At 42.5% G+C, this 285,183-nt stretch overlaps 17 protein-coding genes and 2 long non-coding RNA genes across 35 annotated transcripts; 8 read left to right on the top strand and 11 right to left on the bottom strand.

Annotated features, from left to right (window-relative positions):
- Positions 1-9,884: 9,884 nt before the first annotated feature.
- On the bottom strand, positions 9,885-21,445 carry LOC109873433 (brain mitochondrial carrier protein 1-like). 2 transcript variants are annotated; one of them, XM_020465084.2, is made up of 9 exons: positions 21,129-21,445; positions 20,449-20,547; positions 19,791-19,929; positions 18,358-18,452; positions 15,715-15,800; positions 15,436-15,531; positions 15,108-15,232; positions 14,728-14,941; positions 9,885-14,158 (listed from the first exon to the last, which is right to left on the bottom strand). In XM_020465084.2, the coding sequence occupies exons 2-9, from the start codon at positions 20,510-20,512 to the stop codon at positions 14,117-14,119; spliced, it is 861 nt and encodes a 286-aa protein (XP_020320673.1). In that variant the 5' UTR covers positions 20,513-20,547; positions 21,129-21,445; the 3' UTR covers positions 9,885-14,116. The 2 variants fall into 2 exon arrangements, with proteins under 2 accessions (XP_020320673.1, XP_031663870.1); XM_031808010.1 differs by lacking the exon at positions 21,129-21,445 and having other exon boundaries at positions 20,449-20,750.
- Positions 21,446-26,686: 5,241 nt separating this feature from the next.
- LOC116358121 (uncharacterized) lies at positions 26,687-28,739 on the bottom strand. Its single transcript, XR_004205982.1, has 2 exons — positions 28,126-28,739; positions 26,687-27,407 (listed from the first exon to the last, which is right to left on the bottom strand). It is a non-coding gene; the product is annotated as an uncharacterized LOC116358121 (long non-coding RNA).
- Positions 28,740-29,889: 1,150 nt separating this feature from the next.
- On the top strand, positions 29,890-33,433 carry gpr119 (G protein-coupled receptor 119). The gene is made up of 2 exons (XM_031808576.1): positions 29,890-31,646; positions 31,817-33,433. Exons 1-2 carry the CDS (start codon positions 30,914-30,916, stop codon positions 32,464-32,466), a joined length of 1,383 nt encoding a protein of 460 aa, XP_031664436.1. The 5' UTR covers positions 29,890-30,913; the 3' UTR covers positions 32,467-33,433.
- A 50-nt stretch (positions 33,434-33,483) lies between these two features.
- Positions 33,484-38,805, top strand: LOC109872667 (RNA-binding motif protein, X-linked 2). 4 transcript variants are annotated; one of them, XM_031808013.1, is made up of 7 exons: positions 33,541-33,612; positions 34,202-34,317; positions 34,533-34,584; positions 34,786-34,915; positions 35,063-35,249; positions 35,666-35,838; positions 36,577-38,805. In XM_031808013.1, the coding sequence occupies exons 1-6, from the start codon at positions 33,608-33,610 to the stop codon at positions 35,827-35,829; spliced, it is 654 nt and encodes a 217-aa protein (XP_031663873.1). In that variant the 5' UTR covers positions 33,541-33,607; the 3' UTR covers positions 35,830-35,838; positions 36,577-38,805. The 4 variants fall into 4 exon arrangements, with proteins under 4 accessions (XP_031663872.1, XP_031663873.1, XP_031663874.1 ...); XM_031808014.1 differs by having other exon boundaries at positions 36,677-36,787; XM_031808012.1 differs by lacking the exon at positions 35,666-35,838 and having other exon boundaries at positions 33,484-33,612.
- On the bottom strand, positions 37,216-86,381 carry LOC109873152 (E3 ubiquitin-protein ligase Siah2-like). 2 transcript variants are annotated; one of them, XM_020464719.2, is made up of 2 exons: positions 55,122-56,863; positions 37,216-41,976 (listed from the first exon to the last, which is right to left on the bottom strand). In XM_020464719.2, the coding sequence occupies exons 1-2, from the start codon at positions 55,305-55,307 to the stop codon at positions 41,425-41,427; spliced, it is 738 nt and encodes a 245-aa protein (XP_020320308.1). In that variant the 5' UTR covers positions 55,308-56,863; the 3' UTR covers positions 37,216-41,424. The 2 variants fall into 2 exon arrangements, with proteins under 2 accessions (XP_020320308.1, XP_020320307.1); XM_020464718.2 differs by lacking the exon at positions 55,122-56,863 and adding an exon at positions 83,800-86,381 and having other exon boundaries at positions 37,219-41,976.
- An 8,523-nt stretch (positions 86,382-94,904) lies between these two features.
- taf9 (TAF9 RNA polymerase II, TATA box binding protein (TBP)-associated factor) lies at positions 94,905-102,951 on the bottom strand. 2 transcript variants are annotated; one of them, XM_020464886.2, is made up of 7 exons: positions 102,844-102,951; positions 102,213-102,294; positions 101,949-102,085; positions 101,718-101,852; positions 101,522-101,603; positions 101,204-101,314; positions 94,905-95,258 (listed from the first exon to the last, which is right to left on the bottom strand). In XM_020464886.2, the coding sequence occupies exons 1-7, from the start codon at positions 102,877-102,879 to the stop codon at positions 95,101-95,103; spliced, it is 741 nt and encodes a 246-aa protein (XP_020320475.1). In that variant the 5' UTR covers positions 102,880-102,951; the 3' UTR covers positions 94,905-95,100. The 2 variants fall into 2 exon arrangements, with proteins under 2 accessions (XP_020320475.1, XP_020320476.1); XM_020464887.2 differs by having other exon boundaries at positions 102,824-102,887.
- A 217-nt stretch (positions 102,952-103,168) lies between these two features.
- Positions 103,169-110,298, top strand: ap4m1 (adaptor related protein complex 4 subunit mu 1). Of its 3 annotated transcripts, none has more exons than XM_020464880.2 (16): positions 103,169-103,406; positions 103,570-103,631; positions 103,757-103,842; positions 103,955-104,061; positions 104,258-104,354; positions 104,516-104,626; positions 104,797-104,877; positions 105,014-105,076; positions 105,806-105,872; positions 106,029-106,082; positions 106,499-106,605; positions 106,720-106,811; positions 107,011-107,055; positions 107,295-107,345; positions 107,459-107,576; positions 109,845-110,298. In XM_020464880.2, exons 2-16 carry the CDS (start codon positions 103,574-103,576, stop codon positions 110,034-110,036), a joined length of 1,329 nt encoding a protein of 442 aa, XP_020320469.1. In that variant the 5' UTR covers positions 103,169-103,406; positions 103,570-103,573; the 3' UTR covers positions 110,037-110,298. The 3 variants fall into 3 exon arrangements, with proteins under 3 accessions (XP_020320469.1, XP_020320471.1, XP_020320470.1); XM_020464881.2 differs by having other exon boundaries at positions 103,180-103,314; XM_020464882.2 differs by lacking the exon at positions 107,295-107,345 and having other exon boundaries at positions 103,174-103,406.
- A 10,236-nt stretch (positions 110,299-120,534) lies between these two features.
- On the top strand, positions 120,535-134,893 carry LOC109872453 (arrestin red cell). Its single transcript, XM_020463668.2, has 14 exons — positions 120,535-120,745; positions 123,121-123,151; positions 123,265-123,325; positions 123,461-123,505; positions 123,613-123,809; positions 123,893-123,952; positions 124,131-124,198; positions 124,346-124,566; positions 124,688-124,760; positions 128,075-128,212; positions 128,492-128,575; positions 132,596-132,672; positions 133,155-133,209; positions 133,425-134,893. Exons 1-14 carry the CDS (start codon positions 120,723-120,725, stop codon positions 133,507-133,509), a joined length of 1,218 nt encoding a protein of 405 aa, XP_020319257.1. The 5' UTR covers positions 120,535-120,722; the 3' UTR covers positions 133,510-134,893.
- A 1,454-nt stretch (positions 134,894-136,347) lies between these two features.
- Positions 136,348-154,093, top strand: LOC116358152 (uncharacterized). 2 transcript variants are annotated; one of them, XR_004206042.1, is made up of 11 exons: positions 136,348-137,235; positions 141,299-141,527; positions 141,659-141,749; positions 144,915-144,973; positions 145,247-145,297; positions 147,061-147,095; positions 147,613-148,013; positions 148,099-148,332; positions 148,477-148,745; positions 153,437-153,529; positions 153,689-154,093. It is a non-coding gene; the product is annotated as an uncharacterized LOC116358152 (long non-coding RNA). The 2 variants fall into 2 exon arrangements; XR_004206041.1 differs by lacking the exon at positions 136,348-137,235 and having other exon boundaries at positions 141,107-141,527.
- Positions 149,324-157,149, bottom strand: rnasekb (ribonuclease, RNase K b). Its single transcript, XM_020463667.2, has 3 exons — positions 156,911-157,149; positions 150,294-150,376; positions 149,324-150,125 (listed from the first exon to the last, which is right to left on the bottom strand). The coding sequence occupies exons 1-3, from the start codon at positions 156,986-156,988 to the stop codon at positions 149,981-149,983; spliced, it is 306 nt and encodes a 101-aa protein (XP_020319256.1). The 5' UTR covers positions 156,989-157,149; the 3' UTR covers positions 149,324-149,980.
- bacc1 (BPTF associated chromatin complex component 1) lies at positions 157,066-173,038 on the top strand. Its single transcript, XM_020463665.2, has 6 exons — positions 157,066-157,500; positions 157,631-157,725; positions 170,304-170,405; positions 170,696-170,922; positions 171,153-171,257; positions 171,401-173,038. Exons 1-6 carry the CDS (start codon positions 157,480-157,482, stop codon positions 171,463-171,465), a joined length of 615 nt encoding a protein of 204 aa, XP_020319254.1. The 5' UTR covers positions 157,066-157,479; the 3' UTR covers positions 171,466-173,038.
- LOC109872449 (protein FAM122A) lies at positions 158,167-178,240 on the bottom strand. Its single transcript, XM_031808486.1, has 10 exons — positions 177,371-178,240; positions 177,172-177,256; positions 176,897-176,953; positions 176,623-176,669; positions 176,497-176,551; positions 176,280-176,347; positions 176,105-176,160; positions 175,923-176,007; positions 175,584-175,818; positions 158,167-158,925 (listed from the first exon to the last, which is right to left on the bottom strand). The coding sequence occupies exons 1-9, from the start codon at positions 177,469-177,471 to the stop codon at positions 175,704-175,706; spliced, it is 669 nt and encodes a 222-aa protein (XP_031664346.1). The 5' UTR covers positions 177,472-178,240; the 3' UTR covers positions 158,167-158,925; positions 175,584-175,703.
- Positions 178,241-178,855: 615 nt separating this feature from the next.
- Positions 178,856-194,185, bottom strand: LOC109873312 (very-long-chain 3-oxoacyl-CoA reductase). Of its 2 annotated transcripts, none has more exons than XM_031808484.1 (11): positions 193,875-194,185; positions 192,118-192,164; positions 191,916-191,991; positions 191,687-191,797; positions 187,927-187,994; positions 186,199-186,243; positions 183,594-183,628; positions 183,414-183,495; positions 179,840-179,905; positions 179,580-179,729; positions 178,856-179,430 (listed from the first exon to the last, which is right to left on the bottom strand). In XM_031808484.1, exons 1-11 carry the CDS (start codon positions 194,041-194,043, stop codon positions 179,293-179,295), a joined length of 987 nt encoding a protein of 328 aa, XP_031664344.1. In that variant the 5' UTR covers positions 194,044-194,185; the 3' UTR covers positions 178,856-179,292. The 2 variants fall into 2 exon arrangements, with proteins under 2 accessions (XP_031664344.1, XP_031664345.1); XM_031808485.1 differs by having other exon boundaries at positions 178,856-179,367; positions 193,875-194,176.
- A 37,169-nt stretch (positions 194,186-231,354) lies between these two features.
- On the bottom strand, positions 231,355-239,764 carry LOC109873211 (schwannomin-interacting protein 1). 3 transcript variants are annotated; one of them, XM_020464817.2, is made up of 8 exons: positions 239,124-239,764; positions 238,940-238,977; positions 236,463-236,671; positions 235,898-236,028; positions 234,972-235,059; positions 234,526-234,639; positions 234,317-234,428; positions 231,355-234,107 (listed from the first exon to the last, which is right to left on the bottom strand). In XM_020464817.2, the coding sequence occupies exons 3-8, from the start codon at positions 236,661-236,663 to the stop codon at positions 234,013-234,015; spliced, it is 741 nt and encodes a 246-aa protein (XP_020320406.1). In that variant the 5' UTR covers positions 236,664-236,671; positions 238,940-238,977; positions 239,124-239,764; the 3' UTR covers positions 231,355-234,012. The 3 variants fall into 3 exon arrangements, with proteins under 3 accessions (XP_020320406.1, XP_020320405.1, XP_020320404.1); XM_020464816.2 differs by having other exon boundaries at positions 238,940-239,021; XM_020464815.2 differs by lacking the exon at positions 238,940-238,977.
- Positions 239,765-239,863: 99 nt separating this feature from the next.
- Positions 239,864-243,413, bottom strand: LOC109873460 (flavin-containing monooxygenase FMO GS-OX4). Of its 2 annotated transcripts, none has more exons than XM_031808488.1 (7): positions 243,231-243,413; positions 242,053-242,293; positions 241,796-241,934; positions 241,505-241,641; positions 241,365-241,417; positions 240,719-241,161; positions 239,864-240,564 (listed from the first exon to the last, which is right to left on the bottom strand). In XM_031808488.1, exons 2-7 carry the CDS (start codon positions 242,280-242,282, stop codon positions 240,238-240,240), a joined length of 1,329 nt encoding a protein of 442 aa, XP_031664348.1. In that variant the 5' UTR covers positions 242,283-242,293; positions 243,231-243,413; the 3' UTR covers positions 239,864-240,237. The 2 variants fall into 2 exon arrangements, with proteins under 2 accessions (XP_031664348.1, XP_020320704.1); XM_020465115.2 differs by lacking the exon at positions 243,231-243,413 and adding an exon at positions 242,795-242,971.
- Positions 243,414-244,399: 986 nt separating this feature from the next.
- On the bottom strand, positions 244,400-251,490 carry med31 (mediator complex subunit 31). The gene is made up of 4 exons (XM_020464268.2): positions 251,307-251,490; positions 250,542-250,616; positions 250,039-250,135; positions 244,400-244,794 (listed from the first exon to the last, which is right to left on the bottom strand). Exons 1-4 carry the CDS (start codon positions 251,326-251,328, stop codon positions 244,587-244,589), a joined length of 402 nt encoding a protein of 133 aa, XP_020319857.1. The 5' UTR covers positions 251,329-251,490; the 3' UTR covers positions 244,400-244,586.
- A 2,232-nt stretch (positions 251,491-253,722) lies between these two features.
- On the bottom strand, positions 253,723-265,680 carry LOC109872654 (solute carrier family 13 member 5-like). Of its 2 annotated transcripts, XM_020463967.2 has the most exons (12): positions 265,553-265,680; positions 262,689-262,817; positions 262,480-262,616; positions 261,994-262,319; positions 261,562-261,751; positions 261,245-261,367; positions 260,778-260,990; positions 257,891-258,000; positions 256,323-256,444; positions 256,021-256,182; positions 255,415-255,552; positions 253,723-254,849 (listed from the first exon to the last, which is right to left on the bottom strand). In XM_020463967.2, exons 1-12 carry the CDS (start codon positions 265,652-265,654, stop codon positions 254,697-254,699), a joined length of 1,905 nt encoding a protein of 634 aa, XP_020319556.1. In that variant the 5' UTR covers positions 265,655-265,680; the 3' UTR covers positions 253,723-254,696. The 2 variants fall into 2 exon arrangements, with proteins under 2 accessions (XP_020319556.1, XP_020319555.1); XM_020463966.2 differs by having other exon boundaries at positions 262,480-262,817.
- On the top strand, positions 265,574-275,388 carry LOC109872652 (alpha-2-antiplasmin). 3 transcript variants are annotated; one of them, XM_031808490.1, is made up of 8 exons: positions 265,574-265,740; positions 270,937-271,008; positions 271,215-271,413; positions 271,583-271,726; positions 271,923-272,111; positions 272,215-272,357; positions 272,612-272,816; positions 274,254-275,388. In XM_031808490.1, the coding sequence occupies exons 1-8, from the start codon at positions 265,726-265,728 to the stop codon at positions 274,820-274,822; spliced, it is 1,536 nt and encodes a 511-aa protein (XP_031664350.1). In that variant the 5' UTR covers positions 265,574-265,725; the 3' UTR covers positions 274,823-275,388. The 3 variants fall into 3 exon arrangements, with proteins under 3 accessions (XP_031664350.1, XP_020319552.1, XP_020319553.1); XM_020463963.2 differs by lacking the exon at positions 265,574-265,740 and adding an exon at positions 268,637-268,801; XM_020463964.2 differs by lacking the exon at positions 265,574-265,740 and adding an exon at positions 268,655-268,801 and having other exon boundaries at positions 270,915-271,008.
- A 309-nt stretch (positions 275,389-275,697) lies between these two features.
- On the top strand, positions 275,698-282,905 carry serpinf1 (serpin peptidase inhibitor, clade F (alpha-2 antiplasmin, pigment epithelium derived factor), member 1). The gene is made up of 8 exons (XM_020463965.2): positions 275,698-275,833; positions 280,270-280,333; positions 280,569-280,758; positions 280,833-280,991; positions 281,130-281,333; positions 281,431-281,570; positions 281,700-281,910; positions 281,998-282,905. Exons 2-8 carry the CDS (start codon positions 280,271-280,273, stop codon positions 282,246-282,248), a joined length of 1,218 nt encoding a protein of 405 aa, XP_020319554.1. The 5' UTR covers positions 275,698-275,833; position 280,270; the 3' UTR covers positions 282,249-282,905.
- Positions 282,906-285,183: the final 2,278 nt, after the last annotated feature.

Below are 285,183 nucleotides of genomic sequence, written 5' to 3' on the forward strand. Positions count from 1 at the left end.
ACTTCTACTTTTAAAAATCCACCTCTCTAAAAACAAGTCTCTCACTGTTGCCACCTGCTATATACCACCCTCTGCCCCCAGCTGTGCTCTGGCCACCATATGTGAACTGATTGCCCCCCATCTATCTTCAGAGCTCGTGCTGCTAGGCGACCTAAACTGGAACATGCTTAACACCCCAGCCATCCTACAATCTAAGCTTGATGCCCTCAATCTCACACAAATTATCAATGAACCTACCAGGTACCACCCCAAAGCCGTAAACACGGGCACCCTCATAGATATCATCCTAACCAACTTGCCCTCTAAATACACCTCTGCTGTTTTCAACCAAGATCTCAGCGATCACTGCCTCATTGCCTGCATCCGTATGGGTCAGCGGTTAAACAACCTCCACTCATCACTGTCAAACGCTCCCTGAAACACTTCGGCAGGCAGTCCTTTCTAATCGACCTTGGCCAGGGTATCCTGGAAGGACATTGACCTCAACCCGTCAGTAGAGGATGCCTGGTTATTTTATTTAAATGCCTCCCTCACCATCTTAAATAAGCATGCCCCATTCAAGAATGTAGAACCAGGAACAGGTATAGCCCCTGGTTCTCTCCAGACCTGACTGCCCTTAACCAACACAAAAACATCCTATGGCGTTCTGCATTAGCATCAAACAGCCCCCGTGATAGGCAACTTTTCAGGGAAGCAAGAAACCAATACACACAGGCAGTTAGAAAAGCCAAGGCTAGCTTTTTCAAGCAGAAATTTGCTTCCTGCAACACAAACTCAAAAAAGTTCTGTGACACTGTAAAGTCCTTGGAGAATAAGAACACCTCCTCCCAGCTGCCCACTGCACTGAGGATAGGAAACACTATCACTACCAATAAATCCACTATAATTGAGAATTTCAATAAGCATTTTTCTACGGCTGGCCATGCTTTCCACCTGGCTACCCCTACCCCGGTCAACAGCACTGCACCTCCCACAGCAACTCGCCCAAGCCTTCCCCATTTATCCTTTTCCCAAATCCAGTCAGCTGATGTTCTGAAAGAGCTGCAAAATCTGGACCCCTACAAATCAGCCCGGGCTAGACAATCTGGACCCTTTCTTTCTAAAATTATCTGCCGAAATTGTTGCAACCCCTATTACTACCTTGTTCAACCTCTCTTTCTGAGATTCCCAAAGATTGGAAAGCAGCTGCGGTCATCCCCCTCTTCAAAGGGGGGGGGACACTCTTGACCCAAACTGCTACAGACCTACAGTATATCTATCCTACCCTGCCTTTCTAAGGTCTTCTAAAGCCAATTCAACAAACAGATTACCGACCATTTTGAATCCCACCATACCTCTCCGCTATGCAATCTGGTTTCAGACGAGCTTCAATGCCTTACAACACTCCTTCCGTGGCCTACAATTGCTCTTAAATACAAGTAAAACTAAATGCATGCTCTTCAACCGATCGCTGCCTGCACCTGCCCGCCCGTCCAACATCACTACTCTGGACGGTTCTGTCTTAGAATATGTGGACAACTACAAATACCTAGGTGTCTGGTTAGACTGTAAACTCTTCTTCCAGACTCACATCAAACATCTCCAATCCAAAGTTAAATCTAGAATTGGCTTCCTATTTAGCAACAAAGCCTCCTTCACTCATGCTGCCAAACATACCCTTGTAAAACTGACCATCCTACCGATCCTCGACTTTGGCGACGTCATTTAAAATAGCCTCAAATACCCTACTCAATAAATTGGATGCAGTCTATCACAGTGCCATCCGTTTTTGTCACCAAAGCCCCATACTACCCACCACTGCGACCTGTAAGCTCTCGTTGGCTGGCCTTCGCTTCATACTCGTCGCCAAACCCACTGGCTCCAGGTTATCTACAAGACCCTGCTAGGTAAAGTCCCCCCTTATCTCACTTCGCTGGTCACCATAGCAGCACCCACCTGTAGCACGTGCTCCAGCAGGTATATCTCTCTAGTCACCCCCGAAAACCAATTCTTACTTTGGCCGCCTCGCCTTCCAGTTCTCTGCTGCCAATGACTGGAACGAACTGCAAAAATCTCTGAAACTGGAAACACTTATCCCCTCACTAGCTTTAAGCACCAGCTGTCAGAGCAGCTCACAGATTACTGCACCTGTACATAGCCCATCTATAATTTAGCCCAAACAACTACCTCTCCCCCTACTGTATTTATTAATTTTGCTCCTTTGCACCCCCATTATTTCTATCTCTACTTTGCACATTCTTCCACTGCAAATATACCATTCCAGTGTTTATTTTATTTATTATTATTTTATTTTTTTACTTGCTATATTGTATTTACTTTGCCACCATGGCCTTTTTTTACCTTTACCTCCCTTATCTCACCTCATTTGCTCACATCGACGAGACGGCCTACAGGGAGGAGGTGAGGGCCCTCGGAGTGTGGTGTCAGGAAAATAACCTCACACTCAACGTCAACAAACTAAGGAGATGATTGTGGACTTCAGGAAACAGCAGAGGGAACACCCCCCTATCCACATCGATGGAAAAGTAGTGGAGAGGGTAGCAAGTTTTAAGTTCCTCGGCATACACATCACAGACAAACTGAATTAGTCCACTCACACAGACAGCATCGTGAAGAAGGCGCAGCAGCGCCTCTTCAACCTCAGGAGGCTGAAGAAATTCGGCTTGTCACCAAAAGCACTCACAAACTTCTACAGATGCACAATCGAGAGCATCCTGGCGGGCTGTATCACCGCCTGGTATGGCAACTGCACCGCCTCAACTGTAAGGCTCTCCAGAGGGTAGTGAGGTCTGCACAACGCATCACCGGGGGCAAACTACCTGCCCTCCAGGACACCTACACCACCCGATGCTACAGGAAGGCCATAAAGATCATCAAGGACATCAACCACCCGAGCCACTGCCTGTTCACCCCGCTGTCATCCAGAAGGCGAGGTCAGTACAGGTGCATCAAAGCTGGGACCGAGAGACTGAAAAACAGCTTCTATCTCAAGGCCATCAGACTGTTAAACAGCCACCACTAACATTGAGTGGCTGCTGCCAACACACTGTCAATGACACTGACTCAACTCCAGCCACTTTAATAATGGGAATTGATGGGAAATTATGTAAATATCTCACTAGCCACTTTAAACAATGCTACCTTATATAATGTTACTTACCCTACATTATTCATCTCATATGCATACGTATATACTGTACTCTATATCATCGACTGCATCCTTATGTAATACATGTATCACTAGCCATTTTAACTATGCCACTTTGTTTACATACTCATCTCATATGTTATAACTGTACTCGATATCATCTACTGTATTTATTTTATTTATTTTACCTTTATTTAACCAGGTAGGCAAGTTGAGAACAAGTTCTCATTTACAATTGCGACCTTATCTTGCCTATGCTGCTCTGTACCATCACTCATTCATATATCCTTAAGTACATATTCTTTATCCCCTTACACTGTGTATAAGACAGTAGTTTTTTGGAATTGTTAGTTAGATTACTTGTTCGTTATTACTGCATTGTCGGAACTAGAAGCACAAGCATTTCGCTACACTCGCATTAACATCTGCTAACCATGTGTATGTGACAAATAAATTTGATTTGTATATAGACTCATTTTTCTACTGTATTATTGTATTATGTTTGTTTTACTCCATGTGTAACTCTGTGTTGTTGACTATACGTTTATGTGTAACTCTGTGTTGTTGTTCGTGTTGCACTGCTATGCTTTATCTTGGCCAGGTCGCAATTGTAAATGAGAACTTGTTCTCAACTTGCCTACCTGGTTAAATAAAGGTGAAATGAATAAATAAATGAAACTTTTTATGAATTAAAAACAACTATTGAAAACCTTTTGCTCCTGAATGTCATGTTTAAGACTGCCGGGATTTAAAATCTTGCAATATTCAAATAATATTTAGTGCAATTGTACATAATGGAGTATATGGAAAATTAACATCAAAGAAAGAATAAAGAAAATGAATATGCAGGTGAGTTAAAAAGAGGGACTTTACATCAAATCTCCTTATAGTGTGGATATTCATTTATTAATTGCGACATGTACAACACCATTTCCCCCCCCATGTTTTATTTAAATCATTTTAAAAATAAACTAGACTTTTAAGTATCACTTTTTTATGTCAGCAATTAGACATTGTTCTTAGCTAGTAACCCCCTACCACCCTATTCTTTCACAATAGCTGACCTTATTTTATCCGCAGTTTTGAGTTGCTCTGTCCAACTCCGTGGTGGATAACACCCACTCTTCGTTCATGTAATGGGCTGTAAGGCACAAGTATCCTGTCAAGTGTAATTGGGCCATTGTATTTACCCAAGTTCGGAACCACCCGCCTGCTGATTTTTTTGCCCAATGCAGGACTAGTGCGAGAGAGAGCTCGGACAGAAATATTCACAACCCCATTCATTTACAAAAGGATAGTTTAATAGCTTGGTTAGGTGTGAAAAATCCCAAAATGTGTGCCGGTTTAGACTACCCACAGACGCTGCGGTCAGTCAGAGTTGATTCCTATCAGCACTATGCTTCTGTACCTGCTTCTGTTGCCTATCTATGTGTTTGTTTAATATCATACTGCAACCGCAAAATGTGGGATAAAGCAATTTCACAAATCCGTGTGTTTTTAAATGTTGCTATGCTGTAATAAAGCATTAGAACAGACTCTGGTATTACTTTATTTAGTGTTGTTTACACTGTTCCAAACGGGCAGAAAAAGTATATAGTAATATACCAGGTTCCTGTTTGTCATGTAACAGTATCTCTTGTGCTTTTGACAATGACGAAATACCCTTTTCTGCAACTCTACGCCCTCACAAAATGGCATGGCCCCCCTAAACTGGGTGTGCCCCACCTTGGCCACACCATTCAAAAACATTTTGGACATGCTACTGTTGTTATTAGTTACATGTTACACATTCAATCTCAAGAAGAAAAAACACTTGAATTTCTGTAAAACTTCAGAAGATGAATCAGAAGATGTTCAAAGAGAAACACAGCTGCAGATAGAGTGATGACAGGGCTGTTGATTCAGAGGGGCGTAAGAAGTTGCCTGTAATGTGTGTTTGTGTTACAGACTGTATGTGTCACGCCCTGGCCTTAGTTATCTTTGTTTCTTTATTATTTTGGTTAGGCCAGGGTATGACATGGGTGATGTATGGCTTTTGTCTCATCTAGGGTGTTTGTACTGTCTAGGTTTTTTTTGTAGATTTATGTAGTTGTGTTCATTCAGGTGTTTATATAAGTCTATGGTTGCCTAGATTGGTTCCCAATCAGAGGCAGGTGTTTATCGTTGTCTCTGATTGGGAACCATATTTAGGCAGCCATGTTCTTTGGGTATTTTGTGGGTGATTGTTTCCTGTGTCAGTGTTTGTGCCACACGGGACTGTTTCGTTGCCAGTTCACTTTATTATTTTGTATATGTGTTCATGTTCAGTTTTTCTTATTAAAAACCATGGACACCTACCACGCTGCATTTTGGTCCGATCCTTTTTCACCTCTTCAGAGGAAGAGGAGGAAATCTGCCGTGACAGAATCACCCACCAAAACAGTACCAAGCAGCGTGGTGACAGGCAGCGGCAGGTGGAGCAGCGCAATCAGGACTATTGGACTTGGGAGGAGATACAGGATGGAGATGGACACTGGACGCAGCCGGGGGAATATCGCCGCCCCAAGGCAGAGCTGGAGGCAGCCAAAGCGGAGAGGCGGTGGTTTGAAGAGGAAGCACGGAAGCAGGGCTGGAAGCCCGAGTGTCAGCCCCATGTTATGTTGTGGAGCGCACGGTGTCCCCAGTGCGGGTGCATAGCCCGGTGCGGTACATACCAGCTCCTCGTATTGGCCGGGCTAGAGTGGGCATCGAGCCAGGTGCCATGAAGCTGGCTCTACGCATCTGGTCTCAAGTGCGTCTCCTTGGGCCGGCGTACATGGCATCAGCCTTACGCATGGTGTCCCCGGTTCGCCTACACAGCCCAGTGCGGGCAATTCCACCTCACCGCACTGGCAGGGCGACCGGGAGCATTAAACCAGGTAAGGTTGGGCAGGCTCGGTGCTCAAGAGCTCCAGTGCGCCTGCACGGTCCGGTCTATCCAGTGCCACCTCCACGCACCAGCCTTCCGGTGGCAGCCCCCCGCACCAGGCTTCCTGTGCGTGTCCAGAGCCCAGTACTCCCTGTTCCTCCCTCCCGCACTCGCCCTGAGGTGCTTGTCCTCCGCCCAGTACTACCTGCGCCGGCACCACGCACCAGGCCTACAGTGCGCCTCGCCTGTCCAGCGCCGCTAGAGCCTCCCTCCTCTCCAGCGCCGCTAGAGTCTCCTGCCTGTCCAGAGCCACTAGAGTCTCCCGCCTGTCCAGAGCCGCTAGAGTCTCCCGCCTGTCCAGAGCCGCTAGAGTCTCCCGCCTCTCCAGAGCCGCCAGTCTGCAAGGAGCCGCCAGAGCCTCCAGTCTGCCAGGATCAGCCAGAGCCGCCAGTCTGCCAGGATCAGCTAGAGCCGCCAGTCTGCCAGGATCAGCCAGGATCCGCCAGTCTGCCAGGATTCGCCAGTATGCCAGGATCCGCCAGTCTGCCAGGATCCACCAGAGCCGCCAGTCTGCCAGGATCCGCCAGAGCCGCAGTCTGCCAGGATCCGCCAGAGCCGCCAGTCTGCCAGGATCCGCCAGAGCCGCCAGTCTGCCAGGATCCGCCAGAGCCGCCAGAGCCGCCAGGATCCGCCAGAGCCACCAGTCTGCCAGGATCCGCCAGAGCCACCAGTCTGCCAGGATCCGCCAGAGCCGCCAGTCTGCCAGGATCCGCCAGAGCCACCAGTCTGCCAGGATCCGCCAGAGCCGGCTGTCTGCCAGAATCCGCCAGTCTGCCAGGATCCGCCAGAGCCGCCAGTCTGCCAGGATCCACCAGAACCGCCAGTCAGCCTGGATCCGCCAGTCAGCCAGGATCTGCCAGTCAGCCAGAGCCGCCAGGATCCGCCAGAGCCGCCAGTCTGCCAGGATCCGCCAGTCTGCCAGGATCCGCCAGAGCCGCCAGTCAGCCTGGATCCGCCAGTCAGCCAGGATCCGCCAGAGCCGCCAGTCTGCCAGGATCCGCCAGAGCCGCCAGAGCCGCCAGGATCCGCCAGAGCCACCAGTCTGCCAGGATCCGCCAGAGCCGCCAGTCTGCCAGGATCCGCCAGAGCCGCCAGTCTGCCAGGATCCACCAGAACCGCCAGTCAGCCTGGATCCGCCAGTCAGCCAGGATCTGCCAGTCAGCCAGAGCCGCCAGGATCCGCCAGAGCCGCCAGTCTGCCAGGATCCGCCAGTCTGCCAGGATCCGCCAGAGCCGCCAGTCAGCCTGGATCCGCCAGTCAGCCAGGATCCGCCAGAGCCGCCAGTCAGCCAGGATCCGCCCCTCAGTCCGGAGCTGCCCCTCAGTCCAGTGGGGCCATTTAGTAGGGTTGACAATCCTAGGTTGGCGGCGAGGGTCGCGTTCCTAGGATGCCACAAAAGCGGACTAAGACTATGGTGGAGTGGGGTCCACGTCCCGCGCCAGAGCCGCCACCGTGGACAGACGCCCACCCAGACCCTCCCTTATGGGTTTAGGTGTGCGGCCGGGAGTCCGCACCTTTGGGGGGGGGGGGGGGGTCACGCCCTGTCACGCCCTGGCCTTAGTTATCTTTGTTTTCTTTATTATTTTGGTTAGGCCAGGGTGTGACATGGGTGATGTATGGTTTGGTTATGGTTGCCTAGATTGGTTCTCAATCAGAGGCAGGTGTTTATCGTTGTCTCTGATTGGGAACCATATTTAGGCAGCCATGTTCTTTGGGTATTTTGTGGGTGATTGTTTCCTGTGTCAGTGTTTGTGCCACACGGGACTGTTTCGTTGCCAGTTCACTTTATTATTTTGTATGTGTTCATGTTCAGTTTTTTCTTATTACAAACCATGGACACTTACCACGCTGCATATTGGTCCGATCCTTGTTTCACCTCTTCAGAGGAAGAGGAGGAAATCTGCCTTAACAGTATGTTTGTTTGTGTAACTCTGTTTTGTTGTCGCACTGCTTTGCTTTATCTTGACCAGGTCCCAGTTGTAAATGAGAACTTGTTCTCAACTGGCCTACCTGGTTAAATAAAAAATGTAAACATTTTTATAAAAAGTTGCTTTATTATATAAGGTGTGGCAGCTGGTTTGAACTTGACTAGGATTGGCTCGCTCCATAACATAAGTACCCTGTGGGACCCAAGACAAGACAAGCATTCAGTAAATTATGCTTCATTCATATTTTTCATTTTCTCTGGTGTAGGGTTATACTGGAGCAAATGGTTGTGGCTTTTCCTGTACATGATTATCAAATGAATAATGAATGGTTAGGGACAATTACACAGTGGGCAGATTATGATAGACCTGTCATGTGGACCTGCACTGACATGCTGTTCTCTTTACTTGCTCATAGATGGTGGATTCTCCGATGGTCCCTAATGTGATCATACGTAGCCTAATAGATGATGCCTAATAGATGAACAGTTCTCTACATACTTAAGATACATGTTATATTATTGAATGTTAAATTGTGATACTTTTACAGGCACTAAGCCTATTTCTTCACAAAATAAATATCCATCATAGTGTATTGTAATAAACTCACCTCTACAATTTGTTCTCGGTAGATGTCTGATTCTTCCAAACTATTTACACGGACCCTCTGGATATTCTGCAAATATACAGGTGACACCATCTGCTGCATAACCTGAGGGGCCTGGTTGACCAGCACATACTGCATCTGCTGCTGCTGACTCGCCTGCTGAACTGGCATTAGGTAGCGCACGGTATCGTAGCCATTACCGATGCCATACTGTACCGGAGCAGACGAAACACTCATAGTTCTGTAACCGTCGATGTATTGGCCCGGCGATAGAACTGTGGTGGCTGGGTCCGACGAGACGCTGACGGTCCTGTATGACGTGGAGGTATTCTGAATAGACATCTTGCTGCGAGTGCGAAGAATAAATTCCACCCAGGTTGAAACTTTGGCTAGATAATGAGTGCGCGCGTGCGAACGTCTATCACTAAAATATTGTAGCAGAGTAAACTAACTAGGTCCAGTCTCTGAAATACTGAACTTTGAGAACTGTGAAGGTGTTTTGTGTTGTACTACTACGCAACGAAAGCATTGGGGGCGGAGATCTATGCAAATGTCCTCCTGTCATACCTCGTTGTTCTCAAATCACAGGGAATGTAGCCTACCTGAAATCTAGGCAAATGAACGTTCAGTTCGCCTCAACGTTTACTACGTTTCATGACGGTTTGTAGGCCTACCTAACGACGTTTTCCCAAACCGGTGTACACCATTCTTCAACATCCTTGAATACATTCTCCCCCGTTTGGTAGGTGTGCTGAGGAGTCACCAGCTAAAATTACAAACTCGTGCAGCACACCATATGGTAAGCTAAATAAGTGCCTTCTGGGCCACCATAATCACGTTTTTCCAACTGGTCGTTCAGTAGTTTTCGTTGAATTAACGATGCACACCGTTGTTGTTTCTGAAAGCAACCCAAGCCACTTAGATACACTATAAAATGAATTGGTCAACTGTATAATAGTACTCTAACATTAATTCATACACATACTAGTTTTGACCAACACAATAAATAGGTCACTGTATGGGTATTAATATGATTTATTCCAGCTGGTTCCAGGTATTAACCTGTATGCTACTACCGCCAATTTTTGGAAATCTGTCTCTCTATAGAATATAATGCATATGTCAATCAATACTTTGAGCTGCGATAGGGTTAGACCATTGTTTTTGTGCACATTCTAATAAAGATGTAATTTCCTTCTCACTTGATTACTCAACTGTCCACCCTGGTGTTGGGTGCTTAAAAATAAATACAATTCATTTTATTTGGGAATGTACATTTAATCAAGTTATTTATACAAAGTCAAATCAAATCTTTCACTGAAAATAGTTTACACAATTAACCAACTAAACACTCAATTGACTAAACAAGCAAAATATTTGATTGCAAATACAGTTTTAAATAAACAGACATTTGACCAAAGTGCAAATGACCAGGTAATGACAGGCTGAAATATTTGATAGAGACCAAACAGTGTTTCAGCCAGCTGAGTCACACAGCAGTAGAGAATACAACCATGAAAAACAGAAATAAATAAGATAGTCGTCAAAATAGAACCATACAGCAAGGCAAGTCTAAGCAGTCAAAAAGGTAACAACATTGTACTGTCATTGTCAATTCTCAAATTCCAATATAATGATAGAAAACAATCCTTATTTGAAAATGGATTCTAAATCTTGAATTAGATATTCAAATCACTCCCTGAATTGACTCAACTGAAAATTATCACCCAAGCATGTATTAATATATATCAAACTATTAATCAATTTGTGGTTGACAGCAAAATGCAGCTGGAGCCAATGAAAACAATAATTGTCCAATAAATCATAAAAAACAGCAGCAATGTTGTTCCTAAGCTAGACATGCTCACATACTGTAAGTAAAAGCATGCATTAAGCCCTGCCAAGTGTTTAAACAGGAATGAGAGAAAAAGTACATAATATACTCTGCATTGCTGAGTAAAGGGGCAACAGGTTCAAGACTTCAACAACGTGTTTTGTTAAGTTCATATGGGAAAACATGATCATGCAATAAATAAATAAAAATCTAAAATAGATAATGCTTTGGAAAGAAATTCAATAAAAAAGTTACTCGTAAAGTACTTTCGGATTCTCTGTGGGGAAAAAAGTGTGTTACATCATTTTAAAGACACAGATAAAAGCTAAAAAGCTTGACTGCTCAGTAATGCATGACTGCTGAAACAACACATTAAGCAACAAAACTAGTAATTCTAATAAAAATCAACATGGCCATGGGACATGGGCAGAGGTGCAGAATCAGGCATCATATAAATTAGAAACATGATCATGAAAGTAAAGTATAAGGCCTGAGTAAGAATGTAACAGTACAGTTATCCTGATACTTTGGCAACTGACCTACTCAGACGGTGCTTTGCAACAGTGGTTCAATAAAGTACAGAACATGCACACTTTGGCACAACAGCCCCCATATCCTAGTCCATTCAGGGCTTTACTCAAAGCTCAAAATAAAAATTCAAAACAGATTCTCTAAAGTAACTATGTACAAGTTAGACATGCCTGTCAAAATACAGTATCCAACTGTACATGTGTGTATCTCTCTGTACATACATTTACATAATGTACACTGAACAAAAATATAAACGCAACATGTAACGTGTTGGTCCCATGTTTCATGAGCTGAAATAAAAGATCCCAGAAATGTTCCATACGCACAAAAAGCTTATTTCTCTCATATTTTGTACACAAATTTGTTTACATCCCTGTTAGTGAGCATGTTATCCTATGTCAAGATAATCCATCCACCTGACAGGTGTGGCATATCAAGATGCTGATTAAACAGCATTATCATTACACAGATGCACCTTGTGCTGGGGCCAATAAAATGTGCACTTGTGTCACACACCACAATGCTACAGATGTCTCAAGTTGAGGGAGCGTGCAATTGGCATGCTGACATCAGGAATATCCATGAGAGCTGTTGCCAGATAATTTAATATTAATTTCTCTACCATAAGCCTCCTCCATCACTTTAGAGACTCATTCTGATTGGCTGGGCCTGGCTCCCCAGTAAGTCACCCTGGCTCCCAAGTGGGTGGGCCTATGCCCTCTCAGGCCCACCCATGGCTGCGCCACTGCCCTGTCATGTGAAATCCATATATTAGGGCAATTATTTATTTATTTTAATTGACTGATTTCCATACAGTTGAAGTCAGAAGTTTACATACACCTTAGCCAAATACATTTAAACTCAGTTTTCACAATTCCTGACATTTAATCCTAGTAAATATTCCCTGTTTTAGGTCAGTTAGGATCACCACTTTATTTAGAAGAATGTGAAATGTCAGAATAATAGTAGAGAGAATGATTTATTTCAGCTTTTATTTATTTCATCACATTCCCATTGGGTCAGAAGTTTACATGCACTCAATTAGTATTTGGTAGCATCGCCTTTAAATTGTTTAACTTAGGTCAAACATTTCGGGTAGCCTTCCACAAGCTCCCCACAATAAGTTGAGTGAATTTTGGCCCATTCCTCCTGACAGAGCTGGTGTAACTGAGTCAGGTTTGTAGGCCTCCTAACTCACAAACGCTTTATCAGTTCTGCCCACACATTTTCTAAAGGATTGAGGTCAGGGCTTTGTCATGGCCACTCCAATACCTTGACTTTGTTGTCCTCAAGTCATTTATCCACAACTTTGGAAGTATGCTTGGGGTCATTGTCTGTTTGGAAGACACATTTGCGACCAAGCTTTAACTTTAGAAATTGCTTGCAAGGATGAACCAGACTTGTGGAGGTCTACAATTATTTTTCTGAGGTTTTGGCTGATTTATTTGGATTTTCCTATGATGTCAAGCAAAGAGGCAGAGTTTGAAGGTAGGCCTTGAAAGGCCTTGAAAGACATCCACAGGTACACCTCCAATTGACTCAAATGATGTCAATTAGCCTATCAGAAGCTTCTAAAGCCATGACATCATTTTCTGGAATTTTCCAAGCTGTTTAAAGGCACAGTCAACTTAGTGTATGTAAACTTCTGACCCACTGGAATTGTGATAGTGAAATAATCTGTCTGTAAACAATTGTTGGAAAGATGACTTGTGTCATGCACAAAGTAGATGTCCTAACCGACTTGCCAAAACTACAGTTTGTTAACAAGAAATTTGTGGAGTGGTTGAAAAACGAGTTTTCATGACTCCAACCTGAGTGTGTGTACTTCCAACTTCAACTGTATATGAACTGTACCTCAGCAAACTCTTTGAAATTGTTGCATGTTGTGTTCATATTTTTGTTCAGTATACTTTCATGGGAATCACCATGACAACCAGGCAGGTCCCAGAAAGTGTTTTCATTCCTGTGCATGTTTAGTGTTCCAGACAACAGCAGACACCTCTACTTCACACAAAAGGGTTGTGGTGAAATGTACAGAAAGCAAAGTCACTCTCCGGGTACCCAATAGTGGCTTTGGTTCAACATTGGACTAAATTCCCATCGCATCTTACTAAACATACATATAGTCTCCCCACATTAAAAAAATACTAGTTTACTATAGAATACTGCAGTACTTACTATAGAATTCTGTAGTAAACTATAGTATACGATACTACACTGCAGTGTACCTTAATCATTTGTAATACTTAATATAGAATATTTTAGTATAATGTAAAATACTATAGTAAATACTACAGTATACTATAGACCACAAAAACACTGCACTAAATATTACAGTAATGTCAGCAAAACTACAGTAAAGGCAGCAAAAACACTACAATGTATTTTAACCATAGTATAGTATTTTTTCATGTGGGTCACCGTTGTCCTGAGTTCCTCTAACAGACTAAACAGCACCTACTGTGACCATTACTTACCCAGGTAAGTCATTGAGAATAAATTGTCTGACAATAACAACCCGGTTAACATGCCATGCATCACATCCTCCTCTAGCTAGCCCTGCCCAAAACATTGAAGACATTATTTAAACGTCAGATCAAACAGGCAAAACCCCAATCCTATACATTTAACAGCCATGGTCTTTTCTTGCACATCCCATGCAGTATAGAGATGTGTTTAAAAAACTAGTCAGACACAATCAGAGGCCTATTCCACATCCCTAAAAAAGCTCAAGTAGATCTCCAGTTACTGTTCCGCCTAGGATAGTCCTCCTCCTTTTCCCACAAGCTCACTTTAAAATGGTAACAAGCTGGCAGTCAGAGTACCTAGCTAATACCTTATGGTCCAAACAGGCTTCCGTCCTCAGCTACAATCCTAAGCTTTAGCTGCCAGGAGTGGCATCAAGGATGGTTGATGAGTATGAGGAAGTGTTTAAAAAATAAATAAAAAAACATTAAAAGTTGTATAAAAAAATAATAAATATTATTATATTTAACTTAGATGAGCATGCACATACAGATTGTGTGACGAGGGAGGGATTGTGAATTAAATGAAGACAAAGGGCTGGGGTGTTTCCCGCGCTCTGATACACTCTGGTCCGACGGAGTGTCCACTCCCTGTTCAACTATAAGGGGAGTTTCTTCAGCTGTTCAAACGTGATGAAGAACTAAAGAGCTCTAGTTAAGGACAATACATGGTGGCAGCCCTGAAGCACAATCATGACATTGTCTGTGCCCATACAAAAATCAAATACTTATAAGACTTAACTAAATAAAATGTTTGTATGGTATTATACAATATCACTGTAAATATAACAAGGTTCCTCCTTGCATATTTTGCTTCAGTGTAAGAATTTGGCACCCTCTACTGGTAGCCAAGGAGAAAGGGGACAGGAGTGCCATAACACAAGCTGTACACCTGACAACAGTTCTCCGTTCCACTGCTGTTCTCTCTGAACCTCTGAGAAACAATAGGGTGATAGAATTAGAACATGCTCCAGTTCCCAAAGGGAGATTAGCTCAAAAACAAACTGACAACTTGTCCTGCAATGCTGAAGTCCACCTACTTTTACCAGGCATGGTTCTTGGATGTCTAAAATACTCAATATGAACTGATGCAAAACTGAACTGACCTAATAGAATGCAGAGAGACAGAGTTCAGATGACTCCGTTATTTGGATAATAGTGCTGGCAACACAGTGTGTTTGAACTTTGATTCCAGTGATGGAAAGGATACAATGATGTTCCATGGCCCCAGACGCAGCCAGTTGGGCCAGAAGCCCTTGTAGAGGGCAAAGAATCCTTCGTTCTTCCAGGTCTGCATCAATCCGTCCAGCGTGCCTTTATACATGGGGTTCCCAGACAGCACTCGCTGGTTCATCATACGCGTCCGCACCACATCCACTGGGTTGGAGGCTAGAGCCCCCGCCAGGCCACACGTAAAACTGGAACTGCAGGCAGAGAGACCGATGTGGGAGAAGCCAGAGGTTCAGGTGTATAATATACACACTCACTGTTAGGTTTTCAATTATCTTTCTCAGAGAATATGACGGTACATTAGGAATAACAAAAATGATATATTTATATGCATTTTACAATATTAATGTCTAAACTCACATAAAGTGTGTGAGTATGGTGTCTCCCATAGTGCCAGACTTGATGAGGTGCTTCTTAGTGATGTCATAGACAGGAAGCTCCACTCCCACTACGATGGCTGCCCGCTGAGCTGTAGGGATGACGCCCTGAGGATGACAACAGTATAAATACAACAACCCGACAGTACCAGTCACTCAACGGTCTTCAGACGGCCAAAAATAAATAAACTCACTGGTCACAATCTTACAAAACAACAAAACTCTTCCATGAAAATAAAAAACACAAAAAAATCTTGATGACAGATCAGAGCCACTGCTTGATAGTTTGTGACCGAGGGGGCACCACTCACCCTCCACAGGCCACGGGTTCCCTCTGTCTGGTAGATGTTTATGAAGTTGGACATCATGCTGCCTTGTAAAAGACTGCCCTGGGCCTGCATGCGGATCTGAACACAATATAGAAAATCAGGGCCTGCGTTCAGCAGGGCAAAACGCTGTGAGACGTTCAGATTATGAGATGCCTCAAACATGCCTCTCTGACACAAAAAGGAGTCACGTCAGTTCTATTCATGACATTACTATCTGCAATGTCCAGTATCTAGATCTTTCTGCAATCTACACGTTTTCACCTTGACAACATCAGTGGGGTTGGCCAGAGAGGAGGACAGGACTCCAGACACCACTCCACAGAACACATTGATCACCATAGTCTCATCTGTCAGGGAAAAGAACGGACAGCCGGTTACTCCTCCACATCAAACACACACAAAGACAGAGAGAAATTCTAGAGGTAGGTACAGTGTAAAACAAGTGGCTATAATTCTGAACAAGAGACTTTCAAATGATCATTTAGAGGGGAACATGAAATCTAAAAGGTCGACAAACATGCAGTAATCAACTCCAGACAGAAAGTCATGAGAATTAGAAAGCATACAGAGAGCCATTAACCTATTCATTACAGCATAATAAGTCAAAGAATGACTACTAACTAGAACCCTCTGCAATTTGGATTTGTCACCATTCAAAACATACTACTGTAATATTGTTCTTGTATTGAAATTGCACCCTGCCCCTCTTACAGCACACAGTTTGAAATGGAATGGGGACTATGATTTATTTATTAGTGATTATGACAGTTTGGGTTAAGACAAGAAACAATTATCATTATAAGTCACCAGGTAAACAAAACAAATCTACAGTGGAAGTAAGAGAGACAGAGGAGAAGGAAAGAAATGATGGATTTAGTTTAGATCAATAGTTAGAGTGAAACCTTGATCAATGTGACCAAGAGTTAGTGTGGTCCTGGTGCCGTTCATTATGGCAGGAGAACGGGCACTGGATCCCCCCGCCCAACCACCACACCAGGCAAACCACAGCCTGTACCAAAAATAAGCATTCAAAACACATTCGCACAACCTGGCAGAGTGAGGCATACAGAGTGAAGAAGCACAACAGCAGCAGAGGAGAGGTCTTCTCTTCACAACACAATCACAGATAACGCAGTCCCCATTCCAGTGATTAATTTGAGCCGGATCCTGCCGGAACAGGATCCGGCACCTCTCCGTTTTAGACTATTTCTTTCCAGAACTTATTTGGCCGGATCCAGTACCTCTCGTGGCATGAAAAATAATTGTAACTTTTTGCAATATAAAAATGTTCAAAGAATAACTGCTGTCTGTTCAGAAAGAAATTAAATAATTCAGAATAGCCTACTATACAGTGAGAAGCCCTATAACTTTGCCACATAGGACCAATAGCAACTTAAAAAAATATTGCCTAGCTGTCTGTCGATTGTGTGTAGCCTAATAACAAGGCATAGCCTGATCAGGAACGCACGGCAAATCTGACAGTGAATAGCATGCATACAAATAAGGGCTTTCCAAAAACATTTCATATACAATTGCGGAATAACACAGGTTGGAAAGTAAATGGCTCCTGCTGAACAGAGAAGACTAATCTGTCTGCTGTAGACTACCAAAACATCTGATCAACTTCCAAATAGTGTTTTACAAAGTAGTATAACAGACACAGGGTTTAGGCTTTTGGCACGAACACATTGGCCATCACCGGCAAGTGAGCTGCACATCATTGGGTGAGCATGGAAAATCCTTAAGTCTCAGATAAATCAGTGTGTCAACCCCTCTACTAACTAGGTAATCTCTTCTCAAACTCCATTTGGTTCCATTTCTCTGTCTACTGCAGGTTCAAATAATCCTGTAATTGTTTGTGCAGTAAATACTCAGTCTCTCAGTAGAGATTGCTTCCTGTGATATGGGAATACATGTTGGCGCCGGTTAATGTAATGCAAACCTATTAATAGACAACTGATGAGATTTGTTCCCTGTTGCAATGGAGGCTCCCAGTCTCCTGTTTATATTGGGCATTAGTGACGGCAGTTAGGCACTCTCGGTCTGTGTTTTCAGACATCTGCGTCAATGCAGGCTGTCCAGACAGGTATTTAACATGTTTTCCCAAACTGTTATTTTTGCTGATGACAGTATGAGAAAACGCCCTATAAGCTCTACTGGAAAGCCTAGAGACATAACAAAAAACACTGATCTTCAGAAGAAGCAACGCAATGGCCCATTTCAAAATTACAGGCTTTATTTAAACCCCTGTTGATTGTTTGTGTGTGCAAATTAACAGTATGGTGAAGTCACAAGTACTGACTGCTGTCCCCTCTACCCTTTCAGGTTGGCCAGCTAACCTCTTCCCTCCAAACTCATGGCTGTAAAAGGGTGACTTTATTGTCCTGCCCTGGTATGACTGTTGTTAAGGTCAGTCCGTTACATGAATTTGACTGGGACACGCAGTTCAGTACTCATACAAAAGGGTCGCCAGATTTCATGTGTATGTCGGAGATCCTTGACATTATAAACAACTGAAGTTAAATCATTCTGAGGGCAAAAGTAGATGCCACAAGATACGGCCAAACCTCACGTGTGACCCACAACCACCACCCCACACAGTCACTCTCTCATTACAACTGACTTCTTGTCATTGATGATGCTTCCATATTTATGCCCGGTTTTTATACAACATGCTAAAAGTCTATACAGTTGTAGAAGGCACCAGGCAAACAGAAGAGAGTACCTTATTACAAAATCATGCCATTGCCTATGACAGCACTAATGTATGCAATGCATTGTTGCTTACATCAGCTGTCAGGTGTCATAGATGGATGTTTAGGGCAAAAATAATAATTTAAAAAAATGAAAGAGCAAACAGAGAAAATGATGCGAGATAGAAAGCAGTGGGGAGTCATAACCCACCTTCCGGATGGGTCACAAATAACCTCTTGAGTGTGTTGTAGGTCCCGATCTTGATGGTCCCATAGGAGGCTTGCCTCAGGAGAGCTGGGGAGATCCTGCACAGAGAAAGACAGGAGTCATTTCGGGGAGTGTCAATTTTATGAACAGGTGAAGAGCTTTTTGCCTAACGTTCACACCCCATTACTTTTCCATCAGGACTGTCAAGACATTGGCAGACATTTGTATTTTGCCTCGGAAGCTTGGTTCCCTGCAACTCTCTTGTAAAAAGAGTTAACGACTATTGCTGTTATCACATTGGTCACTCCGATCTCAGATTGTTTCTAGACTAATAGGTATTTCAAAGGCTGTCCCCTGATCAAAACCACAGCCAAGAAGAGCATTTCCCCCCCAGGGACAGCACCTGCCCACTTTCCCTGTAAAAAGTCACGCTCTCACATACAAGACCAGACTCCATTTCAGTAGCTCAGAGGTCAATAGTTGAGAATGAGAGAAGGTTCTATTAGAGTGGCTTGAGGTTAATGGATAGTGGAGCAGGTTTATAAGAATAGTGGAGCCGGTTTATATGGTAATGATCTATAACTAAGAAGAAAAATATTCTGTTCAATTGCATGTTCTACAATGGTAGAAACGAGTCTCTTGGACACAGTGTATGCTTGCAAATTAAACATTTGTTGAAAAGTGCACCTGTTAGATTTAGATTTTCATATCGTCATACCGTCCTTCTCTCATACCGGGATATATGCGGTATATGCGGCTTAGTACACAAGGGGGCATTATGAAATGTAGCTGGCTATATTCTTTCTATTGTAAACATTAGAAATATGATTGCCATGCATTGTTTACTGCAAAAAAATACATTGCTTTTTCATTGTAAGCTAATTTAGGCCTATGTACGAGGCTGCCAGCCAAATAGCCCTTCTATTGTCATCTGATGAAAACTAAGCTATTGTCTGCCGAATGTGTTACACTAATACGTTTTCTGTGAAGAAAAACTACATTTGCACATCCCTGATCATGCAACTGTTTTTTTTTTCAATAAAAAACACGCCCCGTCAATACACAGCTGGACTCACCAGCTCCCTCTTTCTCACGTTATGCTATTTACATACAAACACGTGACTGTCAACTGTTCTGGGGAACCACGTCAAGCTCCATAATGTAAAATAATGTGACAGGTAAAATGAAGATTGCGATTTGATTTATGTCCTAAAGTACTGCACAAGTTGATTGCAGGTATGTACTTAAAACGAAGCTACAACTATTAAATCTCTTGACAAAATTTGCCCCGGGCAAAAGGGAAACCCTTAATGTCAATCCCTGCCCAAACGGGAATATGTTCTACTATAGCACACCATATCAAATAGTGTAATATGTTGTCTTTTCCCCCCCATGTGTATAGGCTAACATGTGTAAACCATATTATTTTTGGTCACCCAGAGTACAGTGCCTTGATGCCCTCCTCCTTGCCGATCTTAAACAGGGCGTGGAACATGCCCCGGTAGCGCACCTCCATGTACTGGGACTGGCCCTGCACCTGCAGCCGCGTCTTAGTCAGGTCTATGGGGAACGTACCTGAGGGGAGAACAACCAACAACATCATGACAACATTGTTTAGTTCAGAGATCACTGGTAGTATTTAAATGAAATGACAAAGTGACCCCTCAGTAACTAAGATCAGGTAATAGTATCTCACTGCAATGAGGTGGACTAACAATGCAGTGAATGCAATGCAAATCAATGTGATTGCTTTCAGCAAGTAGGTGTTGCATTGTTTAGCTTTTTTCTAAGGAGGTGTAATATAATTTATGTTAGTTTATCTAAGAGGTTACACAAGAAAATATAGAATTGCTTGGGGTTGTACACAATTGCGTCTCTGTAGATCTACTCCAATGGAGCACCATCATTAATAATTGTATGTAGCATCCATAATACAGGGCCATCGCCATCAGTCAAGAAGAAAGACTGCTGCAAATCTCTGAGTGCTTCTCAATGCAGCTAAACATGAGTCTTAAATATGTGTGGGAATAGAATAATGAAAAAAATGCATGATTAAAATAAATTAGTCTGAACAGGTTTTGGTGCATCACGTACCGAATTCTGCGACAATCGAAGCCATCCCTCCGTAGATGAACGGTTTCCAGTTCAGGTTGGCCATTTCGGTGGTGGCCGCTTCTACCTGATCGAGCCCCGCTAAAAACAACAGGCCACCGAGATACAAATAAATAAACTGTTGTAATCGTACATCATCTAACATTGTGCTACCTGATCTAATTACTCTACAATATCTCATAAAATCAGCGTCACAGAATATTGCACCGGAAAGGATACCCTCTTGTCAAATATTCATGAAAGAGCCATCGCAAATGTTGGGAATTTCTATTGGCTGCAATTTAAGTCGATCGAATTTTATAGCATTTCAATTGGCTTTAGTTGCTACATTCCCCGCCCGCACCACTGTGTAATGTTAACGTGAGTGACAGCAATGTCGTTCAGTATTTTCACCCCGAGATGACCCAATGTCATGTTATTATCTGATTATTACGCTAGCACCAGTTAACACTTAAAAAATATAGAGGTGAGTCCCCGTCATCTGAAATGTCAGTCAACTCAACGGAATTTTGTGAAACTGTTGGCCTGAGCCTGCCGGCAGCGCCGCATGTTAGCATTATTCAAACAAACAAACAACCAGCTAGCTAGCTAGCTACCGTTAACAGTTCTATAAATAATTAGAAAACCCTCAACAAAGCGCAGAACCATATAATGACACCTACCTGTAATGTGAATAAAAGTCGTGCTCTGTTATTTTATTTTGGATCTCATATCTTCGACGTCAAGTGGGTTAACTCAATAAAATTAAAAACATCACAAAAGTTATCTGGCTACGTAGCTTTCCATTTCTTGTGCACTTGCGCCGAAACAGGAACTGAGGCACCGGAAGTTTCTTCTTTTCGGTGGGGGTTATCGGCAGTTGGCATCTAACGTTACGGTGCATTCCCGCCGCTTACTGTATTGGAGTGTGAGCCAGAGACAGGGAGAAACTAAATCCTACCTGCCAGCCCCGTTTCTCTTAAAAAAAGATCACAACTACAGGAGGTTGGTGGCACCTTAATTGGGGAGAACAGGCTCGTGGTAATGACTGGAGTAGAATTAGTGGAATTCCATTTGCTCCTTTCCCGCCATTATTATGAGTTGTCTTCCTCTGCAGCCTCCACTGAATCTACTCAATATACTCTTTAAACTAATTTACTGTATCCCCTTCTCTCTCATACTAGATCTCAGCCAATATCTTTCCCTCTCATATTGCCCACACTGTATACATGCTCCACTGCCTTTGTTTCCTGGCCATAATCACACTTTCCTGTTGGATGCTTTCCTATCACATTCAAAGTCTTATTCAACCGGCTGTGTCCCACACTTAATCTTGTAACAATAGCCTCCTCTCTTCTGCCCCTTCCTGACTTTCCTCTGTACTTGAAATAAATGCCTGCCCTTAGTATCTGCACCATCACTGTCCATATCAAGCTTGTTGCCTCTGCCTTGCTCATTGAAACTACAACATCAACATCCCCACTACTAAGTGCTTGTTTAGTCAGTACATCAACTTGCCACACCACATTCCTGCATTACAAATGCTGACCCAGTACGTCCTGCCCATGGATCTTTTGACCTGTGTAAATTATCTGTGTAAATGGCCACAAAATCCTGATACACAGTATCCAGACGTCTATTAAACAAACCAGACGGATCAACACCATCCCTATCTTTCCGTAGGCTCTCCAACACTTCTAGATCAACTACTGGAGGCGGGAGTAGCCATGGTGGATTTACCAGAATAGCTACCGTTGGACTAAACTCCCTTCCTTACAGTCTCATCTCCCTCGCCTGGGTACTACCCACCCACCCAAAGCTTGTGTTGTGTCCTCTCTCATGTTCCCAACATGCCTATAAAGGATGAGACACCCCATGTCACTGTATGTAGGTTGACCCAATAATTAATGGCCAGTTACTGTATCATAATCTGCAAAGGCAAATCCCCCATCTCAACATGTAGTGCAGACACTGGGGAGATCCAAAACACCCCACTACATATTCTGGGTCCTTTCCCCTGTATGACATCTAGCCTTTTCAATGAGGTCCGGGCTGTTGAACAATACACTATACTGCCATAGTCTATTACAGACAGTGATGGGAAAAGTACCCGATTATCATACTTGAGTAAAAGTAAAGATACCTTAATAGAACCTCTTAGCGATTCCTTCACCCCCATTCCCCCTCGGTTCCCGTTAACGGGATTGATTTGACAACATCCAGTGAAATTGCAGCACACCAAATTCAAAAACACAAATACTCATAATGGGAATTCATTAAACATACAAGTGTTATACATCAAAATACAGCTTAACTTCTTGTTAATCCAGCCACAGTGTAAGATTTCAAAAAGGCTTTACGGCAAAAGCAGACCATGCGATTATCTGAGGACAGCACCCCGCATACAAACACATGAAAATCAGATTTCAACCAGGCAGGTGCTACACAAAAATCAGAAATAACGATATAATTCATGCCTTACCTTTGAAGATCTTCTTCTGTTGGCACTCCAAAATGTCCCAGAAACATCACAAGTGGTCCTTTTGTTCGATAAATTCCTTCATTATATCCGCAAAATGTCAATTCATTTGGTGCGTTTGATTCAGAAATACACCGGTTCCAACTCGCCTACAAAGTATCTAATAAGTTACCTGTAAACTTGGTCCAAACATTTCAAACAACGATCCTAATCCTAAAAATGTATGGAGTAAAAAGTACATTATTTTCTTTAAGAATGTAGTGAGGTACAAGTAAAAGTTGTCAAAAATATAAATAGTAAAGTAAAGTACAGATACCCGCCAAAACTACTTAAGTAGTACTTTAAATATTTTTTTCTTAAGTACTTTACACCACTGATTACAGATTGGATCAATACAACATACATGGTCCTGAATGAGGAACGCCCAGCCCCCCACTTCTTCCCCGTCAGACAGTGCATCACATTTTGCACCTTCTTACACTTTCTCACCACTCTCTCAATGTGTTCTGCCAGGTCAGCCTAGTGTCAAAGTACACTCCAAGGAACCTGAAGGCCTCCACCCTTTCCAAGTTTCTCCCATATAACCTCAAGTGTACCTCATCTCTCACTTTTCTCTTGGTAAAGAACACTATCTGAGTTTTCTCTACAGAGAACCTGAATCCCCACATTAATGCCCACCGCCCACCGCTCAATTGCTTCCTGTACCTTCCTGAATATGTATGGCACATTTCTTTCACTCTTCCATTAGGCCCCATCATCTGCACATAACGACTTCCCAATATCCGGCCATACCTGAGAGTAAACATCATTGATCATGATTGAGAACAACAGAGGACTAATCAAGCGCCTCTGCGGTGTATCGTTATCCACCAGGTAGCTGCCTGATAGAGACTTCCCCACCCTCACCTGGATAGACCTTCCAAACAGGAAATCCTTTATCCAGTTGTACATTCTTCCTCCTACCCCCATAATATCAAGCTTGATTAACAATCCCTCCTTCCACATCATACACCTTCTCCACATCAAAAAATACAGCTACAACAGTCTCCTTGTTCACCTGAGCCTTCCTGACCTCTGCTTCTAAGTAGATCACTGGGTCCATAGTTCCCCTTCCCTTCCTGAACCCACTCTGATGTGGCGATACTAGCCCCCTGCTCTCCAGGAAGTAAGTTAGCCTCTCTGTAATCATCCATTCCATAATCTTACATACATGTGATGTTAAAGCTATTGGCCGATAGCTTTGGTAACACTACTGCCTCCTTCCAGCTGCCTGGTAGTTTCCCCTCCTCCCACACTCTGTGTACAACACCAATGCCTTATCCAGGGCCTCAGCACTTAGATGGGTCACATGGGCCTCCCGAGTGGTGAAGTGGTCTAAAGCATTGCATCGCAGTGCTAGCTGCGCTTGGGTTGTGTTTCGGGGGATGCACGGCTCTCGGCCTTCACCTCTCCCGAGTCTGTACGGGAGTTACAGCAATGAGACATAACTACCAATTGGATACCAAGAAATTGGGGAAGAAAGGGGTAAAACAAAATGAAAAAAAGATGGGCATTCATTTACACCCTCACTCCTATCCAGCACTCCAGGTTGCTCCTCTCTCTTTCTCCCCCTCTGCCCCTCCTCTGATAAATTTGCTGAGCAAGGCACTTGGAAAAACGTTTTGGCATTCATCTCTGCCTTCTCTTCATCTGTTACAGCCACACTGGATAATCCCACTCCCTTCTCACCCCACTCATCCTATTAATCATCCCCCACACTTCTCCCACAGGTGTCGTCCTTCCAATGGTGTCACAGAACCGACGCCAACATGACCTCTTTGCCTGAAGGATAGTTCTCCACACCAGGGCATGGGCCTGAAAATACTGAATCAGAATTCAGTACTCTAAATGCCCTGTTCCTACTCCTCACCATTTCCCCACACTCCTCCGTCCACCATGGGACTGCTTTCCTCCTCCTCCCAGAACTCTTAGGTATAGTATCAGTACCTGCCCCCACTAAAGCGTTTCTCACCCAGTTATTCATAATATCCACCTCCCCACTCCTATCCACCCGAACCATCACCTGCTCACTCAGCTCCTGAAACGGATCCCACTTTGCCCTTCCAAACACCCACCTTCCTACTCCAAATTCCCATCCCCCCTCCCCACCTTTCATGTAGCACTAGGTAAATATAAATCATATTGTGAGGGAAACCCACTAAGCATGTGACGTCAGGCCACTTCTTTGTTTTGGTCCTCTGTCTTTTGTTTGTTTGTCTTTTCCAGACTGGCCTTGGTTTCAATGTCCCCAGACCGCTCTATATTTGGCCCAAACATAGACGTTCAGATTTGGTCCAGACCGGCCTTGATTTAGCCCAAACATAGACTATATAATTGGTCAAAAAATCTAAACCAATCATAGATATAAATGTTTCACAAGTTTGGATAGCACAGTACAGTATTTTGTTGTTTCAATGAAAAAAGTACCCAAATAAAACTGCCTATTTCTCAGGCCCAGAAACTAGAATATGCATATAATTGTCAGATTAGGATAGAAAACACTCTAAAGTTTCCAAAACGGTCAAAATATTGTCTGTGAGTATAACAGAATTGATATTGCAGGCGAAAACCTGAGGAAAATCCAAAGAGGAAGTACCTCCTATTTTGAAAGCTCCCTGTTCCATTGCATTCCTTCCCTGCATTTAAAGGGATATCAACCAGATTCCTTTTCCTATGGCTTCCCACATGGTGTGAACAGTCTTTAGACACAGTTTCAGCCTTTTATTCTGAAAAATGAGTGCGAAAGATCACATCGCGTCAGTGGATTGCTGGGTGCCAGCAGAGTTTTGCATGCGCGAGCAGCTTGGAGCAGACATTTTCTCTCTCTCTCCTATTGAAAAAGCTACGGTCCGGTTGAAATATTATCGATTATTTATTGTAAAAACAACCTGTGGATTGGTTATAAAAAACTTTGACATATTTCTATGAACTTTACAGATACTATTTGGAATTTTCGTCTGCCCCGTCGTGACCGCTCGAGCCTGTGGATTTCTGAACATAACGCGCCAAACAAATGGAGGTTTTTGGAGAAAAAAAAAATCTTTATGGAACAAAAGGAACATTTATTGTGTAACTGGGAGTCTCGTGAGTGCAAACATCCGAAGATCATCAAAGGTAAGCGATTCATTTTATTGCTTTTCTGACTTTCGTGACTAATCTACTTTGCTGCTAGCTGTTTGTAATGTTTTGTCTGCTGAGAGAGATGTCCTTACATAAACGCTTGGTTTGCTTTCACCTAAAAGCTTTTTTTAAATATGACATGCCAGGTGGATTAAAAACAAGCTAAGCTGTGTTTTGCTATATTGCACTTGTGATTTCATGAAAATAAATGATTTTTAGTAATTTACTTTGAATTTGGCGCTCTGCAATTCAGGGGATGTTGACGAAAATGATCACACTAACGGGATGGGTGCACCAAGAAGTTTTAAGAGGCATGAAAAATTATTATTGGGATATAATGCTTACTTCATTGAGAATGTATAGCAGTTTAAATACGGAAAGGTATAAAGAAAATACCTATTTTATACCTAAATACCTACGTCCGTATAAGACATATTTTCGACATCAGTACAAGACATATTTTCGACATCAGTACAAGACATATTTTCGACGTCAGGAAAAGACGTCTTCTAACATTTCATTCAGTATCTGAAATGCGCGTGATGTCAACATCTAGAAAATACATATTTTCAACATATAGGCGTATAAAAAATAAACTGTCAATTGAAAAACAAATGTAAAGTTTATTATATCAGTTTTGATACAGCATTAATTACAAGAGACTCAACTGTTATAACATTTAGCTAATCAAGTGGTACAAATTTATTAAACAGCCTTCCCATAATTTGCACAAGGAACATTTTTTCGTATTATTCTATGAAGACATACTGCACTATATGCATTCATGTAGTAGATTTAACTAAACTCAATCACATCAATTCCAGCAGGGAATATTTTCCATGTCCAGGGATAGCATTGAAGCTCACTGAAAGCATACAATTTTTTATCATGCAGAAATAACTGATCAGTTTTCCACAAGAGGGCATGAAATGAATGACATCTTTGAATTATCCTGCAAACGGCTTTTCCAGCACTTACATTATAATGCAGGGAAATCGGGGCACTAACACAACGCTTATGCAGTGAAGGCCCACTAGGATCTCAACAAAATCTATTTGCATCAATAAAACATTGACATTTTTTTAAACTATCTCCTGCTTTATTACGGTGAACTGCAATGAGAGCTTTTCGTCCTCTTGCTCTGTCGATGGCAGGTGCTCTGCAGGTCATCTCCATTGTATGGACAGGGTAAGGCAGGAGAGTGTCTCAGTCCTGGTGATGATTAGTGTTGAGGGACTCAACTCCGGCTCCATAGGATCAGAGAGTGGTGCGCATTAGCCTCATGACTCGTTGGTACAGCTGCTGGGCAACTGTCATGAGATTCCTAAAATGGTTTGTCAAAAGAACACAAAAGACATGGGCAGTGAGTGGTGCCAAACACAGCAAATTGTTCAAGCCAAGATTCTGTTTAACATGCAGTAGTAAATATTGAGCAAAGACTACTTCATTATAAATCTATTAATTATTTTATAAATAAGTACCCTAATAACCCAAATTTAAAAATACAATACAAAATAGATGTTGTATTGTCACATACACCAGATCAGTGAAATGTGTTGTTTTACAGGGTCAGCCATAGCAGTATGGCACCCCTGGAGCAAATTGGGTAAAGTACCTTGCTCAAAGTCACATCAACCATTTTTTAAACTTAGGTATTCAAACCAGGAACCTTCCAGTTACTGGCCTAACGCTCTAACCACTAGGCCACCTGCCGCCTAATATGACCCTAACCGTGAGTCTTTTAAGACATGGAAAACAGTAACTCAGTAGCCACATATTCCATCTTCTTTTTACATCCCATAATGTTATACTGTATGTATTTCATTCTCTATCAAGCAAGTAAAGGTACGGCAACACATACAGAACAGAAGACATGCCACTACCTCAGATTTTTGCAAATTACCCTCAGATAAACAGATAAGACATTAACACAATTACACACCATCATGACTAAGACATTTCTGCCCCTCACACAAATACAAACATATAGGCAAACACACATATACACTGAAATACACACACACATATTGACACAGACTCACCGAGCGCTGATGGAGCCACAGTTGTTGCGGTTGGGGTTCAAGCAGAAGAGCGAAGCGACACAGTAGACACAACACAACAAAATGGACAGCAGTCGTCTCTTTAAAGTCATCTTCAGTACAGAGGAATCTCAGGTCAGCTTCAGAGGTCAAGCCCAAGACAGGAGATAGTCTATTCAAAGAATAATAACACCTTCAAGATGCTTCTGGCCAAGGCAACCCGTAGGTGAGGAGTGGGCAGTGCTAAGCGTAAATAGGGTGAGAATGACTACTGGTACAGGGGCAGTGGGCACAATTACTGCTGACCAACAGAAGTTTTGAATGGCACTGAAAGGTCTAGTAGGGATGAATAACATTCCCACATTGTATGTCTGTGGGAGCCAGAGATTATTGTGTTTTTTCCCCCTTTGTGATCAAAAGGGGATCTTTACTCTACATGAAAAGATCACTGTGTATTTGTATTTTTGTATTTATTATGAATCCCCCTTAGCTGCTGCCGAGGAAGCAGCTACTCTTCCTGGGGTCCAGTGAGATTAAGGCAGTTTGTACAATTTTAAAAACATTACAATACATTCATAGATTTCACAACACACTGTGAGCCCTCAGGTCCATACTCCACCACTACCACATATCGACAGTACTAAATCCATGTGTATGTGTGTGCATAGTGCGTATATTATCGTGTGTGTGCATAGTGCGTATATTATCGTGTGTGTGTATAGTGCGTATATTATCGTGTGTGGGTGTATGTGTCTGTGCCTATGTTTGTGTTGCTTCACAGTCCCCTCTGTTCCATAAGGTGTTTTTTTTAATCTGCTTTTTAAATCATATTGTACTGCTGCATCAGTTACTTGATGTGGAATAGAGTTCCATGTAGTCATGGCTCTATGTAGTACTGTGTGCCTCTCGTAGTCTGTTCTGGACTTGGGCACTGTGAAGAGACCTCTTGTGGCATGTCTTGTGGGGTATGTATGGATGTCCCAGCTGTGTGCCAGTAGTTTAGACAGACAGCTCGGTGCATTCAACATGTCAATACCTCTCATAAATACAAGTAGTGATGAAGTCAATCTCTCCTCCACTTTGAGCCAGGACAGATTGACATCCATATGAAGTAATATTAGCTCTCTGTGTACATCCAAGGGCCAGCCATGCTGCCCTGTTCTGAGCCAATTGCAATTTTCTTTAGTCTTTTTTTGGAGTAACCCTAGATTGGGGCGGCAGCGTAGCCTAGTGGTTAGAGCGGTGAACTAGTAACCGTAAAGGTTGCAAGTTCAAATCCCCGAGCTGACAAAGTACAAATCTGTCATTCTGCTCCTGAACAAGGCAGTTAACCCACTGTTCCTAGGCTGTCATTGAAAGTAAGAATTTGTTCTTAACTGACTTGCCTAGTTAAATAAAGGTAAAACTGTCATGGTCAAAACATATTGATGCAGTAGTAGCTAAAATGGGGAGAAGTTTGTCCATAATACAGTGATACACTGCCTTCTTAACAAGTGCGAGCGACAAATCATATGTTTTTCCAGCAGCAGACTATGATCGATAATGTCAAAATCTGTATTTGATGAGACCCTGGTGATATTGTTTGGACTGACCTGGTTGGGTTGCTGAGGGTTAAAACAGGCAGCAGGAAGTTCAGAAATAGTTACAGAGAGAGAGAGAGAAGAGAGTGTAAATGCATACACTTATGAGGAAGTTGGGTAGTAATTTATGCAGGGTAGATTTGTCTCACAAAGCAATGCTTCCCATACGTAAAACAGAAGTAGTTGACTGATAACATATAGTATACTGTACATGTAGGGAGATTCACGTCATCCTGTCAGGCAAATATACACTTTCTCTCTCTTTCTTTCTCCCTATTGTGTATTTTGCCTCTCAGTTTGTTTAGAGCTGTATAAATACATAAAACACTGATGAGACACAGATACAGTGGTTAGTCACAGCATATTCTGTACAGCACTGTGAATGTTAAGGGTTGTGTGTCAAGATGAAGAGGCTTCTCAAGATGAAAATTCCTTCTACACCTCCTTTTTGCTGAAACTCATTTTAGACACTAGAGGAGCCAAGACAGCAGATAGTCTTTATTGATTATAGTACTGTAAGTGGGAGTGGATGGTTATTTTTTCTTTTGTGCCTTGATTTAGATTTTCTTTTTAATTCTGTGTGTTTTCTAAAGGACCCACATATTAGTCTACAGACAACTGCCAGATGGGTCTTCCCAAAGCAGATGGGTCTTCCCAAGAGACATGCCACAGAAAACTCTTCCTCTCTTTCCTTACTGCCCTACTTATTGACATCAATGGATGGGCAAAAATAAAATCACTAATGACTTTATGATAAAGATACAAATGGTATCAAAAGCAGATCTATCTTAGTGTAGTGTTGATGTTTGTACTGCAGACTACTGTCATTAACCCAGATTCAGTGGTCGTGGTGAACCCTTGTGGAAAATGGCCCAGTCATCCCGGATGTCTGCACCAGGGACTCTCTGAGGGGACTGGGATGATAACCAGAGAGCAAGCTGGACAAGGGTCGGATGCAGAGGAACCACAGCTACAGACGAGAGAGGAGGGGAGATACTTTGCCCTCTGAGGAGCAAAGGCACATCGGGAGTGGATGAGTACCCATTGAACATTCTTCATTTTTTCCTAAAGAGCTTTTTACTTAATAGCTCAGGTTATCGTTGTGGAATTTCTTTCTGTTATACAAGGAGTTTGACAGAGAAAGACATTAAGTACAGTTCAAAGAGGAAAAAAATTGGTATTTGGATACCAATATACCACAGAAGGAGTGGATGTTGGTTGATATAATTTATTTGTTTTGGGGGGGGAATCTCTCAGATATAAACGACTTAGATCTTGTAAAGGACTCAATGGCAGCTTACAATAAGACAGGCTGGATGGGAGAGTCGGGTGCCAACCTCACTGCCATGATGCCAGGTGTGAGACTCATACTAACCCCTGTTGTATACACTTTCATGACACCAGAAATGATGGGATGGGTCCTGAGTGTGGCCTCTCTCCTCATCATCTCCACCAACCTACTGGTGGTGGCTGCTCTCTTTCAGCTGATGCGCAGGAAGGGCAGTCAGAGCTGGTTCTTCGTGCTCAACCTGGCCCTGGCAGATATCCTGGTGGGCCTGGCTATCACTGGCATTGTCACAGACGTGTTTCAAAATTACAATACTGTGAACAATGGAACTATTCCAATTACTCAACCGCTACTCCTGATGCACTCCACACAGAAGACCAAGTGTTTACTCCGCATGGCCTTCATCATCTCCCCCTCAACTGCGTCCATCTTGTCCATGTTCCTGATCTCTCTGGACCGCTACGTGGCCATCAAGCTGCCACTGCGCTACTCCCAGCTCACTGGGAGGTGGACCGTGACTGGGGCCCTGGTAGCGCTCTGGATGGTATCCCTCACCGTTGGCTTCCTACCAGGTGGAACAACTAACCTCAATTATCTTATTTCAGAGGGGACACATGTCCCTAACAACAGGGTTACATTTCAATTCAGGGGGTTAAGCTGAGACTCAATTTGTGAATTTCAATGTGCTTCCTGAATTGACTAAATTGGAATTGAATTGACCCCAACACTGATTGTTGATCAACTTGATAACGAACATCATTATTTTAATTTGAATATTCAAAATACTATAAATATAGAAGGTTTATTATTCCCCTCTGCTCCACAGGCATGGCATGGCAGCTCCAGCAAGGAGACTTTGAAAGCAGCAGCCTTTGCACCTTCTTCTCTGTCATCCGTCCCAAGGGCATCATTGTGGTGTTCTGTGCCGTCTTCTTCCCCGTCCTCTCTGTCTTCACCTACTTCTACCTGGACATTCTGAAGATAGCTTGCGGCCATCAGAGGCAGATCCGCCAGGCCCGTCAGGCCGGCTCCAGGCTGCCCCAGCGCAGCCGCTACTGGGGCCACGTCAAGGCCCTGAGGACCGTGGCTTTGCTGGTGGGCTGTTTCACCCTCTGCTGGTGCCCATTTTTTGTGGTGTGTGCAGTGCAGGTGCTGTGTGAGGCCTGTGAGTTGTACAAGGTGCTGGAGAATGACCTGTGGCTGCTGGGGCTGTCTAACTCCCTCATCAACCCTCTGGTGTACGCCTGCTGGCAGAGGGAGGTGCGGCTGCAGATCGGGGCCCTCTTCTGCTGTGTTAAGGACAGGGTCAGGAACACAGCCGTGTTAGAGGCTAGTGAGAGATGTCAGACAGAGCTGCGTATACCCACTCATACTGTTATATCTGTGGACGATGCCATGAGCCTGGACCCCACCTTTCCCACGGTCACCAGTGAAGAGGGCCACACTGTACCGTTTTCTGCCTCAACCCCCTTGTGAATGACTTAGACATTTTGAGAACATCTCATTGAGGTTGATCGAACCAATTTGGAAAATGCTTAATGTGGCAGCATAGAGCTTTGTCCATTTCTGGCAGAAACAGTTCACGTCACGTCTAGCGACAGCAACTAACTGACAAAATCAATCAAATGGGGAAAAAATAACAGAGTGAGATAATGGATGTGGAGACATCATGGAACCTGAACCATGGAACAGATGGGCTTATTTGCTTTTTTTGCTCTGTTTCCTCCACTAACCTAATTGATATTATCTCTGCCAAGTATGCACTTTGTCCCTCTCTGCATTCTCATCAACCTCACTGTCTGTGTGTGTCTGAGAGGTGTGTAGGTGTTTTGAAGGGGAACAGCTTTTGTGTGTACAAATGGTTGTTCCCTGATCAGTCAGGGATTATATATAAAAAAAAATTGACTAAGTATTTAATTTCTTGGGAAAGTAGTGTGTATTACTACCTCCACTAGGGAGGTACATGGGAAATGTGTTTTATTGCCAATACTTCCTACAAAGGATTAACTCATAATGTCAATGTAGACTTGCTTTATAATTTTCTCATAAATTACCATAGTGGAAATATATGATAAAACCTTGATATGAGGTAGGTAGAATATTATTGTTTGAGTGGTTGCTATTCAAAATAAATGATAGAATGCTTGGATGATTGATTATTCATTCATGAGCACTTCCTTGTCATATAAACACTTATTTTTAGGATAAATAAGTCCACATTTTACAACTAGCCAATAAAATTACACTTTGTGATATGAGGAATGATGGTGCTATAAAAGTAGATTTCATATAGAAAAGAGATAATAAAAGTCAGGGTTTAGGCCAATGCAGTGGCATTGAAGAGAGCATTTGCTTAATCACAAAATACCATTGGAATTGAATATTGAAATGCAGTTGTTCTGTGGGACTTGTTTGTACGATTTTTATAATAAAAGTTGTTCAATACTGAGAACAAGGGAGCATGCCTTTGAACTACACCTCCCACAAACCCCTGTACGTAGTATGACGCGCCGGAAACTGATCTTGGTCAGGGGGGGGGGGGGGGGGGGGGGGGGGGGGGGGGGGGGGGGGTCCATTTTAAAGTTAGCATCGTGTTTGCGTTCATGATAACTTCATAATGAAGTGAGTATAAGTGACCGATTATGTGTTTTACATTTTGTATCGGCTGTAATGATCATCTAGTTACCCACTGAGGTGTAATGGGGTGGTCATGTGAAGAGGTCTAGCTAGCCAGCTAACGTGTACTGCAATATCAGTCAACATGGCTAACGTTAGCTTGCTAGCTAGGTTATAATGTTACTAATGTTGACGTTAAATGAATACACACTACTATATATAACTGGGTGGTTCGAGCCCTGGATGCTGATTGGCTGACAGCCGTGGTGTATCAGACCTTATACCACGGGTATGGCAAAACATTTATTTGTACTGCTCTAAATACGTTGGTAACCCGTTTATAATCGCAGTAAGGCTCCTCTTGGGGTTGTGGTATACTCCGCAAGAACAGCTCATAGCTGTGGTATATTGGCCATATACCACACCCCCTCGTGCCTTATTACTTAAATATATTATGGTCTGTAGTTCCTCATGAGACGACCCCATGGGGGGTTAAGAAAAAAGCTAAGACAGGATCAGCAGAGAGAATATTCTGCATTATATTGCAAGTTAAACTCTATCATTTCGTCCTTCTCCATCTCTCTGTGTCCTGCAGTCCCCTGACCAAGGTGAAACTGATCAATGAGCTGAATGAGAGAGAGGCCTCATTGGGGGTGAAGGAAAATGTGTCATGGCACTCTGAGTATAAGGATAGCGCCTGGATTTTCATCGGTAAGAGGCTGTGTCAAAGACACCCCTGCGATTGAATAGGATTGATCCGAACCCTGCTATTACAGCGATGTTTAAGGTGTACTGTCAGCTGACCAGTTGGTGGCATCAAAGTAGTGTTTTTTAAATTTTATTCAGTCAGTGGCTTGCTCTCTAGTCCATCTCACCAGCAGTTATAAGCCTGTTTCTAACTTCAGTGCTTCTGTTTTAACCTGCAGGTGGGTTTCCATATGAGCTGACGGAAGGTGACATCGTCTGTGTCTTCTCTCAGTGAGTCCCATACATACACCCCTTCCTCCAATCACTCTCCTTTCTCTCCCCGTTCTTCATTGTCTGTCTGTTTTTGTCCATACAATTACCTGTCTTTCCATGCTTATCTTCCCCTATTCCCTCTTAACCTTCCCCATTCTGAATAAATGAAGTGTTCTTTGCATTAGATTAGGTGTGTTCCTGCTTCATGTCTGTCTGCAGGTATGGAGAGATGGCCAACATCAACCTAGTGCGTGATAAGAAGATGGGTAAATCCAAAGGCTTCTGCTTCATCTGCTACGAGGACCAGAGGAGCACCATCCTGGCTGTGGATAACTTAAATGGGATCAAGGTAAAGAATGGCAATCACTCACAGCTGAGAAGGAGAGAACAAGACTAAACCAGTAGACGTGCATAAATGAAGGTTAGACGATGCAAAAGACGTAAACGACTCATTGTGTTGTGGTCTGTGTCTCTCTCGCTCTCTGTCGGTATCTAGATAAAGGGGCGGACCATCCGAGTGGACCATGTGCTGAACTACCGCCCTCCCAAAGACAATGAGGACATGGATGATATCACCAAGCGCCTGAGGGAGGAGGGCTGTGCCCCCAAACTACCTGACCCTTCATCCTCCGAGTCCGAAGAAGAGGAGCAGTACGCCGTACCCGCGAAGAAGCCCAAGAAAGGTGAGACGAGACTAATGGAGGTCCAGATGGTCCAGGTCTGCTGCTTGTGTCAGCCTCATTAGACTGGGGATTTGAAATGCAAGAACTTTTGTCAAAGTAGAATGAACACTGAACAAAAATATGAACGCAACATGCAACAATTTCAAAGATTTTACTGAGTTATAGTTCATATAAGGAAATCAGTCGATTGAAATAAATTCAGTAGGCCCTAATCTACAGATTTCACATAACTGGGAATACAGCTATGCATCTATTGGTATCACAGATACCTTTTTAAGAAAGGTAGGGGCAGGATCAGAAAACCAGTCAGTATCTAGTGGCGGATGAATGACACGACAGTGAGCCTCAGGATCTCGTCATGGTATCTCTGCATAAGTTTGCCATCGATAAAATCCAATTGTGTTCATTGTCCTCAGCTTATGCCTGCCCATACCATAACCCCATCTCCACCATGGGGCACAATGTTGACATCAGCAAACCGCTTACCCACACAACGCCATACAGGTGGTCTGCCATCTGCCCAGCACAGTTGAAACCGGAATTCATCCGTGAAGAGCACACTCCTCCAGCGTGCCAGTGACCATCGAAGGTGAGCATTTGCCCACTGAAGTGGGTTACGACACAGAACTGCAGTCAGATCAAGACCCTGGTGAGGATGACAAGCACGCAGATGATCTTCCTTGAGACTGTTTGACCGTTTGTGGAGTAACCCACAGTTTCACCAGCTGTCTGGGTAGCTCGTCTCAGGCTGGATGTGGAGGTCCTGGGCTGGCGTGGTTACACGTGGTCTGTGGTTGTGAGGCTGGTTGGAAGCACTGCCAAATTCTCTAAAATGACATTGGAGGTGGCTTATGGTAGGGAAGTGAACATTTAGTTCTCTGGCAACAGCTCAGCTGGACATTCCTGCAGTCAGCATGCCAATTGCATGCTGACTCAACTTGAAACATCTGTAGCATTGTGTTGAGACAAAACTGCACATTTTAGTGGCCTTTTATTGTCCCCAGCACAAGATGCACCTTTTTAATGATCATGCTGTTTAATCAGCTTCTTGATATGCAACACCTGTCAGGTGGATGGATTATCTTGGCAAAGGAGAAATGCTCACTAACAGGAGAGAGAGATGCTTTGTGTATATGGAAAATGTCTGGTATCTTATTTCATCTCATGAAACCAACACTTACATGTTGCGTTTATAGTTTTGTTCAGTATAATTTCAAGGCAAGGACACGAGGACACCCGAGTAGTGGAGGCTAACTTGGCTGTCAGTGTGTGTCATGTTCATATCCTCTTACCTGACCCTCCATCTTTTCTTTAATCTCCAACCCAGACAAGAAAGAGAAGAAGAAGAAGAAAAAGGAGAAGGCTCTGAAGGAGGATAGGAAGCAGAGGGAGAGGCTAGCCCAGACTCACTCTGTGTCTCCCCCTAGGCCTGCCCTGGCAGTGAGGGTGAAGCAAGAGGAGGAGGACCTGGGCTATGACAAGTACAGCCAGCGGGGGGCGCCAGAGGAGTGGCTGGGGGCCAGGGAAGAGAGACCAGGGCCTGGGGCAGAGCCACAGAACACACACAGGCAGTTGGACAGAGGGTTCCGAAATCACCATGGGGAGAGGGAGAGAGAGGCCCAGGGAGGATGAGAAGAGGAGAGATGGAGGACTGCAGTTGGAGAGCAAGAGGACAGGCAGGAAGGAGAGAGAGAACCAAGACGGGGATAGAGAGAGAGACAGAACTAGGGAGGGAGAAAGAGAGAGGGACAATGAGAGGAACAGAGCGAGGGACTGGGACAGGGAGAAAGACAGGAACAGAGAGAGAGAAAGAGACAGGTCAAGTAAGCACAAAGAACACAGTCGGGAGAGAGACCAAAGGAGAAAGTAACATTAGTGCCTTGATTGTAGTCAAGACAACTGGACTGAGTGAAATCTTATTCTTTCCTTCACTATAGAAAGTCAGCAGGAACTGGGACCATGGAACTAATATGATTGGTTGTTTTATTGTTAGTATTTGTCATAAGCCATATCAAGCCTGTTGATTCCATATTCTCTGTTATGTGGAGACTGAGCCAAACAGTGGATGACGACTTGAGTCATGAGAACATGGCCTGTTTCCACAACAGCAGCAAAGTTCAATCGGAACTGGATTTCAAATGAAATTTTACCCTCAAACGGCTGTACAATGCTTAATCAGACAATGATTTACTCTTGTAAACAAAATGAAGTTTTTTTTTTTTTTTTTAAACAAAGATTTTGTTTCTAACAAGCCTTATAAATAACATTTTATTTTTTAAATTGGATTTCAAGTGATACAGAGACACATAGTAATATGGGTAACGCAAGATAGGAGCTTCCTCTTGGCTCCAAAAATAGGTGATTTTGGGTGAAGAGAGACTGTCCAAAACATTACACAATTTGTAATTCAGTGAAGAACCAAAGGCAAACAAGATACTTTGGGGGAAAAAAGGAATAATTCAGACCAAAGAAAGATCGTATTTACATGATCATTAGCTCATACCTGCTCAACAGGATTTTAACTGCAATTCATCTGTATCGCTGAATGATGTTTAAAACACAATAGTTAATCATCTAAGACAGAACAAAGCATAGATATAGATATATATATATCAAGAATAAATTAACATTTTGTCAAAACATAAAAGGGAAAAAGAGGTAAAGCACATCCTGCCATTAAGGAAATGTTTTAATTCCACCAAGAGGTTAAGTGTGTGAAGGAACCTGTCGATAGTTGGCATGTGAAACACCGTAAATGTCATCAGTTCTATTAATCTCATCACACCGGGGCTCCAATGAAAAAACCCAACTGGGGTATAGAGATATTAGAGGACGAGCCACCATTTTGTCCTTAGAAGGTAACCCTTCTCCTCTTCCAGTGGGGGGCCAGGCAGACAAGCCACACTCTAATAACTGGGAGTTTGGTCGCCCCGTTGTCTGGCTGCATGGATAGATCGTCAATGCTATACTATGTTAGTTACCTAGGTGATGTGATTTATTCAACGTTTTTTCAATGACTTCTGGGTCTGAGCTTCACTTGTCAGACTGGTCAGAGGTCAACCGCTGCCTTCACCCGGGCCCCAGATTAACAGAGGCCAGGCTGGGATGGACAGGAGAGGAAAACGTGTGTTTGTGTGTCCCAAAGAAAATACTTGTTAGGGACCCAATTGAAATTAAGTGAAGAAATTGCACCCATACAGCTGTTATAGAAACATCCCAGGATAGGATTCGGCTAAACTTGGGAGAAAATAAGTATTGGGTCTGGCTGTACAAAAGATGTCTATGATGTCATGTGTACTATGGATGTACAAGACATGGGTTGTATTTCCCGAGGTACATAAAGAACGTGTGTACTTTTCTGGTTTGTAGAATGATTCTAGGTGATTTACAGCTGGATGGGAATGTGTTTCTGTTCAATGTTCTGACACATCATACGGAACAAAACATTGTGCAAGTGGACAACACTTAAGCAGATGAAGAGTTATAGTTAGACATGTTTTTTATAGCCTACATAATGACAGCCAAGGTCAGGAATCATCAACTACATTCAGCCACGGGACCATTTTTATTTTCGTGGATGGACAGGGGCCCAGAATTTTTATTTAATTTAACTAGGCAAGTCAGTTAAGAACAAATTCTTATTTACAATGACGGCCTACCGGGGAACAGTGTGTTAACTGTCTTTGTCATGGGCAGAACGACAGATTTTTTTTTTTTTACGTCGTCAGCTCGGGGATTCGAGCGCCCAACGCTCTAACCACTAGGCTACCTGCTGCCCCAAAACATAACTGCAGAAATCTGGACCTAAAGATGTTTTCAATGGAAACAAATGCACCATGAAATCAAATTTTGTGGACACTGACTCTTAGTTTTCATTGATTTGACCTCACATTGCCCCATAAACAATGAATGAAATCCACACAGTTCTCTCTGGCTCATGATAACTGATGCAGCATTAAAGGCTTCAAGCCCATGTTACAAAAAGGTGAGCGTCACAGCATTTTTTGTCGATATTACAAATCAGCCATAGCAATTGCAGAGCTGTGCTGCCCAAAGGAGAGTGTGTTGGCAGAAATGTCTGTCCACTCAGTGGGTAAGGCAGGGACACTGACCACTAGAATAAAATAGGATAGCAGGTAGTTACAACAGCTCTGAAAATAACCTCAAAACCTATGTACAACAGTTTGAGTAACCGTGGACACAAACACATCTCAGATCAACACAACTGAACACAGAATCTCCTCCTATCAGCTTTTAGAAAATATATGGGCATCCAACATTTACACATTACAAATACTTATAAGACGGGGCAGAGGTGATCAGCAGAGGGTGATTTGGGGTATTATGCAGTGTCTCTGGGAGCAGGAGGGGACTCTGTTGGGTTACAGACATGTCTGTGATCAATGTCATCAGAGGTACTTTATGAAAAGGTGGGTTTTTGGTTGCTTGGTTACTATGACGCCGGGTGAAGGCGAGGTACATGGCTGGAGTACTATGAAATTCCCATTTCTACCCACAATGCCATGGGACTTTGCCCCAAAGTCAACAAAAACTGAGAGTCCGTTGAAGACACTGAGGGTGGGTCTGAGTGAGTCTAACTTCGTCATCCTCACAGACGCCTTCCCAACTTGGGAGTGCTAGTTAGGTTACGTACAAAAGTAAGGCTGTGGTGGGTTGACTGACCAGAGGGGAAGAGTCAAAACGACCCCCATATTACAGTATGTCAATCAGAGAGTAGAAGAAACGAAGATAAACCAGGTTCTGCAGAACAAACGGTTTCACGAGACATACAGAGGAACAAATAAGAAAACGAAGCTTCCACCATGCTGCTCATCTCTGTTGGTGAGGAGTGGCTGCAGAGAAACAAAAACACACAATCATAACAGTAGTGGTACCGTCTCCTGTAGTGGTAGTGGTACTGGCTCGCACACTACAAATATGATTTCTGTGTCAAAACAAACATAATGCCATCTTAAATATGACATGACACCTGTTTTTCATTCATGAAATTGTATGACAACTGACCTTACCAAAGAAAGGGACTAACCTTCAAATCTATCAGAGTTTTATGCAACAGAGCGTGTGACTTTGGAGAAGTAATGTGCCTTTGTTGTTTGTATTGTAACACAGAATCCATGTGAATAACTAGGCCCTGGGGTTTCACCAAAAAGTGCTTATGACCGGTTTGATACCATGCTTACATTATGCAACCTTTATGATGCATTATGACGAGAGCCTAAAACCAAAACACCCGATCAGTGTCTTTATTCTACATGGCGGACATACATGCAGTCTTTTACTTCCAATCAGATCAGGACCTATCACCAATATGTATTATACACACCAGGGTTGGGGTTATAATTGACAGCCTAATTATGAAAACGGTTGAGTTTTGCGGTTCTGAAAAGTAAGGAGTTGGTTAGTAGTCAGTGCAGTCCTTTAGGAGGGCAGGAACAACCCCGGCTTAGCTCACACTAACCCAGACCGAGGCAGCACATTGGTCACTCTCAGGTCCCGACTCTGCCCATATGCGTCTGAGGCCTGATTGGTCCACTGACCAACTTACTGAAACTTAATTCGCTGTGAGGATTAGGAAGCGGCATCTGCAGGGGCTATTCACGGATGAAGTGGAGGTTCTCTGAATACCGCTGTGTGGCAGCCAATTGACTGACCGCCCTTTCTTACACTGGCAGTGTCCTTCTTGCCTGGCACTGGTTGGCTGAAGAGGAGGTAGGGTGAGTGGTAGGGGTGAGTGGGGTGGGAGCGGTTGAGGAGGGGTCCTGGGGGCGGGTAGAGCATCAGTCATCAAAAGCCCACCGCATGTAGGTTACTGTACACTGTCTCCAGCACACACAATGAGAGGACAGGCAAACACCCTGAAACTACTCTACAGCCCAGTCTCCATTCAAGCACTATGAGAGGACAGGCAAACACCCTGAAACTACTCTACAGCCCAGTCTCCATTAAAGCATTATGGGGAGCCAACGAGCCTCAAGCAGCAAAACACACACATCCTCTCCATATCCCACCTATCCTCTCACACACAGTCTACTGCATCACACAGGAGGCAGGTACAGCACAGCAGTCAGTCACTGTGCACCGGTTTCTGCCCACCGCATGTGTAAGTCTGAGAACGAGAGACGCCTGTGGGTCTGTGTTTCCACATCAGAGCCGCTCAGCACATGGAGATGGTAACGTTGATCCCCAGGTTGCCGTTGTCGGCGAACAGGTGAGCGATGGACGTGTCAAACACCAGACAGTCGCTGTTCATGATGGCGGCTGCCACGCCGTCGTGGATGGAGCGGGGCGTGGCCTCCCAGGTGAGGCGCCGCCGGTTCCCGTTGAGCTCCAGGCGGTAGGCGAAGTTCTCGGCCTGCTTCCTCGTTCCGATGAGCAGCACCACAGCAAAGAACTGCTGGTGGCCCTCGTACTTCTCTTGCTTCTCCAGGACCAGCATGAAGTGGTGGCCGAAGCAGGACTGCATCATGACCCAGTCCACAGCCCCCGGCAGGTTGATGTCTGTGGCCAGGAAGACGATGTCCTCTCCCTGCAGGGTGGTGATGGACTTGTGGGCGTGCATCAGGTGGGGCATGACGGCCTCCAGGGAGCCCTGCCACTTGCAGGAGGCCCCGGGGCACGGGCAGGTGTAGGGACGGAACTCACACACCTCCTCGTGATCAGGCTTCTCACTGTGGTGGAGGGACAGCAGGCATCCGGCTGACGCATACTGGAGATAGAGGGAGGGCGAGATAAAGAGAAAGAGAGAATTGCTTACAATTTAGTTTTCCTATGTACATTGAGAACCTACTCGAAGTGGAGTGGTGTTGAATGACCCAAGAGATGGGAGGCAGAATGGGAGAGGAGGAACAATGCGGGGGAAGAGACAGAATGGGTAAGGAGAGAGAGGAGGTGGTTATAAAAGGAGAGATGGGAAAGAGAGAGGGAATGAAGGAAAGAAAGATATTGCAGACACAGGTGGTAGGAAAAACAGAGAAGGCAAAGGAGGAAGTAAAGAAAGAGGGACCAATTGAGAGATTGAAGAATGTGTGGGAGGATAGAGAGAGTGAGGCAGGGAAAGAGTGCAAGAGAGAGGGAACAAAGAAATAGAGGAGGGAGGGGGTGAGAGTGGCAGGGCACATGAAGGGTATGAAGAGAAGTAGATAAGAGTACTAGATAAGCACCTTACTAGATATAAACCCTCTGGCATTACAACAGCTTCCCAACACATCCATGGAGATGTTAGGGATGAATAATCTTAGAAGATTGGATGGTTATTTTGTATGAAAACAAAGCAATACCAGGCCATTAAACTGCTTGTCGAAGGGGAGATTGAGATACATGACGTTGTTAGCAAGGCCTTTTTGAAAAAGATGTACATATTGAACCATCAACAGACAATCTTGCCTGTAAGACGGAGACATACCAGTAAAGATCGAGTGTAGCAGGAGACGACAGACTACAATATGGGAGGATATGTAAGTAGCTGGTCCGTGCTGGGAGTGCTGGGGCGGTATTGAAGGGTTGGAGCAATAAGTGGATTATCTAATGAAAAGTGCATGAAGGGGGGGGATTTCAAGTTGTATTTGTTGTATGTACAGGATACATGTGGTATAGCATACTCTGTCCAATGAAATGCTTACCTGTAGGCTCCTACTGGACAATGCAACAACAATAAGAAATAAGAAAAGAGAAGAATACGAACATAAAGTAAATGGCTCAATAGAATAGATTAAACATTTCAGCATCAGTAGAATACAGGATGACAGAATTTATAGACCAATATTTACACATTTCAGGGAAGGGGGAATAAAATGTCTGGTAGCAGCAGTTGTGGTGTGTGAGAGAGAGAGAAAGTGTGGCGCAGCAGTCTAAGGCACTGCATCTCAGTTCTAGAGGTGTCACTACAGACCCTGGTTTGATCCCAGGCTGGAGCACAACCGGCCGTGATCCGTGATCGGGAGTCCCATAGGGCGGCGCACAATTGGCCCAATGTGGTTAGGGATAGGTCGTCATTGCAAAATAAGAATTTGTTAACGGACTTGCCTGTTTAAATTAAGGGTACATTTTTAACAAATACATTTTAAAAAACAGCTTGTGGCTGGAGTGTGTGGGGGTCCTTCATGATGCTGCAGGACTTCATCAGGCACCGTTTCAAGTAGATGCCCTGGATGGGTGGGAACACAGCTCCAGTGATGTACTGCAACTCGCCAGGATGCTCTTGATGGTGCAGTGGTAGTATTTGGAGAGAACCCGGTGTGGCATGCCGAATTTCTTCAGGCGCCTTATGAAGTAGAGGCGCTGTTGTGCCCCCTTGACAAGAGTGGTGGTATTGTTGGTCCATCTCAAGTCATCTGTGATGTGGATGCCGAGGAACTTAAAAATGCTGACTCGCTCTACTGCAGTCCCGTTGATGTGGATCGGAGTATTCCCTCCTCTGCTTCCTGAAGTCAACATTAAACTCCTTTGTTTTGCTGATGTTGAGGGAGAGGTTGTTGTCCTGACACCACAATGCCAGTTCACTTACCTCCTCCCTATAGGCTGACTTGTCATTATTGGTTTTAAGGCCTACAACCGTGGTGTCATCAGCAAGGATTTGGCTGATTGGCCTGGATAAGGCTGCAGGGAGAGGGGTTCTGAGGAACTAGAGCTGAAGTCACAACCTGAAGTCACACCCAGACCCCTTCCGGAACAGGAGACAACCTGGGATAACAACACAACCTTCTATGGTCAATATGGGACCTAGCCAGAAACAGATAGGACCATACGGTCTATGATGGACAATTTGAATTGTCCATCAAATAAGACATCTATTTGAACACACCTTCCTTCCTTCACGTTCTACTTTCCAGAGATCCTCATGTTGATCACTGATCTGACCTCATTGAAGCAGCATGGAAGAAATTTAAGCAAATGTGGCAATCGATCCATCACCCACTCAGTTCCGTTAGATCAGTCATTACTCAAAGCAAGGTAAGAACAAAGGACACATTTTTCTAAGCATTCCAACAGGGCTTATGTGCTGTGTCCTCTAGCTCACTTTCATCTGAAGCCCTGGGGTTGAAAGGATGGGAGGGTGGAAAGATGGGAAGCGAGGAGGAGGTGGGGTGACATGGTGAGAGGTGCTTGTGTTTCTGCTCCAGTAAAACTGCCCCAGGGGGTAAGTTTCAATATTTATAATATGAAATATTAATCTGTGTGGCAGGTTGTAGGCTTCCCACAAATCAATGGCTATGTTAGGACCCACTGGCCCGATTGGCTGAATAACGGCATGACCGACTTTAACCATGCACTATGAAAAGAGCAGCTGGGTCAGAGAACCCTCAGGGGAGAGAGACACACAACTGCTAAAAAATGTGGGTTAGAATCAAATACTGATTCCCCTGTGTAATCAGAGTCCCAATTAATAACAACAACAAAAAATGTAAGTTTAATGTCACTTCAATTGGGTTTTCAAATGCATCCAGTCACGCAAATTCCTCTGTATCCCTTGTCTCTCCATCTATCAGCCCAAATATTTGTCTGTGAGGTCAGATGTGTAGAGGTCAGTCAGTTTCCTTGGCAGAGTCCCTCAGGGAAGCTGATCCTCTTATCCACCGTTATTAATGACTGATTGGCAGGATTTTGTGCCGTAATCCAGTCGGCAGGTCTTTGGTGATAAAGCTCACCCCCCTCCTCTACTCCGTGTGTGTGTGTGTGTGTGTGTGTGTGTGTGTGTGTGTGTAGGGGGGGGGGGGTAAATAAGGACCTCTGGTAGTGTGCCCCATGTCACCAATTAATGTAATTTAGGCTAATTGAATTGAAATCCCTTGTCCATCAACATTTACACAAATCTCCTCAGCGCCACCAAAAATGAACAACATACACTAAACCACTCAGATCACACCTCACGGAATGCAGCATGTCACCGTTCCATTTGGATCAAACCCATTGTTCAAATCTTCGCCCGCCAACACAATAACAGTGATTGTACACTGTGTCCCACCTCTATCTATCCCCCCCCCCTCCCTGTGTGTGTGTGTGTGTCTGTGTACAAATGGATAGCCCAGCCTCTCTCTATGGTGTGCTACAGAGCCTCAGGGGTTTCAATTACTGCTACAGAGCCTCAGGGGTTTCAATCACTGCTACAGAGCCTCAGGGGTTTCAATCACTGCTACAGAGCCTCAGGGGTTTCAATCACTGCTACACAGCCTCAGGGGTTTCAATCACTGCTACAGAGCCTCAGGGGTTTCAATCACTGCTACAGAGCCTCAGGGGTTTCAATCACTGCTACAGAGCCTCAGGGGTTTCAATCACTGCTACAGAGCCTCAGGGGTTTCAATCACTGCTACAGAGCCTCAGGGGTTTCAATCACTGCTACAGAGCCTCAGGGGTTTCAATCACTGCTACAGAGCCTCAGGGGTTTCAATCACTGCTACAGAGCCTCAGGGGTTTCAATCACTGCTACAGAGCCTCAGGGGTTTCAATCACTGCTACAGAGCCTCAGGGGTTTCAATCACTGCTACAGAGCCTCAGGGGTTTCAATCACTGCTACAGAGCCTCAGGGGTTTCAATCACTGCTACAGAGCCTCATGGGTTTCAATCACTGCTACAGAGACTCAAGGGAGTAATAACACCAGCACAGCGCATGTCAACCACACTTCTCTACACTATGTCAATGACGCAGACATGCAGAGTATACACACATTTACAAAACAATCTATTTAGCTCTCTAAACCAGGGAGTGAAAAACCAACTGGGTTGTTGGCTAATCCTCTGACACTCACAAAAGCTTGCAAACTTGCCCCGTGGCGGTAAATGCTCTTTTCTTCCTCCCCTCGCTCATTCGCTCTTATTTTAATTAAAATGTTTAATCTAGCCTGGGCCTGGGCTCTGCAGGCCTGTTAAAATCTTAAGTAAAGCATTATCTTTCTGGTACTGGCTGGCTTGGGATGGGGCTGCATGGGGCTGGGGTGAGGCTAGGTCTAGAGAGATGGGGCTGGGGTGATACGGCTGAGGCTAGGTCACGAGAGAGATGGGGCTGGGGTGATACGGCTGAGGCTAGGTCTAGAGAGATGGGGCTGGGGTGATACGGCTGAGGCTAGGTCTAGAGAGATGGGGCTGAGGCTAGGTCTAGAGAGATGGGGCTGGGGTGATACGGCTGAGGCTAGGTCTAGAGAGATGGGGCTGGGGTGATACGGCTGAGGCTAGGTCTAGAGAGATGGGGCTGGGGTGATACGGCTGAGGCTAGGTCTAGAGAGATGGGGCTGGGGTGATACGGCTGAGGCTAGGTCTAGAGAGATGGAGCTGGGGTGATACGGCTGAGGCTAGGTCTAGAGAGATGGGGCTGGGGTGATACGGCTGAGGCTAGGTCTAGAGAGATGGGGCTGGGGTGATACGGCTGAGGCTAGGTCTAGAGAGATGGGGCTGGGGTGATACGGCTGAGGCTAGGTCTAGAGAGATGGTGCTGGGGTGATACGGCTGAGGCTAGGTCTAGAGAGATGGGGCTGGGGTGATACGGCTGAGGCTAGGTCACGAGAGATGGGGCTGGGGTGATACGGCTGAGGCTAGGTCTAGAGAGATGGGGCTGGGGTGATACGGCTGAGGCTAGGTCACGAGAGAGATGGGGCTGGGGTGATACGGCTGAGGCTAGGTCTAGAGAGATGGAGCTGGGGTGATACGGCTGAGGCTAGGTCTAGAGAGATGGGGCTGGGGTGATACGGCTGAGGCTAGGTCTAGAGAGATGGGGCTGGGGTGATACGGCTGAGGCTAGGTCTAGAGAGATGGAGCTGGGGTGATACGGCTGAGGCTAGGTCTAGAGAGATGGGGCTGGGGTGATACGGCTGAGGCTAGGTCTAGAGAGATGGAGCTGGGGTGATACGGCTGAGGCTAGGTCTAGAGAGATGGGGCTGGGGTGATACGGCTGAGGCTAGGTCTAGAGAGATGGGGCTGGGGTGATACGGCTGAGGCTAGGTCTAGAGAGATGGGGCTGGGGTGATACGGCTGAGGCTAGGTCTAGAGAGATGGGGCTGGGGTGATACGGCTGAGGCTAGGTCTAGAGAGATGGGGCTGGGTTCCTGCCAGAAGGAGACAGGCCAGGCCTGTGGAGAGGCACAGAGACCAGCCCAGCCGCTGAATTATTGAACAACTTCCACATTTAAGTTGCACATCATCTGCAATGAGCTTGGCCAGTGAGGGGAGCTTCTGGGGAGGAGTTGTGTTGTTTCACCTCCAATCAACACATATGCTCTAAACCGTATCACCCTGCTCTGAAATTCTGTCAGCTTCGTTACTGATGGTGTTTTTTTTTACAGCTTTTGGCATGATATTTTACTGACAAAAACAAGCTGGTCAGTGGTTTTTATTTAACTAGACAAGTAAAGGAAAGTAACACATGTAACCATCTCACATTTGGGTAAATGATCAAATAAATTACCCAGATGTGTGACCATTAACTTTGAGGGCCTTGCATGAACTCCACCAAGATAATCTATTTTCTGACAACCTCCTGCAGAAGCAGTCAAACCCTGCCAAACAACCAACCACCTCCTTTCAGCTGAGAGGCACAGCTTCTCTCCCACCACTACCTCCTCCAGAGAGAGGACCAATGCAAAGTACACAAACTACCTCACTGGCAGTGTGGAACATTCAGGCCTGTTCTCTCAGTTAAAAGTAGTTCACTACAGTAAATGATTTAACAGCTTCTCAGACACCGTTTGCCAGGACAATTTCCTGACTGCTGTGCCTGAAGAGAGAGGCTACACTCACACTGGCTAACTGACTATTATACTCTAAGCCAAAAAGGGCCCCCTGGCTGGTTTGGTATCGACTGGCTGAGGCACTTTGGAAGCTCTCCTTCTGAGGTAGAGAGACCGTCTTGCCCTCCCTCCAGGATTTGTTCCATCAGGCCTTTTGTTGTGTTGCAGCAGAAAAGGCCATGAGACTGCAGACTCAGCCTGCTAAATGGCTGCTCTTAAAAAATTAAAAAGGAGAGCCGCACACTCTAGAAGCTCAGATGCAATCATTTTGTAACCAACATTGGTTATAAAATTTGGCTGAAAGACCACCTGGTCCTGAGACTACAGGCTACCTCTTTTAATGGGTCTCTAACCTGATGAGACTTTACAGGTCAGTCAATTAGACAGAGTCTGGGATAACAGCCTTGGAGTAGTGTGCTTCAGTGCCATTTTAGTCATTGTGCTTTACAAATTAAAACACAACTAGGCTACTTCTTTCATATTGATGTTGCCATAGCAGAATGGAGAAAATGAGGGGTGTGGAACGGTTATATGGATACTGCAATGAAGACGATGTGTTTGTGTGGATCCCCTGAGACAGAGCCCTGAGGAGGAGTGATGGTAAAGTTAGTGCTGAGGGGACTTAACCGACTCCACACTCAGGACACAAACCCTGATAGTCTCTCTCTCTCCATCTCTCTCTCGAATGTACCAGGAGAGGGAGGGGAAAATAATGGGCAAAAGGGAGATGAGAAAAGATGGATTGAGTAAGCAAAAAAAGGAGAGATGTGGCAGAGAGAGAAGTGTGAGGAGGAAAAAGAGAGAGGGGTGGAGAGAAAAACAGAGGTGAGAGACAGTAAGAGGATGCAGTGGGAGACAGGGAGTAAAACAGAGAGGTGAGAGACAGTAAGAGGATGCAGTAGGAGACAGGGAGTAAAACAGAGAGGTGAGAGACAGTAAGAGGATGCAGTGGGAGACAGGGAGTAAAACAGAGAGGTGAGAGACAGTAAGAGGATGCAGTAGGAGACAGGGAGTAAAACAGAGAGGTGAGAGACAGTAAGAGGATGCAGTAGGAGACAGGGAGTAAAACAGAGAGGTGAGAGACAGTAAGAGGATGCAGTGGGAGACAGGGAGTAAAACAGAGAGGTGAGAGACAGTAAGAGGATGCAGTGGGAGACAGGGAGTAAAACAGAGAGGTGAGAGACAGTAAGAGGCTGCAGTGGGAGACAGGGAGTAAAACAGAGAGGTGAGAGACAGTAAGAGGATGCAGTGGGAGACAGGGAGTAAAACAGAGAGGTGAGAGACAGTAAGAGGATGCAGTTGGAGACAGGGAGTAAAACAGGAAGGGCAAAAATAAAAACCGTAATGAACAGCTGAGGAAAAGCGAGAAGCGGGTGAGGAATAAAAAGTGAGTGAGAAAAAGAGCAGATGTGGTCCTCTCCTCTTCCCTTCCTCTAGTTCCAGTAACAGGCAGTGACCTCAGGCTGAACAGAGTACCCAGAGGCTCATGTGTCCCGAAAAACCATCCAGCTGCCAGGCCACGGGTATTACGTTACCCTCTCGGCCAGGGAATGGGTCACAGAGGGCCCTCTGCATCCTCTCAATCATTCCCCCCCCCCCCCCCAAACCCAGCCTCTACACCTCTCCATTCCTCTGCCCACACTAGGATCAATAGCAATCTGGCTAAAAGTTTGGGATGAGATTGGCCAGCAGTGAGAGTCTAGTAATTGAGTTAGAGGCATCAAATGTCTCGGCTAGAACACCAGTAACGATCCATTCCCTCTTGTTCTCATGCACTTGTTTTTCCCTCTCGCACACTCTTTCCCTGGCTGCAATAGCATTTCTCAAAATGAGAGATATAGCAACATTCTCTTGATGCCATGAGAGGAGAACCATTTGGCCTCCATAAGAATATAGTTGAATAGCCCTGCCATACCTCTTCTGAGAACAGCCTTTTCACTCCCCATTTCATCTTGCTCGTGACTGACTGGGTTCGAACCAGAATGTCACAAAGCTGTGTTAGTCCACTTACCTACAGCCTATAGGGATAAGTTCAGGAAGTTCATGTAAAGGACAACACACTGCTTGCTTAATCAGTACCGCTTCCCCTGATTCATGTTTAAGTTGTATTAGTCGTATGTACAGGATACACATGGTTTACACCGTCCAATGAAATGCTTACCTGTAGGTTCCTTCTCGACAATGCAACAACAAATAAGAACAAAGTAAATGGCTCAGAACAACCTCAATTCATCAGGGCATGGACTCAAGGTGTTGAAGTGTTCCACAGGGATGATGGCCCATGTTAACTACAATGCAAGTTGGCTGGATGTCCTTTGGGTGGTGGAACATTCTTGATACACACGGGAAACTGATGAGCGCGAACAACCCAGCAGCATTGCAGTTCTGGCCACAAACAACTGTGCCTGGCACCTACTACACCATACCCCGTTCAAAGGCACTTTGATATTTTGTCTTGCCCATTCACCCTCTGAATGGAACACATACACAATACATGTCTCAATTGTCTCAAGGCTTAAAAATCCTTCTTTCACCTGCCTCCTCCCCTTCATCTACACTGGTTAAATCCACTTCAATAAGTGACATCAATAAGGGTTCATAGCTTTCATCTGGTAAGTCTATGTCATGGAAAGAGCAGTTCTTAATGTTTTGTATACCCAGTGTATATCTGTGTGGGTGTGCGTGAGTAGATGTGTGCTAAGGTGTGGAGACTCAGTGCAGGTTGTCAGTCCAGTTCAAGTGTTCAGCAGTCTGACGGCTTGTAGACAGAAACTGTCTTTGAGTTTGTTGGTATCAGACCACATGCTCCGATGGTAAGGGAGTGAACAGCTTGTGGCTGGGGTGTGTGTTGTCCTTCATGATGCTGCGGGCCTTCATCAGGCACATTTTTGAGTAATGTCCTGGATGGGTGGGAGCAAGGTCCCAGGGTAGCCTAGTGGTTAGAGCGTTGGACTAGTAACCGGAAGGTTGCAAGTTCAAACTCCCGAGCTGACAAGGTACAAATCTATCGTTCTGCCCCTGAACAGGCAGTTAACCCACTGTTCCTAGGCCATCATTGAAAATAAGAATTTGTTCTGAACTTAACTAGTTAAATAAAGGTTAAAATAATTATTTTAAAGGTCCCAGTAATGTACTGGGCAGTCTTCACCACCCGCTCGAGTCTGTGCGGAGGTGGTGTTGTTGCCAGTCCTCACAGCCTGTGGCCTGCCCATCAGGAAGTCCAGGACCCAGTTGCATAGGATAGTGTCCAGGCTCTGAGCTTGGTGTCGAGCTTGGAGGGAACAATAGTGTTGAATACTAACCTGTAGCCAATGAACAGCATACTCACATAGGTATTTCTCTTGTCCAGAGGTGTTAAGGCCGTGTGAATAGCGATGGAAATGGCAGATCTGTTGGTAGGCAAATTGGAGTGGGTCCAATGTGCATGTGATTCCGCTCATACCGAGTGGGTCCAATGTGCATGTGATTCCGCTCATACCGAGTGGGTCCAATGTGCATGTGATTCAGCTCATACCGAGACTCAAATGGGGCATCATTTGTGTTAGCTTTCTGCCGTGTTTCAGAAGTCAAAGCCCTTTGGATTCGTTATCTGTACAGCTGCCACCATCTTGATAAATAAAAATGTGATCATATTACTCCAGTGCTAGCCTCTCTACACTGGTTTCCTGTCAAAGCAAGGGCTGATTTCAAGGTTTTACTGCTAACCTACAAAGCATTACATGGGCTTGCTCCTACCTATCTCTCTGATTTGGTCCTGCCGTACATACCTACACGTACGCTGCGGTCACAAGACGCAGGCCTCCTAATTGTCCCTAGAATTTCTAAGCAAACAGCTGGAGGCAGGGCTTTCTCCTATAGAGCTCCATTTTTATGGAACGGTCTGCCTACCCATGTCAGAGACGCAAACTCGGTCTCAACCTTTAAGTCTTTACTGAAGACTCATCTCTTCAGTGGGTCATATGATTGAGTGTAGTCTGGCCCAGGAGTGGGAAGGTGAACGGAAAGGCTCTGGAGAAACGAACCGCCCTTGCTGTCTCTGCCTGGCCGGTTCCCCTCTTTCCACTGGGATTCTCTGCCTCTAACCCTATTACAGGGGCTGAGTCACTGGCTTACTGGGGCCCTCTCATGCCGTCCCTGGAAGGGGTGCGTCACCTGAGTGGGTTGATTCACTGATGTGGTCATCCTGTCTGGGTTGGCGCCCCCCCTTGGGTTGTGCCATGGCGGAGATCTTTGCGGGCTATACTCGGCCCTGTCTCAGGATGGTAAGTTGGTGGTTGAAGATATCCCTCTAGTGGTGTGGGGGCTGTGCTTTGGCAAAGTGGGTAGGGTTATATCCTTCCTGTTTGGCCCTGTCCGGGGGTGTCCTCGGGTGGGTCCACAGTGTCTCCTGACCCCTCCTGTCTCAGCCTCCAGTATTTATGCTGCAGTAGTTTATGTGTCAGGGTGCTAGGGTCAGTTTGTTATATCTGGAGTACTTCTCCTGTCCTATTCGGTGTCCTATGTGAATCTAAGTGTGCATTCTCTAATTCTCTCCTTCTCTCTCTCGGAGGACCTGAGCCCTAGGACCATGCCCCAGGATTACCTGACATGATGACTCCTTGCTGTCCCCAGTCCACCTGGCCGTGCTGCTGCTCCAGTTTCAACTGTTCTGCCTTCTTATTATTCGAACATGCTGATCATTTATGAACATTTGAACATCTTGGCCATGTTCTGTTATAATCTCTACCCGGCACAGCCAGAAGAGGACTGGCCACCCCACATAGCCTGGTTCCTCTCTAGGTTTCTTCCTAGGTTTTGGCCTTTCTAGGGAGTTTTTCCTAGCCACCGTGCTTCTACACCTGCATTGCTTGCTGTTTGGGGTTTTAGGCTGGGTTTCTGTACAGCACTTTGAGATATCAGCTGATGTACGAAGGGCTATATATATAAATACATTTGATTTGAAATCAATTTGATTTGATTTGATTTCCTTGTGTTTTTTCACCTCTCCCCTCTCCCCTCTTCTCCGAGCAGAGCAGGCAGGCCCTAGCCTAGCAACTCCAGACTTCACACAGATACAGGTCTCTCAAGGTCTTTCATTCACGTTTGCTTGTAAATGTCTAAACTCACCAAAAATGACATTCGGTAGCTCCTAACTATATATGTGTAACTTTATGAGCTGGATTGCCTGTCTCAGCAATTTCTTTATTTTCGTTTGCGCTCGTTATCATATTTAGCTAGCAGCCTCCACTGAAATTCGACATTACTTGTGCTCACTTTTTGTCAGCATTCTGGGCAATAGAATTCTAGACTTTTCTTTGTGTTTTTGGGCGCCCCCTTGTGTACTAAGCTGGTAATACCGTATAGCCCGGTATAAGGGGACAGTATGACGATATGAAAATCTAGATACCACCCAACCATAGTTATAACCCACCGTGCTATTGAAAAAGGCCTTTTACTATTGTGCAAGGGACAACACTTCAGGCTGATTAATGAGTTTCACAGATTCCCATATGCTACATTCACCACCTAAACTCGCTCTACAGAAAACCCTGTGGTTTGAACCAGCACAACTGTACATCTGAGTCCAGGGGTACCATTGTAAAGGACATCACACCGTCTGCTTAGCAAGTACTGCTTTCCCCTGATTCATCGCATATTGAGACTCAACCGCAGGACTTCTGCCTCGAAAACACACGTGACCATGTAGCAGCAGCTTTGGTGACCATGTAGCAGCAGCTTTGGTGACTATGTAGCAGCAGCTTTGGTGACCATGTAGCAGCAGCTTTGGTGACCATGTAGCAGCAGCTTTGGTGACCATGTAGCAGCAGCTTTGGTGACCATGTAGCAGCAGCTTTGGTGACCATGTAGCAGCAGCTTTGGTGACCATGTAGCAGCAGCTTTGGTGACCATGTAGCAGCAGCTTTGGTGACCATGTAGCAGCAGCTTTGGTGACCATGCTTTTGTGACCATGCTTTTGTGATAAGTAACTTGTTGGAGACCTGAAAACTTGAATTGTCTGAAGCACAGGAGACCTGGGTTAGAACCCAATCAGTCAAACTAACACGTTTTTAGGTCTCAGGCAAGGTTGTTCATCACATGCATGGATCCCCAAACCACCTCTGTTGCCCTCTCATTAAATGGGGTCTAAAGATCATTCTGCTTCTGTTTGTAAAATAAAGTGCTGTTGTTGTGCAGTAAGCCTGATTTCGAACCCAGTCAGTTATATTGGTGCCGTGATATCTGAGTATGAGGTCAAAGGGGGTAAAATGTAACTGAAGTGGTTTGATAAACCAAGCTCTTACCTTGCTGTAGAATTGTGTTAGGGATTAGTTCCGGAAGCTATGGGCTAAGTGGGCTAACACAGTCTTGTGACAGGCAGGAGACCCAGTTTGAACCCAGGTTCGGTCACAAGAGCAGGATTACATTGGCAGAGGAAAGGCTATCCTTAGAAGGGCTAAACTGTCAGGAATATTCAACAGTATTCTTATGTGGGCCAAATTGTTTTTATTTTGTGTTACTCCCTTCCAATGCGGCATGCGATCATCATAGAGGGAACAGATATTTCAGAGACTCTTAGCTTTCAGGAATGGGATCATCATAGTTTATAGCCAAAATGGTTCAAATGCTAGAAAATAAATGCAACATTTCACAAGAAGCTTCTGTTTAGCACAGTAAGTATTTCATTATATTGGTTCTCCTCTACATTCCCTGGCTAAGAAAGTACCAGGATGTTGTCTGTGGTTTTGAATCTGAATTTAGAGAACCGAATTTATAAACTGCATCTGAGAAGTTGAATATATGAAACGTTGATGAACTTGAAATGATTGTTTGTAAACTTGATAGACAATGAATGCAATAAATACCATTTTGAAACAGAATACATCTAACTTCAATATTCGATTTTAAAACTAAATGCAGTATTCACTCAATAAAATTATTACATTTGTGCGTTACAAATAAAACAAATACTAAAAAGTTAATACAAACTCAAATCACTCCATACGAGGCCCCCTATGACAAGAATCACACAAAACTTCACAAAAGAATGCAGAACCCTGAGGGGACAGACAGAGACTAGGTTCATCACTGATTTATTGGTGGTGTAAAAGACAAGGTTTAAACTGTCTGAAAGATTGCTGAGTAAAATTAAGGTACTCACCTTGCTCCCATGTTGCGGTTTGGTGAGGCAGACGGGCCGATTCATTCCCCCAACCCCAACCTCTGACCCCGGCCCAGCCCCTGCAGTGACCCCTGCACTGACCCCGTGTTGGCGGTGCCACCCTAGCAGGCAGCGCCACTGAGCCAGGTCCCTTAGGAGAGGCAGGCAGGACGCTGGGCACAGCATTATGCGTGAGAGAATGGACACACACACAGTCTGACACTCTGTCCAACACACACTATCCCTCAACCAATTTCACACACCACTGAGTCTTTACTATACCCCTCACAATACCTATCAATGGCCGTGCTCTTGCTTTACAAGCGGATCCAATCTCAATCTCAATGCCTGTCTTCCAAAGTCCTGCTGAATTCACTCTCTCAAATAGCTTAGGGGCTATATCCCTCTGCACCCCAAGGATAGAATACCTTTCCTCTCAACCATAAGCCAGGTATGAGAATCAAGGGGCTCCACAGCTGGCTACAAAAAGCAAATCGGAGTCTCAGTCCCGAAAAGCACACTGCTGTAATGGAATGGCAGCCTGAGGTGTAAGGAGAGCTGCCTGCCTGCCTAACAGACTCACTGCTCTAATGCTGCATGTAATGACTGAAATCGAACGAGTGATAAGTCCCTAACTCTCCTGTATGTGAGAGTATGTGTGAATGAATGGTCTGTGTCCAGTCCACAGTCACACTACATCTAGCACTAATCCTGCCACCTGCCAAGCTCAGCTCACACATGCATTGTGCCTCTGGCTGACACAGACCACACTGAATCAGACCGTTGTTTCTGTCCCGCCAGGCAACCGAAACAAAGCCACCAGGAGCTCCTCCACTGTAGAGGAATTCAGAGTCTGATGCTCAGAACACAGCAGCCCAGCTGACCTCACCGTCCGTCCCCTACGCAGAGAGAACATTCATTACCAGCATTGTCTCCTCCACTACAGCGCTGTGACCTCACTTACAGTATGGTTTCAGCCTGACTCATAGACACATGCCGCATCAGCCACACAGCTAAACACTAGCAAGCAGTAGAGAAGATAAACAGACCAATGCACATTGAGGGTAACAGCTCTCTCTTTCACTTGTTCCCGCTCCCTCCTTTCCTGGCAGTCTCCTGCAGCAGTCAAATGGAAACAGCATGCAATCTACCTTATGAGAGCTCCTCCTCGATGGCTTACTGACCTAAACACACAACCAACAGCAGAATGGTGGATGTCTACATAAACACACCAAAAGCTCCTACCAAATCACCAGCAGCCAGACAGAGCAATCCCTGCATAGCACACACAAGCACACGGACGCACTCTCGCTCTCTCTCTCTGCTGCGCTGCTCTCTCCTCCTCCTCCTCTCAGCTCTGCGCGGTGACAGAAAAGCCAGGGCAGCCGCCACGCAAAAACATCTGCAGCACACACACACAAGAATGGAGTGGGCGGAGAGACGGAGCCTGTCTGTGAGTGGGGAGGTGTTTCACAGCCAAGAGCAGCAATCTCCCGAGCCCCTCCTCTCATGTTTTTCTTTCTCCCTCTTTTTCCCGCATCTGTCTTTCCCCTAAAGGACAGACTGTTGGGACTCCAGGCAAAACTCACCATCATCTGGCCCTTTCTTCATGTCTCTCTCTTGGGTCGTTCCACTTCAAAAAGCACAAGAGGATTTCGACACTCACCAACAGATAAGATTAGCATTGTTTTATTCAAATATAATTGGATCTCTAAGCTATTAAGCTAATTGATTGCACCCAAATTGGCCATTTAAATGTTTAGGATAAATATAATATTCAATAAATATAGTACCTAAACATCCGATTTGGACCAAACTTTTTTCTAACAATGACTTAGGCAGAGGAATCCAAAGAAATGCCAATCACACCCCAACGAGTATATACACTTAACAAAAATATAACCACAACATGTAGTGCCCCATGTTTCATGAGCTGAAATATAAGATCCCAGAAATGTTCCATATGCACAAAAAAACTTATTTCTCTCAAACTTTGTGCACAAATGTGTTTACACCTCTGTTAGTGCACATTTCTCCTTTGCCAAGATAATCCATCCACCGGACAGGTGCATATCAAGAAGCTGATTAAACAGCATGATAATTACACACGAGCACCTTGTGCTGGGGACAATAAAAGGTCACTCTAAAATGTGCAGTTCTGTCACACAATGCCACAGATGTCTCGTGTTTTGTGGGAGCATGCAATTGGCATGCTGACTGCAGGAATGTCCACCAGAGCTGTTGCCAAAGAATTGGATGTTAATATCTCTATCATAAGCCTCCTCCAATGTCGTTTTAGAGAATTTGGCAGTACTTCCAACCGGCCCACAACTGCAGACCACGTATAACTACGCCTGCCCAGGACCTCCACATCTGGCTTCTTTACCTGCGGGATCGTCTGAGACCAGCCACCAGGAGCGCTGATGAAACTGTGGGTTTGCACAATCGGAGAATTTCTGGACAAACTGTCAGAAACTGTCTCAGTGTAGCTAATCTGTGTGCTCGTCATCCTCACCAGCGTGTTGACCCGACTGCAGTTTGGCCACATAACCGAATTCAGTGGACAAATGATCACCTTCGATGGCCACTGGCACGCTGGAGAAGTGTGCTCTTCACGGATTAATCCCGGTTTCAACTGTACCTGGCAGATGGCAGACGGCGTGTATGGGGCCGTGTGGGCGAGCGGTTGGCTGATGTCAACGTTATGTTGGCGGTGGGCTTATGGTATGGGCATGCATAAGCTACGGACAACGAACACAATTGCATTTTAGCAATGGCAATTTGAATGCAGAGATACCATGACGAGATCCTGAGGCCCATTGTTGTGCCATTCATCCACCACCATCACCTCATCTTTCAGCATGACAATGCATGGCCCCATGTCGCAAGGATCTGTACACAAATCCTGGATGCTGAAAATGTCCCAGTTCTTCCATGGCCTACATACTCACCAGACATTTCACTCATTGAGCATGTTTGCGATGCTCTAGATCAACGTCTACGACAGCGTGTTCTTGTTCCCGCCAATGTCCAGCAACATTGCACAGCCGTTGAAGAGGAGCGGGACAACAGTTCACAACCAACAACCTTATAAACTCTATGGAAAGGAGATGTGTCGCACTACATGAGGCAAATGGTGGTCACACCAGATACTGACTGCTTTTCCGATCCACACCAATCCTTTTTTATTAAAGGTATCTGTGACCAACAGATGTATATGTCTATTCCCATGTGAAATCTGTAGATTAGGGCCTACGGAATGCATTTCAATTGACTGGTTTCCTTATATGAACTGTAACTCAGTAACATCTTTGAAATAGTTTTGTGTGTTCGGTGTAGTTTCAGTTCTCCATGTCTGACAAGTAGTTTGGAGATGCGGCTCGGAGTACTGTTTCTTTATCGTATGTAATGTATTCCCAGTGAATTTGGTGTTGTTTTTCCCCAGTTCAGAGAAATTAGTCATTGAAGTTGTTACGTTTATGTCGCATCCTACATCTTGATATTATCAGGTTCAGGTTTGACAATTCCTTATGTCTTCTCATTGTTACAAATCAAATGTTCGGTACAATATTTATAGAATATTATATGAATCCTATAAATTAAAATGGCAAATTTGGGTGCAATTCATTTGCTTAATTTCTCAGATGTCAAATTATAGTTCAACAAATTAATGTTGCAGGGATGCTAATCTTATCTGCTTCTAACTACAGAAATGATTTCAGAACAATCTGAGATGATGGGTTTCGTGGCTTGCTGAAATGGCATGGAATGACCCTCCCCCCTTTTCATCCCTTTCAACCAGACAGAGTGTGTGTAATGAGATTGGTCGTGTAAACAGTGGTGCTGGGAGCTGGTTTCATTGGCTCTGGCAGGTAGCTGAGTGGAGAGCAGCTGGCCTTGGCAGATTGACTTAAAATGTTCCTCTTTTATTCTCCAGGTTTCCTTTCCTCCCCTCATCCCCCGCATCGTATCCACGTGCTCCCCCTGTCCAAGGACAGCCTCTATTACCTCCCTCAATGGGATGTGGGATGAGAAGCCGGAGATACATACATGCGTGTGTGACTGCGAGTCTGAAGACTATAACAGAGTCTAAACACAAGACAACAGATTCAGCAGCAGGTACTGCTGGAGGACTCTCTATACACCAGAGGGCAGAGGAGAAAGGGGAAGAGAGAGAGAGCGGGGAGGAGAAAGAGAGAAAGGAAGAAAGAGAGACAGGGGAGGTACTGTAATACCTTCAGAATGCACCTCCCCCAAGTGTACAAACAAGCAGTATGGGTAGGCACACAAACAAATGCATAGGGTGTGTAAGCACACACTCATGAAGACACCGAAATGCATATTGATAAATGTGCAAACACAGACAACCACACGGCATCCGTGGATAAACTGCACAGCTAGCTGTCAGTGTCCCTGTAGTGGGCATGGCAGACTATTTATAGCACACGTCGCACCAGAAAATTACTGCCTGCACTCTGTTCAGAGGTACTCTCGGCAGGCAAACGCTATTGATGTGTCCCGAGACCTTAGCTGTGAGAGACAGTTACTATCAGGAAAGGTTAGTGGGATACAATTAAAGACAGTCTGAACCATGTGTGATGAGAGAGATGTGATGACTGAGACAAGCACACCGCACACATGGGTCATTCCACCTAAAAATACAAGAGGATTTTTTTGGTGGGTAGTATAGGCCTTTCTAATCGACCTGGCCGGGGTATCCTGGAAGGATATTGATCTCATCCCGTCAGTAGAGGATGCCTGGATATTTTTTAAAAATGCCTTCCTAACCATCTTAAATAAACATGCCCCATTTAAGAAATTTAGAACCAGGAACAGATATAGCCCTTGGTTCTCCCCAGACCTGACTGCCCTTAACCAACACAAAAACATCCTATGGCGTTCTGCATTAGCATCGAACAGCCCCCGTGATATGCAGCTGTTCAGGGAAGCTAGAAATCATTATACACAGGCAGTTAGAAAAGCCAAGGCTAGCTTTTTCAAGCAGAAATTTGCTTCCTGCAACACTAACTCAAAAAAGTTCTGGGACACTGTAAAGTCCATGGAGAATAAGAACACCTCCTCCCAGCTGCCCACTGCACTGAAGATAGGAAACACTGTCACCACTGATAAATCCACCATAATTGAGAATTTCAATAAGCATTTTTCTACGGCTGGCCATGCTTTCCACCTGGCTACTCCTACCCCGGACAACAGCACTGCACCCCCAACAGCAACTCGCCCAAGCCTTCCCCATTTCTCCTTCTCCCAAATCCATTCAGCTGATGTTCTGAAAGAGCTGCAAAATCTGGACCCCTACAAATCAGCCGGGCTAGACAATCTGGACCCTTTCTTCCTAAAATTATCTGCCGAAATTGTTGCCACCCCTATTACTAGCCTGTTCAACCTCTCTTTCGTGTCGTCTGAGATTCCCAAAGATTGGAAAGCAGCTGCGGTCATCCCCCTCTTCAAAGGGGGGGACACTCTTGACCCAAACTGCTACAGACCTATATCTATCCTACCGTGCCTTTCTAAGGTCTTCGAAAGCCAAGTCAACAAACAGATTACCGACCATTTCGAATCTCACCATACCTTCTCTGCTATGCAATCCGGTTTCAGAGCTGGTCATGGGTGCACCTCAGCCACGCTCAAGGTCCTAAACGATATCTTAACCGCCATCGATAAGAAACATTACTGTGCAGCCGTATTCATTGATCTGGCCAAGGCTTTCGACTCTGTCAATCACCATATCCTCATCGGCAGACTCGACAGCCTTGGTTTCTCAAATGATTGCCTCGCCTGGTTCACCAACTACTTCTCTGATAGAGTTCAGTGTGTCAAATCGGAGGGTCTGCTGTCCGGACCTCTGGCAGTCTCTATGGGGGTGCCACAGGGTTCAATTCTTGGACCGACTCTCTTCTCTGTATACATCAATGAGGTCGCTCTTGCTGCTGGTGAGTCCCTGATCCACCTCTACGCAGACGACACCATTCTGTATACTTCCGGCCCTTCTTTGGACACTGTGTTAACAACCCTCCAGGCAAGCTTCAATGCCATACAACTCTCCTTCCGTGGCCTCCAATTGCTCTTAAATACAAGTAAAACTAAATGCATGCTCTTCAACCGATCGCTACCTGCACCTACCCGCCTGTCCAACATCACTACTCTGGACGGCTCTGACTTAGAATACGTGGACAACTACAAATACTTAGGTGTCTGGTTAGACTGTAAACTCTCCTTCCAGACCCATATCAAACATCTCCAATCCAAAGTTAAATCTAGAATTGGCTTCCTATTTCGCAACAAAGCATCCTTCACTCATGCTGCCAAACATACCCTTGTAAAACTGACCATCCTACCAATCCTCGACTTTGGCGATGTCATTTACAAAATAGCCTCCAATACCCTACTCAACAAATTGGATGCAGTCTATCACAGTGCAATCCGTTTTATCACCAAAGCCCCATATACTACCCACCATTGCGACCTGTACGCTCTCGTTGGCTGGCCCTCGCTTCATACTCGTCGCCAAACCCACTGGCTCCATGTCATCTACAAGACCCTGCTAGGTAAAGTCCCCCCTTATCTCAGCTCGCTGGTCACCATAGCATCTCCCACCTGTAGCACACGCTCCAGCAGGTATATCTCTCTAGTCACCCCCAAAACCAATTCTTTCTTTGGCCGCCTCTCCTTCCAGTTCTCTGCTGCCAATGACTGGAACGAACTACAAAAATCTCTGAAACTGGAAACACTTATCTCCCTCACTAGCTTTAAGCACCAACTGTCAGAGCAGCTCACAGATTACTGCACCTGTACATAGCCCACCTATAATTTAGCCCAAACAACTACCTCTTTCCCAACTGTATTTAATTTTAATTTATTTATTTATTTTGCTCCTTTGCACCCCATTATTTTTTATTTCTACTTTGCACATTCTTCCATTGCAAAACTACCATTCCAGTATTTTACTTGCTATATTGTATTTACTTTGCCATCATGGCCTTTTTTGCCTTTACCTCCCTTCTCACCTCACATTGTATATAGACTTGTTTATACTGCATTATTGACTGTATGTTTGTTTTTACTCCATGTGTAACTCTGTGTCGTTTTATCTGTCGAACTGCTTTGCTTTATCTTGGCCAGGTCGCAATTGTAAATGAGAACTTGTTCTCAACTTGCCTACCTGGTTAAATAAAGGTAAAATAAAAAAAATAAAATAAAAGATTGTGCTGAAATCGTTTCTGTAGTTAGAAACAGATAAGACTAGCAGTCCTAGAACATAATTTTGTTTAAATATAATTTGATCCTTGAGAAATGAAGCTCATTGAATGCACCCAAATTGGCCCTTTTTATTTATAGGATTCATATAACCGTCAACACACCCCACAACCAGTATTAGTTATCTATGTCTGAAAAGTAGTATGGAGCTGTGGCTTAGAGTATGGCTTCTTCATCCTATGTAATGTATTGCCTGTGAATCTGGGGATGTTTTTTCCCCCGTTTAGAGAAATTAGTCATTGAAGTCGCTTACCCTTCATTCATTAACCAAATCAAATTGCATTGTCACAAGCTTCGTAAACAACAGGTGAAAACTAAGTGAAATGCTTACTTACGGGCCCTTCCCAACAATGCAGAGAGGGAAATATAGAAAAAAACTATAACGAGGAAGAAATACAGGAGTAACAATAACCTGGCTATATACACGGGGTACCAGTACCGAGTCGATGTGCAGGGGTACGAGGTCATTGAGGTAGTTATGTACATATTGGTAGGGGTAAAGTGACTAGGCAACAGGATGGATAATAAACAGTAGCAGCAGCGTATGGGAGTCAAAAGAGTGCAAAGAGGGTCAATACAGATAACCAAATATCTACCCAGACTAACTATTTAGGTGTTTTATGGCTTGGGGCTAGAAGCTGTTCAGGGTCCTGTTGGTTCCAGATTTTATGCATCGGTACCACTTGCTGTGTGGTAGAAGAAAGAACAGTCTATGACTTGGGTGGCTCGAGTCTGACAATTTTTAGGGCCTTCCTCTGACCCCGCCTGGTATAGAGGTCCTGGATTGCAGGGAGCTCGGCCCCACTGACGTACTGGGCCGTACACACAACACTTTGCAGCGCCTTGCAGTCGGATGCCAAGCAGATGCCATACCAAGAGGAAATACAGCCAGTTGCGCTCATCAGCATATTTATCTAGCAGCCTCCAAGGAAATTCACTATTACTTGGGCTAATTTTGTTTGCATTCTAAGTAATAATAGACACCCAAATATAGTCAAGTGTGATCTGTGTGATCACATTTATAGTAAAATAAATGCTTCAGTAGCTGTTTTCAAAGTATTTCCACCATTTTGTTTCATAGCATGTAAATTAATCGCACAAAGTCAAATAACTATGAATCCTATATAGCCTATGCCACCTCGCGCTGCAACACTGGGGGCTGTGCGCACATGAAGAGCTGAGAAAGATTCATTTTTAGAAGCACGGTGTACAGGCATAAAAGTTGGTTTAATACACTTGAAACAAATGTATACTGAAGTGAGACTTTGTCCTTGTGTTTCTTGGCTATTTACATTGTTCACAAGCTTGGTTGTTTTTCAACTACTAGATAAGAGAAGACAAAGCTTTTACTAGTCAGTCAGACTCAATCTCAGTCACCTCCCACCCTTAAAGGGGCAGGAGAAAATGTTTGTCTCATCTGTGATATTTTGCCTAAAAATACACATTTTAAATGTAATTTAACAATATACCACATTACTTCTTACTAGTAATACACTTGTTTTAAAAACATTACAAAGAATGCACATCTGTTATTTTGTTAAGTATAATTTAAGTGAAATAAATATATTTGGGCTGGTAAAAAATCTGAGCAGCTGCTAGTTTTTTAAATCTCCTCCAGTGGCTGGATCAAAAATAAAATGTTATGCCCTGCTCGCATCATTGGGCAGCTTGTGGCTGGGTTTCCCTTTGTAATCCGTGATAGTTTGCAAGCTCTGCCACATCTCACGAGTGTCAGAGCCGGCAAAGTAGGATTCAATCTTAGTCCTATATTAACGCTTTGCCTGTTTGATGGTTTATCGGAGGTCGTAGCGGGATTTCTTGAAAGCCTCCGGATTAGTGTTGCACGGTATAAATACTAGAACATTAAACACGGTTCGGTACTAGAATTTTTGTTACTTTCGACACTTCCGTCAAATGCTTCTCATGTCAAATGGATTGAGAGGATCGAGTCATTCATCTGAATATTCTCAAGGAGGCAGTAGCTAGCCAGGCTACTTGCACTTGCCATAGACTGTACAGTGCGAGCCACTTTTGAGAAGCAAGCGAGAGGAGAGAGGCAATGCCAACAGCATGGCTTCTCCTGAAGAAGAAAAAAAAATCATACCCCCATCCCCGCAGCTTGTTGACAAAACTGGCTTGCAGAAGCAAACTATGGGAATACTTTGATTAGAGCAGATGAGGGCCAGCCCACTGAAACAACTCAGCCAAATGTGTTACAAAGCAGTGCAAGGGAGGTTCATTTCCAAAAATGACATGAAAAACAAATGTACATGACATTTGTATTGTAACATTCTACTAATTAATTTGGATTTTTTTTAGAGCCAATGACATGAACATCAGCATGGCATTCATGTGAGCATTATAATAGGATTACACAACCAAAGTAAAGCAATGGTCTACACATCATAGAAATACAATTGATTTTAGACTGCATACTACAATTCACTCATGGCTCTGCCCAGATGAGCAAATGAATCCTGATATGTATCGAATTACATTTTAAAACAGTTTAGATGTAATTTAAAAATAATTGCCTGCTCTGGTATTTAATATGGTGTTTAATATTTGCAATAAATGTAATATATTTGTTATTTTATTTGTTTTACAAGTTAAAGATATTGTTAAATGTAAATAAAAAAATAAAAAAACAGTAGTTGTTCTGTGACTATAGCTAATATGCCTTCTTTTATTTTTGCCGTGGTATAGTTTCGGTATAGAGTATCAATTCGATATCCCGTATCGTGATACTAAACCCTGATGTCGGTATCGAAGTTTAAAAAATCTGGTATCGTGACAACACTTGCCCAGGTTAGTGTCCCATTCCTTGAAAGTGGTAGCTCTTGCCTTTAGCTCAGTGCAAATGTTGCCTGTAATCCATGGGTTTTGGTTGGGCTATGTACTTATGGTCCCTATGGGGACGACGTCGTTGATGCACTTATTAATGAGGCCGGTGACTGATGTGGTAAACTCCTCCATGTTATCAAATGAATCCTAGAACATATTCCAGTCCTGTAGCTTAGCTCGCACTTCATCGGACCACTTCCATAATGAGCGCATCACTGGTACTTCCTGTTTGAGTTTTTGCTTGTAAGCAGAAATCAGGAGGAGGGACGGCGAGGGAGAGCCTTGTATGAGTTTGTGTGTGTGGAGTAAATATGATCTAGAGTCTTGTTACCTCTAGTTGCACATGAGACATGCTGGTAGAAATTAGGTCAAACAAATTTCAGTTTCCCTTAATTAATAATCCCCGGCCACGAAAACTGCCACCTCTGGATGTGCATTTTCTATTTTGCGTATGGCCCTATACAGCTCGTTGAGTGTGTGGTCTTAGTGCCAGCATCGGTGGTGGTAAATAGACAGCTACGAAAAATACAGATTAAAACTCTTGGTAAATACGGTCTGCAGCTTATCATGAGGTATTCTAACCCAGGTGAGCAAAAACTTGAGACTTCCTTAACATTAGAGATCGCACACCAATTGATGTTAACAAAGGGACACACCACTCCCCCTCTCAGCTTACCAGAGGCTGCCATCTGGACGTTGACGAGGCATGGAAAAGCAGCTACAGTAGGTGTATATAATCCATGTCCTTGTTCAGCCACGACTCAAAGAAACATAGGACATGACAGTTGTTCAGGTCCCATTGATAAGATAGTCTTGAACGGAGCCCATCCAGTTTGTTCTCTAGTGATTGTACGTTCGACAACAAAACAAGGGCACGGGTGGTCTAGATGCTCGACCACATAGTCTAATCATCACGCCTCTCTTTCGAGTCCCGGGGATAAGGGCCTGGTCCAGGGTAAACATAACATCCAGAGCTGCCAACTCGTTGAAGTAGAAATATTCATCCAAATCAGGGTTAGTGATCGCTGTTCTAATGTCCATGACACTCATCATCTTAGATTGTTCTGAAATTGGTCCCTTTTTTTGTACGTAATGTTTTCGGTCATTTCAGTTATGCCGGAAACATTACGTACAAAAAAAGAAACACAATTTAAGAATTGTTCAGGAGCCCATAAGACTGCAGCTATCCAATGCAGTGCCATCTTGTAAGTGATTTTGCTGGTCTCGTGTTTTGTTTGTCAACATTTTCTTTGAAACTTTAGGTAGAAAACCAATTTCAGAACAATCTAAGATGATGAGTGTCATGGCTTGCTGAAATGACATGGAACGACTCACACACAAACACATGCACGCACACACATATACTGCAACATGGACAAGTGCCACAGATAAGGACGAACTGGATGCCTATTAACCCAAAAGGGACCACAAGCCTCCACTACTGCCAAATTCTGACTGATTAAAGCGTGAGACCAAAGGGAAGGAGTGAGAAGGAGAGAGGGGATAAAGAGTACAACTGGAAAGGGAGTGAAAATAACGAGAAAAAGCATGATAGATAGAGAAAATGAAGGGGAAAAAGGCATTATACAATGATAGCGCAGAGAGAGATGGGTTCTCAGTGTTCTTAAACACCCGGCAATTCAATTAAGTGCTGACGGATGAGAGTTTATGGTGCAGTCAAGAGTGACCATCGCTCTGGCTTAGATTAATGACTCCTCACACACAGGAGAGAGGGAGGAGGACGAGGAGGAGAAGAGAGGAAGGAGAGTGGAAGAGAGAGACAAGTTGAGGGCTGAGAGAGGGAGGAAGAAGAGGGAAAAAGAGGATAGGAAAATATGGAGAAGAGAAGGAGGCGGGGAGGGAGGATAGAGGACGAGGAAGAATTACAAGGAGGAATTGATAATATGGTCATTGTGATTCAGCAGTATAATAGAAAGGGACAGAGGAGGAGGAGGTAGCCAGGCTAGGGGCTTATAGAGCAGAGAGATCATGTTCTTTTGTTTTCAGGACATTCATTCAAGTACATCCCACCTCCACCAAGCCCAGGCTGCTAACAGCAGCATGATGACAATTGGTTCCAGTAAAATAAATCCCATTCAGGGGCCTGACGAATACACACTGCGTAAACAAAACACCTTCAGTTGTGGCCAAAGGTTTTGAGAATGACACAAATATAGATTTTCACAAAGTCTGCTGCTTCAGTTTGTGTGATGGCAATTTGCATATACTCCAGAATGTTATGAAGAGTGATCAGATTGCCATGCAAATGAACTGAATCCCCCAAAAACATTTCCAATGCATTTCAGCCCTGCCACAAAAGGACCATCTAACATCATGTCAGTGATTCTCTCGTAAACACAGGTGTGAGTGTTGACGAGGACAAGGCTGGAGATCACTCTGTCATGCTGATTGAGTTCGAATAACAGACTGGAAGCTTCAAAAGGAAGGTGGTGCATGGAATCATTGTTCTTCCTCTGTCAACCATGGTTACCTGGAAGGAAACATGTGCCCTCCTCATTGCTTTACACAAAAGGGGCTTCACATGCAAGGATATTTCTGCCAGTAAGATTGCACCATAATCAACCATTTATCAGACCATCAAGAAAGTGGTTAAATTGTGGTGAAGCAGGCTTCAGGGCGCCCAAGAAAGTCCAGCAAGCGCCAGGACCGTCTTCTAAACTTGATTCAGCTGCGGGATCGGGGCACCACCAGTACAGAGCTTGCTCCGGAATGGCAGCAGGCAGGTGTGAGTGCATCTGCACGCACAGTGAGGCGAAGACTTTTGGAGGATGACCTGGTGTCAAGAAGGGCAGCAAAGAAGCCACTTCTCTCCAGGAAAAACATCAGGGACAGACTGATATTCTGCAAAGGTACAGGGAATGGACTGCTGAGGACTGGGGTAAAGTCATTTTCTCTGATGAATCCCCTTTCCGATTGTTTGGGGCATCAGGAAAAAAGCTTGTCCAGAGAAGACAAGGTGAGAGCTACCATCAGTCCTGTGTCATGCCAACAGTAAAGCATCCTGAGACCATTCATGTGTGGGGATGCTTCTCAGCCAAGGGAGTGGACTCACTCACAATTTTGCCTAAGAACACAGCCATGAATAAAGAATGGTACCAACACATCCTCCGAGAGCAACTTCTCCCAACCATCCAGGAACAGTTTGGTGATGAACAATGCATTTTCCAGCATTATGAAGCACCTTGCCATAAGGCAAAAGTGATAACTAAGTGGCTCGGGGAACAAAACATCGATATTTTGGGTCCATGGCCAGGAAACTCCCCAGACCTTAATCCCATTGAGAACTTGTGGTCAATCCTCATGAGGTGGGTGGACAAACAAAAACGCACACATTCTGACAAACTCCAAGCATTGATTATGCAAGAATGGGCTGCCATCTGTCAGGATGTGGCCCAGAAGTTAATTGACAGCATGCCAGGGTGGATTGCAGAGGTCTTGAAAAAGAAGAGTCAACACGGCAAATAGACTGTTACAATTTCATGTAATTGTCAATAAAAGCCTTTGACACGTATGAAATGGTTGTAATTATACATGAAAATAAGAATTTGTTCTTAACTGACTAGCCTAGTTAAATAAATGTCAAATAAAATACTTCAGTATACCATAGTAACATCTAACAAAAATATCTAAAGACACTGAACCAGCAAACTGTGTGTAAAATATTTGTGTCATTCTCAAAACTTTTGGCCACGACTGTACACTCCCTACCACTGGGGTAGGCAACCCTGTTCCTGGAGTGCTGCAGGTACTACAGGATTGTGTTCCAACTAGGCACCACACCTGATCAGCTGAGCTAATTATTCAGTTCAGTGATTACCTAAATTCAACACACCTGGTCTTCCAGGTCAATTAAATCAAAAACATGAAGTGCCTGCGGCACTCCAGGACCATGGTTGCCTGCCCTACTGTATACACACACATCAGAACAATATGTTATTGGGATGGAATTGGATTTTTCGACATACAAATTCAATAGATTTATCCAAGGAAAGCATATTACACTACTGGGGCAATCAATACACGCAAACAGACAGGGTTGCAGGGAGGCTGAGATGTTATATGACTCAGGCTAGAGTAGGCTTCTCCAACCCTGTTCCTGGAGAGCTACCGTCCAGTAAATTTTTGTTCCATCCCTAAACTAGTGCACCCGATTCTAATAATTAGCTGGTTGATAATCTGAATCAGGTTAGTTACAACTGGGGTTGGAGCGAAAACCTACAGGAGGGTAGCTCTCCAGGAACAGGGTTGTAGAGACCTGGGCTAGAGAGACTACCTCAACTATAACCCCAAGTCCTCATCAACACAGAAACGCACCTGTCAATCACAGCGCTGACACACACACACACACACACACACACACACACACACACACAGGAGAGCAACACTTCAGAGGGGAGAGGGGATGCTGGATTGTCAGTCTGCCAGCGCTTCTTTGCAAGAACACACGCGCACACACACATCTGGAGACATGAGGGAGACATGAGGAGAATGTGTTCGTGGATAGGATGAGATGAGATTTTCAGGTTGACTGAGTGTGAAATGTAGATGATGGCTTTGAAGGAAAGCAGAGGAGGCAGGGAAAGACTGAGGAGAGAGAAGAAAAGAGTACTTAAGTGTCTGCTCACAATCCAGTTTCATTAAATCACACACTTAACAAGATAGCAGTAGTGAGATCCAGACAGCTAATGCTGGCTTAATCAAATCCCCATTAGAAACCCCCATGGTGAGACAGCTCATCATACTACATCTTCCCTGCATGAGTTATTATAAACTCACTTTTTATTGGCAATTCCATTTCATTTCCAAATGATGACTATCATTTAAATTGGTGGTCTAAAAAAAAACACTGCATTGCAGTTCTGGTTCCCTCCAGTAGGAGATTGTGGCGCTATAGACATATTGCTGTAGAGAGCAGCTGATTAACCTCTCTAGGGTATGTGGGACGCTAGCATCCCACCTGGCCAACATCCAGTGAGATTGCAGAGCGCCAAATTCAAAAACAGACATACTCATTATAATAATTCAGAAAAGATACAACTATTTTACATAGGTTTAAAGATTAACTTCTTGTGTATCCAACCACGGTGTCAGATTTAAAAAATGCTTTACGGCAAAAGCATACCGTACAATTATTTGAGAACATAGCCCAGCAGACAAATCATTACAAACAGTAACCAGCCAAGTAGAAGAGTTACACAAGTCAGAAATAGAGATAAAATTAATCACTTACCTTTGATGATCTTCATATGGTTGCACTCAGAAGACATTCATTTATTCAATAAATGTTCCTTTTGTTCGATAAAGTCTTTTTTTCCAAAAACCTCCATTTTGTTGGTGTGTTTTCTGCAGTAATCCACATGCTCAAATGCAGTCACAACAGGCACACAAAAAATCTAAATTGTGTCCGTAAAGTTCGTAGAAACATTTCAAACGATGTTCATAATCAATCCTCAGGTTGTTTTTAGCCTAAATAATCGATAATATTTCAACTGGACAATAATGCTGTCAATATAAAAGGTAAACAAGAAAGGCACTCTCTTGGTCGCACGCATGAAAAAGCTCTGTGACACAGAAGGGTCTACTCATTCAGACTGCTCTTACTCCCTAATTTTTCAGAATACAAGCCTGAAACCATTTCTAAAGACTGTTGACATCTAGTGGAAGGCATAGGAACTGCAATTTGAGTCCTAAGTCAATGGATACTGTAATGGCATTGAATAGAAAACTACAACAACAAAAGAAATCCTACTTCCTGAATGGATATTTCTCAGGTTTTCGCCTGCCAAATCAGTTCTGTTATACTCAGACACTATTTTAACAGTTTTGGAAACTTTAGAGTGTTTTCTATCCAAATCTACCAATTATATGCATATCCTATCTTCTGGGCCTGAGTAGAAGGCAGTTTAATTTAGGAACGCTTTTCATCCAAAATTCCAAATGCTGCCCCCTACCCTAGAGAAGTAAATTCCCTGAAAATCAACCACAACAAACATTGCGCCTTCCTACTTCCTAACACCTCACTTGGCTTTCGACATCCTAAATACTTAAAAATGCAAACACAAAAAAACAAATTCATAAATTAATGCAAAATGTATGCAATGATTCACTCAATAAATAGCCAAATAATCCAAAAACATCCAAAGTGGGGAAGCAGCTAACACTACTGTAAAACACACCAACTGAACAGCCGCTCCATCTACACCACAGCTGAGCTTTACTACCATCCATCATACATCAGCCCTGCTCATACACACACCTCAGCAGGAGTCCTACTCTATCGATTTTAAAGGGATAGTTCACCCAAGTTACATTTTGATTTATGGACAGGGTTTGACAGCAATCCATGCTTTCATTTACTTCTCTGGCACTGTTTTCAAATGCTAATGTTTTAGTATTTGTGGCACAAATACCATTCAAGTCATGGGACCAACATTAGCATTTTTCACACATCAATCCAAAAAAACAATAGAAACTCAGTCACATAGATGATTTGAACATGATGTGTGAAAAATGATAATATTGGTCCAATGACTTGATGGGATTTGTGCCATTGCAATTGCATAGCAATTGAAAACTGTGCCAGCCACTGCCAGGGAAATTAAACCAAAGCCTGGATTGCTGTTATACCTTGTTCATACCTTGACTGCTAACAGAATAAGGAAACCAATGTGTCATTGTATTTCGGGAGAACTATCCCTTTAATGACACCACTGCCTCCTGTGACCACTGACCCATACACTGATGTTAGTGAAACACACACACACACACACACACAGTGTGTGCCTGCTCCCTGTGTCTCAGGGAGCAGAGGAGTATGCAAAGCAGATGTCACATTGCCTGCTTCTAAAAATAACATGGGGTCATAGAGGCAGAATGGTAGTGTAGGATCAGTGAGCCTGTCATTAGTGTTAGCATGCAATGGAGCGCAGGAGTGACTAGTCAGGCCAGCACAGCGCTACAGGGCACGCAACCGCAAGGGGTATGCTGCAGGGTGGAATGACCAGACTTAATTTGATAGCACCTCATAACCAGTCATTCAATACACACCTGACACATCCAATTAAAATGTGTACTGTGTTGGGATAATCAATCAAGAAACATATGAAAGACAAATCTCAACCTGCTAACAGTGTTGCTTCTCCCAAAAAGAGAATGTTCCGACAACACTTGCACCGTGAAATCAGACTATAAACTATTCTCGGTATCATCACAGATCTCATAAACCGGGTCTAGGTCTGGGTCACCCTGCTCTAACTCACCTGAGTCTAGGGCTAATTGCCTGGAAAGAAATTGAAAAGCAGATATATAATATTGGTGCCGGACAATTGTCCGGGAGAAGAAGAAAAAAAATCCCATTGCGAAATCATGCTTTTTAGCCTATTAATTGATGGAAATACCAGTCGATGGAAATACATTTGACTGGTCATATATAAATCGGTCTATAGGTTAATTTGCATAATGTAGTGGAATTAAACTGGCGCATTTGTACAGTATATTCTTTACGCATCTTATTTATCACACGTGTAAGCCTACAGTATACAGATACATAGCCTTTGAGTGGAAAATCTGTCAGACAACCCAAGAGCTGCTGTTGGTGCTGAAGCATCTTGTGGTGCTTTCAAGACAAATGATTTGACCAAAAATATGGTCAAATCATGTCGTCCGTAATAGGGATGCACGATATATAGGTGAACATATCGCAATCGGCCGATATTAGCTAAAAATGCCAACATCGGTATCGGCCCGATATCTAGTTTAATGCCGATGTTAAAAACCGATGTCAAAGCTGCCGTGAATACCTATATAACGTAGTTACATGACATAATGATGCCATGTAAAATTTTGCACTTCATGTGCAACAACAGCATCCCCAACCTAGCCCACAATGTCTGCTGTGTGGATCGAGCAGTCAACAAGTCGAGCAGTCATTTGAAAGAGTAAGTACATTTCAGCGAGACAACTCAAAGGCGAAATCAATTAAAGCCAAGATAATGGAATTCGTTGCTCTTGACAATCAACTGTTTCTTCTGTCGTGGGTGATGTTGGCTTTCGCCGAGTGGTCGAGCACGGGTAACCACAAGCAAGTGCGCTATTTTTCAGATGTTGCCCTACCGGAGTTACACAGTAATAGTGTCACTGCTATTAGCTTCACAACATGCTATGGAACGCTGTTTGGGTCTTTGCGTGTCAAAAAACATACAGTAGCACTGCCAAAGCTGTACAAAAAAAGTCTGCAAACAAGCAAAAGTCGGCCACGAACGATGTGTTAACAATACCGCATTGGTAATAAAGAATGATTTTTCCGACCGCAACATCTGTGGTAGCTAGCGAGCACCAATACAACCAGCCTGAAAACAATGACCAGTAGAAACTGTAGTCATTTTCATTATTCTTAACAATTAATCCTTGTGAGTAGATATTAGCTAGGTAGCCACTTGTTGTTTGCCTATTGAAATTGAACTTCAGTTTATGAAAATAAATAGCTAGCCTGCTAATTAACCCTGTTGCCCAAAGCTTACGTGATAAACAGCCAGCTAGCTTCATCTGGCTGGTGAGGCTCTACCGAACCGGGTTATGTGTTGTGAAGCTAGCCACAATAAGGATTAGACACAAAAGTGGAATTTGCGGCTTGCCTTCAAAATAAAAGTATGTCATTGACAGTAATGGAAATTAATACAAATAGTAGAATTATGCCATACCTTTATTTTGAAGGCTAGCCGCAAAGTCCACTAATCCTTAATGTGGCTAGCTTCACATAGATGGGTCCGACCACCATTAATCAAAAAAGAAAAAAGAGAAAAGAACTGTCTTATAAATTAGGGTTATTTTAGATGATGACACCTAGCTAACTATAGCTACTGAAATAGATGTCGTTTTGCTTTGTTTTTGGGGAAGAACATAGTTTTCATCCATGAGCTAGCTAACTTTTTTTTATGACCAGCACTGTAGGTGCGCTAGACAACTTTACCAGTATCATAGCATATGTATTGATGAATCGTTGTGACATATGAAATACGAGTTAGTGTTATCAATGTGTAAAAAGTACGTAAAAAATGTATGAACAGTTAAGTTATGTGATGTGCAATCATATTCTGATCCTGATTGGTCAACAAGTAATGGGGACATACGTAAATGCCAACAAAATAATTTTTGCGTCAGTGTGGTGTGTGTAAACTTTATTTAACTACGCACTAAGAACACATTTTTCTTTACAATGACGGCCTACCCGGCTGACGCTGGGCCAACTGTGTGCCGCCCTATGGGACTCCCAATCACGGCTGGATGTGATACAGCCTGGATTCTAACCAGGGACTGTAGTGACCACTCTTGCACTGAGATGCAGTGCCTTGGACCGCTGCGTCCATGTGTGTGCGTGTTAAATAGTTAACTGTACTAGAATGTTTAAAACGGCGCTACATTTTTTAAATATCGGTTATCAGTACCGTTTTTATTTTGGTAAGGAAAATATTGTATATATCGGATATCGGTATTGGCCAAAAACGTCATATCGGTGCATCACTAGTCGGTAATCTTCAGGTCAGAAAGTTAGAGCTCTAGAAAGAGGCTTGAGTTGCCGAGTTGGAATTCCAAGTTAGATGACCGTCCAAAACCATTTTTCCCAATCGAAGTTAGTTTCCCCAGTGCCTAGTGGTCTTTCCTAGTTCCCAGTTGGAAGTCTGAGATATCCGAATTCCCAGTTGTTTTGAAGAGGCATAAAACAGCAAAGGAAGGCAGGCTTCATCAGCGTCACAACACTTTGCAATGAGCTGGAGGCTGTATGCATTTTGAAAACATATACTTAATTGAATGTTTTAATACATTTATGAGGCATGTCCTTACCTTGCTTCAAAGTAGCCTATTAGTTCCCCTGTCCTCTAATGCGGGGTTCAGATTATTAATTATGAGATTGGGGATTGGAGGCTTTGCACAAGGTGAGTGTGTGTGTGTCTGGGAGGATATGTGTGTTAGAGGGTTTGTGTGTAGGCCTACCTGTTGTGTGTGAGTGAGCGAGAATGAAACATTATTATGGTGCAAATGCCACTCCTAGTATGTATAGGCTAATTAGGTTAGTGTCTGTGGTCCCCTGGCTGCTGCAATCAGGCTCTGCCACTCTGAAATCACTCAGATAAGGGATGTGATTAAAGGGGTGCAGAAAGGATTGGGTATGTGTCTGTTTACTTGTAGCCAATGATAAACCCCATCAGGAAGCCAGGCAGTTGAGTGCAGGCAATGCACAGTGTGTGTAAACAACAACAAACCGCAGAAGAACCGGTCCAGAATAGACGGACTCCTACCCAAAATAAACTGTTAGTCCATGCAGGCAGGAAGGCAGGCCTGGGGCTCCTCATATCCATGTCTAATCCCATTACACAGTGTGGCCGCTGCAGGCCAAACGCAGAGACTGTTACAACACTAACACCAGGAGAGAGGAAAGGGCTTGGCTTGAAAAAGTCCAAAAGACATTAAAAGTAGTTACATAAAACAGAGCTCACTAGATAGAGGAGGATGTCCAAAAAGCCTATCAGAGATGTAGCCTAAATATGGAGCTGCTCCTGAGGAAATGGACCTGCATAAAAACACCATATAACACAGTGGAGCAGTGGGCTGCAGCTTTAGAGAAGGTAAACACAGCCATTCTGAGGAACCATTACTGGTAGAACAAGAGCTGTAATGTCTAGGTTTGGATCCTGTGCTGTTGCCTGTCATAGGGATACCTGTCCCCAGTGGAGGTTAGAGAGGGTTAAGGTTTCGACTAGGGCTGGCACAAATAGTGTATAACTGACGGTTATGGATGAAGACTGTCATGAAAATAAAATAACCGTCATAATAACAAATAGAAATAGAATGAACAGAACAGGCTTGGAACCTCTGACCCTGGCAATTTGACTGGTAAAATCATGGGTACAATCACAATGGCTGTCTGGTATTGCGAAGCAATCAACTCAAATCTAATTTTATTTGTCACATGCTCCGTAAAATGCTTATTTTACAAGCCCTTAACGCTGTTTTAAGAAAAACGGGATAAGAAAAACAAATAATTAAAGAGCAGCAATAAATAACAATAGAGGGGCTATATACAGGGGGTAAAGGTACAGAGTCCACGTGCGGGCGCATCTGTGTCGAGGTAATTGAAGTAATATGTACATGTAGGTAGAGTTATTAAAAAGTGACTATGCATAGATAATAACAGTGGGTAGCAGCAGGGTAGAAGGAGGGGGGGACAGTGCAAATAGTCTGGGTAGCCATTTGATTAGCTGTTCAGGAGTCTTATGGCTTAGGGGTAGAAGCTGTTTAGAAGGCTCTTGGACCTAGACCTAGCACTCCGGTACCGCATGCCGTACGGTAGCAGGGAAAACAATCTATGACTAGGGTGGCTGGAGTCTGACAATTGTTAGGGCCTTCCTCTGACACCGCCTGGTGTAGAGGTCCTGGATGGCAGGAAGCTTGACCCCGGTGATGTACTGGGCCGTACGAACTACCCTCTGTAGTGCCTTGCAGTCAGAGGCCGAGTAGTTGCCGTATCAGGCAGTAATGCAACCCGTCAGGATGCTCTCGATGGTGCAGCTGTAGAACCTTTTGAGGATCTGAGGACCCATGACAAATATTTTCAGTCTCCTGAGGGGGAATAGGTTAGCTTCAGCGTGTAAATCAGCTAGAAAGATCTGTCGGCATTGAGTAATTGTCTCTCCCCCCAGTTAGGGGGAGTGATGAGCTCTACAGCAGAGTCTCACAACTCAATCGCTGGTTGAAAACTGTTTTCTGCCCCTCCCAAAAGATAGGATTTGTAGATAATTGGCCCTCTTTCTGGGACTCACCCACAAACAGGACCAAGCCTCGCCTGCTGAGGAGTGACGGACTCCATCCTAGCTGGAGGGGTGCTCTCATCTTATCTACCAACATAGACAGGGCTCTAACTCCTCTAGCTCCACAATGAAATAGGGCGCAGGCCAGGTAGCAGGCTGTTAGCCAGCCTGCCAGCTTAGTGGAGTCTGCCACTAGTACAGTCAGTGTAGTCAGCTCAGCTATCCCCATTGAGACCGTGTCTGTGCCTCAACCTAGGTTGGGTGGTGGTGTTCGCCTTAGCAATCTCACTAGGATAAAGACCTCCTCCATTCCTGCCATTATTGAAAGAGATCGTGATACCTCACATCTCAAAATAGGGCTACTTAATGTTAGATCCCTTACTTCAAAGGCAGTTATAGTGAATTAACTAATCACTGATCATAATCTTGATGTGATTGGCCTGACTGAAACATGGCTTAAGCCTGATGAATTTACTGTGTTAAATGAGGCCTCACCTCCTGGTTACACTAGTGACCATATCCCCCGTGCATCCTGCAAAGGCGGAGGTGTTGCTAACATCTGCGATAGCAAATTTCAATTTACAATAAAAAATTACATGTTCGTCTTTTGAGCTTCTAGTCATGAAATCTATGCAGCCTACTCAATCACTTTTTATAGCTACTGTTTACAGGCCTCCTGGGCCGTATACAGCATTCCTCATTGAGTTCCTTGAATTCCTATCGGACCTTGTAGTCAAAGCAGATAATATTCTACTTTTTGGTGACTTTAATATTCACATGGAAAAGTCCACAGACCCACTCCAAAAGGCTTTCGGAGCCATCATCGACTCAGTGGGTGTTGTCCAACATGACTCTGGACCTACTCACTGTCACAGTCATACTCTGGACCTAGTTTTGTCCCATGGAATAAATGTTATGGATCTTAATGTTTTTCCTCATAGTCCTGGACTATCGGACCACAATTTTATTTTATTTATATACCATCATGTTTGCAATTGCAACAAATAATTTGCTCAGACCCCAACCAAGGAGCATCCAAAGTAGTGCTATAAATTCCCAGACAACACAAAAAATCCTTGATGCCCTTCCAGACTCCTTCTGCCTACCCAAGGACGTCAGAGAACAAAAATCAGTTAACCACCTAACTGAGGAACTCAATTTAACCTTGCGCAATACCCTAGATGCAGTTGTACCCCTAAAAACATTTATCATAAGAAACTAGCTCCCTGGTATACAGAAAATATCCGAGCTCTGAAGCAAGCTTCCAGAAAATTGGAACGGAAATGGCGCCACACCAAACTGGAAAGACAGTACCGAAGAGCCCTCACTGCTGCTCAATCATCCTAACTTAATTGAGGAAAAAAGAACAATCCAAAATGTATTTTTGATACTGTCGCAAAGCTAACTAAAAAGCAGCATTCCCCAAGTGAGGATGGCTTTCGTTTCAGCAGTAATAAATTAATGAACTTCTTTGAGGAAAAGATCATGATTATTAGAAAGCAAATTACGGACTCCTCTTTAAATCTGCGTATTCCTTCAAAGCTCAGTTGTCCTGAGTCTGCACAACTCTGCCAGGACCTAGGATCAAGAGAGACACTCAAGTGTTTTAGTACTATATCTCTTGACCCAATGATGAAAATAATCATGGCCTCTAAACCTTCAAGCTGCATACTGGGCCCTACTCCAACTAAACTACTGAAAGAGCTGCTTCCTGTGCTTGGCCCTCCTATGTTGAACATAATAAACGGCTCTCTATCCACCGAATAGGTACCAAACTCACTAAAAGTGGCAGTAATAAACCATCTCTTGAAAAAGCCAAACCTTGACCCAGAAAATATAAAAAACTAATCAGCCTATATCAAATCTTCCATTCCTGCCTTCCTGAAGACAAACAATGTATATGAAATGCTTCAGTCTGGTTTTAGATCCCATCATAGCACTGAGACTGTACTTGTGAAGGTGGTAAATGACCTTTTAATGGCATCAGACCGAGGCTCTGCATCTTTCCTCATGCTCCTAGACCTTAGTGCTGCTTTAGATACCATCGATCACCACATTCTTTTGGAGAGATTGGAAACCCAAATTGGTCTACACGGACAAGTTCTGGCCTGGTTTAGATCTTATCTAGACAAATCAACTGTAAATGTCGGTGTTCCTCAAGGTTCCGTTTTAGGACCACTATTGTTTTCACTATATATTTTACCTCTTGGGGATGTCATTCGAACACATAATGTTAACTTTCACTGCTATGTGGATGACACACAGCTGTACATTTCAATGAAACATGGTGAAGCCCCAAAATTGCCCTCGCTAAAAGCCTGTGTTTCAGACATAAGGAAGTGGATGGATGCAAACGTTCTACTTTTAAACTCGGACAAAACAGAGATGCTTGTTCTAGGTCCCAAGAAACAAAGAGATCTTCTGTTGAATCTGACAATTAATCTTAATGGTTGTACAGTTGTCTCAAATAAAACTGAAGGACCTCGGCGTTACTCTGGACCATGATCTCTCTTTTGACGAACATATCAAAACTGTTTCAAGGACAGCTTTTTGCCATCTACGTAACATTGCAAAAATCAGAAACTTTCTGTCCAAATATGATGCAGAAAAATTATTCCATGCTTTTGTCACTTCAAGGTTAGACTACAGCAATGCTCTACTTTCTGGCTACCCGGATAAAGGACTAAATAAACTTCAGTTAGTGCTAAATATGGCTGCTAGCATCCTGACTAGAACCATTTTTTTTTATCATATTACTCCAGTGCTAGCCTCCCTACACTGGCTTCCTGTCAAGGCAAGGGCTGATTTCAAGGTTTTACTGCTAACCTACAAAGCATTACATGGGCTTGCTCCTACCCATCTCTCTGATTTGGTCCTGCCGTACATACCTACACGTACGCTACGGTCACAAGACGCAGGCCTCCTAATTGTCCCTAGAATTTCTAAGCAAACAGCTGGAGGCAGGGCTTTCTCCTATAGAGCTCCATTTTTATGGAATGGTCTACCCATGTGAGAGACGCAAACTCGGTCTCAACCTTTAAGTCTTTACTGAAGACTCCCCTCTTCAGTGGGTCATATGATTGAGTGTAGTCTGGCCCAGGAGTGTGAAGGTGAACGGAAAGGCCCTGGAGCAACGAACCGCCCTTGCTGTCTCTGCCTGGCCGGTTCCCCTCTTTCCACTGGGATTCTCTGCCTCTAACCCTATTACAGGGGCCAGTCACTGTCTTACTGGTGCTCTTTCATGCCGTCCCTAGGAGGGGTGCGTCACTTGAGTGGGTTGAGTCACTGATGTGATCTTCCTGTCTGGGTTGGCGCCCCCCTTGGGTTGTGCCGTGGCGGAGATCTTTGTGGGCTATAGTCAACCTTGTCTCAGGATGGTAGGTTGGTGGTTGAAGATATCCCTCTAGTGGTGTGGGGGCTGTGCTTTGGCAAAGTGGGTGGGGTTATATCCTTCCTGTTTGGACCTGTCCGGGGGTATCATCGGATGGGGCCACAGTGTCTCCTGACCCCTCCTGTCTCAGCCTCCAGTATTTATGCTGCAGTAGTTTTTGTATCGGGGGGCTAGGGTCAGTTTGTTATATCTGGAGTACTTCTCCCTTCTTATCCGGTGTCCTGTGTGAATTTAAGTATGCTCTCTCTAATTCTCTCTTTCTCTCGGAGGAGGACCTGAGCCCTAGGACCATGCCTCAGGACTACCTGGCATGATGACTCCTTGCTGTCCCCAGTCCACCCGGCCATGCTGCTGCTCCAATTTCAACTGTTCTGCCTGCGGCTATGGAATCCTGACCTGTTCACCGGACGTGCTACCTGTCCCAAACCTATTATTTGACCATGCTGGTCATTTATGAACATTTGAACATCTTGGCCATGTTCTGTTATAATCTCCACCCGGCACAGCCAGAAGAGGACTGGCCACCCCTCATAGCCTGGTTCCTCTCTAGGTTTCTTCCTAGGTTTTGGCCTTTCTAGGGAGTTTTTCCTAGTCACCGTGCTTCTACACCTGCATTGCTTGCTGTTTGGGGTTTTAGGCTGGGTTTCTGTACAGCACTTTGAGATATCAGCTGATGTACGAAGGGCTATATAAATCAATTGGATTTGATTTGGTTTGTTGTGCCTGTCTTGGTTTGCTTGGACCATGTTAGTTCGTTGGTGATGTGGTCGCCAAGGAACTTGAAACTCTCAACCTGCTCCACTACAGCCCTGTCGATGAGAATGGGGGCATGCTCGGTCCTTCTTTTCCTTTAGTACACAATCATCTCCTTTGTCTTGATCAAGTTTAGGGAGAGGTTGTTTTCCTTGCACCACATGGTCAGGTCTCTGACCTCCTCCCTATAGGCTGTCTCATCGCTGTCAATGATCAGGCCTAGCACTGTTGTGTCATCAGCAAACTTGATGATGTTGGAGTGTCGTGCCTGGCTGTGCAGTATTGAGTGAACAGGGAGTACAGGAGGGGACTGAGCACACACCCCTGAGGGGCCCCCGTGTTGAGGATCAACATGGCCAATGTGTTACCTACCCTTACCACCTGGGGGCAGACCATCAGGAAGTCCAGGATCCAGTTGCAGAGGTAGGTGTTTCGTCTCAGGGTCCTTAGCTCATCTGGTAGGCTTGTGTCACTGGTCAGCTCTCGGCTGTGCTTCCCTTTGTAGTCTGTAATAGTTTGCAAGCCCTGCCACATCCGACAAGCGTCAGAGCCGGTGTAGTAGGATTCAATCTTAGTCCTGTATTGCCGCTTTGCCTGTTTGATGGTTCGTTGGAGGGCATAGCGGGATTTCTTATAAGCTTCCGGGTTAGAGTCCCGCTCCTTGAAAGTGGCAGCTCTAGCCTTTAGTGCAGTGTGAATGTTGCCTGTAATCCATGGCTTCTGGTTGGTGGTGTACTCCTCAATGCCATCGGAAGAATCCCGGAACATTTTCCAGTCTGTGCTTGCAAAACAGTCCTGTAGTTTAGCATCTGCTTCATTTGATCACTTTTTTATAGACCGAGTCACTGGTGCTTCCTGCTTTAATAATTTCCATGGTAATGTACAATGTTCATTCAAAAGATGTTGATGTGGCTCAAGCAATGGAATCTATTCTTTGGTTGATTAAACTAAACTGACATCACAGCACATATTTTAGCACATATTTTACTTCCTGCTTTGCTCCTATGGGTACACTCACAATGGCTGCCAGTCCACCCATTATGCAAATATTTACATGGATGGGGATGCTCGTTTTATTCATTCCATTTCTATGGCAGCACATGCAGTCATTTTTTTTTTTCTATTCGAATAATATTGGCTGTATTGGCTTTCCAATTATCGTCATCCAAAACTCCATGACTGTCACAGCCTTAGTTTCTATGTTGGTACTACTGAGAAATTAAGATTGTTTCACTGATTACTGGTAGGCAGGGATCCACACAGCCCTCAAACGTTAGTCTCTGCAGGCCTGGGTGCTGCGCCAGAAGCCTTAGCACCCCACTGAAAACACCTGAGGACAAATAACTGCCTGTATATCCATCTACCACATTATGCCCCAGCCCTTTGTCTCTTTATACCCCCTTCTCGCTCTTCTTCTCTCTCTAACACAGCCTTTAGCCTCTCCCAGAGAAAGAGGATGAAGCAGGGATCATCTTTGACAGGATTGTAGCACCACAGAGCGTGGATACAACTTGAATGCCTCCGTAATGCAATCAGAGCACCATTACAGAGCAGGAGCGACTACTTGCCTGACTGACAGAGAGAGGAGATACAAGAGCTGCTGTGTGTTTCACACTACTATAAAGAAGAGAGCTTGACTGAATGGGTTCAAGCAAGCATGAATGAGGGTAGTGAGAGCCAATGTAATTGTACACATGAAACCTGCTCTGTTTAGAATGTGGGAATCCAAAGGGAGCATCAATGTGTATGTAGGCATCTGATCTGTGTGTGTATTGTGAGGCTGTCATCACCATGTAAAGTGTGCAATCGTCAGGGTGTGTTTGTTTGTATGGGTTTATGTTGCTGTTTTTCACACAGATAAGTTTACCTCAATCACTCCACTCAGTGACCTCTGACCCTCAGGACCCTGGGATATTGAGCAATAAGTGTGATGACATCTGCACCATTGAACGTCTTGATTTCATAACTTTTAAAAGTCTTTTGATCATACAAGACCGTGTGAATGATTAAGCTGATTTACTCAAGCGCTGTGGGTGAATCACTCAAAGTCAATGACAACACACTTTATCTGACCATAACGTTAGTTCAGACAAAGGTTTCTTGCACTTTGCCAGGCATTATTGAATGTTGTGGTCGGTTCAATTCGGATCTTCTCTGATAATTACATGACAAGTGACTAACCATGATGACAACACAATATTGATCATAACTAGCTGCTTCACTGTTGCAGTTAAGAATATGCACCTGTAGTGACCCATGTGTGGCAACAACTACTAAACCTTCTCTGCTTAGTTCGAATACACTTTGTCTGTTTCGGATTAATGTATAGCTAAGTACACAAGTACAATATAGCAGAAGAGATCTGATGGGACAGACACGACAGCCTAGCGATTTACAAACATGCATCATCATCCCAACAGCAACATGTTTTGATCTCAGGACGAGAGCGCACGAGGTGCTCGCACACCTACTTGTCAAAGTGTGCGCGAGCTAAGTAGCTAGGCTAGCTACTACATGGCAATAAGTACAACACGCTAGCTAGTCATGTAACTGCATATTTCGGCTTCAACGCATGTCTGTCTTTATTTACCTTACAAGGAAACGGTAGAGTAGAAGCAACTTTTTCCATAGCCAAGTTCCTGATACTCGGGGTGAGAGGGCCGCGACAAGTCGGACAACAACTCAGCTTTTGACGACATTGGTTGCAAACAAGATGTCCGGCCTGGCATTGCAGAATCGGTGGTAGAACGTAGTCAAAACAAACCGGGCACTCGAACAAGGCTGTAAGTTCAGCAGATTGTCCATGTAGCGATGCTGAGGGCAAGGCAACAGCAGCGACAGGTAGAGCCGAGCCAGACCCGGCCACAGCTCCTACTCCGGCGGCTGCAGCTGAGGCAGCAGCTCCCCCCGAACCGCCGTGCTTTCCTCCGCCTGCTTTCCCGGAACCGAGTCCTCCGCCCCCACCGCCCGCAGAGGACGGGCGGCTCATATCGATTAGTTCAGTTCTTTAGGATAAACCCAGCGCGGAGTCTGAAGCCCAGATTCCTGTTTACGCACTCCTCTGAGTGGCATTCAGACTACGCTCCAAGAAATCTCCAAGCCCCCGGGGACAAAACATGGTGTCTGAGTTTGATAGAAAGCAGAAAGCCCATTGGAGAGCATGGTTTGGACTGACAGCTTCTGCACCAATTAGAAAGTGAGCCTGGGTGGTTACGTAATGCGCACTGTGCACACAACAGACATGTTGACATGTAGTCACAGACAGAGCCTAAACCGTAATAAGCGAGAATTGTTTGCTGTTAAAGACGATGTGATACCCTCTATATGCAATATTCCAGTCAAGGAAAAGGTAACATACCTTGGGATTACCATATCTAAGGATCAACAGGAAAGATGCTCATAAAATGTTATACCTATTATTGAAAAAACCAAAAAGAAGTTGAACCATTGGTTGCAGAAGGATTTATCCTTGGAAGGTCGAGTATTGCTTTCTAAAGCTGAAGGTATCTCCAGACTTACTTATGCAGCCTTATGCATCCCTTTATCTTGACAACAAAATAGGTAAAGCAGTTGACCAGGTGCTTTTCAACTTCATCTGGAAAAATCATACACATTATATTAGGAAATCTGTCATTATGAACTCATATGAATATGGTGGCCTCAATTTTTTTCCCCTACTTTTAAGATAAGTTGGGCAATTTTTTTTTTAAAGAATCCAACTTCAATTTGGAATTTCATCCCTCATTATATCTTCTCCCGTTTTGGTGGCCTCAATTTTATGTTACTTTGTAACTATAACATTGATAAGATTCCTGCAAAATTATATGCTTTTCATAGACAAGTATTCATAGAGTGGTCGTTAATATAAAAACATAATTTCTCCCCGCGTAGGTATTTCATTTGGAACAATAAGGACATTTTGTATAGAAACAAGTCTTTATTTTTTAAGAATGTGTTCAATAATCATATCTGCTGGTGAGTCAACTTTTTAATGCAGAAGGATTGTTAATAAATTATTATCAAATCAAATGTATTTATATAGCCCTTCGTACATCAGCTGATATCTCAAAGTGCTGTACAGAAACCCAGCCTAAAACCCCAAACAGCAAGCAATGCAGGTGTAGAAGCATGGTGGCTAGGAAAAACTCCCTAGAAAGGCCAAAACCTAGGAAGAAACCTAGAGCGGAACCAGGCTATGAGGGGTGGCCAGTCCTCTTCTGGCTGTGCCGGGTAGAGATTATAACAGAACATGGCCAAGATGTTCAAATGTTCATAAATGACCAGCATGGTCAAATAATAATAATCACAGGCAGAGCAATATCCCTGTAACACCTAGAGAGTTCGCCATAGTCTTTGATGCTATTCCATCTGGAACTCTCATGTTATTTAGAGGTGTAAGCCAGACCTCACCTTCTTGACCTATCCTCGCTTAATCCAGTGGACTCTCCAATAGGGAAAATATGTTTCTCCTTGCTCCCTCAGAACAGCAGATCTATACGTGCTTTATTTAAAAGGGATATTGTATCCATTCCTTATGTCACAAGTTACTGGAATACATTGGTCACTAATATCTGTTGGGAAAAAGTCTGGTTATTACCAAACAAATACTTGCTTGTTAACAAGGTCAAAGAGGTCTCTTTCAGAATGATCCATAAGTATTACCCTGCGAACCTGAAGAAACTCAAAAAATACATTAACATTGATTGTACTTTTTGTGTTGAGCATCCAGAAACAGTTTTGCATTTATTTTGGCATTGTCTACTTGTAAAACAATTATGGAAAGATATTCACAGTTTTATAACTGTTAATATTCTTGATGACTTTTGCTTTCTTTATGGGAGAATGTGCTGCTCGGTTTCCTTAACTATAATAAAGACAAAGAAAAACAATTTTACCCCATAAATCTAATTATGCTAATGGTAAAATGTCATATTCATAAATGTAAATTCACTAATAAAAAAAACACTCTTCCGTGTTTTCTATAAGGAATTCGAGCAGTACATTAAGACCATTCTACATTCTTCCAATAAGAAAGCTGTTAAAACAATCAATATGTGTGTTGTTTGTTGTACCCCCTAGCATATGTTATCATTGTCTATTTATTTACTTTTTGTATGTATACAGACTTTTCTACATTGGTAATAAAATAATATATATATATTTTTTTTAAGTGACAAATAGAACATTTATTTTTATTTTTTATTAAACAGAAACATGCTAAACACAAAAAACAGAACAGCCAGAGGGATTCCACAAAGAAGTAAGAAAGAGAAAAAAAAATACAAATCCACATTATATCAATTCAAATACAGACATGTATTTATTTATTTATTTTATTTTACCTTTATTTAACCAGGTAGGCAAGTTGAGAACAAGTTCTCATTTACAATTGCGACCTGGCCAAGATAAAGCAAAGCAGTTCGACAGATACAACGACACAGAGTTACACATGGAGTAAAACAAACATACAGTCAATAATACAGTATAAACAAGTCTATATACAATGTGAGCAAATGAGGTGAGAAGGGAGGTAAAAAAGGCCATGGTGGCAAAGTAAATACAATATAGCAAGTAAAACACTGGAATGCTAGTTTTGCAATGGAAGAATGTGCAAAGTAGAAATTAAAATAATGGGGTGCAAAGGAGCAAAATAAATAAATAAATAAAAATTAAATACAATTGGGAAAGAGGTAGTTGTTTGGGCTAAATTATAGGTGGGCTATGTACAGGTGCAGTAATCTGTGAGCTGCTCTGACAGTTGGTGCTAGTTAAAGCTAGTGAGGGAGATAAGTGTTTCCAGTTTCAGAGATTTTTGTAGTTCGTTCCAGTCATTGGCAGCAGAGAACTGGAAGGAGAGGCGGCCAAAGAAAGAATTGGTTTTGGGGGTGACTAGAGAGATATACCTGCTGGAGCGTGTGCTACAGGTGGGAGATGCTATGGTGACCAGCGAGCTGAGATAAGGGGGGACTTTACCTAGCAGGGTCTTGTAGATGACATGGAGCCAGTGGGTTTGGCGACGAGTATGAAGCGAGGGCCAGCCAACGAGAGCGTACAGGTCGCAATGGTGGGTAGTATATGGGGCTTTGGTGATAAAACGGATTGCACTGTGATAGACTGCATCCAATTTGTTGAGTAGGGTATTGGAGGCTATTTTGTAAATGACATCGCCAAAGTCGAGGATTGGTAGGATGGTCAGTTTTACAAGGGTATGTTTGGCAGCATGAGTGAAGGATGCTTTGTTGCGAAATAGGAAGCCAATTCTAGATTTAACTTTGTATTGGAGATGTTTGATATGGGTCTGGAAGGAGAGTTTACAGTCTAACCAGACACCTAAGTATTTGTAGTTGTCCACGTATTCTAAGTCAGAGCCGTCCAGAGTAGTGATGTTGGACAGGCGGGTAGGTGCATGTAGCGATCGGTTGAAGAGCATGCATTTAGTTTTACTTGTATTTAAGAGCAATTGGAGGCCACGGAAGGAGAGTTGTATGGCATTTCTTAAAGCAAGCCGTTTTCCATAAGTAATACAGGCTGAGCGGATACAACATGTCAGCAGTTCCCAATATTTTCCATATTCTGCATTAGATGTAGCTAAATTTCAGTGAACAGAAATTCGATTCTTAATCCCATTTTTTAAATCATCATGCAATAGCAATGAGTTATTTAATTTCCAATAACCACCAGAGTATTTCTTATCATCATAACTGCACATTCTTACAGTCAACCATATGACTCTAGGATCCGTCAGGACTGCAGGCAGTATTTTTACCTCTAGAGTGTTGGGCTCAAGGTTATCACCCACAAGTCAATTCTTGATTGTAGTGAACGATCTCTATTATTCCACGTGTATTGTTTCTCCACAGGGTTTTTAACTCTCCATATGTCAATTGAGTACACACAGATAGAACCTACCTCAGTGTAAAATCTTTGATGTAGTCATCTTCTTTGAATATTTATTGGCGGATCCCAACCAACGTTTCAGATGCATATACCGCCACCTACTGCCCTGGAGAGTGAGGCCGGCCTCATATTACTATCCTACAGTATATTCTCCTACCTATCCCTTTACTGATAAAATAGCATAAATCCCTACTAACCGCCCTCATCCCATCTACCGACCCAAAATACCACCTAAACCCCATCCCTGTCCAAAGTCATAAAATTCACAATAGGGGAGATTGGGGTAAGTTGAACCAAAGGGTTAGTTAACCAAAGGGTTAGTTGAGCCACCCCTTGTTTCTAGGAAACCATACACAAAATGAATCATACAACTAAATATTTAAGAAGGGGTCTTCATTTCATTGCGTCTGTGATGGAAAAAGTGGTAAGCAAGTTTGACTTTGTGAAAGAAAACAGATTTTCACAAAGTCAAATTCATGTATTGCGTCATGATGGTTGTATCTTAACCAAAGTAGATTGTTTTAAGATAGTTGGGAGTCTCTATAAGCTACAATATGAGGTCCTAAGCCAAGTGCATCATTGTAGCTGTGTGGCTAATATCGTCAAAATGTTGGCCTTTGGGTAAATTGATCCAATGGCTGTCACGCCCTGACCTTAGAGAGCCTTTTTATTTCTCTATTTGGTTACGTCGGGTGTGATTTGGGTGGGCATTCTAGTTTGTCTATTTCTTTGTTGGCCGGGTATGGTTCCCAATCAGAGACAACGATAGACAGCTGTCCCTGATTGGGAACCATACCCGACCATCAAAGAAATAGACATTGGGGATCATACTTAGGCAGCCCTTTTTCCCACCTTCAGTTGTGGGAATATAGTTTTTGTATTTTGTTGTTTTTCTGTGTTATTTTTAATAAAGACAAATGTACGCCTACCACGCGGCACCTTGGTCTCCTTCTATCAACGGACGTAGCAATGGCCACCATATACCATACAAATGATTACATTTTGATTACCTATGCATAGTATGTTTGCAATGTGTGATTCATACGAACTCAAGATTCAACTCTAGTGCATTTTTATGGTTACAGAGCAGACATCATCATGCCCTGTGTATGAAAATGTAAAACATGCAAGGGTTTAGTCCCCCTTGAGGTTCCTGAGAGAGCAGCCAAGAAAGTGATAGAAGAGAAGAAGTCCATTTGAGCAGCAGCACAGTAGCGGTGTGTGGGGCAGCTCCAAAATACAGGTGTTTTAGCCTAGCTCAGTGCTTTCTGTGGTGGTGGGGCAGCTAGCAGAAAATATGGAGAGTAGGGGTTGGTAATGTTCTCTAGTTGCGCCGTGATTGGCTCAGTGTTCTGTCACTCATGGGGGCATTACGTCAACACAAAATCTACAGGGAGAGCGCGACAATTCAAACACCTTGGGTGCTGCCGTAGAGTTACATTAGAAGTGCCCATCCAAGAAGGCTCAAGGTCATTGGCCACAGATAAAATGATGTCATATTATGTTATATCTACAGTAGCTTTGATTGAACTGATCATGTCAACATCATACTTTCAAAATCTTAGCAGGCTAGCAGTCATCATGAATCAAGTCGGCAATCTACTGGCAAATCCTTTTCAAGCCTTGTCATATGAAGAGAAATGATGATGAGAAATTATAGATGAAATGTATTGGTGCTCATCGGCCATTGGACATAAACATTACACAACAAGTTGGAAAATGCAAATTCAACAATGAGTGATTTGGAAGGAATCTGGCTAACTGCAAGCGCTGCAAAGAAATCACTAACCTGCTATTCAGTGGAGTGGGTGTGTGGTCCAAGTCTGGGTTTAAGGGTCTCTTTTCCAAGCTTAAAACGATAAACATTCAACATTGGCCATGCTGTCAATCCAGCATGACTTCTGTCGCATTCAAAACAACTGGAAACTCCGACTGGGAAAATATGTTTTGAACAGTCATCCAACTCGGAATTCCAACTCGAGAACTCGGGCCTCTTTCTAAAGCTCCAACCTGAACATCACTGATGGCATGATTTGACCTTGTTTTTTTCAGAGTTCCCAGTTGTCTTGACAGCACCATAAATCCAGAGAATGCCAGACCTTGATCACAAAGTTTGATGACAAAATTTGCCCATGTAGGACCGCCGCGCCACCTTACTGTTCAAGTGAGCACAGCACAACAACGGTGAGTCCAAAAATGTATTGTATGCTGCTGCATTAAATGATGTAATATGCCAGGAAGATATGTATTCTGTAGCTAAGAAGGTAATACTAAGTGTATGTAGTGTAGTAAGCTGTTAGTAGCCCGTGTGCCTCATCCTAATAATTTCTCTAAATGGCCTGTTTTAGAGAAATGTCCTCATCGAATATTGTAATAGCTTTCATCTGCTTATATTCCCCCTTTATTTATCCTACGGTTCTGACTTGGTGTACATGGAGAATACTGTAAGAACGGCCCATTTTCTGAATTCTGTCGCTGTACATTTCAAAAGTGCTGAACAAATAGTTATAGTAACTTCCTAGCTCGCTCATTAATGTCTTAATTGAAATTACGGTTCGCCTCTTATCCGCTTGTCGTCCCCTTATGCCATAGTTTGTACATCTCAATTGTCAGTAGAAACCATATTTGTTTAAGCAAGTCAGCCATATCAGCTATGTTTTTTTAAAGGCAGTAAATGAGGCTGAATGATCTTTCCCTGCCAGACAAGGCTCCGCTGATAGCCAGGTGTAGCATTGGTAAGGATTCACTCTATGGTGCTGAAAAGAAAGCTATGCTGTTGGGACAGCTTTATGTTGGCCCTAACAGTTTGTGGGTGCCCTTTGTCACCGTTATAGAGCAATTAATGTATTGTTTAGTGTTGTGGCTTTGCTGGCATGCACCAAACATTTTTTTGTTTGTTTGCCCCACTAAGATTGACATGCTAAAATTGCCACTGTAATCAACATAAGCTAAATATGATGTGACTGTCCACGGTTCTGATTTCTGTATGCGTGTGTGCGTTCGTACAAGTAGAAACACATGTTGACTCACCCAACTTGTAGAGAAATGTCAATGCCATCCTCCTCTTTCATGTTTATGAAACGGTCTATCACTCTGTCATACAGTATACATTTAAATGTTTTGCTGTCCTAGGCTACCTGGCTAAAATGTTTGCTCGCTAGCCTATCTTCCATTCATAGGCAACGTTAGCTAGTTAACATTAGGCTTATTTTTAAATGTTTTACTTTAACCTTTATTTAACTATACATCTAGTTATGTATTGAACTTCCATCCTCTCAGGCCAGGGGCACAACAATGTATGAATTAATGGTTAGATCAGAATCGGTGTTATAATCATTGACCAGTACGGAGAATTAAGTAAAAGTCCATATCCCCATCTCCATCCATGGCTAATTTAGGAAACGGACAATTTTAGCTAGCTGGCTAACTAGCCACCGGAGGACAACAACACAACCAAATGCAACAATTCAAATTTCTGACTTATGCTCTCCATGGGATTTGACAGGAGTGATGTCAAATCCAAGCTGGCTTGCCTTGACACTTTTTGTTGGTGCGCCAGGACCATTCACAATTGAGCTCGCACAGTTTAGCTCAACGTTTATTGGCACATTTTTTATACATTTTTTTATCGAGGGTGGCTAAATGTCTCCTGGCTTCCCTTGCCTTCAATGGTTCAATCACTCGGATGCTTTCTCCTGTGAGATACATTTAGCCTCTTGCGAATTGAAGGAAAATTATGAAACACAGAGAGACGCAAGATACATTATATTATAATTTTAAATTGAATTTAAAAAAAAATGTTGTTGGAAGCCTGGCTTCCCTTGGCAGCGATGAATATACGCCACTGCAGAAGCAAGGGATGAAAATAGACTGAATGACACTGTATGGCTCATTTGGTAAAACATGGCACTTGCACCGCCAAGGTTGTGGGTTCGATGCCTGGGGCCACCCATACGTAAACTGTATGCAAGCATGACTGTAAGTGGCTTTGGATAAAAGCGTCTGATAAATGGCAAATATATAGTGAGGTACATTGACAAAAAAAGATAACAAACACACACCTGCGCGAAGGACTGGCTATAATAGAGTATCAGAGGCATACAAGGTCTTATCTGATGAAACGGAGTCTGAGCTTGCTAAGAATCTTGAGTACCGGTTTCATGGGCTTAGTAGCCTCAAATGCAGAGAACTTGCTTACTCATTGGCACATCGAAACAACATTCCTCTCTCAGACAACTGGTCAAGAATTTGAAGGGTAAGCGCTATTGAGCAGAGATAGTTATATCTGAATGTAGGCATATATTTGAATGTAGGCAAAAATAGTGTTTAACATGATTTTTTAATGACTACCTCATCTCTGTACCCCACACATACAATTATCAGTAAGGTCCCTCAGTCAATCAGTGAATTTCAAACACAGATTCAACCACAAAGACCAGGGATGTTTTCCAATGATTTGCAAAAAAGGGCACCGATTGGTAAATTAGTAAAAATAAGAAAAGCAGACACGGAATATCCCTTTGAGCATGGGGAAGTTATTAATACACTTTCAATGGTGAATCAATACACCCAGTCACTACAAAGATACTGGCCTCCTTCCTAACTCAGTTGCCGGAGAGAAAGGAAACCGCTCAGGGATTTCACCATGAGGTCGATGGTGTCTTTAAAACAGTTACAGAGTTGGTAGAGAGGCCAGACTGAAGCCACTCCTCATTAAAAGGCACATGACAGTCCATTTAGAGTTTGCCAAAAGGCACCTAAAGGACTCTCAGACCATGAGAAACAAGATTCTCTGGTCTGATGAAACCAAGATTGAACATCTCTGGAGAGACCTGAAAATAGCTGTGCAGCGCCGCTCCCCATCCAACCTGACAGAGCTTGAGAGTGTCCGCAGAGAAGAATGGGAGAAACTCCCCAAATACAGGTGTGCCAACCTTGTAGCGTCATACCCAAGAAGACTCAAGCCTGTAATCACTGCCAAAGGTGCTTTGACAAAGTACTGAGTACATGGTCTGAATACTTATGTAAATGTGATATTTCTGTAATTTATTTTGCTTTGTCATTATGGGGTATTGTGTGTAGATTGATGAGTGGGAAACAATTATTTAATCCATTTTAGAATAATGCTGTAACCTAACAAAATGTGGAAAAAGTCAAGGGGTCTGAATACTTTCCGAATGCACTGTAGGTATTCCTCTTATCTAGGTGGGTGAGGTTAGTGTTGAGTGCAATCGAGATTTCATAGTCTACGGATCTGTTGGGGCGGTATGCAAATTGCCATGGGTCTAGGTCAGGATTCCCCAACTTGTGGCCCATGGGTGATTTTATTTAGCCCCCCAAGTTTTCTTTCAAATAATTATGATTTTACTTTTTTAATCTGTTCCAAAGTATTCCCATGCTAACAGAGATATACACTGAGTGTACAAAACATTAGGAACACCTGCTCTTTCATTGACAGACTGACCAGATGAATCCAAGTGAAACCTATGATCCCTTATTGATGTCACCTGTTAAATACACTTCAATCAGTGTAGAGAGGTGACAGGTTAAAGAAGGATTTTTAAACCTTGAGATTATTGAGACTTTGAATGTGTATGTGTGCCATTCAGAAGTTGAAGGGGCAAGACAAAATATTTAAGTGCCTTTGAATGGGATATGGTAGTAGGTGCCAGGCGCACCAGTTTGAGTGTAACAAGAACTGTAGCGCTGCTGGGTTTTTCACACTCAACAGTTTCCTGTGTGTATCAAGAATGGTCCACCACACAAAGGACATCCAGCCAACTGTGAGAGGCATTGGAGTTAACATGGGTCAACATCCCTGTTGGATGCTTTCGACACCTTGTAGAGTCCATGCCTTGATGAATTCTGGCTGTTCTGAGCACAAAGGGGGGTGCAACTCAACATTAGGAAGGTGTTACTAATGTTTTGTACACTCATTGTATGTGATCCTATACAGTAAGCAAGAAATTATGTTTTAGTCAAATAGATCTGTTTGGGCTTCCTGCGGTTAATTTGCAGTACATATTATTTGCAATTATGTTCCAGTCCCCTGAACATCCACTCAATAAAAAAATTGGCCCGTGACTGAATCTAGTTGATGATCCCTGGTCTAGGGTGTCTGGGATGTTGGAGTTTATGTGTGCCATAACCAGCCTTTCAAATGACTTCATGCTTACATGTGAGTGCTACAGGGTGGTAATCATTGTGGCAGGTAGTGTTAGATTTCTTGGGAACAGGAATGATGGTGGTCAGCTTGAGACATGGGGATTAGAGACTGGGAAAAGGAGAACTGTGTGCGCGACCAATAAACTTTGATTTGGTCCGTTTCTTGGACCATACATCCATCACTAATCCAGTTAAGAAGAATTTAAACCCATATGTCCGAATGTACATCTATACTTATGTTACTCCGTTATTAATATGCAATATCTGATTGTTGTAGTAGCTGGGGAAGTTTTGACAGGACAATCAGTTTCTTACTGTTCATCTCAGGACAATGACAAAAAGTGCACAAGTCTACTGCTTTGATATTCAAGTGTATATTCCCAATAAAAATAATCAGATCATGGAATCATCAGATTGACGTCTCCCTCTATTAGCAACTGAGTGGAACAAGTCCTCTAAACGATTACCAGACTGAAGTGTAAAAATCCTATTGTATTCACTCATATCTTGCTTTCTGCATTTGAAGTACCATTAGAAGTTTTATTTAAAAAAAAATTTAAACTTAGTTTCAAGCTAAATCTTGCACTGTGGTAATGTGTCCAACTAGTGTTCCATAAAATACATTTCATAGACTACATTTATTCACACTTTTTTATTTTTATATACAAAAATTAGTGGCAAACAGGCATGACACTACACTTACTAAATGTCCACAACAATGATGGGGGAATTGTAGGCTGGCTGGCTAACCTCAAAACTACCTTCTACTATATTTACAGCACACTCTTGATTTCATCTAGCTGACTCCTTTATCAGATTATCCATGAGGTCATAATGCATCATAGTCATCGTCGTCTTCATGCTTCCTCTTCAGCGATTCGCTAGCCGAGTTCTGTGACACCATGTTGGTGGTGATGAGGATCTTTTTGGATCCGATCAGGGAGGGGTTGATGAGGACATTTTGAACCATTGGGGTGGATGGTGTGGCTGTCGGAGAACAAAAGACAAAAATATCTGAATTTATTATGAACATTTAAAATGCACATTTTATTAAGTGAATAAACAACTGAATTGAAGCGTCTGAGAGACTTGAATTCAATTCAATCGTATTGGTTACATGCGCAAAATACAACAGGTGTAGACTTTATATTAACAATAAAAACAATAACAAGGGTATATACAATGAGTACCAGTACAGAGTCAATGTGCGGGGCTACGAGGTAGTTGAGGTAATACAGTATCAAGGGGTAGGGGTAAAAGTGACTAGGTAATCAGGATATAGAACAATCATAGCAGCAGCGTATGTGAAAGTGTGTCCGTGCGTGGCATCAATAAGCATATGTGTTTGTGTGTTGTATGTACTGTGTGTTGGAGTGTCAGTGTAGTGTGTGTGTGGATAGAGTCTAGTGAGTGTGCCAGTCAAGGGAGTCAGTGCAAAACAATTAAATTAAGATAAATAAATAAATGGGAGGTCAATGTAAATAATTTTCGGTGCCTTCTGACACTTCCTGGTATAGAGGTCCTGGATGGTAGGGAATTTGGCCCCAGTGATGTACTGGGCCGTATGCACTACCCTCTGTAGTGCCTTGTGGTCGGATGCTGAACAGTTGCCATTCCAAGCTGTGATGCAGCAATTGAAGATACTCTCATTGGTGCAGCTGTAGAACTTTGAGGATCCGAGGGCCCATGCCAAATCTTTTCAGCCTCCTATGGGTGAATGAGGCATTGTCGTGCCCTCTCATGACTGTGCTTGGACTACGATAGGTCATTAGTGATGTGAACACAGGAACTTTAAGCTCTTGACCTTCTCCACTACAGCCCTGACGTAAATGCGGGTGTGTTCGGGCCTCCGTTTCCTGTAGTCTACAATAAGCTCCTTTGTCTTGCCCACGATGAGGGAGAGGTTGGTGTCCTGGCACCACACTTCCAGGGGACAGTCACTATGGTGGTCTGCTTAAAACATATACAGTGGGGCAAAAAAGTATTTAGTCAGCCACCAAAGTTCTCCGACTTAAAAAGATGAGGCCTGTAATTTTCATTATAGGTACACTTCAACTATGACAGACAAAATGAGAAAAAAATAAGAAAAAAAAATCACATTGTAGGATTTTTTATAAATTTATTTGCAAATTATGGTGGAAAATAAGTATTTGGTCAAAAACAAAAGTTTATCTCAATACTTTGTTATATACCCTTTGTTGGCAATGACAGAGGTCAAACGTTTTCTATAAGTCTTCACAAGGTTTTCACACACCGTTGCTGGTATTTTGGCCCATTCCTCCATGCAGATCTCCTCTAGAACAGTGATGTTTTGGCACAGTTGCTGGGCAACACAGACTTTCATCTCCCTCCAAAGATTTTCTATGGGGTTGAGATCTGGAGACTGGCTAGGCCACTCCAGGACCTTGAAATGCTTCTTACGAAGCCACTCCTTCGTTGCCCGGGCGGTGTGTTTGGGATCATTGTCATGCTGAAAGACCCAGCCACGTTTCATCTTCAATGCCCTTGCTGATGGAAGGAGGTTTTCACTCAAAATCTCACGATACATGGCCCCATTCATTCTTTCCTTTACACGGATCAGTCGTCCTGGTCCCTTTGCAGAAAAACAGCCCCAAAGCATGATTTTTCCACCCCCATGCTTCACAGTAGGTATGGTGTTCTTTGGATGCAACTCAGCATTCTTTGTCCTCCCCAAACACGACGAGTTGAGTTTTTACCCAAAAGTTATATTTTGGTTTCATTTGACCACATGACATTCTCCCAATCTTCTTCTGGATCATCCAAATGCTCTCTAGCAAACTTCAGACTGGCCTGGACATGTACTGGCTTAAGCAGGGGGACACGTCTGGCACTGCAGGATTTGAGTCCCTGGCGGCGTAGTGTGTTACTAATGGTAGGCTTTGTTTCTTTGGTCCCAGCTCTCTGCAGGTCATTCACTAGGTTCCCCCGTGTGGTTCTGGGATTTTTGCTCACCGTTCTTGTGATCATTTTGACCCCACGGGGTGAGATCTTGCGTGGAGCCCAAGATCGAGGGAGATTATCAGTGGTCTTGCATGTCTTCCATTTCCTAATAATTGCTCCCACAGTCTATTTCTTCAAACCAAGCTGCTTAACTATTGCAGATTCAGTCTTCCCAGCCTGGTGCAGGTCTACAATTTTGTTTCTGGTGTCCTTTGACAGCTCTTTGGTCTTGGCCATAGTGGTGTTTGGAGTGTGACTGTTTGAGGTTGTGGACAGGTGTCTTTTATACTGATAACAAGTTCAAACAGGTGCCATTAATACAGGTAACGAGTGGAGGACAGAGGAGCCTCTTAAAGAAGAAGTTACAGGTCTGTGAGAGCCAGAAATCTTGCTTGTTGGTAGGTGACCAAATACTTATTTTCCACCATAATTTGCATATAAATTCATAAAAAATCCTACAATGTGATTTTCTGGATTTTTTTTCTCATTTTGTCTGTCATAGTTGAAGTGTACCTATGATGAAAATTACAGGCCTCGCTCATCTTTTTAAGTGGGAGAACTTGCACAATTGGTGGCTGACTAAATACTTTTTTGCCCACTGTAGGTATTACAGACTCGGACAGGGAGAGGTTGAAAATGTCAGTGAAACTTGCAAGTTGGTCAGTGCATGCTCGCAGTACACGTCCTGGTAATCCATTTGGCCCCGTGGCCTTGTGAATGTTGACCTGTGTTACTCACATCGGCAGCGGAGAGCGTGATCACACAGTCTTCCGGTACAGCTGATGCTCTCATGCAAGTTTAAGTGTTATTTGCCTCGAAGCGAGCATAGAAGTAGTTTAGCTCATCTGGTAGGCTTGTGTCACTGGGCAGCTCTTGGCTGCGCTTCCCTTTGTAGTCTGTAATGGTTTGCAAGCCCCGTCACATCCGACGAGCGTCAGAGCCGGTGTAGTACGACTCAACCTTAGTCCTGTATTGATGCTTTGGCTGTTTGATGGTTCGCCGGAGAGCATAGCGGGATTTCTTATAAGCTTCCGGGTTAGTGTCCCACTCCTTGAAAGTGGCAGCTCTACCCTTTAGCTCAATGCAGATGCTGCCTGTAATCCATGGCTTCTAGTTGGGGTATGTACGTACAGTCACTGTGGGGGCAAAGTCATCAATGCAGTTATTGATGAAGCCAATGACAGATGCGGTGTACTCCTCAATGCCATTGGAAGAATCCCAGAACATATTCCAGTCTGTGCTAGCAAAACAGTCCAGTAGCTTAGCATTTGCTTCATCTTAATTTTTTATTTATCTGGTGGTTCCTGCTTTAATTTTAGCTTGTAAGCAGGAATCAGGAGGAAGGAATTATGGTCAGATTTGCCAAATGGAGGGCGAGGGAGAGCTTTGTATGCATCTCTGTGTGTGAAGTACGCAGTTGAAGTTGGATGATTACATACACCTTAGCCAAATACATTTAAACTCAGTTTCAGAATTCATGACATTTAATCCTAGTATAAAATTCCCTGTCTTAGGTCAGTTAGGATCACAACTTAATTAAAAATATGTGAAATGTCAGAATAATAGAGAATTATTTCTTTCAGCTTTTATTTCTTTCATCACATTCTCCATGGGTCAGAAGTTTACATAGACTCAATTCGTATTTGGTAGCATTGCCTTCAAATTGTTTAACTTGGGTCAAACATTTCAGGTAGCCTTCCACAAGCTCCCCACAATAAGTTTGGTGAATTTTGGCCAATTCCTCCTGACAGAGCTGGTGTAACCAAGTCAGGTTTGTAGGCCTCCTTGCTCGCACACGCTTTTTCAGTTCTACCCACACATTTTCTATAGGATTGACGTCAGGGCTTTGTGATGGCCACTCCAATACCTTGACTTTATTGTCCTTAAGCCATTTTGACACAACTTTTGGAAGTATGCTTGGGGTCATTGTCCATTTGGAAGACCCATTTGCGACCAAGCTTTAACTTCCTGAATGATGTCTTGAGATGTTGCTTCAATACATCCACATAATTTCCCAACCTCATGATGCCAACTATTTTGTGAAGTGCACCAGTCTCTCCTGCAGCAAAGCACCCCACAACATGATGCTGCCACCCCCGTGCTTCACGGCTGGGATGGTGTTCTTCGGTTTGCAAGCCTACCCCTTTTTCCTACAAACATAACAATGGTCATTATGGCCAAACAGTTATATATATTTTTTCCATCAGACCAGAGGACATTTCTCCAAAAAGTACAATCTTTGTCCCCATGTGCAGTTGCAAACCGTAGTCTGTTTTTTTCATGTTGGGTTTGGAGCAGTGGCTTCTTCCTTGCTGAGCAGCCTTTCAAGTTGTGTTGATATAGGACTCGTTGTACTGTGGATATAGATACTTTTGTACCGGTTTCCTCCAGCATCTTCACAAGGTCCTTTGCTGTTGCTCTGGGATTGATTTGTACTTTTCGCACCAAAGTACATTTATCTCTAGGAGACAGAACGTGTCTCCTTCCTGAGCAGTATGGCGGCTGTGTGGTCCCATGGTGTTTATACTTGCGTACTATTGTTTTTACAGATGAATGTGGTATCTTTGGGCATTTGGAAATTGCTCCTAAGGATGAACCAGACTTGTAGAAACTAACCGACATGCCAAAACTATAGTTTGTTAACGAGAAATTTGTGGAGTGGTTGAAAAATGAGTTTTAATGACTCCAACCTAAGTGTATGTAAACTTCCGACTTCAACTGTAGGTGGTCCATAGTTCTTTTACCTCTGCTTGCACATTTAACATGCTGATAGAAATTTGGTCAATCTTATTTAAGTTTCCCTGCATTAAAGTCCCTGGCTACTAGGAGTGCAGCCTCTGGGTGAGCAATTTCTTGTTTAGGAGTGCAGCCTCTGCCGGTACATTATATAACCAGCCAGCTGTATGTTGATATTGACGTCGTTCAGCCACGACTCCGTGAAGCATAAGATGTTACTCTTTTTAATGTCCCATTGGTAGTTGAATCTTCCCCGTAACTCGTCGATTTTATTGTCCAAAGATTGCATGTTTGCTAGCAGAATTGAGGGAAGTGGGGGTTTATTCGATCGCCTTCTCAGAAGGCAGCCCGCTCTCCGGCCTCTCTTTCTCCACCTCCACGCAGATCGGTACATTATATAACCAGCCAGCTGTATGTTGATATTGACGTCGTTCAGCCACGACTCCGTGAAGCATAAGATGTTACTCTTTTTAATGTCCCATTGGTAGTTGAATCTTCCCCGTAACTCGTCGATTTTATTGTCCAAAGATTGCATGTTTGCTAGCAGAATTGAGGGAAGTGGGGGTTTATTCGATCGCCTTCTCAGAAGGCAGCCCGCTCTCCGGCCTCTCTTTCTCCACCTCCACGCAGATCATGGGGATCTGGGCCTGCTCCCGTGGGAGCTGTATATCCTCCGCCTCGGGCTCGTCAGAGTTGTGAACGAAGAAAAAGGATTCTGCTAGTTCGTGGTGAGTAATTGCAGTCCTGATGTCTATAAGTTATTTTCGGTCATAAGAGACGGTAGCAGCAAGTTACAAATGCAGATAAACGAACAAAAGAACTATCAGTTGGGGGCACGTCTGCCTTCTGCTCCAGCGCCATCTTACCCTGCACCGGGGCGCTGGTAGAAATTAGGTCAAATGGAATTCAGTTTTTTTTATGGTCCTATACAGCTCGCTGATTAAGGTCTTAGTGCCAGCTCTAGTTTGTGACAGTAAATAAACAGCTACGAATAATACAGATAGAATACCTCATAATAGTCTGTAGTCCATACTAACTAAGGTGAGAAGAACCTTGAGACGTCTTTAATATTAGAGATCGCACAATTGGTCAGGAGCTCGTAAACCGGCCACCATTTCCTCCGGTGACATTCTCTAATGATGTAAATACATATTATAAAATTTATAAGATTACAGTAGACTCCTTCACCAGCAATCTGAAGCAAGTTAGCAGTGTGAAATTAAGGTTAGTCTTACAGGACTTGGAGGCTGCAGTCTGTGAGGATGGGATCTGAACGCTGAAGCGCTGCCCCGACAGTGACACTGGCGTCCCCACTTTGGTTGTGACTGACTGCACTGAGGGAGTGCCTGGAAACATGCAGGAAGGAAGGAGTACATGTATTTTCTGTTTCATTACAAAAACAACAGATATGGTAGCAACAGGTCTGCACACCAGGAAGCAAACCCACATCCCACTGTCAAATAAGGACTTGGAGCAGTGTGTTAAAAAAAAAAACATGTAATAAAATGACACGGTATGAGTGAAAATGTAGATTGCACAAAAGGGTCCCTCACCAAGGGTAGGCGTGCTGGGCCTGCTGGACACAGCTCCTATACTGAGGCGAGGCACTGTTATTCTCCCAGCAGATGAGGACACCTGCACAGAAGAGGAACAGTCAGAAGGATTCACAAAAGAGAACATACTGGAATAGAATACAATAAACATTGATTGCAAGTGCAGTAAAATCTGCAAAGCAGAACATAAGGCTACCTTTTTCTGTATGGACTTAAGCCTGTAGTTAGGAGCAGTAAGACAGTAACGGTCAGGGGGCAGGCGTGGCCCAGTGTATGGCTTAATCAAGGGCAGAGGGGTCTGGTTCTTCTGCCTAGCTACATCCAGCAGGAACTACACAAAGACAACATTGTCAGGAGTTAGTCTAGATCATTTATGAACATCAGAAAAAAATGTATTGTCAGTCTTGGCACTACTTTTAAATCTTACATCGCGTGGTGGTGGGGAGGTGAAGGACTGGTCCATTCGACACTGGATTGCAAGTCTTATGTCGTCAGCATCCACAATGTTCTTCTTGGCATGTGTTGCATAGATTTTGGCATCCTCAATAATAGTTGTCACATATCCTGTAAAATCAAATGATATACAAGGACAGCTGTTCATTGTCTTGATACGTTGGTGTCTTGTAACTACTAAACATGCAATATTGCACACTGAGCATAACTAACCTGAGAGAGTTGAATGTATACTTACTGTAGGTAAATTCCAGCATTTGATTAATAACTCTGGGCTCATACTCTGTTATCCCCATGTCTTTGAGGATTTGGATCATAACCTTTGCAATGGAAAAATATGAGCACATAAGCAAGAAATGCAGTATGCTGTGTGGCTGCATGGACAAACATTAAGTAGAGTAACATTTCCATGTGTTGTCATCAACTGCACTAGCTAGTTACAACAATAACAGTCAGCAGCTGACGTTAGCTTGTCCTGCTAACTAACAAGCTAGCTACCAACAAGTTACCATTCCCAATAGGCAAGTAGATGCCATTACACAACTACAACGTTAGAATGATATGGAGTTATATTGCTGGACAGCTACTCTACAAATGCACATTTACAATGAAGAGCGTCTTTTCTTCTAGTTCTAACGTTAGCTAGCTGACAAATAAATAACAAGCTAGCTAAATTACCTAGCTAGTTACCGTAGTTAGCTAACGTTAGCGAGCTCACTAGCTAGGGAACTTTGACACAATCCTGCAAAAACTAGAAACTTTAATTCAGCTGTCATAAAAGATATCTAACTAAACACTCATCACCACTGAAGCTACACTAATGAAACTATGACATCTCAGAAATTGTACCTTAGACGGTTTACTCCTACCTGTGCATCTTTAGGAACAGTTTTCGGAGAAGCCATTTTCACGTTTGACCCTTACCCCGCCCATCCACTTCCGCACAGCCGTACTAAGATAAAATCAATATGCATATAGTACCGCCACCCTCTGGTTCACCGCGTTCATGACACTTAGCTTTATTGTATATTATTTGGGGGCTTTATAAAATATACACATTTACTGCAAATGCATTGATCCAATAAAATATATAGCTAGCTATTCTATGATGCAAAAATACAACTCTAGCTGTTGTGAAATTGAAAGTGCAGGAACTGAAATAATCTCCCTAGGTGGCGCTGTGAAACTCGAGGTTGATTTAGCTGCCAGTCAACAAACACCAAATAAGAATTGACGCGTAAATAAACGATGGCTAGCTAGCCAGCTAGTTACGAATAATGTGATTACCTATCTTCTTCGAGTTTACATTTCTGTCAACGTAGGGATTTTGCATTATCAAGGTAGCTAAGCAACCATCCTGTAGGAAAGCAGACACGATTGGAGGCACGATTCCTAGACAAGTAACGTTAAGTAGATTGCTATTTGGCTGCTGGTACGTAAATCTCATAAACACTGAATAACATTTGAAATGCTGATGTTTGATAGTCAGAGCCGACAGTGGGTTTGTCGATGTCATGGTTGTTATAATGTTAGTTGGAGCTAACTTCGGTTGATGTTACCGACTAATATGCATTGTTTTTTTAATTTCCCTCTAGGAAGATGATATCCCAGGTGTTCATATTGTCCTCCAAAGGAGATCACCTCATCTACAAAGACTGTATCCTACATCATAATATCTTACCTTTCCCTCTTACACATATCCTTAATCTTCAGGCATTTCTCCCAGTGAGTTGTCAGTGGAAATGCTGTGAATAATGAATGGCCTTAACCCTGAGTTGTCAGTCCGTGGTGAAGCTGGAAAAGATGCTGTCAACAAATTCTATGAGATGGTCACTGCATTGACTGGTGGCCAGCCTCCAGTTGTAATGGTAAGTTGAAGGGTTTAGCAAATAGGCATGGTGTGGGTTTTGATCAGCCGTCTATTACGGTATAATCATAGTTTCAAACAGTAATGTGATTTCCCTCCATGGTTGCCCACAGAAACACAAGGAGCTGCATTTTGTTCACATCAGACAGGGAGGGCTCTATTGGGTTGCCACGACGAAAGCTGATGCCTCTCCCTTCACCATCATCGAGTTCCTAAATAGGTAATTGTGTCTGTAAGGAATGTATTCTACAAGTAGCTTTCTGTGTATTTAATATCTCATTTGGTGTGCATCAGTCTCTCCACAACAACCTGATTTACAGGTTGGCCTCTACTGTGTGTGTGTGTGTGTGTGTGTGTGTGTGTGTGTGTGTGTGTGTGTGTGTGTGCATTAATGTTTTGCTTACTGTGTGTCACAGATTAACAGCCCTGGTTAAGGACTACTGTGGTTGTCTGTCAGAGAAGTCTGTCCAGATGAACTTTGCTCTCATTTATGAGCTGTTGGATGAGGTAGTGGTGAGTATTCTCTCTCCTCTGGCATCCATCTTTATGCCATTTTGAAGGCCCTATATTTGGTCCTAGTTATCCATGCCTATCTCCATTCCTCCTTATTCCCACTGTCATCTATTTTCCTCCCTCTCTCTCGTCCCACCTTTCTCTCACTTTATCCCCATCAGGACTTTGGTTACATTCAGACGACCTCTACTGATATCCTGAAGAACTTCATCCAGACTGAGGCGGTCAGCTCCAAACCCTTCAGCTTGTTTGACCTTAGTAACGTGGGGCTGGTAAGACACCAATGCATGGTCCCAATCACACTGACTCTTCGGGCTGCCCTGAAAATAAGTGCACTGGGTCCCATTTGCTAACATTTCCTGGTTATCTGCTTTTTAACCTTAACATGTTGAGCCCTACTTACTCCGCTCTTTTATTCCACTTTCTTTTCCCTCCTGGTCAGTTTGGAGCAGACACCCAGCAGAATAAAGTGGCCCCCAGTGCAGCTGCCACACGGCCCATCGTGTCAAGTCAAGGAGAACAGGTAAAGAATGTGTCTACTGCTGGATGTTATGGGCTATTCCTAGGTGCTAGTGTGTTGATCGATGAAGATGTACAGATATGTATGAATTCTTTGTATATATGTATTCAACAACTTGTTTTTTCCCTTCTGTCTTCAGGGAGGCAAAAATGAGATATTTGTGGATGTGATTGAACGGATGTCTGTAGTCATTGGTGCCAATGTAAGTATCACTGATTACATGGTGGAGCCATGCATATGATCAGTATCTCTTCCTTAAAGGTCAAGTCTCTCTATATATGTGAAAATGGCGCATTTCTATGATCTGTAGTTAAGAGGATAAGAAGAACGGTCCTAAAAAAACGCTGCTCTGTCCATCCAATTGGCGACAGATTTTCATGTGAATATTCTAAAATCGGCATAAAGAAAATATGTGCATTTTCCCACCAGTGGTGTGTTTCTACCAAATGTTTGTATTTCAATATTTGCATATAAATGCGTTTCGACCTCCATTTCTCACAAAAAAAAACAGAAGAATAACAAAAAAATTGTCTGCATTATTTACACAATATGACTTTACTCACAAAAACTGTGGAGGGAAACGTAGTTAGTTATATCACAGGGTAGGATTAAACGTTTTCAAATATTGTGATTTTCAAAACCTGTAACGAGTTTCTTGCTCTCCAAGTCACCACACATCTCATAGTGTTTGAAAATCACTGTTGTAACTTCTGATGAGGTCATTGGGTAGAACCAATTATATTATTATATAATTATGTTCTATATTTTTTCTTCAAGGCATAGAAATGCGCTGTTTTCGCATCTCCGGCTTGGTGCTGGAGATCATGAATATGAGCTTGAAAAGGGGCAGAGTTGCACTTTAACCTATACTTACTTTCTGTCCTTTCCATTTATCTCTCTCAAAGCAATTAATTCCCTCACTGTTCTCCAGGGAGTTCTGATGAAGGCAGACATTGAGGGAGAGATCAGAGTGAAGTGTTACATGCCAAGTTGCTCAGGTGAGTTTTCGTGTTTCAAGTCTTCATTTTGAATGATAAGCTGCCAGAGTAGGTACGGTAAATAGAGGGCAAGTACAAATCCAAATTCCTCCGTGTCAAATTCTCATCACTTTCTCTCCCTTTCCCCCTCTACTCTGTTCCTCACCCTGTTGATAGAGATGCGGATTGGACTGAATGAAGAGTTCAGCATAGGAAAGTCCCAGCTGAGCGGTTGGTACCATCCCTTTGCAAATACTACATCCTTCACTGGCAATATTAGTCAATTTTATAAGATCAGCAGTCACTGTGCTGACTGTATGGGTGACCTGAATGATTACTACACTTCCTGTAAAATCCTGCATAAGATGAATATAAGGCCATTGTATTAAAACGTATGATTCCCTGCCACGGCATTGATTGTCATAATGGATGATATTGACCTTTAGTTGTACTCTTATCCATGTTGTGGAAGAGCACAGTCACTATGGGCTGAATTCCCATGGATTCATATTTGCACACATTCTCGTTCAGCTCTCTCATTGACATCAAGGCATTACACAAAAGTCTGCTATCGACTTTTATTCAAATTAGGATTCTGCCATATATTCCAAATGTAATTTCCCTTCCCCCACCCTCTCTCCTCTCAGGTTATGGGGCAGCTGTTCGTGTGGATGAGTGCAGCTTCCACCAGGCTGTCAGGCTGGATGAGTTTGACACCTATAGAATTCTGAAAGTGTGTCCCAGCCAAGGAGAGGTGCTCATGGAATTTACTAAATCACACACACAAACACTACAACAATACTTGTATCTCACTGTTATATAAACCAATTTATTCTCTCAGTTTCTTACAAACATTTTCCTTCTCTAGCAAACAGTGATGCAATACCAGTTGTGTGATGACCTGCCCACAGCCCCTCCATTCCGTCTATTCCCTTCTATAGAGAGGGACAGTGGTGGCAGGTACAGAACCCTGTTCATTCATGTTGGGTAGAGAACCCTTTACCGGAACCATATCAAAATATGTAGAACACACAGATTTCCCTTACTCTTTGATGACAGTCATTTTAACTTCCCCATTTTACTAACTTGAGTGTTGGGAAATGAAGTCTTTAAACAACCCAACCACCACCCTTAACACACACTTGTTCTTCCCCTGTAGGTTGTTGATGTACCTGAAGCTGCGGTGTGACCTGCCCCCAAAGAGGTCAGTTCTCCATTAACAGGAAATGCTTATTTGCTGTTATCTTCTGTATGTTGAGAATGTAGAGTTTGCATGGAGCATATGTGGTAGTCATTGAACACTTTATCATGTTGTATGATGCACATTATAATAGTTTAATAACATATGATCGTGTAGTCTGTCAGTGTGATTGTCCTTGCCTTCTCTGACTGGGCTGCAACTTAGGTCCCTCTGTCACTGAGGCAATCTCTTTTCTCTTACAGCGCTGCTATTAATGTTTCTATTACAATACCGGTACCCAAGGGCTCGCTCCGGTGAGAAGAAACTCCTTTTTCTATCTCATGTTCCCTCCATCTTTTGCTTTCTCTCACTCACTACATAACAAGCTCCCCCTCCTCTCTCTTTTCTCACCCTCTTTGTTCTCCAGTCTCTCTCAGGAGTTGAGCAGCCCAGACCAGAGTGCTGAGCTGCAGCCAAAAAACAAGGCTGTCCATTGGGAGATCCCTCGCTTCCCTGGGGGCGCACAGCTCTCCGCCCTGTTCAAGGTGACTAAACATATCCGAACAACAATGGGAAACATGGAAATAGTAGATACTGGTAGTGTGAGAGTATAATAGGCCAGTTTCAATGATTATGATGTCAGGAAATTAGGAACTTCTTATCAATCAAGAAGAATCACCTCTCTGCACACGTGTTTGCTGTAGATCAAATTGTTAGGTGCAGATCAGGTTCTCAAAATCCATGAGCCATTTCGCATAGAGCAATGATGCATATGCAGACAGCATCGGATGGTTACCATGCAGTACCATTCAAAAGTTTGGACATAACTACTCATTCAACGTTTTTTCTTTATTTGTACTATTTTCTACATTGTAGAATAATAGTGAAGACATCAAAGGTATGAAATAACACATATGGAATCATGTAGTAACCAAAAAAGTGTTAAACAAATCAAAATATTTTATTTTACATTTGAGATTCTTCAAAGTAGCCACCCTTTGCTTTATTGACAGCTTTGCACACTCTCGGCATTCTCTCAACCTGCTTCATGAGGAGTGTTTTTCCAACTGTCTTGAGCACTTGTTGGCTGCTTTTCCTTCACTCTGCGGTCCAACTCATCCCAAACCATCTCAATTGGGTTGAGGTCGGGTGATTGTGGAGGCCAGGTCATCTGATGCAGCACGCCATCACTCTCCTTCTTGGTCAAATAGCCCTTGCACAGCCTGGAGGTGTGTTTTGGGTCATTGTCCTGTTGAAAAACAAATGATAGTCCCACTAAGAGCAAACCAGATGAGATGGCGTATCGATGCAGAATGCAGCCATGCTGGCTAAGTGTACCTTGAATTCAAAATAAATCACACAATGTCACCAGCAAAGCACACCCACAACATCACTCCTCCACCATGCTTCACGGTGGGAACCACACATGTGGAGATCATACGTTCACCTACTCTGCGTCTCACAAAGACACAGCGGTTAGAACCAAACATCTCAGATTTGGACTCATCAGACCAAAGGACAGATTTCCACCAGTCTAATGTCCATTGCTCATGTTTCTTGGCCCAAGCAAGTCTCTTCTTATTATTTATTTATTTATTTATTATTTTACCTTTTATTTAACTAGGCAAGTCAGTTAAGAACAAATTATTATTTTCAATGACGGCCTAGGAACAGTGGGTTAACTGCCTGTTCAGGGGTAGAACGACAGATTTGTACCTTGTCAGCTCAGGTGTTTGAACTTGCAACCTTCCGGTTACTAGTCCAACGCTCTAACTACTAGGCTACCCTTGGTGTCCTTTAGTAGTGGTTTCTTTGCAGCAATTCGACCATGAAGGCCTGATTCACACAGTCTCCTCTGAACAGTTGATGTTGAGTTGTCTGTTACTTGAACTCTGTGAAGCATTTATTTGGGCTGCAATCTGAGGTGCAGTTAATTGGCCATTTTTGAGGCTGGTAACTCTAATTAACTTATCCTCTGCAGCAGAGGTAACTCTGGGTCTTCCTTTCCTGTGGCGGGCCTCATGAGAGCCAGTTTTATCATAGCGCTTGATGGTTTTTGCGACTGCACTTGAAGAAAGTTCTTGAAATTTTCCAGATTGACTGACATTCATGTCTTAAAGTAACGATGGACTGTCGTTTCTCTTTGCTTATTTGAGCTGTTCTTGCTGTAGGGTTAGGGTTATCTTCTGTATACCAACCCTACCTTGTCACAACACAACTGATTGGCTCAAACGCATTAAGAAGGAAAGAAATTCCACAAATGAACTTTTAACAAGGCATACCTTTTAATTGAAATGCATGCGCTGGTTGAGAGAATACCATGTGAGAGAATACCATGTGTGTGCAAAGCTGTCATCAAGGCAAAGGGTGGCTACTTTGAAGAATCTCAAATATAAAATATTTTGATTTGTTTTACAATTTCTTTGGTTTCTACATGATTCCATATGTGTTATTTCATAGTTTTAATGTCTTCATATTTATTCTACAATGTAGAAAATAGTAAAATAAAGAAAAAACCTTGAATGAGTAGGTGTGTCCAAACTGTTGACTGGTCTTGAATGAGTAGGTGTGTCCAAACTGTTGACTGGTCTTGAATGAGTAGGTGTGTCCAAACTTCTGACTGGTCTTGAATGAGTAGGTGTGTCCAAACTGTTGACTGGTCTTGAATGAGTAGGTGTGTCCAAACTTCTGACTGGTCTTGTACGTTAGTGGAAACTTTGCAAGTGCATTATATGCCCCTAATAGTAGATAGACAACTTTATATGATTGACCAACATGCTGACCACTTCCTCTCTCTCTCTCTGTACATTCAGCTGGAGGTCTCTGGCCTTAGCGCTGCCTCATTACAGGAAGTGGGACCGGTCAGTCTGAGCTTTGAGCTGCCGAAGTACACCAGCACAGGACTGCAAATTAGATTCCTCCGCCTGTCCCCGATACAGCCTGGACCGTCGCAACGCTGGGTCCGCTATGTAACCCATTCAGACTCGTATACCATCCGTATCTGATACGGACATACAGTACATACACACACCATTGATCAGTCAGACTCTGGCTTACTCTCAGTACAGATGTGAGCCCGATATTGACTGCCTGAAAACGTCAAGGGACTTTTGTATCAAATGTTTATTCTGTATATGGCGGAGTGACCCAATACAAATCTACTACAACAAAAAGTTACCCCTACATTTCACTATTGTCATTATATTATGTAATGTGGGAAATCATTCAGGAAAGTCTATGAATGTACATAAAAACATATTCAGCACATTTGAGTTTCTGTAATGCAGGGATAATCAGGATCAATATACAAATAACCAGGACCAACCCCTGGAGGTCCGCAGAGGTACTGCAGGGGGTCCACAGCTAGATAAATAGTATGTGTGTGTATATATATATATATATGTATATATATATATACAGTACCAGTCAAAACACCTACTCATTCAAGGGTTTTTTTTTATTTTAACTATTTTCTACATTGTAGAATAATAGTGAAGACATCAAACTATAAAATAACACATATGTAACCAAAAAAGTGTTAAAACAAAATATATTTGAGATTCTTCAAAGTAGCCACCCTTTGCCTTGAGTCCACCTGGGGTAAATTCAATTGATTGGACATGATTTGGAAAGGCACACACCTGTCTATATAAGATCCCATAGTTGATAGTGCATGTCAGAGCAAAAACTAAGCCATGAGGTTGAAGGAATTCTGTCTATAGAGCTCCGAAACAGGATTGTGCTGAGACACAAATTTGGGGAAGGGTGCCAAAAAACATCTGCTGCATTGAAAGTCCCCAAGAACACAGTCGCCTCCATCATTCTTAAATGGAAGAAGTTTGGAACCACCAAGACTCTTCCTAGAGCTGGCCGCTCGGCCAAACTGAGCAATCGGGGGAGAAGGGCCTTGGTTAGGGAGGTGACCAAGAACCCGATGGTCACTCTGACAGAGCTCCAGAGTTCCTCTGTGGAGAAGGGGGAACCTTCCAGAAGGACAACCATCTTTGCAGCACTCCACCAATCAGGTCTTTATGGTAGAGTGGCCAGACGGAAGCAACGCCTCAGTAAAAAGGCACATGACAGCCCGCTTGGAGTTTGCCAAAAGTCACCTAAAGGACTCTCAGACCATGAGAAACAAGATTCTCTGCGGTGAAGTATGGTGGTGGCAGCATCATGCTGTGGGGATGGGTTTCAGCGGCAGGGACTGGGATACTAGTCCGGATTGAGAGAAAGATGAACAGAGCAAAGTACAGAGAGATCCTTGATGAAAACCTGCTCCAGAGCGCTCAGGACCTCAGACTGGGGTGAAGGTTCACCTTCCAACAGGACAACGACCCTAAGCACACAGCCAAGTCAAGACAGGAGTGGCTTCGGGACAAGTCTCTGATTGTCTTTGAGTAGCCCAGCCAGAGCCCAGACTTGAACCCGGTCGAACATCTCTGGAGAGACCTGAAAATAGCTGTGCAGCAACGCTCCCCATCCAACCTGACAAAGCTTGCAGAGAAGAATGGGAGAAACCTAAATATAGGTGTGCCAAGCTTGTAGCGTCATACCTCATTTGCAAATATTTGGAAAAAACTGTTTTCCCTTTGTCATTATGGCGTATTGTGTTTAGATTGATGGGGGAAAATGTAATCAATTTTAGAATAAGGCTGTAACGTAACAAAGTGGAAAAAGGGAAGGGGTTTGAATACTTTCCGAATGCACTGTATAGTGGTGTATGACTCCAAGATTTTTGGAGTCGACTCATACTCCTGTGGTTGGAGTCGACTCTTGCTCAACTCTCAAAACACGCTGAAACTGATGTGCATACAGCACCTCATTGCAGAGTCCTACTCGGCAGTAGCGGTATATGGGTAAAATCACTAGAGAAGCGCTGTTTGCTCTACAACCTGTTAATTCATATGCCTTGCGACTGACAAGTTAGCCAAAAGGCAGAGACCATAAGAAGGCAGAATAAATTCAACCACACCTTTTGTTTTATCACAAAACTGGATAGCAACCTCTGTCCATTGAAGTCCACAAATTGCATGTACAGTATCAAACAGTTACATGGCCTACAGCATGGTTAAGGTAGTTTAATGTTTACGACTTTTTGGACCACTAAACAACTATTGATTTAGAACCACAGAGAGTTACCGCAAGTCGCAAAGAAAACAGGAGTTGCCTCTACTATTCCAGCACCATTTACATATCTAATACAATGACAACTAAATGATACCAAAAACGATTTAGTCCAATCAACGTAAGTTAAATATGATGTAGCTGTCCATGGTTCTAATTTCTCTGTGTGTGTGTGTGTGTGTGTGTGTGTGTGTGTGTGTGTGTGTGTGTGTGTGTGTGTGTGTGTGTGTGTGTGTGTGTGTGTGTGTGTGTGTGTGTGTGCGCTTTTGTGCAAGTAGGAAAAAACTGTTGACTCACCCTACTTGTAGAGAAATGCTAATGCCATCCTCTTCTCTTTCATTTTGATGAAACGGTCTATCACTCTGTCATACAGTACAAGCTTTTGTTTTTTGTTGTCCCAGGCTACCTGGCTAAAATGCTTGCTTGCTTGCATTTCCATTCATGGGCAACATTAGCTAGTTAACATTAGCCTTCTACATATTGAACTTCCATCCTCTCAGTTCAGGGGCACAACAATGTGTGAATTAATGGTTGGATCAGAATCACTGTTATAATCATTGGCCAGTACGGAGATTTTAAGTAAAACCACAAGTCCAAATCTCTATTTCCATCCATGGCTAATTTAGACAACAACACAACGAGATGCAACAATTCAAGTTTTTCTGTCAATGATGTGTGCTCTCAATGGGATTTGATAGGAGTGAAGCCAAATCCAAGCTGGCTTCCCTTGACACTTTTTTGTGGAGCACCAGGACCATTCAATAAACTCGCTCAGTTTAGCTCGATGCTGATTGGCTAAATATTCATACTTTTTTTTGTCAAGGGAGGTAAGATGCTCGCTGGCTTCCCTTGCCTTCAATGCTATGGGCGGCAACAATGTCATACTCGTTTGGACCAGACAGCATCAGATAGATGGCCTACACGTAGAGAGACAAGAGGGGCGCTGTTTCCAGTGAGAACGCACATTCAGCCTCTTGCGAATTTAAGGGAAATTATGAAACAGAGTTAAAAGAGATTATTTATGTTTTTATATTTTTTGTCTTTTTTTGGGAAGCCTGGCTACCCTTGCTACTAGGAAGACTACATTTGCGTTCTAAAGGACTGACATGAGCATGATGCTGCCCATTTCTCATACATTTAGCCTATAAAAGGCCTATATCAAATCAAAGTGTATTTGTCATGTTCGCCGAATACAACATATGTAGACCTTACATTGAAATGCTTACTTACAAGCCCTAACCAGCAGTTCAATTTTTAAGTAAGAAATTGGTATTAGGTAAAGAAAAAAACGTTAAATGACAGTGAAAATAACAGTAGCGAGGTTATATACAGGTGTTACCGGTACAGAGTCAATGTGCGGGGGCACCGGTTAGTTGGGCTAATTTGAGGTAATATGTACATGTAGTTTAATGTATAGTTTAATGTGACTAAGCATAGATGATAAACAGAGTAGCAGAAATGTGAAAGAGGGGGAGGGGGTGGCGGGACACAATGCAAATAGTCCGGCATAGAATGTAGTAGTAGCGTAAAAGAGAGGAGGGGGGGGCAATGCAAATAGTCCGGGTAGCCATTTGATTACCTGTTCAGGAGTCTTATGGCATGGGGGTAAAAGCTGTTGAGAAGCCTCTTGGACCTAGACTTGGCGCTCCGGTACCGCTTGCCATGCGGTAGCAGAGAGAACAGTCTTTGACTGGGTTGGCTATGGTTGTTGACCTATTTGTATGGCCTTTCTCTGACACCGCCTGGTGTAGAGGTCCTGGATGGCATCTTGTTTGAATATAGAAGGTAACGTGTAGGAACTAAAATATTTCAGTGATATTTCTGCAGTGTGTAGACTTGACGGATCCCATGGGATGATGCGGCACACTCTGCTGATAAACCTATTTTTTGCCTTGGTATAGCTCTATTCGGACTGGTTTTACTAGAGATGTTGGTTTTGTAATTGTTATACAAGCATGTGCGCTATTCCACGGCTCGATTCACACAATATTTGTTTTTCAAAACTCCCCTGTAATTCAAAATGTTTTCAAATTGGATTGACTCTTATGACGGAAGCATGGAGGGTTTTGTTGTGGCGTAAAGCTATTTGATGTCTAGACGATAATAGGCAACACTGGTAACTCTTATTTGGCTGCCAAATGTATAGGTCTCCCCATAATATTTAAATTGATGAAGTGCGATCATAGGCTAATCATTATTTTAACGATCCATGTCCTTCCTAATAACGATGCCCCCCACCCTGCTGATTTGAGCTTCTGAACCATATTTGCACATGATTGTGTTTGTGGATGAGAAAGTGAACATGCCTTTTCCAAAAAGTTTTGCAGAAATAGTATAGTGCTTTGCGATGTCGCTATCATCCTCTAGGTTTTCACGCCAACCCTAATCTAGCGCGTCTGATTCAATAATTAGCTGGTTGATAAACTGATCAGGTTAGTTACAACTGGGGTTGGAGCGAAGACCTACAGGAATTTAGCTCTCAGAGAATAAGGTTGGAGAGCCCTGACCTAGGACATCAACAGCCAACCAGTGTTTCATTAAATAATCTATAGGCACAAGTGTTTATTGCACATTTAGGCCTAATTAAACTGATGCTGTTGGCGATTTTCAACTTCAATTCACTGGCACTATGAAGAATAGCTTAACCATACTCATTTATAGCCTAATATATACTTTTGGTGAATTTACGAGGCATTGCTAGACATGCCATTGCTACACTGAACAAAAATATAAACGCAGCATACAACAACTTCAAAGATTTGACAGAGTTACAGTTAATATAAGGAAATCAGTCAATCAAAAATAAATTCATTAGGCCCTAACCTATGGATTTCACATGACTGGGAATTCAGATATGCATCTGTTGGTTCTCACAAAATGTAGGGGAAAGGATCAGTTAAATGAAACAATCTGAAAACCAGTCAGTATCTGACCACCATTTGCCTCATGCAACGTGACACATCTTCTTCGCATAGATTTGATCAGGCTGTTGATTCACGCTGTCTGCCATCTGCCCGGTACAGTTGAAACCAGGATTCATCCGTGAAGACCACACTTCTCCAGTGTGCCAGCAGCCATCGAATGTGAGCATTTGTCCACTGATGCCCGTTACTACGCCGAACTGCAAACGTGACCAACACTTTACAGGTTGCGTTTTATATTTTTGTTCAGTGTGTATATAATGTGTCACCCTCACTTTCTTCCTGTATTTTCTCTCTCTCTTCGTGTCTTCTCTCTCACGCGATTCTAGGTGTGGTATCCCAGCTGATTGTCTGTTTAAAGGTTACTGTGCATATAAGTACACAGAAGTATGAAAGGTGAAGACCACTGTGTGTGGAACTACAACTTGAGAAACAGCAGCACCAGCAACAGCTTTGGGATAAGGGAAAACTCACAGTAAAATCCCTGCCTTACGTTTTTGTAACACAGAGAAATAAAACTTGATTGTCTTCATTACTTCATTGATGCACTGGTACAGTATGAGCCAAAATGTGTATTTTTAATAAGGTTTTCCAGAACAATCCTCATTCCATGCAATCTCACACATTGATCTTGTGTTTATATCAGATCATCAAAAGGTTCTACAGCTGCACCACCGAGAGCATGGTTGCATCACTGCCTGGTATGGCAAATGCTCGGCCTCCGACCACAAGGCACTACAGAGTGTGTGTGTACGGCCCAGTACGTCACTAGGGCCAAGCTTCCTGCCATCCAGGACGTCTATATCAGGCGGTGTCAGAGGAAGCTCTAAAAATTGTCAAAGACTCCAGCCACCCTAGTCATAGACTGTTATCTCTGCTACCGCACGGCAAGCGGTACCGGAGCGCCAAATCAAGGTCCAAAAGTCTTCTTAACTGCTTCTACCCCCAAGTCACAAGACTCCTGAACAGCTAATCAAAGGGCTACCCAGACCCCTATTTTACGCTGCTGCTACTCTCTGTTTATTATCTATGCAAAGTCACTTTAACTCTACCTACATGTACATATAACCTTGACTAGCCGGTGGCCCCGCACATTGACTCTGTACCGGTACCCCCTGTGTATTGACTCTGTACCGGTACCCCCTGTATATAGACTCTGTACCGGTACCCCCTGTGTATAGACTCTGTACCGGTACCCCCTGTGTATAGACTCTGTACCGGTACCCCCTGTGTATTGACTCTGTACCGGTACCCCCTGTATATAGACTCTGTACCGGTACCCCCTGTGTATAGACTCTGTACCGGTACCCCCTGTGTATAGACTCTGTACCGGTACCCCCTGTGTATAGACTCTGTACCGGTACCCCCTGTATATAGACTCCACATTGACTCTGTACCGGTACCCCCTGTGTATAGACTCCACATTGACTCTGTACCGGTACCCCCTGTATATAGACTCCACATTGACTCTGTACCGGTACCCCCTGTGTATAGCCTCCACATTGACTCTGTACCGGTACCCCCTGTGTATAGCCTCCACATTGACTCTGTACCGGTACCCCCTGTATATAGACTCTGTACAGGTACCCCCTGTGTATAGACTCTGTACCGGTACCCCCTGTATATAGACTCTGTACAGGTACCCCCTGTGTATAGCCTTGCTTGTTATTTTACTGCTGCTGTTTAATTATTTGTTGCTTTTTTCTATTTTTTACTTAACACATTTAAAATATTTTCTTAACTTCTTAAAGCATTGTTGGTTAATGGCTTGTAAGTAAGCATTTCACTGTAAGGTCTACACCTGTTGTAATCGGTGCATGTGACAAATAACATTTTATTTGTCACATGTATATATGTATGATGAAAATGAATAATAATAATTAACCTTTGCGAAGTGAATTGTCTGTGTACAGTGCAACAGACACTCAAAGTGAAATACAGTTTACATGGAAATGACACATTGAGACACATTTAATTGCAAAGTGATCTTTCATATAATTGATATACATTTTAATTACTGATACCTCCACTATGCTCACATGTTCTTGACCTGATTTGTTTTATGTTGTTTGCACAGCCAACGCTCTCACAGGAGTATTTACATGAACATTCCTGCTGGCCTACTTTTCCAAAAATCCATTCATACCACAGAAACATAACCATTGAAGGTTGGCCTTTCTCAGTTAGGTACGGAAATCCATTAATCCAATCCTAATCTCATGGCCATCCCACACTTGAACTGGATGCAGAGATTTGTCAAATCCCGTACAACAATCGCAGGTCCTGCAGCCAGGCAGCCACTTCCTGTAGTTCAGGAACAGGATGTGATGCCATCAGGCGAGGCCAGCCATCTTGTTGAGCAGGGCCTTCTGGTTCGCAGTGGGTTGGAGTAGCCCTGAAAACGAGGAGGAGGGAAGAAAATAGGATAACAGAAACAGTTAATTTTACAATTGTAAACTACCCTGACGGTGTCTCCAGTAATGACACTTCTGCAATATATATATTTACTATATTTACTTTCATTGTACTGGTGTGAGTATATAGTCTGTCACTGCTACATGTTTCCACGATGATATTGAATTACCTACCATCATCTCGGCCAAGGGCACGATGGCCAACAGCAACTTTATGGCGAATCTGGATGTCCCGGATGGCCCCTCGCCCTTGAGCTAGGTCATCCGGCACGAGGCTCAGGTGCTCCTCCCCCACCGTCACCTCCAGTGTCATCACAGGCTCCAACACCTGCCCCCCGCCTGCCTCAGAGCCTACAGAAATGGACAAACACAACACTGTTACTACTGTAGTATTACTATCACCAACAAACATGCTACTGTATTGCTAATGCCTTTTTTCTTCTATGGGCACTCACAAACCACTGAGGAGACTACAGTACATAGGCAGAGATCATCTCACATTGTGTACACAACTCTATCAAAGGTGTTCCTGTGCAGGTGTTAATGTACAGTACTAGTACTAGTCAAAAGCTTGGACACACCTACTCATTCAAGGGTTTTTCTTTATTTTACTATTTTTACTATTTTATAATAGTGAAGAAATCAAAACAATGAAATAGCACAGATGGAATCATGTAGTAACCAAAAAAAAGTGTTAATTGTACATTTGAGATTCATTAAAGTAGCCACTCTTTGCCTTGATGACAGCTTTGCACAAGTTTGGTATTCTCTCAACCAGCTTCATGAGGTAGTCACCTGGAATGCATTTCTATTTAACAGGTGTCTTGAGAAAAGTAAATTTGTGGAATGTCTCTTTCTTAATGTGTTTGAGCCAATCAGTTGTGTTGTGACAAGGTAGGGTTGGTATACAGAAGATAGCCCTATTTGATAAAAGACCAAGTCTATATCATAGCAAGAACAGCTCAAATAAACAAAGCGAAATGACAGTCCATCATTACTTTAAGACATGAAGGTCAGTTATTCTTGAAAGTCAAGAACTTTGAAAGTTTCTTCAAGTGCAGTCGCAAAACCCATCAAGCGCTATGATGAAACTGGCTCTCATGATGACCGCCACAGGAAAGGAAGACCCAGAGTTACCTCTGCTGCAGAAGATAAGTTCATTAGAGTTACCAGATTCAGAAATTGCAGCCCAAATAATTGATTCACAGAGTTCAAGTAACAGACACATCTCAACATCAACCAATTTTTGGTTCCAACCGCCGTGTCTTTGTGAGACGCAGAGTAGGTGAATGGTTGATATCTGCATGTGTAGTTCCCACTGTGAAGTGTAGAGGAGGAGGTGTGATGGTGTTGGGGTACTTTGCTGGTGACCCTGCCAGTGATTTATTTTGAATTTGAGCGACACTTAACCAGCATGGCTACCACAGCATTCTGCAGCAATACGCCATCCCATCCCATCTGGTTTGTGCTTAGTGGGACTATCATTTGTTTTTCAACAGGACAATGACACAACACACCTACAAGCGTGTTGTGACGCTTGGCATTCAGGCCAAAAGTTCAATCTTGGTTTCATCAGACCAGAGAATCTTGTTTCTCATGGTCTGAGAGTCTTTAGGTGCCTTTTAGCAAACTCCAAGCGGCCTGTCATGTGCCTTTTACTGAGGAGTGTCTTCCGTCTGGCCACTCTACCATTAAGACCTGATTGGTAGAGTGCTGCAGAGATGGTTGTCCTTCTGGAAAGTTCTCCCATCTCCACAGATAAATTCTGGAGCTCTGTCAGAGTGACCATCATGTTCTTGGTCACCTCCCTGACCAATACCTTCCTCCCTTGATTGCTCAGTTTGGCCCGGGCGGCCAGCTCTAGGAACTTCTTCCATTTAAAATTCAGACTGTATCACATCCAGCCATGATTGGGAGTCCCATAGGGAGGCGCACAATTGGGCTAGCGTCATCTGGGTTTGGCTGGGGTAGGACGTCATTGTAAATAAGATTTTTTCTTAACTGAATAGCCTAGTTAAATAAAGGTTAAATAAAAAATAAAAAATAAGAATGTTGAAGGCCACTGTGTTCTTGGGGACCTTCAATGCTGCAGATTTTTTTTCGTAGCCCTACCCAGATCTGTGCCTCAACACAATCCTGTCTCTGAGTTCTACTGACAATTCGTTCGACCTCATGGCTTGGTTTTTGCTCTGACATGCACTTTCAGCTGTGGGACCTTATAAAGACAGGTGTGTACCTTTCCAAATAATGTCCAATCAGTTGAATTTACCACAGGTGAACTCCAATCAAGTTGTAGAAACAGCTCAAGGATGAGCAATGGAAACAGGATGCACCTGAGCTCAATTTCGATTCTCATAGCAAAGGGTCCGAATACTTATGTAAATAAGGTATTTCAGTTTTGTATTTGTGATACATTTGCAAACATGTCTACAAACCTGTTTTCACTGTGTTATTATGGGGTATTGTGTGTAGATAGGTGAGGAAAACATAAAAAATCTAAGTGTATTTGTCACATGTGCAGAATACAACAGGTGTTGTAGACCTTACAGTGAAATGCTTACTTACAAGACCTAACCAAAAATGCAATTTAAAAAAAGAGGACTAAGAAATAAAAGTAACACATTTTTTATTTTACCTTTATTTAACTAGGCAGGTCAGTTAAGAACAAATTCTTATTTTCAATGTCGGCCTAGGAACAGTGGGTTAACTGCCTGTTCAGGGGCAGAACGACAGATTGGTACCTTGTCAGCTCGGGGGTTTGAACTTGCAACCTTCCGGTTACTAGTCCAACGCTCTATCCACTAGGCTACCCTGCCTAGTGCAGTAGTAGTAAAATAACAATAATTTAATACATTTTAGAATAAGGCTGTAACATAACAATATGTAAAAAGTCAAAGGGTCTGAATACTTTCCAAATGCACTGTATACACATTGCAATTCAATCTGCAACGCTCTAACGTTACGTCCCAAAAAGCGTACAATTTTGGCGTAGGGCATTCTGAGAGTGCGTAGCTATTGCGCAATGCTACACTGTTCCCAAATGCGCGTCTTTATCAGAACTGCACGGATCGGATGAGTTCCTGCTTTTGCGGAAGCGAAAAGGAACGGAAGCCAGCGCCAGATAGCTTGCAAGGGTGGAGTAAAATACACCATAAAATAAACAGATAACAATTCACAGAAATACACACGGCTTGTTCTTTTGCCACCAATATACCGAAAGCCTGCCGAGGAGATGGGGGACAAGGCGGGCACCAGGTAAGGATTTTCCCCGCAATCTCGTATTTTCTACTCCCTTGTCAGTGTGTGTGTTGTTGTGTGTGAAGGCACGAGCACGGGGAGCTAGCTACGCTAGCATCTTAGCATCACTTGAGACCAGCCTATTCCCCTTACATCAACATCTGATTGGTCCATACTTACCAAGGCAAGAATAGCAACTAGCTATCTAATTAAACGTTAGAGACCATTTAGCCAAAACGACCATAGTCGTAGGATTTCGAGAGCAGTGTTTGTGTTGTTGTTAGCCAGACCCATATGTTTCCTAGCTAGCTAATGTTAGCAGAGGTAGTTAGCGAGCTAGAACTCTTCGGGCGGAAGAGTCTTCGCAATCCACCGGAATATCCCTGTTTTACCTACACCTTGATGACGATAACATAATTTCTAGTTTAACTATACAACTAGCTAGTTTCACTTCAATTGCAACAGTTTTAGTAAGCATGTTCTAGCTAGCTGCAGGGTGGGGTAAACGGTGTTATGATGGCCCCCGTGGTGTGTGTGGGTTTAGGTACAACTCGCATCCAACAACTAACGTTTCTGTATCTAGCTCAAAATGAACGAATGAGCTGATATGCATGATTGATGTACTGTTTTGAGTCCTGGCTAATTAGCTGTCTGTTTATTTGGCCCTCAGTGACATCTATTTGATGTACATTTTACGCTTAATCGCCCAGTGTTATTTCATGCATAGATAAATATCCTGCATGTAAACAAACAAACACAAACAGTCTATCCAGCTATTGATACCATGTGCCATATACACGTGATTACTGTATATAGGCATGTTGTATAGCCACTGTTGTGTGCTGTCCATATCAGGCCAGGACAAAGATGCAGCTATTCATACACTTGCCGGCCTGACACCTTTGATAACTTCAAAGTATTTAGCTCTTGGTTATCAGCTGCTTGTATCTTCATCAGTATGTACAGTCTGACTCTGAGCAGCTGTACTTCTCCACTAGGTTATTCTGGATCGATGTCCTCTGCAAGTGACTATAAATAATGTGGAATATATTTGGAGAATGCAGCATGGTTCTCTACTGACATTTTTCATTGATTTTATTTATTGGTTATTGTGCAGTGGACAGGGTCACTTTCATGTAGAAGGTTTGACGTAAGCGGTCAGATTGGTGTTTAGGTTCAGTGTTTTGAGATTTAGGGTCAAGGTCGGGTTAATAGGTGTTTCTCTTGTGGTTTCTGAAGCGGCAGCAGCAGTGATGACGACCCCCTGATGGATGCTCGTGAGCAAGTGGCGTGGTGTTTTTGAGGGGTCAAGGGTTTGGATGGTAACTAGTCAGGAGGTATAAAATGTAGCACTGGCTCGTAAATGGAGAGTCAGCAGAGCACTAGACCAATGAGATTCAAACTGAGCATGTGCGACAAGACATGCCCTGTTCTGTGTCCACTACACACTCACTATAGTTAAATTATATCCCAAGTCAAACTTACTACCATATGCTGTTAGTGTGCTCGTGTTCTCCACCACTGGTGGGAAAGGATAAAGTGTTCACCTTCCTCCACTAGTCCTGGTCAGAAATGGACTAGTAGTCAGTGGTCCCTCTTCATTCTCCTAATGTTAAGGAGTTGTTGACTTGTCCTTATCAGTTAGTTATCAGCAGTTACTGGGATGAGTTTCTATGCAAATTTAGCCTAGATATCCCATTTATGACAGAACTACAGTCGTTCAATGCTCGCCTGTTAATATCCTCTTTCCTCCTATATGCACGCACACACTGTGTTACACCTTGCCACATTCCATGAACCTCTCACAAGTATGTGTGTTTGCGTACCTAGGTTAGGTATGCATAGGGTGTGTGTAAGCCTAGTCTGTGATAGTGAAAGTGCTCTCTGAGAATTTAGTTCAGAAACTATTGTTGAACAGAGTACACGCAGTATGTATCAATACTCCTTTGTAGATATTCCTCGTGAAATGAGGAAGGAGGTTTTTTTTGTCCTGTTGTGTTTGTGGCAGTCGGCAGCAGGAAATGGCCTCTATTTGCTGGGAGAGAGTTTCCTGTCCAGATGCAGGATATTGGGTCTAACCCTACACCTCTGGGACATGATAGAGGACAAACTGGACGAACACCAGGGGCGGATTCATTATGTGGATTCGGTTGCTAAATGTTTCTTAAATGGAATCAAACAAAACGAGGAGTGACCTACCTTAATTTGTCCAATTAAAACACTAATTCTAGTAGCAAAACGTTACATTTTGCAACTGTTTGGACTAATGATTACACCCCAGAGGTGTGAAAGTTACACCCCATACTTTATAGGCTATAGCTTCTTACTTGATCAAATCTCTCTCTCTTTCTTTCTTTCTCTCTCACTTTCTATCTCCTGTGTCCTTTTGTCAGAGTCTTCAAGAAATCAAGCCCCAACTGCAAGGTAAAGGACATGAGTATTGCATGACTAGTTGTATCCTTTGATGGTTTATGTTATTAATTGTGACACTTTCACATTTGTATAAAGTCCTCTACTTCCCTCCCTCCTTTCTGCAGGTCACAGTATACCTGGGAAAGAGAGACTTTGTGGATCACCTTGACCAGGTGGACCCAGTCGGTAAGTGCTGGATGGTCAATGAGTTTACTGGTGAGAGCATCATGGGACTCATTTTATTGTTCGTAAACTCTGTGTTTCAAACAATTAATATTGTCTAATCAAAACCTTACCTCTTTACATTTTCCTTTCTCACAGATGGTGTGATTCTAGTGGACCCCGACTATCTGAAAGAAAGGAAAGGTATGAGTTGGCATCTTCCTCATTCTCTCCACTGTTTTGTCTCCTCTATTTTTTGCCATTTTATATCAACCTCTTCTGATGTTCAAACCCCTCCTCCTTCTCCCCAGTGTTTGTGACTCTGACGTGTGCATTCCGCTATGGCCGTGAGGACCTGGACGTGCTGGGCCTGTCCTTCCGGAAGGATCTGTACATCTCCACCTTCCAGGCCTTTCCTCCAATCGCAGAGGAACGCAAAGCCAACAGTCGCTTGCAGGAAAGACTACTAAAGAAACTGGGCCAGCAGGCACACCCCTTCTACTTCACAGTGAGTCAAGTAGACACACACACACACATGAACATACATATACTTTGAGTCTGTAAAATATGGCAAATTTGTGTCTCTCTCAGATTCCCCAGAACCTGCCGTGCTCAGTCACCTTACAGCCAGGACCAGAAGACACTGGGAAGGTAAAGACGCTTGAGCATCACTTACACATGCAAACTTACACATTATATGACGGATATCTAAACTCAGCAATTTCCATACCTTTAGAGTCAACAATACACACCCACATGACGCTAATAATGCCGATTTGATCGTTTATGTCCATGCCGCTTCTCCTTTCCTCCACCTTTCCCTCTTTAGGCATGTGGGGTAGACTTTGAGATCCGAGCGTTCTGTGCCAAATCGATAGAGGAGAAGATTCACAAACGGTACAAAAGCCATGTTACTCTGTGTCTTCTGCAGGAGCTTTTTAGGGTCTGTAATCCTTGAAAACATGTGATATGCATGTCTGTGCATTTCTCTATGTTTTTAGTTAGTCAGCAAAGTTGGTGATCTGTAACGTGTGTGTTGTGTAGGAACTCTGTGCGGCTAGTGATCCGTAAGGTGCAGTATGCCCCAGAGAAGCCTGGGCCTCAGCCCATGGTGGAGACCACACGGAGCTTCCTCATGTCGGACCGCTCACTACACCTGGAGGCCTCTCTGGATAAAGAGCTCTACTACCATGGAGAACCCATCAGCGTGAATGTTCACGTCACCAACAACTCCACCAAGACTGTCAAAAGAGTCAAAATCTCAGGTACCTGTCTTTCATCAAAGTTGTATCAATTGTTATTTTGTGACTCTAGGCTCTATTTGCTCTTCTCTCCTCTGTTTTCTTTTGTATGTGTGTGGTTAACTCTTTCTTTCCCTCTCCCCAGTGCGACAGTATGCTGATATCTGTCTGTTCAGTACGGCTCAGTACAAGTGTCCAGTGGCTCAGGTGGAGGCAGAGTGAGTATTTTACCTGACTATTATACCTATCACTCCTCAGTTCCTTTATTTCCACTTTGCCTGTTTCCTTTTATACATCACACCTAGGGCTGTTGCGGTGACGTATTACTGCCACACTGGCAGTCATGAGTCATGACCACAGTAAAATTCTACATGAACGTTGAGTCAGGGTAATCTCTTTTTATGCACTCTGGACATGCATTAGTAGTAGTTTACCCAACTCCCTAACGATCATCAGGTGGCTAATGGCCTGGAACTCAGGGCTCTATTGTTCCTCTAACCCAGTGGTTCCCAACCAGGGGTACTAGGACCCCTGGGGGTACTTGGCCTATCCACAGGGGGTACTGGAAGACTGATTGGTCAAATCTACATGAGGGGGTACTCCGGGAAGAGCAAAATTAAATGGGTGGTACAGTAACCAAAAAAGGTTGGGAACCACTGCCCCAACCTCTCTGACATCTATGCAAATGTAATTGAAAATCACATCAAACACTTATCATCAAGACAGAAGGTGCTTTTACAACTTACCTCACTGTGCTTGGTGAAAAACATGGTTGTTGTGGATGTTGTTTCAAAGCCTGACACAACAAAATGGACAGCGCTTTCTAAGGTGATGATGAATTCAAAGCATACACATGCATATTAGAGCTGATGCATAGGCCTATATATGAGCCCAAGCCCCCAAATCCCCCTGAATTTAAATAAAGATTGTGCCATTAAATAGCCAACTACATATTATGCATAGCAGAAAAACATAAATAGTGATTCATTATATCTTTGGTACATAATCGGTGTATCTTAAATTAAATAAATTCAGATTTAGACTACAATTATAGTAAATTTGTTGTAGATTTTGAGTAGCCAAGTAATAGGGAATTTAAACCAATTATAATAATGGGCTGACACATTACCTTGAGCTACAAAATATCTCACCACCGTGAGTTTTTATCTCCTCCTCTCCTTTATTCCTTTCTCCAGCGCGCAGAGAGAGAGAGAGGGGCTGTTAAAACAGTTTAATGAAATATGTTTAGTTGTGAAAACATGTTACTATCGATGTTCCCAAACAGATTTCACCTGGTTTCACAAATTAAACACTGGGTAGCTGCAGGAACAGGGTTGGAGAGCACAGAGTTTGGGCTGAATATCACCTGTGTCGCAGCGAAATTACTGAAATAGTCTACCCAACATGAGTGGAAACTGTACCGGCAGGAAAGTGGCCTCCATTCACTATTCCAGTGCGTACGGATGACATGTCTTTTTTGTATTGCTTGTTTGATAATGGGCCATTATAAATCACAACTAATTTGACATATTAGTAAAGACGAGTTCATATTCAGAATAGTCTGTCTGATTGGTGGAAATATGATCACTTGATGAGAGAACAGCGTATGCAGCCTGAGGTAAGGAGCAGAGCTCAAGCTTTTTTGTTGTTGCGACTTTCTCAAATCATCAATAGCCTATAGTTGGATCATACAGCCCATATATCTTTGATTTCTAAATCATTTTAAGGTTTGTATCATTCACAACTAAAGTTGCCAAATAACTCTAAACCTAGCGCATAGGGCCTGTTTCAAATAATCACTTTTACACTCAACATAGCCACTTCATATGCGCGCTCTCTCGCTCTGGAATGGGAATATTATCCAGTCTATTTTTATCAGCTAAGTTCAATTATATTCTTCTTACTATAAAATCATATAATGTTCTTGGGACTTATATGCATATATTCTCTGCTAAATGAACAAGCCTACAGCTTATGGCAAAAAAATAATAATAATAATAAAAAATAATTTTATAGCCAGATAACACACAGCAGGTCAATTTATATTCTGTTCTTCTGAAATACATTTATTTCAAATCATAATGTTTTTAGTTTTTTTTAGACCTGCCTAAAATAAATACATTTATTGTTATGGTGTATATTCAATTAGTTTTATTACACTTTTTAAAATGTCGATGTTCCAAAGGTGTGTGTCAGAGGCTTGTATGCTACTTGTCTGAGTGGAGCCTGGAGATGTTAATTTAACATGATTGTTAATTAACAGTCTTTGAGACGGCCAGTCTTTTGCATGACAATAACCTGCTGACCGCTGCAGCACCAGACGTCATGGTATATAGACTATGTTGGTGAGCATTAAAGGTTTAGTTATACCATGTTTGATTTCTGGCGCCGTTCTGCCATTGTATATCAGTATTTTAGGATGAACAAATGTTGAAACAACATTTACCCTGGTCTGGCAAGGAACAACAAAATGTTGAGTTTGTAATTCTAAACAAAGTTCCTTCTATGCTACAGGTAGAGGACAAAACATGGAAACTCTGTGGGAATGAGAAACAACAAGTACCCAAAGCAGAGGCTACATTGGTAACCTTCATAAAAATTTGAGGCTACTTTAGATAGCAGAGAAACACCCTGTAATTTTACCCTGAGCACATCCCCCATCCTCTGGTAGTTCTGAACTACTGCAGTATAGCCAGTCATGCATTGTGGCTGGTAGCACCTGGGGATTTGCTGTTAGCTGGAATGACGCTGTGTAAAGCTTGTGTGTGTGTGCGTGTTTCTTTGGGTCGGAGCTTTCTCGGGCTACGTAGCAGATCTTCGATTGTTCTCGGATCTAGTCTGACTGTGTCTGCCTTGCTCGGTGGCGTTGGTGGCATCCATCCGCAAAGCCCAACTGAAGGGTAGCAACAGGAGGGAAGAGAGTGGATTTGAACCGCCATTCCTGAAGCCAGAACGATAACCCACTTGTCAGATATTGTTCATTTCTTCTTTTGTTTTCATCAATTTCCTCTTTTGCTTTCTGTTAACCTTTAATATTTTATACATGCAAGAAAGAAAAATAGTATCATGTTTATAGCTAAGTTAGCTAAAAAGTCCTCTTCCAGGCCCACAGCCTCATCCAACAAGTATGGCTGCTGTTCAAAGAAATTCACTGTAAACTTGATATTTATCTAAGAAGTGTAAGGCAATATGAATAAATCATACATATTTATCTTTTAAATAGTGTATGATCCATGTACTGTATGAATACTAGTAGAGTAGCCCTGTTATTTTATATTAGTGCAGAAATTTGATTTGGTACAGGGGACCCTTGTTTCTAATAATATCCTGTACAGTTCTGGCTCGGGCTTGCTCTCCCTCCCCCATCCTTTCCTTTCCTGTTCATGCCATTATAATTTTTCAGATTTCCAAGGCATCTCTTAATAACTTCTAGCTTGAGATCAGGTGTTTTTCCATACCTTCTTATCCAGATCTATTGATATTCCAGTTATGTCCCAGGTGTGCTGATAGGTGTGTGTGTTCCTCTCCTCAGTGACCAGGTGTCGTCTAGCTCTACGTTCTGTAAGGTGTACACCCTCACACCCACGCTAGACAAGAACCGTGAGAAGAGGGGCCTGGCCCTGGACGGAAAGCTCAAACATGAGGACACCAACCTGGCCTCCAGCACCATGTATGATAACTCACACACACAAACACTGTAGTTGGGCATCCAGAACCATGTTAGATAATAATTACACTCTCTCTAGCTTGGCCTCAGCAATATTTCACACACCACACATACTGTAACTTGGCCAGAATGTGACTTTACACATGCTAAGGGAGTGGTTGAGCTCATAAATGCATTTATTCTGATTTATTTTCGAACGCAGTACCCTAGAAGATGCAAGAACCCATCCCTTACTGAGAACCTTTTTCACCACCCTCTCTTTCTCTCATGTTTGTGTTTCAGTGTTAAGGATGTAACTAACAAGGAGGTCCTTGGAATCCTGGTCTCCTACAGGGTCAAAGTAAAACTGGTCATCTCTCGTGGAGGGTGAGTTCCATATGAGTCTGGTCAATATCAATATGTTGTTGTGGGGGGGGGGTTCTGTGCAGGTACACACTGCAGTGTTTTTCTTACGCACTACTTTTTCTACTTCATATATTAACTAGGCTTCTTTTAATTTAAAAACCTCAAAGTCTAAGGGTGTTTCTCAAAATACATACTACCTCCGAACACGCAAATTGGAGCACTTGAGGGTCGGAGTATGAGTTCAAATCAAAGTATGTGAAACAGAGCACAGAGGGCACTTCTTGAATGCGTACTCCATTTGTACATATTTTGAAGCATGCATCGACACAAGCGTCAACGGAAAGTATGCGAAGAATTATGACGCAACCACGTAAAAAATTATGCAACATTTCTTGAAATCAATGGCAGGCATTATTTGAGCTGAAGCGAGAGAATGAAATGTTGCCTGTTCACATCTCATATATTTCCTGACTACAATATTTATCTTGATATGTTAATAAATACATGCTGTGTTAATTTTGGCATGTTTTCCTGCCTATGTACCGTACACTGGCTAGCTACTAGTACTGTTAGATGGCCACAAAGAATTGTTAGCTAGAATTGACATCTATCTTGTATAATATTAGTTTTAGGTAATTTTTGCTTGATTTTATTTTATTTAACCTTTTATTTAACTTGGCAAGTCAGTTAAGAACAAATTCTTATTTGCAATGGAGGCCTACCCCGGTCAAACCCGGATGACGCTGGGCCAATGGTGCGCCGCCCTATGGGACTCCCAATTACGTCCGGATGTGATTCAGCCTGGATTCGAACCAGGGACTGTAGTGACACCTCTTGCACTGAGATGCATGGCCTTAGACCGCTGTGCCACTCGGGAGCCCAACTGTTAAACTATCTGGTTAGCTACATTATTATGATTCACATATAGCTAGCTGTTAGTTATGAAGTAAAACGGTTGCTTTGTGTTTATCTTGTTTCGTCTCAATTGCCATTGTTGTCATGATTGGAAAACAGTTCAGTGAATGGGTAAGTCAATAGGGCTAACTAGCTAGCTAGCCATGAAGAATTGGTAGCTAGCCATGAAAAATGTACATCTACCCTGCACAACATTAGTTTTAGGTCAATTTTGCCTGTTTAACTACATTATTGCGATTCACATATCTAGTTGATTATTATGGAGTGAAATGTTTGCTTTGTGTATATATCTTGTTTAATCTATTGTTGCCATTGTCCTGGCTGGAAGAAGGTTCAGTGAATGGAGAGGTAACGTGTGAGGTAATACAGTAGGGAGAGTGCGAGTGCTTCTCAAATGTATTGTTTTATGGGGGTTTTTCTCACACTTTCGTCTTCACAAGAACATGATCTGAGAATGCACTCTTGAGCATGAGAGTGTGGAGCACGGTAGTATGAAACATTGAGAAACACCCTAAGCCTCTCGGTTCTAAGCTGACATGTGGAATTGCTTTAAGGTGGTCATAACATAGATAATTTAGCTATTTGTTTTGGAATTGTAGGACCCCTTTAGGTATAAAACAATAACCGCATATAAATATAAAACAAGTATTGAATTTTGCCTTTACTACTATGGCCCATAGAAACGCATTGAATAACATATTCATAAATGGCAAAAGACAGAAAAAAAATGAATTATAAGGTTTAATAAGAAAGCTCAGGAAATATACACACTACAGGTCAAAAGTTTTAGAACACCTACTTATTCAAGTGTTCTTCTTTATTTGTACTATTTTCTACATTGTAGAATAATAGTGAAGACATCAAAACTATGAAATAACACAGATGGAATCATGTAGTAACCAAAAAAGTGTTATAAAATATATTTGGATTTGTTTATTTGAGATTCTTCAAAGTAGCCACCCTTTCTGTTGATGACATCTTTGCACACTCTTGGCATTTTCTCAACCAGCTTCATGAGGTAGTCACCTGGAATGCATTTCAATTAACAGGTGTGCCTTAAGTTAATTTGTGGAATTTCTTACCTTAATGTGTTTGAACCAATCAGTTGTGTTGTGACAAAGTAGGTGGCTATACAGAAAATTTGGTGAACGACCAAGTCCATATTATGGCAAGAACAGCTCAAATAAGCAAAGAGAAACGACAGCCCATCATTACTTTAAGACATGAAGGACCGTCAATACGTAACATTTCAAGAACTTTGAAAGTTTCTTCAAGTGCAGTCACAAAGACTATGATGAAACTAGCTCTCACGAGGACTGCCCTTGAGAATTTTCCTGCAGTTCTATATTGTTTCTCAACAGGGAATCCATGTTTACCTGACAGAATACAACCTTTTTTCTTAGGTTTTTGCCACAATAAATGTAATTGAACGACTAGACTAGATGACTAATCTACCGCCTTCCCTTCAAGTCTGAAACCCTACCAACTGTTACTCACAAACATCCTGTCCCCTCCCTGACAATCCCACCCACAGTGATTGATTGACAGGCCAAACTGTTAAAGGGATAGTTCGCCCACATTTCTAAATGACACAAGACATTGGTTTCATTACCCTTAGTGTCCATAGCCACAGAGCCAATAAAATACATAATTTTAATAAGAAACATCATTGTGGCAGTTCATATCTTGCAGTAAAACTGTAAATATAATTTTTATCTCAAGAGACTGGTTTAGTGATAATACGGTTATATTACTTAGAAAATAGCTCTGATCATATTGGCCTAGACAATATCCCAAACATTAACAACACACTGAATTCATTCATTTTAATTAAGTCACAACCCATTTTACCAATATGGGAGGTAAAGTCGTTAAAGTATTCAACAATTTAACTGTGTATTTCGAATAGAATCAAGGTATTAGAATGTATCAGAGGTCACCAAAATAACGCTTGTTCTGCAAAAAAACAATATCCAGGAGGGCATGCCCCCCCCCCCCCCCCCCCCCGGCTTGTGTATAAACAGTCATAAAATCACATCTCCCAGACCCTCACTCGTCTCTCTGCTCCTCCCACTCCACTCACTGGTGCGCCATGCTTTGTGGTCTCCCCTCACGGTTGCCTTTTGAGTTCCCGCCTCATTTCATCTTCCCTCCTGTGGTTTGTGTCTCTCTCGCTTCCTGTGTTTGTCCGCCCGTCTGTTTGTTTGTGCGTCTCTCTCCCTCCATCCGTGCATCTGCTCTTGCATTGGGTCATCTCAGGCTGCTGAGTGGCGTGTTAGAAAGGTAATATGACATCACAGCCACCACCTGCATGTGTGTGTGTGGTGATCTTATGCCCTAGTGCCATTTGTGTGTGTGCGCGCTTGGTTGAGTGTCTGTGCGCCAGAACCGCCATCGGTGCCTCTTAAGTGTGTGTATGTGTGGTTATTTTACATACCAGCCATTGTATGTCAAATCTCACCTGCAGATGCTAAGCTGCAGCCTCCTGTGTTCTCCCTGCCTGAGTCATCCTAACCCTAAGGATGGTGTGAGGTTTCATTAGGCTGTGGCCCAAAGTCACACTGATGCAGAGTTATCAATGCAGTGTTGAGGGGAATTAAGCTTGAATATATAAAGTCTGCACATCTTGGTGTTCAGGCTTTGATTTATTACAATTCATTGGTTATTACTGTATAATGCCTTTTTGGAAACAAAGTGCTACCCAGACCTGAAGAGTTCCCATTGGTGAAGATCAATGTTCGACAGCGAAGGAGGGTTGATGGGGATAATTGCCCCTTCACTGGTCAAACACTAATCACTATTTCCTGGGTGGTTTCCTGTCAGATCTGGATGATTAATTGTGCAATAGTATATCATATGAATGTTTCCATAGAATAACAAATTGTTATTGATTGACATGCATAATTGAACATGCATGTGGTCCTTCGTAGCTCATTTGTTAGAGCATGGCGCTTGTTACGCCAGGATAGAGGGTCCAATTCCCGGGACCCCCCCATACTTAATGTATGCACGCATGACTAAGTCGCTTTGGAATAAAGCGTCTGATAAATGTCTTATAATATATATGCATGCATAATAATAATTATTGATCTTAATAAATGTTGTTTATGTTCTGTGTTTTTCCAGAGATGTGTCGGTGGAGCTGCCCTTTGTCTTAATGCACCCCAAACCCACAGAACTGCCCATATCCCGCCCACAGTCAGGTACCTACAGACTCCCACCACCTCTCCATAAGCCCACTATCAGGTCTTTATCTCAGTATTTCAGGTTCCTCTCCTTCCCTTCATTTGCAGTGAATTGAGAGTTGAACAAATCCTCTGGCAAGCTTCCATCATATTCTTCCACCTTGTTACATTCACATATTCAAATGTTCCGATCAGTTCAAATTAAGGAAGATGAGCACTTTAGAGTCCCTCAAGGGGCTTGCTTTTTTGTGTGATTGGGAAGCAGTGAATTAGTGGAGACTCTACTTATCCTATAAGTGAACAGGAATTGACAATGGACACAGTCTTGTGAAATATCTGTCAGTAGTTTAGTTCAGCCTTGTGGGCAGGGAACAACAGTCCCTCACATACACAAGCACATCAAATACATAATCTCACTCTGGTATTTCCTGCCTGTAAATGACTATAGAGTTGCCATGGTGACATCGCACTGACATGTCATTATCTGTGTGTTCTAACAGCTGTGCCGGAGTCGGACCCTCCCATCGACACCAACCTGATAGAATTTGAATCAAAGTGAGTATTAATCTGGTCTGTCTGTTCATTGTAATCACTGCTTCTTTACTGCGTTTACACAGGCAGCCCAATTATTGGCAAAAGACCAATACGTGAAAAAAATATCAGAATTGGGCTGCCGGTGTAAATGCAGCCAAAGACACCCTAAGACTATTCCCAAAGATCTAAAACACTCACACTTCTGCCATGTTTCCTTGTTTCTTGTGGTCCTGCAGTAGTTTCTCCCAAGATGACGACTTTGTGTTCGAGGACTTTGCCCGCCTGCGGCTCAAAGGAATGGCAGACGACGAGGACTGTTAGAGCTCACGCACACACTCTTGCGCCAACTCTTACACACGGTGGGATGAAGGCATGTGGATGGAGAGGTGTGGTGGCCTCGTGGTCTTCCCTATGTTGCTTGCGGTGTTCTTTTGTCTTGCTTAAGCCACTTTTCTTGTACATGTTCTCTGTTTTGCGTTCTCGCCGTCTGCAGTGGTTGTTGTTATGGGGGGGGTGGCAAACACAAGTGAAAACCCAGCACCATGTAAATGTTGATGTAATATTGTACCATGGCAATGCTGACAGATCCACAGGTGTCATTTGGCCAGCAGTTTTTAGGAGCGGTGTAATAAGTGCTATAATGGATAAAAAGTAGATTTAAATGTCATAAAGAGGGATGATGTGCCATGGCTGTCCACGCCGAGGGAGTGCCATTAAAAGGAAGGGGGCTTTATCGTTCTTTTTCCACCAATAGTGATTTAAATGTAATTATTTCTACAAATATTGATCATATTGATCATGTATTGATCATTGATATAAAACGAGGTTTAGAGAGTACCTGTAAACACACCGAGAGAAGGGCAAACACAGACTGACACACTTTGGTTTGGTGATGTAATTTAGGCAACCCTTTCATCTGCCCCATCTTGACATTCCTGAATTTCTACCCTGTCATTCATTCTGTAAAAACCTTCATGTTTTAAGGGAAGAATAGAGGTATCTATGATTCACTCTCTTCTACAATAAAGAGGACCGACGATACGCTCCCACTTACAATAAACTTGCACACACTGGACCTGCACTGTATAGCCTAGTGATACTCCTCATTGTCAGTTAATCTCAATGCACCACTGACATTCATCAGATTCTTTTTCAAATAATTTCTACGTCAGATTCCATTCACTTTTGTGCTGAATCCCAAACTGGCCCCTAGCTCTTCTCCTGTAGATCTGAAAGGATTGGATAGATAAGTCATGTGGGGAAATTCCAACTAGCCAATGAGAAGGCCGGGTGAATCAATTACTATAATATTTATACCTATCCAATCCTAGAAGTGCCTAGTGACAGGCTTTCTAGGGGTCAGTTTGAGATTCATCATTGGTGTTAGAGCTTTGTAGAGCAACAGCGACACCAATGGAGCATGTTTTTCAGCAGTGTTGTGAACTATGATCTGTGATTATTGTTGTTGTGCATCTATGGGTTACCTGTTTGCAGCTCTAAGTGTGAATATTTGAAAGTGCTGCCACTGAGCTGCGGGAGAGTCTTAATGTCTACAGAAAGTATGCTGATATGATTTTGATGGAACATGACAGAACTATTAATATTATTACTACTGTATCATTGACTATGATTATTCTCAATCATTTAATACTTTTGTTATCCTTTTTTCAGATTTTTTTTTAAATTAAAGGCTAAATGAATTAAATTCTCTAGTAGATACTCCTTTTCGTGTACGTTCTATCAAGTCTCGCATCCAAAGACGGAAGAGAAGTTAATCTGACTGAAGTCAAGTATCCAAACATGGGCTCAGATGACTTCCTCGTCAAAAGTTCAATTTCTTTATCTACAATGTGTGTTCGCGTTAAATTTATTTTGCACAGTAGCTTGTCAGAAGTTATCAAAATGGCATCATGCTTCACCATTTGGGGCTCAAAGTGCCACTGACACATTTATACCTACTTTGCAGAAATGTGTAGTTAGGTAAGCTTCTCTGTGGGCCAGTGAGTGACCATTAAAGGATGGTCGCACATAAAAACAGGAAGCAGTCACAGGACAGAGAGTGGTGTCTAAGTGAAGTGAAAAACATGATTTAAAATTATATTTTAAAACGGTTAATGATAAAACATTGAGTTAGGTCTTAGGTACTCACTTAAATAAGCCTGTACATACCGTATATGAAATTCACAACAGTATTACAGTTTGGTTTATAATTAGCTTTACCTATAGATACATTGATTCAAATCAATATCTTTCAATAGATAAACATGTAAAAAAAACAACAACATTTGAGCCACATTCAAGGTCTGTTTTAGTACAGGAAGTTTGGGGAAAATGTGTCAAGGTCCACCCTGGGCAGTGTGCACCATCCTCCTCTGGGCAAAGCAGACCTTGATATTAGTTGGGACGCAAGCGAGTGCCTGACACTGCTGTGTGTTCTGTGTCTGTTTGTGTGTCTCCTTACAGAGAAAAGACAGGAGAATGGACAGTGGGCAGTTATACATACGTGTCACTACACGTCACTGTGATTAGAGTATGCAATCAGAACTACAATTGCAACCCCCCCCAATGAGGATAATTTAAGGCTATTGGAAGTCTTACTCTGTATGGCAGTTACTGGTTCTGTTGAAGGCCTACCAGTCATCCAGGAGTTGGTCTGCTCACCTGGTAGCAGCATCGTTCTATGGAGGTGCTTGTTGAGCCGATGGGTGAAACGACGCCATCTGGTGGGGGAAAAGCATTCAATCACTGTACCTCTATCCACGTCGAGTACTACACACCACACACATCTCTCTTAGCCCCAACCACATTTACTCCTTTGATTGGGTCTCCAATTCAAACTAACGCTCTGATAGGCTGGCCTGCAGAATGTTGGCCCCCCTAGCTTGAGTGACAGCTTCCTTCTGATAGCGGGAGACTCTAATAGAAGATGGTGACATGAGTCTATGTAAGTTTATATCAGACAACCTCACAACTAAGATCCCTCTCAGTTTCAGTATCTTTGTAGACAATGTCATGGATCCATTATTAAACCATATAGACGACTGTACCATAATATTAATGTATGAACAGATTTCAATGGTTGATCACTTACTGTGAGTGGCAGTATTGAAGCTCTGCTTCTTTCAGGTACATGAGGGTGTTCAGGTCAGAAACTGTCCGAGAGAGCTGGGGAGGAAGAAGAGGAAGATTGGACTGGTAAGAGCAGGTCAAAAATAAGATAAACAATCACTGTTTTGATCCAATTATGGGCAGGAAAGGCAAGGAGAAGCAATATTGTGTAGAAGGCCACTATGTATGGGCTGGGTTGCCAGATGCAGCACAAGCGAAGACATCAGAGAATCCAATTGACTGGATGACATTGAATGGAACCAATGTAGCAGCAGCACCCACAACTCTTTCCACAATCTATGGAAAAGTGCACAAGAATCTTGAAACTGACCAAGAAATATGGGTTGAGTGGGACTGGATCCAGTAAGATAATTGACAGTCACCTTTTCTGTTATATGTTCACTCTCTCTGAGGATGAGGTGTAATTCTCTGTGGTCAGCTGTCATTCCACCATATCCTTCAGAACTGTGGAACATATTGATATATGGTCAGAGAATGCTGATGGACATCAAATCAAACATTAGGTTTGTATGTCAGTTGATCTTTCCACATCAATAGGATGCATTGTTTGCATTACAACACATTTGCACAATTCTGGATTTTCTCTAGGTGTTTCCATCTCCTAGCCTAGTCTGACCTTTACTCTGTTCCAGCTGGCACTCCTACCTGGGTCTCTGTAACTCATCCCAAAATGTCTCCCTTAAATCAAGCCACTCTGCTAATTTGGACACTGAAAAGAGACAATCACAACATGTTGGCAAATATATTCACAAATAACTCATTATTCAAATGTAATAAATCCACAGATAACTCTGACAATTTACAGGTGTTGAAGACACCAGTGAATGGGTAATTTTGTGTACAATCTCTCTGGAACAGTCCAGCGCGCACGTGACTATTCCACCTTTCCATTGCCGTCTTTACTCTGAAGTTCTTATGGTAAAGTATTTAAACGACTTGTTGGAGGTTGCGATTGCTGTTGGCATAATTTTAAAACGTAAAATTGGCAAGAAACCATGTCAGTACTTGCATGTCTTTAGACTGAACACAGCGTCTGTCACAACGCTACCAAACGTTCTACTGAGTGTAGTCAGAGACGAAAGAGGCGAAGCGAGAGGTTTTTCTCCGCCCACGAAAATATTTGTTTGTTCGGAGGTCACTAAACACGTTTCCATCCGACAATTTCATGAAGATGAATTACATGGCGCATGAACAAAAAGTGACGACTCGGTTTATGGAAACATGAAATGCCGGTAAAATTGTATAAATGCCGACATTCAATTTGTTCTTCAACATGGTGGGCTCTTTTTGTGTCGGTAAAATTAAATTATGGAGAAATGGCAGTGGAAACGCTTTTATGCGCAAATATTGATATAATAACCATCATATCGAAGTAAATTTGGAGTCACGCGATGATATGTTGTGTGGTCCTCGCACATCGACTCGCGAAAGCATGCAGATTATTAGGCTACAGATGAACTTCACAGGGTGGTGAGTGAGTTTGATGCTCCTTTCCAATAAATAGGTTCTTATTCTGACAAATAATCTCGTTTTTATCCAGAATAATCTCATAATGAAGGTAGCCTACCCGCACTGCGAGTTGTTGGCTAGAGCGCATGTGCCAAAACCAGAGTGGGCAAATTGGATAATCACTGGATGACGACATCAATTGCACCATTGGAAAATATAGCTTGGACTGTAGCCTGTAAAAGCCTATTCCTGCTCTTTTACCGCGATCCATCAAACACATTTGGTGTGTCATCATAGTGGTCTCTGATTTGAGGTCAGACTTGCTCAGGCAGAACAAATATAAACTTGTGCCTTTTTCAATGCTGATTTGAATGTCATTGAGAAAATAGAAGTGTCATTTTTTTTCTGCAAACATGCTTTCTGAATATAAAAGTTATCCTCGAAGTAATCATCTAGTTTTTCAAAAGTATCTGTAATCTGATTACACAATTTTTGCTGGTAATGTAAAGTATTAAAATTACAGTTTTTTGTAATCCCTTACATGTAATCCGTTACAGCATATTGGAAGAGTGTCACATATTCCATTCACCCAGTTCAATGTAACAGCATTACAACATGATACTCAAATTGTACCTGTACCCATCACGAGGTTGCTACAACCTATGAATGAAAGTTTACAATGTAGGTGCACACAGGACAAGAGAAAAATTGAGGTGACACATGGACACAGTGATATTCAATACCACCTTGCATACTTTTGCCTGCATCTAGCTGATATTTAGCTCTCTATCCACCGGATGTGTACCAAACTCACTAAAAGTGGCAGTAAAGCCTCTCTTGAAAAAGTCGAACCTTGACCCAGAAAATATTTTAAAAACTAATCGGCCTATATCGAATCTTCCATTCCTCTCAATTTTAGAAAAGGCTGAAGACAAACAATGTATACTTCAGTCTTGTTTCAGTCTGGTTTTAGACCCCATCATAGCACTGACACTGCACTTGTGAAGGTGGTAAATGACCTTTTAATGGCATCAGACCGAGGCTCTGCATCTGTCCTCGTGCTCCTAGACCTTAGTGCTGCTTTTGATACCATCGATCACCACATTCTTTTGGAGAGATTGGAAACCCAAATTGGTCTACACGGACAAGTTCTGACCTGGTTTAGATCTTATCTGTCGGAAAGATATCAGTTTGTCTCTGTGAATGGTTTGTCCTCTGACAAATCAACTGTAAATTTCGGTGTTCCTCAAGGTTCCGTTTAAGGACCACTATTGTTTTCACTATATATTTTACCTCTTGGGGATATCATTCGAAAACATAATGTTAACTTTCACTGCTATGCGGATGACACACAGCTGTACATTTCAATGAAACATGGTGAAGCCCCAAAATTGCCCTCGCTAGAAGCATGTGTTTCAGACATAAGGAAGTGGATGGCTGCAAACTTTCTACTTTTAAACTCGGACAAAACAGAGATGCTTGTTCTAGGTCCCAAGAAACAAAGAGACCTTCTGTTGAATCTGACAATTAATCTTAATGGTTGTACAGTCGTCTCAAATAAAACTGTGAAGGACCTCGGCGTTACTCTGGACCCTGATCTCTCTTTTGAAGAACATATCAAGACCATTTCAAGGACTGCTTTTTTCCATCTACGTAACATTGCAAAAATCAGAAACTTTCTGTCCAAAAATGATGCAGAAAAATTAATCCATGCTTTTGTCACTTCTAGGTTAGACTACTGCAATGCTCTACTTTCTGGCTACCCGGATAAAGCACTAAATAAACTTCAGTTAGTGCTAAATAGGGCTGCTAGAATCCTGACTAGAACCCAAAAATGTGATCATATTACTCCAGTGCTAGCCTCCCTACACTGGCTTCCTGTCAAAGCAAGGGCTGATTTCAAGGTTTTACTGCTAACCTACAAAGCATTTACATGGGCTTGCTCCTACCTATCTCTCTGATTTGGTCCTGCCATACATACCTACACGTACGCTACGGTCACAAGACGCAGGCCTCCTAATTGTCCCTAGAATTTCTAAGCAAACAGCTGGAGGCTGGGATTTCTCCTATTCCTCCCATGTCAGAGACGCAAACTCGGTCTCAACCTTGAAGTCTTTACTGAAGACTCATCTCTTCAGTGGGTCATATGATTGAGTGTAGTATGGCCCAGGAGTGGGAAGGTGAACGGAAAGGCTCTGGAGCAACGAACCGCCCTTGCTGTCTCTGCCTGGCCGGTTCCCCTCTTTCCACTGGGATTCTCTGCCTCTAACCCTATTACAGGGGCTGAGTCACTGGCTTACTGGGGCTCTCATACCGTCCCTGGGAGGGGTGCGTCACCTGAGTGGGTTGAGTCACTGATGTGGTCATCCTGTCTGGGTTGGCACCCCCCCCTTGGGTTGTGCCGTGGCGGAGATCTTTGTGGGCTATACTCAGCCTTGTCTCAGGATGGTAAGTTGGTGGTTGAAGATATCCCTCTAGTGGTGTGGGGGGCTGTGCTTTGGCAAAGTGGGTGAGGTTATATCCTTCCTGTTTGGCCCTGTCCGGGGGTGTCCTCGGATGGGGCCACAGTGTCTCCTGACCCCTCCTGTCTCAGCCTCCAGTATTTATGCTGCAGTAGTTTATGTGTCGGGGGGCTAGGGTCAGTTTGTTATATCTGGAGTACTTCTCCTGTCCTATTCGGTGTCCTGTGTGAATTTAAGTGTGCTCTCTCTAATTCTCTCTTTCTCTCTTTCTTTCTCTCTCTCTCTCGGAGGACCTGAGCCCTAGGACCATGCCTCAGGACTACCTGACATGATGACTCCTTGCTGTCCCCAGTCCACCTGGCCGTGCTGCTGCTCCAGTTTCAACTGTTCTGCCTTATTATTATTGGACCATGCTGGTCATTTATGAACATTTGAACATCTTGGCCATGTTCTGTTATAATCTCCACCCGGCATCGCCAGAAGAGGACTGGCCACCCCACATAGCCTGGTTCCTCTCTAGGTTTCTTCCTAGGTTTTGGCCATTCTAGGGAGTTTTTCCTAGCCACCGTGCTTCTACACCTGCATTGCTTGCTGTTTGGGGTTTTAGGCTGGGTTTCTGTACTGCACTTTGAGATATCAGCTGATGTACGAAGGGCTATATAAATACATTTGATTTGATTTGATACTTCTCGAATGCACTGTATATTTGCTACTGCTTGACAAAGAAAAATCTCGGTCAACCAACAGCTTATCGACCAAACAATCGACCAGTCGACTAATTGGGATCAGCCCTATCTGTCTCTTTCTCTCTCTCTGTCTGTCTTTATCTCTGCCTCTGTCTCTCTCTGTGTCTCGTTCTGTCTCTCCATCTATTTGCGTCTGTTTCTCTTTGCCTGCATTTCTCTCTCTCTCTCTCTATCTCTCTCTCTCTCTCTCTGTCTGTTTATCTTTCTCTGTCTCACTTTCTGTTTCTCTTGTGATCAACAATAACCAACCTTGGCCTTGGGTCCTATGTGATTCTTCTTTGTAATTGCTCCTCATTTTTAAATGCCTTTATTCTCTCTGTCTAGGTAATATCAGCATCTGCAATGATGACCTGACATTCAGGAACATGGACATGAGCGAGATCCTAGAATCATCCTGCAGTGACACGGAAGGCAAGGAGAGTGAAGAGAAGGAAGCGCTAAGGGTGGTCACACCCTAGTGGATTCCTACCTACTCGAATACCCCAACAACATCCTGTCGGTCCCCATGCCAGACCTATCTCAGCTCACACTCTCCTCCCATGACACCTCTCAGGTAGGGACCGCTGGTTTACTAACAGACAAACAACAAGTGAACTTCTACAAGCTTGTTTATTTGTCTAGATGGAATTGTATTGATACCAAATACACTTTTTGAATATCTCCTTATATTACCTGACCAAACAGGTGCCACGAGTTCCATTCCAAGCCTTGGCCATGGTTGAGCCAGACAGAGTACCCTCCAACATCACAAGACCTCCACCCATCATCACAAAAGGTCATTCCCATAGTAAATATAGGTCTAACTTTGTTAATTCCCTGACCAAAAAGACAACTAGACACCAGTTGACTGCACAAGGCAGTAAAGCATTATAATGATTACATTAATATGGGTACAACCTTGTAGATAACTGGTTGTGTTGTCCTGTGTACAGTGGCGTCCCGTCATACACACACTACCGGCCAAAAGTTTTAGAACACCTAAACGGTTGGAAAAGCATTCCAGGTGAAACTGGTTGAGAGAATGCCAAGAGTGTGCAAAGCTGTCATCAAGGCAAAGGGTGGCTATTTGAAGAATCTCAAATATATCATATATTTAGATTTGTTTAACACTTTTTTTGTTTAATATATTATTCCATGTGTTATTTCATAGTTTTGACGTCACTATTATTCTACAAAAAAAATAGTAAAAATAAAGAAAAACCTTTGAATGAGTAGGTGTTCTAAAACTTTTGACCAGTTGTGTATATATCATTTATAAATCCAAAAAATGTGTACAAGTTTGAGCATGTGTTCATTCGGCCTATGGATTTTTTTGTTTGTTATCAGCAAAAATTAGATTGAGCAAAAAAAGCCCCTCTTTTATTCCATAGGTTTGGGATCCACATTATGCAGCTGTTGCAAGAGCTCAGTGTTCACTGTCTGTTCACTGGTTTAAAAAACAATGATTGATAGGCAGTTTAAACTTCTTGAATTCAACCAATATTGTGTTGAATTACACATTTAGATTTGTAATCAGCTGTCCACAACAACCACAATCCGTAAGGCACAAATAGCTAAATGAGAGAGCAGCAGTGTGATTCACATCAATGTGTTATGTAGATATCAATAGTAAGTGATATCTGCATCGCCGTAGACTACACCACTGCTGTCATCCTTACCTCCAAGCGTTTATTCAAATGCGATAATCTTTTGATGCCGATGGCAGTCGCACCATTGGAAGACACAGCTCTTTTCCCGCGATCCATCAAACACATTTGGTGTGTCATCATAGTGGTCTCTGATTTGTGGTCAGGCTCGCTCAGGTAGAACAAACTTACATTTGCGCCTTTTTTCAATGTTGATTTGAAATGTCATTAAGAAAACAGAAGTGTCAAATATTTTTTTTTCGCAAACATACTTTCTGAATGTAAAAGCAACCCTCGAAGTAATCATCTAGTTTTTCAAAAGTATCTGTAATCTGATTGCTGGTAATAATAACGGATTACAGTTACCGGTTGTGTAATCCTTTACATGTAAGGGATTACATGTAATCCGATACTCCCCAACCCTGCAGTTAGGGCACTTGCCAAAAGAGATTATCTGTGTTCTTTACATTTTGTTGTGTAGGAAATAGAAATGTGTCTGTCATTATTTACACTACAGTCTAACTGTTATTCAACTAAACTGTTTTTGGAATATCAAATGCCAACAACAATGGTGGTTTAGTTTGTCTTGCAAAATAACCTTTTTTTGTCTAACATTGTGGATGTCAATGTCAACAATTAAATGTTTAAAAACAATATATTATTAAAAAATATATTTCCTTAGTAAACTAGTAAGCTATGTGACTGACTTCCTATTCATCTGTAGACTAATTATATATATATATTTTTATCAGAACACAAAAGGTTTGGAACGATAACAAGCTGTCAATCATTTACATAACTACGTTTCACAGGTCATGGCTAGAAAGTAACCAGCTTTTGTCAAAATAACGTCAGATTTAATTTTTCGTAGCATTTTAGAAGAATTTACGCTGCAGGTTAGGAGAATTAACATAGCATGTTAGGAGCATTAGGTTAAGACCTCATCATAACCTGGTAATGACCACCTGACTATAGTTTATTACCTACTGTAAATAGCAGAGAATAAAGTTGGATATTGAAACAATTGTTAATTAAATGTCTAATTGTTTCCATAGTCACGAAAAAATTAAGTTGAAATCTGCAACAAATTATTTAAAATTGATCAAGCAATGGCAAAAACGAATCTATATTACAATTTTTTGCACATCTGCATACAGCGATTGTTTCAGAATTCATCAAAATACATTACATGCATAGAAACACTGGGACAGAGTATATAAAGGTCCATTGTTTTACTTTTGTTAGGGCGTTCCTCTATAATCTTAGTGAGCGCTTGGCACCACTTTTCCTCATTGCATGAAGGCATCTTTGGAAAGAGGAAAAACAAATATTTAATCATAAGACATTTACAAAACTGTGGCAGATAGATTCGATGTAGGTTACAATATATTACAACCCAATGAATGTTACACACCAGCCAAATGAACTATTATCCCAAGGTACAAGCCTCCCGTAGAGGAGCTAACTAAACTCAAGGAGCCAAGGCTAAGTAGCCTACTTTATGCGTAGCCTAAATGCGAAGAATAATCAACAGAATAATTCTGTTTTCTTCAATCCCTTTGAGACATGGCTAGAAGGGATCCAGCTTTTGTCAAATTAATGTCAAAGGTAGATTTTGTTGTGTGCATTTGAGCTAACCCTAAGCCTAATTATTTTCCTAACCTTAACCTAATGCTCCTAACATGCTATGTTAATTCTCCTAACCTGCAGCGTAAATTCTTCCAAAATGCTACGAGAAATTTAATCTGACGTTATTTTGGCAAAAGCTGGTTACTTTCTAGCCATGACCTGTGAAACGTAGTTATGTAAATGATTGACAGCTTGTTGTCGTTCCAAACCTTTTGTGTTCTGATAAAAAAAATAAAAAAATAGTCTACAGATGAATAGGAAGTCAGTCACATAGCTTACTAGTTACTACTAGTTACTTACTAAGGAAATATATTTTTTAAGCTACTTCAAAAAAAACTAATAATATATTGTTTTTAAACATTTAATTGTTGACATTGACATCCACAATGTTAGACAAAAAAAGGTTATTTTGCAAGACAAACTAAACCACCATTGTTGTTGGCATTTGATATTCCAAAAACAGTTTAGTTGAAAAACAGTTAGACTGTAGTGTAAATAATGACAGACACATTTCTATTTCCTACACAACAAAATGTAAAGAACACATGACGTCTTTTACGTCTTAATCTGGTTGGGGTCTGGTTATAAAACGTCCTGACCAGATTTCAACAAGTAAAAGACGTCGTTATCATGTCAAATGCCCACTGGGTTGTTAATTATTGTGTTTGTTTTTCCCATCCCTGTAGGACTGCATAAGAACCGCATAACTGATTCGAGGCTGAGGAAGAGATACCTGCAGCCACTGGTTTGAATTTATTTGATTTGAGATAGTGTTTTTGACTACATGAATTTTCTCCGTTGGTCCAGTGTCCATTCAAATTAGTAACATCTAGCAGGGTGTGTGAATGATGAGATCACTTGAACTGTTGGTATAGGAAATTAATTTAAAGTAGATTTCCACTGCTCTAGTCTAGTGGTACATTTCTGTTGTGCATAGGACATTGAGATGAAGGAAAAACAATATTCATAAAAACAACAATACAATTATTATTTGATAGAAAATACATTTTTTTTTCAGGACAGAAGAGGAAATATATGAGCGAATCAGAGGACAAGGAGTCAGAACCAGGTTCTAAAGAATATGTTTTCAAGTTTCAGTCAATCAATTTATGAGGGCCATTCATATTCTACATACAGTTGAAGTCGGAAGTTTACATAGACTTAGGTTGGAGTCATTAATACTCATTTTTCAACCACTCCACAAATTTCTGGTTCACAAACAATAGTTTTGGCAAGTCGGGTAGGACATCTACTTTGTGCATGACACAAGTAATATTTCCAACAATTATTTACAGACAGATTATTTCACTTATAATTCACTGTATCACAATTCCAGTGGGTCAGAATTTGACATACACTAAGTTGACTGTGCCTTTAAACAGCTTGGAAAATTTCATGAAATTATGTCATGGCTTTAGAAGCTTCTGATAGGCTAATTGACATCATTTGAGTCAATTGGAGGTGTACTTGTTGATGTATTTCAAGGCCTACCTTCAAACTCACTGCTTCTTTGCTTGACATCATGGGAAAATCAAAAGAAATCAGCCACGACTTCAGAAAATAAATTGTAGACCTCCACAAGTCTGGTTCATCCTTGGGAGCAATTTTCAAATGCCTGAAGGTACCACGCTAATCTATACAAACAATAGTACGCAAGTATAAACACCATGGGACCACGTAGCCGTCATACCGCTCAGGAAGGAGACGTGTTCTGAATCCTAGAGATGAACGTACTTTGGTGCGAAAAGTGCAAATCAATCTCAGAACAACAGCAAAGGACCTTGCGAAGATGCTGGAGGAAACAGGTTCAAAAGTATCTATATCCACAATAAAAACGAGTCCTATATCGACATAACCTGAAAGGCTGCTCAGCAAGGAAGAAGTCACTGCTCCAAACCCACCATAAAAAAGCCAGACTACGGTTTGCAACTGCACATGGGGACAAAAATCGTACTTTTTGGAGACATGTCCTCTGTTCTGATGAAACAAAAATAGAACTGTTTGGCCTTAATGACCATCATTATGTTTGGAGGAAAAAGGTGGAGGCTTGCAAACCGAAGACACCATCCCAACCGTGAAGCACGGTGGTGGCAGCATCATGTTGTGTGGGTGCTGTGCTGCAGTAGGGACTGCTGCACTTCACAAAATAGATGCCATCATGAGGCAGAAAAATTATGTGGATCTATTAAAGCAACATCTCAAGGCATCAGTTAAAACTTGGTCACAAATGGGTCTTCCAAATGGACAATGACCCCAAGCATACTTCCAAAGTTGTGGAAAAATGGCTTAAGGACAACCAAGTCAAGGTATTGGAGTGGCCATCACAAAGCCCTGACCTCAATCCCATAGAAAATGTGTGGGAAGAACTGAAAAAGCATGTGCGAGCAAGGATGCCTACAAACCTGACACCAGCTCTGTCAGGAGGAATGGGCCAAAATTCACCCAACTTATTGTGGGAAGTTTGTGGAAGGCTACCCAAAACGTTTGACCCAAGTTAAACAATTTAAAGGCAATGCTACCAAATACTAATTGAGTGCATGTAAGCTTCTGACCCACTGGGAATGTGATGAAAGAAACCAATTATTATTAATAATTTTTAATATTATTCTGACATTTCACGTTCTTAAAATGAAGTCGTGATCCAAACTGACCTAAGACAGGGAATTTTTACTAGTATTAAATGTCAGCAATTGTGAAAAACTGAGTTTAAATGTATTGGCTAAGGTGTATGTACATTTCCAACTTGAACTGTAGATGTTCACTTGACAATTATTATTTTAATTTTGTCATGCCAATTTTGAGCAGAATTCATTGTGACTCATTTGTTTTAAGTTCCAGAGAACAAGGTGCAAGGGGAAAATAACAAGGTATGGGCACATTTTGCAATCCATTTACAAGCTGAAGTTAGCGACACAGATACTTTGAACTGGTATAGGTGAGGATGGTTTGACTAAACCCCCCATATAATTACAGTAATATTTATGTATGTTCTACCCATTATGTTTATATGACAGAACCACACATATTTGTACATTCTCAGGGTAATCCTCCCCCCTCTTCCAAGTGCAAATCCAACTCCTGTGTAAGTTTGGCTGTATTTACACAGGCAACCCAATGGTGATATTTGTTTCACTTATTGTTTAGTTTTTTACCAATCAGATAAATTCTTTAGCCAATAATTGGGAAAAAATTCAGAATCTGTCTGCCTGTGTAAACTCAGCCTATCCTTTTCTGAAACCTGAAGACTCATTAGGTCCCAGAGCTTGAGTCACACAGACGCCTACAGTCAAGGGTTAAATACCTGATCGGTCACATAGAGTCAATTGGATATTATATGTGGTTATAAATTGTGTGACAGATCCTCTTCTACACTGTGTTTGTCAGATGCTAACCATCGCAGATATGAAAAACCTGGGAGGACTTGGCGATAAAAATCTGATCTGATATATTATGACACAAAGGCAAAAAAATATATATATATTTTCCATGTGGGTCTGACTGATGACACAGCCAGTATCAAAGTCACTGTATATGAGAAGGAGTGATGCGACTTATTCCAAAAGGGAAGCTTTTACCAGTTCAAAGCCCTCATTGTGGAAGGGGATATAGTGAAGGTCACAAAAAAAGGAAAAGTGTCCAAAACAAGCCAATTAGAAGTTCCTCAGAGGCTGGAGTTGGAGGCAAGAATGCTCATTGATCCGGCCCACCATCCAATCTGCTCCATCACTGATGTCAAGGCCTCTTACCCAGGCAGCTAGATGAGCATTGATGGAACTGTTATTGATGTGAGTCATACAGTACCTCTTGAAATGACCTTAAAATAACCCTTTGTTAATTGTTTTTAGTTAACAACACCCTCTCTTTGTTCAGAAGACACCTGTGAGTAAAGTGAATGTGAAAAAGGAGAGCACCAGGAAGTTGATTGAGCGCCACAGCATGACCTTGCAGGATGAGACTGGTTCTTTTGAGGTCTGTCTCTGGAGAGAGCAGGCCCGCAACTGCAGTGCTTTGGTTGGAGATGCCGTAAGGGTGACCAATGTGTACTCCAGTGAGTACTTTGACAGTATTTCTCTCAACTCAACTGGAAGAACCAGTGTTTATAAGGTGGGTCCTGTTACTAAGGGCCGGGTGGTCTGCCATTGCCTCTGCTTTTCAAATAGATGATCAGCTCTTTATTGCAGGCTAGTGATGATATTCATATAAAACCTATAAATGTTATGGTCTCTCTCACTCTGTGGTGTAAATTAGGTCCAGCCTGCTGCTTTGGAGACTGTGAGGCTGTCTATTGAAGCAATTGAAAAGTGTACTAAGATGGGGGTGACCATGGAAACAGACAGATGGAAAGCTGAGACCCTTCATTGTAGCATCGGAGATCCTGGTACAGACCTATGGCATTAAACTTGAGGGAGACTTTGAAGAGAGGCTTCTTAAGATAATGCCACCTTTTGCAGAGGCAAAAATACAAGGCAATAGAATTACAACTCTCAAAGATTGAAGTCCATCCTGAATGAGAAAAGGTTTGTGGATGAAAAGTTGGATTACTGGCAACTTTGGCCACATAACCAATGACTTGAGCTAGAATATAATTGTTAATGTATTGATTTGTATTTTTACTTGAACTTTTTCATTTAGTAATGAACTGAAGTGGTACACCGCAAACAAATATCATTGAATCCCAGATCTGTCTGATTTCAGTTTAATTCCGCATGTAAAACCATTGTATTTCACCAGTGGTAAGAGAGGGGTAATGGATTTCTATCTTTAAACTATTATACACAATGTATTCAGCTAAAATAAATTGCTTTTATTAGAAGCTGAAAGAGACCTGGCTGATGCCTGTATTATAAATACATTTCAATCTGTATGCGCAATAAAAATCTAATGGTAATTTCCAATTGAGCAGACATATGCAGCATTTACCGTCAACGCGGGACCATTGCCTTTAAATTTCAATTGGGCTTTAATGCTGAACTTCTGCAATATGGATTGAATAGAGCCCATCAAACCCCAATGTTTATCCTTGCCACTGTCATGTTTTCTTTTCGGGGAGGCTTGGCTATGGCCTTTTGTCAAACATGTATCGTCAAGGAAGCAATTTCCTTTTAATCCTTCCAGTTTATTGCAGGGAACATCTACAAGAGATTGAGGTCCTTCACATCAAGTACCATTTAGATAGAGCCTTTCACATCATTACACTCAGGAAAACAAACACATTAAATAAATACTTCATTCAAACATTTGGTGCACCATATTTTTCTGAGGAACTACTACATAAGTGACTAACAAATTAAGAGCTATCTCAACAGCATACAATTCACAACAGCAAACACGAAAGACAGTACACAAAATGTACATATTTAACCATTTTTGACATATCTCTTGATTTGACAAACATTGACCATTGTGAACTACGATTGCTCTATATATCTTTTAAAACTTTTAATTGTCTGTTGCATCTAGGAATGTGTGTTGAGTTATCTAGCACACATGATGTATGCACTGAAATGGTCCTTGAGGGGAACAAGATTTACAATTTTATTCACCATGATCAATTGACAGTTCGCATTTTTGGTCAATTCAATAAATAGTTGTATGCAAATACAAGGAATGATTCATTAGCATATAACAGACATGACTTATGTTGAATGTTTTACTCTGAAGTTACAAATAAATAGCTTTTTATAAGGTTGCTTCCCTTGAGAACTTGAAATAGAGTGTGTGTGTGTGTAATCTTCTGATGCTGCAGGGGAACTTATGTCACCATGTACTCCTGGCGCTTGTTGAGTCGAACCTGGCAGAGTGACACCGCCCCCACTGCAACATAAATGGCTGCTGCGATGAAGCAGTTGATGCCCACCTGGTTGTAGAGTCCATATATGGTCCCCGGGGGGTTCTTACTGTGGGGCAGAGAGAGAGAGATGAAAGAAACAGTTGAGTTTGGGGGAAAACCCAAGAGAGACAACATGGGATGGTTTTCTAAGGGTGAATTCAAAAGGGATCTAAACTAGAAAGGAAACTCAGTTCATTGTAAGAGTCTAATGGTTCCTTTCCTTCACACCACTTACTCATTGCGGATGTCCTCCTCTGTGAAGGGCACGTCCTCAATCAATACAGCAGACTTTGCACTGAAGAAGATCCCCAACATCACCTACAATACAACAAGAGAATACACATGTTATGCATTATGCACATTCAGTGTAGTCAGAGAGTAAAGGGGTTTGTATTACGGGGCCAATTAGGGCCTGTCATGCCAAATAGTGTCCCCCTCTACGGGATTCGATGAGTTCTAGTTTCTGTTGCCAAAACTTGCAACATTCTGACCGGATTAAGTAATGAACCAAAGCATCCGTTGCTATGCTGGTTACTTGGCTCCATTTTACCTCGTAGCAGTTGCGAAGGAGGATGCGGGCAGTTCTAGTTCACCTCATCTAGTCCTCGCAAAATGATTACCTCAGATTTGCTCCCCAAAGACGGTGTTTTTGACAGTGACTACCTGCTAACTACTAAGTTAAATTTTAAAAAATGACTTGTTTCAAAAAATTCTATAAAATAAAGTGTTGAGTGCATATGTATTCACCCCCTTTGCTATGAAGCCCCTAAATAAGATCTGGTGCAACCAATTACCTTCAGAAGTCACATAATTAGTTCAATAAAGTCCACCTGTGTGCAATCTAAGTGTCACATAATCTCAGTATATACAGTGGGGCAAAAAAGTATTTAGTCAGCCACCAATTGTGCAAGTTCTCCCACTTAAAAAGATGAGAGAGGCCTGTAATTTGCATCATAGGTACAATTCAACTATGACAGACAAAATCAGAAAAGAAATCCAGAAAATCACATTGTAGGATTTTTAATGAATTTATTTGCAAATTATGGTGAAAAATAAGTATTTGGTCACCTACCAACAAGCAAGATGTCTGGCTTTCACAGACTTGTAACTTATTCTTTAAGAGCTCCTCTGTCCTCCACTCGTTACCTGTATTAATGGCACCTGTTTGAACTTGTTATCAGTATAAAAGACACCTGTCCACAACCACAAACAGTCACACTCCAAACTCCACTATGGCCAAGACCAAAGAGCTGTCAAAGGACACCAGAAACAAAATTGTAGACCTGCACCCGGCTGGGAAGACTGAATCTGCAATTGGTAAGCAGCTTGGTTTGAAGAAATCAACTGTGGGAGCAATTAATAGGAAATGGAAGACATGCAAGACCACTGATAATCTCCCTCGATCTGGGGCTCCATGCAAGATCTCACCCCGTGGGGTCAAAATGATCACAAGAACGGTGAGCAAAAACATAACCACACGGGGGGACCTAGTGAATGACCTGCAGAGAGCTGGGCCCAAAGTAACAAAGCCTACCATCAGTAACACACTACGCCGCCAGGGACTCAAATCCTGCAGTGCCAGACGTGTCCGCCTGCTTAAGCCAGTACATGTCCAGGCCCGTCTGAAGTTTGCTAGAGAGCATTTGGATGATCCAGAAGAAGATTGGGAGAATGTCATATGGTCAGATGAAACCAAAATATAACTTTTTGGTAAAAACTCAACTACAATGTGATTTTCTGGAATTTTTTTTCTCATTTAGTCTGTCATAGTTGAAGTGTACTACCTTTGATGAAAATTACAGGCCTCATCTTTTTAAGTGGGAGAACTTGCACAATTGGTGGCTGACTAAATACTTTTTTGCCCCACTGTATACACCTGTTCTGAAAGGCCCAGAGTCTGCAACACCACTAAGCAAGTGGCACCATGAAGACCAAGGAGCTCTCCAAACAGGTCAGGGACAACGTTGTAGGAGAAGAACAGATCAGGGTTGGGTTATACATTTTTTTTTTTACATCCCACAGAGCACCATTAAATCCATTATTTAAAAAATTGAAAGAATATGGCACCACAACAATCCTGCCAAGAGAGGGCCACCCACCAAAACTCACAGACCAGGCAAGGAGGGCATTAATCAGAAGAAACAAAGAGACCAACGATAACCCTGAAGGAGCTGCAAAGCTCCACAGAAGAAATTGGAGTATCTGTCCATAAGACCACTTTAAGTTGTAGACTCAACAGAGCTGAGCTTTACGGAAGAGTGGCCAGAAGAAAGCCATTGTTAAAGAAAAAAAATAAGCAAACGTTTGGTGTTCGACAAAAGGCATGTGGGAGACTCCCCAAACATATGGAAGAAGGTACTCTGGTCAGATGAGACTAAAACATTTAAGGAAAATGCTATGTCTGGCACAAACCCGCCACCTCATCACCCCGAGAATAACATCCCCAAAGTGAAGCATGGTGGTGGCAGCATCACGCTGTGGGGAGATTTTTCCCCATGGCAGGGACTGGGAAACTGGTCAGATTTTGAAGGAATGATGGATGGAGCTAAATACGGGGAAATTCTTGAGGGAAACCCGTTTCAATCTTCAAGAGATTTGAGACTGGGACTGAGGTTCATCTTCCAGCAGGACAATGACTCTAAGCATACTGCTAAAGCAACACTCGAGTGGTTTAAGGGGAAACATTTAAATGTCTTGGAAAGGCCTAGTCAAAGCCCAGACCTCAATCCAATTGAGAATCAGTGGTATGACTTAAACGATTGCTGTACACCAGCGGAACCCATCCAACTTGAAGGAGCTGGAGCAGTTTTGCATTGATGAATGGCCAAAAATCCCAGTAGCTAGATGTGCCAAGCTTATAGAGACATACCCAAAGAGACTTGCAGCTATAATTGCTGCAAAAGGTGGCTCTACAAAGTAGACTTTTGGAGTGCTGAATAGTTCGTTTTTTTTACGCTCAAGTTCTGTTTTTTTGTGTTATTTCGTTTGTTTCACAAGAAATATTTTGCATCTTGAAAGTGATAGGCATGCTGTATCAATCAAATACTACAAACCCCCAAAACAATTTTAATTCCAGGTTGTAAGGCAACAAAATAGGAAAAATGCCAAGAGGGGTGAATACTTTCACAAGCCACTGTATTTAAGTACATATTGTTAAATAGGAACAAACCATTTAAGCTGTTTTTAGATTGATGTTGCTAGCTACTCTACTTATATACCTCAGCTACAGGAGCTGGCTAGCTAGCCAGACCGGTTATATTCTGTCACCAATGGCTTGTTTATATACTTTTTATTACAATTTGTTTTTCCATGGTATATAAGACATACTTCAATGTCTTACATTGTCAATAGATATTGCTTTCCTACCCCCTCCTCCAGGTTTGGTGAATGGACCAGGAGACATCCCATCCACCAGAACCAGTGAGTTCGGATCAGTCTGATTCTCTGTGCTCTGAGTCGGACCAGCTTGAGGTAGGCTGTACCTTCCAAAAGTGTTGTAAGGTACATATCTCCCATTTATAACACTGCACTAATTCATCACATTTTCTCACAGTAAAGTGTAACCTGTGTGTTTGCTTGTTTACATCTGTCTCCTACCCTGTTCCCTTTTATTCTGCTCCTGTTCTCCAGGACCTAGGGGTTCTGTCCAACACCCAGATGTGGATCCACCTGATGTCCTCCATTACCAACCACCCTACCAACTTTTCATTACATCATCTACAGCTACTGTTGTCATGTTCTGCTAAGAAAGTTCTTGCTCTATTATACTGGGTACATAAATACGTGAAATACACACATGATTAAAAACACTAGCACTGCAAACACAAAGAGAGCAGCAGTGCCTGGACTTTGCAGTCCCCCTTCTTCAAGTCCCCCTTCTGAGACTGGCTGCCTGATGAGAACAAGTGACAGGCAGAACCTCTCACCGACACAGCAACCACCTCCTCTATATCCCACACATCAGAATTCAGTATTTTAGTCTGATTGCCATGTGAGTGTACAAACAAATGTGAAAATAAATTAATGACGAACTTTGATAGGTTTCGGTACCGTTATGTTTTCAAATCTTTAATAGTCGTCCTGCCCCCCCCCCCCCCCCCCCAAAAAAACAGAGTAAAGTTGACCATAGCTGGATGCCATCTAGTCATGACCGAGAGGAAGAGGTAAAGCGAAAGGGATAAAGAACAAACAGCAAAAACATACATGATCAATTACAAGTATTAGAACGAACTATTAAAGACTACCAGAACCCACTGGATTCTCCAATTATATATTGAACAAACTACAGGGCAAAATACAAACCCTCCAACCCAAAAAGGCCTGTGGGGTTGATGGTATCCTAAATGAAATGATAAAATATACAGACCACAAATTCCAATTGGCTATACTTAAACTCTTTACCATCATCCTCAGCTCAGGCACATTCCCCAATATTTGGAACCAAAGACTGATAACCTCAATCCACAAAAGTAGAGAAAAATTTGACCCCAATAACTACCGTGGGACATGTCAACAGCAACCATGGGAAAATCCTCTGCATTATCATTAACAGCAGACTTGTACATTTCCTCAGCAAAAACCATGTACTGAGCAAAATGTCAAAAACATGTTTTTACCAAATGACCGTACGACAGACCACGTATTCACCCTGCACACCCTATTTGACAAACAAACAAACCAAAACAAAGGCAAAGTCTTCTCATGCTTTGTTGATTAAAACCGCTTGAAACTAGGGGGCACTATTTTTAAGTAAACCGCCTATTTCTCAGGACCAGATGCTAGAATATGCATATAATTGACAGCTTAGGATAGAAAATACTCTAAAGTTTCCAAAACTGTCAAAATATTGTCTGTGAGTATAACAGAACTGATATTACAGGCGAAAGCAAGTGACTCATGTTTTGAAACCGTTGTGTTCCTATGCACCCCTATTGGTCACTGAAAGGGATATCAACCAGATTCCTTTTTCTACGTATTCCCTAAGGTGTCTACAGCATTGTGACGTAGTTTCACGCCTTTATGTTGAAGAATGAGCGTAAACGACTACGTTGCGTAAGTGGCCAGAAAAACATACGGCATTATAAAATCCATGTAGACAAAATTGGCATAGAAACGTTTATTTCCATAGGGCTGGGAGATGAGACTGGGATGCAGCTTACGCCCCATCCTCTTCAAAACATGAAAAAAAAATGTATTTAAAAGAATTCGCATGGGCAATAAAACAGTTCGCAGCACCCGGCCTCACCCTACCAGAATCTGAAGTCAAATGTCTACTGTTTGTTGATGATCTGGTGCTTCTGTCCCCAACCAAGGAGGGCCTACAGCAACACCTAGATCTTCTGCACAGATTCTGTCAGCCCTGGGCCCTGACAGTAAATCTCAGGAAGACAAAAATAATGGTGTTCCAAAAAAGGTCCAGTTCCCAGGACCACGAATGCCCTAGAGCAAAAAAAAGAAAAACAGTATATACCTCAGCGCCACAGGTAACTTCCACAAAGCTGTGAACGATCTGAGAGACAAGGCAAGGGCCTTCTATGCCATCAAAAGAACATAACATTTTACATATCAATTATGGTGAGAATTTGTGGAACGTTTCAACAGGAATCTGTTCCAAAAACGTTGTAAATGACAAGGTTGCCAAAAAACTGATCGTGCTACTTTGTATGTGTTGTTTGTTGGCAACCTTGTACTTTACAAAGTTTTTTGAAGATTCCCGTTGGAACGTTCCACAAATTATACCCACCATACCAATTAGGATCTGACTAACAATACTGGAATCAGATATAGAACCCATTGCCCTTTATGGTTGTTGAGGTCTGGGGTCCGCTCACCAACAAAGAACTCACAAAATGGGACAAACACCAAATTGACTCTGCAAAAAATATCCTCAGTGTACAACATAAAATGCACCAAATAATGCATGCAGAGCAGAATTAGGCCAATACCCACTAATGATCAAAATCCAGAAAAGAACCATTCAATTCTACAACCACTTAAAAGGAAAGCAATTTCTAAACCTTCCATAATGTACAGAGAAATAATAAACCTGGAAAAGAGCCCCCTAAGCAAGCTGGTCCTTTGGCTGTTCACAAAAAAACAGAACCACAGGACAGCAACACAATTAGACCCAACCAAATCTTGAGAAAACACACAGATAATTACTTGACAAAAACAGAAAAGCTACAGTGCTATTTGGCCCTAAACAGAGAGTACACAGTGGCAGAATACCTGACCATCGTGACTGACCCAAAATTAAGGAAATCTTTGACTATGTACAGACTCAGTGAGCATAGCCTTGATATTGAGAAAGGCCGCAGAAGGCAGATCTGGCTCTCAAGAGAAGACATGCTATGTGCACACTGGTTTAAGCCGCAACATTTTTTTTAATGGTCTGAGTTTTGAAAATGAAGATTTCTGAAAGCTAATAATGCGACCACTGATTATACTTTCCTGTGGATATAGTGTGACACATTCCTACCTGCAAACGGGCACACCGGTAAAGTAAATTACATTTTATTTAACATTCTGGCTTGTAGAGGTCGTGAGAGGAAACTTCCCTGATCCAAATGCTCATTTATGCCCGACGTTGAATCCAATGCAATTCAACATCTGGTCTCCAGGCTGCTAGCTAGCTTGCGGCTGCCCAATTTGGCTCTAATTATCAGATAATGAAAAGCTAAAGTTACTTTAGCACACAATCACCTACAGGTGTCTTATCAAAAACCATGACTGTTAAGTAGCTAATATCGAAAGGTGGAAAATCTTGACACGACCTATAACTAACGCTAGCTATAGCAGATACTTTACTGGCAAGGATGGGGTGGGAGCTAACGTTAGCCAGCTAATTCTTACCAGCATGATGACTCCCCATATGCTGATCACTATTCCACAAGCGGCCATTTTCGGACCACAGAATAAAAGGGATGGCATTCTTGTACTTTATCTTTTCTAACAAAATAAACAATTTCGATACACTAATCTAAAACAGTATTTTCTTTTCTCAAAGGACGAGCGTCGTCCTAAACTGCATCAGATGACAATCGTTTCCTTCGTTAATTTCCGTAAATGTTCGCCTATTTCGGTACGAAAACCAATCATAATTGGTCCTCAGTCAGGCCCCGCCTTCTCCCTTTCTCGAATCTCGCGCGACAGTCACCAGGCTAGCTAGCTAGCTAGCTAGTTAGTTAACAAATCTTTATTAATTTATTTGACCGTTTTGTTGCGAAATTGAAAAATGTAGTTTTCAAAAGACAAAGTTACACTTCGTAAACGCATTAGTCTATGCGAATTTGTCTTGCGTCTTAATTGTTGAAACACTTAATTTGCCGCCTTTTATTGTAACTACCCTGCTTACGTTCGCTTCCCCTAAGACATTTGCTATTGTTGTTGCCTGGGATAGCAAGCTACAGTAACAGCCCAAAATGACTTCAGCCTCTACTAAGGTACGAACAGTCTAAGATCTTAAATAGTGCTTCTCTATTTTACTAGTAACCATAGTGTGAATGCGTCATATGATATGGCCCTAAGCTAATTTAATACTATTACGTTTCCATGTCTCTATTTCTGTGACAGGTGGGAGAAATCTTCTCTGCAGCAGGAGCAGCCTTCACCAAGCTGGGTGAGCTTACCATGCAGCTGCATCCAGTAGCTGACTCTAGCCCTGCAGGGTGAGTGTACACTCTCTTTCACTCACTCAAAACAATATGGGGATTAAGATTGAGTTATTCCACAATAAGATTGATGCTGAGACTCCGATTTTCACTTTAAAATATATGTCAAACAAAAACCATTGATTGCTAAGTTAAACATACCATACAACTCTATGCACAAGGACTACTTAACAATTTCCACAGAAAATTTGACAAAAACACATTTACTTGAATAATAGTGCAGATGCAACATTTGGTAATAGAATGACAGCACAAACCATCAAAAATGTTCTAAAAGTAAATATATTTTTGTTAAAAGTAGTAGTTGTCAGTGGCGACCCGTCATGATTTTTAGGGGGTGCTTGCCTGTTTTGCATTTTATTTTGGCATTAATATGTGTCACATATCAGTTTTGAACAATGTAGAAATATATATTTAGTTAATAAAGCTGCATACAAACATGGTCTCTTTTTTTATTTTCTTGAGTAAGGCAGCTCCAAAATGCAGGTGTTTTAGCCTAGCTCAGTCAGTGCTTTCTGTGGTGGTGGGGCAAGCCGGCAGAAAATACAGGGAGTGGCGTCGGGATTGGCTCAGTATTCTGTCACTCATGGGGACTTTACGTCACTGCCATGTGTAAGAGGAGACATTGAAAATTCAAGCCCTTTGGCTACCGTCATAGAAGTGCCCATCCAAGAAGGCTCAAGGTCATTGGCCACAGATAAAATGACATCAAATCATATTATATGTACAGAAGTTTTGATTGGACTGATCATGTCAACATCATACTTTCAAAATCTTAGCTAGCAGTCATCATCATGAATCAAGTCAAATCAAATTAATTTATATAGCCCTTCGTACATCAGCTGATATCTCAAAGTGCTGTACAGAAACCCAGTCTAAACCCCCAAACAGCAAGCAATGCAGGTGTAGAAGCACGGTGGCTAGGAAAAACTCCCTAGAAAGGCCAAAACCTAGAAAGAAACCTAGAGAGGAACCAGGCTATGAGGGGTGGCCAGTCCTCTTCTGGCTGTGCCGGGTGGAGATTATAACAGAACATGGCCAAGAAGTTCAAATGTTCATAAATTACCAGCATGGTCAAATAATAATAATCACAGGCAGAACAGTTGAAACTGGAGCAGCAGCACAGCCAGGTGGACTGGGGACAGCAAGGAGTCATCATGCCAAGTAGTCCTGAGGCATGGTCCTAGGGCTCAGGTCCTCCGAGAGAGAAAGAAAGAGAGAATTAGAGAGAGCATACTTAAATTCACACAGGACACAGGATAAGACAGGAGAAGTACTCCAGATATAACAAACTGACCCTAGCCCCCCGACACATAAACTACTGCAGCATAAATACTGGAGGCTGAGACAGGAGGGGTCAGGAGACACTGTGGCCCCATCCGATGATACCTCCTGACAGGGCCAAAAATGAAGGATATAACCCCACCCACTTTGCCAAAGCACAGCCCCCACACCACTAGAGGGATATCTTCAACCACCAACTTACCATTTTGAGACGAGGCCGAGTATAGCCCACAAAATCTCCGCCACGGCACAACCCAAGGGGGGGCGCCAACCCAGACAGGAAGATCACATCAGTGACTCAACCCACTCAAGTGACGCACCCCTCCTAGGGACGGCATGAAAGAGCACCAGTAAGCCAGTGACTCAGCCCCTGTAATAGGGTTAGAGGCAGAGAATCCCAGTGGAAAGAGGGGAACCGGCCAGGCAGAGACAGCAAGGGCGGTTCGTTGCTCCAGAGCCTTTCCGTTCAGCTTCACACTCCCGGGCCAGACTACACTCAATCATATGACCCACTGAAGAGATGAGTCTTCAGTAAAGATTTAAAGGTTGAGACCGAGTTTGCGTCTCTCACATGGGTAGGCAGACCACTCCATAAAAATGGAGCTCTATAGGAGAAAGCCCTGCCTCCAGCTGTTTGCTTAGAAATTCTAGGGACAATTAGGAGGCCTGCGTCTTGTGACCGTAGCGTACGTGTAGGTATGTACAGCAGGACCAAATCAGAGAGACAGGTAGGAGCAAGCCCATGTAATGCTTTGTAGGTTAGCAGTAAAGCCTTGAAATCAGCCCTTGCCTTAACAGGAAGCCAGTGTAGGGAGGCTAGCAGTGGAGTAATATGATCACATTTTTTGGTTCTAGTCAGAATTCTAGCAGCCGTATTTAGCACTAACTGAAGTTTATTTAGTGTTTTATCTGGGTAGCCGGAAAGTAGAGCATTGCAGTAGTCTAACCTAGAAGTAACAAAAGCATGGATACATTTTTCTGCATCATTTTTGGACAGAAAGTTTCTGATTTTTGCAATGTTAAGTAGATGGAAAAAAGCTGTCCTTGAAACAGTCTTGATATGTTCGTCAAAAGAGAGATCAGGGTCCAGAGTAACACCGAGGTCCTTCAGTTTTATTTGAGATGACTGTACAACCATTAAGATTAATTGTCAGATTCAACAGAATATCTCTTTGTTTCTTGGGACCTAGAACAAGCATCTCTGTTTTGTCCGAGTTTAAAAGTAGAACGTTTGCAGCCATCCACTTCCATATGTCTGAAACACAGGCTTCTAGCGAGGGCAATTTTGGGGCTTCACCATGTTTCATTGAAATGTACAGCTGTGTGTCATCCACATAGCAGTGAAAGTTAACATTATGTTTTCGAATGACATCCCCAAGAGGTGAAAATATATCGTGAAAACAATAGTGGTCCTTAAACGGAACCTTGAGGAACACCGAAATGTACAGTTGATTTGTCAGAGGACAAACCATTCACAGAGACAAACTGATATCTTTCCGACAGATAAGATCTAAACCAGGCCATAACTTGTACGTGTAGACCAATTTGGGTTTCCAATCTCTCCAAAAGAATGTGGTGATCGATGGTATCAAAAGCAGCACTAAGGTCTAGGAGCACGAGGACAGATGCAAAGCCTCGGTCTGATGCCATTAAAAGGTCATTTACCACCTTCACAAGTGCAGTCTCAGTGCTATGATGGGGTCTAAAACCAGACTGAAGCATTTCGTATACATTGTTTGTCTTCAGGAAGGCAGTGAGTTGCTGCGCAACAGCCTTTTCTAAACATTTTGAGAGGAGTGGAAGATTCGATATAGGCAGATTAGTTTTTTATATTTTCTGGGTCAAGGTTTGGCTTTTTCAAGAGAAGCTTTATTACTGCCACTTTTAGTGAGTTTGGTACCTATCCGGTGGATAGAGAGCCGTTTATTATGTTCAACATAGGAGGGCCAAGCACAGGAAGCAGCTCTTTCAGTAGTTTAGTTGGAATAGGGTCCAGTATGCAGCTTGAAGGATTAGAGGCCATGATTATTTTCATCATTGTGTCAAGAGATATAGTACTAAAACACTTGAGTGTCTCTCTTGATCCTAGGTCCTGGCAGAGTTGTGCAGACTCAGGACAACTGAGCTTTGAAGGAATACGCAGATTTAAAGAGGAGTCCGTAATTTGCTTTCTAATAATCATGATCTTTTCCTCAAAGAAGTTCATGAATTTATAACTGCTGAAGTGAAAGCCATCCTCTCTTGGGGAATGCTGCTTTTTAGTTAGCTTTGCGACAGTATAAAAAATACATTTCAGATTGTTCTTATTTTCCTCAATTAAGTTGGAAAAATAGGATGATCGAGCAGCAGTAAGGGCTCTTCGATACTGCATGGTACTGTCTTTCCAAGCTAGTCGGAAGACTTCCAGTTTGGTGTGGCGCCATTTCCGTTCCAATTTTCTGGAAGCTTGCTTCAGCGCTCGGGTATTTTCTGTATACCAGGGAGCTAGTTTCTTATGAGAAATGTTTTTTTTTTTTTTAGGGGTGCCACTGCATCTAGGGTATTGCGCAAGGTTAAATTGAGTTCCTCAGTTAGGTGGTTAACTGATTTTTGTCCTCTGACATCCTTGGGTAGACAGAGGGAGTCTGGAAGGACATCAAGGAATCTTTGTGTTTGTGAATTTATAGCATGACTTTTGATGTTCTTTGGTTGAGGTCTGAGAAAATTATTTGTTGCAATTGCAAACGTAAAAAAAATGGTGGTCCGATAGTCCAGGATTATGAGGAAAAACATTAAGATCCACAACATTTATTCCATGGGACAAAACTAGGTCCAGAGTATGACTGTGACAGTGAGTAGGTCCAGAGACATGTTGGACAAAACCCACTGAGTCGATGATGGCTCCGAAAGCCTTTTGGAGTGGGTCTGTGGACTTTTCCATGTGAATATTAAAGTCACCAAAAATTAGAATAGTATCTGCTATGACTACAAGGTCCGATAGGAATTCAGGGAACTCAATGAGGAACGCTGTATATGGCCCGGAAGGCCTGTAAACAGTAGCTATAAAAAGTGATTGAGTAGGCTGCATAGATTTCATGACAGAACCTCAAAAGATGAAACCACCTTTTTTTTTGTAAATTGAAATTTGCTATCGTAAATGTTAGCAACACCTCCGCCTTTGCGGGATGCACGGGGGATATGGTCACTAGTGTAGCCAGTAGGTGAGGCCTCATTTAACACAGTAAATTCATCAAGCTTAAGCCATGTTTCAGTCAGGCCAATCACATCAAGATTATAATCAGTGATTAGTTCATTGACTATAACTGCCTTTAAAATAAGGGATCTAACATTAAGTAGCCCTATTTTGAGATGTGAGGTATCACGATCTCTTTCAATAATGACAGGAATGGAGGAGGTCTTTATCCTAGTGAGATTGCTAAGGCGAACACCGCCATGTTTAATTTTGCCCAACCTAGGTCGATAGCTGAGCTGACTACACTGACTGTGCTAGTGGTAGACTCCACTAAGCTGGCAGGCTGGCTGGCTAACAGCCTGCTGCCTGGCCTGCACCCTATTTCAATCTACTGGCAAATCCTTTTTAATCCTTGTCATATGAAGAGAAATTATAAATAAAACGTATCGGTGCTCATCGGCCATTGGACATAAACATTACACAACAAGTTGGAAATCTCAAATTCAGTGGTTTGGAAGGAATCAGTGACAGTGGCTGTGTGGTGCAAAATCTGAGATTAAGGGGCTCTTTTCCAAATTTAAAATGATAAACAGTCAACATTGGCCATGCTGTCAATGAAGCATAATTTGTGCCACGCTCAAAACAACTCTTAACCTGGTGGACCGCCTCATCAACTGTTCAAGTGAGCCAAGCACAACAATGTGAGTCCAACATTTTTTTGTATGCTGCTTCTTAAATGATGTTATATACCAGGGATATACACTGCTCAAAAAAATAAAGGGAACACTTAAACAACACAATGTAACTCCAAGTCAATCACACTTCTGTGAAATCAAACTGTCCGCTTAGGAAGCAACACTGATTGACAATACATTTCACATGCTGTTGTGCAAATGGAGTAGACAACAGGTGGAAATTATAGGCAATTAGCAAGACACCCCCAATAAAGGAGTGGTTCTGCAGGTGGTGACCACAGACCACTTCTCAGTTCCTATGCTTCCTGGCTGATGTTTTGGTCACTTTTGAATGCTGGCGGTGCTTTCACTCTAGTGGTAGCATGAGACGGAGTCTCTGTCAGCGTAGTGTCCAGAGCATGGAGGCGCTACCAGGAGACAGGTCAGTACATCAGGTGACGTGGAGGAGGCCGTAGGAGGGCAACAACCCAGCAGCAGGACCGCTACCTCCACCTTTGTGCAAGGAGGAGCAGGAGGAGCACTGCCAGAGCCCTGCAAAATGACCTCCAGCAGGCCACAAATGTGGATGTGTCTGCTCAAACGGTCAGAAACAGACTCCATGAGGGTGGTAATGAGGGCCCGACGTCCACAGGTGGGGTTGTGCTTACAGCCCAACACCGTGCAGGACGTTTGGCATTTGCCAGAGAACACCAAGATTGGCAAATTCGCCACTGGCGCCCTGTGCTCTTCACAGATGAAAGCAGGTTCACACTGAGCACATGTGACAGACGTGACAGAGTCTGGAGACGCTGTGGAGAACGTTTTTGCTGCCTGCAACATCCTCCAGCATGACCGGTTTGGCGGTGGGTCAGTCATGGTGTGGGGTGGCATTTCTTTGGGGGGCCGCACAGCCCTCCATGTGCTCGCCAGAGGTAGCCTGACTGCCATTAGGTACCGAGATGAGATCCTCAGACGCCTTGTGAGACCATATGCTGGTGCGGTTGGCCCTAGGTTCCTCCTAATGCAAGACAATGCTAGACCTCATGTGGCTGGAGTGTGTCAGCAGTTCCTGCAAGAGGAAGGCATTGATGCTATGGACTGGCCCGCCCGTTCCCCAGACCTGAATCCAATTGAGCACATCTGGGACATCATGTCTCGCTCCATCCCCCAACGCCACGTTGCAACACAGACTGTCCAGGAGTTGGCGGATGCTTTAGTCCAGGTCTGGGAGGAGATCCCTCAGGAGACCATCCGCCACCTCATCAGGAGCATGCCCAGGCGTTGTAGGGAGGTCATACAGGCACGTGGAGACCACACACACTACTGTGCCTCATTTTGACTTGTTTTAAGGACATTACATCAGCCTGTAGTGTGGTTTTCCACTTTAATTTTGAGTGTGACTCCAAATCCAGACCTCCATGGGTTGATAGATTTTATTTCCATTGATCATTTTTGTGATTTTGTTGTCAGCACATTCAACTATGTAAAGAAAAAAGTATTTAATAAGAATATTTCATTCATTCAGATCTAGGATGTGTTATTTTAGTGTTCCCTTTTTTTTAGCAGTGTATGTATACTGTAGTGCAGGGATATATGTATACTACAGATAAGAAAGTAGTACTAAGTGTATGTTGTGTAGTAAGATGTTTGTAACCCATGTGCCTCACCCTAATAATTTGGTCTATTTACCCCTCTTAATTTCAACTACTGTTCTGACTGTTCTTCTGTAGCCTATAACCTGTTTTAGAGAAATGTAATCATTGAATATTGTAAGAGCTTTCATTGTCTGCTTATATGCCCCCTTTATTTATCCTACGGTTCTAGCATGGTGTACAGGGAGAGCACTGTAAGAACGGCCCATGTCGTAAATTCTGTTGCTGTACATTTCAAAAGTGCTAAACAAATAATTATATTGACTAGCTCGCTCATTGTCTTAATCGGAATTACGGATTGCCTTTTATCCACTTGTCGTCCCCTTATGCCATAGTTTGTACATCTCAATTGTCATGAGAAATCACATTTGTTTAAGCAAGTCAGCCATATCAGCTATGTTTTTTTTAAAGACAGTAAATGAGGCTGAATGACCTGTTTCGCTGCCAGACAAGGCTCCGCTGATAGCCAGGTGTAGCAGCGGTAAGATGTCGGGACAGCTTTATGTAGGCCCTAACAGTTTGTGGGCACCGTATGTCACTGTTATAGTGCAATTAATGTATTATTTAGTGTTGTGTAGTGGCTTTGCTGGTATGTAATTCCACTTTAAAACATTTTTTGCCCCACCAAGATTTACAGTGCCTTGCGAAAGTATTCGGCCCCCTTGAACTTTGCGACCTTTTGCCACATTTCAGGCTTCAAACATAAAGATATAAAACTGTATTTTTTTTGTGAAGAATCAACAACAAGTGGGACACAATCATGAAGTGGAACGACATTTATTAGATATTTCAAACTTTTTTAACAAATCAAAAACTGAAAAATTGGGCGTGCAAAATTATTCAGCCCCCTTACTTTGTAGCGCCACCTTTTGCTGCGATTACAGCTGTAAGTCGCTTGGGGTATGTCTCTATCAGTTTACATGCTAAAATCGCCACTGCTAGTTGTGCATAGTTATATGGTTTGTTTAACTTTGCAGTCGTTTGTTTTTGTTTGACATACATTTTAAAGTTGAAAATCTTAACATCACTCTGTTACTGTGGAATTGTCCAGCAATAACAGTAGCAGTGATTATTATTATTTATTTTTTGTTAGTTTACAAAGATTGCATAGAAAATAGATACGACAATTTCATTTCCATGTCTGTCTTGTCAATAAAAACAGCTGGATGTAATGACGTCACACCAAAAACAAACTTTTTCACAATAACCTACATTGTCGAATCAACAAAGAAAAGTGTTATCAAATATATTTTTCAAAATAACCACCCTTTGCCTTGATGACAGCTTGCACACTCTTGGCATTCTCTCAACCAGTGTCATGAGGAATGCTTTTTCCAACAGTCTTGAAGGAGCTCCCACACATGCTGAACGCTTGTTGGCTGCTTTTCCTTCACTTTGCGGTCCAACTCATCCCAAACCATCTCAATTGGGTTGTGGTCAGATGATTGTGGAGGCTTGGTCATCTGATGCGGCACTCCATCAATTTCCTTGGTCAAATAGCCCTTATAAAATCTGGAGGTGGGTTTTGAGTCATTGTCCTGTTGAAAAACAAATGATAGTCCCACTAAGTGCAAACCAGATGGGATGGCGTATCGCTGCAGAATGCTATGGTAGCCATGCTGGTTAAGTGTGCCTTGAATTCTAAATAAATCAGTGTCACCAGCAAAGCACCATCACACCTCCTCCTCCATGCTTCAGTGGGAACCACACATGCAGTGATCATCCGCTTACCTACTCTGTATCTCAAAGACACAACGGTTGGAACCAAAAATCTCTAATTTGGACTCATCAGACCAAAGGACAGATTTCCACCAGTCTATTGTCAAAGCAAAGCAAGTCTCTTCTTCTTATTGGTGTCCTTTAGTAGTGGTTTCTTTGCAGCAATTAGACCATGAAGGCCTGGTTGACGCAGTCTCCTCTGAACAGTTGATGTTGAGATGTGTCCGTTCCTTGAACTCTGTGAAGCATTTATTATGGCTGCAATCTGAGATGCAGTTGACTCTGCAGCAGAGGTAACTCTGGGTCTTCCTTTCCTGTAGCGGTCCTCATTCGAGCCAGTTTCATCATAGCGCTTGGTTTTTGCAACTGCACTTGAAGAAACTTTCAAAGTTCTTGAAATGTTCCGCATTTACTGAATTTTTCTGCATTTTGTTACGTTACAGCCTTATTCTAAAATGGATTAAATACTTTTCCCCCCTCAACAATCTACACAAAATACCACATAATGACAAAGCAAAAACAGGTTTTTAGAAATATTTGCATGTTTATGTAAATAAGGCATGTTTTTATTTTTAATGTGTATTCAGACCCTTTGCTATGAGACTTGAGATCTTGAAATTGAGATCAGGTGCATCCTGTTTCCATTGATCATCCTTGATGTTTCTACGACTTGATTGGAGTCCACCTGTGATAAATTCAATTGATTTGGAAAGGCACAAACGTCTATATAAGGTCCCTTAGTTGACAGTGCATGTCAGAGCAAAAACCAAGCCATGAGGTCGAATTGTCCGTAGAGCTCCGAGACCTGCTTGCAAAGGCCATGTAAAGCACTCTCAGACCATGAAAAACAAGATTCTCTGGTCTGATGAAAACAAGATTGAACTCTTTGGCCTGAATGACAAGCGTCACGTCTGGAGGAAACCTGACACCATCCCTACGGTGAAGCATGGTGGTGGCAGCATCATGCTGTGGGGATGTTTTTCAGGGGCAGGGACTGCGAGACTAGTCAAGTTTGAGGGTAAGGTTAACGGCAGAGCGATCTGTTGAAGGACTTCAGACTGGAGGCGAAGGTTCACCTTCCAAAAGGACAACAACCCGAAGCACACAGCCAAGACAATGCAAGAGTGGCTTCGGGACAAGTCTCTGAATGTCTGAGTGGCCCAGCCAGAGCCCGGACTTGAACCTAATCGAACATCTCTGGAGAGACCTGAAAATAACTGTGCAGCGATGCTCTCCATCCAACCTGACAGAGCTTGAGATGATCTGCAGAGAAGAATAGGAGAAACTCCCTAAATACAGGTGTGCACAAAAGCCCGCATTTATAGAACGCAATAATTGACTAATTTGCCATATTCTAATAATTCTCATGTGCCAACATATCTCCACGGTCCCTGCCATGGTAAAACTTGCTGTCCTGTAGATCTGAAATAATTGGATGGTGAAACTTGCATCCAGCCGACCAGAAAAAGAAGGGGAAGCAGTTCAGGCATTCTTGAAAGTCAGGACAATCCTTGTCAAATCAAATCAAACTTTGCCACATGCGCCAAATACAACAAGTGTAGACCGTACTTACAAGCCCTTAACCAACAGTGCAGTTCAAGAAGAGTTAAGAAAATAGTTAGCAAATAAGCTAAAGTAACACAATAACATAACAATAACAAGGCTATATACAGGGGGTACCGAGTCAGTGTGCGGGGGTACAGGTTAGTCGTGGCCAACAGTTTTGAGAATGACACAAATATTAATTTTCACAAAGTTTGCTGCTTCAGTGTCTTTAGATATTTTTATCAGATGTTACTATGGAATACTGAAGTATAATTACAACCATTTCATAAGTGTCAAAGGCTTTTATTGACAATTACATGAAATTGATGCAAAGAGTCAATATTTTCAGTGTTGACCCTTCTTTTTCAAGACCTCTGCAATCCATCCTGGTATGATGTCAATTAATTTCTGGGCCACATCCTGACTGATGGCAGCCCATTCTTGCATAATCAATGCTTGGAGTTGGACAGAATTTGTGGGTTTTTGTTTGTCCACCCACCTCTTGAGGATAGACCACAAGTTCAATGGGATTCAGGTCTGGGGAGTTTCCTGGCCATGGACCCAAAATATAAAAAAAATTTGGGTTCCCCGAGCCACTTAGTTATCACTTTTGCCTTATGGCAAGGTGCTCCATTATGCTGGAAAAGGCATTGTTCGTCACCAAACTGTTCCTGGATGGTTGGGAGAAGTTGATCTCGGAGGATGTGTTAGTACTATTCTTTATTCATGGAAGTGTTCTTAGGCAAAATTGTGAGTGAGCCCACTCCCTTGGCTGAGATGCAGCCCCCACACATGAATGGTCTCAGGATGCTTTACTGTTGGCATGGAGTATATGTAAATTGCCATCATACAAACTGAGGCAGCAGACTTTCTGAAAATTAATGTGTCATTCTCAAAACTTGGCCACGACTGTACATGTAGGTAGGGGTGAAGTGACTATGCATAGATAATAAACAGCGAGTTGCAGCAGTGTAGAAAACAAATGGAGGTGACGTTAATGTAATAGTCCGGTGGCCATTTTGTTTAGCAGTCTTATGGCTTGGGGGTAGAAGCCGTTAAGGAGCCTTTTAGTCCCAGACTTGGCGCTTGCCGGTAGCAGAGAAAACAGCCTGACTTGGGTGACTGGAGTCTCTGACAATTTTATGGGCTTTCCTCTGACGCCGCCTATTATATAGGTCCTGGATTGCAGGAAGCTTGGCCCCAGTGATGTACTGGGCCGTACGCACTACCCTCTGTAGCACCTTACGGTCAGATACCGAGCAGTTGCCATACCAGGTGGTGATGCAACCAGTCAGGATGCTCTCGATGGTGCAGCTATAGAACCTTTTGAGGATCTGTGGACCCATGCCAAATCTTTTCAGTCTCCTGAGGGGGTAAAGGTTTTGTCGTGCCCTCTTCATGACTGTCTTGTTGTGTTTCGACCATGATAGATCATTGGTGATGTGGACACCAAGGAACTTGAAACTCTCTACCCGCTCTACTACAGCCCCGTTGATGTTAATGGGGGCCTGTTCGGCCAGCCTTTTCCTGTAGTCCACGATCAGCTCCTTTGTCTTGTTCACCTTGAGGTAGAGATTGTTGTCCTGGCACCACACTGCCAGTTCTGACCTCCTTATATGCTGTCTCATTGTTGTCGGTGATCAGGCCTACCACTGTTGATATCAGCAAACTTAATGATGGTGTTGGAGTCATGTTTGGCCACGCAGTCGTGGGTGAACAGGGAGTACAGGTAGGGACTAAGTGCACACCCCTGAGGGGCCCTAATGTTGAGGATCAGCTTGGTAGACGTGTTGTTTCCTACCCTTACCACCTGGGTGCAGCCCGTCAGGAAGTCCAGGATCCAGAGGGAGCTGTTTAGTCCCAGGGTCCTTAGCTTAGTGATGAGCTTTGTGTGCACTATGGTGTTGAACGCTGAGCTGCAGTCAATGAACAGCATTCTCACATAGGTGTTCCTTTTGTCCAGGTGTGAAAGGGCAGTGTGGAGTTTGATTGAGTCATCTGTGGATCTGTTGGGGCGGTATGCGAATTGGAGTGTGCCTAGGGTATCCGGGAGGATGCTGTTGATGTGAACCATGACCAGCCTTTCTAAGCACTTCATGGCTACCGACGTGAGTGCTATGGGGCGGTAATCATTTAGGCAGGTTACCTTCGCTTCCTTTGGCACAGGGGCTATGGTGGTCTGCTTGAAACATGTAGGTATTACAGACTCAGTCAGGGAGAGGTTGAAAATGTCAGTGACGACACTTTCCAGTTGGTCCGCACATGCTTTGAGTACACGTCCTGGTAATCCATCTAGCCCCGGGGCTTTGAATGTTGACCTGTTTAAAGGTCTTGCGTCACTGGGCAGCTCCCGTCTGGGTTTCCCCTTTGTAGTCCGTAATAGTTTTTAAGCCCTACAAAGAAACAATTGTATCTGCCGTTTCCATTATGCACGGCAATGTTTTTTGGGGGTGATAAATCTGGGTCAATGGAAACCTTCCTACTGACTCTTCTCCTTTCTTCTTCCCATTACTATGCCCCTCTCCCCAGAGCCAAATGGACAGAGACAGAGGTCGAGATGCTGCGGTCAGCTGTGCGGCGCTTTGGTGATGATCTGAACAGTATCAGCTCTGTGATTAAGGAGCGCACTGTGTAAGGACCCTTCTGTCCCCTCTTTCTTGCAATCCATGTTTATTCTATCCTGCCATACTTTTAATCTTTCTTTCTCCCTCTATCTCATCATACTGCACCCACTCTTACAAATCTTTCATCCATTGATCTTGTATCTTTACTGCCTTTTTTCTAAAGAAGACATCTGGTGGGGTTGACTTCAACTCCTGACATCTCTGTTGGCAAATGACCTTGTTTACCATTATACATCCTATGTTTAAACCTGTATGAAAATCACATAACCAATCTGTTGCCTCCTCTGTTTTATGCAGAGCCCAGATAAAGACAACAGTGAAGAGGAAACTGTATGAGGACAGCAGGGTGCCCCTCTCCTCCGACTCCCCCAAAAAGATCACCAAGAAGACCACAGTCATCATGGCAGCCGCACTAACACCCGTGGCCCCCACTGTCATCGCGGTGCCCACCTCACAGGTTGTCGTGACTACAGGGCTGCAGAGCCCCTCTATGCCCACTGCCATCAAGAAACAGAAAACAGCAGGTAAGTGGAATGATACAGGCCTTTACGTCATGGGACAGGGATCGTAATGAATATGGCTTGTATACTGATTTTAGTTTGTCTTTTGACTATGGATGAAAATCGAATAAAGACATTTCTTTTGAAATATGCTAACCCTTTTCGAATCAATACTTGTGATGCATTTACCGCAAATATTGGCTGACTTGAATGTATGTGCAAGTTTACTAACATGTTTCCCTGTCTGTGTGTAGATGTTACGCTCAGTGCTCTGAATGACTCTGATGTGAACAGTGACTTGGTGGACATTGAGGGACTGGGAGATAGTTCCAACACCAAGAAGCTCAACTTTGATCAAGGTGAATGATAATATCTGCTCCATCACTGGCTCTCAATCAACATGGTTCACATTGTGGCATTATGCCAAAGTCTAAGGTATTTAGCTGAATAGTGTCTTCATCAGTTCTGTCTTAAATCTATGTCGCTCATCTTGTTTTCCCAGAAAGCCTCAACCTGGACTCCAGCCTAATCATGAACTCCAGTGACCTGCCCCTCCTGTCTCGCTGACCTCTAACCCACTGTACCATTGGGTTGGAAACACTCGGTCCCTATATCACCAGAGAGCAGACTACAGTTAGTATCTTTGTTACAGAGCATTTTTGGACACATTTAAGCAGATGTGTATTTTTATGAACAGACCCCTCTCCCCATCATGTACTTCTCTATTCAGTCATTTCTACTGAGGAACCCTTCTATTTGATGTATAGCTTTTTTGTATTGTAACATTTATTTGCTCTGCTAATTTTCAAAGTAGTGTATTGCAGCTACATATGCTGTTCATGATCTCCAGAGAGAAATGGTGTTTCAGTGCAGATGTCCATTGTGTAATGTAGAGTGAGTGTACATGTTGTCTACCACTGGTTGATATTTATAAATGCAAGACACCAGCTATGGTATTTCATTTTGTTCACAATGGTTGTGCATGACATGATTCCTCTTATGTTGATGTGTAGTAAAATGTTAATCTCTTTTGTGTCTGTTTCACTGGGCTCGAAGAATGTGACATCTAGTGGCTGTTATAAAAAAAGATAGCAGAAATGTATAGGTGACCAAATCAAATTATCTATGGAGACAAAGGAAAGTCCACAGGTTTTCTAAAATAACAGTGACTTTTTATCATGATATTTATTTATATATATAATACAATATTTAAAAGGTGTACATTCTCACTTTCTTGTGCTTACAGTTCCATAAAAATACAATCTTCTCTTTATGTAGAGACTTGTCAAAGCTATTTACAGTTTGAAAATACTTGTCTGAATGTTCTGGCAATGTGCTTTAATTCCCTTTCTCACCTCTTCTCTCTCTCTCTGTTTTATTCTATTGTCAGTAAAAAATAAAATAAAAGGGTAAAAGGAGCCCTCTAACACTGACATGTCATATTTGGAAAACAATCATTAAGATTGTGGCTGTTCACATTCTTTTTTTTAAATGTGATATTTTGTATAATGACAACAGCAACAATAATGAAAAGGAAACAATAAAATAATCAGTAAATGGCAATACAAGTGTGTTTAACTGACCTCGCAACAACCAGCTGGTCTCCTTGTTGAAGTATTGCAATTGAGACGGCCAGACATGGCTTCTGTTTGTCTCCTAGATATGTCACCTTAGTCAGACCCATGCTTATCTCCTACAGGCAGTGGTCTCATATGACAGGACACTGGGAAACACTGCTGATAAGGCATGAAAACCCTGTGGGTCAACTACAATGAACTTCAACAGATTATTTTATATTTGGCTTCAGATCATGTCCAAATGTATTTATTTCCCTCTAGTTTATCTTCTGCAACAAGGATGGGATTGGTGAAACTACCATTGAATGTTAGTGCCATTTGATTGCAAGTTTTACTTGTAGGTTAACCGCAGATTAAAATGGAGTTAGCTATATCACAGATCAGCATCTTCTGTGGATGTTCATGTCATTTGACTCAGTATGCATTTACAGGATATCTCCCCATAATTAGGAAAGAGTATCGAATACATGTGTCTGAAAGCTAGTCTGTCTGTACAATGAGTATGAAAAGGTAATCATTTGGCTTTGGCAACGTGAGTTGATCATCTACACTAGGATCTCAATCATACACCTTGGCGAGAAATGGAGCTGTGATGCTGGTTGTCAATCTAAACAATGTATGCAGTCAAAATATTAGAATAAGTGAACATGAATATAACTTGAACTGGAGGTTTTTATTTCCCTCCAAATTCACTGATTGTCACTAAGGAAAAAAAAATCCTTCACCTAAAATCAGTGGTTAAGATCAGCAGATGACCCTCAACCCTTGCTGACCCAAGCACTTCTCTGAGACAGGACAGAGAGTAACCTGATGAGAAACGAGCAAATTAACCAAAATATACAAAGCAACAGCATGTCTTAAAATCAGGATATGATCCCATTTGTGTAACAGCCATATTGATTAATAATGTGAAACTAATACTGTGCAAAATTGTGAAATTGGAAGTAGAAGGTCTACAAAAAGGAGACATTTGCTGTAAAACTCAGCTCTGGAAAGGGTATTTGAATTAAGAGTATTACAGTTACTGTCGATAACATTGTTTTTGTATAAGACACTGCAGCTTATATAGACTATATATTTCACAAGTCAAAAGGTCTGGAGGTCACATAGTCAAAAACCACATAACTTTCCCATAAATTACATCAACCCAAACAGCATGATATGCCCTTGATGTCACTTATGTTATCTATCTACCAGGGTACTGAGCATGTATAACCATACCACTTTACAGAATTTGAATAAGACCGGTCAGCAATGTAATCCATGGGAAAAATGTATGTTAACACCCCACAGACTACCTCTGTTAAAGTACTCATATAGAAAAAGGGTAATATCACACTCTACCCAGAGGACTGAGATCCCCAGTCCTGGTCCTTTCTATCTAACTAAAGAACACACACACACACCTGTCAAGAGGTGATTCCTTCGTCAAGTAAATGTGTTGTAAAATTTTCAGGTGAAATTGTTCAAAGTAGTCCTTGTGCATAGAGTTGTATGGTGTTTGACAGTTTTTTCTATTTAAAATGTGAGTCTGTAGCTAGGTTTCCATCCAATTGGCGACAGATTATCATTTGAATATTCTAAAATACGGTGGTGGTTTCCACCAAACTGACCGATAATAATCGGTGTGTGATGACAGTGCACACAAAACATACTTTTTCGCTTAAGTTTTCACTCTACCAATACTTTGGTCACAAACAGTTGTGTTAAATAGCAAATGTGCCTACACTGGTCTTGGCACCTGCGCTCTAGCCAATACAATGCAGGTTGCCTAGTCTACATGATGAGATTATTATGGATAAGAGCCAGAATATTTTTATTTGTCAAAATGGCAGTCAAGTATCGATCATCATGTCACCAGAATAAGACTCGATATTTATTACAAAGGAGCATTGTGCACTTTCCCCACCCTGTGAAGTTCATAACTTATTTCATCTGTAGGCTAATAAACTGCATTGTTTCCCTGAGTTGTAGTGGGAGGACAACACGTCATCGTGTGACTCCAAGTTTACTTCGATATGATGGTTATTTTATCAATATTAGAGCATAAAGCCATTTCTCGCATAATCTATTTTACAGACAAAAAGATCCCATCATGTCGAATTAACAAATTATCTGTCGGCATTTAGGAAATTGTACTGAAACTTCCTGTTACCATCACAGCTGTTGTAAAAAATGTTTTTATAAAATATGACTTTACTGGCATAAAAACTGTGGATGGAAACATGGTTTGTGTCACTCTGATACAGTGGAATTGCTCTGTCATGTCAATGACAGATTTGTGCTAAAATTTGAGTTACCAGTATCCACGCAGAACAATCATTAGGATTGGGCCCTTAAGGACCAGGATTGGGAGGGTCCTCTGGGCAGAGCTTTGCTTGGGGATTCTATATTTACAGTACAAACCCCCACAGCCAGAGAAAGTGAGGGGCCATAAAGGCAGCCCTGGTTATATCCTCATATTCACATGTCAATACACTATTCACATATACACCGGCTCGGCAGTCCGCTGTGGTGACTTAATGTCTCATGTTTGAGAGCTAACTTCTGGACTATCAAAGAATACTGGACCATTGGGTCCCGTTCAGTGGGATATAACGTTCCCTCACCATTACCCCTGAACACAACTTTAGACAAGGCCTTTTCTTGACTATTGGAAGACTATTGGAAGTCATTCTGTTTTACAGTACCAGTAACACCTCTGGATATGAGAAAAATAAAATCCCAACAAGGAAAATTACAACCATAGTTGACATTGGTTATCACAACACAACCCACATGTCAACTACAGCGAAAAGTGAGCCCAGAAGTTAGTCAAATTACTTTCTAAGTTCTTTCCCATTGTCATCACAATCTCTTCACCCTGACACTACCTTACAATGCGCTGGTCACCAACTTCCTTTAGCAGGGCATTTCCTGCAACCTTTTGATCATCAAAGCACGGGTGCCAATCTTTGTATAACATCTAGATATTATCTTGATTACAAATCCAGATCTGATTACTTCAGGAGCCAAGGAATATGTTTCCCCAAGGCTCTGATGGTTTGAGAGAGAGGAGTGCTCCCTGATAGGCAGATTGCGTAGAAACTAAGGTTCTGATAGGCTTACTGAGTTGATTCCCAGGCTCTGTAGGTGGACCGAGTGGGTGGGGCTGTGTTGAGAGGGATCCAGGGCCCTGACAGGCTGACTGTAGTCCTGGTCTATGATAGGCTCCTAGTGTTGGGGTGTCTAGATGTTGGGCTGGTAAGAGGGGGGAGGAGACAGGGACAGTGGACTACCCTGGGGACTGGCATCACACACAGACACACCACCTGTAGGAGAGTCTGCTGATGCCTGGGACACACTGGGGGAGGGGGAAAGAAGGAAATATAGAAAGAGGTTAACAGAGATGCAGCTAGCACCATATTTGCAAGAGTGTGTTTGTGTGCGTATGTTTCTAGTTCTCACCTGACTGTGTAACTAGTCCGGTGAGCAGGTTCTGTTACCCCGGCAACAAACAGCTTCTTGGGCGGGCCATCAGACTCCACACCTCCTACATGGCAGAACAACAGGATGGAGGAGAGGACACAGACAAACACACACACCAAGACTGAGCAAAGTAAGCACTATTCTTGAAGCACCGTTCTTACCTTTCCTTTTCAGTGGAGTCAGGGCAGGCCATCTCACAGTAGAACTGACTGTAGGCCTGGTGGGGGACACATTTTGTGTTAAGATGGTGTGGACACAGTGTCAGTCCACAATCATAGGATGGCAAATGAATCTGCACTCAATTTAGTTTGCCATACAGCGTGGAACTCAACTTACCCCCTAAACCTTCGAGTTGGACTAGGGGACGAATTGGGTGTGACACCACTGTCCTGTGAATGGAATCCCTGTGAAAGACAGCGACCAATATAAATAAATAATGGTCAGAAGCCTCTTTATCCATCTATTTATTAATCATTCATTCATTCCACCTCTGTCCATGCTTTGGTATGACAAAGCACTACAGTCACATGCAGAACACAGAGGGATTACTCACCCCTGATGAATGGTCATGCCAGTGACTGACAGGAGGAGGGACCAGGTTGGAAGCACTACAGCAAGAGAGAGAGAAAACATAGTAGTGTGTATGCATGTGCATTTGTACAGCGTTTTACTACCATACCTTAGTCTCTGAAGACTCCCCCTGAGTGTCATCTCTATATTCTCAACCTGGAACAAAAATAAAAAAACTTCCAGTCAGTGGTCATACACCACACATACTACAGCATGCTACACATAATACAGCACACACTCTGAAACACCAATGTGAGCACTCACATAAGATAACCTCACACAGAACTGTACTAACACACAGGCTAATGCATAAGCAAACACTCAAACCAGCATCATTACTCAGAGGCAGGCATTTGCACAAATATCCCTAACCTTGTCCTCACCTGCCTTTTGTGGTCTGGTCTCTCACCACCCAATGAGAAAGGGGACAAGGGGACGGCCTGTGGAAACAAGACTGAAGGTATTATTGTCGGCCTCCTCTTGACGGAGTAACTGACAGAATACTGAATGATAACAGACAGGCGACCAGAGACAGACAGAAATACATGGAGATTGAGAGATCAGAAAAACACTGAAGGCATTTCAACACCAACTTAGTCAGACACAACACACACACACACACACACACACACACACACACACACACACACACACTCACCCGATAAGGGCAACTGGGATTCACAGAGACACTGCTCCGCCGATACCGGACTGAACTAGTTGGACTGAACACTGTCATACCATCACTGTTACACGGAGGGAAAACAAACAATACAATAAAACTCAGTCATTCCAAAGCAGACATGAAAAACAAAATGACATACAGTTGCATTCACTCAGAGAATATCAATTTCACTGACCTGACACTTGTGATCATGGGGGCGCTGTTCGATCTACGAAGGGCCCCTCCTCCGCTCCCGGTAGTTGCGCCTGCGCACTGGTCCACTTCCATTCGTTCCATTTGTTGAAATCCCCGGCCTCCAGCCTAGCAGCGCGAGCTGTCGGCCTAAGAGTGTTCACAGGCGGCGTACGGTCCTAATCTAGCTCGGTGAAAGCCCGACCTGCAGGCCTCACACACAAAGCTTTCGATCCAATTCAGAGCCGCTAAAATCAGCGGGAAATGTACTTGGTGTCTTCCTTCTATCTCATTTTGTTAAATGAAGTCAGACTTTTGACTCCAGTTACTGCAAGTGACTATTCGTAGCTAGCTAGCAAGCAAGCTAACCTTATAATAAAACACCCAGAAACCCAATTTATATGGTTGCACAAAGGCTAAACAAACAACGCATTGAAAAACACTAAACTAGCGAGATATATCCCTTACAATAAATGTTAACGTAAATTAGGTTAGCAGGCCAGCTGGAGACGTGACTTTTTAAGATTAGCTAGCTGGGTAGCTAGCAACTCCAACTGTTGGCTAGCAGCTAACCAGTCAGTCAGAATAAAACGGCACTGTCCTCAACAACAATATAACCTTTGGTTTTGGTGCATCCTCCGGTTAAGTTGTTAATTGCGCAATCGACCAAATCTCCCAACATTTGAACTATATCGAAATATAACTAATTGAAAGATTTTACACCATAGTCCTCCAACAACTAGAGGTAGTTCGTCATCTGTGATTACAGCGCCTCTCCTTGGCTAGATAGAATATTGCGCGAAGGAGATTCATTGCAACATGAGAAGGCTGGAGTGCTGCATGAGGACATTGTCTACTCCTCTGACGAGAGGGAGGGAGATGTTCTGTGAATGAATACAGAGTTCAAATATGTGTGAGGGTGTCAGATTAAGCAATGTGCAGTGTCAGAGGACATACAGTATTGTATGTAGACCAGATGAAAGGGAGGTTCATTAACCTACCCTCCTTATGGATTGGCCAATTATCACAGGACACTCCCCCTAAAGTCCAGTCTTCGTTGGCTGGTGATCACACAAATAAAGTTAAACACAAACAATAAATAGACCACACTGTTCACGATAACTGTGATTATACTTTAAGACCCTGGGATGTTTGTGCTTAAGCAGAAATAGTTTCCTCTTTACAGTCCTATGAAGTTACTGTATATTTCTGACTCTGCTCAGAATCCATGTACTGTTCTCAGGTTGTGCCACACAGACTGTTCTCTAGAGTCTGTGGACTGATCAGTGAGTGCCAGACAGGTTGCTTGTGAGTTAATAAGGACTCTGTCCAAGCAAATGACTCAATAGAAAATGTCAAAAACCAAAATAATTACATTAAACATGTGTTTTTATAACATACTGTTTCCTTTACACATATGTTACTCAGTAACAACAATTTGACAGTCATTTGTGAATGGGTTGGCAAAAGGCAATAAAATCAACAAAAGTAATTGTTTTTCTATTTATTTTTAAGAAAATCGAGATCATAAAAATGTGACGGTTGATACCAAAAATTGTTGTTAAATGTCCAAATCAACCAGAACATGCATATGTTCCACCATTCACTTAGTGTTGTAGTCTATATCCCTAATAAGTATATAGCTAATATATGTACTATAGAAGCCTGTTTGAGAGTCTCCCACAGATCATACTCTGCTGCACTCAGGCTATATAGTTCATGATGGATTTGGGGTCAGCTTGTTTCCATCACATCAACATTACACAATCTCTTTCCTATAACCAATACCGTTCAATGGCAGTCAATGTAAAAACAGTAACATTGATCAATTAGTTCTCTACATATGAAGTAAAACTTCTCATATCAATTTCCAATATGACCTCTAAAGCACCACAAACGTTTCAGTAGCAACCTCCTTTGCACTCCTTAGTCCTCTTTGCTTGCAGAAAGTTCTGTCATTTCATCAATTTTCTTCTCCATGCTCTGTGCAAATTTCTCTGTCTGCTTCACACAGTAGGATGAAAGGCGTAGCCAATCAGGGAAGAAAATGGACAGAGCAATGTTCTGTGAGATGGCAAAGAGAGACCGAGATATTTACAATCACATAAAATAGTCCAATAGTATATTCTGCATGGCTCATTTTAGGCTAAGGTAACAAAAACATTATAGAGTAGTTTGTTTTGAATATTTTAGTGGATAAGAGGAGTTCCTACTTGAAGAGCGTGAGAGACACAGCCGCTGGTGTAGCTAGAGTGACCCACTGTGTTCAGAGCTTCACGGGCAAAAGCACTGGCACTCTTCAACAACAGGTTGGGGGGCAAGTTGTGGGTCATGTTAGTGGACACCATAAAGGGAGCCACACACTAAAGGAGCGGAAATTAAGAAAGCACAAGCGATTGGAAGAAACACAAAGATGCAAGGAAGGATACTGTAACAGGAGTGCATGTGATACAAAATTCTTAAAGTATTTTACCTGAACTGTTATTCCCTGTGACTTGTATTCTGAATTCAGAGATCTGGAAAAATATGTCACAAAAATCTGCCAAGAAAAGAATGGATAACATTGATCCTCTGTAGCTGTTATCGAGCATGTCACTGACAACACCAGGATAGTGGGTTTGATTCCCGGACCATGTAAAATGTATGCATGCAGGACTGTAAGTCGCTTTGGACAAAAGCATCTGCTGAATGGCATATACAGTTGAAGTCGGACGTTTATATACATCTTAGCCAAATACATTTAAACTCAGTTTCACAATTCCTGACATTTAATCATAGGAAAAATTCCCTGTCTTAGGTCAGTTAGGATCACCACTTTATCTTAAGAATGTGAAATGTCAGAATAATAGTAGAGAGATTGATTATTTCAGCTTTTATTTCTTTCATCCTAGTGGGTCAGAAATTTGCATACACCCAATTAGTATTTGGTAACATTGCCTTTAAATTGTTTAACTTGGGTCAAACATTTCAGGTAGCCTTCCACAAGCTTCCCACAATAAGTTGGGTGAATTTTGGCCCATTCTTCCTGACAGAGCTGGTGTAACTGAGTCAGGTTTGTAGGCATCCTTGCTCACACACACTTTTTCAGTTCTGCCCACAAATTTTCTATCGGATGAGGTCAGGGCTTTGTGATGGCCACTCCAATACCTTGACGTTGTTGTCCTCAAGCCATTTTGCCACAACTTCGGAAGTATGCTTGGCGTCATTGTCCATTTGGAAGACGCATTTGCGACCAAGCTTCAACTTCCTGACTAATGTCTTGAGATGTTGCTTCAAGATATCCACATAATTTTCTGCCTCGTGAAGCCATCTATTTTGTGAAGTGCACCAGTTCCTCCTGCAGCAAAGCACCCCCATAACATGATGCTGCCACCCCCGTACTTCACGTTTGGGATGGTGTTCTTTGGCTTGCAAGCCTCCCCCTTTTTCCTCTAAACATAACAATGGTCATTATGGCTAAACAGTTCTATTTTTGTTTCATCAGACCAGAGGACATTTCTGTAAAAAGTACAATCTTTGTCCCCATGTGCAGTTGCAAACCGTAGTATGGCTTTTTTATGGCGGTTTTTGGAGCAGTGGCTTCTTCCTTGCTGAGCGGCCTTTCAGGTTGTCGATATAGGACTCGTTTTACTGTGGATATAGATATTTTTGTACCTGTTTCCTCCAGCATCTTCACAAGGTCCTTTGCTGCTGTTGTTCTGGGATTGATTTGCACTTTTCACACCAAAGTAGGTTCATCTCTAGGAGACAGAACACGTCTCCTTCCTGAGCGGTATGACGGCTGCGTGGTCCCATGGTGTTTATACTTGCGTACTATTGTTTGTACAGATGAATGTGGTACCTTCAGGCGTTTGGAAATTGCTCCCAAGGATGAACCAGACTTGTGGAGGTCTACAATTTCTTTTCTGACATCTTGGCTGATTTCTTTTGATTTTCCCATGATGTCAATCAAAGAGGTACTGAGTTTGAAGGTAGGCCTTGAAATACATCCACAGGTACACCTCCAATTGACTCAAATTATGTCAATTAGCCTATCAGAAGCTTCTAAAAAAGCCATGACATCATTTTCTGGAATTTTCCAAGCTGTTTAAAGTGTAAACTTCTGACCCACTGGAATTGTGATACAGTGAATTATTAGTAAAATAATTAATAATAACAATTAATAATTAATAATTAACAAGACATTTGTGGAGTGGTTGAAAAACAAGTTTTAATGACTCCAACCTAAGTGTATGTAAACTTCTGACTTCAACTGTATATACACTGAACAAAAATATAATCGCAACATGTAAAGTGTTGGTCCCATGGTTCATGAGCTCAAATAAAAGATCACAGACATTTTCCATACGCACAAAATGCTTATTACTCTCAAATTCTGTGCACAAATTAGTTTACATCCCTGTTAGTGAGCATTTCTCCTTTGCCAAGATTTTCCATCCACCTGACAGGTGTGGCATATCAGGAAGCTAATTAAACAGCATGATCATTACACAGGTGCACCTTGTGCCTGGGCCAATAAAAGGCCACTCTAAAATGTGCAGTTTTGTGACACAACACAATGCCACAGATGTCTCAAGTTTTGAGGCAGTGTGCAATTGGCATGCTAAATGCAGAAATGTCCACCAAAGCTGTTGCCAGAGAATTGAGTGTTAATTTCCGTGAGAGGAATTACGTATTCACCTGATTTGTTTGATTTTAATAGTTAACAATATATACTTAACAACAGTAAGACATTTCTGTCCTACTAATGCTGTGTTTTCATGGTTACTCTAGCTTCCTGCAGCTAGTCTGGGTGTCGAGGACATGGGTTTTACTAGAGATAGCTTGAGCTGACAATTGATTGGTGATGAAAACTAAACAGCCACATTCCATTATATGATTAGTGGTGCATGTGAGACATATGTCTCTGGGCTGACAGCCTGCATTCCATAGATAAGATGTGGTGTGTGTGACTTGAGATAGAGATAACTTGGAGGAGTAGAACAAATATCAGGTGCAGATAACCAGATGAACCCAAGATGTCTTATGGTGCCCCCAATCTGCATGGGAGGTGTGGAACCAGCGTTCTTAGTGTCAGCTATAACCAGCGTTCTTAGTGTCAGCTATAACCAGCATTCTTAGTGTCAGCTATAACCAGCATTCTTAGTGTCAGCTATAACCAGCATTTTTAGTGACAGCTATAACCAGCATTCTTAGTGTCAGCTATAACCAGCATTTTTAGTGTCAGCTATAACCAGCATTCTTAGTGTCAGCTATAACAAGCCTTCTTAGTGTCAGCTATAACCAGCATTCTTAGTGTCAGCTATAACCAGCATTCTTAGTGTCAGCTATATAAGAAACAGCATTTTTTGTAAAGGTTAGACTCTCAGTCCAACACTCAAGGTGTTGGGTCGACCAGCCTCATTATTGCAATAATTAATCGATATTAATAAAGATGATTGTTTGAAAAACTGACAAAGTCTCTCTCACTTGATTAGAATATTCCACAACATTTCTCTACCATAAGCCGCCTCAAAAGTCGATCTAGAGAATTTGGCAGTATGTCCAACCGGCCTCACAACCGCAGACCACGTGTAACCACGCCAGTCCAGGACCTCCACATTCAGTTTCTTCACTTGCGTGATCGTTGGAGGGGTGAGGGGTTTTTAATTAAGGAGTATTTCTGTCTGTAATAAAGTCCTTTTGTGGGGAAAAACTCATTCTGACTGGCTGGGCCTGGCTCCCCAGTGGGTAGGCCTATGCCCTCCCAGGCCCACCGATGGCTGCACCCCTGCCAAGTCATGTGAAATTCATAAATTAGAGCCTAATGAATTTATTTGATATCCTTATATGAACTGTAACTCAGTAAAAGTGTTGCATGTAGCGTTTATATTTTTGTTCAGTGTATGTACATGAGGTTGAGCGTGTATGTGTGTGATACATTGTGTATGTGTGTGATACATTGTGTATGTGTGTGATACATTGTGTATGTGTGTGATACATTGTGTATGTGTGTGATACATTGTGTATGCTTGAGTGAGAAAAAGTTAAGTGAAAGGGAGTGGCACCTTGGTGGCGGAGTAGAGAGACAGCATGGGTTGTGGTTGAGCACCTGCCTCTGAAGACATGTTGATGATCAGACCGTTCCCTCTGGGAAAGACAGGACAGGTAAATAAAGGGACAATTCCATAGATTGAAATCATTAATAAGATTCACGTTTCATTGACATCACCATGATGCATATGTACCTTGAAACCATGCGTGGGAGAACCAGTCTGGTCATCTGAGGAATGATAACGCCATCAGTACCATCACCAACATCTCCATAATCACCAGAATCCTCTTTCACCCCCATCACCATCATCATCCGCATCATGATCATCATGTTCAACAACACCAATGTTAATCTCCTAAATGTTAGCATTATATTTTTCACATAATGACCAAATAATAAAAGCTATGACTTTGTATGAACCAGACACTAGTTTAGAAACATAAACCAAGACATGGACCATGTGTCACGTCCTGACCATAGAGAGTCCTTATTTTCTATGGTGGAGTAGGTCAGGGCGTGACTGGGGGGTTAGTCTAGGTTATTGTTTCTATGTGGGGTTCTAGTTTAGTTTTTATATGTTGGTGATTTTGTATGATTCCCAATTAGAGGCAGCTGGTAATCGTTGTCTCTAATTGGGGATCATATTTAGGTAGCCTTTTTTCCACCTGTGGGTTGTGGGATATTGTTTATGGGTAGTTTTATGTCAGAACTCCATTTTCGTCATGTTTCATTATTAGTTTATAGTTGATTGTTTTTGCTAAGTTTCACTATTAATAAATGATGTGGAACTCAACATTCGCTGCGCCTTGGTCCGTTTCTACAAACGATCGTGTCAGATTATCCCACCACACCAGGACAAAGCAGCGTGCTACAATGGGGAAAATAAGTTGGACCTGGGAGGAAATAATGGAAGGACTGGAGATCCTTCCTTGGCAGGAGTCACAGAGGACGCAAGGAGAGAAGGGAGAACAGCGATGAGGCAGGGATTGTCGGCCACAAGGAAAGGCCAAAAAGACTGCCTGAAATTTTTTTGGGGGTGGCACATGGGGTGGTGGGCGGAGCCGAGGTGTGAACCAGTGACAACATGGGAGGAGGTGGAGAGGTGGTCGGTCGACCCAGGGAGAGTGCCAGAGACCGCCTGGGAGTCAATGGAACAATGCGAGGAGGCATACCAGAGAATGGAGTTGGCGAGGAGTATGCGGCAACGCAGACGTTTGGAGGAGCGTGTTACCAGTCTGGTGCAATCTGTGCCAGTCCCACGCATCAGGCCTCCAGTGCGCCTCCCCAGTCCGGTACGTCCTGTGCCTGCTCCTCGCACTCGCCATGCGAAGTGTGTCATCGTTCCGGTACATTTTGTGCCGGCTCTACGCGCCAGGTCTCCAGTGCGCCTCCACAGTCCAGTACGTCCTGTGCCTGCTCCTTGCGCTCGCCCTGAGGTGCGTGTCACCTGTCCGGTGCCAGCTGTACCGGCCCCACGCATCAGGCCTCCAGTGCGTCTCCCCAGTCCGGTACGTCCTGTGCCTGCTCCTCGCTCTCGCCCTGAGGTGCGTGTCACCAGTCCGGTGCCACCAGTGCCAGCCCCACGCACCAGGCTTTCTGCGACGATCCCCAGTCCAGAGCTTCCGGCGACAGTTCCCAGTCCAGAGCTTCTGGCAACGGTTCCCAGTCCAGAGCTTCCAGCGACGGTTCCCAGTCCAGAGCTTCCGGTGACGGTTCCCAGTCCAGAACTTCCGGCGACGGTTCTCAGTCCAGAGCTTCCGGCGACGGTTCCCAGTACGGAACCTCCAACGACGGTCCACAGTCCGGAACCTCCAACGACGGTCCACAGCCCGGAACCTCCAACGACGGTCCACTGCCCGGAACCTCTTGAGACGGTCCAGGGGCCGGAACCTCCGGCAACGGACCTTGGCCCGGATTCCCCGGTGACGGTCAATGGTCCGGAACCTTCGACGAGGGTCAACGGTCAGGAGCTTCCAAACACGGCGTCCAGTCCCGCTCCATGGCAGGAGTCTTCCTCTGCACCGATGTCCAGGCAAGGACCGGTGTCCAGTCCCGCTCCATGGCAGGAGCCTTCCTAGGCATCTTGGACCAGTCCAGGCACAGTGTTCAGCCTGGGTCCATGGCTGGATCCGCAGGATGAGCGGGTTCTTTGGCCCGCACCAGAGCCGCCACCAATGCTGGCGGATCCGTGGGATGAGCGAGTTCTTCGTACCGCACCAGAGCCCCCTCCAATGCTGGCGGATCCGCGGGATGAGAGGGTTCTTCGTCCTGTACCAGAGCCGCCACCGACACTAGACACCCCCCTAACTCTCCCTTTTGGTTTCAGGTTTTGCAGCCAGAGTCCGCACCTTTGGGAGGGGGGGGGGGGGGGGGTACTGTCACGTCCAGACCATAGAGAGTCCGTATTTTCTATGGTGGAGTAGGTCAGGGCGTGACTGGGGGGTTAGTCTAGGTTATTATTTCCATGTGGGGTTCTAGTTTTGTTTTTCTATGTTGGGGATTTTGTATGATTCCCAATTAGCGGCAGCTGGTAATAATTGTCTGTAATTGGGGATCATATTTAGGAAGCCTTTTTTCCACCTGTGGGTTGTGGGATATTGATTATGGGTAGTTGTATGTCCGCACTCCGTTGTCGTCACGTTTCGTTATTAGTTTATTGTTAATTGCTTTTGCTAAGTTTCACTATTAATAAATTAAACTCAACATTCGCTGCGCCTTGGTCCGTTTCTACAAACGATCGTGTCACCATGCATAGAACTCCACAGAGGGAGTCTATAAGTCCTGACAGATCATCTCACCTGGGTGACAGAGAGGATGTTACAGTTGATCACCTGGGTGGTTCTCTGTGTTAGGGAGGAATGAAAACACAAATTAACTCAACTATTAACTGAAGCTATAAATCCAACCATAGTACATTATTGCCTTGTTAGAATCAAAATGGCACCCAAAACATGATATATACAGTTGCAGTCGGAAGCTTATATACACCTTAGCCAAAAACATTTAAACTCCGTTTTCCTAACATAAAATTCCGTCTTAGATCAGTCTGGATCACCACTTTATTTTAAGAATGTGAAATGTCAGAATAATAGTAGAGAATTATTTATTTAAGCTTTTATTTCTTTCATCACATTCCCAGTGGGTCAGAAGTTTACAAATTGTTTAACTTGGGTCAAAGGTTTCAGGTAGCCTTCCACAAGCTTCCCACCTTAAGTTGGGTGAATTTTAGCCTATTCCTCCTGACAGAGCTGGTGTAACTGAGTCAGGTTTGAGGTCAGGGCTTTGTGATGGCCATTCCAATACCTTGACGTTGTTGTCCTTAAGCCATTTTACCACAACTTCGGAAGTATGCTTGGCGTCATTGTCCATTTGGAAGACCCATTTGCGACCAAGCTTTAACTTCCTGACTGATGTCTTGAGATGTTGCTTCAATATATCCACATAATTTTCCCCCTCATGATGCCATCTAGTTTGTGAAGTGCACCAGTCCCTCTTGCAGCAAAGCACCCCCACAACATGATGCTGCCACCACCATGCTTCACGGTTGGAATGATGATCTTCGGCTTGCAAGCATCCCTCCTTTTTCCTCCAAACATAACAATGGTCATTATGGCCAAACAGTTCTATTTCTTTTCCATCAGACCAGAGGATATTTCTCCAAAAAGTACGATCTTTGTCCCCATGTGCAGTTGCAAACCGTAGTCTGGCTTTTTTATGACGGTTTTGGAGCAGTGGCTTCTTCCTTGCTGAGAGGCCTTTCAGGTTATGTAGATATAGGACTCGTTTTATTGTGGATATAGATACTTTTGTACCTGTTTCCTCCAGCATCTTCACAAGGTCCTTTGCTGTTGTTCTGGGATTGATTTGCACTTTTCGCACCAAAGTACGTTCATCTCTAGGAGACAGAACGCATCTCCTTCCTGAGCGGTATGACAGCTGCATGGTCCCATGGTGTTTATACTTGCGTACTATTGTTTGTACAGATGAACGTGGTACCTTCAGGCATTTGGAAATTGCTCCCAATGATGAACCAGACTTGTGGGATCTACAATTTTTTTTATGAGGTCTTGGCTGATTTATTTTCATTTCCCATGATGTCAAGCAAAGAGGCACTGAGTTTGAAGGTAGGCCTTGAAATACATCCACAGGTACACCTCCAATTGACTCAAATTATGTCAATTAGTCTATCAGAAGCTTCTAAAGCCATGACATAATTTTCTGGAATTTTCCAAGCTGTTGAAAGGTACAGTCAACTTAGTGTATGTAAACTTCTGACCCACTGGAATTGTGATACAGTGAATTGTATGTGAAATAATCTGTAGGTAAACAATTGTTGGAAAGTTTACTTGCATCCTGCACAAGTAGATCTCCCTAACCGACTTGCCAAAACTATAGTTTGTTAACAAGAAATTTGTGGAGTGGTTGAAAAACTAGTTTTAATGACTCCAACCCAAGTGTATGTAAACTTCCGACTTCAACTGTATACATAGACCATTAATGTGAGTGGGGGTGTGTGTGAATCCTACCTGCTCAGGGTTGGGAATGTCCAGGAAATGTACCAACTTGTCAGAATAGTTCATGCCTACATTGTTAACTGTAAATGAGGAGTGTCAGAATATATTTTTTATGTAATTGATTATTACATTTCACTACTAACATCCATTGAAAGAGAGAAAAGCTACAGTGCCTTGAGAAAGTATTCACACCCCTTGATTTTTCATTTTTTTGTTGTGTTACAGCCTGAATTTAAAATGGATTTAATTGAGATGTGTTGTCACTGGCCTACACATAATACCCCATAACGTCAAAGTGGAATTATGTTTTTAGAAATGTTTACAAATCCATTAAAAATGAAAATCTGAAATGTCTCAAGTCAATAAGTATTCAACCCCTTTGTAATGACAAGCCTAAATAAGTTCAGGAGTAAGAATGTGCTTAACAAGTCATAATAAGTTGCACGGGCTCTGTGTGAAATAATAGTGTTTAACATGATTTTGAATGAATACCTCATCGCTATACCCCACAAATACAATTATCTGTAAGGTCCCTCAGTTGAGCAGTGAATTTAGAACAACAGGTTCAACCACAAAGACCAGGGAGCTTTTCATAATGACTCGCAAAGAAGGGCACCTATTGGTAGATGGGTGATATTTAAACAAAAAAAGCAGACACTGAATATCCCTTAGAGGATGGTGAAGTTATTAATTACACTTTAGATGGTGTATCAATACACCCAGTCACTACAAAGATACAGGCGTCCTTCCTAACTTGGTTGCTGGAGACAAAGGAAACAGCTCAGAGATTTCACTATGAGGCCAATGGTGACTTTAAAACAAGTTACAGAGTTTAAGGAGCTGTGATAGGAGAAAACTGAGGATGGATCAACAACATTGTCACACCCTGACCATAGTTTACTTTGTATATTTCTATGTTTTGGTTGGTCAGGGTGTGAGCTGAGTGGGCATTCTATGTTTCATTGTCTAGTTTGTCTATTTCTATGTCTGGCCTGATATGGTTCTCAATCAGAAGCAGGTGTTAGTCATTGTCTCTGATTGGGAACCATATTTAGGTAGCCTGGGTTTCACTATGTGTTTGTAGGTGATTGTTCCTGTCTCTGTGTTTTCACCAGATAGGGCTGTTTCGGTTTTCGTTACGTTCCCACATTTGTTGTTTTTTGTATTGATTCGTGTTTTACGTTTGTTGATTAAACATGGATCGCAATCTACACGCCGCATTTTGGTCCGACTCTCCTTCACCAAAAGAGAACCGTTACAGAATCACCCACCACAACAGGACCAAGTGGCGTGGTAACAGGCAACAGCAACAGCAGGAGAAACATAAGGATTTATGGACATGGGAGGACGAACTGGGCGGTGAAGGACCCTGGGCTCAGCCTGGAGAATATCGCCGTCCCAAGGAAGAACTGGAGGCGGTGAAAGCGGAGAAGCGCTGGTATGAGTAGGCAGCACTGCGACGCGGATGGAAGCCTGAGAGTCAGCCCCAAAAATGTCTTGGGGGGGGGGGGGGCTCACAGGGAGTATGGCTATGCAGGTAGGAGACCTGCGCAAACTCCCTGTGCTTACCGGGGGGCTAGAGAGACCGGGCAGGCACCGTGTTATGCTGTGGTGCGCACGGTGTCTCCAGTGCGGTGCATAGCCCGGTATATTCCAGCTCCGCATATCGGCCGGGCTAGATTGAGCGTCGAGCCAAATGCCATGAAGCCGGCTCTACGCATCTGGTCCCCAGTGCGTCTCCTTGGGCCGGCTTACATGGCACCAGCCTTGCGCTCGGTGTCTCCGGTTCGCCTGCATAGCCCAGTGCGGGCTATTCCACCTCCCCGCACTGGCAGGGCGACCGAGAGCATTCAACCGGGTAAGGTTGGGCAGGCTCGGTGCTCAAGAGCTCCAGTGCGCCTGCACGTCCGGTCTATCCAGTGCCACCTCCACACCCCAGCCCTCCGGTAGCAGCTCCCTGCACCAGGCTTCCTGTGCGTGTTCTCGGTCCAGTACCACCAGTGCCAGCACCACGCATCAGGCCTACCGTGCGCCTCGCCTCTCCAGCGCTGCCAGAGCCTTCCTCCTCTCCTGCGCTGTCGGAGTCTCCCGCCTGTTCAGCGCTACCAGAGCCTTTCTCCTCTCCTGCGCTGCCGGAGACTCCCGCCTGTTTAGCGCTGCCAGAGCCTTCCGCCTCTACAGCGTTGCCGGAGTCTCCTGCCTGTTTAGCGCAGCCAGAGCTGCCAGCCTGCATGGAGCAGCCAGAGCTGCCAGCCTGCATGGAGCAGCCAGAGCTGTCAGTCTGCATGGAGCAGCCAGAGCTGTCAGTCTGCATGGAGCAGCCAGAGCTGTCAGTCTGCATGGAGCAGCCAGAGATGTCAGTCTGCATGGAGCAGCCAGAGATGTGAGTCTGCATGGAGCAGCCAGAGCTGTCAGTCTGCATGGAGTAGCCAGAGCTGTCAGTCTGCATAACTGTCACACCCTGACCATAGTTTACTTTGTATATTTCTATGTTTTGGTTGGTCAGGGTGTGAGCTGAGTGGGCATTCTATGTTTCATTGTCTAGTTTGTCTATTTCTATGTCTGGCCTGATATGGTTCTCAATCAGAGGCAGGTGTTAGTCATTGTCTCTGATTGGGAACCATATTTAGGTAGCCTGAGTTTCACTGTGTGTTTGTGGGTGATTGTTCCTGTCTCTGTGTTTTCACCAGATAGGGCTGTTTCGGTTTTCGTTAAGTTTCCACATTTGTTGTGTATTGATTCGTGTTTTACGTTTGTTGATTAAACATGGATCGCAATCTACACGCCGCATTTTGGTCCGACTCTCCTTCACCAAAAGAGAACCGTTACAAACATTGTACTTTTTCCACAATTACTAACCTAAATGAGAGTGAAAAGAAGGAAGCCTGTACAGAATAAAAATATTACAAAGCATGCATCCTGTTTGCAATAAGGCACTAAAATAAAACTGCAAAACCAGTGGCAAAGAAATGAACTTTTTGTCCTGAATACAAAGTGTTGTTTGGGGTAAATCCAACATAACACAACACTCAGTACCACTATTCATATTTTCAAGCATCATGGTGGCTGCATCATGTTATGGGTATGCTTATCATTGGCAAACCTGGTTCAGTCTGCTTTCCAACAGACACTGGGAGACAAATTCACCTTTCAGCAGGACAATAACCTCAAACACAAGGACAAATATACACTGGAGTTGTTTACCAAGACGACATTGAATATTCCTGAGTGGTCTAGTTACGGTTTTGACTTAAATCAGCTTGAAAATCTATGGCAAGACTTAAATGGCTGTCTAGCAATAATCAACAATCAACTTGACAGAGCTTGAAGAATTTAAAAAATAATAATGTGCAAATATTTTACAATCCAGGTGTGCAAAGCTCTTAGAGACTTTACCCAGAAAAACTAACTGTTATAATCACTGCCAATGGTGATTCTAACATGTATTGACTCAGGGGTGTGAATACTTATGTAAATGAGATATTTCTGTATTTTATTTTCAATACATTTGCAAACATGTCTAAAAACATGTTTTCACTTTGTCATAATGGGGTATTGTGTTTTTTTCAAATCAATTTTGAATTCAGGCTGTAACACAACACAATGTGGGGGTATGAATACTTTCTGAAGGCACTGTATGTTGATGGTAATAAGAGCACATTCTACATTTAATTGCAGACTAGCTTTAGTTCCTTTCTCATTTCCTGATTGTCGTCCCCTTTTTGACTCCTTGTTCTCTTCCTCCTATATATCATTGCCATAGGTTCCCTACCCAGGATGCCTATGTCCAGGTCCCGTAGTGCCTCAGCTATAGCAGGGTAGATGTCATGGCCCTCTGTGAAGTCTGTCTGGATGATCTGGGTCTGGCGTCCATGTTGGCTCTCTGGAACAAACATATTGACGTACAATTTCATATAAAGGGACAATCACATTTGCATATTGATCTTTTGTACCTCAACTCTTCATTTAGTTATGTTTTTCCATCTCAGCCCTTCACTCACCAATCTCCTTGGCGACAATGTGGAGTTTATCTTTTGACCGGCTGACCAGTACAATGTCCAGACCTCTTCTGGCCAACTGTAGTGTCCAGGAAGAAAGGCAACTGTTACGTGAGTAAACACTCATTTTACAAAGCACTTGAATTACATGCTTATGCATGCTTCAATCTCGTCTGTACACAGGCGAGAATCAGTAAAGACTCACCTCATTTGCGTAAGCTTTGCCAATCCCTGCGGTAGCCCCTGTGACAACTGTAGAAAGGAGATCATGGCCAGAATTAGTTAGTCCGCAGACTTCCATAATTACATATTACTACTATTGTTGTGTCTCCTTATCCTCTGCAGTGAGATGTCTCTGAGAGAGGTCAGGTCGGACATTGGGTATGACTGCAGGATGGAGGAACATTTAAGGATCTCTCTCTCTTCCTTTCTTTCACAATGCTGGCAGGAATGCTGCTATCCTGGTCTGCTCGGTGGAAGCATACTATCCTTTGTCATCAGATACTTGTAAAATTGTTTTATAGTGGCCTCAAGCACTGGCAAAAACTTTTCTCCAACTGCTGCCATAAATTTAAAAAGATGTGCTGCAATAACCAACAGGAAAGTTAAGTTTCCAAATGAGACTGAAGTGGACCCGTGCCCACACAAATCCTGTTCCACCTAACAGCAGATATCATCTTGTGCACAGGACAAAATAGTGAGCTGTAAAGTGGAATGTGACCTGCCTCTCTCAGTCTTCCATTGAACAGGGCTAGGGTAAGGTGCACAGGGGAAACATGATACACTCCGGGTGGGTTGCACCAACATGGTTTAAATTAATCTAGGTTTTGTTTTTTTGTATTATTTATTATTGTAATTACTTAACGTTAATGACCCATTTATTATTTGTCCGCTAACCGCCTATTGTCGGAGCTGATGGAGGAATTTAGGAACATACTGGAGGATATAAAGACAGACAACACGACTGTCAAAAAGAAGGAAGACGCCTGGACCATTTTATGCGACAAATGTAATGGATCGGCACGGATTAAAGAGAAGAGGGACCCAAATTGGATGAAAGCGTGCTGGAAAACAATTAAAGGCGAAAGCCAAAAAGGATGCGGCAGAGGAGAGGCGGGGGCTATTTCAGACCGGAGGGGGGCCTCCGTCCAATGGAATTGATCCTCTCTCCCAGAAGATATGCGAGATGATTGCTCAGCAGTTTGCCCCTCTCCATAACCCCTATGATGACGACGGACAACTTGACCCACCAATATTTAGTAAGCATAAATAACTGTTAAATAGCAATGCCTATAATGCATGTTAAAACTAACGTTAACACTACTTCACTACAATGTTACCGTTGTCAGGCCCGTTACAGCATGTTGCATAACATCATCATTCGTACCAAGGCTGGGCGTATCATAAACCCCAATTCAATTGTTGTACAAAATGGGCACGTAAATAGCCTACTAATGAGTTAATTATCAGAAAACTCAACAGGTCTCTAATTATTCTCTGATGAACTCGTTTTGGTCTCTCCGCAGTAGACATGCTGTCATTTAATCAGTTAAACCACCTCAAGTGGCAGTTTAGAATTAATCTCCAATCTAAATGTATATAATTTTAAAATTCATTTAGCAACAGGCTTACAATTCATCTAGGTTTAAAGTGAAAACTAAACGTAGATTAGAGGGATGATGTAATTTAACTAGGATTAATTTAAAACCAGGTTTAACATTTGGTGCAACAATATTAATAGATACACCTTGATTTAACCCAGTTTAAGAGTTAATCCATGTTGGTTTAACCCACCCTCAGTCTACTGTAGTAATTTGTTTTTATCTTGTAGAGAATGTCTAAAGAATCATGTAAAATAGCCATCACTATGACTAAGAAGAGAATGCATTTATTTTCATAAATAAACAAATATAAGTCTACTGTAAAAATAGCTTCCTTTACATAACATGTAGCCTACCTTACCTGCCCATTGTCCATATGCCTTTAAATCAGTTTGCCAAACTTTTGACAGCACATACACTCTGAATCCACACCAGCAAATCCAGGACCATTTGAGCATGTAATACAGCACTGTGAAGCCACCTATGAACACCAATCCCCTCACAAGCATCGAGTCTGATACAGTATCCATGTCTGGGCAAATTTCACTCACACTTCAGCAGACAGTTCTTCAAAAATATGAACTTTGGCTGGTTTTAAATTAGAAATAAACATGGTTACTTAGACATAAAACGTGCAACGCTCCGCCCAAGAATCTTGATCTAATCGGCGCATTGGTCGGGAATATTTCCTGGTGCGTCATCTCAGCAAATCAATAGGCAAAAGCAGTATGACGCTTTTCCGCACCGTAAAGTGACTCAAGTAAGAATGAAGGTCACCCAGTAAAATATTACTTCAGTCTAAAAGTCTAAAAACACTTAGTTTTAAATATACTTAAGTATCAAAAGTACATGTAACTGCAAAAATATACTTAAGTATTAAAAGTAAAAGTATAAATCATTTCAAATTCCTTATTTGAAGTAAACCAAACGATTTTCTTGTTTTCTTGACTTTATAGATAGCCAGGGACACACTCCAACAATCAGACAATACATTTATGTTACCAATTGAAATACATCTATTGCAGGATAAATCAATGTTAAAGTTTACATAGCTGGCCATATATGGATGTTAAAATGTACTTTATGGGTTGGTTATGTGGCTTCTTCTAACCCATCGTTTTCTACTACATACAATTAAATTATATCTTTACATTAAAAACCAAAGTCTATCAGAATTCCAGTCATTCCAATAAATGTTATACCCCTTGACCTTCAAGAATAGGACTTGGAAATATGGAAGTATAGATTAGCAAAAAATTTTTACCTGAGCATGACCCCAAAACTAAGGACTTATTAGCTAGCCCTACTCTGTTGTTTATGATTTTGTTGTCATGGAGGACTGATTGGACTCATTGATTGGAGTTGAAAAATAAGTTCTGTGGGTGTGCAAAGCTTTCATCAAGGCAAAGGGTGGCTACTTTGAAGAATCTAAAATATATTTTGTTTGTTTAACACTTTTTTGGTTACTACATGATTCCGTATGTGTTATTTCATAGATTTTATGACTTCACTATTATTATACAATGTAGAAAATTGTAAAAATAAAGAAAAGCCCTTGAATGAGTAGGTGTTCTAAAACTTTTGACCGGTAATGTATATATCATTTATAAATCCAAAAATAGATGTAGCAATTACAGATTGCCAATTTAAGTCTATCAAAAGTGTGCAAGTTTGAAAATATGTCCATTAGGCCTATGGATATATTTTTTTTATCAGCATGAATTAGGTTGAGCAATAAAAGCCCCGTGTTTATTCCATAGGCTTGGATCCGCATTATGCAGCTGTTGCAAGAGCGCATTTTTCACTGGCTGTCCACTGGTTTCAAAAACAATGATTCATTGGCAGCTTAAACTTCTTGAATTCAAACATTATTGGGTTCAAATACACATTTAGATTTGTGAAGAACCATCCACAACAACCACACTCCGTAAGGCGCAAATAGCTAAATGAGAGAGCAGCAGTGTGATTCTCATCAATGCGCTAACGTTATGTCATGTTCAAAAAGTTCACAATTTTACCAATTGTAGGTGAGAGCAGAACTACTTTGAAATAGTTTTGACTGTGTTTAAAACTTGGGAACATACAACATGGAGTCTTTCACATCGTCTACACATGTGGCATTGCAGTCTTATCAATACAGTGTAACAAGCAATCAGTTATCTGGAAGTTGCGTGGCTCCATTGTAGAGGCTGTGCTTGTTATGTACTTTGTATCACTTGCTTGTCCTATGCAGATAAAGGACCAAACGCTATACTGGCAGATTAACTCATTGTGTGTGGTGATGTTTAAAAACAACATGCTTATGTTATGCTTATAGATAAGCTAAAAATGTGCGTGAGTAAGTGTTCATTATCATAATTGAGAGTGTGACGTCTGCTGCTCAGTAATGTACATTCATCCCTGTGATAGCTTTAGGGTTTGTTCACTGTACAAACTGTGTGCTTCCCCTCCATGCAATCTCCATAGTTTTATAATAACCTCCATAATCTTTGGTTTATGATAAGGTAATACACTTGTAGGCCTACTAATATCATTGAGATGTGGAACATGGATACCCTCTGCCCCCTGCAAAAGGTTGACATGAAACATTTGTTAAGCACTATATTTGAAAAAAGAACGTTTGCACTCGGGTAAAGGTTAATGAAGAAGAATTAATAGGGAAAGGCTACTCTTCATGTTTTGGCAATGTTACTACTGGAGCCTATAGGTGCATGTTAGTGGAGCAGTTCATGTTGAGCGAGAGAATTTGATAGAATCTGATTGTACTGCCAGTCCCTCTCCCTCAAATAATCAGATGTCAATCCTATGGTTTGGATAGGGCTTTTACATAACATTCCAAGTGTTGTTGCAGTATGGAGTGTGTATAAATGTATGGAAATAATGGAATGAAGAATGGAAGCTCTGTTCAGTCAAATGAATACAGTACAGCACTGTTGGTGGAATTTCTAAATTCCTATATGTTTTATAGCCAAAATCAAATTCGCACTCTCTCTAGTTCATTAATGAGGTGTAAGTTCATTAATTATGCATGAAGTAGATCGAGACCAGTCTTAAAATCCAGGTAAACAGCGTTTAATTCAAGAGAGTACTGCCACATACACATATTTCCACAGGTTATAAACTGAAAATGACGTCAGCGTTTTCTAAACGTTCTATCTATTTCACAAGTAGAGGGGCCCTCTAGCTCTCAAGCCTTCGCGTTATCAGCACGAAGTCAAGGTCAGTCAGCATAAATCAGCATTCTTAGACAGTCTGGAGATCGGCCGTTCCTGACACCTGGAGATTGTACAATGAATGAACTAAGGAACAGACCTCCATTGTTACTAAACTCCTGACTACATTATATACAATTGGGAAAGGGAGCAAGAGAGAAACTTCACATGTACAGTACATTATAGCATTTGGACTAGTCAGTTCTGATTGGAATGTATACATAATTAGTCATTTCAACCATAATTTCCTCTATCAATCCTCCCTTTGATCAAATATTATACATTCAAATCTACATCTAGTTTACATTATATCATAAAAAATGAAAATATTAACCTACTCATACTAACCTTATTATAAAGGTTTATCAGATTATCATATGAATAGACACATAACCAACATTATTATAAATGTTTATCCGACTCTTCACCCACCATTGATCAAATCTAACATTAACTCCACCTTTTTTTAAACCTACATCAGAATCATCACTCTTCTTTCAGGATTTTCGTTAATCTTTATTAAACAAACAGTTTAATCATTGAAACAAATTACAATCTAATTCCCCTTCATCTCAACACTAGTCTCATCAAACATAAATTCCCCACAAATGACAGATCCAGATTCGTCCACTTCCTCTGTAGACATGCCTTTAGTCCTCCACGGGTCAGAACCTGGAATCGGCCCATACCGCACCATCTATTGTCATAGATTACTCCAGAGTCCTGGAAATAAGGCCTCATACACAGGGGATTAGACAACCGCCCCCATAAAACTAAAACATTCACACAGGTGAATGTAGCCCACAGTGATCATAACATTTTTCCATTTTCCAAACATATTATCAAAACCCAATCAGTCAGAGAAGTATCCACCCCAGAGTTTCTGCCAACCCGTGAACTAGGGTGTGTAAACCAGACAAGGCCTTGGTCACTGATCCATCCTAACTGTATATGCCGGAGTCAAATTACCTATACTCCTCCACCCTCTTCAGCCAGCAAACATCCAAGACTATTCTATTCTGCCAAGTCATTGATTACATCTCTAAAATAATTGGTGAAGCGCTGTGGATTTTTAATAGATATAATCGATCCAATCCACATTCCCATTGAGAGTGGACCACCAAAAAATACTTGTCTCTAATCCTGCCAGGATCTAATTTGTAGCTTTGATCTCATCTGCCACCTTTGGATCCACAATGTTATTAATACAAACCCTATCATCAAAAGACCCAGTCGGAGTACTTATTTTCTCCCGTTTAGTCAACACAATGAGTGTAAAAGGCATTCTCAAAATGTACCAGTACACATACCTCTGTTCAATTAGCCAGTAATACTCAGCCATCATGTCATTCTCCCACACATTCAACAGATGTGAGCCCTGAGCCTCCTTATCTTACTGAAATCCCCAGATCTCAACCAGTCAGCCAAATCACTCATCACCCCATCAGTAGTAATATTCTCTGACCCATAAGCACTATACCGGGCCAGACAGTATCAATCTCCTCTTGTCACAGTATCAATCTCCTCTTGTCAGCCTAGATTTCAGAGGAACATGTGGATATAAATAGTGCAAATCCACACAACTGTTGTTATCTGGCTTTCCTGCTTTCATGAATAGCTTTACTATACAGGCTGTTCCCTTAGGTGAATAATTCCATTTCTGAACTATCCACACCGGCTCTTGGCTCTGGACAACTCCACCTTCAGTATCTGCTTTGTCAGGGACAATGCTTGTATTCAGCTGCCTATAGAGCAACCAGCTGCTCTAACTTTTTCTACCTGGAATGCACTAGGTTATCAACTGAAACCCTTACTTTCTCCTTCCATGCTGGGTATGTAGATTTCTGTAGCCTTCTCACATGCTGTGAGCTATAACTTGTTTCCATGAACTACAGAGACTTGCATATATGTCTTCCATCATAGCTACTCTTAGTCCTGAACTGCCAAGGAGTCAGACACCACTTGGTTTACATAGAACTCCACTGGGACATCCCTCCCTATCCTACTCTCACTTCCTGTTTATCCAGATCAAGTGATCTCTTATGCTTGGTAAATACTAATTTCTCGTTTAATTATGTCAATATTACCCTCTAGCCTTCTCGGGTTCATGTTGTAGGAATAAGATCTCCAACCATACAGCTTAGGATGGACAGCTCACCTATAAAGCCCCACCCTCTTCCAGAAAACACATCATTAGCAAGAGTCAGACACATTTTCACTTCTATGAACAAGAACAGTGAGGAAAGGACAGGTAAGGTATTCTTCATTCGAGAGATGGCCCCCAGAATTCTGTTAATTCCAGTTCTCCTCTCGAACTCTGTTATTGTTCGACAGTGGTAATGTGCCTTACCCTCCCGCAGTGCGATATGAATCCGGGTAGCTCTTTCAGCTAGCTGTCACCCGCAGTCCTTGGTATGGTCCCCCCAACAAGCCTATGGGACTGGATTGAGTGACTTCACCTGTAGTTCACCTGTAGTGCATAAAATCTTGGACATACAGGTTTGGTTAACAAACAGTTTCTCATTTATTCTGTTTATTAGCTAAAAAAAAATGTTTTTATTAGTTAATTATCCCGTAGGTCACCTCCTATTCTAGAACACTATTTACCCATCCCCCCTTTGTTACCTGGCTCTGCCCAGGTAACAACCTTGCCTTATTCTTAAACAATGACTTAGGTAAGATTTAGTGAATTATCCTTATGTCTGACATCATCATGTAGGAGCGCCCCTTTCATTTTCCACATGTCCAATTCTCCCTTTAATCTCCATTCAGTAACTGTTATCTTTGCCTGTCCTGGCTCCCCTTCCAAAACTTCTCCTCTCTGCTCTCCAACCTTCAAGGTCTCTGCAGTGTGGGGGAGGGCTCTTCTGTCTGCCTTTTCCCCTATCTGTCTGTAGCTCTGTTTCTCATGTTTCCACATTTTAACTACATGTCTCACTGTTTGGCTTTATCTAAACTCATGGATTTTCTTTTAGAAAAACATGTCTATGGTGGCAATTTCTAAAGTCCTTATATAGGTTAATTAAACTATCTTAATCCTAACAATAATCTTAAATCATCACAGATGTCATATATTCCTGTTAAATGTAATACTATTTAAAAACTTATAATAATCAAACCAAGTCTAATAAATGCTAACCATATTAAAAATCCTTCCTACACTAACAAGCCCTCTCCTTCGGGGACCCTCAGTATTCTATCTGACAATAACATGAATTTAATATGTGTTGCAAAGTGTGGAATAAACCTTTGGTCATGGAAAACAGAGTAAAGCAGAACAAAGCATTATTATAACCCATCTGGTCCTCTCAGCTACTCCTATCCTGCACCAGGTGGGCACCATGCCACCCTTCACAACAGGGAGAACAAACATACATGGGTCATCCTCAGTCAGTCTCATCCTCCCCTGAAAGCATGCTTCAGTATCAGCATCTCCAACTGGAGCATCAAGCAAAGGCATCATGCCTGAAGCCTTCACCACATCTGTAACAGACTTCTTAAAACCCTGTATGATGCAAGCAGCACAACACATCAATAACAAAAATACAAGAATTAGGGTCAGAAATCCAGTAAACACCATACCAGTGTACTTACCAAACCAGGCTCCCAACCAAGAGAACAGTCCAGACTCCTCCACCCCCGCCATGGTCCTCATCTCAGCAGGGCCTTAGATATAGATATATCTAAGGGCCTTAGATATACTACCATCTGGACTGGTGTTATTAGGAATATACGTGCAACATTGTTCACTGAACATCTTGCAGACGCCCCCCTGACTGGCAAGAAGCATATCCAAAGCAAGTCTATTCTGTATAAGACAGCCACAAATTGTCCCTACCATCAAAACCAGTCTCAGTGCCTAATTGATCAATAGCTGAATAGTCTAACATTAATTACCTGAATGGGATTTTTAACACAGTGGTGGCAGGTTCGGTCCAGGGGTGGTAAAGGAGTGTGTCTGGCCCTGGTTCGTCTGGGACCTCTGGTTTTGGCAGTACCTTAATAGAAAACACACCCATCGTGTCTGTCCCGGTCCTTTGTAGTCCGAGGGTGTAAGTGCCTGCATCAGAGAGCTTAATAGTTTTGATGGTTAGTAGGATTTCATCACCTTTACAAAGTTCAACAGTGCTCCCAGGTTTTCCCCATATCATGGAAAACCTATCCACCTTTGTGGGATCCCCTATGCTATAAGGATATCCTCTTCTCCAATCCCAGAACTGTCCCAAGTTGGTTATCATGTAATCCCCATACGGACACCCTCCCCCATTACACAGGTAATGTCTCCCGTCTTTTGGCACTCCCGTACACAGGTGTTAAAACCAAACAAAAATATCTCAATTACTTCCCTGCCCTGTTGGCTCAAAATATGTTATCTTCCCCTATTTATTCTCAATGATAAATATGACTTTCTCTCTGTTACAATACCAAATCACTAATAGCCCATTCAACAACTTCACAGCTAATGTTGTAAAAACAGAATCCTGAACCACTTTCTCATTTGCGGTTCAAACAGTAATTCTAACCCCTCAACCAAAACTGCTTCATTTCTAATGAATTTACCTTAAAACTAGTAACTCAATATGACCACATTCATTATACAAATTACTCTCCCCTGAGGCTGATCAGACCTCAGAAGACAGTCACGATAAGGTCAAAAGGTCATATTAGACATATTAGACAAAGAACCCTTTATCCTTACAATAGAAATAGTCAACTGTGTAATTAAAACCCATAAAATAACATCTCATAAGGTTCCATATGTGAGCGTGCCTCTTTAAAATACCTTTGCACTAAAACAAATAGTTCTAACAATTGTTTTATGTGTATATATTTGCAGACCTTTTTCAATTTGGTCGTTTATGCCTGCTCTCTCCCCCAGGTTATAATCCCAGGAAACATCTAAAATTGAGACCCTTTAAACATCCATTTTCCCAGAAGAACACAACACTCCTAACTAGCATTCGCTATGCTAATTCCGATTCAGAAACTCAAAAGTGAACTATAAACTAAACTGATTCCCCTTTAACTAAAATCATTCATCATAAGTTTTAAACACCGTCAATGTGTATGTTTACTTAAATGAACATGTTACCCTTAGATACAATTAACCCGATACATTTCTCAGTGTAAGAAATCCGTAATTTAATCCCCGATATTTAATAAATATGCATTCGCTTTCTCCCATGGCTCCTTTAATTGACTTATTTTAGATAACTTCCATCCGTCCCGGAATGAAGAATCCTACTTAAACACGCATGTCTACGTATCAGGGGAAAAGTTCGAATAACCAAATTCAACCTAGCTTACTTCCCGAAGCATATGCAGTAATGTTTTTCTATAGAGGTTGCTTTTCACCAGTCTCTCTCTCCCTAACATAGCTCAACCCAAACAAACGCCACAAACCTTGATGCCTACCTAGGTATCCGCTGATAGTTTCTATCCTGGCAACTCTCAAATTACCGTTAAAAATGTATTTTGTAATTTATATCAACTTCTGAAAAGTTACTCGAAACCTCGATACCCACACTAACAGACATACAATTTGCTCCGTTATCCCCAGTCCCTGGCGACAAAAGTGCCTAGCTAGTGACGTCATCATCAAGCGCTCAACCTGCCAATTCGTAGCGACTTCAAATGAATTGTAAATAATTCTTGTTCGATTAACCAAACCTAATTTATCACATCTGTTCAAATCCTGAATTATAATTTGCCACCCCAACCAACATCTCTAAATTCGCTAATTTTATAAAAACCTTTCGATAAATCGTAATTGTCTCTTTGTTATCATTTAGAATCCATTTTGCTCTAAGTAACTGTCTCGTCTTTGACTTAGTATTTTAATTACAACTCTATTCCCAATACGTTATTCACTTGTCTAATTGAAAACTCATACTAGCATTAGTGAGTGTACACCTTTAAAATACCTTGTCTCTGGGAACAGGGAAATCCCCTTAACCCAAACTTTTACTCCTACAACGACACCCAATAATTCTGATGATCCCTTCACATCGTTTGTTTTAAATCTCTTGATGTTTCATGTAACTTATTCAGTCTATCTTCAATTTGTCGTCCCACAATATTTTTTCCACTGTCATACACTCAAACCACTGTGATTGACGTGCACTGTCCCTTTAAGATAATACATTATTTTTCCCCGTAAAGAAAAACAGAGAAAATAGATCGTTTTTTAGGATACTTTAACTTCTAGTTCGAATTCCCAGGCGTTACCTAACCAAAAATCAATACTCGGAAAAACAATCACAACTTTTTACGATTAAACTATTCTTACATATTTTATAGTCCAAGCGTTGCACTATTATAGCCCATTTAGTACCTGGCAGCACTTCCGTTGCAAGCTGTGGCCTCTTTACGATACTTCTCCTTTTTTTTAATGAAATGTATCTGTAACTTCTGGCCGCTTTTGAAAAGTACTCTAAGCTATAATTCACGCATTTTTCCTCTAAATGCTACAACCCCTTTTCTCGGTTTAAATTTGAGCAACGATGTTGTTAAACGTGCAACGTCATCACCCATCTGCCTGCCTCTGTAAAATATCTTTATTCCCTATTCAGATTGCGTTCAGTTTTAAATTCTAATCATCAACGTAACCCCAACCCAAACTTCTCAGTTTACCATACTCTAACATTTAAACGTACCATGTTTTGTGCTAAATTTATCATATGTCAGTCGATTCATAAATAGCTATAACGTCCGGATAGCCCGAAATTGTATCGTATCTCTCCGTTATTCCCTACATTTAACCTTAGGTAACTTTCTATTCCATGATACATTTATTTAAATACGACTCCCATCTGAATACATTATTCCACCAGATAATTTTGGGAAAAATAGTGTTTTTCATCGAAATTGTCTCGCCATTATTTTTAATGCCTTCTTTTTTTAACAAAATGTATTCAATCTAAAACACATAACAAACCTTCATTTCATATCTTTTACAAACACTGGCGACCGTATTTTTCAGGCAAAACATGCAAATAGGTCAATTACAATCTAAAATCCATTTTAGTTAACCGCCTCGGCCGGGATTACAATTAAACCATCTTGTATTTTTCTTTTGACTCACCTTATCCATTTTTCTCAACAATATTATTATAATTGTCCGTAGTCCCAAAACTTCGCCACCGGGAATTCCCAGAAAATCGTCCTAATTACGGGTATAGCAAGGAAGGGTTATAAATATCAGCTACCATTCGGATTCTTTGTCTGAGTCAGATTTTGGATGCTTCCCTTCCCCTCTCTTCGTTCTCGTATTACGGTAATCTCCCGCTAGTTTTTCGACACTTCTTTTGAGGAATTTCTAAACAATCCTTCCTTTTCTGTCTGACTATTTGTGTGTCTCTTTTATGGAAATCTTACCAATAGCTTTGACTTTTGAATCAGATATTAGGTCTGACCTTACAACTATAAGCCCAGGGTTTGTAAAGCCCTAGTTAAAATCTTATTTTCCGGTTGTGTCAGTAAAGAACGCTAATAATCGTTATCTCACGCCACTAATTGTTAGACTCCCCTCTCGCATGGAACTATCCTGTCTATAGATATGGCTTTTATCTCATTTCTTTAGATTTAAATTCACTCTCCTCCTTATTTGGCTAAACAATCCTTCCTTTTCTGTCTGACTCGGGCGGGTGTGTTTCTCATGATTAAGTTTAGCTCTTTTATGGAAATCTTACCAATAGCTTTGATTTTTGAATCAGATATTAGGTCTGACCTTACAACTATAAACCCAGGGTTCGTAAAGCCCTAGTTAAAATCTTATTTTCCGGTTGTGTCAGTAAAGAACGCTAATAATCGTTATCTCACGCCACTAATTGTTAGACTCCCCTCTCGCATGGAACTATCCTGTCTATAGATATGGCTTTTATCTCATTTCTTTAGATTTAAATTCCCTCTCCTCCTTATTTGGATATTTCCGTAGTATTAGTTGAATCGGAACGATGATCAATACTGCCACTATTCAAATGACCAATCCAGTTATTTTGCGCATTCTTGCCATCTCCCCACGCCCAGTATTCGTACGAGATCACCGTCCTATCCCCCAGTACCTATTTAATATCCCGTCTTAATCTCGGGCGGGTGTGCCTCTCATGATTAAGGTCAATTTGGATATTTTCCGTAGTATTAGTTGAATCGGAACGATGATCAAATGACCAATCCAGTTATCTTGCATTCCTTGCTGTCTCCCCACGCCTAGTATTTTTACAAGATCACCGTCCTATCTCCCAGTACCTATTTAATATCCCTTCTTAATCTCGGGCGGGTGTGCCTCTCATGATTAAGTTTAGTTTATTTGCGGTAGTGCACATTACCACAGGTTATTTTCGAACCCGCTTCCGTGTATATCGGTTCTACAAAACCCATTGGATGATGGTCATACACCCCTGTGGGGATAGCAAAGTTCCCACTATTGATGAATTCACAGAACATCAATTAAAGAACTCAAATCCCCCCAAAATCGAGAATAAAGGCTACTTTACCTGCTGCCGACTGGGAAAAGCACTGTTCGTTTGAATCTAGTCACCTTTCCTGGAATCTGTGATAATACGCAGGCCTGTTTTAATTTTAACCTCAATTCAGAGGTCAGGTCTTTAGTAAAACGAGTCAAAAACGAGTCCGTGCACGATTTTCAGCGTACTACCTCTAGATAACAGGAAGGGGTATTTAGATCCGGCATCGAAGGACCAATTGTTGGTGGAATTTCTAAATTCCTATATGTTTTATAGCCAAAATCAAATTCGCACTCTCTCTAGTTCATTAATGAGGTGTAAGTTCATTAATTATGCATGAAGTAGATCGAGACCAGTCTTAAAATCCAGGTAAACAGCGTTTAATTCAAGAGAGTACTGCCACATACACATATTTCCACAGGTTATAAACTGAAAATGACGTCAGCGTTTTCTAAACGTTCTATCTATTTCACAAGTAGAGGGGCCCTCTAGCTCTCAAGCCTTCGCGTTATCAGCACGAAGTCAAGGTCAGTCAGCATAAATCAGCATTCTTAGACAGTCTGGAGATCGGCCGTTCCTGACACCTGGAGATTGTACAATGAATGAACTAAGGAACAGACCTCCATTGTTACTAAACTCCTGACTACATTATATACAATTGGGAAAGGGAGCAAGAGAGAAACTTCACATGTACAGTACATTATAGCATTTGGACTAGTCAGTTCTGATTGGAATGTATACATAATTAGTCATTTCAACCATAATTTCCTCTATCAAGCACAATGCTATGTAGGCCTATTACTATAAGAATCAAAGTTAGATCATTATGACGGTCAAAGATAAAAGTACAAAATAAAGTCAATATAAAAATAAAAAACAGTTATGGAGGGAGAGTCGCTCTGAATTGGAGGCACGTTAGATGACTGAATGTAATGTAAATGTTGAGCGGCTTCACTGTAGGTAGAATGTATGTTTTAATATTCACAAAAAAAAATCGAAACATCTGACCATATATGCTATATAACACTAGAGGGAGACAGCAGAATTATCCCTTACTGGCACCTCAGTCTAGAAGCAGCCAACAGAGACTGATAGGGTGCCTACTGGCATCTCAACACGCTTTTTAGGTGCCAGTAGTTGAGGTGTCAGATATTGTCACAGTTGGGGTATCTTAATTTGATCACTCTGTTGTCACTATGATTTTTTCTGAGCTTAAGGAAATTCAAATGAGCCTCGTGATTTACATAAATCCAGTGAAAACCTGCAGACCTCTTTCTCTCTTTCTCTCTCTCGCTCTCTCTCGATCGAACGCTATAGTATCAGACATAATAAAGATCCTACTATTGTAGGTCCTACTACTGCGACATTCAAATGTACAAAAATGCATTTGAAATGCAGCAATACACATCAACAACCATCATTTTATATAGCTTAATAACACACAGTGGTGTGAAGTAACATAAGTAAAAAATATTTTGAAGTACTACTTCGTTTTTTTGAGGGTGTCTGTAATTCACTTTACTATTTATATTTTTGGCAGCCTTTACTTTTACTCCACTACACTCCACTGCATTTTCCCTAGCACCCAAAAGTAGGCCTACAAGTTACATGTTGAATGTTCAGAAAGGACAGTAATATGGTCTAATTCACTCACCTATCAGTATAACGTGTTGTCATCCATACTGCCTCTTATCTGGCAGACTCAGTAAACACAAATATTGCGTTTGTAAATGATGTCTGAGTGTTGTAGTGTGCCCCTGATGTCCATAAATACAATTTGAAAAAAACGTTTTAAAAATGGCTGTTTGGTTTGCTTAATATAAAGGAATTTGATGTATAGCATTTACTTGTACTTTTTACTTTTTCCACCACTGTACTTAACTACATTTAAAACCAGAGAACATTTAAAACCAGATATTTTTTTTACTTTTACTCAAGTAGTATTTTACTGCGTGACGTTCACTTCTGTTTTATATCAGGTAGCGTTAGTTTTACTCAAGTGTGACAATTGATTACTTTTCCCACCACTGATAAAACACATTATAAATATTGATCTCCACTACAACATACAAGTGTATTCAAAATACAGCCATTGGCTACACCTAAATTATAACCTACTGTAGTCTATGAAAACTGATTTCCCGTTAGATATTATTTTTTGACAGTAATCAAATCTTCCTGCTGCAGGATTATTTTACTCCTGCGACGAAACTGGTCAAATTAAGATCCTACATCTGTATGTGATGCACTGTACACAAAATACACTACAGTTCAAAAGTTTGGGGTCACATAGATATGTCATTGTTTTTAAGGAAATCACATTTTCTGTCCATGAAAATGACATAACATTGATCAGAAATACAGTGTAGACATTGTTAATGTTGTAAATGACTATTACAGGATACAGCTGATTTTTAATGGAATATCTACATAGGCGTACAGAGGCCCATTATCAGCAACCATTACTCCTGTATTCCAATGGCACAATGTGTTAGCTAATCGAAGTTTATCATTTTAAAAGGCTAATTAATCATTAGAAAAGCTTTTTGCAACTATGTTAGCACAGCTGAAAACGGTTGTTCTGGTTAAATAAGCAATACAACTGTCCTTCTTTAGACTAGTTGAGTATATGGAGCATCAGCATTTTGGGGTTTGATTACAGGCTCAAAATGTCCAGAAACAAATAACTTTCTTCTGAAACTCGTCAGTCTATTCTTGTTCTGCATAGAAGGCCAGCATCCCGGAGTCGCCTCTTCACTGTTGACATTGAGATTTTTTTTTTTATGAATCTGCCAGTTGAGGACTTGCGAGGTGTCTGTTTCTCAAACTAGACACTCTAACGTACTTGTCATCTTGCTCAGTTGTGCACTGGGGCCTCCCACTCCTCTTTATATTCTGGTTAGAGACAGTTTGCGCTGTTCTGTGAAGGGAGTAGTACACAGCGCTGTATGAGATCTTCCGTTTCTTGGCAATTTCTGGCATGGAATATCCTTCATTTCTCAGAACAAGAATAGACTGAAGCGTTTCAGACAAAAGTTATTTGTTTCTGGACATTTTGAGCCTGTAATCGAACCCACAAATGCTGATGCTCCAGATACTCAACTAGTCTAAAGGAGGCTGGTTTTATTGCTTCTTTAATCAACAGTTTTCAGCTGTGCCAACATAATTGCAAAAGGGTTTTCTAATGATCAATTAGCCTTTTAAAAGGAAAAACATGGATTAGCTAACACAAAGTGCCATTAGAAAACAGGAGTGATGGTTGCTGATAATGGGCCTCTGTACGCCTACGTAGATATTCCATTAAAAATCAGCCATGTCCAGCTACAATAGTAATTTACAACATTAACAATGTCTACACTGTATTTCTGATCAATTTGATGTTAATTTAATGGACAGAAAATGTGCTTTTCTTTCAGTAACAAGGAAATTTCTAACTGACCCCCAACTTTTGAAAAAGTGTGAATATATATATATATATATATGTCCCCATAGAGGAAGAGGCAACTACGCTTTTAAAAATCCATGGAAAGAGCAAATGGCACTTTTACAATCCATGTTCAGAGGGTTAAATAAGGAACGTGATATGTAATAGAAACCAGGTGTGTGTGTAATACAGACAAAACAAAACGAAACTGAAACATGGATCGATGGTGACTAGAAAGCCGGTGACGTCGACCGCCGAACACCACCCGAACAAGGAGAAGGGCCGACTTCGGCGGAAGTCGTGACAGCGGTGTAGATAACATTTTGCCATTTTAAAGCAAGTTTGCTATAATTCTGAACATTTTGCCATTGGGTGGAGAGAAGATTTAGCAATGTTATGTCATGGAATTGTACTTCTTTTTCCATGGGGTGTAGAGATAAATGTGCAGTTTCACAGCTAATTTCCTGCAATTCTACACATTTTGCCATAGGATGGAGGCAAATGTTTGCAGTTTTTAATATAATAAGTGAGGATCATTGGGCACCACCCCGCTTGGTAATTCGACCATGCTTACTACTAGTTTAGATAGCTGGCTGCTAGACTAATTTACCAATCCAAAATAATATATCTGACATGGGCTAATTGAATGAGTTCTAATGCACCTTGTGTATTCTATTATTCTAACTCTCAACAGTAAGCTGAGACCCCGACTGAGTTACTACAAAAATGTATAATAATAATACATTTACAATTTTTGTTGTGAAATTGCCCCGGACCGCCAGTTGCCCATCCCTGTTCTAAGTGAAAGTGAAAATTGAATGGTCACATCAAGTAACTTTCGGTTTAAGTCCTGGATTTCCCCTTGTTTTGTGAGATGAAAAACAAAAGAACATATTGTTCTGTCACAGTGGATTTAGGCAGAGAAAGGAAGAGGAGCTGATGTTTTTTTCCCGGTTGGGACTTATGATTAAAAGGTAATGAAAAATGAATGTATGTCATTGGTAGGCTTGCATATTGATAGATCCATTTTTTAAAATTAAATCAAGTAGTTCATAATCGATCTTTGAACCAGGTTCCTTGATTTGTAAGATACTTATGTTTTTTTTAGGATAACAGTATGAATCTTCACAAGGAATCACTTTAAATGTGGATGATATAGCAACCAATGAAAAGGCACGTTCCTGGACGTTTTAAAGAGTAGAAGCGCCCTTTACTTACAATAGACCTTCCTGATTTTCACTGACCCTCTTTACTGTAATGTTCTATTTCCCTAGCCACTCAGAGGACAGTTGATAATGAGTGTCTCACTGCTGCTTGCACAGGTAAGCTGCACACTTCCACAGAGTATAAAGTCACTTTCTTGTACTGTCACTATTTTTGGTACCAAGCAAGTTGGGCTGTCCAGTGCAAGACCTATACAACAGCATTAAATTATTATGAGGTACAGTGCATTCGGAAAGTATTCAGACCCCTTGACCTTTTCCACATTTTGTTACGTTATAGCCTTATTCTAAAATTGATGAAATCATTTTTTTTACTCATCAATCTACACACAATACCCCATAATGACAAAGCAAAAACAGGTTTTTAGAAATGTTTGCTAATTTATTAAAAATCTAAAACTGAAATATCACATGTACATAAGTATTCAGACCCTTTACTCAGTACTTTGTTAAAGCACCTTTGGCAGCGATTACAGCCTTGAGTCTTCCTGGTTATGACGCTACAATCAAATCAAATTTTATTTGTCACATACACATGGTTAGCAGATGTTAATGCGAGTGTAGCCAAATGCTTGTGCTTCTAGTTCCGACAATGCAGTAATAACCAACAAGTAATCTAGCTAACAATTCCAAAACTACTACCTTATACACACAAGTGTAAGGGGATAAAGAATATGTACATAAAGATATATGAGTGAGTGATGGTACAGAGCGGCATAGGCAAGATACAGTAGATGGTATTGAGTGCAGTATATACATATGAGATGAGTATGTAAACAAAGTGGCATAGTTAAAGTGGCTAGTGATACATGTATTACATAAAGATGCAGTAGATGATATAGAGTACAGTATATACATATGAGATGAATAATGTAGGGTATGTAAACATTATATTAGGTAGCATTGTTTAAAGTGGCTAGTGATATATTTTACATCATTTCCCATCAAATCCCATTATTAAAGTGGCTGGAGTTGAGTCAGTGTGTTGGCAGCAGCCACTCAATGTTAGTGGTGGCTGTTTAACAGTCTGATGGCCTTGAGATAGAAGCTGTTTTTCAGTCTCTCGGTCCCAGCTTTGATGCACCTGTACTGACCTCGCCTTCTGGATGATAGCGGGGTGAACAGGCAGTGGCTCGGGTGGTTGTTGTCCTTGACGATCTTTATGGCCTTCCTGTGACATCGGGTGGTGTAGGTGTCCTGGAGGGCAGGTAGTTTGCCCCCGGTGATGCGTTGTGCAGACCTCACTACCCTCTGGAGAGCCTTACGGTTGTGGGCGGAGCAGTTGCCGTACCAGGCGGTGATACAGCCCGACAGGATGCTCTCGATTGTGCATCTGTAGAAGTTTGTGAGTGCTTTTGGTGACAAGCCAAATTTCTTCAGCCTCCTGAGGTTGAAGAGGCGCTGCTGCGCCTTCTTCACGATGCTGTCTGTGTGGGTGGACCAATTCAGTTTGTCTGTGATGTGTACGCCGAGGAACTTAAAACTTTCTACCCTCTCCACTACTGTTCCATCAATGTGGATAGGGGGGTGTTCCCTCTGCTGTTTCCTGAAGTCCACAATCATCTCCTTAGTTTTGTTGACGTTGAGTGTGAGGTTATTTTCCTGACACCACACTCCGAGGGCCCTCACCTCCTCCCTGTAGGCCGTCTCGTCGTTGTTGGTAATCAAGCCTACCACTGTTGTGTCGTCCGCAAACTTGATGATTGAGTTGGAGGCGTGCGTGGCCACGCAGTCGTGGGTGAACAGGGAGTACAGGAGAGGGCTCAGAACGCACCCTTGTGGGGCCCCAGTGTTGAGGATCAGCGGGGTGGAAATGTTGTTGCCTACCCTCACCACCTGGGGGCGGCCCGTCAGGAAGTCCAGTACCCAGTTGCACAGGGTGGGGTCGAGACCCAGGGTCTTGAGCTTGATGATGAGCTTGGAGGGCACTATGGTGTTAAATGCAGAGCTGTAGTCGATGAACAGCATTCTCACATAGGTATTCCTCTTGTCCAGATGGGTTAGGGCAGTGTGCAGTGTGGTTGAGATTGCATCGTCTGTGGACCTATTTGGGCGGTAAGCAAATTGGAGTGGGTCTAGGGTGTCAGGTAGGGTGGAGGTGATATGGTCCTTGACTAGTCTCTCAAAGCACTTCATGATGACGGAAGTGAGTGCTACGGGGCGGTAGTCGTTTAGCTCAGTTACCTTAGCTTTCTTGGGAACAGGAACAATGGTGGCCCTCTTGAAGCATGTGGGAACAACAGACTGGGATAGGGATTGATTGAATATGTCCGTAAACACACCAGCCAACTGGTCTGCGCATGCTCTGAGGGCGCGGCTGGGGATGCCGTCTGGGCCTGCAGCCTTGCGAGGGTTGACACGTTTAAATGTTTTCCTCACGTCGGCTGCAGTGAAGGAGAGTCCACATGTTTTAGTTTCGGGCCGTGTCAGTGGCACTATATTGTCCTCAAAGCGGGCAAAAAAGTTATTTAGTCTGCCTGGGAGCAAGACATCCTGGTCCGTGACTGGGCTGGTTTTCTTTTTGTAATCCGTGATTGACTGTAGACCCTGCCACATACCTCTTGTGTCTGAGCCGTTGAATTGAGATTCTACTTTGTCTCTATACTGACGCTTAGCTTGTTTGATTGCCTTGCGGAGGGAATAGTTACACTGTTTGTATTTGGTCATGTTTCCGGTCACCTTGCCCTGATTAAAAGCAGTGGTTCGGGCTTTCAGTTTCACGCGAATGCTGCCATCAATCCACGGTTTCTGGTTTGGGAATGTTTTAATCGTTGCTATGGGAACGACATCTTCAACACACGTTCTAATGAACTCGCTCACCGAATCAACGTATTCGTCAATGTTGTTGTCTGACGCAATACGAAACATATCCCAGTCTACGTGATGGAAGCAGTCTTGGAGTGTGGAATCAGATTGGTCGGACCAGCGTTGAACAGACCTCAGCGCGGGAGCTTCTTGTTTTAGTTTCTGTCTGTAGGCAGGGATCAACAAAATGGAGTCGTGGTCAGCTTTTCCAAAGGAGGGCGGGGCAGGGCCTTATATGCGTCCAATCTGCGGAAGTTAGAATAGCAGTGATCCAAGGTTTTTCCAGCCCTGGTTGCGCAATCGATATGCTGATAAAATTTAGGGAGTCTTGTTTTCAGATTAGCCTTGTTAAAATCCCCAGCTACAATGAATGCAGCCTCTGGATAAATGGATTCCAGTTTGCAAAGAGTCAAATAAAGTTCGTTCAGAGCCATCGATGTGTCTGCTTGGGGGAGAATATATACGGCTGTGATTATAATCGAAGAGAATTCCCTTGGTAGATAATGCGGTCGACATTTGTTTGTGAGGAATTCTAAATCAGGTGAACAGAAGGACTTGAGTACCTGTATGTTGTTATGATCACACCACGTCACGTTAACCATGAAGCATACGCCCCCGCCCCTCTTCTTACCAGAAAGATGTTTGTTTCTGTCTGCGCGATGCGTGGAGAAACCAGCTGGCTGCACCGATTCCAATAGCGTCTCTCCAGTGAGCCATGTTTCCGTGAAGCAAAGAACGTTACAGTCTCTGATGTCCCTCTGGAATGCTACCCTTGCTCAGATTTCATCAACCTTGTTGTCAAGAGACTGGACATTGGCGAGAAGAATGCTGGGGAGTGGTGCACGATGTGCCCGTCTCCGGAGTCTGACCAGAAGACCGCTCCGTTTCCCCCTTTTACGAAGTCGTTTTTTTTGGGTCGCCGGCTGGGATCCATTCCGTTGTCCTGGGTGAAAGGCAGAACACAGGATCCGCTTCGCAAAAGTCATATTCTTGGTCGTACTGATGGTGAGTTGACGCTGCTCTTATGTTCAGTAGTTCTTCTCGACTGTATGTAGTGAAACCTAAGATGACCAGGGGTACTAATGTAAGAAATAACACGTAAAAAAAAACAAAAAACTGCATAGTTTCCTAGGAACGCGAAGCGGAGCGGCCATTTCTCTCGGGAGTTTCTCTCATTCTGCTCTGCAGATCCTCTCAAGCTCTGTCAGGTTGGATGGAGAGCGTTGCTGCAAAGCTATTGTCAGGACTCTCCAGAGATGTTTAATCGGGTTCAAGTCTGGTCTCTGGCTGGGCCACTCAAGGACATTCAGAGACTTGTCCCGAAGCCACTCCTGTGTTGTCTTGGTTGTGTGCTTAGGTTACCTGTTGGAAGGTGAATCTTCACTCATTCTGAGGTCCTGAGTGCTCTGGAGAAGGTTTTCATCAAGGAGCTCTCTGTATTTTGCTCCGTTCATCTTTACCTCAATCCTGACTAGTCTCCCAGTCCCTGCTGGTGAAAAACATCCCCACAGCATGATGCTGCCACCACCATGCTTCACCATAGGGATGGTGCCAGGTTTCCTCCAGATGTGATCCTTGGCATTCAGGCCAAGGAGTTCAATCTTAGTTTCATCAGACCAGAGAATCTTGTTTCTCATAGTCTGAGAGTCTTTAGGTACCTTTTGGCAATTGCACATAGATGCCTCCAAGCAGCCTGTCATGTGCCTTTTACTGAGGAGTGGCCTCTGTCTGGCCACTCTACCATAAAGGCCTGATTGGTGGAATGCTGCAGAGATGGAAGTTTCGAGCTTCTGGAAAGTTCTCCCATCTCCAAAGAGGAACTCTAGAGCTCTGTCAGAGTGACCATCGGGTTCTTGGTCACCTCCCTGACCAAGGCCCTTCTCCCCCGATTGCTCAGTTTGGCCGGGCGGCCAGCTCTAGGAAGAGTCTTGAGTGGTAGCCACATAGCCTGGTTCCTCTCTAGGTTTCTTCCTAGGTTTTGGCCTTTCTAGGGAGTTTTTCCTAGCCACCGTGCTTCTACACCTGCATTGCTTGCTGATTGGGGTTTTAGGCTGGGTTTCTGTACAGCACTTTGAGATATCAGCTGATGTACGAAGGGCTATATAAATAAATTTGATTTGATTTTGATTTGATTTGGTTCCATATTTCCATTTAAGAATGATAGAGGCCAATGTGTTTTTTTAAGAAAACAATTATTTAACTAGGCAAGTCAGTTAAGAACAAATTCTTATTTACAATGACAGCCTAGGAACAGTGGGTTAAACTGCCTTATTCAGCAGTAGAACGACAGAATTTTACCTTGTCAGCTCAGGGATTCGATATAGCAACCTTTCGGGTTCTAGCCCAAAGCTCTCACCACTAAGCTACCTGCCGTCCTGTTCTTGGGGACCTTCAATGCTGCAGAAATGTTTTGGTACCCTTCCCCAGATCTGTGCCTCGACACAATCCTGTCTCGGATTCCTACAAACAATTCCTTCGATCTCATGGCTTGGTGTTTGCTCTGACATGCACTGTGTTGACAAATGTATACATTTGCAAAATGTCTAAAAAACTGTTTCTGTTTTGTCATTATGGGGTATTGTGTGTAGATTCCTGAGGACATTATGTTATTTAATCCATTTTAGAATAAGGCTGTAACGTAACAAAATGTGGAAAAAGTCAAGGGGTCTGAATACTTTCCAGATGCACTGTACATAACAGGTAATCTCACAGATAATGGTTTATGACATTGTATACCTCTCCCCTCCCCGATCCTCACCAGTCCATTCCTCCATCCCCACTGAAGTGCCCTTGCTGCCACCAGGCTGGGGCTAGAAAGGTCAAAGGCCATCGTGCTGTGTGTCAACGCTGCTCCGAGGCCCTGCACCGTGTCTACCAGTTCTGCTGGGCCTGTGAGAGGGAGTGGCCTCAGTCAGGAGGAACCCTGGAGGGCCAAGGGAGCCATTCCTCCTGCCCTCTGCCAGGCTGTGCCCTCAGGGCTGCCCTCCTCTCCCCAGAGGTCATAGCTGATCCCTGCAGTTCAGCCAAGGGATGCCCCTTCTTCAGGGCCTGTCCTGGCTGCAAGGCCCTCCTCACTCACACCGGAAAGGGATGCCCCAATATCGTCTGCCCACACTGCCATAAAGTGTTCTGCTTCCGCTGCTTGAAGTGCTATTTTGAGTATGATTATGTTTTTCAGTCCCATGTACAATGCACTGTGGTGGGTAACAGTCAGTCTCTCAGAGAGTTGGGAATGTAGAGGCTATGGCATATGGTCTTTGGAACATTAATTAATGCCTCATTCATTATCACTTGCAAAAGGAAATCATATTGATTGTAATTACTCATGGAAATATTACACAAATTATATTGTACAAAGACAGTAAATTGCTAGGCTTCATTATTGTCCATTTTTCCTCAGTTGTCTGCATGCTGCTCAAGTAAAAGATTAATAAATCCAGAAATTATAATTTGTGTTCGGAGACCAGTCATGAGTTTCTGAATATCAGGGGGAAGAGATTGACATGTTTTTGTGGCCGATGATGGGTTCAGGAATCATATCACAGACAGTCTATAATCAGGTGGCCATTTATAAACGCTCCTCCCATACACAGATGGTGGAACCTCCATTCCAGTCTTATTACACCTGACTAGTGTTCTGAGAATGGTCATATTTTTGGCCTGACACGTCTATTTACAGCCATGTTATAACTCAATCATACATAACTGACACCTGGTGGTGGCACTTTAAATAGCCTTTACATCTGATCTAACAGGACGTCACCACTATTTTTAGCACAGGATTATTTTCTTATTATGGTTTTAAAGGCATCTACATTTAATCTGCACGCTTATTACTGCTGGAAATGAGAATTCAACATAAAAGTCCCCCATTGAAACTAAATGCAAACAGATTAAAAAAAGTAGAAGCCTGCCACAATTGGACTAGATAATGAATTTGTAGGTTGGAATGTTGTTGAATAAATTCAATAAAAGATTATAATTAGTTAATTTTACACAAACATAATGTAACAAATCTGTTGATATGGCACTGTGGATGTATTAGACTTCAGAATTGCATTGGGTACTGTCACACCCTGATCCGTTTCACCTGTAATGCTTATTGTCTCCACCCCCTTCAGGTGTCACTTGTTATCCCTGGTGTTTCCCCTGTGTTTCCTGTCTCTCTCTGTCAGTTCGTCTTGTATGTTCCAAGTCAACCAGCGTGTTTTTCCCGTGCTCCTGCCTTTTCTATTCTGTTTTACTAGTCCTCCCGGTTTTAACCCTTGCCTTGTTTTCTGGACTCTGTACCCGCCTGCCTGACCATTCTGCCTGCCCTGACCTCGAGTCTGCCTCCCACACTGTACTTCCTGGACTCTGAACTGGTTTTGACCTTTTGCCTGTCCACGACCATTCTCTTGCCTACCCCTTTTGGATGTAATAAATACTCAAACCATCTGCCTCCCGTGTCTGCATCTGGGTCTCGCCTTGTGCCCTTATAGGTACATTCTTATATTGCAATGTACAGCCTTACCTATGGATCTTGGGTCCATGAAATAGGGTATCAGCTTACTCAGTGCCAGATTACAATTGTAAAGTGTTTTCACAAATATTAGTGTGCTCTTATTGTGGGGCTTTAACTTTCACCTCACAATTCAGTCTATTGTGTGCAATGTTCAGCCTAATTTACGGATCTTTGGTCCATGAAATGGAGTTCTCAGTGACTCTCACAGAGCACAACTGTGAACAGTTTTCACAAATATTAGCATCATAGCTCTTATTGCGCAACTCTGAAAACACTGAAATTAGCAACATTAAGCTCATATGTCAACCTATGTGTATTAAACATTCATATTGCAATGTACAGCCTGATACCCCATTTCATGGACCCAAGATTCATAGCTAAGGCTGTACATTGCAATAGGACTGTCCAAATCGCACAATAGGCTGAATAGTGAGGTGATTTCCCACAGTTAAAGTCCCGCAATAAAAGCTGTAAATATCATTGGGGTAAAGTGAGTAGACACTTGCAAAAAGCAGTCAAGTCATCGGCGCTTCAGTCTCCTGAATTTGGGTCCCCGAATACACACCACTTTACGATATGACGTGTTTTCTGGTAGGGAACTCAGTTGGATGCACTCTCATGCACAGATAGAGATGATAGTTACAACTCATTCAAGCACACTTATTCCATCTTTCACAATAAAATTATACCAAATCGCTTCTTTCATTTTCGCACCTTATCAAAAACAACTTTATCACGGGTAGAGTGAGGCTGCAGAATCCTAAAGCGGGTGCTGTTTAGCAAATATGAAATTGTGAAAGCAAGATGTGTGACATACAGTTGAAGTCGGAAGTTTACATACACCTTAGCCAAATACATTTAAACTCAGGTTTTCACAATTCCTAACATTTAATCCAAGTAAAAGTTCCCTGTCTTAGGTCAGTTAGGATCACCACTTTATTTTAAGAATGTGAAATGTCAGAATAATAGTAGAGAGAATGATTTATTTCAGCTTTTATTTCTTTCATCACATTCCCAGTGGGTCAGAAATGTACATACACTCAATTAGTATTCGGGAGCATTGCCTTTAAATTGTTTAACTTGGGTCAAACGTTTCAGGTAGCCTTCCACAAGTTTCCCACAATAAGTTGGGTGACAGCAACAGCCCCAAAACATCACTGCTCTAGAGGAGATCTGCATGGAGGAATGGGCCAAAATACCAGCAACAGTGTGTGAAAACCTTGTGAAGACTTAGAGAAAACGTTTGACCCCTGTCATTGCCAACAAATTGTATATAACAAAGTATTGAGATAAACTTTTGTTATTGACCAAATACTTATTTTCCACCATAATTTGCAAATAAATAAATTAAAAATCCTACAATGTGATTTTCTGGATTTTGTTTTCTCCTTTTGTCTGTCATAGTTGAAGTGTACCTATGATGAAAATTACAGGCCTCTCTCATCTTTTTAAGTGGGAGAACTTGCACAATTGGTGGCTGACTAAATACTTTCTTGCCCCACTGTATTTTGTGAAGTGCACCAGTCCCTCCTGCAGCAAAGCACCCCCACCCCCGTGCTTCAAGGTTGGGATGGTGTTCTTCGGCTTGCAAACATCCCCCTTTTCCTCCAAACATAACAATGGTCATTATGGACAAACAGTTCTATTTTTTTTCATCAGACCAGAGGATATTTCTCCAAAAAGTACGATCTTTGTCCCCATGTGCAGTTGCAAACCATAGTCTGGCTTTTGGCGGTTTTGGAGCAGTGGCTTCTTCCTTGCTTTCAGGTTATGTCTATAGAGGACTCGTTTTACTGTGGATATAGATACTTTTGTTCCTGTTTCCTCCAGCATCTTCACAAGGTCCTTTGCTGTTGTTCTGAGATTGATTTGCACTTTTCACACCAAAGTAGGTTCATCTCTAGGAGACAGAATGCATCTCCTTCCTGAGCGGTATGACGGCTGCGTGGTCCCATGGTGTTTATAGTTGCGTCCTATTGTTTGTACAGATGAACGTGGTACTTTCAGGCATTTGGAAATTGCTCCCAAGGATGAACCAGACTTGTGGAGGTCTAAAACAAATTCTGAGGTCTTTGTTGATTTCTTTTGATTTTCCCATGTTGTCAAGTAAAGAGGCACTGAGTTTGAAGGTAGGCCTTGAAATATATCCACAGGTTCACCTCCAATTGACTCAAATGATGTCAGTTAGCCTATCAGAAGCTTCTAAAGCCATGACATTGTTTTCTGGAATTTTCCAAGCTGTTTAAAGGCCCAGTCAACTTAGTGTATGTAAATTTCTGACCCACTGGAATTGTGATACAGTGAATTATAAGCGAAATCATCTGTCTGTAAACAATTGTTGGAAAAATTACTTGTGTCATGCACAAAGTAGATGTCCTAACCGACTTGCCGAAACTATAGTTTGTTAACAAGACATTTGTGGAGTGGTTGAAAAACAAGTTTTAATGACTCCAACCTAAGTGTATGTAAACTTTCGATTTCAACTGTACAAACACAGTATACAGACAGACACAGACAGACATAGTACACAGACACAGACAGACATAGTACACAGACACCCAGCTTCACAGCCATATCTAAGTGAGCTTGATAGGTTTTCTTTTGTTTTTATTTGTATATCATGAAAGAGATCTTTTTTTTAAAGCGTTGAATAACAACATTTTACTTGGCCTATCCCCACATTCTTTATCTTTTTAATAATCATTTAAGAAAAGTTGTTATATTACTGTGACCTTTGATGACCCCATGTCAAAAGAAATCCCATAGCTTTTTATCTATGCTGGTTGTTAGCTTGCATAACTGATATGTGTATAATTGTAAGGGACACTTCATGTTTTATGGATAATATTTACATTTACAGAGTGGGTGAGCTCCATTCCTGGCAGACTGATCAGATTCAATTTTAGCCTCAGAGCTTGATCACATTCAACCGCATCCTCAGAGGCTGATAAATCAGGATCCTGTCTTGTAGGCTGTTTCATAGGTAAAGCTCCTTGCAGGCAGATTAGCAGACAGTGCATTATGTATATTATCAAGATTTGGTGCGCTCTATTCCTGGCAGGATGATCAGATTCAATAGTAGCCTCAGAGGCTTATAAGTCAGCCTCCAGTATTTAAGTTATAAGTTATGTCTCAGCCTCCAGTATTTATGCTGCAGTAGTTTGTGTCGGGGGCTAGGGTCAGTTTGTTATATCTGGAGTACTTCTCCTGTCTTATCCGGTGTCCTGTGTGAATTTAAGTATGCTCTCTCTAATTCTCTCTTTCTCTCTTTCTTTCTCTCTCTCGGAGGACCTGAGCCCTAGGACCATGCCTCAGGACTACCTGACATGATGACTCCTTGCTGTCCCCAGTCCACCTGGCCGTGCTGCTGCTCCAGTTTCAACTGTTCTGCCTGTGATTATTATTATTTGACCATGCTGGTCATTTATGAACATTTGAACATCTTGGTCATGTTCTGTTATAATCTCCACCCGGCACAGCCAGAAGAGGACTGGCCACCCCACATAGCCTGGTTCCTCTCTAGGTTTCTTCCTAGGTTTTGGCCTTTCTAGGGAGTTTTTCCTAGCCACCGTGCTTCTACACCTGCATTGCTTGCTGTTTGGGGTTTTAGGCTGGGTTTCTGTACAGCACTTTGAGATATCAGCTGATGTACGAAGGGCTATATAAATACATTTGATTTGATTTGATGCTGCCTTGTAGGCTGTTTGTAAGGAACCCTTCCTATGAAACAGCCTACAAGGCTCTTTGCTAACTGGGTGCTCATTGCCTGATTCATCAGCCTCTGAGGCTGCTATTGAATCTGATCAGCTGCCAGGAATAGAGCGCACCCTCTCTGGATTATATGCATCAGCCTACTCAGCCTACTGAGAGATATTCTGCCTGCAAGGAACCTTACCTTTGAAACAACCTACAAGGCACCCTAGTCAAAAAAATCCTATAGGATTAGTGAGTTTTCCAATAGAATCTCATAGGATTGTCACAATGGGGGTATGGGGGTATGCACAGCATCTAAGGAAAATACATGTTAAGGTACAGTAACACACAGATATGAACTTTTCTTTCATTTAATATATAATAGTCAGCTATGCATACAATACATGGAATGTTCCCTTTACTCTCTTTATGTTGGGATAGGGAGAGGAAAATAAAAACCTAAAGATAATGAGACCCCCCCAACCAACTCTTTCCCTCCCAGGGTTGTAGAAACCCCCCTCCCTCCCACCCTCCCTCCCTCCTGGATGTAACTACCAGTGCCCATCTAGTGACCTCTTGGGACACCTGATCCAGGTGTTGTAAAAACAATAAATGAAGACCTGTGTCATTAAGATTACATCAACTTGTTAATATACTGTATCTCTATGCGGTTTGACTGTAATGCCACAGCTTTTTGACACAAATGTAAACAACCTTGCAGACAATCTCAGTAGGTTTAACAGCTATTGTTGTTGCAGTTGGAACAATAACTTTAATGTGTGATGCAGATGCACCAGATGCAAATGTTTACTCACGTTGTGTCACTTGGACCTTGGGGGGGGGGGGGGGGGGGGGGGGTGGAGCTGCATGAGATGGCTACTGTGCTAGTGGTTTCACCAAGTGGCAAGGGTGGCAGTTCAATATTGGTCACTTATGATGTTATTACAGTTTACATGTGCCCACTGTCCCACCTTGTTAGGTAATTGTCTAAGAGGTTTGGAGGGTGGGTGCTCCACATGTTAAGCAGCCAAGGTAACTATAGTCTATAGCCATGTTTTGGGGATAAATCCTTTAAAATGTAATGTAAATATCTATACAATTCCAATCTACAAAATGTATAGAAATTCAATAGGAGAAAAAAAACATTGAAATCCTATAGGATCCTATAATATTTCAATTCAATGAGGCAATTAGAATCCAATTTGAATTCAATAAAAAAATCATATCAGATTTTGGAAGCAGCCCTATTGGACTCCCATGGGATTATAATCTATATGATTTATATACAATAATCTAATAGAGAGTTTTTCAGTGTGCAGGAGTCTAGTGTAGCGGTCTAAGCTCCTGACGCTGGACCTCCTTGATGACGTGTGTTTGATCCCTGGCTCGGCTGACTGTCTGTGCCCTTAACCACTTCCTGTTCTCACATCTGTCCTGTCAATACAAATTATTCTAATCTCACAAAAACACATTTGACCTTAGTCTAAAAATCCTTTAGGATTCCAATTAAAAAATCCTATTAGAATCCAAAAGAAAATCCTAGCAGATTTTGGAACCAGTCCCATTTGACTCCTATAATAATATATGATAGGTTCCAAAATCTGCTAGGATATTATTTTGGATTCTAATAGGATAGGATAGGATTTTTAATAGGATTTTTGGACTCGGGCCGAATCCTGATTTATTAGCCTGTCAAGAATGGCACTCACCCACTGTAAATCTAAATATTATCCACAAAACATGAAGTGTTATATACATATCAGTTATGCACGCTAACAACCAGCATAGATAACAAGCAAGCTTACTTGCTAGCTCACAAGACTAGCCAAGTTAGCTGCTTTATTCTTTGCATGCGATTGGTTGTGGCTTTAGGTTCAGCACCAAGCCTGGAAGACAGGGCTCTCTGTCAGGCATCATTCAGGGCTTAAAAGTCCCACAAGTGCATAGTGATCAACGCAGCCACAGGGCTACTTGATGAAGTGCATATGAATGAAGGATGCATGGTACTTTTGATTATCTCTTAATCTCCACAAAGAGACCTGTCTTATTCGCGCCCATCTCAGTGAACTAATCGATTGCGGAGGACGAGACTGATTCATTGCGGAGCCCGCAGGGATGGCACAGTCCAGGAAGAAGGGGAGTGTGGCTGCACAATGCACTTCTCTCTCCAGAATGCACCCTCTCCCGCTAATTTGTGCACGTTCATTGTTTCATAATTTCACTGTGTGAATTGTTTGCGTTTGATTGTTAGTGTCTATCAATTCCCCATTACATACGCCTATATCACCAGTAGTTAATTTACCATTAATTCCTATCATTTCTAAAAAAAAAATATTTTTTATTTTACCTTTATTTAACCAGGTAGGCAAGTTGAGAACAAGTTCTCATTTACAATTGCGACCTGGCCAAGATAAAGCAAAGCAGTTCGACAGATAAAACGACACAGAGTTACACATGGAGTAAAAACAAACATACAGTCAATAATGCAGTATAAACAAGTCTATATACAATGTGAGCAAATGAGGTGAGAAGGGAGGTAAAGGCAAAAAAGGCCATGATGGCAAAGTAAATACAATATAGCAAGTAAAATACTGGAATGGTAGTTTTGCAATGGAAGAATGTGCAAAGTAGAAATAAAAAAATAATGGGGTGCAAAGGAGCAAAATAAATAAATTAATTAAAATTAAATACAGTTGGGAAAGAGGTAGTTGTTTGGGCTAAATTATAGGTGGGCTATGTACAGGTGCAGTAATCTGTGAGCTGCTCTGACAGTTGGTGCTTAAAGCTAGTGAGGGAGATAAGTGTTTCCAGTTTCAGAGATTTTTGTAGTTCGTTCCAGTCATTGGCAGCAGAGAACTGGAAGGAGAAAGAATTGGTTTTGGGGGTGACTAGAGAGATATACCTGCTGGAGCGTGTGCTACAGGTGGGAGATGCTATGGTGACCAGCGAGCTGAGATAAGGGGGGACTTTACCTAGCAGGGTCTTGTAGATGACATGGAGCCAGTGGGTTTGGCGACGAGTATGAAGCGAGGGCCAGCCAACGAGAGCGTACAGGTCGCAATGGTGGGTAGTATATGGGGCTTTGGTGATAAAACGGATTGCACTGTGATAGACTGCATCCAATTTGTTGAGTAGGGTATTGGAGGCTATTTTGTAAATGACATCGCCAAAGTCGAGGATTGGTAGGATGGTCAGTTTTACAAGGGTATGTTTGGCAGCATGAGTGAAGGATGCTTTGTTGCGAAATAGGAAGCCAATTCTAGATTTAACTTTGGATTGGAGATGTTTGATATGGGTCTGGAAGGAGAGTTTACAGTCTAACCAGACACCTAAGTATTTGTAGTTGTCCACGTATTCTAAGTCAGAGCCGTCCAGAGTAGTGATGTTGGACAGGCGGGTAGGTGCAGGTAGCGATCGGTTGAAGAGCATGCATTTAGTTTTACTTGTATTTAAGAGCAATTGGAGGCCACGGAAGGAGAGTTGTATGGCATTGAAGCTTGCCTGGAGGGTTGTTAACACAGTGTCCAAAGAAGGGCCGGAAGTATACAGAATGGTGTCGTCTGCGTAGAGGTGGATCAGGGACTCACCAGCAGCAAGAGCGACCTCATTGATGTATACAGAGAAGAGAGTCGGTCCAAGAATTGAACCCTGTGGCACCCCCATTGAGACTGCCAGAGGTCCGGACAGCAGACCCTCCGATTTGACACACTGAACTCTATCAGAGAAGTAGTTGGTGAACCAGGCGAGGCAATCATTTGAGAAACCAAGGCTGTCGAGTCTGCCGATGAGGATATGGTGATTGACAGAGTCGAAAGCCTTGGCCAGATCAATGAATACGGCTGCACAGTAATGTTTCTTATCGATGGCGGTTAAGATATCGTTTAGGACCTTGAGCGTGGCTGAGGTGCACCCATGACCAGCTCTGAAACCGGATTGCATAGCAGAGAAGGTATGGTGAGATTCGAAATGGTCGGTAATCTGTTTGTTGACTTGGCTTTCGAAGACCTTAGAAAGGCACGGTAGGATAGATATAGGTCTGTAGCAGTTTGGGTCAAGAGTGTCCCCCCCTTTGAAGAGGGGGATGACCGCAGCTGCTTTCCAATCTTTGGGAATCTCAGACGACACGAAAGAGAGGTTGAACAGGCTAGTAATAGGGGTGGCAACAATTTCGGCAGATAATTTTAGAAAGAAAGGGTCCAGATTGTCTAGCCCGGCTGATTTGTAGGGGTCCAGATTTTGCAGCTCTTTCAGAACATCAGCTGAATGGATTTTTTTATTTATTTATTTATTTTACCTTTATTTAACCAGGTAGGCAAGTTGAGAACAAGTTCTCATTTACAATTGCGACCTGATTTGGGAGAAGGAGAAATGGGGAAGGCTTGGGCGAGTTGCTGTTGGGGGTGCAGTGCTGTTGTCCGGGGTAGGAGTAGCCAGGTGGAAAGCATGGCCAGCCGTAGAAAAATGCTTATTGAAATTCTCAATTATGGTGGATTTATCAGTGGTGACAGTGTTTCCTATCTTCAGTGCAGTGGGCAGCTGGGAGGAGGTGTTCTTATTCTCCATGGACTTTACAGTGTCCCAGAACTTTTTTGAGTTAGTGTTGCAGGAAGCAAATTTCTGCTTGAAAAAGCTAGCCTTGGCTTTTCTAACTGCCTGTGTATAATGATTTCTAGCTTCCCTGAACAGCTGCATATCACGGGGGCTGTTCGATGCTAATGCAGAACGCCATAGGATGTTTTTGTGTTGGTTAAGGGCAGTCAGGTCTGGGGAGAACCAAGGGCTATATCTGTTCCTGGTTCTAAATTTCTTAAATGGGGCATGTTTATTTAAGATGGTTAGGAAGGCATTTAAAAAAAATATCCAGGCATCCTCTACTGACGGGATGAGATCAATATCCTTCCAGGATACCCCGGCCAGGTCGATTAGAAAGGCCTGCTCGCAGAAGTGTTTCAGGGAGCGTTTTACAGTGATGAGTCGAGGTCGTTTGACCGCTGACCCATTACGGATGCAGGCAATGAGGCAGTGATCGCTGAGATCTTGGTTGAAGACAGCAGAGGTGTATTTAGAGGGGAAGTTGGTTAGGATGATATCTATGAGGGTGCCCGTGTTTAAGGTTTTGGGGAGGTACCTGGTAGGTTCATTGATTATTTGTGTGAGATTGAGGGCATCAAGTTTAGATTGTAGGATGGCTGGGGTGTTAAGCATGTTCCAGTTTAGGTCGCCTAGCAGCACGAACTCTGAAGATAGATGGGGGGCAATCAGTTCACATATGGTGTCCAGAGCACAGCTGGGGGCAGAGGGTGGTCTATAGCAGGCGGCAACGGTGAGAGACTTGTTTTTAGAGAGGTGGATTTTTAAAAGTAGAAGTTCAAATTGTTTGGGTACAGACCTGGATAGTAGGACAGAACTCTGCAGGCTATCTTTGCAGTAGATTGCAACACCGCCCCCTTTGGCAGTTCTATCTTGTCTGAAAATGTTGTAGTTTGGAATTAAAATGTCTGAGTTTTTGGTGGTCTTCCTAAGCCAGGATTCAGACACAGCTAGAACATCCGGGTTGGCAGAGTGTGCTAAAGCAGTGAATAGAACAAACTTAGGGAGGAGGCTTCTAATGTTAACATGCATGAAACCAAGGCTATTACGGTTACAGAAGTCGTCAAAAGAGAGCGCCTGGGGAATAGGAGTGGAGCTAGGCACTGCAGGGCATGGATTCACCTCTACATCGCCAGAGGAACATAGGAGGAGTAGAATAAGGGTACGGCTAAAAGCTATGAGAATTGGTCGTCTAGAACGTCTGGAACATAGAGTAAAAGGAGGTTTCTGGGGGCGATAAAATAGCATCAAGGTATAATGTACAGACAAATGTATGGTAGGATGTGAATACAGTGGAGGTAAACCTAGGTATTGAGTGATGAAGAGAGAGATAATGTCTCTAGAAACATCGTTGAAACCAGGAGATGTCATTGCATGTGTGGGTGGTGGAACTAATAGGTTGGATAAGGTATAGTGAGCAGGACTAGAGGCTCTACAGTGAAATAAGCCAATAAACACTAACCAGAACAGAAATGGACAAGACATATTGACATTAAGGAGAGGCATGCTTAGTCGAGTGATCAAAAGGGTCCGGTGAGTGGAGAGGTTGGTTGGTGATTTAGACAGCTGGCCAGGGCATCGGTAGCAAGCTAGCATAGGATGGAGGTCTGTTGTTAGCCACCTCCTGCACTCCGTCAGTAGATTAGTGGGGTTCCGTGTGGTAGAGGGGATCAATCCAAATCACACAACAACAACAAAAATAAAAACAATAGATATAGTTATAGAGGCCCAAGAAGAAAACATAATAATAATAATAAAAATAATAAAAAAATTGTCCGATTGTCTATTCAGATAGCAGCCGGTAAGACAGCTAACGGTTAGCAGGCCGCAGATGGGCGTTCAGGTAACGTCGCGACGGAGGAGCCAGCCGAATAACTCCTTCGGGTAGATAACGTCGGCAGTCCAGTTGTGAAGGCCCGGTGGGGCTCCGCGAAGGCAGCAAAACGGGTCCGGATAGGCGACTGCAGCCCAGGTGCGATTGATGGAACTCAGGGGTGATTGACGGAGCTTGCTAGCTCCGGAACAATTGATGTTTGCTCCGGAATCGACGAAGGCCGATAGTCACACGGATAGCAGCTAGCTAGCTGTGAGATCCGGGCATGAATGTCCAGAGAGCAGTCGAAATCCAGGGACATGGAGAGAAAAATTGGTCCGGTATGCTCCGCTCCGAGCCGCGCTGCGCCGTACAGAACTGGCGATAGACTTTCGAGCCAAAGGATAGCCGATGACCACAAACCGTGGTTAGCTGAACACCAACGACTTGCCAGTAAAGGAGCCAATCCAATCTAAAGGAGCTAATCTACAGTGTTTGTTTGGTTATGGTAATGTCTGTTAATGCATTCAATATATTATTATTCTAGATTTTACCATTCTCATTGTCGGACTGGACATGTTGTTTGCAGAGCGCACAATCTATGCTACACTTTTGATAAACACGTTTTGGTTTTATTCCATTTACGAGTTTTGTCAATTTAGTCATTGTCTTTTGTTTGGAGCCTCCTGACAATGTGGAGTAAGGATGCGCACCTGATTATGCATAAAAGTAGGCCTATAGGCTGCCTGGTTTGCGTGCAAATGTAGGCATATAAATGTTCCCATTTGGGGATCTGAAGGTATTTCTGATTGGCTTAATGCACAACCACTAATGAGCTCTGGAGCTTGTTAGAGTAATGTTTTCTTCACCTCAAACAGCAAGCAAACAAAGTCTGTTTGTACATCCATTGAGAATGACAATAATTCCTCAATGTATTTGAAACATCTTTCCAGCTCTTTCCCTTTCGATAACCACTCAGTATGAAAGGGAAAAATGTCATGCTCTGATCCAGTGGAAACATCATAAAATAGGCCTACCTGATTACTTCTTACCCCTTGAACAAATAGCCTACAGCTTTGTCTGTCCAGGGATCCCAATGTTGCAAGCAGGTTTAGGCTGGACCCAAGTTAATAGTTGATATGTTTTAAGTTCGTTGCAGACAGTCCATGCATAGCCAATGTGATATTTATTTTTATCAGGATACTTTCTGCCTGCAGGCTGAAATGTTTTTATTTGTTGGCTTTATAAGCTATTTTTACAAACTGTAGTTGGCAATGCCAGTAGAAGTAAAATTTTTGGTTTGTAGAATTTTCATTTAGATTTGGACAGAATTTTAATGAACCATATGACAATGATTTTGAGTTACGAGGACATTATTATAAAGTCTGTTCCACGAAAATGTGTATATGAAAACCATAACTGGCACACATATCGGTAGAAATTGTAAGATAAATTGGCATTCCACATTAGAAAGTTTACCGACTCCTTGTGTAGCCTATTACCGGCAACTTCAGGAGAGTAATGGCAGAATCTACAAAAGCCAGTAGGAGCGGGAGGAGAATGGTCAGGACAGCTTCAGTTCTCCCTCTTCTTGTTATCTTGATCTCTGGCTCCCTCTTGAGTCATTTGCGTGTAATTTCATCAAACAGTGAGCTTAAAGCATCAGACAAGCTCAATAATTTATTTTATTAAAACACATAGGGTATTGTCTATATATGGAAAAATAGACGTTCAACATTTGACCAATCAATTGGTTGAAAGAGCAGATGAAGCGCTAATGGCTTGACTGCTTTTTGCGAGTGTCGGCTCACTTGACCGCAGTGTAAATATCACAGTAGCCACTAGCCAGTAAGCAAAAAATATGTAATAATCCAAGCAACTTTTCTTCTAAAACATAGCTATTACACAGTTGAATAATGCAACCAAACCATATTTCACTCTTGAATAATGCCACAATTGACAAGCATGTGCAGATAATTAAAGGGTTAATTTTCTCCTCCGTACACATTAGCTGACAATACACAGCTAACTCCTGCTAGTTAAGCAGTCAAGCAAAGAAACAGAAAAAATACAGTTGAGATTTAAAGGTACGGTGACAATTTCAGAATGTTACAGGCTGTTATTACAATTCCAGGTAAAAACTCAATAAAACAAGTCTTAACAATAAGGAAAACATATGTACATGTGAAATTTGTACTGTAGGAGTGTTGGCTCAACAATACAATTCTGTTTACACTGTCCTGCTTAGAGGGCGGTAACTGTCAGGTGAGTGTCATGCGCTACTTCCAGAGGTAGTGGTTGAGACATGACAAGTTTGCAAGTTTACAATGCAGTAATATGTATAGCCAAGGGTATTTTTGAGCAAAGTCTACTAATTGTGAAGTCCCTCTAAGTTTGTTTCACAAAGCCTATATTTATGGAGTGAGACCAGGCAGCTGGCTGACCCACTTGATTTCAGCAGCCTGCTCCACTCTGCTCTGCCCTGAAACACTCATCTGGATTTATGCAACAGGCAGGCCCCTGGAAGTCCTGGCTGTACTCACCTTATGGCGACCTTAATACAGATGGTTCTGCCCATTTAATCTTGCTGGGAATCAGTATCGACCTCTGATTTACTCTTAACCTTACGAAGAAGTACTGAATCTTTAGATGCCAATTGTGTCCCGATGATGCCTTGAACATGAATGTAGGTCCCTAGACCCTCATTGTGACCCTTTAACAGTTAAACAATTTCCCTGTAGTTCTACTCTGACATTGCATGTCAGTATATAATTGCATTGTTACTTAACTGTATAATGTTCAACCTACATAATGAATTACGCAAACTCACTCAAACAATCACATGTACTTTAACCCTGCTTATTCGTTGAGTCATTCCTCATAACCTACAGATGCCGTATCTTCATTTGGTCATCCATTTGTTGCAGGAATTTTCCTGCAGCAGGAAATGCAAACTTGCAGTGTATTTCAGCTTTAAAAAAGCTTCAAAGGTTTGTAATTTGATTTGCCCTAATGAAAAATGCATCAACCTTTACAAAGAATGTCCATTCATTATAATCCACATAATAATTTACATTTCCTGTTGAGAAGCTAAATTAGTTGGAAAATGTTGTTTATGTGATCAATGTTTAGCTCCCTCATGTTTACCTTCTATGTTGGGAGTGTTTATCACACAGAACTCTCTCCTGGCCTTGGTTAGTTATTCCAGAAGCCTTCTTATTGATATCTTTCTAATAACAAGTGGATCTGAACATTTAAAGGAAGATGTAGCATCTTGGTGCTGGGGAGGGTGCAGGTAAAAGTGTCTTGGTCCCGATCGACACAGGGTCTTACTCCTATGACCTTCGCTGGCACTGTAAATAATTCATATCCATTCAGACAGATATGCAGAACGGAAACCCAATACAAGCAGGCAGCTGCATGCTCTACTACTGGAATGTTACTACAACATTGAATTATCAACACTTCGATTTATGTTTATTGACATTTTTCATGAACCCTTTTGTCAAATCCAAAATGTGTGTAAATTGGATATTTACATCATTGTAAATCTTACAGCAGGAAGGAAAATCCTCATTCATCGTTCTCTGTATGTTTGTGGTGGTGTTGATATTTCTGCGTATTTAATGTGTACAAATATAATATCTTACTTGGTTTTCTGGTGTTTTGAAAGATTGTCCTTTGTCACTTTAAAATATACCAGCCTGTTTCTTCCCTCTTGCCTTTGTCCTCGTAGCCAATGAACTCATCAGTAAAACAGTTAGCATACAGTAACAGTAACTTTCTCTCACCTTTCACATTATTATTTTCCTCCTCTCCTCCTCCTGCTCTCTCTAGCTCTCATCTGGTGCAGGTCATGCATCCCTGACTCTGTTGCGCTAATATCCTCCTACCTCAGTTTTTCTTCATCCTCATCTCATCTCTCCCTCCCTATTCCTCTGTTGTTGTCCTCTCAATCATTAGTGCTGAGCTAGTCAACTGAAGGTCCCACTGGTACACACACGTTTACTCACTCGCACGCAAGCACTTAAACTATAGATTTGAACAAATATTGGAAATATTGTATGGTGTGCTAGCAGCAGCAAAGACAAACACAGTGACAGCACACAACATTGAATAACCTTACAAGGTTTATTGAATGCAAAATTATACGTTTAAAAAAAAGTTAATAAGGAATAATACTTCAGAGATTAAAAAGTTCAATGTTACTTCATAGCATTCACCTCTTTCCCATGGCCTTGAATCTGCTAAAATAATTCATTGTTTCATCATACTACAAATACACACGATTATTGGAAGTACCACATATAATAATTGCTAGTTAAGACACAAGAGGTAATAAGGCCAGGAGTTTTTCCTGATCATGTGACTTGAAGAGGAAAGACTCTGGGCCTGTAACTTGTGGTCAGGAAAATATCCTGGCCTTATTACCTCTTGTGTCTTTACTAGCAATTATTATATGTGGTACTTCCAATAATCGTGTGTATTTGTAGTATGATGAAACAATGAACTGTGATAGCAGGACAAATACAAGAGGGAAGAAACAGGCTGGTATATTTTAAAATGACAAAGGACAATCTTTCATATCACCAGAAAACCAGGTAAGATATTATATTCATTATTAATATCTCAAAAGTACCCTTTTTGGTTTAGCTTATTTTTAGACACATTGTTTGGAAGAATATACTTTTTAAACATCACATTCCCAGAGTGGGCTCTCTACCACTTTTGAATAAATTATAAATGTTATATAATGAACAAAAATATAAACGCAATATGCAACAATTTCAATTATTTTACTGAGTTACATTTCATAAGGAATTCAGTCAATTTAAATAAATGGGAGGGCATAGGTCCACCCACTTGGGAGCCAGGCCCAGCCAATCAGAATACGTTTCTTTATATAGGGCTTTATTACAGACAGAAATACTCGTCAGCAATCCCACCCTCAGACGATCCCGCAGGTAAAGAAGCCAGATGTGGAGGTCCTAGAGAAATTAACATTCAATTCCCTGGCAACAGCTCTAGTGGAAATTCCTGCAATCCCTCAAAACTTGAGACATCTGTGACATTGTGTTATGGGACATAACTGCACATTTTAGGGTGGCCTTTTATTGTCCCCCAGCACAAGGTTCACCTGTGTAATGTTCATGTGGTTTAATCAGATTCTTGATATGCCACACCTGTCAGGTGGATGGATTATATTGGCAAAAGATAAACGCTCACTAACAGGGTTGTAAACAAATTTTGCACAGAATTTGAGATAATTAAGCTTTTTGTGCGTATGGAACATTTCTGGGATAATTTATTTCAGCTGATGAAACATGGGACCAAACCTTTACATGTTGCGTTTATATTATTGTTCAGAATACAAAGAATACATTATAGTTAATTAACCAATCACAGCCCTACTGTAGGATTGCACATTCAGCAAATCACCAGCAGAAGGAGTTCCCTTTGAATCATAACTTTAAAAGTAACAGAGCCCACTCTGGAAATGTGATGTGCTAGTAAAATAGATTGTTCAAAACAATGTCTAAAACTGAACAAAATCAAAAAGGGTACTTTTGAGATAATATTAATAGTTTTAATCTTGAATAAATGAATGTGAAAAATTGTATTTCAGAATGTAATGACAGTCCATATTTTAGAGCTATTAGGGGTATAATGACACCAAGGTGTTGTCATGCATAGGATTAAAAAGGGCCTAAAATTGCCACTTCCATCATGATACGTTTCAAAAATCTCATTTGTGTTACAAATGTAAAAAGTACATCAAACATCCTTCATCCCAATAAAGTTTCTATGTGAGAATTGCCAGAACAATCTGAGAAACACAAAATATTTTCGGGCTATGCTGGCATGGAGTCAATCGACCAATTGCAGCTTTGTAGTTTCCTATGCTGGTGGTAGTTATGGCTGCAAACCAGATATATCATAAAATACATAATGGCAATACCCACAGGCTTATTGGCACTATGCGGACAATCCCCTTACATCAACAACTACATGAGGCTTATAGTATACATAATAGAGGATAATTAGCAACAAAGAAACTTCTCTACCAAATAGTTACAGGACAGTTCGCTCTAGCCTGAATATGTAACTCCTTAGCTTGTTTTATACAGGCTATAAGTGGACAATTCCCTTAAATTAGTAAATCAAGGATATTGCAATGCTTACACAATAAAACTTATGCAAAGCGGTATCCCTCATATATGTAAATGATATAACTCATTGAATGTTGGGTTACAATATGGCTGTGAAGGTTCTCCATCTGACACCCCCAAGATAAATAGGACTTTCTTACCACAGCCAAAAGACTATGAGTCAGATATTACTAGAGATGTTTCAAACAACATCACAAATGGCTTAAAACCCTCTTTCTGATATTAAATATTTTTGGTTAAGTGCATGCGTAAGTCAAAACAGGTCCTAGTACAGTACTCTCTCCACTAATGATGATGAATATTACGCTGGTCAAGATCAGGTGGGGATGATGAAGAGAAAGTTATCCATACCCTGTCTGAGAAATATGGATTGTATTATGACACCGGTCCAAGATGTTGCTCATCAGTTGCTCATAATCAACATTTCTCCTTTATGAAAAATCATGTTGAGTAGGCAACAATGGCAATACTTCTGACAGTCTCATAGTGGCATATCTGGGCCAAAATCACTTTATCCACTATTGGTCACAATGACTTCCTGTCCTGGTACCCTGTCCATGGCAGTGGTGATGTCACATCCTGTGCACCTGTGGGTCAACATTATGTCAGATCCTGTACATCCAGGAGCATGGCATCCTGTTTGGTCCTCAGCTGGTCCCTTATCAACAGGTGACCCACCAACTCAGAGCTCAGGTCTACAAGAATAGAATAGAATATTACTAATATTACTACTATTGTCACATGCAAAGCACAACAACAAGGCATAAATACATAGAGCCAAAAATGCACAAACTGTACAGCAAGCACTCACATGCCAGTGCACTTACTAACAAGTTATTACCATGTAATAACCACTTTTCCCCATGTAATGACCAAGATTTCCATGTAGTGACCGCCTACTGACCGTGTATGTCATGGTTGAGTGAGGTCCTGAGGGAACTGAGCTGTTGTATTGAGCAGATCTGCAGGTCACAGCATTCCAGATGCTTCCTCTTAGTGATCACACAGGCGAGGTGCTGAGACACACACACAGGAATTATTCACACATACCAATCTTCACCTCTCAGACAATGCTCAGTGTTTTCCTCTGTCTCCCTTCTCCATCCTTCTTACCTCCTTCTCTTTCTGTTCAGCGAGCAGCTTGTTTTTAAGCGCACTCAGTGCGGCCCTCACCTCCAGCTTCAGGCCAGAGGGATGGTAACCATGGCTACCTGCCTCTTTAGAACCCTGACAGTAAACAGGAAACACAAAATAGCATGAGTATGGATGCCAGGGTTGGGGTCAATTCCATTTAAATTCCAGTCAATTCCGAAAGTAAACCAAATTTCAATTCAAAATTTTCATAATTGAAAAGCATTGAAGAGAGTTGGAAGTGGAATTTCAGTGTACCTCCTGAATTGACTGGAATTTAAATGTAATTGACCCCAACCCTGATGGATGAATGAATGATACATCACTGTAGAACAGAGTTCTTCACACCTCGTCCTAGAGTGCCGCAATGTGTGTAGGTTTTTGTCCCAGTCTTGAGCTAGACTATAATACAGGAGGGAATCGCTCACCTCTTTGCCAGCCCCCTCCTCCGTATCATCATCCTCGCTCTCACTGTTGTTGGTGTAGCATAACTGTAGATTTCTGTGATTGTGGAATCTGTAACAAGAAAAGGAAAAGGCAACAATTGCATCCGGGGGGGTCCTCGGATGGGGCCACAGTGTCTCCTGACCCCTCCTGTCTCAGCCTCCAGTATTTATGCTGCAGTAGTTTGTGTCGGGGGGCTGGGGTCAGTTTGTTATATCTGGAGTACTTCTCCTGTCCTATTCGGTGTCCTGTGTGAATCTAAGTGTGCGTTCTCTAATTCTCTCCTTCTCTCTTTCTTTCTCTCTCTCGGAGGACCTGAGCCCTAGGACCATGCCCCAGGACTACCTGACATGATGACTCCTTGCTGTCCCCAGTCCACCTGGCCATGCTGCTGTTCCAGTTTCAACTGACCTGAGCCCTAGGACCATGCCCCAGGACTACCTGACATGATGACTCCTTGCTGTCCCCAGTCCACCTGGCCATGCTGCTGCTCCAGTTTCAACTTCCACCTGACTGTGCTGCTGCTCCAGTTTCAACTGTTCTGCCTTATTATTATTCGACCATGCTGGTCATTTATGAACATTTGAACATCTTGGCCATGTTCTGTTATAATCTCCACCCGGCACAGCCAGAAGAGGACTGGCCACCCCACATAGCCTGGTTCCTCTCTAGGTTTCTTCCTAGGTATTGGCCTTTCTAGGGAGTTTTTCCTAGCCACCGTGCTTCTACACCTGCATTGCTTGCTGTTTGGGGTTTTAGGCTGGGTTTCTGTACAGCACTTTGAGATATCAGCTGATGTACGAAGGGCTATATAAATAAATTTGATTTGATTTGATGAACAGAAAGAACAGAAATTAGATGGTTTCAGAGAATACAGAATGAAGTTGATGAGATTTTTGACATTTGTTACCTAGATGAGAAAACAGTAACTCGACACCTTCCATAGTCCTCCTCCTCCCATTCCTCTCTCCTCCAAAGCCCACCCTGCCTCTCCTCCGCCCAGCCCCCTGACACACTCCCCTGTTCTGACCCACTCGTACTCTGAAAGAGAGGAATAGAGGGAGGGATCAGGGATGGAGAGATGACATGGGAGGAGGGAAGGGGTGGAGATGTGTGGTGGTGGGGTATTTAAGAGTGTATGGGTGTCATTACACCCATCTCTGCAGTCTTTTTCAAACAGACAAGTTCAGCTTTAATGCCAGGGGTTCTCAGGGTGTTATTCCTATCATCTTATTAACAGAGGTTATTACTGGGATCTCGGGCTCCAGCTTTCAGCCTAATAGTAGATGACAGTCACATGTGTAAGGCAAAGAGAGAAGTAGGATGAAGTTACCCCTAGATTCTGAGCTAAGGTCAATGTTGTGCTGTTCCCGCTAATTGTTAAGGTCTTGATTTGGGGCAGATGAGCCAATCTCAGATCTGTCGTTAAGGGCAGAGCACAAACACGTCTACTCCCTCTCTTTATGCCCTCTGACCTTTGCCCTCTCCCTCCTCTCCTCCTCCTGTTTCTCTAGCTCGGCGATACGCAGGCTCAGGTCCTCCCACTGCATGATGGGTAGGTCCTGGTCTTTATCCGAGGACCCTCCGCTCTGGTGAAGTTGCCCTACCCCTTCCTCACCAGACAGCTCTGTGTCATCACCCTCCTTCTCCTCTGCTGTCTCTGTATCTCCCTCCATCCTTCACCCTGTTGTTGTGGGCAGATGGCAGAGAAAGGGAGGTCAAGGAAGAGGATTTGATTCATTTTAATTTGGCATAAAGTGACACCCTGCCTGGGTGGTCTCTGATATATACAGTGGGGCAAAAAAGTATTTAGTCAGCCACCAATTGTGCAAGATCTCCCACATAAAAAGATGAGGCCTGTAATTTTTATCATAGGTACACTTCAACTATGACAGACAAAAGGAGAAAAAAAATTCCTGAAAATCACATTGTAGGATTTTTTATGAATTTATTTGCAAATTATGGTGGAAAATAAGTATTTGGTCACCTACAAACAAGCAAGATTTCTGGCACTCACAGACCTGTAACTTCTACATTAAGAGGCTCCTCTGTCCTCCACTCGTTACCTGTATTAATGGCACCTGTTTGAACTTGTTATCAGTATAAAAGACACCTGTCCACAACCTCAAACAGTCACACTCCAAACTCCACTATGGCCAAGACAAAAAAGCTGTCAAAGGACACCAGAAACATAATTGTAGACCTGCACCAGGCTGGGAAGACTGAATCTGCAATAGGTAAGCAGTTTGGTTTGAAGAAATCAACTGTGGGAGCAATTATTAGGAAATGGAAGACATACAAGTCCACTGATAATCTCCCTCGATCTGGGGCTCCACGCAAGATCTCACCCCGTGGGGTCAAAATGATCACAAGAACGGTGAGCAAAAATCCCAGAACCACACGGGGGGACCTAGTGAATGACCTGCAGAGAGCTGGGACCAAAGTAACAAAGCCTACCATCAGTAACACACTACGCCGCCAGGGACTCAAATCCTGCAGTGCCAGACGTGTCCCCCTGCTTAAGCCAGTACATGTCCAGGCCCGTCTGAAGTTTGCTAGAGAGCATTTGGATGATCCAGAAGAAGATTGGGAGAATGGAATATGGTCAGATGAAACCAAAATATAACTTTTTGGTAATAACTCAACTCGTCGTGTTTGGAGGACAAAGAATGCTGAGTTGCATCCAAAGAACACCATACCTCCTGTGAAGCATGGGGGTGGAAACGTCATGCTTTGGGGCTGTTTTTCTGCAAAGGGACCAGGACGACTGATCCGTGTAAAGGAAAGAATGAATGTATCGTGAGATTTTGAGTGAAAACCTCCTCCCATCAGCAAGGGCATTGAAGATGAAACATGGCTGGGTCTTTCAGCATGACAATGATCCCAAACACACCGCCCGAGTGTAACAGTATAACTTTAGACCGTCCCCTCGCCCATACCCGGGCGCGAACCAGGGACTCTCTGCACACAACAACAACAGTCACCCTCGAAGCATCGTTACCCATCGCTCCACAAAAGCCGCGGCCCTTGCAGAGCAAGGGGAACTACTACTTCAAGGTCTCAGAGCAAGTGACGTCACCGATTGAAACGCTATTTAGCGCACACCGCTAACTAAGCTAGCCGTTTCACATCCGTTACACTAGCAACGAAGGAGTGGCTTCGTAAGAAGCATTTCAAGGTCCTGGAGTGGCCTAGCCAGTCTCCAGATCTCACCCCCATAGAAAATCTTTGGAGAGAGTTGAAAGTCCGTGTTGCCCAGCAACAGCCCCAAAACATCCCTGCTCTAGAGGAGATCTGCATGGAGGAATGGGCCAAAATACCAGCAACAGTGTGTGAAAACCTTGTGAAGACTTACAGAAAACGTTTGACCTCTGTCATTGCCAACAAAGGGTATATAACAAAGTATTGAGATAAACTTTTGTTATTGACCAAATACTTATTTTCCACCATAATTTGGAAATAAATTCATAAAAAATCCTACAATGTGATTTTCTGGATTTTTTTTCTCCTTTTGTCTGTCATAGTTGAAGTGTACCTATGATGAAAATTACAGGCCTCTCATCTTTTTAAGTGGGAGAACTTGCACAATTGGTGGCTGACTAAATACTTTTTTGCCCCACTGTATAAAAAAAATAAAAAAAAGATATATATAGCATCAAAAAGAAGCTGCCAAGATCATTATACAATGTGCACAATCTTGCTACAGGATAAAGCAGAATGTATCAACAATAGGATACCAAGATAGCCTACTCAGGAGAAAAACAAAGCATTCCTTAGAGAAGTTCGAAAAACACTGACTGAACTGTAGGCGAGACTAGTCTATTTCGTAATAGTGATTTAAAAAAAAAATCTTTCCCATGATCTAAACTCGGAAGTACGCATGCACTAGCCTACACCGGAAAATTCCCAATCTGTTTTAAAAGGTTGCATTTTAAATACTTTTCAGACTCACTCTGACTGTAGAACGAGTTCTTGCCATGAACGTGCTGCCTGGAACGCGCGTACGACACGTTGAATACAAAGTATCTCTTCTCCTTTGATATAACGCACATGTATGCCACACACACCATTAAAGATTTCTTGTTTATAATTTGAATATTGAGGGGGGCTGGTGGCAAGCGGATACTTTGACTTACCTATTCCAGACCGTGTCCTATTCCCGACATTGAGGTCTCCTTCTCTTGTTTATGTCTTATATAATTAGATAACTTTCGGTTTCCCAGTTCTCGGCGGTGTGGGCAATCGTTTTAATAACTCACAATAAGCTATTGACTTCTGATTTAACTCTTCCTTTAAGTATGAAAACACCCTGCCTGCCTTTCTACTGTACCCTTTCCCATTCCTCCCGCCCCCCTCTTTCCTCTGACCCGTTCCCACAGTTTTTGTTTAACCTCTACCTTCTGCAGCCGGGAAAGATACGCCCGCTTTTCCTACATCCAATGTGCCACTACATCCCTCGGCGCCTATCCCTTTTAAATAGCGATGCTTCGGATTCCTGGAAGTGTTGAAATTACATGCGATATCTATTTAAGATTAAAACAATCGGGTGTGGTCTGGCTCTGGTTCTACATTTCGAACTAGAAACAATTGTAAAGGAGGGTTATAAAGGTTAAGAATGTACTCTTAATTAGTGTCCAATTTCAACATTATGGGATATGACTACTCAAACCAGATGGGGAAACCCGGGAGAGAAAGTCACCCACTATATATTACAGCATTTGGAGAAAAACTGAAACATACATATCTCAATGTCTTTTAAAATAGCCTGACATGCAGGCCAGATGGCTATTGTTACATTCATGCCATTCGAATTATAAGAGGGAAATCCTAAATAAACTAAAATAGTCATTAAAAAAAGTGGACAAATTGGGTTTCTAATATTTCCATATGCATTTTTTTATTTCCTTGGAGCTTGGCAATTTTGGCATTGGAAATACATTTTGAAAATTTCATTAAGGAGTGTATTGATATAAAATATCCTACAAATAATTCAATATTGAGAAATCTGACAGAGATATGACATGTTTTCTGTTTACAATAAGTGAAAGAAAAGCTGCCGAGGTGCATTTGTTATAGGCTAGGCTACTAACATTATCTAAAGGATTGTGGGTGAAATAGCATACTTTTACATAATTTATTTTAATGTAACATTTCAGTGAAAGGCCTACATAATTCTGTCCATTTATCCAGGGATGCTCAGTCATTTCCTCTCCTCCTATCCTATTCCTAACCTCTACTTTCCTCTCCTCCTCATTCACCAGCATGCAGTTCCTGTTCCTCCCACTGTGTGTCACTGACGAGTCGATAGTTCACCTGCCGGTAGTTCTGTGGGTGAACCTGTCTCTGCCTCCATACCTCCTCATACAGGCTCTGTGTGACTGGGGGTAGAGGGGCAAACCTCCCAGTCTGAGCTAAGGTCTGGGCATAACCCCACTGTTCCTTGTCCATCTTCAGCATATGTCTGAGCTGCACCCCCCTCTCCACCTTCCTCGCCATCTCTCCCTGGGCCTCCTCTTCCATCTCAGCCAGCGATGGCAGGGCCACGGAGCCCTCCAGCACTGCCAGGGCAAACTGGACCTGAGGAAGAGCGAGAGAGATTGATAGAGAGAGAGAGAAAGAACAAAAAAGCAATAAGAGAGAGAATGAACAAGATATAGTGAGGGAGGGATGGGGTAGCCAGACATTTTGTTCCACAAAAAAATAAGATAATCAACATCACCATCAACCTTACCTGGCAGTGGAAGTGGGGGAAGGGGCAGATTATTTTACAGATGCCTATGATGAAGAGTGAGGGGAATGCTGGGGGCATCAGGAACCTGTAGAGCGGGGTTACCAGGTGCTCCTGAACCTCCAGGCCCAATCGGGCTGGCTCCAGGAAAGGGTAGCTGAAGTTGTAGCCCGTGCAGAGCAGCAGGACCTGGGCCTGGGTAATGGACCCATCCTGGAACCGCAGAGACCCATCCTCCTGGATCTCCTCCACAGGGGTGGCCTGGTGGACTCCATAGGGCAGAGGAAAGGGCAGGGTGGGCTTACCGTGGCTCAGAGTCACCTGGGCGTTGGATCGACCCAGTTCTAGTGAGATGTCAAGTCCTGAGGCCCCAGCGCCCAGCACTACCACTGACTGACCTGAGAAGGGCTCTGGGTGGCGGTATGAGTGACTGTGGATCACTTTGCCTAGAGAGAGACGGGGGGATGGGATGAGATACAGATTCAGAGAAAGAGGGAGATAAAGAGATGAGATAAAAGCCATGAGTTTTTCCTGAACACCTAACCTGGCCAAGACATTTTCCAGTTCAGGTTGCATGGTCAGGAAAATTCTGGGCATGAGATATAGGTAGAGAAAGAGAGGGATAGGGATTGATGACTGTGGTGTACACCTTTAAATCGCTCTAGCCCAGGGATAGATGGGATGTGGGGGTCAGAGTAGTGCCTAAAGGGAAAGGAGACAGGGGTCAAGAGTTAAGGGTTAGGGTGTAAAAGACATTGTAAATATCTAAAGCACATGCACATCTCTTACCCGCTGCAGATGAACACGGAATCAAAAGTTTCAGTGTTCTGTGATCCAGACTTGTCACGTGAGGTCACCTCCCACGTCGTCATTGGTCCTTTACCCTCTGTCACCACAGGGCTCACCTCATCCACCACAGCGCTGAACTAACAAAGAATGGGGGAGAGATGGGGTGAGAGGCTTTAGACTCTTGTCCTGTTAAACGGAATAAACATTTTCCTTTTAGAACCTGAAATCGATGAGTGTGTACCTTCCTTCTCTACCCGACAGAGGACCATGTGTGTGAGTGACGGTACCTACCCTAATATGTGGTGTGATGCAGTGGCTCTGGCAGTATCTCTCCAGATACTTCTGCACTTCCTGGTGTGGCAGGAAGGAGGGCAGCTGGGGGTCAAAGGGGAAGTCAGGGAACATCATGACCTCCTTGGGCAGGTTGGTCCTGCATAGAGTTAAGGGAGTGTAAAATATGAGACACACAAAATAAGACCTGGGTCATGTCAGAGAGAGACAGACAGAGACATGGAGAGAAAGAGAGGGTGGAGTTAGTGCTACTGTACCGGAGGTCTCTGTACATGCTGCTGTGAATGGGCAGCCCGTTGTCATAGCTACCGGTGCGTTCCTCGTAGAACCATGTGCCGCCCACGTGTTCCGTGAGCTCGTAGACGACGGGTGGGGCGAAGGTGTCTGGGCGGGACAAGATGTGACGTGCGGCACACAGACCTGCAGCTCCCGCGCCCACCACCGCAACTCGCAGCTGCTGCATCCTCACGGTCCTGTCCGAGGACATGCCAGACAGACCTGGAATACAATTACATCAGGGACCTATTCAGGAGGGTGTTCATAAAAATACAGCTAGAGAACTGACTAATAACTCTAAAAGAAAACAGACCAGCACTGTGAGACAACACTGACACCAAATAGACACATGACGCTGTCATGGGGCGACAGTGGTTAGAGTGTTGGACTAGTAACCGGAAGGTTGCAAGTTCAAACCCCCGAGCTGACAAGGTACAAATCTGTCGTTCTGCCTCTGAACAGGCCGTCATTGAAAATAAGAATTTGTTCTTAACTGACTTGCCTAGTTAAATAAAGGTAAAAAAAAATATATATATATACACACAACAGACACAAACAATACCCACTGTCTGTCACACACACTGTCAAACTGGGTAACATTGTATATGATGCCAAACAGATACATCTGAGCTCAAGAGAGAGAATGCACATAATCTAAACATGTGTGTTTGAGCTGTGGGGATTTGGTGGGAGGGGACTGAGGGTGTTTCAAAGTTTACTTACGTGTAAAGCCAAAAACTTGCTGTGCATTGAGCAGGGTTAAAACAATAGAAGAAGAAAAGTAATTTCAACAGAAGAAAAGTCTAAATTCTTAATCTCAAAATCCTTCAGCGGTACAGCAGCCTACAGTCTACTTCCGCACAGAGTGAAGTGAACATTGATCTTCAGACAAAAAAATGGACATTGGGAGAATCTCAATTGTTTTTCCTCGCCTTCTCAAATCCCATTGGAGGAGAAGGTCAGAGGGGCGGGACCTCTGGCTTTCTCCTCCAATGGGTTTTGAGAAAGAGACAGGAGGCGAAGAGTATACAATTGAAATCCTACCATTATCTAGACAACATCACGTGAAAAAGAGTAGTAATTTTGGGGGATACATCATAAACCAGAAGCGTGACAGACGCAAAACACACAGCCACAATTATTTGAGTTGAACATTTACCGCGTGTTAATAAACAACCATCCACAAATGTATTGTAATGAAACAGGCAGGGAGCAGGTCTCGAACCTTCGACCTTCGAGTCCGAGGTCCGGCGCGCTATCGACTGTGCCGCAAAAGCATGCTCGAGCGGCAGGTTCGATTTCCGCGCTTTATAAACCTCACCACTCCCTCCTTTCAGCACGTCCTTGCGCTAGTTTGCGGCTCCACGTTTTACAGGAACGCCCTCACCGGCCAAGCACACGCACTGTCGTGGATGCAAGGTCCGATCACTTCTGCCACCAGTGTAATGAAACTGGCAGGGAGAGAAACCGAGGTCCGGCGCGCTATCGACTGTGCCGCAAAAGCATGCCCAGGGTCGTTACAGTATTTTGGAGCAAATTAGACAGGACAATGAGAAATTCGATTTTTTTCAATTTCGCAATAATCCGTGCTGTGCTTTTATCACAGCAGTTTTTGTTCAGTAATCTTCCGAGTTTGTGACAACTCAAAACGTTGGTTATATTTTGCGCCATCTTGGTAAGGGACTACGAAATAGATTTTTAAAAAGTATCCAATTACAGTTATACATTCCAAATGCATCATAATTCAGAAATAATACATGTTAATTGTGTGCATGTTTAAAGTTTACTAATGTAATAATATTAATTGTACACAATTGATTTGAGAGGTTGTTCACGGTCTTTACCCATATTGGAAATATATTAATACAAGAAGCATCTAGTCATAAAGATTGAAAGCTCTAATCCATCTGTAAAATTAAGTGTTATAGATTCTGCGATAGAAATGTTAAGGTCAATTCCGATTGAGCCGACATAAGCACTATTTACCATGAATGCAGTAGACGTTAAAGTGTGTACATTGCCATAACACTTTTATCACGCTGTAATGCTTAATTTCATGATGTAGAGGCCTGAATCAGGGTGACAATTTGTTTTACATACACACTTTTACAACAGTCCCATATTTGAATGTGTATTATATTTTTCACTGCTTATATTGTTATTTTAGCTCTCGGTTGCATAATATCCATTACTGACCTTAAGTATCTATCATAGTTTTCTAATACTAACCAAAACTGCTGCCTCACTCTCCCTGAGAAATTAGGAGTAAACAATGCTGTCCATTTCCACCACTGTTCTATTGAGGTCAAACGACACAAAGAAACAGCATTTTAACCAAAAGTTATTTTTTATTATACAAAGTCAGAAACATAAATAAGAGCAAAAGAGAGACATCGCCATGATCCATATCACACACACATTTCCAGGAGGCTGAATAGACATTCGAGTCCATGTCCATTCAAGTTCAATCATCCTGTTTTTTTTTTTTATGCCACAGATTCTCTCGCTCTCTCTCTCATTTAGCAGTAGCATTGCCATGAGGCAGCTGTTGCTGCTGTTGTTGCTCTGCCAGAGCCTGCTGCAGACGGGTGCGTTTCCGGGAATAGTGCTGCCAGTGCAGTAATTGCTGCTCATCGATGAACTTGGCACATTGTGCATTCACCAGCTCCTTCCTGAAGTGCTCGTACTGAAGCAGCTCCAGCATGTGCAGGCAATGGGGGTATCTGCATGACAAGGGAGACACAGAGCCTTCAGAAAGTATTCACACTGCTGAACCTTTCCCATATTCTGTTCTGTTACAGCCTGAATTTAAAATGGATTCAATTGAGATAAAATGTATCACAGGCCTACATACAATAACCCATAATGTCAAAGTGGAATTATGTTTTTAATAAATATATTAAAAATAAATAAAAAATGAAAGCTGAAATGTCTTGAGTCAATAAGTATTAAACTTTGATATCACAAGTAAAGATGTGCTTAACAAGTCACATGGACTCACTGTGTGCAATAATATTGTTATACATTATATTTTTAAATGACTACCTCTTCTCTGTACCCCACACATACAAATAATTTTAAGGTTCCTAAGTCGAGTAATTAATTTAACAGATTCAACCAAAGACCAGGGATGTTATCCAATGCCTCGCAAAAAAGGACACCTATTGGTAGATGTGTAAAAATTAAAAAAAGCAGAAACTGAATATCCATTTGTGAAGTTTTAATTTCAATTTAGATGGTTTATCAATACACCCAGTTACTACAGTTGAAGTCGGAAGTTTACATACACTTAGGTTGGAGTCATTAAAACTCGTTTTTCAACCACCACAAATTTCTATAGTTTTGGCAAGTCCGTTAAGACATCTACTTTGTGCATGACAAGTAATTTTTCCAACAATTGTTTACAGACATTATTTCACCTATAATTCACTGTATCACAATTCCAGTTGGGCAGAAGTTTACATACACTAAGTTGACTGTGTCTTTAAACAGCATGGAACATTTCTGAAAATGATGTCATGGCTTTAGAAGCTTCTGATAGGTAAACTGACATCATTTGAGTCAATTGGAGGTGTAGCTGTGGATGTCTTTCAGGGCCTACCATAAAACTCCGTGCCTCTTTGCTTGACAACATGGGAAAATCAAAAGAAATCAGCAAAGATCTCAGATAAAAAATTTGTAGACCTCCACAAGTCTGGTTCATCCTTGGGAGCAATTTCCAAATGCCTGAAGGTACCACGTTCATCTGTACAAACAATAGTACGCAAGTATAAACACCATGGGACCACGCAGCCGTCATACCGCTCAGGAAGGTGACGCATTCTATCTCCTAGAGATGAACGTACTTTGGTGTGAAAAGTGCAAATCAATCCCAGAACAACAGCAAAGGACCTTGTGAAGATGCTGGAGGAAATAAGTACCTATATCCACAGTAAAATAAGTCCTATATCGACATAACCTGAAAGGCCGCTCAGCAAGGAAGAAGTCACTACTCCAAAACCGTCATAAAAAATCCAGACTACGGTTTGCAGCTGCACATGGGGACAAAGATGGTACTTTTTGGAGAAATGTCATCTGGTCTGATGAAATAAAAATAGAACTGTTTGGCCATAATGACCATTGTTATGTTTGAATGAAAAAGGGTAAGGCTTGCAAGCCAAAGAACACCATCCCAACCATGAAGCACAGGGGTGGCAGCATCATGTTGTGGGGGTGCTTTGCTGCAGGAGGGACTGGTGCAGTTCACAAAATAGATGGCATCATGAGGGAGGAAGATTGTGGCTATATTGAAGCAACATCTCAAGACATCTGTCAGGAAGTCAAAGCTTGGTTGCAAATGGGTCTTCCAAATGGACAATGACCCCAAGCATACTTCCAAAGTTGTGGTAAAATGGTTAAGGACAACAAAGTCCAGTTATTGGAGTGGCCATCACAAAGCCCTGACCTCAATCCCATGGAACATTTGTGGGCAGAACTGAAAAAGCATGTGCGAGCAAGGAGGCCTACAAACCGGACTCAGTTACACCAGCTCTGTCAGGAGGAATGGGCCAAAATTCAACCAACTTATTGTGGGAAGCTTGTGGAAGGCTACCCAAAACCTTTGACCCAAGTTAAACAATTTAAAGGCAACGCTACCAAATACTAATTGAGTGTATGTAAACTTCTGACCCACTGGGAATGTGATGAAAGAAATAAAAGCTGAAATAAAATCCCTTCTATTAATCTGAAATTTCACATTCTTAAAATAAAGTGATGATCCTAACTGACCTAAGACAGGGAATTTGTACTATTATTAAAATGTCAGTAATGGTGAAAAACCGAGTTTAAATGTATTTGGCTAAGGTGTATTTAAACGTCTGACTTCAACTGTACACAGATACAGGCGTCCTTTCTAACTCAGTTGCTAAAGAAAGGAAACCGCTCAGGGATTTCACCATGAGGCCAATGGATGGTAACTTTAAAACAGTTAGAGTTTAATGGATGTGATTGTAGAAAACTGGATGGATCAACAACATTGTATACTGAACAAAAATATAAAAACGCCAACATGTTATGTGTTGAGCCATGTTTCATGACCTGAAATGAAAGACCCCAGAACATTTCCATACTCACAAAAAGCTTCTCTCAAATTTTGTGCACAAATTTGTTACCATCCCAGTTGGTGAGCATTTCTCCTTTGCCAAGAGAATCCATACACATGACAGGTGTGGCATATCAAGCTGATAAAAACAGCATGATCATTCCACAGGTGCATCTTGTACTGGGGACAATAAAAGGCCACCAAAATGTGCAGTTTTGTCAAACAACACAATGCCACAGATATTTCAAGTTGAGGGAGCGCGTAATTGGCATACTGACTCCAGAAATGTCCACCAGAGCTGCTGCCAGAGAATTTAAAGTACATTTCTCTACCATAAGCTACCTCCAACATCATTTTAGAGAATTTGGCAGTACTTCCAGCTGGCCTCACAACCGCAGACCACTTGTAACCATGACAGCCCAGGACCTCCACATCCAGCTTCTTAACCTGCGGGATCATCTGAGACCAGCCACCAGGACAGCTGATGAAACTGAGGGGTATTTATTTCTATAATAATGCCCTTTTGTGGGGAAAAACAAATTGTCTGATTGGCTGGGCCCGTTTCCCCAGTAGGTGGGCCTATGCCCTCCCAGGCCCACCAATGGCTGCGCGCCTGCCTAGTCATGTGAAACCCATACATTAATTTATTTAAATTGACTGATTTCCTTATATGAACTGTAACTCAGTAAAATCGTTGAATTAATATTTTCGTTCAGCAGTTACTCTACAATACTAACCTAATTGACAGAGTGAAAAGTAGTCTGTACAGAATATACATTTGCCAAAACATGCATCCTGTGCTGAACTCTGCATTGGAATAGAGTTCAGCACAGGCAAAATCCTGGATGAAAATCTGGTTCAGTCCAACAGAAACTGGGACACAAATTCACCTTTCAGCAGGACAGTAACATAAAACACAGCCAAATATACACCGGAGTTGCTTACAAAGATTACATTGAATGTTCCTGAGTTGCCTAGTTACAGTTTTGACTTAAATTGGCTTGAAGATCTATTGCAAGACTTGAAAATGGCTGTCTAGCAATGACCAACAAGCAACTTCACAGAGCGTGAAGAACTAAGAGTAATGTACAAATATTATACAATCCAAGTATGCAAAGCTCTTAAGAGATTTACCCAGAAAGACTCTCTGCCAAATGTGATTCTAACATGTATTGACTCAGGAGATTGAATACTTAGCTAATCAAGAGATATGTTTTTTTATTTTTCATATAGAGTACCAGTCAAAAGTTTGGACACACCCACTCATTCAAGGGTTTTTCTTTATTTGTACTATTTTCTACATTGTAGAATAATAGTGAAGACATCACAATTATGAACACATATGGAATCATGTAGTAACCAAAAAAAGTGTTCAATATATCAAAATATATTTCTTGAGATTTTTCAAAGTAGACACCCTTTGCCTTGATGACAGCTTTGCACTCTTGGCATTCTCTCAACCAGCTTAATCAGGTAGTCACCTGGAATGCATTTCAATTAACCGTTGTGCCTTGTTAAGTTAATTTGTGGAATTCCTTTCCTTCTTAATGAGTTTGAGTCAATTAGTTGTGTTGTCACAAGGTAGGGTTAGTATACAGAAGATAGCCCTATTTGGTAAAAAGTCCATATTATGGCAAGAAGAGCTCAAATAAGCAAAGAGAAACGACAGCCCATCATTACTTTAAGACATGAAGGTCAGTCATTGTGAAACATTTCAAGAATTTTTAAAGTTTCTTCAAGTGCAGTCGCAAAAACCATCAAGTGCTATGATGAAACTGGCTCTCATGAGGACAGCCACAAGAAAGGAAGACCCAGAGTTACCTCTGCTGCAGATGATAAGTTCATCAGAGTTAACAGAGGAAACAGCTGGAGGCAGGGCGTTCTCATATAGAGCTCCATTTTTATGGAATGGTCTGCCTATCCATGTGAGACACAGACTCGATCTCAAACATCGAGTCTTTATTGAAGACTCATCTCTTCAGTAAGTCCTATGATTGAGTGTAGTCTGGCCCAGGAGTGTGAAGGCGAACGGAAAGGCACTGGAGCAACGAACCACCCTTGCCGTCTCTGTCTGGCCAGCTCCCCTCTCGCCACTGGGATTCTCTGCCTCTAACCCTATTACAGGGGCTGAGTCACTGGCTTCCTGGTGCTCTTCCATGCTGTCCCTGGGATGGGTGGTGTCACTTGAGTGGGTTGAGTCACTGACGTGATCTTCCTGTCTGGGTTGGCACCCCCTTGGGTTGTGCCGTGGCAGAGATCTTTGTGGGCTATACTTGGCCTTGTCTCAGGATGGTAAGTTGGTGGTTGAAGATATCCCTCTAGTGGTGTGGGGGCTGTGCTTGGCAAAGTGGGTGGGTATATATCCTGCCTGTTTGGCCCTGTTCGGGGGTATCGTCGGACGGGGCCACAGTGTCTCCCGACCCCTCCTCTCTCAGCCTCCAGTATTTATGCTGCAGTAGTTTGTGTCGGGGGGTTAGGATCAGTCTGTTATATCTGGAGTATTTCTCCTGTCTTATCCGGTGTCCTGTGTGAATTTAAGAATGCCCTCTATAATTTTCTCTCTGAGGACATGAGCCCTAGGACCATGCCTCAGGACTACCTGGCCTGATAACTCCTTGCTGTCCCCAGTCCACCTGGTCCTGCTGCTGCTCCAGTTTCAACTGTTCTGCCTGCGGCTATGGAACACTGACCTGTTCTTCCACTTTGACAGAGTATTTTGTGTAGCTCATTTACCAAAAAATGACAATTAAATACATTTCAATCATGTGGAAAAAGTAAAGGGGTGTGAATACTTACTGAAGGCACTGTTGTACATACATTATACACATTGTTATACTACTGTGACTGATGTATATGATGCAGAGGGAAAAACAACAGTGAATCTTACTTCAGGAATTTGGCATATTCAGGCTCCTTCCAGTACAGTAGGTACTTCAGGTAGTTCACAAAGGGTTTTTCTCGCAGGTAACCCCTCTGAGCCAGAACTGGAGGGACACAGAGGAACAGAGGTGAGTCACAAACAATGCTAGCTATATCGCAAATCCCATTTTATTGGTCACATAGACATTTTTTCTTGCAGATGTTATTGCAGGTGTAGCAAAATGCTCCAACTGTGCAGTAGTATGTAACAATTCACAACAATACACACAAATGTAAAATAATGGAATTAAGAAATATATAAATATTAGGACGAGCAATGTCTGAGTGGCACTGACTAAAATACAGTATATACATGAGATGAGTAAAGCAGTATGTAAACATTATTAAAGTGACTCGTGTTTCATTTTTAAAGTGGCCAGGGATATCTGCAGGTTATAGTAACGAGTGTCTTTGGTTGTACTGAGTGACAGAACATTGAGGATAAGTTAGCTAGCTGAATAACCCACTCACAGTTCAGATAATTCGGATTGGCCAAGCATTGGATGAACTCCAGCTCTGATTGAAAGCGGTTCCTTCCCTGCTCCTCTGTGAAATTAGACACACAAAACAAGTTAGAGTAACATAACATTACAATTGACTTTGGGGAAAGCAGTTTGCTAGCCAAAACAGCTGGCTAGGAAACCATGGGTGTGTTCAGTTCATATGTTGCATTACAGTTTATATCGAACAACATTTTTCCCCAAAACTGTGTGCACCTTTCTTCAACAGCCTTTGAGGTAAGTTCTATCTAAATATAGGTGCGATTGCATAACTCGTACAGCACACCACAATCATGACGTTCTTCATCTGGCCGAGCAGTACAACACCGTTTCCGTTTACTTAAACGTTGCACACCGTTCTGTCGTACTGAACGCGTCACAGGGATAATTTTTGTTGTTGTTGTACGCTTTATTTAACTAGGCAAGTCAGTAAAGAACAAATGATTAATTACAATGACGGCCTACCCCGGCCAAACCCAAACGACGCTGGGCCAATTGCGCGCCACCCTATGTGACTCCCAATCACAGCCGGTTGTGATACAGCCTGGAATCGAACCAGGGTCTGTAGTGACGCCTCTAAGACTGAGATGCAGTGCCTTAGACCGCTGCTTCAACGTTAGCTCGAGCTACACCAATATATCACATTTAGCTTGCATTATGTGGACATTAGTCTTTAAAAAAAAAAAGCAGCTGCAAAACATCCAGTCCGCTAGCCACTTTATAGTTGTTTGTTTACCTGATTCCATGACGCCTGCCATTAAAGATGACTGGGACTGCACGAAAACAATAGGTTCCTTAAAACGGAAATGTGTAAGCTGTTTAAACGAATATATTGTTAGTTTGCTGAATTAATTGTTGTGGTCTGGTCAGCAACAAAATCAGCCCGATCATGTCGCCATATTTGCCGTAAACTGCAGCAGTAATCACTTTTTTACGACAATAGTAGACGGCCATTCTCTAGTTAACCACTAGAGGGCAGTATATTCCCAGTCTTCAAATACAGTATGTCTGTCTGATAGGAGAGACTTCACAGACTTGTGGAATGTTTTGTTTTACAACCAGTACAATCATTTTCACCAAAGCTTACGTTGGACACATGTGCCATCGAAATAAGGCAGGATTTACCACCCTGGAATCTAGGTTATATGTAGATTTATCTTGATTTGTGATTGGTACTATAAGGGCTATCTACATACAGTGCGTTCAGAAAGTATTCACACACTGATTTTGTAATACACAGCCTGCAATTAAAATGAATAAAAGTAGAGATTTTGTGTCACTGGCCTACAGACACCAAAATGTGAAGGTGGAAGTATGTTTTTTTAGAACTTTTACAAATGAATTACAAATTAAAAGCTGAAATAACTTGAGTCAATAATTATTCAAACATTTTGTTATGATAAGCCTAAATAAGTTCAGGAGTAATAATTAGTCACATAATAGATTGCAATAAATGTGCTATAATAGTGTTAACATTATTTTTGAATGACTACCTCATCTCTGTACCCCTCACATACAATTATCTGTAAGGTCCCTCAGTTGAGCAGTGAATTTCAAACACAGATTAATTTACAAAGACCAGGAAGTTTTTCCAATGACTCACAAAGAAGGACACCTATTGGTAGCTGGCTAAAAATGTGCCAGTCACTACAAAGATACATCCTTCCTAACTCCATTGCTGGAGAGGAAGGAAACTGCTCAGGGATTCCACCATGAGGTCAATGGTGACTTTAATACAGATACAGAGTTTAATGGCTGTGATAGGAGAAAACTGAGGATAGATCAACAACATTGTAGTTACTCCACAATACTAACCGAATTGACAGAGGTAAAAGAAAGAAACTTTTACAGAATAAAAATATTCCAAAACATGCATCCTGTTTGAAATGAAGCATTAAAGTAAAACTGCAAACAATGTAACAAAGAAATTAACTTTATGTCCTGAATACAAAGCGTTATGTTTGGGGTAAATCCAACATAACACATCACTCAGTACCACTATTCATATTGTCAAGAATTTAATGTTCCTGAGTGGCCTAGTTACAGTTTTGAAGTCTTGAAAATGTCTTGAAAATGGTTACAGTCTTGTTACAGTCTTGTTACAGTCTTGAAAATGGGTCTAGCAGTGATCAACCAACTTAACAGAGCTTGAAGAATGAAAAAAAAGAATGAAGTTAAAATATTGTACAATTCAGGTGTGCAAAGCTCTTAGAGACAGCTGTAATCACTGCCAAAGGTGATTCTAACATATATTGACTCAGGGGTGTGAATACTATTGTAAATTATATATTTATGTATTTCATTTTCAAAACATTTGCTAAATTTTCAAAAAACACTTTGTAATTATGTGGTATTATGTGTAGATGGGTGAGACAAAAATCTATTGAATTCATTTTGAACTCTGTAACACAACAACATGTGGAATAAGGGGTATGAATACTTTCTGAAGGCACTGTAGCACTTGCCTCATACCCCCTGCTGAGTTGTTTTCCCACAGCTCTACCTGCCCCAGACAGACAGGGCCATAGTTCAATACACCCTCCTGTTCTTATAATCCTCTGAATTATAAAACGTATTTAGAAACTCCTTCAACCAAAGCATCCAATAACTTAACTGGGAGGTGAACGATTAATTATACACTTTTGAGATTCTTTGACTGAATGACTTGAATCCCCTGAGGCTATCAGTATGATATAGATAGAGGGTTTGTTATAGTCAGTCATGTTCTCAGACGTGAGTGAATAGATAAGTCATTTCTCTTTTGGCGTCAGTGGACTTTATCCTGTCCTGCGGCATGTTGTGTGTGTGTGTGTGTGTGTGTGTGTGTGGAGGAACACTCTTCTAAACATTTAGGCTGACTGACTACACACCATATCTCATTCTGTTTGCTTGATGAGGTAACCCTGAACATTTTTGTGTGTTTGAGAGAGAGAGTGAGAGAGACAGGGGCAACAACAGGCTTCTGTAGTACTGTGCTTAAGCGTTTGCCTTCGAGACAGTAACTGAATTCTTATCCAAATGATATTTGTGTCTGTCGTAGTACTGCATGGTATATAGTTTGATAGGCTAGTGTGAGAGAAGATGTTTTGTGGTCAACAGAAAGAGACCATGTCCCAGGGACCATATCTGCTCAAACAGTAATCAGCACAACCTCAAAAGTCCAGGCTTTATTCAGCAAAACAACTAAACACATACAGTACAATAGATAATAGATAAAATAGGTTGTTATTGGAATGGAAAAAACAACTCTAAACTCTTACAAAAGTCAATCATTTACATTGATAACTATACAAAATATCTAATTAATTACACTTACTGAAAATAATTTATCCTAATTGATGTAATCTAACAGAGTTCCCCAACTGGCAGCCCGCAGATTATTTTATTTGGCCTCCAAATTCTGTGCAAAACTTATTATTTTATTTTTTTGATTGTCGGACATAAAAGACTGAAAATGCCAGAAAATCAGCTCCAAGTGATTTTAATTAGGAAAATCTGTTCCAAAGTATTCCCACGGATAATAGAGCGATATGTGTGATCGTATACAAACGTAAGCAAGGTTTGCAATGATTATGTTTTATTCAAATATTATATTTGTTTGGGCAGTCAATTTGTAGTCTACAAATGATTTGTAATTATGTTCTGGACCCCTGACCATCCACTCAAGAGAAAATTAGCCAGTAGCTAAAATTAGTTGATGATCCCGGTAATATATTACAATTATAGAATATAAATTGATATAACAATATTGTCAGTAATACAAATATAAGTTACAGTATTACAGCATGTCTTGGCTTTGCAAGTTATTTATCATCCCTGTTCCCTAAGGCTCTCTAGTGTCATAACCATATAATATGAGAATAAGTCCCCAACAGTAGAAAATACACTGATAATAAACCGGTATGGTGATGGCACAGCTGGAAACTATCCAGTGTGTGTGCGTGCGCATGTGTTCACCAGACCATAACAGTGCTCTCATGGCCAGCCTTCTGTTGCCCCAGCGAGGCTTGTAGTGCTGTTGGAGAAAGATCTGTGGTCTCTTGGTAATACTCCCCCTTCCTCATCCCCTTTTGGCATCGGTAGCAGTGCAATGGCAGTACAGGGGCGTATGGTGGTATATTTGGGGTCATTTCCCCCCTCCTCCTCCTGTAGTGATGTTCGCGGTGGTGTTGGCCCAGGAGGGGAAGGTGTCCAGGTTGAACATAGCTCTACCCCAGCTGTTAATGGCCAGAGTGATGCACAGGATCCCGATGATGTTCATCACTATACCCATTTTAGCCTGTAGGAGAGAGAGGGGGTTAGAGGAGGCGGTGGTAGGTTGAGGGAATGGAGGTGATGGTGGATGAATAAGGTGTGAGGAGGTTAAGGTTTCGGATTGGGTGGCAGGGTGAAATATATGTATATCAACTAGGTAGGCTAGTTGAGAACAAATTCTCATTTACAACTGCAACCTGGCCAAGATAAAGCAAAGCAGTGCGATATAAACAACAACACAGAGTTACACAGGGAATAAACAAACATACAGTCAATGACACAATAGAGAAAAAAGGTAGATATACAGTGTGTGCAAATGAGGTAAGATAAGGGAGGTAAGGCAATAAATAGTTAACACAGTGTCCAAAGAAGAGCCAGAAGTATACAGAATAGTGTCGTCTGTGCAGAGGTGGATCAGAGAATCACCAGCAGCAAGAGTGACATCATTGATGTATATAGAGAAAAGAGTCGGCCAGAGAATTGAACCCTGTGGCAACCCCATAGAGACTGCCAGAGGTCCGAACAACAGGCCCTCCGATTTGACTCTGTCTGATAAGTACAGTAGGTACCAATGGTAGCCTGTCTCTCACCATGTCTGACACCTTCAGGTATCCATAAGAGAACACGATGGCATTAGGAGGCGTGGCCACAGGCAGCATGAAGGCAAAGGATGCACTGAGGGTGCAGGGTACCATCACATACAGTGGGTTCAACCCTATGGACTGGGACTGCAATAGAACACATATTAACCAACACACACTCGCACTTACGTGCATACGAATGCATGCACATGAGCACACACGAGTACATACACAAGTAGTACTATCCTGTAATGTGGATGTGAATAGGATGAATAAGAGTGTGTATGCATGTGGCTCTGTGTGCTGGATCAGTTACCAAAGCTTCTCTTCACTGAATCAACAGAGCTGAGAGCTCTACACAGTGCTGCTACAGTCTCACTGTCTGCTCTCTAATGTGACCTATTAGCGAGAGAGTCTCTCTCTCTCTCTGTGTTTGTGTGTGTGTGTGTGTGTGTGTGTGAACCTCTTAAGTGATAGGCCTGGCTCAGATCCCCAATTGACCAACTCTATTCAGTACATTCCAATTTCATCAAGAGGAAACTTGATCCCAGAATGAGGGTGCAGAGGGAGTGTCTGTGTGAGAGGGAGGGGGAGAAAGAGAGACTGTGTATGTACCATGGAGGCGAGGATGGGCAGGAAGAGTGTAGCGGTAGCCACGTTGCTGGCACACTCAGTGAAGGTGGCGATGAGGAGACAGAGGATGACAGCGATGGCCCAGGGAGGGACGGAGCAGAGAGGCATCATCTGATCACCCAGCCACCGCGACAGACCAGACACCTAGATGGATACACACACATATTGAAGCTCTCACACACACACACACACACACACACACACACACACACACACACACACACACACACACACACACACACACACACACACACACACACACACACACACACACACACACACACCTCGCTGCCCTTAGCCAGTGCGAAGCCTCCTCCTAGCAACAGTACAATGCTCCAGGGCATCTTCCTCTGGGTCACCTGCCAGGTCAGCAGGGCAGGGGCGGGGCCGCGGGTGGGCTGGGGCTCTGACGGGAGGAGGCACACACATGTCAAGCATTGTCTACAGCAGGGTTCACAAACTTTTTGGCCCCAGACCCCATTTTGATATCTGACAATTCTCGCAACCTAAACTATGTGAAAAAATAAATATACTTAACAGCCAATGTTTACTTTATTTGCAGCTATGGCAGTCAATTGAATATTAGTCTGACATAATGCATCTTATCCCACCACTAAGGAGATGGGTGTGCTTGATGCATGTTGCGTCAGAACTTCTCAAAGTCTGGGTCGACTGTGCACACCTCATCTCTGCTGTCATATCCAACCTGGATCAATATTTTGTTTTAATGCAGACGAGAGCACTGAATCTGGCTTCACACAGATATAGCCTACCATGTGTTTTTGGTGCTTTCAAGGTCAAATCATGATGTCAGTGATTGGAAAGGTTGGAAAGTCAGAGCTCTAAAAAGAGGCCAGAGTTCCCGAGTTGGAATTCCGAGTTGGAGTTTCAAAAAGGTTTTTCACAGTCGGAGCTCATGTCTTTCCGAGTTCCCAGTTGTCTTGAACACACTGAAGTCGGGAAGGTGGAGATTTCCGAGTTTCCAGTTGTTTTGAACACAGCATTAATGCTCAGAGGAAAAAGGCAAGGTATTCCCTTTGAGTCAGGAACCAAAACTCCTGTGTTGTGACCCGTGAATGCATTCGGTTACATAACAACTCAATCATTTGTATGATTTCACTTACCGGCATGTCAACTGAGCCAGGATCACAGTCAAACGGATTGGGAAGTCCCAAAGTGCTTTTCCAAGAGTTTGAGGTGAGCAGTCATCACTCTTGTGGGACACTTACTGATGCTGATTTCTATTACTTTCTTTTCATTAGACGGAAAATCAACCAAACCCTACCATAAATGCCTGATTGGTAGAGTACTGCAGAGATGGTTGTCCTCGAAAGTCTCCCATCTCCACAGAGGAACTCTAGAGCTCTGTCAGAGTGACCATCGGGTTCTTGGTCATCTCCTTGACCAAGACCCTTCTCCCCCAATTGCTCAGTTTGGCCGGGCGGCCAGCTCTAGGAAAAGTCTTGGTGGTTCCAAACTTCTCCCATTTAAGAATGATTGAGGGCACTGTGTTCTTGGGGACCTTCAATGCTGCAGAAATGTTTTGATACCCTCCCCCAGATATGTGCCTAGACACAATCCTGTCTCTGAGTTCTACGGACAATTCCTTCGACCTCATGGCTTGGTTTTTGCTGTGACATGCACTGTCAACTGTGGGACCTTTTATAGACAGTGCCTTTCCAAATCAAGCCCAATCAATCAAATTTACCACGGGTGGACTCCAATCAAGTTGTAGGAACATCTCAAGGATGATCAATGGAAACAGGATGTACCTGAGTTCAATTTCGAGTCTCATAGCAAAGGGTCTGAATACTTATGTAACTAAGGTATTTCTGTTTTTTGTGTGTATCACCTGTGTCAAATCTCTGTGTTCTCCAGAAGCAGAGGTAGCGGGGGGGCTCAGAGGGCAAGACGAACAGCAGCATGGCAACAAACACCGCCACTGTGGCATCAGTTACAAACCTGGAGAGGGAGAGGTGGAGGGTTTAGGAGAGGATGGCTAGCGGTTAGGAGTTAGACTGTGTGGGGTTAGGGGGCAGCAGTGTAGGGGAATACAGGGGTTAGGTGTTAGACTGTGTGGGGTTAGGGGGCAGCAGTGTAGGGGAATACAGGGGTTAGGTGTTAGACTGTGTGGGGTTAGGGGGCAGCAGTGTAGGGGAATACAGGGGTTAGGTGTTAGACTGTGTGGGGTTAGGAGGCAGCAGTGTAGGGGAATACAGGGGTTAGGTGTTAGACTGTGTGGGGTTAGGGGGCAGCAGTGTAGGGGAATACAGGGGTTAGGTGTTAGACTGTGTGGGGTTAGGGGGCAGCAGTGTAGGGGAATACAGGGGTTAGGAGTTGGGAAAAGGTGCAGAGGGAGGCCAGGGAGGGGCCCTCCAATCCTTTTTTGAACACTAACTAATTATTACCCGATGGCAATGTGATGACAGAGGTGATTGACGTAAAGGACAGAGCATTTTTGATGACCTTAGCCCCAGTTTGATCCAGGATTCTGTTAGAATCAACGCCTGTTTCCATGGTGATGTGCCCATTCATAAATTGACAGACGTCACATATGCCCTATGTGTTAGGCAGGTCACATGACCAGATAAGAGAGAAGGGCATTTCCATGTAAAAGGACCCATGAGCACCAACATGTAAAGTTCATAGGAGCGTGTCACATTGCGTGTCATACGAAAGCTAAGAGTCTATATTTGTTTGAAATTAAGGCATATATAAATTTTATATTACCTATCCTGTTCAGCTCATAACATATATGTTTTATCTTTCTGTCGTCTGGTGGTCAAAGCAAGACTATGAAAACAGTCTCGACAACCCCTAACCACTCTCACTCTCTGTTTCTCTGCCGTTTCTCTCTCTCTCCAGGTAATGCCACCTCTCCTGGCTCTTACTGACACCTACCATGACACCCTACCACCTACTCTATTTCCATTTACTTTATCAAGCATCCTAACCCACTGAGCACCGACTGACACTCGACGTTCATGGAAGTTGAAAAGTAGTTGAAATTTGGTCAGTCCTCCCTGTCCGGACCAGATCTGAACCAATTATAGAATTCTAGAGAAAAGTACTGTATACTACAGTAGAGCACACAAGCGTAGAGTACAGTATAATGTACTGTTGGACTCTACTGTGTTGTACTGTCATATCCAAACTTGTGAAACAGACGTTTAGATTGTTTCAAGATTTGGTCTGGTCCAACCAAATGTGGTCTTGTTTGGGGGCGGAGCTCATTACAATCAAAGCCAGTGTGTAGAATAATAGGGAAGGGGGATACCTAGTCACTTGTACAACTGAATGCACTCAACTGAAATGTGTCTTCCTCAATTAACCCAACACCTCTGAATCAGAGAGGTGCAGAGGGCTGCCATAATTGACATCCGCGCCCAGGGAACAGTGGGTTAACTGCCTTGCTCAGGGGCAGAACGACAGATTTTTACCTTGTCAGCTTGGGGATTTGATCCAGCAGCCTTTCGGTTACTGGCCCAACACTCTAACCACTAGGCTACCTATTTTTAATTTTTAATTTAAACATTTGACCTTTATTTAACTATTTAACTATATAATTATATCCATAATTATGAATTCCTGTATAGTACAGATCATGTACCCATGATGTTATTCCGTTACTGAAATTGTCACGTACTGTAGTTCAATAACCATTTTTTAAAATGTTTTTATTCAAGGTGTCATGTCATAGGTGACACCCCATTCTTTCTGCAGGAGTCTTTGAATCTTAATTCGGAGCAGACATTTAAAGGGGCAATATACAGATATCGCTCCACCATTTCTCAGTTTATTTGACAAAACAAACAATGTCTTGTATAGAGAATCATTGTACCATCTAAACCACTGTGAAATATATTTTCAATATCCAAAAATACTGTATTTTCAGCTTTTTGAAGTTGGTGGACAAAAGCAAACGTAAAAGACAAAAATTTAACTTAAAAACAGGAAGCATAGAAATAGCACACATAGAACAGATCTACCGCTTCTTAGACTTCCTTTCAATGAGAATGACAAATCTATAACTCACATTCTATGTGAATTTGGTGGGGTCGGCCAAAACGTTTTTGGAAATGGTGGTCGCATAAAACACTGAGGGAGAGTTTACTGTAATTCTGTTACCAAACTTTGCATCTGCACAGGTCTTCCAGTAAATGGGTTTTTGTGAAATTTTCTGTGTAAATTGTACAAAGTAGTCTTTGAAATCAATTATTTTTGTTTGGCATACATTTGAAAGTTAATCTGAGTCAAAGCGTAATTCCGTTATCGTGGAATTGCCCAGAATGAAGTGTGTGCCTCTCCTGCCCATCGATCTGTTTGTCATAAAGAAGTGTGCTTTTGTCTCTCATTCACTAGTGAGATCACGTTTCCCGGACTCTGTGTGCTGGTTACAGCGTATGTGTGTGCAGATGAGAGTGTGTGTACGTGTACACGTGTGTGTTCCTGTGTGTCAAAGTTCAGAACACGTGTATTGATGCAACACAGATGGTTTACTCTCTGAACGACATATTTTGTCCGCCTGTGTTTGTTTTATCCTGTTCCCCATGTCCTGACATTTGGTCTAATGGAAGGTTCTGGGACTAAAGACAACTCAGGTCACCTATCCTTCAGATCAGATCAGGCTTGTGTTACTGTGCATGTTTCTGCATATTTCCACTTGTGTGTGTGTGTGTGTCTGTGTGGTTGAGTGTGTATGGTGTGTACAGTATTTCACTGTGGTGTGTGTTACACACGGTGCTTTGGCATTGAAGACGTGGGTTGCCCATCCATCGATGAAGCCTGGGCTTCGTGTGAACCAAAGCACCACCAGCAGGATGAAGAGCCCCAGGACACTCAGCTCTCCATAAGACATGGGCCCCAGACGACGATGCTCCTCACGGATCAAATCATATGCCGCAAACTCCTTCTCTGACTGCACAGCACCACATCCCCATGTACGCTTCAGACTGGAGAGGAGGAGTGGGAGACAGGGAGACAGGGAGACAGGGGTGAGAGAAATGAGTGGGGGAGGAAAAGAGAAAGGGGTGAGAGAAAGATGATTTACAATAATAGGTCAGATGAGAAGCAGAGTGAGTGAGAGAGACATTACCCCTATTTGACCTATGCAAACCTTTACAGATATCATGTCATGGTTGAACTGAGAGGGAGGAGAGAGTAGAGTTAAAATAATGCACTGTGATGCTCTGGCCAGGTGACTCACTTGAAGCCGATGAAGACGAGCTGGAGCCAGAGCCAGGCCAGCGTCAGCATCAGCAGCATGGTGGGGAAGGCAAAGGCGAACCATGAGGCAAAGTTAATGACGTCACCGTTCTGAGGGAAGAGTCTGACAGTGGGCTTCTATTAACAACATAACTTCTCAGAAATGTAAAACATCAAATGTCAAGTTGATCAACATGATATGTTCTGACCCCCATATCTATGTTTATAGCGACGGGATATACTGTACATGCACTAACACATGTGAGGTGTGTGTCTGTGAGAGGTACATATGTGTGTGTGTGTGTGTGTGGTACATACTGGCTCATCTGCCCTGTGAGGACAAGGTTGGGTCCGGTGCCAGTTAGAGTGGCAGTGCCGCCGATGCTGGCAGCGTAACACACACACAACGTCAGGCCTTTACACATCTTCATCCTCTCCTTCTCCTCCTCTTCCTCCCCAACCTGCTCCTCTGCTTCAGTCCCTTCCTTCAAGACCATGGACACCATCACTGTATACAGAGAGGAAGGAGGAGAAAATAGCACTATATATTAGAGATGTTTGGGAATCAGGACTACCAAGAGGTCACGGACAAACTAGGCAGGCTATAGTTTTCCTGTTGCCTACAGACATTTAGCCTATGTCTATTTAACTGTGTTATGGTGTGTTGGTGAAAAAGCAGTGCTCCAGCCTCACCCAGACCCCAGACCCCTGCCCTGGCCTCTGCCCCCAGCCCAGTGCCCTGCACCTCACCTGGCTTCCCATCAGTCAGAGAGTTGTCCTGAGGAACTGGTTTGTCTGGGGAGTCCAGTTTATCTTCTGAGGCTAGTTTCTCCAGTGGGATGTGATTGTCCTGGATCATAAGTGTGTCCTGTGGGGTCGAACTGTTCTCCAGATTTTCCTCAGGAGTCGTACCATTCTCCTGGCTCTGAGGGGTGGGCAGGGGGTCCTCCCCCTTTCGTGGGCCGTTGAGCTGCTCCAGGACGGCCTGGACAATGGGGACCATCATAGCTGTGGTGGCTGTGTTACTGATCCACATGGACAGGAAGGCTGTCACACCCATGAACCCTAGCATCAGACTGGTGGGGACAGCGGAGGAGGGGAGGGTGTATCAGAGTCAGAAAAGAAAATAGGAAGTGGAGAAGGAGGAAAGCATGCTAGGCTTTAGCTCAGTGGGCTGACAATCTTGATTTGATACTTGAACAACTGATAGACAGACACCTGTGATTTGCTACTCACAGGGCAGGCCGCATCCCCACAATGAGTAGAACTCTGAGGGCGATGCGCTTGTGAAGATTCCACTTCTCCACGGCAACAGCCATCATTAGCCCGCCAACAAACAGCATGTTGGTGTCCTTCAGGTACTGCATACACACCTGATACACACACGTGAGAGATTGTCTTTGAGTGTGAGCATGTGTGTTTGTGCGTGTGTGAGGGAAGCGTACCTGCTTGGACTCCATGATGCCAAACAAAGGGAAGAGGACAGCGGGCAGGAGAGCAGTCACAGCCAGCGGCAGTACCTCAGTACACCAGTACACTGCCATCAGGGCTATCACATAGGCACAGCCTGCCTCCTGCAGCAGACACATTTACAATACATGATTTAGATGCATATAGATGTACAGAGAACCCAAATATCCTAGAGGTCAAAAGGACAAACACCCACACACACATGAAAACACACTGTTCTGTGTGTCTGATAGTGCCATTGTATCAATATTGATCTGTTGTGTGAATTTGTGAATCTCAAGTAATGTAAACTTGAACTTCAACACCCTATGGTGTGATGAGGAAAATGTTCCTTAGTCTTCAATGCCTTGGCACTGAAACACTGAGCTTACAAGAATATAAGACCTCCTGGGGCAGGTCAGGCTTTATGTCACTCTCACAAGAGTAGATTACTAAGTTGGAGCAATACCTCAAATTGGTCTACGGTCTGTCAGCACAGCAGGAGAAAGCATGGTCAGGTGTCAATAACACACTCTCTCCGAAACCAAAAGTCTTTGCTATGTGTATTGTTCTGGTATATTAATATTTATATTTAAAGGGTCCAGCTGGGCCTTCTACTTTAGTTACATACGGATGGCACATGCTGTGGAGACCCATGAGATTCAGTTGCCAGGGTTACCCGGTCAATCAGTGTGGCATCTGGGATGTTTTTTCAGATTCTACATATCTCAATGTATACTTCTGGGAATCACCGACAATATCAACACTGACGGATAGTTATCATGGTTCATCAGCACTCGGTACAGAAATGGTCAGATTAATACTGCAATTGAGAAAATTCTAAACAAATTGAGACATGACCTCTTTCAAGGTCAGTCTCGCAAAAAGAAACATTCTTGCGTTCTAACTACTACTACTGCGTTCTAACTATTCAAAGTGCGCTGAACAAATTAAGGGAAGCTTTCACAAACATTGGCACATTCTAAGATCCGATGATAGTATCGGTAATGTGTTTTCGGACCTTCCCTAGGTCGTATTCTCGCGGGGCAGAAACCTCAGAGATCAATTGGTAAACTCTGATTTACCACCCCATGATATCCCTGCACAACGTGTATTTGCGCCCCTACTGGATGGACACTACAAGTGTAATGGCTGTGCTCAATGCAATGGCACGTATAAATGTAGATCCTTCAAAACACCCCCAAACAGGGAAACAGATCCCAATCAAAGGTGTTATAATGTGCTCCACTAAGGCAGTTATTTATCTTATAACTTTTCCTTGAGGTAAAAATGATGTGTGTAAAACAAAGCATGAATTAAAAGTACGCATCTCGGAGCTTTGTAGCACCATTAAGTGCAAAAACGTACCCAGTTGCGGCCCACTTTTTGGAAGCAAATAACTAGATTTCGTCTCTACGTTATATTTGCATCGAACATGTCACCCTCCCTGGGAGAGGGGGTGACCTCAACAAAGTATTGTTAAAACGAGAGGCTGCCTGGATCTTTAATTTAAAGACTCTTGCTCCCTTCGGTCTCAACGTAGACTTTAATCTGAAGCCATTCTTGTGATTATTGTGATTTTGCTATTCATTGTAAATGTTTGTAGGCTTATGTAGCCAAATTGTATCTATGATCAGACTATCCATTTATGGTTTTTGTAAGCTATTTTAATATATGAGAATTGAAACAAAGATATCAGGCCACACCCGGCCATGATTACAGACACCTGTGTGTGTCTTCTGACACTATATAAATGAGTCATCCTGCAGTGTTTGTCATTATACCCTGATGAAGACAGCTTGTCTGTTGAAACGTTAGACATCAAAATTTTCCATCTGAGCTCCTAGCGTGTGCGGCTCTCCTTAATTTTTTTAAGTATTCCACTCCGTTAGCCAGCACCTCGCCTAAATAGGTGTGCGTGTCTTTCGCGTCTAGATTTGAGTATTTTAACCTGTGTCATGTCTGGTGGGGATAGACAAAAATCAATATGCACATGAGGAGGCACACAGACGCAAGCGCGGAGCCGGTTGGGTCAGCATGTTAAAGAGCGGGATTTCCATTTTCTGAATTTCCAGAATACAACGAAGTTAATCTCGTACAAGACCGAGTCAATGGCTATGGAGAAGCCGCAATCAGACAGCGGTGATGGTGAGGCGCCGGTGAAACACCTTGAATGGAGATAACTGTGCTGCCTGCCACTGGAGGACCTGGTCATCTTCCCTTGTTGACAAACCCCCTCCCTCTGCTCAAGCTATGTGGATCCCTCTTGACGGTCTCCCCATCTTTTGGAGACTTGAAACACCCAACACGTTCAACTCTAGGTGACAATTGTTGTAGTCCAGACCTACTCTCTGTTCTGTAACGACATCTTTCATTTGATCATTGTTTATTTTTATTTTCAAGACTTTGAGATTATTTCTGTAATGAAAAGCACTATAGAAGCTGAATAAATTATAATTGTTATTATTATGAGTCTGAGAGAAAATGTTTGCAGTTAAAGCAAATGAATTAATTAAAAATATTTTTTTTGATGTGTTCATATGCTATCGGGGGCCCGACCTCCGAGGGGGACCCCAATGCCCCCCACCCCTTGGGGGCTACGCCAGTGTGTGCGTGGGGAAATTAGAACTATAGCAATACATGTTTATGCCAAAATCAGCATGCGTCAGGTGCACAAAATAATTCTGATTTAATATATGAAATATCTAACAAGACGATAGACTACTAGTAGGCTGCAAGTGAAATATTTTAAATCATCATTCAGATAGCCTACTCTTTGTGTCGAAAGAGTAGTTCTAGATGAGGTCAAAAGGAGGTAGGGACCCCTGGAATAAGTCTATTCGACAACTTTGGCGCATACCGTGGTTCCGATCAGCAGAGGTAGTGGGAGGAGGAGGAACGGTGTGCAGAACAGAATCACCCCATCCTTGAAAATCCACATCGCCTGGAGCGAGGACACCATCCTCTCCCGGTCAGAGAATACAGAGAATTACAGGTGCGCACGTCTGGACTCACTCCGGAAAGAAAGCAAAAATGATGAGGGAAAGGGTGAGCGAACTCCGATACCTCCAGCTTTACACTGGGTACAGGACTGCACATGACATCTCTCTCGCTCTCTCTCTCTCTCTCTCTCTCTGTGTTTGTGTGTGTGTGTGTGAGACAGAGAGTCAACACTTGTGTGGCATTCATACTTAAATATTAACTTTTTTAATGCGTTTACTCACACACTGTAGTCCTGGTGCAAGTTTATCTTAAACTCTTAGAATGTTTTTTTTTTTAAGTCATATTGTGCACTTAACATTTTTAAACTTCATTTAGATTTTTAAAGATTGAATTTGAATCTGTTCATTGATGCAGCTTTGTTAGGATTTATCACAATTGGTGAATTTATCACAAGAAAGTGACATATTAAGACTAGCAGGCAGTGATTTAACATATTATTAGCAGGCAGTGATTTGTTTTGGACACCCATGTAATTCAAATCCTGTCATACCACATTGGCGTTTGGATGGCGGTGTGAGAGAGAGAGCGAGAGAAGGTATAAACTGAGATCGACATAAGGGGACAGATAGTTGGGATTTCCTTGGAACAGCAGTGAGTGCTGGCAAACCAACCTTTCTTTGGGAGTAAAGTTACATTCCCCATCTCAAACACACACACACACACACACACACACACACACACACACACACACACACACACACACACACACACACACACACACACACACACACACACACACACACACACACACACACAGTGTGCTACAGCTGCACCATTGAGAGCATCTTGACTGGTTGCATCACCATCTGGTATGGCAACTGCTTGGCATCCAACTGCAAGGTGGTGTCAGAGGAAGGCCCTAAAAATGGTTAGACTGCAGCCAGCCAAGTCATAGACTGTTCTCTCTGCTACTGCACGGCAAGCGGTACCAGTGCACCAGGTCTGGAACCAACAGGACCCTGAACAGCTTCTACCCCCAAGCTATAAGACTACTTAATATTGAACTAAATAGCTACAGTACCTATCTGCATTTACCAGCTGCATTTACCAACTCTTTTGACGCGTCACATAAGCTGCTGTTACTACTTATCTATCCTGTTGCCTAGTCACTTTACCCCTACATATCTACCTACCCTGCCCATCGACTCGGTACTGGTAACCCGTGTATATATCCAAGTTATTGTTACTCACTGTGTATTTTTTCCTCGTGTTATTATTTTTCTATTTTGTCTCTGTATTGTTGGGAAGGGCCTGTATGTAAGCATTACACTGTTAGTCTACACCTGTTGTTTATGAAGCATGTGACAAATACAATTTGATTGATTGATTGACACACATCAGACCGGGGTTCAAATGTGTATTTGATTGTTTTTTTAAAAGTATGTCCCGTATCAAATAATATCCTACAAATAGCCTACTATTTGAACGTATTTTTAAATACTTATTTCAATGACTATTTTCAAATACCTGGGTTAATAACCGAGTCAGTATAATTTAGTATTTTGAAATACATGCCAATACTTTCTAAGTGTATTTCCAAATGCATTCCAATATTCAACATTTAAAATATCTGAATTCTTACTTCGAAATGCATATGAAAGTAATTGAGATATTTTAAATATAATTTGAACTCCGGTCTGACACACACACACACACACACACACACACACACACACACACACACACACACACACACACACACAAACAATTTGACTTCAGATCCTACACTGCCACCGTATGGCAATTTTTTTGTTTACTTAAACTCAGTCCTTAACATGATCCCTCCCTTCAAATAGCCCAGATGTTCTTAGAAATTAGAGTTAAAACACAGAAATGCACAAATATGAAATCGGATTATTTTGCTTAAATTTGATTGGAACATGGAGGACCACTTGCAGGTCATTCTTTATACAAAATATGTGGGGGGCAATCATGTTCCTTTCCCGCGTTTCAGGACCAGGGTTTACATGTGGAAAAGGCTACATCCAGGCTACTTGTTCTGATTGCAAGTAAAGGTCAAAAATCTGTTATGCAGACAGTCTATGCTTCTCCTACCTGTATACATAACACAATCCATCGGCTCATGAGGTAAGGTGGGGGCTGTGAATGGGGTCCTTTTATGATTCCCTAATGGGAGGCAGTAAACAAACAGTCACCGCAAAACAACCCAAAGGGGCTGAGTAGGTGATGCCCTGATTCACAGGTGCATTGTGGGTTTGCAATGTTAGTGCCAAGTTCTTGCATCGGCGTAGGGCTGGAATGGGGCAGTCCATGCAAGAAAAACAATATCTCCCACCGCCTACTCTATTTTACCTAAAGGGCTAGAGACAGGACTAGAATTATGCCCATAATCATGTTATATCAACTCTGATTCATATAGAAACACTCTACAGTGCTTATTCTGGGTTTCCTCCATTAGGGCCAATAGAGGGAGCCACAGTGCTGTAATGCTAAAGGTCATACGTGTTAATGTTGTAACATATCAGCTGTCATGGTCACAGCCACTTCAGTGGGCAGACATTTGAAAGTTGACACTATCGTAGAGCTATCTGTGAGGGTTTCCAAACTCTTTCTAGGAAAATGTGTTTGTAGGTCAGCAAAAAATAATATCCCAATCCAAACGGCAACCCCCATCCTCCTCTGAGAAAAATAGAAAAACATAGAGGTCCTTACTAGACGGTAGATATTACAATTCTGATGGACATTTAAAAAACGCATATTTCATCCTCCCTAAGGGATACCACTGATCTGATGAGAGCAGAAAGGTGAACATATTGTGCTACTGGCAACTTTTACATTTATTACACCTGTTAAATGTTTCAGATGAGTGACATTTCTATGGAATGAGGGGAGGAAGGCTCTTATGAAGGCAGGTTTGACCTGTGGGTCACATATCTACATATTTACATTTTCTGGTTGTGTAGTGGCTCTGCTGAATCAATTCAGAGTTGAACATTAACTGAGCAATGAGGGGGCTGACAGTAGAGTACTGGGCACTACAGGATCCAGCTAGGGGAACACTCACCGTGCCTGTCTGACTCTCTATCTGTCTATATCCTAATCCTGTTTGCCTATATCACCTATCCCCTGACCAAACATCGGCTGGGTAAGTTTTCTCCACCTCAATTCACTTGGAAGGGAAAGTATCTGATGTAGGGGAGTCAGTAGGTTTTTTGACACAGTGCATGAAACCATATAATTCTAGTATAGTAAGTGCTCTTTATTTAAAGCTACTTGGAACATGATTTAGATGTATGGCTGTAGCTATTAGTTTACTAGTGATATAAGAATAGCACAAACTGTTTAAAGTCAATTTGAATCTTTAAAAAAAGACTAAAGAGCCCTTTGTAAATGTAAATGTACACTCAAATCACCAATCAAGACATCACTACTACCACTATTTCTACTACGTCTATGAATGCTATTGATTCTAAGCAGAGTCATATACATATATATATATATATATATATATATATATATATATATATATATATATAAACACGAATACTACCATTGCATCCATAGAGAACCCATTGCAGTCGTGAGGCCAGTGTTTGCTGTTTGTGGACTTTAGCAGTGAAACAGAAACCTTTGGCCCTCTGACAAACAGTTGATCCCAGAGCAAAACACCACACATCTCTACAGTGTAGAACCAGGCCTAAAGCAATGCCACACGGACCACTAGCCAAGCAATCATGCTTTTGATTGGCTCTCATTTCCTCTCAACCTATCAGTGTTCGCTGGTGTTGCCATGTCCAGCAGTAATATGTACTCTTTTATTTGCTCTGTAAAAGTGAGGGGTTCAGTAATTCTTATGCATTGATAATCACTGTTATTGAATCTTAATTATTTAAGTTATTGGCTGTGTTCTAGAGGATCAAAACCATAATGTATCATGGGCAAATTGTGACTGACTGACTGATCTACAAATAATAACGAGTAGTTATTTATGATGCAAGGTTTTTTGTCGGAAGTCGCTTGTACTGTCGAATGCAATGTCGAACAAGCCCATAGTGACAGGGTAGGAACCATAGTTTCAGTCCATGTTTCCCAGGGGACTCTAATTGGTGTTAAACATGTGAAATGTATAAAAGCAGAGATACTGTACAGTATATGATGACGAGACGGTCTTGTCTCAGCCCTAATAATGGGCGTTGTTGTCCCAAAGGTGGGAAGGCATATGGTCTGCATATCGCTGTATTCCCAAGTACACAGATTTTAACGGGAGTGGACCATCTCGCTTCGCCTCTTCCTCTCTGATAAAAGAACTCCATAGTCCTTTTCAGGGGTGTATTTATTACAGAAACCCTTTACCGTTTAAAAACCAAACAAAAGCAAACAGAGCAAACGGAACAAAACGGGGAGGGACCTACCTATATTTGTCCAATAGAAAATCCTGTTTTTGTTGCAAAACATTTTGCAACAGACTAAACGTTTTGCATCAGAATCCATTGGGAGAATTCCAATTGGATTGCTCGCCTCTTCTCCTCCAGCTGAGGAGAGGAAACGAATGCGTTTTTATTAAATGAGACTCTCCATTTCTACTCTTTCGCATCACCCGGCAAATTATATTTACAGGGGTGGAATCCTAAAATAAATGTGTAAAGTGATCAAAACGAATTTAGCTTTGAAAGATAAAAGGACAAGTAGCATATTGTTTTCTAAAAGTGTGCAGGCTTTACTCCTTTGAGAAGAAAACATCTAAAGAATTAAAAAAGGACAGACTTTTGCCCAATTGACAATCTCCCAGAGTGTGTGCACAGGTTGTGCAGCGTCGTTGCTGTCTAGCTTTATTTCTATGAGGAACCATTTTGTGAACATGCTCATGCTGTCTGTGAAGAAATGTTTGGGGTGTGGTCCATCGTTCTCAAAAGTTGTTTCCAGTTGATTTGTGTTGGGAGAGGCTTTGCTCGCTTCTGGGTCCAAGCACTGTTGCTAGCGCCCTCCCTTACGGAAAGTATTGGTTGTCACTGTTTTTTGGTCACTGTGTGTAGCCTAACTAGGTCAATTTAGTCCTGTGAAATCACTGTTGCACTTTAGAAGGAACTGAGATCTAACCAGCCTTTTGTGTTCATGTCAAAGTATTTTGTATGTGTATCTATTTCTATACAAACAAACCTTAGTCATTTAATAAACCTTTTACATCTGCCTCAGACTATTTCCCTTAAAGGTCCTAGATAGAACCTGTATCTTTGAATATATGTTATATTATTGTACAGGTTTCTTTGTTCTGTATTGCAGGCTAGCTGTCGGGATATGAAGCTGCATCTGCCTGTACTCTTGCTGCTCTGCCTCTGTTGGCTGGGACTGACTGTAAGAGGGCCAACCATAACCTCACCCCAAAACAAATGAACCTTCCTTAAATTAGAAAAGTATTGACTACAAGACTTTTAAAGCACCCTACCCTAGTTTCTCAGTCTAACCCCTAGTCTCTGTCTCTGTGTGTCTCTCTCTCTCTCTCTCTGTCTCTCTCTGTCTCTGTCTCTGTCTCTCTCTGTCTCTGTCTCTGTCTCTCTCAGGATGAGACTGGTACGGTAGCTACTGAGTACCACTCTTGCGGGGAGCAGGTGCTCAGCCAGGAGGCCCGGTGGTCAGTAGGGGGTGCTGTAGAGAGACTGGGCAGGCAGCTACTGGACAGCCTGCAGACAGGGCCAGAGCAGCCCAACGTCATCATATCACCCCTCAGCGTGGCCCTTGCACTAGCACAGCTCACACTGGGTGAGGCACATGTGTGTGTGTGTGAGAGAGAGACATGTATAATGTCAAGAGTGAGTATGTATCTGTGAGATTGTAAGTGTATGTCTGCTTATGACTGTTATTAACTTTTGTCTCAAAGAATTAATGTAATCAAAACATGGTCATTGCCTCCTTGTGATGCCCCTATCAGGAGCTCGTAACGAGACACAGAAGTTGCTGCTAAGTTCTCTACACGCCCACACTGTGCCCTGCTACCATGAATCCCTGGGCAGCCTGCTCCAACACCTCACCAACACCTCCCTACAGGTGGCTACACGCATGTACCTGCGCCCAGGTGAGTGAGTGTGTGTGTGTGTTTATGTGTATATTTCAGTGTTGCAGCTCTGTGCCAGAAAATGGCAGTCTACTGACATAATTATAAAGCACATCCATTCAACTGCCTTTGGTAATGCAGTAAAGGTCTGACAATGTTTTGGATTCTTTTGGTGTATATTTAGGTTTATATATTTGTTTCTCTCTTTCTCTCTCAGAGTTTGAGGTGTACCAGTCCTTTGTTGCAGAATCCATGCGTAGCTACAAATCAGAGCCTGCCCCCTTGATCTCAGTAGAAGATGTCAACCAATGGGTGGAAGACGCCACCAAAGGTCACATGACCAATTTCCTGACCAGTATTCCGCATGATGTGGTGCTCATGCTGATCAATGCTGTGCATTTCAAAGGTAAGCCCTTTCACTCCTTGTTTAAAATAATGTCTTTTACGTTTTGTATACAAGTGTCTACTTTTTACAATTGTGTGGCTTGTTCTCCTGTTGTCACTGGTAGGTGAGTGGGAGGCTCGCTTCGACCCTCAGCTCACACAGAAGGATGTCTTCTACCTGGACAATAAGAACTTTGTCCATGTAGACATGATGCGGTCAGCCAAGTATCCACTGAGCCTGTTAGAAGATGGGGAGCTTGGGGCTCAGGTGAGCTGGGCTAGCTGTATCTGATCTGTTGTCTGCTTCTGTCTCCATCCTCCCTTTCTATCTTTTCACACACCACAGTTTCTACTCGAGACTTGTTTTGAAAAGTCCTTGCTGTTGAAAAGTAGACAGTAAAACGTATTGTTTTCTCCACCACTCTCTTACCTCCATTATCTTTCTCTCAATCTCTCTACAGTGCAGTTGGTGCAGTCTCCCTCTCTAAAATGTTTCTCTCCACACCCCTTCTGTGTTTGCAGGTTGCACGTTTTCCATTTAAGGGAAACACCAGCTTTCTGGTAGTGATGCCGTTGCCAGGAAGAGGAAACGTGTCATCGCTGGTGGCCAAGCTGAATATCTCTGACCTGTACAGACGTCTACCTCAGGAGAGGACCATGCAGGTCCAACTGCCCAAGTTCACCCTGCAGTACCGCCAAGAGCTACAGGAGGCGCTGACCAGCATGGGTGAGAACAGAAGTAGTGTCAGAAATGACCAAGGGCAACAGCACTAGGTCTGGGAATCATGTCTGGTTCTCTTGGCCAATTCTGAGAAGGTGCTTTTCGAGACAGACAACTCTTCCAACAAATCACTTGTTTTGGTAGGTGGGGTTTAAAAAGAATCCCCTCAGAAATATGACGGACACACACAATGTGGATGCAGATAGCTAGGGTAATTTGAGACACAGCCAGTCAGGGGTTTTAAGCTTGTAATGCTAACATCATGGCACATGCAAACTACTCACTTGTGAAATACACAAATTGAAAATATCCTCTTCCAGCTCCATCTAGCTAGCTACACTTTTTCCTCTCTGCCAAACTGACGTTGGTCCTAGTACAGACTTGTATGCTGGAACATTGGTACGTTCTGGGAGGCAACCCATCTGTCTAGAAACTAGCACAGAAAGTTAAATAGTTTTAGCCAGGAATTTTTCCTCTTGTCAGATCACGTGGTCTGGAAAAACTTGAATCATAGTTTAAGCCCTAGTCATAGTTTAAGTGAGCTATAAACGGACAGGCAGGGCCAGCCCTAGCCTTTTGGGGGCCCTAAGCATTAGCTATCTAGTGTCTGCTTGCTGGCTGAACCAGTCTGAAACCAATCGAGATTAAACGAAAGGCAGGGATGCTACCGTATGGCCAAACAAGCTTGGAGTAGGCTGCTTGCTGGAACACGTTTGCTCAGGTGGCCGAGCATGGTTTGCCATAGTAGTCTGTAGCTAACGAGAGCAGAATGATTTTCAGAATTAGGAACTAGTGTTAGGTGGATGGGCAAAATCTAGATTTTTTGAGATGAGTTCCACGCCATCTACAAGAGAGATCGGTTGAGGGACGTACATCACGTAGGAGTGAAGCCTTCTGATGTGAGACAATGGGGCCCCCCTACCTCGCGGGCAAAACATTATAGTGGTCCCCTTCTTGACGGCGAAGAGAACATTTTTAGGTTTAAAGTACAATTTCAGCAATTCCACACATCTGTATTTTTCCCTGGGGTGGAGAGAAAATGTAACAATTTTGTAACAAATTTAATGCAATTTTACTCGTTTTGTCATGTGGCTGAGAGACATTTGTGCAGTTTAAAGCAAATTTCCTGTAATTCTACACATTTTTATTTATTCCATGTTAAATATGATATCTGATTGAGAGTGACTAACAAAATCAATGGGGCCCCCCTGGAGTTCAGGGCCCCTGGGCATGTGCCCTGTCGGTATACAGCCATGATTACTACAAGTTTAGATAGCTGACTAATTTACCAACCTAAAAATGATTAGCTGACATGTCTTATTGAGTGACTGACCTATCAAGCAAAAAACTACTGAGGCACAACTAAATTTAGAAATAGCATGTTATGTATTCTACTATTCTGTCAATCAAAATCTCTCTGGTGTCTCTCTCTCTCTCTCTCAGGTCTGGGCTCTTTGTTCTCTAGTCCTAATCTATCCGGTGTCTCAGCGGTTCCTCTGCAGGTGTCCAGCATGCGTCACGCCTGCGGGGTGGAGTTGAGTGAGGAGGGGGCCGAAGCATCTGCAGCCACCTCCATCACCATCATGCGCTCTGTTCCCATCTTTTCTGTAAACTCCCCCTTCCTGTTCGCCCTGGTAGACCACGCCTCCCTCGCTCCAATCTTCCTGGGCACCGTCACTAACCCAGCCCCTGACGCCAGCCCTATTCAGATCGACAGTCCCCTCGGCGATGATCCCAATGGCAACAGGACCCAAAGTGACAGCTCTCATAGCAATAGCAATGTACAGAACGATGGTCCCCATAGTAACAACAACGTACAGAGCGACAGTCCCCATAGCAGTAACAACGTACAGAGTGACCAGCCACAAAGTGAGAGAATGCAGTGTGGCGTCCCTGTCGGGGGGGAGGAGCAACAACAGCCCCTGAATGAAGTAGAGGGAAACCCCAATGCCCAAGTGGAGGGGCTAGGATCTAGTTCCTGTGCCAATCCCTCTCATACAGTTCCTTCCTAAACCAACACTGATGCCCAGCTTGCCCCAACCCATCTCTCACTGTTCTGTCCTGAGCAACACTGATGCCCAGCTTGCCCTAACCCATCTCTCACTGTTCTGTCCTGAGCAACACTAATGCCCAGCTTGCCCCAACCCATCTCTCACTGTTCTGTCCTGAGCAACACTGATGCCCAGCTTGCCCCAAACCATCTCTCACTGTTCTGTCCTGAGCAACACTGCCTGACCAGCTGGTCTCATATGGAGCCCAGCCCTCACATAGCAAAACTCTATCCCAATCTATTGGCACAGTTCCCAGTCCAGAATCAACAACAGCCCCTACCCCTAGACACCCGACAACTTCTCACAGTCCCTCCCCTCCCCAGTGAATGCCCCTGATTACAACCCAATGATTTAGGAGAGACCATGGACCTGTCCTATACTACACTGTGTGTGCAGATTAACACTCAAATGTGTTTTTTTACACTTGGCTGTGCACTGTCTGTCTTACAGTATTTGTGTTTTGTTTTGATGTCTTACTTTTTGATGATTCTCACCTCTGGTATTGATTAAAGAAATGAAGTCTCAATGTTTTAGTGAATGGTTGATGTGATCATGTGAATGAGCAGGACTGGATTTTTTTTATATAACAACAGGGGAGTCTATTTCATTTACAATGGATTTAGATTTAGGCTTATACCTCACAACCTATAATTTAACTATTTTTTCCAGCACATTCATGCAATTAAAAACTGACTTATTTAAGATTTGTTATAATATTTCAGGTCAAATGCTTGCGCGTCAAACTTAACATACCACCGTTAATTTGGGGCAGTGAGGGAGGACCATGGATGCGCCTTGCGCTCAAAACAGCCATCCAGATTCTTGCCCAACCCAACAGGCTACGTCAGAGAAGGGCGGGTAAAAGTTGGCTTCACGGCTGTGTGCATCGTCCTGGTACATTCAGCACTCCACTGGAGACACGACTGCTAGAGACATACGTACGGGCGACGTGGACCATAACCGCTTGGAAAGGTCAGTACTTTTATGCATCATATGCAGAGTTGGGGAGTAATGCATTACAAAAAAACTAACTGTAATCTGTTTCGTTACCAGCAGTAACATTGTAATCAGATTTACAGATACTTTTGAAAATCTATATGAAAACTTCTGGGATTACTTTTAAATTTATAAAGGATGTTTGTGATAAAAAAATATCAGACACCTTTCTCTTTTCTCAATGACATTCAAATCAGCATTGAAAAAAGGCACAAGTTTAAATTTGCAATGCCTGAGCATGTCTGACCACAGATCAGAGACCACTATGATGATACACCAGGGTCATTCCTACTATGCGGTGCCTTTTCTGTCCCCAGGAAATAGTACTTCTTATTTAGTGTAAAATCTGCATTCCAAAAGACTTTAAATATAAGGTTAGGTGCATAGCTGCGGGAGGTATGGGTGCCGAGGGTGCTGCAGCACCCCCTGACAAATCATAATAAAACATTTAAAATGTACTAGTCCTGTATTAGCGACTGATATAGCCATCTGTAACGCAGGCAAAAACACATATTCAGCACTGTAGATTACTTTCTAAAATGTAATCCGTTACAGTTAATAGTTACCTGTCAAATTGTAATCAGTAATGTAATTTTAGGATTACCCAAACTCTGTAATGTAATTTGATTACTTTCAGATTACTTTCCCCTTAACAGGTGCAGGCTAGCATTTTTTCATCATGAATCTTGTTCTGGGGGCAGCTCTACAGAGTGATCATTAGCTGGCACAGCCACAAAGTCATTCAATCTAATCCTAATCTTAACCCTAACATTAACCACACTGATAACCCCTAATGCCTAACCCTAACCTTAAATTAAGACCAAAAAGCTATTTTCTTTCACACATTTTTACAATACAGACAATTTTGACTCTGCAGCTGGCCCATCTAGTGGAAATCGCTCAGTTCTGCCTCAAGGACAAGACTCATCCCAATAAACATCAACCTTCTTAAGATGACAATAATTCATATTATCAATTGAACATCTATTGCAGGATAAATCAATATTAAAGTTTACATAGATGACCATCATTGGATGTTCCATTTTAATTTCTGGGTTGGTTATGTAGGATTCTTCTAACCCATTTCTTTCTACAACAGATAACACAGTTAGGCTGTCTTTACATTATTACCCAACATCTGTCAGATTTACTGTCATTACAATTCATTTAATACCCCTTGATCTTCAATAATAGGACATGGAAATATAGATTAGCCGAACTGTTTTACCTGAGCATAACCCCAAAACTAAGGAATAATTAGCCTACTCTGTTGTTTCTGATTTTGTTGCCATAGAGGACAGATTGGGCTCATTTCTTTGAGTTGTAAAATAAATGCTGCTCTCAGAATGGCATGCTTTTAGTACTACTGAAAAGCGCTTGTGTCCCATATGCTGCATTTGATAGAGGCCTGTTGTTCATATTTTTGTTGGTGACATCTTGATCATTTTCAACTGTTTAAGTCTATCAGAAGTGTGTGAGTTGTGTCCGTAAGGCCTATGTGGTCTTCTTAAGTGAAACTTGTTTTGACAGTATGTAGCACAATACCAAGGGTGAGTTTCGAAGGAACTCCCTCAAACTTTTATTCCATAGGCTGGGATCCGCACTATGTGTTGCAAGAGTGTTTTATACTGGCTGTCCACTGGGGCATATTCATTATGCCTATTCTGTTGCAAAATGTTTCTTAAACGGAAGCAAATGGAACGAACCGTGGAGGGACCTACCAGAATTTGTCTAATAGAAACTCTCGTTTTGCTCTGTATGCTTCTGTTTGGTTCTTAAACGGTAAACGGTTTCCTTAATGAATACACCCCTGGCCGCAAAAATGATGGTTGACAGGCAGCTTAAACTTCTTCAATTCAACCATTATTTGGTTAAAATACACTTATATGTTTGTGTACAGCCATCCACATTCACATCATCCACAATCCGAAGATAGTTAAATGAGAGAGAAGCAGTGCGATTCACATCATCCACAATCCGAAGATAGTTAAATGAGAGAGCAGCAGTGCGATTCACATCATCCACAATCCGAAGATGGCTAAATGAGAGAGCAGCAGTGCGATTCACATCAATGCGTTATGCAGCCTACATATCAATAATCAGTGATATCCGTTTCCCGTAGACTACACAACTGCTGTCATCCTTACCTCCACGCGTTTATTCAAGTTGGATAATCTTTGGATGCCGACGTCAGTCGCTTCATTGGAAGACATACCTTGGACTGTAGCCTACAAAAACATATTCCTGCTCTTTTCCTGCGATCCATCAAACGCATTTGGTGTGTCATCATTGTGGTCTCTGATTGTGGTCAGACTCTCTGATTGTGGTCAGACTCTCGGATTGTGGTCAGACTCTCTGATTGTGGCTTTTTTTATGCTGATTTTAAATGTCATTAAGAAAATAGAAAGGTGTCATGTTTTTTTCATAAACATCCTTTCTGAATTTAAAAGTAATCCTAGAAGTAATCATCTGTATTTGTTTAAGTATCTGGAATCTGATTACAATATTCTTGCTGGTAAAGTATCTGATTACGTGAGTCTTTTTGTAACCCGTTACGGATTAGCCTACATGTAATCCGTTACTCACCAACCCTTTAAATGGGATCATTTGATCAGGATTGACATTTTAAGACTTGTCTGTAAAACAGAGTTACATAGTGTGACTACACATTTTTTCCCTTTCTTTCCGAGCACTTTATTGACTGGTTCATCTGCTGGCCTTTGGGCTACCTCAGAATGTGCAAGCAACTCTAAAACATGTATTTTCAGAAATGTTGGTGTATGAGCTTTTATTGGTGCATTCTTTTCACTATCTAATCATCGCATGGGTTTGTTCAATGACAGACATGTATTTGTTTAAAATATCACTTAATGGTTTCATTTCAAAGAGACAAATAATCATGTTTTTTTTTGCAATATATATATCCGACGCACTCTCAGAGAAATAAGTAGTAGGCTACTGCTAGGTTTTAAACTGTAAAATGTAACAAATAACTACATCTGTTTATAAATAAATGTACAGATTATACATTCTTTACATCAATATTGATTAAAAAAATTATATAATAATTAAATACAGTAATACTGTATATAAAACATTTACATTTGACATTTGAATCATTTAGCAGATGCTCTTATCCAGAGCGATTTACAGGAAGTGCGTTCATCTTAAGATAGCTAGGTGAGACAACGACATATCACAGTCGAATATACAGGGTACGTACATTAGATTCCAGCTAATGCAGCGTTTTGCAAAAAATATCTAATCTATTATAAAAAAATAAATAAGAAAACAGCAATATTTTACACACACATGAAGGTACCCATAAGCAATCATTTCTGATGAAAAAACACAAATGTGAAGAAGTGGTCGATATAGCATTTTGGAAATACTCTTAATTTGTGGGTTAAAAATGTGTGTAGATCAAGAGGACTGGGTGCCCTACAGCCAATATCTACTGTACCATTTTCCATTTTATTTTGGCTTAAATTCATCATGCTTGTGATTGTGAATGGTAGAGGACGGCCTCAGTGCAGAGAGAAGGAAGATCTCTCAGTTTGGGTTTGGCTGGCTGCTTTGGGTTGGAACTCAGAGATCAAGTGTCTGGTTTAACCATCAGGCCTGCAGAGAGAGAGGAGAGGGGGAGGAGAAGATGAAAGGAATTGAGAGGAGAAGTGTGTGGTCTGAGGTCAGTTATGGATGTTTTTTTCATCCGGGAAACCAGGAGAACCTTAATGACAACCAGATGTGCAGGGAACAAGAGCATATGTGTGTGTGTGGGTAAAATAGAAAGAATGTGAGAGAGAGGCAGAAAGAAAGAGGGAAAGAAACCTCTGATCTCCACCTCCTGTGACCCTTCAGCTTCTCCCTGCTCTGTCTGCTCACCTCTCTGTATGACTCTATTCACTCCACTAAGCTCATTACCAATACTAGCTGTGCTAGTGTGGCTAGCTAGTAAACAGGTGTGAACTTCACAGCAGCCTGCTTGTATTGTGTGTTAACTACACTGTGTGTGTGAGTGGCGAGCCAGAAGTTTAGGATATATTATATAGTTAAGTCTTTACTCAGTAATAGGATGTAATGGAGCTCAGTCTGAACACACAAAGGTCTACACATCTCCAACTAGTAGATCAAGAAGAGAAGAGATGCTGACAGAGAAAGCAATAGACAGACAGAGAGACCTTATTGAGAACTCATTGCTCCACACCCTGCTGAGCAGGTGAGATGGAGGGACTTACTCTAAATTAAAACCACATTTTCCCAAGAGCCCTGGCCTGCAGGGAATCACCCTCACAAACTGAAAGTCTGACTCACACTCTATGGGCCAGTTTCCCAGACACAGATTAAGCCTAGTTCTGGATGTATGTTTGTATAATAATGTGTGTGTAATTGATTGTGTGCTTGTGTTGCAGGATGATGTGGACGACCCTATTGCTGTGGCTGGGGGCCCTCCTCTCCCTCTCTTATGCTCAGTTGGTGAGACCACTCCACATCTCTGTTTTCATACTCCTTTCTTTTTCTCATACTTTCATGTCTCTTTATATGCGCTCCTTCCCTTTGACTTTCTTATGCAGAGAGATGACATGTAGAATCTCTCTCCTCATCCTCTTGTAGTTTATCTCTCTATTTTTCTCATTCTTCATGAACTAGCCATGCCATTAACCCTCCTCTCTTTCTTCCTGTGTCTTTTGGATCAACCAATCCTGTGCAGTCGGAGACAGAGGGGACGGGAGGGGAAGAGGAAGCTGTGGAGCTCTTTACCACACCCAGAGCCAAGATGGCTGCCGCCACCTCTGACTTCGGCTACAACCTTTTCCGGGCCCTAGCGGGACGCGACCCCAAGGCCAACGTATTCCTGGCCCCCATCAGCATCTCTGCAGTGCTCACTCAGCTCTCCATGGGTTAGTTAGCCTCAGCACTGTTATACTCTATCATTGTCTGGTATTTACCCCCCCCCCCCCTCTCTCTCACTCAGGAGCGTCTCCGGATCGTTCAGAGAGGTGGTTGTACAGAGCTCTGAGGTATCACACCCTGCAGGACCCTCAGCTCCACGACACTCTCAGGGACCTACTGGCCTCACTCAGAGCACCTGGCAAAGGCATCAGCATCGCTGCACGCATCTACCTGGCCCGCAGTGAGTGTGTGTATAAGCATACATGCGTCTCTGTGATACTTTGCACAGTCTGTGTGTATTTTGATTGTGTGTATGTTTGTTGACCTGTGTGTGTATGTGTGTGTATTTGTGTGTGTGTGTGTGTGTGTAACTCTCTAGGACTGCGTCTGAAACCGGAATATTTTGGAGTGGTGGAAAAGCAGTATGGGGTGCGGCCCAAGGCTCTGATGGGTGGGGCTAAAGATGTGAATGAGATCAATGATTGGGTCAAACAGCAGACGGGTGGCAAGGTCGACCGCTTCATGTCCAAGCCCTTGGGACGGAACTCTGGTGTGGTTCCTCTCGGTGCTGCCTACTTCAAAGGTAAGGACAGTCTGTCTGCGGTTCAATTCTCTACCCTTATCCCCAAAGTGTGCACTCGTTTATGGGGTGTAGTTTGTAAAATGCTGTGTTTGTGTAGGGAAGTGGATAACTCGGTTCAGTCAGAGTGGATTGATGGAGGACTTCCAGCTTGATGGAGAGGTTCCCGCCCGCATTCCCATGATGCAACAGGACAATTACCCAGTGAAGATGGGTGTTGACCCAGACCTGGGCTGCACAGTGAGTACACATGCAGAAATTGAACTTTTTTCAATGGTTATTACTTATTACTTATTACAGCCAGTTATGAAAGTATGCCTCAGGGAAAACATCTATTGAGCCCCTCCTTCCCTCTCCCTTTCTCTCCAGATTGCTCAGATCCAGATGCAGGATGACGTCAGCATGTTTGTGTTCCTTCCTGATGATGTCACTCAGAACATGACCCTGGTGGAGGAGAGCCTGACGGCTGAGTTTGTTCAGGACCTCTCCATGACCCTTCACCCCGTGCATGTTGCCCTTACACTACCTGTCCTAAAATTCAGCTACTCCACTGACCTCTTGCCACTGCTCTCTGACCTGGGTGAGTGCTTGTACCTCTCTCCCTCTCTCTTCATCTTGCTCTCCTCTGTCTTCACGTCTCTCACATCCTCTCTCTCCATCTCTCCAGGTCTTGCAGAATTTCTGGCAGACACAGACCTGACTAAGATCACGGCTCAGACGGTGAAGCTTGGCAGCCTCAATCATAAGGTTGTTATGGAGATGGCCCCAGAGGGCACCCAGTATGCCAGCTCCAGCCAAGTCCACGCGCCACTGTCGTACCGCGTGGACCGCCCCTTCCTGTTCCTGGTGAGGGATGAGGCCTCGGGGGCACTGCTCTTCATCGGCAGGGTGGTGAACCCACGCAAACTGAGGATATAAGTGCGCACACACACATGTTTGTTTTACTATTATTGTGGGGACCAAACAATTGATTACCATTAAAAATCCTGTGGATCAGATAATACAGTTGGTTAATCCTGTAGGAATACCATGTATACTATTTAGGCCAATAGTCTAAACACTCACTGATATTCCTTGAAAGTTGTTTTCAGGAAAAGGAATTTGAAAAATAAAGCAATTTGGAATATGGGGAAATATGCACCAAATTCTTTTTTAATCTTCAACATAGAAATGCTACCAAAAAATAATTTTAATTTCTTACGATGTTGAAACCAAATAGCCAAATCATGTTAATCTTACTGACATGCTTCTAAAAGGCACAGACTTTATGCTTTAACCAAAGAAAATACTCTTCACATTATTGTGTATTGCGATGCAAGAAATAAACATTTAAGTTTTAAGTCTGTCTGACTGTCTGTGTCTGTCTGACTTCGGTGAGGGAGATGGATAACTTTATCCAGTTGACATACTGTAGCTGTTTTCAGTAAAGGGTTGGGTTGATTTGGCAAGAAATTGGACTCTTGGCTTTTCTTTCTTTAGCTATTGTGCTGGGAAATTAAATTACAGTACTGACACTTTATTTTCTCATTCTTCTATGCACTTCAGTCTCTTTCAAATAAACATAGCTGACCAGTGTGTGCCTGTGTTTACTATGTTTGTGTCGAGTCAAGACTGTAGTTTGAAATTATTTTGATGAATTTTCCACATTTGGGAAGTGATTCCTGTGGCCATGGAAACCCCTCCCAGAACAACACAACCAAAGCCTGGAAAATCTCTCTCTCTTTCTCAAATTCAAGCTGCTTTATTGGCATGAAAATCATTGCGTCAATATTGCCAAAGCAACAGTGTGTACAATATACATTGTAATAAAATAATAAATAATAATACAAATAATAATAAAATAAGTCAATAGTAGAAATATAATAAATATAAAAGGTTAAACATAGAAAATGAAACTATAACTAACTTACTGTCATCCTCACCTTTACATCAGTACTACAACTACCATCATTATTACTACTACTACTACTGCTACCATCACTAAACTGCTATCATTACCATCACCCCTACAACCCATACCACTACTATTTGGAATAATAATCACAACAATAATAATAATAAGTAACTTACTGTTTTACTATGCAAATGTATCTTTCTCTAAATTCAATTTCAATGTAAGGGCTTTATTGGCATGGGAAACATATGTTAACATTGCCAAAGCAAGTGAAGTAGATAATAAACAAAAGTGAAATAAACAATAAAAATTAACAGTAAACATTACACTCACAATAGTTCCAAAATAATAAATACATTTCAAATGTCATTATGTGCAAATATTTAAAGAACAAAAGGACTCCCCTACGACTTGACAATGGTTAATTAAATCTCTCAATTTTTGCCAGTATTTGCAAAATGTTGCATGTCTTCTCATACAGCTGCAACTGTATATGCATTCATAAATCAAGTCCCTTCTTGAGTTGGGCTCTGCGTTGGAACAACTGTTGAGCATCTGAGTTTATGGTTGTTTGTGGGGGAAAGGGGTTGTGTGTGTGTGTGTGTGTGTGTGTGTGTGTGTGTGTGTGTGTGTGTGTGTGTGTGTGTGTGTGTGTGAACTACCTACATTATTGCAAATATGAATGGTTGATTATGGAAATTAAGATAAGCAGGATTTAAAGAAAATAAATTATATGTATATATATATATATATATATATATATATATATATATATTATTATGATTTAAATAGCTATATATAATACAAATGGGACACTTAAATGTGCCTTTAGAGGTCATGCAATTTAGTATTCATCTCTAAAACAAAAGCAATTGAGGTCAAGAGTCCATATTAAAACAAGGAAATTAAAGGACTAACAGTACAGATAGATAGCAATACTGTACCATAGAGGCTTTGAATAAGTTAGAGGAAAAACAAAAAGAAATGGAGGAACTTATTCAAGAAAGATCCAGTGTAATATATTATAAAATAAAGCAAACTGGATGGAATATTGGGAAAAATGCACCAAATAGTTTTTTAATTTTCAACATAGAAATGCTACCAAAAATAATTTACTGAAACTTGTTAAAAAATAATGTAGTCACCCATAATTCACCAAACAGTATTTCGAAAAAGGAAGGAAAGCATATATTTTCGTTTGTCTCCTCCATCTCCACTAACCAAAACTAATTGTGTGGATTTTTTCCCTATTAATAATGTAAAATTATCAGCTGTACAAAAAGACTCATGTGAAGGCCAAATTACATAGGAGGAACTTCTTGATGCAATTAAAGCCTTTACGTTCGGAAAAACTCCAGGGCTGGATGGCATATCAGTGGAGGTATGCCAAACCTTTTTTGATATACTCAGAGGACCGTTATTAGCCTGTTTTAACCACTACTATATAAATGGTAGATTATCAGACACTCAACAAGGTCTGATTTCATTAGTACTGAAACAGGATCCAAGTGGTAAATATAAAGATCCAGTCCATTTAAAAGAATTGGAGGGATCTTACACTTCAGTGTTGTGATGCAAAAATTCTAGCAAAATGCTTAGTGCCTTAGAATTAAAAAGGTGTGGTTCGGATATTATTCCTCCTAATCAGACAGGTTTTTTACATGGACGATACATTAGAAATAATATAAGACAAGTACTGGAAACAACAGAACAATATGAAATATCTGGGAAACCAGGCCTGGTATTCATAGCTGACTTTGAAAAGGCTTTTGATAAAGTATGACTGGAGTTTATATAGAAATGCCTGGAATATTTACATTTTGAAGAATCTCTTATAAAATGGGTTTAAGTTATGTATAGTAACCCTAGGTGTTAAATAGTAAATAATGGCTACATCTCAGAAAGTTTTAAACTGTCAAGAGGAGTAAAACAAGGCTGTCCACTATCGGCATATCTATT

The sequence above is a fragment of the Oncorhynchus kisutch genome, linkage group LG28, assembly GCF_002021735.2.
Source record: "Oncorhynchus kisutch isolate 150728-3 linkage group LG28, Okis_V2, whole genome shotgun sequence".
Classification (NCBI taxonomy): domain Eukaryota; kingdom Metazoa; phylum Chordata; class Actinopteri; order Salmoniformes; family Salmonidae; genus Oncorhynchus; species Oncorhynchus kisutch.

What these genes read in the sequence shown, in the direction of transcription:
- LOC109873433 (XM_031808010.1), bottom strand. Translation starts at nt 20,647, where the DNA reads ATGAGATATTGTAGAGTAATTAGATCAGGTAGCACAATGTTAGATGAT. An exon ending in ATTTGTGACCCATCCGGAAG is followed by an intron (nt 15,801 to 18,357) that starts GTGGGTTATGAC and finishes TTTCCCTGACAG; the next exon opens with ATGAGACTATGGTGATCAAT. An exon ending in ACCATACTCACACACTTTAT is followed by an intron (nt 14,942 to 15,107) that starts GTGAGTTTAGAC and finishes CTCTGCCTGCAG; the next exon opens with TTCCAGTTTTACGTGTGGCC.
- gpr119 (XM_031808576.1), top strand. Translation starts at nt 30,914, where the DNA reads ATGTTGGTTGATATAATTTATTTGTTTTGGGGGGGGAATCTCTCAGAT. An exon ending in ATTTCAATTCAGGGGGTTAA is followed by an intron (nt 31,647 to 31,816) that starts GCTGAGACTCAA and finishes TCTGCTCCACAG; the next exon opens with GCATGGCATGGCAGCTCCAG.
- LOC109872667 (XM_031808012.1), top strand. An exon ending in TAGCGCCTGGATTTTCATCG is followed by an intron (nt 34,318 to 34,532) that starts GTAAGAGGCTGT and finishes TTTAACCTGCAG; the next exon opens with GTGGGTTTCCATATGAGCTG. An exon ending in ATCGTCTGTGTCTTCTCTCA is followed by an intron (nt 34,585 to 34,785) that starts GTGAGTCCCATA and finishes GTCTGTCTGCAG; the next exon opens with GTATGGAGAGATGGCCAACA.
- LOC109873152 (XM_020464718.2), bottom strand. Translation starts at nt 84,198, where the DNA reads ATGAGCCGCCCGTCCTCTGCGGGCGGTGGGGGCGGAGGACTCGGTTCC. An exon ending in CTCTACCGTTTCCTTGTAAG is followed by an intron (nt 41,977 to 83,799) that starts GTAAATAAAGAC and finishes CTCTATCTCCAG; the next exon opens with TATGCGTCAGCCGGATGCCT.
- taf9 (XM_020464886.2), bottom strand. Translation starts at nt 102,879, where the DNA reads ATGGCTTCTCCGAAAACTGTTCCTAAAGATGCACAG. An exon ending in CCTCCCCACCACCACGCGAT is followed by an intron (nt 101,853 to 101,948) that starts GTAAGATTTAAA and finishes GTCTTTGTGTAG; the next exon opens with TTCCTGCTGGATGTAGCTAG. An exon ending in GCCCAGCACGCCTACCCTTG is followed by an intron (nt 101,315 to 101,521) that starts GTGAGGGACCCT and finishes GCATGTTTCCAG; the next exon opens with GCACTCCCTCAGTGCAGTCA.
- ap4m1 (XM_020464880.2), top strand. Translation starts at nt 103,574, where the DNA reads ATGATATCCCAGGTGTTCATATTGTCCTCCAAAGGAGATCACCTCATC. An exon ending in AGGAAAGTCCCAGCTGAGCG is followed by an intron (nt 106,083 to 106,498) that starts GTTGGTACCATC and finishes CTCTCCTCTCAG; the next exon opens with GTTATGGGGCAGCTGTTCGT. An exon ending in TGTGTCCCAGCCAAGGAGAG is followed by an intron (nt 106,606 to 106,719) that starts GTGCTCATGGAA and finishes TTCCTTCTCTAG; the next exon opens with CAAACAGTGATGCAATACCA.
- LOC109872453 (XM_020463668.2), top strand. Translation starts at nt 120,723, where the DNA reads ATGGGGGACAAGGCGGGCACCAG. An exon ending in AATCAAGCCCCAACTGCAAG is followed by an intron (nt 123,152 to 123,264) that starts GTAAAGGACATG and finishes TCCTTTCTGCAG; the next exon opens with GTCACAGTATACCTGGGAAA. An exon ending in AACCTGGCCTCCAGCACCAT is followed by an intron (nt 128,213 to 128,491) that starts GTATGATAACTC and finishes TTTGTGTTTCAG; the next exon opens with TGTTAAGGATGTAACTAACA.
- rnasekb (XM_020463667.2), bottom strand. Translation starts at nt 156,988, where the DNA reads ATGCCATCCCTTTTATTCTGTGGTCCGAAAATGGCCGCTTGTGGAATA. An exon ending in TATGGGGAGTCATCATGCTG is followed by an intron (nt 150,377 to 156,910) that starts GTAAGAATTAGC and finishes GTTGTATTGTAG; the next exon opens with GTGATGTTGGGGATCTTCTT. An exon ending in GAGGAGGACATCCGCAATGA is followed by an intron (nt 150,126 to 150,293) that starts GTAAGTGGTGTG and finishes TCTGCCCCACAG; the next exon opens with TAAGAACCCCCCGGGGACCA.
- bacc1 (XM_020463665.2), top strand. Translation starts at nt 157,480, where the DNA reads ATGACTTCAGCCTCTACTAAG. An exon ending in GTGATTAAGGAGCGCACTGT is followed by an intron (nt 170,406 to 170,695) that starts GTAAGGACCCTT and finishes TGTTTTATGCAG; the next exon opens with AGCCCAGATAAAGACAACAG. An exon ending in CAAGAAACAGAAAACAGCAG is followed by an intron (nt 170,923 to 171,152) that starts GTAAGTGGAATG and finishes GTCTGTGTGTAG; the next exon opens with ATGTTACGCTCAGTGCTCTG.
- LOC109872449 (XM_031808486.1), bottom strand. Translation starts at nt 177,471, where the DNA reads ATGGAACGAATGGAAGTGGACCAGTGCGCAGGCGCAACTACCGGGAGC. An exon ending in CCAACTCGAAGGTTTAGGGG is followed by an intron (nt 176,161 to 176,279) that starts GTAAGTTGAGTT and finishes GTCCCCCACCAG; the next exon opens with GCCTACAGTCAGTTCTACTG. An exon ending in CGGACTAGTTACACAGTCAG is followed by an intron (nt 175,819 to 175,922) that starts GTGAGAACTAGA and finishes CCCCTCCCCCAG; the next exon opens with TGTGTCCCAGGCATCAGCAG.
- LOC109873312 (XM_031808484.1), bottom strand. Translation starts at nt 194,043, where the DNA reads ATGGATACTGTATCAGACTCGATGCTTGTGAGGGGATTGGTGTTCATA. An exon ending in ACATCCTCTCTGTCACCCAG is followed by an intron (nt 183,629 to 186,198) that starts GTGAGATGATCT and finishes ATCATTCCTCAG; the next exon opens with ATGACCAGACTGGTTCTCCC. An exon ending in CACAGGGAATAACAGTTCAG is followed by an intron (nt 179,730 to 179,839) that starts GTAAAATACTTT and finishes CCGCTCCTTTAG; the next exon opens with TGTGTGGCTCCCTTTATGGT.
- LOC109873211 (XM_020464815.2), bottom strand. Translation starts at nt 236,663, where the DNA reads ATGGAGGGAGATACAGAGACAGCAGAGGAGAAGGAGGGTGATGACACA. An exon ending in AGGAGGGGGCTGGCAAAGAG is followed by an intron (nt 234,640 to 234,971) that starts GTGAGCGATTCC and finishes GTTTACTGTCAG; the next exon opens with GGTTCTAAAGAGGCAGGTAG. An exon ending in CTGAACAGAAAGAGAAGGAG is followed by an intron (nt 234,429 to 234,525) that starts GTAAGAAGGATG and finishes TGTGTGTCTCAG; the next exon opens with CACCTCGCCTGTGTGATCAC.
- LOC109873460 (XM_031808488.1), bottom strand. Translation starts at nt 242,282, where the DNA reads ATGTCCTCGGACAGGACCGTGAGGATGCAGCAGCTGCGAGTTGCGGTG. An exon ending in TGGGCTAGAGCGATTTAAAG is followed by an intron (nt 241,162 to 241,364) that starts GTGTACACCACA and finishes GTCTCTCTCTAG; the next exon opens with GCAAAGTGATCCACAGTCAC. An exon ending in TCCCCCACTTCCACTGCCAG is followed by an intron (nt 240,565 to 240,718) that starts GTAAGGTTGATG and finishes GCTCTTCCTCAG; the next exon opens with GTCCAGTTTGCCCTGGCAGT.
- med31 (XM_020464268.2), bottom strand. Translation starts at nt 251,328, where the DNA reads ATGGCAGGCGTCATGGAATCAG. An exon ending in GGCAGGCGTCATGGAATCAG is followed by an intron (nt 250,617 to 251,306) that starts GTAAACAAACAA and finishes CTAATTTCACAG; the next exon opens with AGGAGCAGGGAAGGAACCGC. An exon ending in CAATCCGAATTATCTGAACT is followed by an intron (nt 250,136 to 250,541) that starts GTGAGTGGGTTA and finishes GTGTCCCTCCAG; the next exon opens with TTCTGGCTCAGAGGGGTTAC.
- LOC109872654 (XM_020463966.2), bottom strand. Translation starts at nt 265,654, where the DNA reads ATGGTGTCCTCGCTCCAGGCGATGTGGATTTTCAAGGATGGGGTGATT. An exon ending in GTGGGGATGCGGCCTGCCCT is followed by an intron (nt 262,320 to 262,479) that starts GTGAGTAGCAAA and finishes TGTCCCCACCAG; the next exon opens with TCTGATGCTAGGGTTCATGG. An exon ending in CACTGGCTAAGGGCAGCGAG is followed by an intron (nt 256,183 to 256,322) that starts GTGTGTGTGTGT and finishes GTATCCATCTAG; the next exon opens with GTGTCTGGTCTGTCGCGGTG.
- LOC109872652 (XM_031808490.1), top strand. An exon ending in TCTGTTGGCTGGGACTGACT is followed by an intron (nt 271,009 to 271,214) that starts GTAAGAGGGCCA and finishes TGTCTCTCTCAG; the next exon opens with GATGAGACTGGTACGGTAGC. An exon ending in GGAGGCGCTGACCAGCATGG is followed by an intron (nt 272,817 to 274,253) that starts GTGAGAACAGAA and finishes TCTCTCTCTCAG; the next exon opens with GTCTGGGCTCTTTGTTCTCT.
- serpinf1 (XM_020463965.2), top strand. Translation starts at nt 280,271, where the DNA reads ATGATGTGGACGACCCTATTGCTGTGGCTGGGGGCCCTCCTCTCCCTC. An exon ending in CCCTCTCTTATGCTCAGTTG is followed by an intron (nt 280,334 to 280,568) that starts GTGAGACCACTC and finishes AATCCTGTGCAG; the next exon opens with TCGGAGACAGAGGGGACGGG. An exon ending in CGGTGCTGCCTACTTCAAAG is followed by an intron (nt 281,334 to 281,430) that starts GTAAGGACAGTC and finishes GTGTTTGTGTAG; the next exon opens with GGAAGTGGATAACTCGGTTC.